The following is a 288,358-nucleotide window of genomic DNA, read 5'->3' as shown; positions in this document are numbered from 1 at the left end:
GACGACAACCAAACAAAATCCCCAACACGAAGTCGGGGACCCACACAGCGCCGGCGGTTAGCGAAACGTTGAGCCTTCTCCGGGGACAATGTCAAATTGTCCACCACATGAGTCCAAATCTGCTGCAACCTATCCACCACAGTATCCACACCAGGACAGTCCGAAGACTCAACCTGCCCTGAAAAGAAACGAGGATGGAAACCAGAATTGCAGAAAAACGGCGAAACCAAAGTAGCCGAGCTGGCCCGATTATTAAGGGCGAACTCAGCCAACGGCAAAAAGGACACCCAATCATCCTGATCAGCAGAAACAAAGCATCTCAGATATGTTTCCAAAGTTTGATTAGTTCGTTCGGTTTGGCCATTTGTCTGAGGATGGAAAGCCAAGGAAAAAGACAAATCAATGCCCATCCTAGCACAAAAGGATCGCCAAAACCTCGAAACAAACTGGGAACCTCTGTCAGAAACGATGTTCTCCGGGATACCATGTAAACGAACCACATGCTGGAAAAACAACGGCACCAAATCAGAGGAGGAAGGCAATTTAGACAAAGGTACCAAATGGACCATCTTAGAAAAGCGATCACAAACCACCCAAATGACCGACATCTTTTGAGAGATGGGGAGATCCGAAATAAAATCCATAGAAATATGCGTCCAGGGCCTCTTCGGGACCGGCAAGGGCAAAAGCAACCCACTGGCACGAGAACAGCAGGACTTAGCCCAAGCACAAGTCCCACAGGACTGCACAAAAGAACGCACATCCCGTGACAAAGACAGCCACCAGACGGATCTAGCCACCAAATCTCTGATGCCAAAGATTCCAGGATGCCCAGCCAACACTGAACAATGAATCTCAGAGATAACTCTACTAGTCCATCTATCAGGGACAAACAGTTTCTCCGCTGGGCAACGGTCAGGTCTATCAGCCTGAAATTTTTGCAGCACCCGCCACAAATCAAGGGAGATGGCAGACAAAATTACCCCCTCTTTGAGAATACCCGCCGACTCAGGAACACCCGGAGAGTCAGGCACAAAACTCCTTGACAGGGCATCAGCCTTCACATTCTTAGAGCCCGGAAGGTACGAAACCACAAAATCAAAACGGGAGAAAAATAACGACCATCGAGCCTGTCTCGGATTCAACCGTTTGGCAGACTCAAGATAAGTCAAATTCTTGTGATCAGTCAAGACCACCAGGCGATGCTTGGCTCCTTCCAGCCAATGACGCCACTCCTCGAATGCCCACTTCATGGCCAACAACTCACGATTACCAACATCATAGTTACGCTCAGCAGGCGAAAACTTTCTAGAAAAGAAAGCACATGGCTTCATCACCGAGCCATCAGAACTTCTTTGCGACAAAACAGCCCCTGCTCCAATCTCAGAAGCATCAACCTCAACCTGAAACGGGAGTGAAACATCTGGCTGGCACAACACAGGGGCAGAAGAAAAACGACGCTTCAATTCCTGAAAAGCCTCTACAGCTGCAGAAGACCAATTGACCACATCAGCACCCTTCTTGGTCAAATCAGTCAACGGTTTAGCAACAGTAGAAAAATTAGCGATGAAGCGCTGATAAAAATTAGCAAAGCCCAGGAACTTCTGCAGGCTCTTCACAGATGTCGGCTGAGTCCAATCGTAAATGGCCTGGACTTTAACAGGGTCCATCTCGATAGTAGAAGGGGAAAAAATGAACCCCAAAAATGAAACCTTCTGAACTCCAAAGAGACACTTTGACCCCTTCACAAACAAGGAATTAGCACGAAGGACCTGGAACACCATTCTGACCTGCTTCACATGAGACTCCCAATCATCCGAAAAGACCAAAATATCATCCAAATACACAATCAGGAATTTATCCAGGTACTCTCGGAAGATGTCATGCATAAAGGAGTGAAATACTGATGGAGCATTGGAAAGCCCGAATGGCATAACCAGGTACTCAAAATGGCCCTCGGGCGTATTAAATGCTGTTTTCCATTCATCGCCTTGTTTAATACGCACAAGATTATACGCCCCTCGAAGATCTATCTTGGTGAACCAACTAGCCCCCTTAATACGAGCAAACAAATCAGATAGCAACGGCAAAGGATACTGAAATTTGACTGTAATTTTATTAAGAAGGCGGTAATCAATACAAGGTCTCAAAGAACCATCCTTCTTGGCCACAAAAAAGAACCCTGCTCCTAACGGTGATGACGACGGGCGAATATGGCCTTTCTCCAAGGATTCCTTTATATAACTCCGCATAGCGGCGTGTTCTGGCACAGATAAATTGAACAATCGGCCCTTAGGAAACTTACTACCAGGAATCAAATTAATTGCACAATCGCAATCCCTTTGAGGAGGTAGGGCACTGGCTTTGGGCTCATCAAATACATCCCGATAATCTGACAAAAACTCTGGAACTTCAGAAGGGGTGGATGACGAAATAGACAAAAATGGAAGATCACCATGTACCCCCTGGCAACGCCAGCTGGACACAGACATAGATTTCCAGTCCAATACTGGATTATGAACCTGTAGTCATGGCAACCCTAAAACGACCACATCATGCAGATTATGCAACACCAGAAAGCGGATATCCTCCTGATGTGCAGGAGCCATGCACATGGTCAATTGGGTCCAGTACTGAGGCTTATTCTTGGCCAAAGGCGTAGCATCAATTCCTCTCAATGGAATAGGATACTGCAAGGGCTCCAAGAAAAAAACACAGCGCCTAGCATACTCCAGGTCCATCAAATTCAGGGCAGCGCCTGAATCTACAAATGCCATAATAGAATAGGATGACAAAGAGCAAATCAGAGTAACAGACAATAGAAATTTAGACTGTACAGTACCAATAGTGGCAGACCTAGCGAACCGCTTAGTGCGCTTAGGACAAATGGATATAGCATGAGTGGAATCACCACAGTAAAAACATAGCCCATTCTAACATAGTAACATAGTTAGTAAGGCCGAAAAAAGACATTTGTCCATCCAGTTCAGCCTATATTCCATCATAATAAATCCCCAGATCTACGTCCTTCTACAGAACCTAATAATTGTATGATACAATATTGTTCTGCTCCAGGAAGACATCCAGGCCTCTCTTGAACCCCTCGACTGAGTTCGCCATCACCACCTCCTCAGGCAAGCAATTCCAGATTCTCACTGCCCTAACAGTAAAGAATCCTCTTCTATGTTGGTGGAAAAACCTTCTCTCCTCCAGACGCAAAGAATGCCCCCTTGTGCCCGTCACCTTCCTTGGTATAAACAGATCCTCAGCGAAATATTTGTATTGTCCCCTTATATACTTATACATGGTTATTAGATCGCCCCTCAGTCGTCTTTTTTCTAGACTAAATAATCCTAATTTCGCTAATCTATCTGGGTATTGTAGTTCTCCCATCCCCTTTATTAATTTTGTTGCCCTCCTTTGTACTCTCTCTAGTTCCATTATATCCTTCATGAGCACCGGTGCCCAAAACTGGACACAGTACTCCATGTGCGGTCTAACTAGGGATTTGTACAGAGGCAGTATAATGCTCTCATCATGTGTATCCAGACCTCTTTTAATGCACCCCATGATCCTGTTTGCCTTGGCAGCCGCTGCCTTGCACTGGCTGCTCCAGGTAAGTTTATCATTAACTAGGATCCCCAAGTCCTTCTCCCTGTCAGATTTACCCAGTGGTTTCCCATTCAATGTGTTCTGACGTCTGTGTTCTTGCCGTTCAGCTCTGGTCAAAGTCCTATCACATTGCATAGGCTCAGGCCCATGCTCAGATAGTACCGCCAAATGGTGCACAGCTTTACGCTCATGCAAGCGTCGATCGATCTGAATGGCCAAGGACATAGACTCATTCAGACCAGCAGGCATGGGAAACCCCACCATGACATCCTTAAGGGCTTCAGAGAGACCCTTTCTGAAGATTGCTGCCAGGGCACATTCATTCCACTGAGTGTGCACAGACCACTTTCTAAACTTCTGACAATATATCTCCGCCTCATCCTGACCCTGACACACAGCCAGCAAGATTTTCTCTGCCTGATCCACTGAATTAGGTTCGTCATAAAGCAATCCAAGCGCCAGGAAAAACGCATCAACATCACGCAATGCCGGATCTCCTGGCGCAAGGGAAAATGCCCAGTCTTGAGGGTCACCACGTAACAAAGAAATAATGATCTTTACTTGTTGATCAGGGTCACCTGAGGAGCAAGGTTTCAAGGCAAGAAATAATTTACAATTATTTTTGAAATTCAAGAACTTAGATCTATCACCAAAAAACAAATCAGGAATTGGAATCCTAGGCTCAGACATCGGATTCTGAACCACAAAATCTTGAATGTTTTGTACCCTTGTAGTGAGATTATCCATCCAAGAGGACAGACCCTGAATGTCCATGTTTACACCAGTGTCCTGAACCACCCAGAGGTAAAGGGGAAAAAAGAGACAAAACACACTGCAAAGAAAAAAAAATGGTCTCAGAACTTTTCTTATCCCTCTGTTGAGATGCATTAGTACTTTGGGCCACCTGTACTGTTATGACCTGGTGGTCAGGACAATAATGGACCTGGTGGTTAAGAGCACACAGAATGACCTGATAGTTACTGATAATAAAGGACGAGCTCTGGGACGTGGGAACTCTGCTGACCGCAATCCCTAATCCTATCACATACACTAGAAATAGCCGTGGATTGCTCCTAACGCTCCCTATGCAACTCGGCACAGCCTAAGGAACTAGCTAGCCCTGAAGATAGAAAAATAAAGCCTACCTTGCCTCAGAGAAATTCCCCAAAGGAAAAGGCAGCCCCCCACATATAATGACTGTGAGTAAAGATGAAAATACAAACACAGAGATGAAATAGATTTAGCAAAGTGAGGCCCGACTTACTGAACAGACTGAGGATAGGAAAGATAGCTTTGCGGTCAGCACAAAAACCTACAAAAAGACCACGCAGAGGGCGCAAAAAGACCCTCCGCACCGACTCACGGTGCGGAGGCGCTCCCTCTACGTCCCAGAGCTTCCAGCAAGCAAGAAAACAACAAAATTGCAAGCTGGACAGAAAAAATAGCAAACAAAAGAAATACAAGCTGGAACTTAGTTTCTGCCGGGAAGACAGGTCACAAGAACGATCCAGGAGAGAACTAAACCAATACTGGAATATTGACAGGTGGCGTGGAGCAAAGATCTAAGTGGAGTTAAATAGAGCAGCAGCTAACGAATTAATCTCGTCACCTGTGGAAGGAAACTCAGAAACACCCACCAGAGGAAGTCCATGGACAGAACCAGCCGAAGTACCATTCATGACCACAGGAGGGAGCCCGACAACAGAATTCACAACGGGATCTTTCGTATACCAGGTCCTAGACTTTCCTTTCCTCGCTGAGAATAAACGTCTTTTCATCTCAATTTTTCCAAAGCGTTTGATACCGTGCTGCACAAGAGGTTGGTACACAAAATGAGAATGCTTGGTCTGGGGGAAAATGTGTGTAAATGGGTTAGTAACTGGCTTAGTGATAGATTGCAGAGGGTGGTTATAAATGGTATAGTCTCTAACTGGGTCGCTGTGACCAGTGGGGTACCGCAGGGGTCGGTATTGGGACCTGTTCTCTTCAACATATTCATTAATGATCTGGTAGAAGCTTTACACAGTAAAATATCGATATTTGCAGATGATACAAAACTATGTAAAGAGAAGATAGTATTCTGCTACAGATGGATCTGGATAAGTTGGAAACTTGGGTTGAAAGGTGGCAGATGAGGTTTAGCAATGATAAATGTAAGGTTATACACATGGGAAGAAGGAATCAATATCACCATTACACACTGGACGGGAAACCACTGGGTAAATCTGACAGGGAGAAGGACTTGGGGATCCTAGTTAATGATAAACTTACCTGGAGCAGCCAGTGCCAGGCAGCAGCTGCCAAGGCAAACAGGATCATGGGGTGCATTAAAAGAGGTCTGGATACACATGATGAGAGCACTATACTGCCTCTGTACAAATCCCTAGTTAGACCGCACATGGAGTACTGTGTCCATTTTTGGGCACCGGTGCTCAGGAAGGATATAATGGAACTAGAGAGAGTACAAAGGAGGGCAACAAAATTAATAAAGGGGATGGGAGAACTACAATACCCAGATAGATTAGCGAAATTAGAATTATTTAGTCTAGAAAAAAGACGACTGAGGGGCGATCTAATAACCATGTATAAGTATATAAGGGGACAATACAAATATCTCGCTGAGGATCTGTTTATACCAAGGAAGGTGATGGGCACAAGGGGGCATTCTTTGCGTCTGGAGGAGAGAAGGTTTTTCCACCCACATAGAAGAGGATTCTTTACTGTTAGGGCAGTGAGAATCTGGAATTGCTTGCCTGAGGAGGTGGTGATGGCGAACTCAGTCGAGGGGTTCAAGAGAGGCCTGGATGTCTTCCTGGAGCAGAACAATATTGTATCATACAATTATTAGGTTCTGTAGAAGGACGTAGATCTGGGGATTTGTTATGATGGAATATAGGCTGAACTGGATGGACAAATGTCTTTTTTCGGCCTTACTAACTATGTTACTATGTTACTATGTTACTATGTCTTCATCTGAATGGGTACCTGTGAAACCTCTTCTTAGACTAAATTTCTCTATCTCTGTGGAGGGGTAATGGACCCGCTGCGATTAAAACACCTGTGGCTAAGAGGTGGAGTGCTCAGTCAGAAGGCTAATGAATATAAATTAAAAAAAACTGACCGTCACATCCAAACATAGACTAAGGGTGCACAGGTGCTGAACCTAGAGTCACCAACTCATATACAGTCAAATAAATAAGGCAGCACACTGCGGCACTAAAATATGCAAACATGAGACACGAAAATTGAACTGCATTACTGCACTAGAAATATGAAAAAATTAGAGCGTTTAGCGCAAAATTTGGCCAATTCATGTGTACCTGGAAGCCACATTAGGGCATCTCTCGTATACCAGGTCCTAGACTTTCCGTTCCTCGCTGAGAATAAACGTCTTCATCTGAATGGGTACCTGTGAAACCTCTTCTTAGACTAAATTTCTCTCTCTCTCTGTGGAGGGGTAATGGACCTGCTGCGATTAAAACACCTGTAGCTAAGAGGCGGACTGCTCAGTCAGAAGGCTAATGAATAAAAATTTGAAAAAGCTGGGGCGTCTGTCACTGTGTGCTACATATTATAGTGCTGGGCAGCCCGCCTGTTAATACAAGGGGCTTCATTAATATGTTGCATACCAGTCACTGTGCACCACACTTATCAGTGTGACTGGCGTCCTATGTGAGTTATATCAATGTGCATTTTTTTTGCTAGGCAGCCAACCCCTGCAATGTTTGGTTGGTGTGGGGGTGGCTGTTCTTATCAAGTAGTTTGCACCTGTGCCGCTCCTAGCCTTTATCAGTGGAGGCCTGTTGCATCCTGCTAAGTGTGCATTTGTCATCAGACAGGGTTTTTTGATCACGGCAAGGAGGGCGCCTAATTTTAGAGACATACTGACTCAGAGCCATTATAGGAGACCCACATGGAGACTGAATCGTGGATTAGTTTTGAGAGGCTCCTTTCCATGTGGAGATTGCAGCATTTGTCCATATATGCACCCCGTCCGTGAGGTATTCTGCAATCCGGTTGATCAAACGCAACACAAGCTTAAGGCCTATATCAATTGTAAATCTTCTCATGTGGTCTATGCCTTGATTTGTCCCTGTCCTTGTATTTATGTAGGCCAGACCTCGCAAGAATTGCGACGGAGAATGCAAAATCATCTTTCTACCATCAACACGGCAAGTGTGGACAGTCGGAGGGGCAAGACACTGAGTACAGTGGCCTCACATTTCTTACTCCATCATGGGGGTAAATGTGCCAATATCAGGATAGTTGGTTTGGAGCGTATTAGGAGCTCGGGCAGAGGTGGCTCTCTTCACAAACGACTTCTATAAATTGAGTCTCGTTGGATTTACTTGCTTCATTCTACAACGCCCCAAGGAATTAATGAAGATCTACATTTTACCGGCTTTTTGGGCTGAATTGGTTACTTGTGGTCCCAAATTATTATTATTTTTATTATTTTGGCTGCTGCTGGACTGAATAAACTCTTTATGAGGGGGCTCTATGGCTGTTTCACTTTATGGACATGGGACAATATACATGAAGGACTAGACATGCTGGACGCCAGTTGGATGTTTTGTGGCGTGATCGTATGGGACTGTTTCCTTGCGGATTTCATTTTTTAGGTTCTCTTCTGTTGGGAACAATGGCCCAATATGGACTGTATTGATGCTTTGTTTATATATGTGTTATGCAATTCTTGGATTTAAAGTGTATTATCATGTTTTATTTATATGTATATTCTGCAGACTTTGCATCAACATGTACAATTACTCATTGCTCCTTTGGTAACAGTATGCTCCATGTGTTTGCTATGTCTCTGCTATTCATGATGAGCAATCCTGCTCTGATGTATATTGGTACAACTTAGATTTGTTGGGAGTGTCCTTTTATGGACGATCAATGGGCCTTTGTCCTCTTTACCCTGGTCCCTATGTTCCACCCATTCGCCCTCCCTTTCGTTCGTTCCCTCCTTCTGTTGTAGCCCTGTATATGATCGCTATGGCCGCTTTCTTATCCGCTGCTTCTCTCTGGCCTCAGTAGCCTTTACTTATTTTAGGTTTCTATGCGGACCACCATCTTTCTTACCGGCGCGTGCGCATTGGAACAGTGTGGGCGGAGACGTCTGCCCACTTGTAGCGGCCTCTGTCTTCTGCGCAGGCGCTAGCGGCTCCATTACTTTTTACCGCATCATCTCCTGGTGCACAACTTTGTGACTTCCTATTCCGGTTCAGGGCGGCACACATGTCGGCGTTTACTGATCACCGCATTTGATATATAAGGATGTTACTTATTATGGTGAGTACTTCCCCTGACGAAGCGGTCCCTGGAACCGCGATACGCGTTGGGATCCTTTGCCTGATGATCCCGTTCGACATTTGGCTGCTTGGTTACCATCCTTATTTTAGGTGACTTGTGGGTAACCGGGTACATACTGCCCCGTTTTGGGTGTTGCTGCGCTCAGGGTTTTCCTGGCCTTTACTTTCGCCGGCGAACAGCATGGGGTTTGCTGAAGCATTATGCCTTTTTTGGTTATTGCATTAGCATTTGCACTTATACCAGCATTCTAGTGGGGATTGTGTTTTCTATCCCCTGCCCCACTCTGGGGTTATGTGTTATTTCTCTAGGTTTCAGCATTGATATATGCATTTATACCCTGCTGGGCTTCCGCGGTATGATATTGGCATTTCTTTATGTGCAGCATGCAGTGTATCTCTGTCATTTGTGCAGCCATCATTTATTCATATATTTTTGAACGGGTCTGATGGGGGAGTTGTTTTTTGTATTTTAAATGTTTTTAAATTATTGTGTCACCAATAAAGTTGTTCCTTTTGATACTTACAAAAAAAAATCACCAATAAAGTTGTTCCTTTTGATACTTACTATGGGTGGTGTGCAGAATGTTCTTTAGTGGCTTCTTTTTCTTTTGTTTGAGCAATATTGATGTCAGCCACTTATTTTTGCACCCCCGCTATTTTTTGTACTGATGCTTATATAGTGTAGTGCGCCAGCTCTTTTGGTATATTGCATTGGTTTTGGGAAGGCTGTATCTCATGGTATGTATTTTTTCTGAGTTTTTTCTATGTGAGCTGTTTTTTGATATTAGTGGTAGGACCCGCAATATTACGAGGACCCTTGATGTTGGGTTGCGGGCTCACTTTATTTTGGGCAAAATAGTAAACCAATACCTCATATAGTGTATGTGTTTATCATATGCATACTTTTTTTGCACTATATCATATCCTTTTTTGCAGGATGTGGCCATGCCTCTTTATGTTGGTTAGGTTTTTCTGGGGCGTCTGTCACTGTGTGCTGCATATTATAGTGCTGGGCAGCCCACCTGTTAATACAAGGGGCATCATTAATAGGTTGCATACCAGACACTGTGCACCACACTTATCAGTGTGACTGGCGTCCTATATGTGTTATATCAATGTGTATTTTATCTACTAGGCAGCCAACCCCTGCAATGTTTGGTTGGTGTGGGGGTGGCTGTTTTTATCAAGTAGTTTGCACTTGTGCCGCCCCTAGCCTTTATCAGTGGAGGCCTGCTGCATCCTGCTAAGTGTGCATTTGTCATCAGACAGGGTTTTGGGAAGGCTGCATCTCATGGTATGTATTTTTTCTGAGTTTTTTCTATCTGAGCTGTTTCTCTCTAGGTATTTGACATCGGAACATTTGACTATCCTGATAACTCAACTGTGCTCTGCTATCATTGCTCCAAGAAACAGTTGCTTAGCGCCATTTGCTACTGATACAGTAGATGCAGATACTGGGTATGTAACAGCCAGCAACTATAGCATATGGAGTGAGCTCAGCTCCTGAGACTGGGAAGAGATTTTTTTCATTTGCCTAATTTCTTAGGGAATTATAGCATGGCCTATAAGTCTTCCTATTTCCAAAATGGTGTTCTCCTTAATGAGAAACTTTATTCCTTAAACACTCTTTTTTATGAAATAATACTGTTTTTAATTTAAAAAAAAAACAGTGCACATGATCAGCTAAAAGCCACAAGTCTGGCTTTTCTAAATCTAAATTATCTAAACCTAATAGGTTAGACTTCTGCAAAGCACTGTAATGGCAAGAACGGGGGTTACCAGCTATCTCCCGGTTGATGCATCAACTCATAGTTCCATCTTGGGGTTACTGATGGAATTGGCATGCCCCTGGCAACACACTGTAAATTCTGCTGTCACAGAACTGAACAGGTTAACATCAGCGGGCAGAGCTCAGCTCTACACTCTGCTGTAAGAGGCAGGTGATGGGTAAATAACATAGCTATCATCTTCTAGGAATGGTTTGGGCTCAACTCGTGAGCCACCTCAAAATACCGGCTCATTTAGGGGTTAATTAGCCATCAGAACATGGTTAGCAGTGACTTTTAGGCCATGCCATGGTTCCTCAATCAGAGGAAAAGTATAATAGAATACTGACCAAATACTGAACTTGTGAACGTGGCCTAGAGAATCTCCTTCTATAAGGATGCAAAACTTTCCTTCCTGTGAACATTTTTCATTGTTATCTTGTGTTCTCTAGTAATTTTATTCTCAATTTTTAAACTGGTTTAAGAAATTAAAAAATTAATTAAATGAATTGATTTCTTGTTTCAGTTAACACAAAGCTGTCGTTAAACCAGTATTTATCCATAAAGGTTTTGTTTCAAAGCAAATGCTCTAGGTGTACTAATTTGGAGGACAAAATTTTGCCAGGTCTGTACTTTAATCATCACATTGACCTTGTTCTTCAATGCTGCTGATCAAACAGAACAAACTGCAATCATATCTTGTATTCCTTGAAGGCTATAAATGTTTACAGATACTACATGAAAGAGAGTTATTAATTTATAACAAGCAGGTTGCATACATGTCAGGACATATTCAGCTATTACTGTACAATTGACACATCCATTCCATTGCTGCAAACACTAAATAAATTCATAGACCAGATGCCACCCTTAGGCTGGAGACACACTAGCGATTTAAAAATCGGTCCGATTTTGATGCAGGAGAGTCGGACAAGTGCAATGCAATTGTCATGCAAGTGTCATGCATTTTTTATGCAAGTACAATCCGATTTTTCACACCTATTACACGAGTTAAATCGGAATGCAGTGTGATTTCTATCAGACTGCAATGGGATTTTAACATGAGCATTTACATAGAGAAATTTTTTAAGTCATTTGCACATAATTTTAAAATTAAATATTCATCAAAACATATATATATATATATATATATATATATATATATATATATATATATATATATATATATATATATATACAGTACAGACCAAAAGTTTGGACACACCTTCTCATTTAAAGATTTTTCTGTATTTTCATGACTGTGAAAATTGTACATTCACACTGAAGGCATCAAAACTATGAATTCACACATGTGGAATTATATACTTAACAAAAAAGTGTGAAACAACTGAAATTATGTCTTATATTCTAGGTTCTTCAAAGTAGCCACCTTTTGCTTTGATGACTGCTTTGCACACTCTTGGCATTCTCTTGATGAGTTTCAAGAGGTAGTTACCAGGAATGGTCTTCCAACAATCTTGAAGGAGTTCCCAGAGATGCTTAGCACTTGTTGGCCCTTTTGCCTTCACTCTGCGGTCCAGCTCACCCCAAACCATCTCTATTGGGTTCAGGTCTCGTGACTGTGGAGGCCAGGTCATCTGGCGGAGCACCCCATCACTCTCATTCTTGGTCAAATAGCCCTTACACAGCCTGAAGGTGTGTTTGGGGTCATTGTCCTGTTGAAAAATAAATGATGGTCCAACTAAACACAGATCGGATGGAATAGCATGCTGCTGCTGCAAGATGCTGTGGTAGCCATGCTGGTTAAGTATGCCTTCAATTTTGAATAAATCCCCAACAGTATCACCAGCAAAGCACCCCCACACCATCACACCTTCTCCTCCATGCTTCAGGGTGGGAACCAAGCATGTAGAGTCCATCCGTTCACCTTTTCTGCATCGCATGAAGACACGGTGGTTGGAACCAAAGATCTCAAATTTGGACTCATCAGACCAAAGCACAGATTTCCACTGGTCTAATGTCCATTCCTTGTGTTCTTTACCCTAAGCAAGTCTCTTCTGCTTGCTGCCTGTCCTTAGCAGTGGTTTCCTAGCAGCTATTTTACCATGAAGGCCTGCTGCACAAAGTCTCCTCTTAACAGTTGTTGTACGAGTAGATGTGTCTGCTGCTAGAACTCTGTGTGGCATTGATCTGGTCTCTAATCTGAGCTGCTGTTAACCTGCGATTTCTGAGGCTGGTGACTCGGATAAACTTATCCTCAGAAGCAGAGGTGACTCTTGGTCTTCCTTTCCTGGGGCGGTCCTCATGTGAGCCAGTTTCTTTGTAGTGCTTGATGGTTTTTGCCACTGCACTTGGGGACACTTTCAAAGTTTTCCCAATTTTTCTAACCGACTTAAAGTAATGATGGCCACTCATTTTTCTTTACTTAGCTGCTTTTTTCTTCCCATAATACAAATTCTAACAGTCTATTCAGTAGGACTATCAGCTGTGTATCCACCAGACTTCTGCACAACACAACTAATGGTCCCAACCCCATTTATAAGGCAAGAAATCCCACTTATTAAACCTGACAGGGCACACCTGTGAAGGGAAAACCATTTCCGGTGACTACCTCTTGAAGCCCATCAAGAGAATGCCAAGAGTGTGCAAAGCAGTCATCAAAGGAAAAGGTCGCTACTTTGAAGAACCTAGAATATAAGACATAATTTCAGTTGTTTCACACTTTTTTGTTAAGTATATAATTCCACATGTGTTAATTCATAGTTTTGATGCCTTCAGTGTGAATTTAAAATTTTCATAGTCATGAAAATACATAAAAGTTAAATGAGAAGGTGTGTCCAAACTTTTGGTCTGTACTGTATATATATACACACTAGATGGTGGCCCGATTCTAACGCATCGGCTATTCTAGAATATGTATGTATGTATATAGCAGCCACATAGTATATAGCACAGGCCACGTAGTATATAGGAGTACCACGTGGCCTGTGGTATATACCATGTGGCTGCTATATACATACATACATATTGTAGAATACCCGATGCGTTAATATAGGCCACGCAGTAAATAACACAGCCCACGTAGAATATAACACAGCCCACACAGTGTATAGCAGCCACGCAGTATATAACACAGCCCACGTAGTATGTAACACTGGGCACATAATATATAACACAGCCCACGTAATATATAGCACAGCCCACAGAGTATCTAACAGTGGCCACGTAGTATATAGCACGCAGTATAGAACACAGTCACGTAGTATATAACACTGCCCACGTAGTATATAGCAGCCATGCAGCATATAGCGCAGCCCACGCAGTATATAACACTGGCCACGTAATATATAGCACAGCCCACGCAGTATAGAACACAGCCCACATAGTATCTAACATTGGCCAGGTAGTATATAGCAGCCACACGGTATCTAACACAGCCCACATAGTATTTAGCAGTGTGGGCACCATATCCCTGTTAAAAAAAAATAATTAAAATAAAAAATAGTTATATACTCACCAGGCGGGATCCAACGTAGATCCAGCGAACCTCTGGCGATGCGCGCGGTTGCCGCCATCTTGCGTTCCCAGGATGCATTGCGAAATTACCCAGATCACTTAGCGGTCTCGCGAGACCGCTAAGTCTTCTGGGTAATTTCGCAATGCATCTCTGGGACCGGAAGCTGGCGGGAGCGGATCGTCGGACTACGGAAGGTGAGAATAGCAGTTTTTTTTATTTTTTTTATTATTTTTAACAATTGATCTTTTTACTATTGATGCTGCATAGGATAGAATAGATATATACACAGAGAATAGGTGTATATATATATATATATATATATATATATATATCTATAATATAACGCTGGGAGCGTCACTCTGTCCGAAGCCTTTATAGACTGCGCAGGCGCAAGCGCCGGCACAGTCTGGGCCTCGCAGAGTGACGCTCCCAGGAGATCGCGGTGTGCGTTCACACTGAACGCACACCGCGATCTCCAACAGAGAAGCAGGGACCGCCAGGAGGGTGAGTATCGGCCATATTCACCTGTCCTGCGTTCCACCGCTGAGCGCCGCCATCTTCCCGGTCTACGGCCTGTGACCTTCAGTTCAGAGGGGGCGATGACGCGCTTAATGCGCGCAGGCGCCGCCCTCTGACTGAACAGTCACAGCCAGGAGACCGGGAAGATGGAGGCGCCCAGCGGTGGAACGCAGGACAGGTGAATATAGTAAGTGCTGGGGGGCCTGAGCTGACGGCGATACGGGCACCTGACCCCCACAGCACGCCGGTGTCCCCGCCTGCTCAGGCCCCCCAGCACTTGGCGCCGAGCGGGTCAGAGGCAGTATGGGGACGCAGGATGGAGCAGCACATAAGGATGGGGACGCAGGATGGAGCAGCACATAAGGATGGGGACGCAGGATGGGAGCAGTAAATAACAGGATGGGGACTCAGGATGGGAGCAGCACATAACAGGATGGGGGCGCAGGATGGAGCAGCACATAAGGATGGGGACACAGGATGGAGCAGCACATAAGGATGGGGACGCAGGATGGGAGCAGCACATAACAGGATGGGGACGCAGGATGGAGCAGCACATGACAGGATGGGGACGCAGGATGGAGCAGCACATGACAGGATGGGGACGCAGGATGGAGCAGCACATAAGGATGGGGACGCAGGATGGGAGCAGCACATAACAGGATGTGGACGCAGGATGGAGCAGCGCATGACAGGATGGGGATGCAGGATGGAGCAGCACATGACAGGATGGGACGCAGGATGGAGCAGCACATGACAGGATGGGGACGCAGGATGGAGCAGCACATAAGGATGGGGACGCAGGATGGGTGCAGCACATGACAGGATGGGGACGCAGGATGGGAGCAGCGCATGACAGGATGGGGACGCAGGATGGGAGCAGCGCATGACAGGATGGGGACACAGGATTGGAGCAGCGCATGACAGGATGGGGACGCAGGATGGGAGCAGCGCATGACAGGATGGGGACGCAGGATGGGAGCAGCGCATGACAGGATGGGGACGCAGGATGGAGCAGCACATGACAGGATGGGGACGCAGGATGGAGCAGCACATGACAGGATGGGGACGCAGGATGGAGCAGCACATGACAGGATGGGGACGCAGGATGGGAGCAGCGCATCACAGGATGGGAGCAGCGCATCACAGGATGGGGACGCAGGATGGGAGCAGCGCATGAAAGTATGGGGACGCAGGATGGAGCAGCGCATGACAGGATGGGGACGCAGGATGGGAGCAGCACATGACAGAATGGAGGTGCAGGATGGAGCAGCACATGACAGGATGGGGACGCAGGATGGAGCAGCGCATGACAGGATGGGGACGCAGGATGGAGCAGCGCATGACAGGATGGGGACGCAGGATGGAGCAGCACATGACAGGATGGGGACGCAGGATGGGAGCAGCGCATCACAGGATGGGGATGCAGGATGGGAGCATCGCATGACAGGATGGGGTCGCAGGATGGAGCAGCACATGACAGGATGGGGACGCAGGATGGAGCAGCACATACCAGGATGGAGACCATATACCAATATAAATGCTCGCCACCCGGACGTAGAATGGGTTCAATAGCTAGTATATATATATATATAGATATATATGTCAGTGATACACATATATATGTATATCTTTATATTTCATAGACAGACAGATAGAAGAATAGACGTTAATTCATTTGTTGGCTTCTGTAATATCACTGCGGAAGCCGACAGGATAGGAGACATGGATTACATACAGTAAATCCATGCAGAATACTTAGATATATAGGTGTCAGTGACCAATACAATTAGTCCCATTGCCCTGTAGAGGTGGCAAATGGGGTACTAAGGGCTCAATGTCACCTTTGTATTGTAAGGTGACATTAAGCTCAAACAGTGTTTAGTGTTTTATTTAATTAAAAGACTTTATTCTGCACGTGTGTATATTTATTTAACCCTTTACATACTTTAGGATTAATAATAGATCAGTGTCTTATTGACACCTCTCCATTACTATTGAGCTTAACCCCTTCCCGACCTTTGACGCATACGCTGCGTCATGAAAGTCTGTGCCATTCCGACCCATGACGCAGCATATGCGTCATGGAAAGATCGCGTCCCTGCAGATCGGGTGAAAGGGTTAACTCCCATTTCACCCGATCTGCAGGGACAGGGGGAGTGGTAGTTTAGCCCAGGGGGGGGTGGCTTCACCCCCTCGTGGCTACGATCGCTCTGATTGGCTGTTGAAAGTGAAACTGCCAATCAGAGCGATTTGTAATATTTCACCTAAAAAAATGGTGAAATATTACAATCCAGCCATGGCCGATGCTGCAATATCATCGGCCATGGCTGGACACACTAATGTGCACCCACCCCACCCCTCCGATCGCCCCCCCAGCCCCCCGATCTGTGCTCCGCTCCCCTCGGTCCTGTGCTCCGCTCCCCCGTCCTCCTGCCCGCTCCCCCCGTGCTCCAATCACACCCCCCGTGCTCCAATCAAACCCCCCCGCACTCCGATCCCACCCCCCGCACAGCGATCCCCCCCCCCTGCACAGCGATCCTCCCCCCGTGCTCCGATCCACCCGCCCGCACAGCGATCCCCCACTCCGTGCTCCAATCCACCCCCCCGTGTTCCGGTCCACCCCCCTCGTGCTCCGACGCCCCCCCCGTGCCCTGATCTCCCCCCCTTATACTTACCTGGCCTCCCGGGGACCGTCCGTCTTCTTTCCTGGGCGCCGCCATCTTCCAAAATGGCGGGCGCATGTGCAGTGCGCCCGCCGAATCTGCTGGCCGGCAGATTCGTTCCAGAGTGCATTTTGATCACTGAGATATAATCTATCTCAGTGATCAAAATAAAAAAAAAAGTAAATGACCCCCCCCCCTTTGTCACCCCCATAGGTAGGGACAATAAAAAAAATATTTTTTTTTTTCCACTAAGGATGGGGTAAGAACTAGGGTTAGGGTTAGGGGTAGGGGTAGGGTTAGGGTTAGGGGTAGGGTTAGGGGTAGGGTTAGGGGTAGGGTTAGGGTTAGGGGTAGGGTTAGGGTTAGGGTTTCGGTATGTGCACACGTATTCTGGTCCTCTGCGGATTTTTCCGCTGCGGATTTGATAAATCCGCAGTGCTAAACCGCTGCGGATTTATGGCGGATTTACCGCGTTTTTTCTGCGCATTTCAATGCGGTTTTACAACTGCGATTTTCTATTTGAGCAGTTGTAAAACCGCTGCGGAATCCGCAGAAAGAAGTGACATGCTGCGGAATGTAAACCGCTGTTTTTCCGCAGCATGTGTACAGCGATTTTTGTTTCCCATAGGTTTACATTGAACTGTAAACTCATGGGAAACTGCTGCGGATCTGCAGCGTTTTCCGCAGCGTGTGCACATACCTTTAGAATTAGGCTATGTGCACACGGTGCGGATTGGCCGCTGCGGATCCGCAGCAGAGTTCCATCAGGTTTACAGTACCATGTAAACATATGGAAAGCCAAATCCGCTGTGCCCATGGTGCGGAAAATACCGCGCGGGAACGCTGCGTTGTATTTTCCGCAGCATGTCAATTCTTTGTGCGGATTCCGCAGCGTTTTACACCTGTTCCTCAATAGGAATCCGCAGGTGAAATCCGGACAAAAAACACTGGAAACCCGCGGTAAATCCGCAGGTAAAACGCAGTGCCTTTTACCCGCGGATTTTTCAAAAATGGTGCTGAAAAATCTCACACGAATCCGCAACGTGGGCACATAGCCTTAGGGTTAGGGTTGGGTTGGAATTAGGGTTGTAGTTAGGGTTAGGGGTGTGTTGGGGTTAGGGGTGTGTTGGGGTTACGGGTGTGTTGTGGTTAGGGTTGTGATTAGGGTTATGGCTACAGTTGGGATTAGAGTTAGGGGTGTGTTGGGGTTAGTGTTGGAGGTAGAATTGAGGGGTTACCACTGTTTAGGCACATCAGGGGGTCTCCAAACGCAACATGGCGCCACCATTGATTCCAGCCAATCTTGTATTCAAAAAGTCAAATGGTGCTCCCTCACTTCCGAGCCCCGACGTGTGCCCAAACAGTGGTTTACCCCCACATATGGGGTACCAGTATACTCAGGACAAACTGCGCAACAATTACTGGGGTCCAATTTCTCCTGTTACCCTTGAGAAAATAAAAAATTGCTTGCTAAAACATCATTTTTGAGGAAAGAAAAATGATTTATTATTTTCACGGCTCTGCGTTGTAAACTTCTGTGAAGCACTTGGGGGTTCAAAGTGCTCACCACATATCTAGATAAGTTCCTTGGGGGGTCTAGTTTCCAAAATGGGGGCACTTGTGGGGGGTTTCTACTGTTTAGGCACACCAGGGGCTCTGCAAACGCAACATGACGTCCGCAGACCATTCCATCAAAGTCTGCATTTCAAAAGTCACTACTTCCCTTCTGAGCCCCGACGTGTGCCCAAACAGTGGTTTACCCCCACACATGGGGTATCAGCGTACTCAGGAGAAACTGGACAACAACTTTTGGGGTCCAATTTCTCCTGTAACCCTTGGGAAAATAAAAAATTCTGGGCTAAAAATTATTTTTGAGGAAAGAAAACGTATTTATTATTTTCACGGCTCTGTGTTATAAACTTCTGTAAACCACTTGGGGGTTGAAAATGCTCACCACATATCTAGATAAGTTCCTTTGGGGGTCTAGTTTCCAAAATGGGGTCACTTGTGTGGGGTTTCTACTGTTTAGGCACACCAGGGGCTCTGCAAACGTAACGTGACGCCCGCAGACCATTCCATCAAAGTCTGCATTTCAAAACGTCACTACTTCACTTCCGAGCCCCAGCATGTGCCTAAACAGTGGTTTACCCCCACATATTGGGTATCAGCGTACTCAGGAGAAACTGGACAACAACTTTTGGGGTCAAATTTCTCCTGTTACCCTTGGGAAAATAAAAAATTGCGGGCTAAAATATCATTTTTGAGAAAAGAATTTTTTTTTTTTTTCATGGCTCTGCGTTATAAACTTCTGTGAAGCACTTAGGGTTCAAAGTGCTCACCACACATCTAGATTAGTTCCTTTGGGGGTCTAGTTTCCAAAATGGGGTCATTTGTGGGGGATCTCTAATGTTTAGGCACACAGGGGCTCTCCAAACGCGACATGGTGTCCGCTAATGATTGGAGCTAATTTTCCATTTAAAAAGCCAAATGGCGTGCCTTCCCTTCTGAGCCCTGCCGTGCGCCTAAACAGTGGTTTACCCCCACATATGGGGTATCTGCGTACTCAGGACAAACTGGACAACAACATTTGTGGTCCAATTTCTCCTATTACCATTGGCAAAATAGGAAATTCCAGGCTAAAAAATCATTTTTGAGAAAAGAAAAATTATTTTTTATTTTCATGGCCCTGCATTATAAACTTCTGTGAAGCACCTGGGGGTTTAAAGTGCTCAGTATGCATCTAGATAAGTTCCTTGGGGGGTCTAGTTTCCAAAATGGGGTCACTTGTTGGGGAGCTACATTGCATAGGCACACAGGGGCTCTCCAAATGCGACATGGTGTCCGCTAACAAATGGAGCTAATTTTCCATTCAACAAGTCAAAAGGCGCGCCTTCCCTTCCGAGCCCTGCCGTGTGCCCAAACAGTGGTTTACCCCCACATATGAGGTATCGGCGTACTCGGGAGAAATTGCTCAACAAATTTTAGGATCCATTTTATCCTATTACCTATGTGAAAATGAAAAAATTGAGGCGAAAAGAAATGTTTTGTGAAAAAAAAGTACTTTTTCATTTTTACGGATCAATTTGTGAAGCACCTGAGGGTTTAAAGTGCTCACTAGGCATCTAGATAAGTTCCTTGGGGGGTCCAGTTTCCAAAACGGGGTCACTTGTGGGGGAGCTCCAATGTTTAAGCACACAGGGTCTCTCCAAACGCGACATGGTGTCCGCTAACGATGGAGATAATTTTTCATTCAAAAAGTCAAATGGCGCTCCTTCCCTTCCGAGCCTTACCATGTGCCCAAACAGTGGTTTACCCCCACATGTGAGGTATCGGTGTGCTCAGGAGAAATTGCCAAACAAATTTTAGGATCCATTTTATCCTGTTGTCCATGTGAAAATGAAAAAATTGAGGCTAAAAGAATTTTTTTTGTGAAAAAATAGTACTTTTTCATTTTTACGGATCAATTTGTGAAGCAGCTTGGGGTTTAAAGGGCTCACTATGCATCTAGATAAGTTCCTTGGGGCGTCCAGTTTCCAAAATGGGGTCACTTGTGGGGGAGCTCCAATTTTTAGGCACACGGGGGCTCTCCAAACTTGACATGGTGTCCGCTAAAGAGTGCAGCCAATTTTTCATTCAAAAAGTCAAATGGCGCTCCTTCCCTTCCAAGCCCTGCCGTGCGCCCAAACAGTGGTTTACCCCCACATATGAGGTATCAGCGTACTCAGGACAAATTGTACAACAAATTTCATGGTTTAGTTTCTCCTTTTACCATTGGGAAAATACAAAAATTGTTGCTGAAAAATCATTTTTGTGACTAAAAAGTTAAATGTTCATTTTTTCCTTCCATGCTGCTTCTGCTGCTGTGAAGCACCTGAAGGGTTAATAAACTTCTGGAATGTGGTTTTGTGCACCTTGAGGAGTGCAGTTTTTAGAATGGTGTCACTTTTGGGTATTTTCAGCCATATAGACCCCTCAAACTGACTTCAAATGTGAGGTGGTCCCTAAAAAAAATGGTTTTGTAAATTTCGTTGTAAAAATGAGATATCGCTGGTCAAATTTTAACCCTTATAACTTCCTAGCAAAAAAAAATTTTGTTTCCAAAATTGTGCTGATGTAAAGTAGACGTGTGGGAAATGCTATTTATTAACTATTTTGTGTCACATGACTCTCTGGTTTAACAGAATAAAAATTCAAAATGTGAAAATTGCGAAATTTTCAAAATTTTCGCCAAATTTCCGTTTTTATCACAAATAAACACAGAATTTATTGACCTAAATTTACAACTAACATGAAGCCCAATATGTCACGAAAAAACAATCTCAGAACCGCTAGGATCCATTGAAGCGTTCCTGAGTTATTACCTCATACAGGGACACTAGTCAGAATTGCAAAAAACGGCAAGGTCTTTAAGGTCAAAATAGGCTGGGTCATGAAGGGGTTAATGTCACCTTACAATACAAAGGTGACAGTAACCCCTTCTTACTCCATATGCCACCATTACAGGGCAGTGGGAAGAGAGAGGCTAAGTGAAAGAATTTTATGGGGTGGCTGGGGGAAGATGTTTTTAGCCAGGGGGGCAATAACCATGGTCCCTCTCTAGGCTATTAATATCTGCCCTCAGTCACTGGCTTTCCCTCTCTGGCGCAGAAAATTGCACGGGAGCCCATGCCATTTTTTTTCCGTGAACACATTCTTTTATTAAATACATACAGGTCCCAAATTTTACACACATGCAACAGTATTAGACACTGATATATATATATATATATATATATATATATGTACATATACTGTATATATATAACTGTTCTGCAATGGTTTACTGTATGTATGATTTTGCAGAAGCCGACAAATGAATTACACTGGTCTACAAAAGAAAAAAATTCTGGCATGGACTTTAAGAACAGTTTTAGATTAATTTGAGGGTGCTGAATTCAAATCTGATCTTATAATTTCTCTATCACATCACGTTTTATATAGGTATATAACCCATTTTCATGAATTCCATGATAAATATAAGCAGTGTATGAAAAGTGACAGTTTATACGGCTCACTAAGGTAAATTTAGTTTTCATTTAGTCTTACAATAAATGTGAGAATATCTTTGTTTTCTTTGAACATGCATAACTCCCATTTCTTATGATAAGAAAGTAAACAAACAGTTTTAGACGTACACAACAGTCGTGTGCAGGTACTGTTTTATTTATTGAAATTTTCAATGAATTTTGATATTTATTGTTTTTATCCTGCTGTTTGTCTGTTTTTTGTTTGTGAATCAATATCTAAGGTGTGTGTGTATGGGGGGTGGGGGGGCAGAAATTCGATGAACAACTCAGGTAGCTAACAACTTTTATCTTGTATTTCTCTGCAGGATATTTTGCTGATCTAACAATGGCCTCTACATCTCGCAGAAGACAGTGCTCAAATAATCTAAATATTTTGTGTTACATCTGTGGAAACTTTACAGTGAAGACTCAGAGGCGCAACATTACTAACTTTGTTAAGAGGGTGTATTTTGCGTACTTCAAAGTAAAACTTGGAGACCAAGACAAGCATTGGGCTCCTCACAAAGTGTGCAAAACCTGTATTGAGAGCTTGAGATCATGGTCTAAAGGAAAGAATGATAAACTTCAGTTTGGAGTTCCTATGGTTTGGAGAGAACCAAGCAATCATTTAGAAGACTGCTATTTCTGTCTTGTCGATGTAAAAGGTTTCAATAAGAAAAACAAGCAATATTTGCAATACCCGAGTATCCCTTCAGCTATTCGACCAGTTGCCCATAGTGAAGACATAACTGTTCCAAAATTTACTGCGCTTCCAGAAAACGTTGACACAGAACTCTCCTCACATTGTTATACTGATGAAGAAGACAGTCCAGATATTGTTCAGCCATATGATGAAGATTGTGACAAACCAATTCTGTTTTCTCAGTCTGCTTTGAATGATCTGGTTAGAGATCTGTATCTACCAAAATAGTCTGCTGAACTATTGGCTTCAAGACTACAAGAGAATCGAATGTTGAAATCCGGTACAATTGTCTCATTTTATCGTAACAGGGAAGCAGAACTGCATAAGTACTTCCATTCAGATGGCCAGCATGTCTATTGTACTGATGTTGAAGGGCTACTTCTCTTTATGGGACTTCCAGCATATGATTCAAGGGATTGGAGGCTTTTTGTTGATAGTTCCAAAAGAAGTTTAAAATGTGTTCTGTTACACAATGGAAATAAGTATGGCTCTGTACCAATAGGTCATTCTGTAAAACTTAAAGAAGAATATAAAAACATCAAGATTGTTCTAGAGAGGTTACAATATAATGTTCCAGGGTGGTTAATTTGTGTTAATTTGAAAATGGTTAACTTTCTTTTGGGTCTGCAAGGAGGGTACACAAAACACCCTTGTTTTCTGTGCTACTGGGACTGTAGAGCGATAGCAGAGCATTGGGTGAAAACTGAATGGCCTCAGCGACAGAGTTTGGCATCTGGCGATAACAATGTCATCCATGATCCTCTAGTGGATAGGAAGGACATTGTCTTTCCTCCCTTACACATAAAACTTGGATTGATGAAGCAGTTCTTCAAAGCTCTCAATCACAGTGGAGAATGCTTTAACTATATTTGTTCAACTTTTCCTAGTCTTAGTGAAGAGCTGAAAAAGGCTGGAATATTTGATGGACCTCAAATAAGAACACTTATGAGAGACCCAAATTTTATCACATCAATGAATGAGACAGAAGAAAGAGCTTGGAATGCATTTTGTAATGTAGTGCCGAATTTTCTAGGGAATAAGAAAGCAGACAACCATGAAGAGATTGTGGAAGAGCAACTAATGAGTCTGTGAAATCTTGGCTGTAGAATGAGTATCAAGATTCACTATTTACACAGCCATTTGGACTTTTTTCCAGAGAACCTTGGGGATGTGAGCGAGGAACAAGGGGAGCGTTTTCATCAGGACATTAAAACAATGGAAGAATGGTATCAAGGCCTGTGGGCCTCACATATGATGGCTGACTATTGCTGGAACTTGATGAGAGACAATCCAGAAGCTGTACATCATAGATCAGCCAAGAAAAGAAAGCTCAAATAACTGCCATTTGTCATTCATCTGTGTGCCATATATATGTGTTTTTATATTTTGTAGTTTAATTCTGTAAGTATATTTGATTTGCTGTACATAGACTTTGTAATCTTTGCTATTTCTTGATTAAAAATATACACAATGTAGTACTGAAAATCATGTGTTTTTATCATAAAACATTAGATAGGAGTAATTTTCATCAAAAATTGAAAATATCTTGAAATCCTGATGTGATAGCCAAAAACGGAGTTCATATTTGCAATCAGCAGCCAAAATTGACTTAAAATATGTTTTAAAACCTTTTGCCAGAAAAATTGCGCTGACCAGTGTTATCGGCTATTCTGCTATCTGTCTATGAAATATAAAGATATATATTATAATACGCTCCACAGACCTATTCAAGCTGCAGCCTTACACATATTGGAACATCGTCATTGCCATGCTAAGGCCTTCACCAGAGATCGATAGCGCTGATTGTCACTTGAGTAACACACTTCACAGACCTCGATACTCTCTGGGACATATCCTGTAAGTACTCCATTGTTGCTCAAAACCATGCAAAAGATACATTCTGCCTGTTTGGGTAGTTTCCAGAAGAAGTGCGTAAGCTTGTGCAGATTGGTCAAAGGCACTAAAGTCTCTTTACCTTGAGGAGGCTGCTTCCAAATAAAATTAGGCTGGTACATGTTCCTGACATGGTTTTCAGGCCTGACAGACATGCTCTTGCTTACTTGAATACACTGTAATTTAATTCTAATGCTTTTGGTGTCTGGTAAAATCCATATTTACTGACATTGATCATGCAGCTCCCCCAACTCCTCCATTATATTCACCTTACAGCGGTTTCACCTGCTATGACAGTAGTTTTATTTGGAACAGGTGGCAAAAATGAACTGTGGACCTTCCAAAACGCAGGTTTCACAGCACCTGGTGGCCCTCTGTAAATTGAAAACGAGGGCCGTATAGTGACATAGAGGTGGACATGACGGTGATGGTGGGCAAAGCCCAAAATTCACATGGGCATATTTGAAATGGTATTGTAAAGGGATGGGGAATATGTATTCTTGCTAACTATTTGGCATGAGGGAGGGACCTCCCAAATGTAGGAGTGAAAGCTCTCTCAAATGTATGATACAGGGCCGCATGAGGGCCCTTACCAAACTCAGGTTTCACGGCACCTACAGGCACTCTGCAAATTGTGAGGGCCATATAATGATATAACGGTGAACATTGTGATGGTGGCTGGCAAAGCCCAAAATTCAAATGGGCATGTTTGAAATAGCCTTGTAAAGGGATGGAGAACATGAAATCCACTGTCTTGCTAACTATTTGGCATGAGGGAGGGACCTCTCAAATGTAGGAGTGAGAGCCCTCACAAATGTTAAAGGGAAAGTTGAAGCCAAATCGCTGCTTGTGATCATTTGCTAAAGGAGAGGTATATATGTATTTTTTTAATTTATTTGAATTGTAAAGTGCTGCGGAATATGTTGGCGCTATAGAAATAAAATTATTTTGTAGCGTTATATGCATGTAATTATGAAAACATGTTTCCTAGCATTTTTCCCTTAAAATTTTTTTTTTCATTTGCTTTGGTTGGACTTTTTAAAAATCCGTAAAACCGGTGCAATACTCTGACATTATTTCCAGATACCATATGTGAGTCAGAGAGGCATGCAGGCATCTTCTCCATGCTGTTCTCATTTAGTTTTAACGATTTCCCATCCATTTCAGCTTTTTTCTCATTCCCCCAGACCTGTTTGTTGGTTCCAGCAGAAAAATATTCGACTTTCCCATTTACTTGCATTGGATTAGTTATTCAGTACACATACATGGATATTAGAAATTTTTCATGCTGATTTTCCTGAATCCAAATATTTCACTATTCGATCATCATTAGTTTTTGAAGTCGCGTTTTTAAGTGCTTTTATAGTACAGAAAATATTTGATTTTGCAAAGTAAAAAAGTAACTTCTGCTTTTCAAATGCATTTTTTTAGTTTCAACATAGAAGCCTCCAGAGGAAAAAAAGCACCAAAACTGCACAGTTCAGCAGCGTGTTTAAGATGCCCAAGGAGTGCATTTTTCATGAAATCACATCAATTTTGCTTGAACAGTTAAACACAACAGAATTTATGTAAAAAAAAACCTGCAGCATTTACGCTACATGTGAACACGATTTAAATGTCTAAGTAAAATGGATGTGATTTCATGAAATATCCGCCCTCTGGGCATCTAAAGATGCTGCTGTCCTCTGTGGTTTTGGTGTTTTTTTTTCTCTAAGCTTCAATGTGGAACCAGAAAAAATTGCAAGGAAAAAAATTGACGACCTTGCACTTTTAAGTACAGAATGAATTAAAGTTTTTCTATACTAATAAAAAAGCATTAAAAACGTGCACCAAAACCATACAAAAATGCATCATTTGTGGAGGAACATGCATGAAAGAAACACAGCAAGCATGCAATAATAATAATAATAATAATAATAATCTTTATTTTTATATAGCGCCAACATATTCCGCAGCGCTTTATAGTTTGCACACATTATCATCACTGTCCCCGTTGGGCTCACAATCTAGAATTCCTATCAGTATGTCTTTAGAATAATAATAATATTATTAAATAATATATTAAATATAATATTAAATAATTATTATTATTTATTTATATAGCACTATTAATTCCCTTGTGCTGTACATGAGAAAGGGGTTATATACAGAGTTATAGATATCGTTTACAAATTTACAATGACAGACTGGTACAGAGGGGAGAGGACCCTGTCCTTGCGGACATTCTACGGGATAATGGGGAAGAGACAGAAGGTCGGGGGTGTATCAGCTCTGGTGGTGGTGAGGTGGCAGCTTGGGTGGTGGTGAGGTGGCAGAATGGTTATTGTAGGCTGTAGGCTTTCCTGAAGAGATGGGTTTTCAGGATCCGTCTGAAGGATCCGAAGGTGGTGAATAACCGGAACGTGTTGAGGCGTGGAATTCCAGAGGATGGGGAATATTCGGGAGAAATCTTGGAGGTGGTTGTGTGAGGAACGAATAAGTGTAGAGGAGAGTAGGAGGACTTGGGAGGATCGAAGATTACATTACGTGAGGTTAGATATTGGGAGATTAGTTCAGAGATATAGGGAGGGGACAGGTTGTGTATGGCTTTGTAGGTCAGTGTTAGTAGTTTGAACTGGATTTGTTGAGGAATTTGGAGCCAGTGGAGGGATTTGCAGAGGGGAGAAAAGGGAGTAGCGAGGAGAGAAGTAGATTAGCCAGGCAGCAGTGTTGAGCAAAGACTGGAGTAGTGCAAGAGAGTTAGCGGGGAGGCCAGAGAGGAGGGCATGTAGAAGAGTTTTAGTAGATTGAGGGCTGAGGAAGGGATGGATTCTGGCAATATTTTTGAGTTGGAGGCGACAGGAGGTGACAAGAGTTTGGATGTGCGGTTTGAAGGACAGGCAAGAGTCGAGAGATACTCCGAAGCAGTGGATTTCAGGTGCGGGAGAGAGCATGATGCCGTTTACCATAATAGATAGATAGAGTAGGGGAGATGCGTGAGATGGAGGAAAGATGATGAGTTTGGTTTTGTCTACATTGAGCTTTAGGAAGCGAGAGGTGAAGAAGGAGGATATGGCTGATAGACACTCCGGGATTCTGGACAGCAGAGAGGTGACATCTGGGTCAGAGAGGTAGATCTGAGTGTCGTACGCATATAGGTGGTACTGGAAGCTATGGGACTTTATGAGTTGTCCTTGGCCAAGGGTATAGATGTAATAAGTAAGGGCCCCAGGACAGAGCCTTGAGGGACTCCAACAGAGAGAGAGCGGGATGAGGATGTAGTGTGGGAGTGGGAAACGCTGTGCGGTCGGAAAGGTATGAGGCAATCCGGGACAGGGCAAGGTCTTTGGTGCCAAGGGAAGAAAGAATCTGTAGCAGTGGGCAGTGGTCAACTGTGATGAAGGCAGAGGACAGGTCAAGAAGGAGGAGGATGGAGAACTGGCTGTTAGCTTTGGCTGTAAGTCATTAGTAATTTTGGTCAGGGCAGTTTCGGTGGAGTGGTCGGGGCGGAAGCCAGATGGGAGGTTGTCAAGGAGAGAGTTAAATGAGAGGTGGGAGGAAAGTTGAGCATGGACATGCTGTTCAAGGAGTCTGGAAGCAAACGGGAGCAATGATATGGGGCCATAGCTGGGCATAGCAGCTTGATTAAAAGCAGTGAATTCGTCTGGCAGGTGTGTTTTCTTCCAGTGCCACTCCGCGACCATGGATGCTTGTCAAAGTTTTTTGGTGAGATTGTTATGCCAGGGTTGTCTATTGATTCGTTGCACTTTGCCATGCATGAGAGGGGTGACTGAGTCTATGGCTGATGTGAGGGTGGTGTTGTAGAAAGCAGTGGCACTGTCCGTGTTTATAATAATCAGACAATATACGGTAGTTATTGCGTCATGTGGTGTGGACATCTGCAGAAAACTTGCGGGAAAAAAAGCAGTAGAAAAAGCAAAGCATTTTTGCTACTTTACAACATTTACTGATTTTTAAAAAATAATCTGATTACTGTGTTAGAATACATAGACATAAAAATGCACTTCTATGTACAGAGGTGTCTCTAAGTAATCTGCATGTGGAGTCAGAGTCTGCAATACAAATCAAGAAAACAAAATTCTCCCAGGGACATCATTAGTGTCTGTGGCTCATTGGCTTTAGATTTTGAAGATTGTCGGTTTGAGACCAGAGGAGACTCATAAAAAAAATACATTTTTGTATTGCTTTTTATTATTTTTAGTAGTGTTATAGGAACGGAAAAAGATTACTTTTTCTTCACCTCGGTATACAAGTAGAAAGAAATATACTGCTATATACAATGTACAGGTTTAATCTGATTCTGTAATCACTGTCTGCAATACAGCCCAAGATTACCAAATTCTCCTATGTTTTTCCTTAAAGGGTGTGGCTTTTAGCTTTAGCTGCTGCCTGGGAACATGTGACTTTGAGTCCTATGGAGACCAGATCTCAGAAGAAGTGAATATTATAATTTAATTCATACCACTGAGCCATCAAATCAGAACAGTCCTGCTGATTCTGCGATGGTTGGGAGTTATGCAGTAAATAACACTTCAACCACGATGCACAGCATTGTGTGTAAAGAGGTTAAAACAGATATATATCTACTGTTTCCACAATAAAAATGACATACAGTATTGAATATTTGTGGTAAACCTGATAAGGCTGGTGTACTTACTTTCAAAATCCATGGTGGAAGAATCCTTTTTGAAAGTTCATGGGCAAAGCCAGAATACACTTGTACTCGTGAGATCTCATATTCTAAAGCTGGATTTATAAAACATTATTTATTCATATCAAGATAATACAGCCATTATGACAAGAATTTTTAAAGTAGGTACTTGAGCCTTACCAGGCCTAATGGATCTATTTAATAATCTTGGTAGTTTCTATTATGAAATCTTGTGACAGATCTGCTTTCATCGTTATCACTTTTACCACGTTATTCACTGTGGCCAATTTGAAAGAACAAAGTGTGTTCAGATCTTGTGTTTGCTTATGGTAGTAAATGATTTGCAGCTAGAACGGAGTTATGATTTTATAGCAGGCATATTGGGTGCATGTCAGGACATGTTTAGCTGTAAATATACAATTTACAAATCTTCTCCATTTCTACAAAACAGTGAATACATATTTAAAACCTCTTCTGCAACTGTGCAATGGCACACCTGGTGAAATGGATTCATTAAGCCGAAGTTATGGATGTGCTGCATTGACTTAAGGCATTCATGCCCTGATATGAATCAGTAAAAGTAACAGAGATTATAGCGGCTGAATGGCAGCTGGAAGGATGGAGACTGTAGAAACTGGACTGGAGCTTGAGTAATAAAGCCCAGTGGAATAGCAGAGCTTCGTCTGTCAGGGCACTCTTAGCAATGCAGTAGAGCCCAGAGGAACAGCAGGACTATCTATTTAAGAAAGCCACTAAAAGTGATGTAACAGTGCCCAGTGGAACCTCAGAGCTGGGTATGTCAGGAGATTCATGAGTAGCAATGCCCAACAGAGCAGCAGAGCTGGGTATGTTAGGTGATACAATATGATATAGCTTGTAATAGATTGCATGCCATATACTTTGAATTTTCATACATATTTATTTAACTTTTTGGTCATCAAGGTAAACGCTATATTTGATGCCAAACTAACACAGCTCCCCACTCCAAGAACACCATCCCCGCAGTGAAACATGATGGTGGCAGCATCATGCTGTGGGGATGCTTTTGGCAGCAGGGACAATGATAATGGTCCGAGTCAAGGGGAAGATGGATTGAGTAAAATACTGGGATATTCTTGATCAAAAACCTGTGTCAGTCTGTCAGTGATTTGAGACTGGGACGGAGGTTCACTTCCAACAGGACAATGATCCAAAGCATACTACTAAAGCATCACTAGAGTTATTTAACCTCTTAAGGACCAAGCTACTTTGTAGGTTAATGACCAGGCCTCATTTTTTAAATCTGACCATTGTCACTTTTGTGAGGTAATAACTCTGAAAAGCTTCAACGGAATCCACTGATTCTGAGACTGTTTTTTTTCAAAACATATTGTACTTTATGATAGTGGTATGAAAACTACTATTTGGGTGCACAATAGGGCTCGGAAGGGAAGGAGCCATTTGACTTTTGCAACGCAAAATTTGCTGAAATTTGTAGTGGACGACATGTTGCATTTGAAGAGCCCGTGATGTGCCTAAACAATGGAAGCCCCCTATAGGTGACCCCATTTTGGAAAGTAGACACCTCAAGGAATTTATCTAAATATGTGATGAGCACCTTGAATCTCCAGGTGCTTCACAGAAGTTTATGATATTGAGCCACAAAAATTAAAAAAAATCATATTTTTACCACAAAACTTGTGTTTTATGCCCAAATTTAGCATTTTCAGACGGATAAATAGAGAAAATTCACCATACAATTTGTTGTGCAATTTCTCCTTAATACATAAATACAACTATTTGGATGAATGATAGGGCTTAGAAGAGAAGGAACACCATTCGGTTTTTGCAAAGCAAAATTGGCTGAAATCAGTAGTGGATGCCATGTTGAATTTGAAAAGCCACTGATGTGCCTAAGCAGTGTAAAACCCCCACAAGTTACACCATTTTGGAAATTAGACACCTCCATGAATTTATGTAGATATGTGGTGACTGGTGAGCACCTTGAACCTCCAGGTGCTTCGCAAAAGTTTATAGTTAAGTAAATAAGGCAGCACACTGCAGCGCTAGAACATACAAACTTGAAAAACGAAATTTGAACTGCATTACTGCACTAGAAATATGAAAAATGAGAGCTTTTAGCGCATAAAAATGGCCAATTTTATGTGTACCTGGTAGCCCCTTTACGGCATCTCTCTCAGCGTTTATTCTCAGCGAGGTAAGGCAAGCGTAGGACCTGGTATAAGAGAGATGCCGTAAAGGGGCTACCAGGTACACATAAAATTGGCCAATTTTATGCGCTAAAAGCTCTCATTTTTCATATTTCTAGTGCAGTAATGCAGTTCAAATTTCGTTTTTCAAGTTTGTATGTTCTAGCGCTGCAGTGTGCTGCCTTATTTACTTAACTATATACGAGTTGGCGACTCTAGGTTCAGCACCTGTTCACACTGAGTCTATGTTTGGATGTGCAGGTCAGGTTTTTGAAATGTATTCTCTAGCCTTCTGATCGTGCACTCCGCCTCCTAGCCTACAGGTGTTTTAATTACAGCAGGTCCAATACCCCTCCACAGAGAGAGAGAATTCTAGTCTAAGAAGAGGTTTCACATGTACCCATTCAGATGGAGACGTTTATTCTCAGCGAGGTAAGGCAAGCGTAGGACCTGGTATAAGAGAGATGCTGTAAAGAGGCTACCAGGTACACATAAAATTGGCCATTTTTATGCGCTAAAAGCTCTCATTTTTCATATTTCTAGTGCAGTAATGCAGTTCAAATTTCGTTTTTCAAGTTTGTATGTTCTAGCGCTGCAGTGTGCTGCCTTATTTACTTAACTATATACGAGTTGGCAACTCTAGGTTCAGCACCTGTTCACACTGAGTCTATGTTTGGATGTGCAGGTCAGGTTTTTGAAATGTATTCGCAAAAGTTTATGACGTTGAGCTGAGAAAATGAAAAATCTAGTTTTTACCACAAAACTTGTGTTTTATGCCCAAATTTTGCATTTCCAGAAAGATAAAACAGAAAATTCACCATATGATTTGTAGTGCAATTTCTCATGAATACGTTAATAACACATATGTGGTAGAAAATATTTATTTGGGTGCATGGCAGGGCTTGGAAGAAATGGAGCACCATTTGTCTTTTGGAATGCAAAATTCACAGGAAGCAGTAGCGGATGCCATGTCATGTTTGGAGAGCCCCTGATGTGTCTAAACAGTTGAAATCCCCCCACAAGAGACAACATTTTACAAACTACACTCCTCAAAAATTTTATCCAGGAGTATAGTGAGGATTTTGAACCCTCAGGTATTACACACAATGTGATTTTTTCACAAAAATGTTGTTTTAGCCCCAATTTTTTCACTTTTGTAAGAGGTAACATGAAAAAATGGACCCCTCAGTTTGTGGCCCACTTTATTCTGAGCTTGCCGATACTCCACATGTTGCAAAAACATGAAAGAAGCACTATTTGAAGTTCGGAACACAAATTTGGCAGTCCAAAATTGTTTATAGGCATAGTAATATTAGTGTATGTAAACTTTTGACTTTGCAGTAAGTAATAAAAATGCCTTAAAACATTCTCTTTCTCATTATTCTGGCATTTGGCAAATATTAATAAGTATGGTAATCCTAATTAACCTAAAAGGAAAGTTTATACTGATTTCATGTCAGATATTGAGAAAAAACATGCATATGTGTCTTTTTATATAGTGTATGTAAACTTCTGGTATCAACTATATATAGGGTACAATGTCCCCAGCATCACATTTGCCAGTAAATACGACTTTACTTTGCTCACAAAGAATGCCACTGTTATTTCATTAGAGCTGGAAAAAAGCACTGAAAAGAAAGGCAACAGGCTTTATTATGGAGGAGTATAACAATGTTGCAAAGCTGAGAATGTTCACAGGATAAAAGATCATCCAGGGCTATTGTCACTCTTTCTCCTTTTTTTTCTTTTTTTTAAGAAAAAAGGACTAGTTGTACAATGTCTCTATAGCACAATTAATTCCTATATGAGGGATGGATGTGACATGTGACGCTGGCACACTATGGCGGGTCCCAGACCGGCAAGGTAGGAACCGCCATGTGTGCAGAGCAACCCATCTTATTACAGAATATATATAGAGGCAGTATGCCACACTACATGTGGACAGTTTTAGCAGGTAAAACAGGTTTTATAATAATAAAATAATAAGAAAGTATTGTATATAGATGTATCCTCCATTAAAAACCGCCTGTCACGATACCCGGATATAAATGCAGCAGGGGAAACTGCACCCAGCAGCAACAGAGCTGGACCAGACACCGGGTAACTAACCTGATCACCAATGGGACCTTTCACATGAGACAGAGTGGCCAGGTAAAGCAAAAGGACCTACGATCATGTGACAGAGTGGAAGGCGGTCAGGGGGCGCAACAAGATGCCGGGGAAACAGAGAAGGGACAAGCATAAAAGAATAGTGAAACAAGCTGAGGTCGTAGCCAGGAGATTACAAGATACCAACAGGGAGAGTCAGAGAATAGTCAGAAGCCAAGCCAGGGGTCAGTAATCCAGGAAAGCGAATAAAGCAGGTGACAGCAAAACACAAAGCAACCCAGCACACACTACAGAGGTCAAGCATACATACTGCAGAAAACCTATAGCTGACAAGGATACCAGGTTAGGAGCGAGTATAAATAGCCCTCCCATCTTCAAAGAGAGGCTAAGATCATTAACCCTGAGAGTACAAGACATAACCTTGTCCTAACCATGACAGTACCCCCCCTTAACCAGGGGCCACTAGACCCCCAGGCTTCTCAGGGTACCTGGAATTAAAAGCCCGCACCAGTCGATCTGCATGTACAGAACTGGCTGGAACCCATGATCGATCCTCAATAGAATAACCCTTCCAATGTATTAAGTACTTAAGTCTTCGACGCATCCACCGTGAATCAATAATGTGCCCTACCTCATACTCAGGCTGACCCTCTACCAACACTGGCAGAACATTGGATGAGGAATCTTCTCTAACCGTCCCCACAGGTTTTAATAGAGACCTGTGAAAGACATTTGATATTTTGAAGGAGGCAGGCAACTGTAATCTATAGGCCACTGGTTGATCACCTCTAATATCTTGTATGGACCTATAAACCTGGGGCCCAACTTCATAGAGGGTACTTTGAGTTTGATGTTACGGGTAGACAACCACACCTTCTCCCCCACTGTCAGTGTAGGAGCTGACCCCCTCCTCCTGTCTGCAAAATGTTTGTACCTCCTTTGAGCTTTGGAGATATTACCCTGAACCTACCTCCAAAGGGTTCTTAACTGTTGCACCAGACCCTCAGCACCAGGGCAACCAGAATCCATTCGGGGAAATTCTCCAAATTGCGGAACAAATCCATATTTGACCTGAAAAGGAGATTAGCCAGTAGACTGATTAATATGACAGTTGAATGCAAATTCTGCCATGGGTAATACCTCACACCAGTCCTCCTGTCTGGAAGAGGCAAGGCATCTTAAAATTTGTTCCAACGACTGGTTGGTGCGTTCAGTCTGACCATTAGATTCCGGGTGATAAGCAGAAGAGAAAGACAATGTAATCCCCAACTTCTTACAAAAAGCCCTCCAAAATTTAGCAACAAATTGCACACCCCTGTCAGACACCACATTCACAGGGACCCCATGCAACCGAACTATATACTGAATGAACAAACGAGCTAAGGTTTCAGCAGAAGGCAATGCAAATAACGGCACAAAGTGGGCTTGTTTAGAAAATCTATCAACCACTACCCAGACTACAGAGTTGCCCTTTGAAGGAGGAAGATTAATGATAAAATCCATGGACAGGTGTGTCCAAGGTTTATTCGGAATTGGCAAAGGTACCAATTCCCCGGCCGGCCGGAACAGAGAGCTCTTAGAGCGAGCACACACCCCACAAGTATTCACAAATTTTTTAATATCAGTACCCATAGAAGGCCACCAAAAATTCCTAGCTACTGGCCCCCCCCCCCCCCCCCCCCGGGTAGCTGCAATCCCAGGGTGTGCACTCAACACAGATACATGAAATTCTTGCAGAAGTGTGAGACGGAAATGATCGGGTACAAACAATTTGCCAGAGGGTTTATTCTTGGGAGCTTGTGACTGTGCTTCCAAAATCTCTCTATGTAACTTACATGAGATTTCAGCCACAACCACTCCAGGATGAACAGCCCCCTCCAAAAAATGCCTTCATTCTTCGAAGGCCAATTTAATTGCCAACAATTCCCTGTTGCCAACATCATAATTTCTATCAGCCGAAGAGAATTTTTTAGAGAAAAAGGAACAGGGTTTAAGGTTAGTAAGGGTGGACGGGCCCTCAGACAACACTGCCCCCACCCCCACCTCTGATGCGTCAACCTCTACAATAAAAGGTCTTGACAGATTGGGTTGTATCAACACAAAGGCTGAAACAAAACATTTCTTCAGTGTCTGGAAGGAATATTTTGGGGCCTCGGACCAATTTTTTACCTCCGCCCCTTTTAGCGTGAGATCCGTTAAGGGTTTCATCACCTGCGAAAACCCTTTAATGAGCTTCTTATAATAGTTAGCGAAGCCCAGAAATTGCTGCAACCCCTTCAGGTCATGAGGTTGTACCCAATCAGAAATGGCCTGAACCTTCCCCGGGTCCATGCGGAACCCATCCCCAGATACAATTAACCCCAGAAAAGACAGTTCTTGCATAAAGAATGAGCACTTCTCCAGTTTTGCATATAAATGGTTCTCTCTGAGTCTCACAAGAACTGTCTGAAGATGGTGAGACTGACCATCAGGGGGCAGAGCCAGACGCCGGGCAAATAGAAAAATGAAAACAAAAAAATTTAAAAGAGACGTTCAAGATAAAATATCATGTAAAGTATACGGATTGCGCAACCTGAATAATCGTTCTCGCCAACAACAAAGGAACTATTCACGTTCCAGATCGAGGTCAGCCTCAACCAAGTCAAACTTGTCATGTGATGAGGACACTTTACCTCAAGCTTCCCAATCAAATAGTTCTCTTCTTCCTGATTTGTCAAATAAAAGGATAACCACAAGATAGTCCACAAAAAATAAGAATAAAGGCATTGGCAGGGGGTCTGCCTCTGGCAGCACCTGGGGAGGTCTCTAGGTACTTAATTTATCTACACAAGTTCTTTCTGACATACAGCTGCAGGTTCTAGACAAAGGTCTGACTTTTTCCCCCACTAATTCCTTTGATTATTTTTCAGCTTTAAGAGATCTTCATTTATTTTCCCGTAAACTTCTACTAAGAAAACTTCATAGTAAAAATCAATCAACTGAACCACTGGACAACACCGAGAGGGAGGTACTTTGCAATCTGGAGGGTCTCCTTGACGAGCAGGCCTCTTCATGTCAAGGTAGGTTTCCACGCACTATTATACCCAGGTCGACAAGGTTCCCTCCCTTGTCCATAAGCCCAGCTATTGAAATTTTCACTAAACTTGTTACTGAGGATTTCCAAAAATTATCTACAAGACGCAGATTTGACAATCTAACATCTGCACAACGCCGAGCTATCACCGAATTACAATCACTATCTGATGTGGTGTTCAAACGGGCGGACAAGGGAGGGAACATTGTTGTCTGGCCTATTACCTTATACGAACGTGAGGACTTTCGTCAATTGAGGGATCCCCTCACATATACAAAATTATCTTACAACCCTGCTACCTCCTTCTCGCGTGAACTCCAGCGTATATTGATTCCTGCTTTTGAAAATGATGTAATTACAAAGGAAGTTTTTGAGGGTTTAACAGTCAGATCACCTAAAATACCTACCTTTTACCTTTTGCCGAAAGTCCACAAAAATGCCCTCAACCCACCGGGACATCTGTTGTGAATTCTGTGGCAGAGCTCCCTCCTGTGGTCACAAGTGGTACTTCGGCTGATTCTCTCTGTGAGCTTCCGTTGGTGGAGGAGAGTGGTACTGCGGCTTCTGGGTTTCCTTCCTCAGGTGATGTGGTGAAGTCGTTAGGTGCTGCTCTATTTAACTCCACCTAGTGCTTTGTGATCCTGGCCTCCAGTCAATGTTCTAGTATTGGACCTGTTTCCTCCTGGATCGTTCCTGTGGCCTGCTGCTCTGCATAGCTAAGTTCCGCTTTTGCTTTTTGTTTGCTGTTTTTTCCTGTCCAGCTTGCTTATTTGTTTTTTGTTGCTTGCTGGAAGCTCTGGGGCGCAGAGCGTGTACCTCCGTGCCGTTAGTTCGGTACGGAGGGTCTTTTTGCCCCCTTTGCGTGGTTGTTTGTAGGGTTTTGTGTTGACCGCAAAGTTACCTTTCCTATCCTCGCTCTGTTCAGAAAGTCAGGCCTCACTTTGCTAAATCTATTTCATCTCTACGTTTGTCTTTTCATCTTAACTCACAGTCATTATATGTGGGGGCTGCCTTTTCCTTTGGGGTATTTCTCTGAGGCAAGGTAGGCTTATTTTCTATCTTCAGGCTAGCTAGTTTCTCAGGCTGTGCCGAGTTGCATAGGGAGCGTTAGGCGCAATCCACGGCTGCCTCTAGTGTGGTTGGAGAGGATTAGGGATTGCGGTAAGCAGAGTTCCCACGTCTCAGAGCTCGTTCTATGTTTTTGGGTTATTGTCAGGTCACTGTATGTGCTCTGACTTCTATGTCCATTGTGGTACTGAATTACCAGATCATAACAGACATCCTATTGTGTCCAGAATAGAGGGCCTCTGTGACCCAATTTGTAAGTTCATAGACTTTTACTTAAAACTATTAGTTGAGTCTTTACCATCATACATCCGCGACACAATGGACGTCCTGGCACGGGTTGACGGCATCCTTGTGGACGATAATGTTCTTCTAGTTACTGCAGACGTCGAATCCCTATATACCTTTATCGACCATAAACACGGCTTGATGCGGTCCGCCTCTTCCTCGGGACCTCTGACATGGACGGCTCGATCTGCAGCTTGATCCTCGAGCTGATGCACTTTGTCCTGACCCACAACTACTTCATATTTAAAGACAACTATAACCTACAGAAGTGCGACACAGCCATGGGCGCGGCCTGTGCGCCTTCGTATGCTAATCTCTTCCTAGGAGCCTGGGAGAGATCTGTGTTTGGCGGCGAAGGCACGTGGGCCGCCTCCCATATGCTGTGCCGGCTACGATTTATAGATGACGTGTTGTTGTTGTGGGACGGGACGGTGGATCAGCTCAAGGAATTTATGGCATCTTTCAATGATAATACACTTAATATCAAATTAAGTTATAAATACAGCTCGGCTACTATTGACTTTCTGGACATCTCTCTGCTGATCGATACTAATCGATCAGTTCAGACAGATGTCTACAGAAAGCCAACATCAGTGAATTCTCTTATACATGCCGATTCTTCACACAATCCTGCTGCTATTCGGGCTTTCCCGGTCGGACAGTTCCTGAGGATGAGGCGGATCTGCTCTACTGATGATCGATTTGAGAAGCAATCTCTCGATCTGAGAACACGCTTTTAAAACAGAGGGTACAGTAACAGGTGTATTAAGAGAGGATACCACAGAGCAAGGAAGACTCCTCGCAGTGACCTTTTATATCCACGCAAAAGTGAAACAACAACCGGTAGTGATTGTCAGAAAATTTGTTTTATCTCTACATTCAACTATGAATGGTACAATATGAGAGATATTTAAGCCAAACATTAGGCTATTCTCAGTGCCGAGTCCTCCCTGGGTCCCGCCATTGGGGATTTCCCACTGATGACATCAAGGAGATCTAAAAATTTGAATGCTCTCCTTGTTAACAGCCATTACGTACCAAAAATAATTAACCCATTTGGCACTGGGGTTCCCACCCCAGGCTGTTTCCCTTGTGGCCACTGTCTTGCCTGCGCAAATGTCCTGCGCTGCTCCTCTTTTCAATCTTCCGATGGGTTAAAACAATTTCAAATAAGGCAACGAATATCTAGCAGTAATGTTATATACTACGCTACCTGCGGATGCTCTAAAATATATATAGGCTTAACCTCCAGAGAATTACGCATTTGCGTACGTGAGCATGTGCTGGACATTTGCGCAGCCAGGACAGTGGCCGACCCCCTCCAACTAAAAACTATCCCCCACCACTTTAGGGCACATCACAATTGTGATGTTAAAACACTGAAAATTAGGGGGATAGATTTCCTCCATCTAGGTATTAGAGGGGGAATTATAAGAATATACTAGCCCAAAGAGAAGCCAAGTGGATTGTAATGTTGGACACTATGGCTTCTAAGGGCCTCAACGAGTCCTTGAGTTTTGCCTAATTCTTATGAACAGCTAGCTCTCCTTCTTTCCTGAACTACGCTCATATATTCACCCATAGATGGTCTGTTTTTGCGTGTTTTTATTGTTTTAACTCTTTCTTTTTTTCTTCTTATTTTTTAGAAGTATATATTATGTGGTTATGCGTTCTTCTATTGGACCTTGTTATGAACATCCTGCCGTGCAACTTGTCACTGAAAACAAGCGGATAAACATACCCCGTTGTTATTATTATGCCATATTTATTAGGTGTATTGTTTTTCCTCTCTTTACCAGAATACCTATGCCGCATTACTGTATAAACAATGAGTATACATTTTATATATTGTTATGGTCTGCATTTCTGGTATATATTATGCGCTTTGATATCTCCCCCTACCCATATGCGGCCGTGCATGTGAGCACTGCTGTCCCTTACGTCCAGCATGCAGCTGAGCGTCTCCACCTGCCTCCTGTGCATGACCGGGGTGATATTATCACTAGTGCATGCACAGTGATGCCTGACGCTCGGTCTGCATGCTAGGACCTGCGGAGATGCACTGCGAAAGCGCCGACAGCGCCGCTTCTCATTGGGTGATCACAACCATGTGATACACCTTGTGACCAGTTGCTATGGCAATATAAAGTCCTTCTCTTCACACTGACACTACACCCCCTGAGGAAGTGTCTTGTGTAGACACGAAACGTGCGTCGGGGCCACCCGCCATCATTTGGGGCTCACCACCATTTGATTAGTCTTGTGCACTAGCTTTGGTAAGTTTTGCCTCTAATTTGCTATATAGCCCGCTCTTTTTCTGTGGATCTCCACATCATTATACCGCATTTGGGCCTGATTTATCTTGCCTTACTTGGCTCTACTTACCTAGTACTTGGATAAGCATCCAAAGAAAATTCTAGATGGATGTATTACCTCATGATTCCTATGTGCACTTTACTATCATATGTATTCCTGTGTGTCCATCCTGATTCACAATTATATAGTGTGTTTTTGATTATCTGTAAAAAAAATTTGCACTTTTTTACCTATTAATTGGTTACTCCAGTTTTTCTCCTATTTATAAAGACGGGTAAATAGAGAAGGGACAAGCATAAAAGAAAAGTGAAACAAGAAAATGCTGACTGGGTATTATTCTGCTGGCCTCTCCAGAAAAATCTCCCCCTACTCTCACTTGATCTCTAAATATCAAATGTTTTATTGCTTTTTCCTGGAACTCAAGGTAAGATCCTTGGTTCTCAGTTTTTCGGTACAGTACAAATGAATTGTATAGGGCCAATTGTCTCGAAATTTGGCAAGCAGCATGTCCTCATTACAGAGCGACTTATTTTCACCTGTCTTTAATTTTTGTGTGACAAGAGTCTTGGGAAACGCATTTTGGTTCCAGCACATGGTTCCACAGGCCACTTTTTGGGGGGCAGACAGGCACCTGAACAAGGGTACACTTGTATAATAGTTATCTATGTACAAGTTGTACCCCTTATCTAAAAGTGGATAGACCAGGTCCCACACAATTTTCCCAGCTACATTTAGGGAGAGGGCATTCAGGAGGGACAATCTGGGTGTCTTTCCCCTCATAACGAATGCACTCATATCGATGCCGAGCCATTACCTCTCTGTACATAGGGGTGTCGTACAGGACATCAGTTGACCAATAAGATCTGAGGGTGGGTTTCTTTATCAGACCCATATTGAGAAGAAGTCCAAAAATGTAAAAAATATTAGCAGGGCTCCAGTTACTACTTTTGAAGTAGTAGGACGTGGGGTGGCTGGCAATGTATAGAGAAGCATACAAATTGGTCTGATCAATCATTAATAATTAATAATTCTCCAGAGAAGAAAATAAAAAAAAAATATACCTCCCTAAATCCAACAGTGTCTACATGAACACCCATGGCAGAAATAAATTCTGGCACATTCAGAGTGTTGGATTCCGTGGGTACCCAATCATTTCCAGTGGCAGTAGTGCTAGCATGTTCTCACCCGCTGCACTGTTGCTGATTCTCATTGGCACTAGAACTAGCGGACGAGGACAACATCAACAAAAACTGCTCATCCGTTTCACTGGGCTGTCTGTATCCGAACAGATCATGGTGTAAGCCTCATCTGCCGAATAGATTCGTGCAGCCATTTCAATCTCTCTCGCTCTCTGCGTATATATATATATATATATATATATATATATTGTAGCGATTTCACTCACTCAGCTGCGACGGCTGACACTCAGGAGACGTGTTCCTTTAAAGTTCACTGGGTTTATTGCTCCATAAACCATGTGGCAAAACAACAGAAAGCAAAATAGCCTTTGGTTCAGGCAAAGGAAAACAAGTGTCCAGTTCATCCGGCTCAGTCCTGAAGCCGAACACACTCAGGAGGGTTTCACCTCCACACATATCTCTTGTGTAAAGGATTAGCCAGTCTTATATAGGACTAACCACACCCAGTAATCTATCACATGATTAGCCATGTGGTCTGACATCACCACAGGTCCTGAAACACAAACATATGGTTATATAAAACAACGCAATATTCCGGGCTACATTACAGCAACAAGGCACTTATGTGGCACATACCTCCCATCGACTACACACCCTTTAGCCATGCTACATACCTCCCCCCTCTGCCTAAAGCCGTGGGGCTTGGCACTTTCTCCCACTAAACAAGGGATTCTTGATAGGGCATCCGCATTACCGTGCAGCTTTCCGGCCCGATGTTCCACATGGAAACTGAAGTCCTGCAGGGATAAGAACCAACGGGTGACCCTAGCATTTCTACCCTTCGTTTCCCTCATCCACCTAAGTGGGGCATGGTCGGATATCAGTCTAAATTTACGTCCAAGCAGATAGTACCGTAATGTGTCCACTGCCCATTTTATGGCCAAGCACTCCTTCTCAACGACTGAGTAGTTCTTTTCAGATGAGGACAGCTTCCTACTCAGATAGAGAACAGGATGCTCCTCCCCATGTAGTTCTTGGGAAAGGACTGCTCCCACCCCAACATCTGAGGCATCTGTCTGAAGAATAAACTCTTTCTTGAAGTTTGGGGCCATCAGAACGGGTTGCTTACACAAAGCGTTTTTCATTTCTTGGAAGGCTGACTCTGTTTCTTCGGACCACTTAACCATTACTGGTTTTGTCCCTTTTAGCAGGTCAGTCAGAGGCGCAGCCATCGTGGCGACGTTTGGGATGAACCTCCTGTAATATCCCACGATTCCCAGGAAGGCTTTAACTTGCTTCTTGGAAACTGGTTTTGGCCACGTTTGAATTGCCTCCACTTTACTGATTTGGGGTTTTATTTCTCCGTGACCCACTATGTATCCAAGGTACTTAGCTTCTTCTTTACCCAAGGCACACTTCTTTGGGTTTATAGTAAATCCGGCCTCTCTTATAGCATCCAACACCGCTTGGACTTTCTCCAGATGACTCTCCCAGTCCGGGCTAAAGATGACGATATCATCTAGGTACGCAGCAGCGTAGGCCTTATGGGGTGCAAGAACTCTATCCATAGCCCTCTGGAAGGTCGCCGGAGCTCCCTGTAGGCCAAACGGCATCCGGGCATACTGGAAGCATCCATCAGGTGTCGAAAAGGCTGTCTTCTCCTTGGCTTCCTGCGCCATGGGAATCTGCCAATACCCCTTTGTCAGATCCAAGGTGGATATATATCTGGCGTGCCCAAGCCTTTCGATGAGCTCATCAATACGGGGCATGGGATAAGCGTCGAACTTGGAGACCTCATTCAACTTCCGATAGTCGTTGCAAAACCTCCACTCTCCATCAGGTTTTGGGACCAGGACAATTGGGCTTGACCAACCGCTCTTGGATTCCTCAATGACTCCAAGCCTCAACATACGCTCCACTTCCTTGGAGATAACTTCTCGACGAGCCTCAGGAATACGATAAGGTTTCACATTCACCCGCACATGGGGCTCTGTTAGGACCTCGTGCTCTATGACCTTCGTGTATCCTGGCAATTCTGAAAACAGGTCCCTGTTTTTCTGGAGTAACTCCCGGCACTGCTGCTTCTGGGTTTTCGATAGCGTCTCTGCTATAGTAACCGCTCCAACCTCACCTTCTGGGTTGCTTAACAATGACGGAGTAACTGTCGGCTCTCTATCTTGCCATGGCTTGATGAGGTTGACATGGTAAACTTGGAATGGTTTCCGTCTTCCTGGTTGGTGAATTTTATAATTTACCTCACCAAGTTTCTCGACAACCTCATATGGCCCTTGCCATTTGGCCAAGAACTTGCTTTCCACCGTTGGAACTAACACCAGAACTCGGTCTCCCGAATTGAACTGCCTCACTCTTGCAGACCAGTTGTAGACCCTGGCTTGAGCTTCTTGTGCTTGGAGAAGGTGTTCTTTCACGATAGGCATCACCTTTGCAATCCTCTGCTGCATCAGGGCCACATGCTCAATGACGCTTCTGTGGGGCGTGACTTCGGCTTCCCAGGTTTCCTTGGCTATATCCAGGAGTCCTCGTGGATGTCGGCCATATAGAAGCTCAAACGGTGAGAACCCTGTGGAGGCCTGTGGAACTTCACGAATGGAAAACATCAGATAGGGTAAGAGACAATCCCAGTCTCTACCGTCTTTCTCTATAGCTTTTCTCAGCATGCTCTTTAGAGTCTTGTTAAACCTCTCAACAAGACCATCTGACTGGGGATGGTACACCGAGGTCCTCAACTGGGAGATCTTCAGGGCTTTGCATAACTCCCTCATCACCTTGCTCATGAAAGGTGTACCCTGGTCAGTCAGGATCTCCTTTGGCAGACCTGTCCGGGAAAAGACATGGACCAACTCGCGGGCTATGGTCTTTGAGGAAGAATTCCTCAAGGGAATTGCCTCAGGATAGCGTGTGGCACAGTCCAGGATGACTAATATATACTGATGGCCCCGAGCTGATTTAACTAAGGGACCGACCAAGTCCATGGCAATTCTCTCGAACGGTACCTCAATAATGGGCAGTGGCACAAGGGGGTTCCGGAAATGAGGAGTAGGAGCAGTTAGCTGACATGTAGGGCAGGACCTGCAATAGTTCACTATTTCCCGGTGACACCCAGGCCAATAGAACCTCTGCACAACCCGTTCCTGCGTTTTTTCCACCCCTAGGTGTCCACCCAAGATGTGTGAATGGGCCATGTCCAACACTTTCCGTCTATACGGACCCGGCACTATCAACTGCTCTACCAACTCCTCCCTTATTTTCGTGACCCGGTACAACAATTCCCCCCTCAACAGAAAATGGGGAAATCTTTTGTCTGCCCCCGGCTCCTGTACCACCCCGTCAATAACTGTAACATTATTAAAGGCTTCCCTCAGAGTGGGGTCCCTATGTTGGGCAGTCCCAAAATTTTCACCGGTAACCTCTAACTCCAGAATGTCAGATGTAGGGGATACTTCCTCCTCATCCCCAACCAGAACACAAAAAGGAAAGCTGTCTGCCTCTGGGTGTGGCGACACCGTTCCAGGGTTCACTGGTTCCCTGCCAGGGAGCTCAGAACCCTTTCCCCACAAATCCCAAAACAAACAGAAATCCCGGCCAATAATTATAGGGTGCAACAAGTCCTGAACTACGCCGACTATGTGGGATTCAGTGCCACATGCCGTTTCAATGTCCACCCTGGCCATAGGGTAGTCCTTTGCATCACCATGTATGCACCGCACTCCGACCTTCTTTCCTGGGAGCAGATGAAGAGGAAAAGTGGCCCTCACCAGGGTCACTAGGCTCCCCGAGTCTAACAGTGCCGTTACTGCTCGACCGTTCACCTTTACGGGACACGCTTGAGGTCCCTCGTTGGATGGAGAGTTCACACTACAGACTGGATACGCATAGTATGAACAACGGCGTCCCATGCTGCAGTCCATCTGCTCAGTGGCTTGGGAACAACGGGCAGCTATATGTCCTGGCTTGTGGCACCTCCAACAAATAACATCACCCGTGGGGACCTTGGGCACCACCTCCCCCGCCCTTTGTGACCTTGGACGCACCACACCTTTTTGGGACTCAGCTGCCCTCTGGGACCCCCAGTACGGCATGGGCTGCCTCCCGAAGGAGCCTTCCAACCCTTGGTATCTCTCAACCAGTCCGATCAGCTCGTCGGCATTCTGGGGATCACCCTGGGCAACCCAAGACTGTATAGGCCTCGGGAGGGAATGGACAAACCGATCCATCATCACCCGTTCTACCATCTGTGCAGGCGCAGAGGTCTCTGGCTGCAGCCATTTCTGGACCAGGTGCAACAGATCAAACATTTGGGAACGAGGTGGTTTGTCCCGGTGATAGCCCCAGGAGTGAACTCGCTGTGCCCTGACAGTCAGTGTCACCCCCAGACGTGCGAGAATCTCGGCTTTTAATTTGTGATACTCTTTGGCATCCTGCAAGGTCAAATCATAGTACGCCTTCTGGGGTTCTCCCGTCAGGTATGGCGCAAGTACCTCTGCCCACTGCTCTGGCGGAAGTTTTTCCCTCTCAGCGACCCTCTCAAACACCGTCAGGAAGGCCTCAACATCATCCCCGGGAGTCATTTTCTGCAATGCACGTCTTACCGTCTTCCGGACGTGGGTGTCATCAGCCAAACCTGGGGTTGGGGCGCTCGCCTTGCCCTGGATGGCGGTTGCCAGAAGCTGCATCTGCTGCTGATGCTCCTGCTGGCTCTGTTGTAACTGCTGCCGTTGCTCCTGCTGGCTTTGCTGCATCTGCTGCCGTTGCTCCTGCTGGCTCTGTTGTATCTGCTGCTGGCTCTGTTGTATCTGCTGCATCAACAGCCTGTTGGTCTCTTGCTGCCTTTGCTCCTGCTGGACCAAGTGTTTCAGCAGGTCCTCCATTTTCTCCGGCAATGCTTGCTGGCTTGCAACAGCCTTGACCCAGGACATTCAAAAATAAATAGTAACAAAGAGAAAAAGAGTTTGTAGCCAGCTCACCGGTAAATCACCGCAGGTGCACGGAACTCCGCTGCAGGAAGACGATCCAATCATCAGAGAAAAGAAAAAAAAAAGTTGAATTCCAGCTCCTTAAAACATGACGTTTATTGTATCCAAATAAAAAATCCAAATGTCCATGGTGTGCAACCTCCCACCGGTAAGTGCCTGGGATGACAGAGATAAACGGCTACGCGTTTCGATCGGAGTGATCTTTATCAAAGCCATACCTGGATCAGGCAGCTTCTCCTACTTATAAGGAGGCTCACCCAACCAGATCATTCATTTGAGTCACATGGCAATTTGACAGGTCCTTTCATCTAAAATCATTGTTCTATATGTAACAACATAACAAAAATAAAGGATTAAAATCACATTCAGCAATAATGTAACATAACTTCATGTCTTTTATTCAATCCTGTTGGGACACAGGTGTTCAATTGGAAAATCCAATATGCTTCTCGTGTGAGAAGCCGGCGTCTAATGTCACCACCCCGACTAGGGGTATTAACCCGTTCTATGCCCTGAACCTGAAGAGTGACAGTGCTGCGTGCATGGTGCCTAACAAAATGTTTGGATGCTGCTGATATATTCCTGTCATTATTCTGAGTGTTACCTATGTCATATAAGTGTTCCCTAATGCGTGTTTTCAATTTTCTGGATGTACAGCCCACATACGACAGGTTACACTCTATACATTTGATTTTGTATACCACATTGCAAGAATTACAATTGATGTACTGCTTTATATCAAATTTGATAGTTTCATCCGCATTATAAAATGTCTTTTCAATACTGGCGAATTTACATGTGCTACAATTTCGTGTGCCACACCTGAAAAATCCTGGATAATTTAACCAGGTTCTGATGGATTTATTTTTGGAGCAGAACAAGCTAGGGGCTATTTTATTACCAATGGTCGGGGCTCTTCTCGACACCACATTAATGCCAGAATTTAGTATGTTATACAGCTGCGGATCTTCATATAAAATAGGTAAATATCTGTTGACAATATCTCTAATTCTAGCGAACTGCGGGCTATATTGAAAGCATATGTATGGCTTTTGTTCCATTTGTAAATTTCTATGCTTTTGTGCTGTAACTAGTTCTTTACGATCTTTTCCTGCTACTATTTTTTTGGCCCGATTAATTGTCCATTGAGGGTATTGTCGATGTGTTAATTTATTTGCTATTTGCTCGATTTCACCCTTGAGATCTTTTTCTGAACTGCAATTCCTTTTAATCCTGGTGAACTCACCCACCGGAATTGATTTAATTGTATGCCTGCTATGGCTGCTTTTGGCATGCAGTATTGTGTTACCCCTCACTGGCTTGTGATGTGTTCTGGTGACGATATTTGAATCTATTTGCCCCGTGAGCTCCAGATCTAGAAATGATATACTTTTGCTATCTGCCCTATGCGTGAATCTAATATTGTACTCATTCTGATTCAGGTACTCCATGAAGCGCGGTATGGCAGACACATCACCCTCCCATATCATGAGCGTATCATCAATGTATCTGCCATACCACGCCACATATTCCAAATACGGATTGTTCACGGAAAAAACGCACTCCATCTCCCAGACGGACATAACCAAATTAGCAAGGGAGGGAGAGTATTTCGCACCCATGGCCACTCCAGCTTGCTGCATATAAAATTGATTATCAAATGCAAAAAAATTACTAGTGAGCAAAAAATGTATTACCATCAGCAGATATTCAATCAAATCCTCAGAATACTGACTGAATTTGACAAGGTGATATTGGATCGCTCTGATTGCTAGATCGTGCGGGATGCATGTATATAAAGATATAACGTCGCAGCAGAGCCAGGAATAATTTTTTTGCCATATCTTACCATCAAAAATACGTAATACCTCCTTAGAGTCTTTTATATATCCAGGGGAACGTTTTACAAGTGGCTGGAGGAGAGAGTCTACCCATTGACAGAGTCTTTCATTGCAGGACCCGATTCCAGATACTATGGGTCGCATTGGGGGAATCCCCTCTTTTTTATGTATTTTAGGGACCCCATATATTATAGGAGTGACTGGACATTCAACTATTAGATATTCCATTTGTATTTTAGTTAATACCCCCAGATCGAATCCCTCCTTGATAATGACATCTCTCTTTTTGATAATTTCTTGTGAGGGATTATTTGTTAGTTTTTTATACGTGATTTGATCAGATAATAGTTCCAGCATTTTTTTCTGATAGTCCACTGTGTCCAATACCACTACCACCCCTCCCTTATCTGACATTTTAATTGTAAGATCTGGCATATTTTGTAGCTCTCTTATAGCGTTACGTTTTTTTATAGATATATTCTTAGGGTTGTATTTATTATTAGTTTTTATTTCCTTGTTTAATTGTCTGAGTTCCCTTTCTATGTTTTCTTGAAATTTGTCCATACACTCAGATCTGGCCTGGATTGGATAATAGTAGGGATTTTTTGTAGTAAAATTCTTGGAAACATGCACCCGGTCACTATCCAGCAATGTATCTGAGCTGAGATCTTGTAGCGCAATTAGTGCTACTTGTTCTTTAAAGTCCATCTGTGAGTACTCATTATCCACCATAGGTGGTGCTACAGATCCTTCCTGACTTAATTCCTCTTCAGTATTTTGCTCCTGATAAAAATGTTTTCTGATGGTCAGGTTGCGGATAAATTTATTAGTGTCCATAATTGTTGCAAATAGGTCAAAATCCTGGTCAGGAACAAAATTTAATCCCAAGGATAAAACTTGGACCTGTTCTGATGATAAACTTCTGGATGACAGGTTAAGTACATTCGTATATTCATTTATCTTTTGTGCAGTTTCTTGTTGCGTGTAGTCATTCCCCCGTCGTTTGTGTTTTCTCCCCCCCCGCCTGCTGCGTTTTTTGGCTGGCGGTAGTTATTTCTTGGGGTGTATACTCTGTTTTCATTCAGGGAAATGTCTGACGCACTGGCCTGATTGTCTGATGAGTCAGGGTCTGACGAAGTAAAATATACATGCGATTTTTCTTTGCTCTTAGCGTTTTTTCGTTTATGGCGAGATTGACTATACTTCAGTATCGATCTCGGGGTTTTATTTATATTAGTCCAGTTACCCCAATCATACACTTTATTAGTCGCATAATCGTCAGAGTCTCTAGTAAATTTTCTTTTTTTCCGATCCATGATTTGTTCCTCCAAACCCATTATTTTTTCTTTGGTTTGTATCATAAGTGCATCAAACTGTGCACCTGTTTTATAATCATTCAAAAGAAGATTTACTTCATCTATTTCCTGCTGTATATTTTTCAATTTGTCCTCCTCGTGTTTAATAATAAGATTCATCAAATCCTTCGAACATTTGCTTAGAATAGAATTCCACTCCTCCAAGAATTCTGCTGAGTATACGGTTGTGGGTATTTTTCTAATTCGCAGACCTCTTGGGATCATGTTCTTAGCCACATAATTATTCAATGTGGTTTGATCCCACCACACTTTTGTTTCCTGCATCATAAGTGTTTCCAATTTACTCATATTTTCATTCAGAGTGGATATACCCACATCTTCATTTTCATGAGTAGAGAACACCTGAGCAGCTTTACGCAATCTGTCTCTTGTTAAGTCCATAGCCATGCTGATATGTGAATAATGATAAAAGAAAAAAGGCTCTGTATCCCTTGGCAACTAAACCGGTAATAGACAGTACATGTGTCCGCAATAACTTTATCAGGGAGTAGTACCAGGAGCACGGCAATCCAGCATATTAAATAGTAACAAAGAGAAAAAGAGTTTGTAGCCAGCTCACCGGTAAATCACCGCAGGTGCACGGAACTCCGCTGCAGGAAGACGATCCAATCATCAGAGAAAAGAAAAAAAAAAGTTGAATTCCAGCTCCTTAAAACATGACGTTTATTGTATCCAAATAAAAAATCCAAATGTCCATGGTGTGCAACCTCCCACCGGTAAGTGCCTGGGATGACAGAGATAAACGGCTACGCGTTTCGATCGGAGTGATCTTTATCAAAGCCATCTGGTTGGGTGAGCCTCCTTATAAGTAGGAGAAGCTGCCTGATCCAGGTATGGCACATAGGTAACACTCAGAATAATGACAGGAATATATCAGCAGCATCCAAACATTTTGTTAGGCACCATGCACGCAGCACTGTCACTCTTCAGGTTCAGGGCATAGAACGGGTTAATACCCCTAGTCGGGGTGGTGACATTAGACGCCGGCTTCTCACACGAGAAGCATATTGGATTTTCCAATTGAACACCTGTGTCCCAACAGGATTGAATAAAAGACATGAAGTTATGTTACATTATTGCTGAATGTGATTTTAATCCTTTATTTTTGTTATGTTGTTACATATAGAACAATGATTTTAGATGAAAGGACCTGTCAAATTGCCATGTGACTCAAATGAATGATCTGGTTGGGTGAGCCTCCTTATAAGTAGGAGAAGCTGCCTGATCCAGGTATGGCTTTGATAAAGATCACTCCGATCGAAACGCGTAGCCGTTTATCTCTGTCATCCCAGGCACTTACCGGTGGGAGGTTGCACACCATGGACATTTGGATTTTTTATTTGGATACAATAAACGTCATGTTTTAAGGAGCTGGAATTCAACTTTTTTTTTTCTTTTCTCTGATGATTGGATCGTCTTCCTGCAGCGGAGTTCCGTGCACCTGCGGTGATTTACCGGTGAGCTGGCTACAAACTCTTTTTCTCTTTGTTACTATTTATAATGCTGGATTGCCGTGCTCCTGGTACTACTCCCTGATAAAGTTATTGCGGACACATGTACTGTCTATTACCGGTTTAGTTGCCAAGGGATACAGAGCCTTTTTTCTTTTATCATTATTCACATATCAGCATGGCTATGGACTTAACAAGAGACAGATTGCGTAAAGCTGCTCAGGTGTTCTCTACTCATGAAAATGAAGATGTGGGTATATCCACTCTGAATGAAAATATGAGTAAATTGGAAACACTTATGATGCAGGAAACAAAAGTGTGGTGGGATCAAACCACATTGAATAATTATGTGGCTAAGAACATGATCCCAAGAGGTCTGCGAATTAGAAAAATACCCACAACCGTATACTCAGCAGAATTCTTGGAGGAGTGGAATTCTATTCTAAGCAAATGTTCGAAGGATTTGATGAATCTTATTATTAAACACGAGGAGGACAAATTGAAAAATATACAGCAGGAAATAGATGAAGTAAATCTTCTTTTGAATGATTATAAAACAGGTGCACAGTTTGATGCACTTATGATACAAACCAAAGAAAAAATAATGGGTTTGGAGGAACAAATCATGGATCGGAAAAAAAGAAAATTTACTAGAGACTCTGACGATTATGCGACTAATAAAGTGTATGATTGGGGTAACTGGACTAATATAAATAAAACCCCGAGATCGATACTGAAGTATAGTCAATCTCGCCATAAACGAAAAAACGCTAAGAGCAAAGAAAAATCGCATGTATATTTTACTTCGTCAGACCCTGACTCATCAGACAATCAGGCCAGTGCGTCAGACATTTCCCTGAATGAAAACAGAGTATACACCCCAAGAAATAACTACCGCCAGCCAAAAAACGCAGCAGGCGGGGGGGGAGAAAACACAAACGACGGGGGAATGACTACACGCAACAAGAAACTGCACAAAAGATAAATGAATATACGAATGTACTTAACCTGTCATCCAGAAGTTTATCATCAGAACAGGTCCAAGTTTTATCCTTGGGATTAAATTTTGTTCCTGACCAGGATTTTGACCTATTTGCAACAATTATGGACACTAATAAATTTATCCGCAACCTGACCATCAGAAAACATTTTTATCAGGAGCAAAATACTGAAGAGGAATTAAGTCAGGAAGGATCTGTAGCACCACCTATGGTGGATAATGAGTACTCACAGATGGACTTTAAAGAACAAGTAGCACTAATTGCGCTACAAGATCTCAGCTCAGATACATTGCTGGATAGTGACCGGGTGCATGTTTCCAAGAATTTTACTACAAAAAATCCCTACTATTATCCAATCCAGGCCAGATCTGAGTGTATGGACAAATTTCAAGAAAACATAGAAAGGGAACTCAGACAATTAAACAAGGAAATAAAAACTAATAATAAATACAACCCTAAGAATATATCTATAAAAAAACGTAACGCTATAAGAGAGCTACAAAATATGCCAGATCTTACAATTAAAATGTCAGATAAGGGAGGGGTGGTAGTGGTATTGGACACAGTGGACTATCAGAAAAAAATGCTGGAACTATTATCTGATCAAATCACGTATAAAAAACTAACAAATAATCCCTCACAAGAAATTATCAAAAAGAGAGATGTCATTATCAAGGAGGGATTCGATCTGGGGGTATTAACTAAAATACAAATGGAATATCTAATAGTTGAATGTCCAGTCACTCCTATAATATATGGGGTCCCTAAAATACATAAAAAAGAGGGGATTCCCCCAATGCGACCCATAGTATCTGGAATCGGGTCCTGCAATGAAAGACTCTGTCAATGGGTAGACTCTCTCCTCCAGCCACTTGTAAAACGTTCCCCTGGATATATAAAAGACTCTAAGGAGGTATTACGTATTTTTGATGGTAAGATATGGCAAAAAAATTATTCCTGGCTCTGCTGCGACGTTATATCTTTATATACATGCATCCCGCACGATCTAGCAATCAGAGCGATCCAATATCACCTTGTCAAATTCAGTCAGTATTCTGAGGATTTGATTGAATATCTGCTGATGGTAATACATTTTTTGCTCACTAGTAATTTTTTTGCATTTGATAATCAATTTTATATGCAGCAAGCTGGAGTGGCCATGGGTGCGAAATACTCTCCCTCCCTTGCTAATTTGGTTATGTCCGTCTGGGAGATGGAGTGCGTTTTTTCCGTGAACAATCCGTATTTGGAATATGTGGCGTGGTATGGCAGATACATTGATGATACGCTCATGATATGGGAGGGTGATGTGTCTGCCATACCGCGCTTCATGGAGTACCTGAATCAGAATGAGTACAATATTAGATTCACGCATAGGGCAGATAGCAAAAGTATATCATTTCTAGATCTGGAGCTCACGGGGCAAATAGATTCAAATATCGTCACCAGAACACATCACAAGCCAGTGAGGGGTAACACAATACTGCATGCCAAAAGCAGCCATAGCAGGCATACAATTAAATCAATTCCGGTGGGTGAGTTCACCAGGATTAAAAGGAATTGCAGTTCAGAAAAAGATCTCAAGGGTGAAATCGAGCAAATAGCAAATAAATTAACACATCGACAATACCCTCAATGGACAATTAATCGGGCCAAAAAAATAGTAGCAGGAAAAGATCGTAAAGAACTAGTTACAGCACAAAAGCATAGAAATTTACAAATGGAACAAAAGCCATACATATGCTTTCAATATAGCCCGCAGTTCGCTAGAATTAGAGATATTGTCAACAGATATTTACCTATTTTATATGAAGATCCGCAGCTGTATAACATACTAAATTCTGGCATTAATGTGGTGTCGAGAAGAGCCCCGACCATTGGTAATAAAATAGCCCCTAGCTTGTTCTGCTCCAAAAATAAATCCATCAGAACCTGGTTAAATTATCCAGGATTTTTCAGGTGTGGCACACGAAATTGTAGCACATGTAAATTCGCCAGTATTGAAAAGACATTTTATAATGCGGATGAAACTATCAAATTTGATATAAAGCAGTACATCAATTGTAATTCTTGCAATGTGGTATACAAAATCAAATGTATAGAGTGTAACCTGTCGTATGTGGGCTGTACATCCAGAAAATTGAAAACACGCATTAGGGAACACTTATATGACATAGGTAACACTCAGAATAATGACAGGAATATATCAGCAGCATCCAAACATTTTGTTAGGCACCATGCACGCAGCACTGTCACTCTTCAGGTTCAGGGCATAGAACGGGTTAATACCCCTAGTCGGGGTGGTGACATTAGACGCCGGCTTCTCACACGAGAAGCATATTGGATTTTCCAATTGAACACCTGTGTCCCAACAGGATTGAATAAAAGACATGAAGTTATGTTACATTATTGCTGAATGTGATTTTAATCCTTTATTTTTGTTATGTTGTTACATATAGAACAATGATTTTAGATGAAAGGACCTGTCAAATTGCCATGTGACTCAAATGAATGATCTGGTTGGGTGAGCCTCCTTATAAGTAGGAGAAGCTGCCTGATCCAGGTATGGCTTTGATAAAGATCACTCCGATCGAAACGCGTAGCCGTTTATCTCTGTCATCCCAGGCACTTACCGGTGGGAGGTTGCACACCATGGACATTTGGATTTTTTATTTGGATACAATAAACGTCATGTTTTAAGGAGCTGGAATTCAACTTTTTTTTTTCTTTTCTCTGATTCAAAAATAAACTCACGTCTCGTCTCCGCTGGGAACGCTGCTCGCAGGTCTCCACCAATTGTAGCGATTTCACTCACTCAGCTGCGACGGCTGACACTCAGGAGACGTGTTCCTTTAAAGTTCACTGGGTTTATTGCTCCATAAACCATGTGGCAAAACAACAGAAAGCAAAATAGCCTTTGGTTCAGGCAAAGGAAAACAAGTGTCCAGTTCATCCGGCTCAGTCCTGAAGCCGAACACACTCAGGAGGGTTTCACCTCCACACATATCTCTTGTGTAAAGGATTAGCCAGTCTTATATAGGACTAACCACACCCAGTAATCTATCACATGATTAGCCATGTGGTCTGACATCACCACAGGTCCTGAAACACAAACATATGGTTATATAAAACAACGCAATATTCCGGGCTACATGACAGCAACAAGGCACTTATGTGGCACATACCTCCCATCGACTACACACCCTTTAGCCATGCTACAATATATATATATATATACAGACATATAAACACTTCTTAAAAAAATAAAGGGAACACTAAAATCCCACATCCTAGATATCACTGAATGAAATATTCCAGTTGCAAATCTTTATTCATTACATAGTGGAATGTGTTGAGAACAATAACACCTAAAAATGATCGACGCAAATCACAACTAATATCCCACGGAGGTCTGGAGTTGGAATGATGCTCAAAATCAAAGTGGAAAATGAAGTTACAGGCTGATCTAACTTTAGTGGCAATGCCTCAGGACAAGGAAATGATGCTCAGTAGTGTGTGGCCTCCACGTGCCTGTATGATCTCCCAACAATGTTTGGGCATGCTCCTGAAGAGACGGTGGATGTTATTCTGAGGAATCTCCTCTCAAACCTGGAATAATGCATCAGTCAACTCCTTGACAGTCTGTGGTGCAACGTGACGTTTGTACATGATGCGAGACATGATGTCCCAGATGTGTTCAGTCGGATTGAGAAGCATACAAATTGGTCTGCTCAAACATTAATAATGAATAATTCTTCAGAGAAGAAAATAATAAAAAAATCTACCTCCTAAATCCAACAGTGTCTACATGGGCACCCATGGCAGAAATAAATTCTGGCACATTCAGAGTGTTGGATTCTGTTGGTACCCAATCATTTCCAGCGGCAGTAGTGCTAACATGTTCTCACCCGCTGCACTGTTGCTGATTCTCGTTGGCACTGGAACTAGTGGACGAGGGCGACATCAACAAAAACTGCTCATCCGTTTCACTGGGCTGTCTGTATCCGAACACATCATGGTGTAAGCCGCATCTGCCGAATACATTCATGCAGCCATTTCAATCTCTCTCTCTCTGTGTATTTATATATATATATATATATATATATATATATATATACAGACATATAAACACTTCTCAAAAAAATATAAAGGGAACACTAAAATCCCACATCCAACATATCACTGAATGAAATACAGGTCCTTCTCAAAAAATTAGCATATAGTGTTAAATTTCATTATTTACCATAATGTAATGATTACAATTAAACTTTCATATATTATAGATTCATTATCCACCAACTGAAATTTGTCAGGTCTTTTATTGTTTTAATACTGATGATTTTGGCATACAACTCCTGATAACCCAAAAAACCTGTCTCAATAAATTAGCATATTTCACCCATCCAATCAAATAAAAGTGTTTTTTAATAACAAACAAAAAAACCATCAAATAATAATGTTCAGTTATGTACTCAATACTTGGTCGGGAATCCTTTGGCAGAAATGACTGCTTCAATGCGGCGTGGCATGGAGGCAATCAGCCTGTAACACTGCTGAGATGTTATGGAGGCCCAGGATGCTTCAATAGCGGCCTTAAGCTCATCCAGAGTGTTGGGTCTTGCGTCTCTCAACTTTCTCTTCACAATATCCCACAGATTCTCTATGGGGTTCAGGTCAGGAGAGTTGGCAGGCCAATTGAGCACAGTAATACCATGGTCAGTAAACCATTTACCAGTGGTTTTGGCACTGTGAGCAGGTGCCAGGTCGTGCTGAAAAATGAAATCTTCATCTCCATAAAGCATTTCAGCCGATGGAAGCATGAAGTGCTCCAAAATCTCCTGATAGCTAGCTGCATTGACCCTGCCCTTGATGAAACACAGTGGACCAACACCAGCAGCTGACATGGCACCCCACACCATCACTGACTGTGGGTACTTGACACTGGACTTCAGGCATTTTGGCATTTCCTTCTCCCCAGTCTTCCTCCAGACTCTGGCACCTTGATTTCCGAATGACATGCAAAATTTGCTTTCATCAGAAAAAAGTACTTGGGACCACTTAGCAACAGTCCAGTGCTGCTTCTCTGTAGCCCAGGTCAGGCGCCTCTGCCGCTGTTTATGGTTCAAAAGTGGCTTTACCTGGGGAATGCGGCACCTGTAGCCCATTTCCTGCACACGCCTGTGCACGGTGGCTCTGGATGTTTCCACACCAGACTCAGTCCACTGCTTCCTCAGGTTCCCCAAGGTCTGGAATCGGTCCTTCTCCACAATCTTCCTCAGGGTCCGGTCTCCTCTTCTCGTTGTACAGCGTTTTCTGCCACATTGTTTCCTTCCAACAGACTTACCATTGAGGTGCCTTGATACAGCACTCTGGGAACAGCCTATTTGTTGAGAAATTTCTTTCTGGGTCTTACCCTCTTGCTTGAGGGTGTCAATGATGGCCTTCTTGACATCTGTCAGGTCGCTAGTCTTACCCATGATGGGGGTTTTGAGTAATGAACCAGGCAGGGAGTTTATAAAAGCCTCAGGTATCTTTTGCATGTGTTTAGAGTTAATTAGTTGATTCAGAAGATTAGGGTAATAGGTCGTTTAGAGAACCTTTTCTTGATATGCTAATTTATTGAGACAGGTTTTTTGGGTTATCAGGAGTTGTATGCCAAAATCATCAGTATTAAAACAATAAAAGACCTGACAAATTTCAGTTGGTGGATAATGAATCTATAATATATGAAAGTTTAATTGTAATCATTACATTATGGTAAATAATGAAATTTAACACTATATGCTATTTTTTTTAGAAGGACCTGTATTCCAGTTGTAAATCTTTATTCATTACATAGTGGAATGTGTTGAGAACAATAACACCTAAAAATGATCAACGCAAATCACAACTAATATCCCACGGAGGTCTGGAGTTGGAATGATGCTCAAAATCAAAGTGGAAAATGAAGTTACAGGCTGATCTAACTTTAGTGGAAATGCCTCAGGACAAGGAAATGATGCTCAGTAGTGTGTGGCCTCCACGTGCCTGTATGATCTCCCTAGAATGTCTGGGCATGCTCCTAATGAGGCGGTGGATGTTATTCTGAGGGATTTCCTCTCAAACTTGCAATAAAGCATCACTCAACTCCTGGATGGTCTGTGGTGCAACGTGACATTGGTGGATGATGTGAGGCATGATGTCCCAGATGTGTTCAATCGGATTCAGGTATGGGGAACGGGCGGGCCAGTCCATAGCTTCAATGCCTTCATCTTGCAGGAACTGCTGACACACTCCAACCACATGAGGTCTAGCATTGTCCTGCATTAGAAGGAACCCAGGGTCAACCACACCAGCATACGGTCTCACAAAGGGTCTGAGGATCTCATCTCGGTACCTAATGGCAGTCAGGCTACCTCTGGCGGGCACATGGAGGGCTGTGCGGCCCTCCAAAGAATTGTCACCCCACACCATTACTAACCCACTGCCAAACCGGTCATGCTGAAGGATGTTGTAAGCAGCAGATCGCTCTCCTTGGCATCTCCAAACTCTGTCCCGTCTGTCACATGTGCTCAGTGTGAACCTACTTTCATCTGTGAAGAGTGGCAAATTTGGCAATCCTGGTGTTCTGTGGCAATGTAACAACTCTGCTGGCATCACCGCATGGCCTCGCATCTCTCACACTACCTTAACCACTGCTCCAGGTCATGATGTGGTTTCTGTTTCATGCCAGCTCCATGTTCTGTGTCTCTGCTCTCTGCATGCTTCATGGCTGTGTGTATAGGGGCGGCGGCTGAACTCTCTGGTTCTTATAGGAATCACGTACACCTGTCTAATCTGTTCCTGACCAATTACCAAGAGGCCGCCAGTATTTAGTGCAGCTCCACCCAGTGGACTGGGCCTGTGCAATGTGTTAGCTCAGTTTGTGTTTTGCTTCTGAGTTTGCCAGGCCTTGCTCTGTGTTACTCCCTCTCTAGAGGCTTTTCTCTGTGTTTTTTCCTTGATCTTGTTGTCCGCCCTCCAGGAGGCAGAATATTCTGGTCCTTGTGTATTGTCCCTGTGTCTTGTTCCATTGCCTTGTCTGTACTTTGTACTACCTCTGTCTCCTTGTCTGTAGCTTCCTTCCCTGTTGTGTCTTTCCTTGTGTTCTCAGTCTGCTTATTCTCCGCACTCTTGCGGCTCTGCCTGCTCTGTACCTTTGTAGCTTTACCTCTGCTCCGCACTCCTGCGGTTCTGCTCTGTTCTACTCTGCTTAGCTTCTGCTGCTGCAGTATTCTCTTGCTGCAGCTTCTCTCCGCATTCCTTGTGGCTCTGCTTAGCCTTTGCTGCTGCAGAAACCTCTTGCTGCAGCTCCTCACCACATTCCTTGTGGCTCCGCTCTGCTTAGCTTCTGCAGAAATCTCTTGCTGCAGCTCCTGCAGCTTTTGTTGCTACACTATCTCTTGCTGCTCTTCTGCTCCTATCTGCAGCCTTGCACTTCTCTTCCTGTGTGAACAGGTCCCAACTTGTTCCTTCGTTCTCCTTTCCTTCTGACTTGCTTCCATACCTGCATCTCCTGTGTGAACAGGTCCCAACCTATTCCTTCATTCGCCTTTCCTTCTGGCTTGTTTCCGTACCTGCATCTCCTGTGTGAACAGGTCCCAACTTGTTCCTTCATTCTCCTTTCCTTCTGGCTTGTTTCCGTACCTGCATCTCCTGTGTGAACAGGTATTAACCTGTTCCTTCATACTTCATTCCTTTCTGCTTGTTTTCTTATCTGCACCTCCAGTGTGAACAGGTCCCTACCTGTTTCTTCTTACTGCATATCCATACCTGCACCTCCTGTGTGAAAAGGTCCCTACCTGTTCCTTCATACACCACACCAACCAGTCCTGTGTTCTCTGCCGTGCCTGCCAGCCCTGTGTTATCTGCCGTGCCTGCCAGCCCTGTGTACTCTGCCGTGTCTCTGCCAGTCCTGTGTCTCAGCCGTGTCAGCCTACTCGTCTGAGTTTCAGCCGTGCTCTTCTACCAGTCCTGCCTGATGCCCACACCTGCCCTAGTGTTCCTGTTCTCCAAGTGGGATCAGCAGCCACAGCCAGACACAAACCTGTATTATCACCTGGCAGCTGCTGCTGCACAAGCCTGACCTCACCATCAGAGGCTCCAGTGAAAACCCAGGCAGCTATCATAGTTACGCCCCTTCCAGGGTAGTCTGGTTTGTGGCACAGTGGGGCCACAAACCCCCCAAGCTCACGCCCACCAGTCAGGCCGTGAGCATGACAGGCAAATGCCAAGCTTCATGCACAGTATTGGGTTGTGAGCACAACCCTCATCTGTGGATGTCGGGCACTCAGAGCATCCTCATGGAGTCGGTTTCTAACCGTTTGTACAGACACATGCACCTTTGTGGCCATTTGGAGGTCATTTTGCAGGGCTCTAGCAGTGCTCCTCCAGTTGCTCCTTGCACAAAGACTGAGGAAGTGGTCCTGCTGCTGGGTTGTTGCCCTCCTACGGCCCCTCCACATCTCCTGGTGTACTGGCCTGTCTCCTGGTAGGGCCTCCAGCCTCAGGACACTACACTGACAGACACAGCAAACCTTCTTGCCAAAACTCGCATTGATGTGCCATCCTGGATGAGCTGCACTACCTGAGCCACTTGTGTGGGTTGTAGAGTCTCATGCTACCACTAGTGTGAAAGCACAAGCAACATTCAAAAGTGACGAAAACATCAACCCTGAAAGCATAGGTACTGAGATGTGGTCTGTGATCCCCACCTGCAGAACCTCTCCTTTATTTGGTGTGGCTTGATAATTGCCAATAATTTCCATCTGTTGTCTATTCCATCTGCACACCAGCGTGTGAAATTGATTGTCAAACAGTGTCGCTTCATAAGTGGACAGTTTGATTTCACAGAAGTTTGATTTACTTGGAGTTACTGTATATTCTGATGTTTAAGTGTTCCTTTTATTTTTTTGAGCAATGTATATGTATATATATATATATATATATATATATATATATATATATATATAGTACAGACCAAAGGTTGGACACATCTTCTCATTTAAAGATTTTTCTGTATTTTCATGACTATGAAAATTGTACATTCACACTGAAGGCATCAAAACTATGAATTAACACATGTGGAATTATATACTTAACAAAAAGTGTGAAACAACTGCAAAAATGTCTTATATTCTAAGTTCTTCAAAGTAGCCACCTTTTGCTTTGATGACTGCTTTGCACACTCTTGGCATTCTCTTGATGAGCTTCAAGAGGTAGTCACCGGGAATCGTTTTCACTTCACAGGTGTGCCCTATCAGGTTTAATGAGTGGGATTTCTTGCCTTATAAATGGGGATGGGACCATCAGTTGTGTTGTGCAGAAGTCTGGTGGATGCACAGATGATAGTCCTACTGAATAGACTGTTAGAATTTGTATTATGGCAAGAAAAAAGCAGCTAAGAAAAACGAGTGGCCAGCATTACTTTAAGAAATGAAGGTCAGTCAGTCCAAAAAATTGGGAAAACTTTGAAAGTGTCCCCAAGTGCAGTGGCAAAAACCATCAAGCGCTGCAAAAAACTGGCTCATATGAGGACTGTCCCAGGAAAGGAAGACCAAGAGTCACCTCTGCTTCTGAGGATAAGTTTATCCGAGTCACCAGCCTCAGAAATCACAGGTTAACAGCAGCTTATATTAGAGACCAGGTCAATGCCACACAGAGTTCTAGCAGCAGACACATCTCTACAACAACTGTTAAGAGGAGACTTTGTGCAGCAGGCCTTCATGGTAAAATAGCTTCTAGGAAACCACTGCTAAGGACAGGCAACAAGCAGAAGAGACTTGTTTGGGCTAAAGAACACAAGGCATGGACATTAGACCAGTGGAAATCTGTGCTTTGGTCTGATGAGTCCAAATTTGAGATCTTTGGTTCCAACCATTGTGTTTTTGTGCGACGCAGAAAAGGTGAACGGATGGACTCTACATGCCTGGCTCCTATCGTGAAGCATGGAGGAGACTTTGTGCAGCAGGCCTTCATGGTAAAATAGCTTCTAGGAAACCACTGCTAAGGACAGGCAACAAGCAGAAGAGACTTGTTTGGGCTAAAGAACACAAGGAATGGACATTAGACCAGTGGAAATCTGTGCTTTGGTCTGATGAGTCCAAATTTGAGATCTGTGGTTCCAACCATTGTGTCTTTGTGCGACGCAGAAAAGGTGAACGGATGGATTCTACATGCCTGGCTCCCATCCTGAAGCATGGAGGAGGAGGTGTGGGGGTGCTTTGCTGGTGACACTGTTGGAAATTTATTCAAAATTGAAGGCATACTGAACCAGCATTGCTACCACGGCATGTTGCAGTGGCGTGCTATTCCATCCGGTTTGCATTTAGTTGGACCATCATTTATTTTTCAACAGGACAATGACCCCAAACATACCTCCAGGCTGTGTAAGGGCTATTTGACCGAGAAGGAGAGTGATGGGGTGCTATGCCAGATGACCTGGCCTCCACAGTCACCAGACCTGAACCCAATCGAGATTGTTTGGGGTGAGCTGGACCACAGAGTGAAGGCAAAAGGGCCAACAAGTGCTAAGCATCTCTGGGAACACCTTCAAGATTGTTGGAAGACCATTCTCGGTGACTACTTCTTGAAACTCATCAAGAGAATGCCAAGAGTGTGCAAAGCAGTCATCAAAGCAAAAGGTGGCTACTTTGAAGAACCTAGAATATAAGACATATTTTTAGTTGTTTCACACTTTTTTGTTAAGTATATAATTCCACATGTGTTAATTCATAGTTTTGATGCCTTCAGTGTGAATGTAAAATTTTCATAGTCATGAAAATACAGAAAAATCTTTAAATGAGAAGGTGTGTCCAAACTTTTGGTCTGTACTGTATATATATATATATATATATATATATATATATATATATATAAGTATATATTTTTGTATATGACAGAGGAGATGAGAGGACAGACAGGGAGACTGGGAAGGCACTGGGAGTGGGAGATAAAATTGATTCTGGATTTCACACTTTCTCACATTCTAATGGAAGCAAAACTCAGATCTCTTACAATGTCACAGAGTGAAGAGATGGAGCTGTGCTGCTGTTTCCCGCATTTGGTACATTGCTGTGATTGGATAGTTACAGTTACTATCCAACCACAGCAATCAGAGATGCAGGGACGCTGTCATTGGTCTCTGCATTTCTTCAGTACCTTCCAAATGACGCAATCGTGAGCGATTGCGGCATCTTCAGGGTTTATCAGCCAAGGGCAGTGCTGAGCACCATCCCTGGCTCTCACAGCAGCAGCTCAGCCACTGATAGCCCACAGCTTCTGCTCTGATCGGGCAGGAGATGCTGATATTCCAGCATCTCCTGAGCAATCATGCTGTAACAGATTACAGTATATGCATGACTGACTTAGCCCTTTCTGGTATGGGAACTGACATCTGGCATTGACAGGCTATGTCCCTCAGTAGAGGTTAAGGGGTTAAATATTTTGGAGTGGCCTAGTCAAAGCACAGACCTTAATCCAGTTGAGAATCTATGGTCAGACTTGAAGACTGCTGTTCAACGCAGGAAACAATCTAATTTGAAAAAGCTGGAGCAGTTTTGCTTGAGGAATGGGTAAAAATCCCAGTGGCAAGATGTGGAAAGCTCATAGAGACTTATCCAAAGCGACTTGCAGCTCCAGAGGAAATTATATATCCAAGAAATGCCATCTCAGGATAATCAAGAATGCAGCAGAAACACACTAAAAATGCACATTTATTTTTTTACCAATGCAATTCTATAGGAACAATCTGCACATAAAACCCGCTTACCCGCAAGAGAAATTAACACATTGCAGATTTGAAACACGCACCATGGGTCAGTTTTCGCTGAGTAAAAAAAAACGTAGTATTAGATTTTATGAATCCCATTCACTAACTAAAGAACGCTAAGATTTTGACGCAACGAAAAGACACAGCATTAAAAACTCATGGTGGACACACAATCTAATGGTGTGAAAATGTAAAGAGCAATTGCTACGAGCAGACGTTATTCTAGAATGAATTTAGAAATTGAATGTATAATGTGATAAAGTCAATATTAGTATAGAAATCATCTATCCCCAGCAGTACCACACACAATTAATAGCGCCGTTATGATCATGCACGGCCATCGGACCATTCCAAAATGAAATTAGAGAGCTCCATTCCTGGGATCATAGAGTTCCCAGTGGTGGTACCCCCAGCAATCTGCTAGTACCCTCCTATTAACTATCAAGATGATAGGTGATAAATTATAAAGATAACGCTTTAATTGTGGGAAAAAAAATATTGCCATAATTTGTCACAATATGGAAAGCCAGCCTTATTTAGGCTGGCTTCACATTCGCGTCTGTGTGCACCGTTTGATCCGCAAAGATCCACATGCGTCATGCGTACATTTATTTAACATGGTGTACGCAGGGCTTAAAGATGCGTACGCATGCGTTGTTTCACGGTCTATGGCGGGGTCCGGCGAACGCAGCATGTTGCATTTTTTGATTTGTCAAATATTGTGCAATTGCAGAAAAAAAACGCATTACTGTCTATGGGAACGCATTGGTAAGCAAGTCCATGCGTATGCATTCGTTCAATACTCATGCCTACGTCACACTATTCATGTCCAGGAAGCGATATTACCACCTGAAAAATCACTGATGTATAAAAGGGGTGTGGAGACAGATAGTCCATTACTTTCAAGACTCTGGAAGTGATTGTTAGCTGCTGTGAAGACTGCTTTGCTTATCTGAAAACTCTGGATTTCACTCAGGATGTAAGTATAGAAGCTATATGTCTGCCTGTCTGTTTCTCTCATTGCAGTCTGTACTCACTTCTGTCTCTCTTGCAGCATTCTTCATCAAAGATGTCTTCCAGTGAAGAGCATACCTCCCAGAGTGGACAGCAGACTGAAGAGAGTACATTTGCTATTGATTGTTAAGTATTGACTGTCAATATGACACATGGAGCAAAATCATGTATTTTCTTTCCAGAACAGTTCCAGTGCATCAGAGCAGGATCAGACTCAAGCCCAAGTTCAGGTGGAAAGACAGCGGGTTAGTATTCTTGACTGTTTTTGTTTTGTTTTATCTTTACAACTATATTAATGTGTTTCTTTGATTTCTAGGTTCCACATCGTGAAGCTACCATTGACAATGACCTCCTAATATTAGTGGTGCAGGAGCGAGTACCGTTGTGAGACACCCGGGATCAGCGGCACTTGGACACTATGGTCATTCGGCGGATATGGGATGAAGTGGCCAGATCGCTGTTGGATGATTGGGACCATGCCACACCACAAGCCAGAAAGGATTTTTGAAAGTGTAAATGTAGTCTGACATGGCAATGAACCTGTGGTGCATTGTTTTACAATTTCTTTTTTTCCCCCCTTCACAGTGAAGAGAGTCAAAGTCCGGTGGTGTTCAATGAAGGATCGCTTCAATAAGGACATGAGAGAGGAGAGTTGGGTTCAAAGTGGTGTTGCTCGAAAGATTTCCAAATACAAGTACCATCGTAGTCTCTCCTTCCTGAGGCCTGCGGTTGGTCATCGAACGTAAGCATTTTTGTGTTGTATTAAATGGTATAACATCTGAATTTTTGTTTTCAACAGGATATGTTTGCGCTTTAAAAATTTTTATTTTTTGTAGTAATGTTTTTCATTTCTTTCTCAAACAGAACCTGGAGCAGCACCGCTGATCCTGGATCGTCTTCTATTGGAGCGGCCCCTCATCGAACAGCCACCGAATAGTCCCAGTCATCCACCAGTGATGCAGTAAGTGGGCAGGCTTCACAGGCTGGAGAACAGGCAGCTGGTCCATCAGGTTTTCCCATGTCCCAGTCCTCTGCCAGCGGCAATAGGCCTGGAACAGGCCACTCATGCCCGAGTTTGTTCACATAGGCTCGGTCTTCCAGAATGGCCTAAAGGCAGTTGGAGACAGAATGGAAAGTGGGTTTGTGCATGTGAACTCACTTTTCCAGGAAGTCAACCTACACCTTGACCACCTGGATGCCGACCTTCAGAGACTGGCACAACAATTTTTTAATGCTATAGAGCTGGGCATGTCGGAAAAACTTATGCCTGATCTCCAGCTGAATGTGATGCAAGCCTGCCATGCTGCTTACAGCCAGGCTATGCAGCAGACTTGGTACTTCCAGCAGCCACACATGGCATTTCCGGCTGTTCAGCCACTAACCAGGTGCACCACCATGCCGAGTCCTGCTGCACTCCTGCCTCAAGCCACCACCATGCCGAGTCCTGCTGCATGCCTGTCTACCTCCACCACCATGCCAAGTCCTGCTGCGCACCTGTCTACCTCCACCACCATGCCGAGTCCTGCTACGCACCTGTCTACCTCCACCACCATGCCGAGTCCTGCTGCGCATCTGTCTACCTCTACCACCATGCCGAGTCCTGCTGCACACCAGCCTCAAGCCACCACTCCCACCCTCCCATAGAAATAAAAAAAGCAAACAGAAGGTCAGTCCAGTTCAGCACAGCAAACCAAGAATAAGTCTAGGACCAGCAAACGAACCACCAAAACTCCCCCACCACCTCCACCCTCACCTTCCAATGTGTCTGTGTTTTCTAATTTGTCTCTCCCTTCCCACACTTCCTCTTCTAGTGTGTCTTCTTCCATCTTTGACCTCCCAGACCCCACACATTTTGTAGGCCCTTCCCCTGGAACCCCTTCATCATCCACACATGCTATTCAATCATCCCAGCTCCACTCCACCCATGTCCATCCTATTTCACCCTCGAACATTCCACAAAGCTAATTTTCTTTCTAATTTTTTATTGCTAAATAAAATTTTGCTTTTGTTTTCACATTCCCTGTGTTATCTATCTCTGTATGCGCCGTCGCCACACTAATGCGCCATCACCACACTTATGCCCTGTCACCACACTTTTTATGCGACGTCACCACAAACACACACTTATGTGTATTGTATTGTTGAGGGAAATTGGAACAGGTGTTTAACTAGAGGTTTTTCATTATTTCAGTCAGCAAACATTACATGAAAATTAAAACATTACAGGTAAATTTTAACATTACGGGTACATTTTAGCGGCTAAACCATTTCGTCTTCCCATGCCAGACGTCCATTATGAGAAACAAAGTTGGCAGCAAATGTATCCCTCATTTGGGCAACTTCCACTGAAGTCCTCAGAGCGTGATCTTGGCAATCATGCAATGTGGTACTAAATAGATTCCTCTAGTTCTAAGTTTGGTCTCTCTTTAGCAAGGATGTATTTATGCAGATCAACACATGCTTTCACAACCTCATGAATAGTATCAATTTTTACATTAATGGCTGCTCCCAAAATACGTCAATTTGATGCCAGCAATCCAAAGGCACATTCCACAGTTCTTCGTGCCCTTGTCAGTCAGTAGTTGTAAATCTTTTTTGTGTGATTTAAGTCCCGTCTTGAGTAGGGTTGAGCGAAACGGGTCGAACATTTTCAAAAGTCGCCGACTTTTGGCTAAGTCGGGGTTTCATGAAACCCGATCCGACCCCTGTGCGGGGTCGGCCATGCGGTACGCGACTTTCGCGCCAAAGTCGCGTTTCAATGACGCGAAAAGCGCCATTTCTCAGCCAATGAAGGTAAACGCAGAGTGTGGGCAGCGTGATGACATAGGTCCTGGTCCCCACCATCTTAGAGAAGGGCATTGCAGTGATTGGCTTGCTGTCTGCAACGTCACAGGGGCTATAAAGAGGCGTTCCCGCCGACCGCCATCTTACTGCTGCTGATCTGAGCTTAGGGAGAGGTTGCTGCCGCTTTGTCAGAAGCAGGGATAGCGTTAGGCAGGGTCCATTAACCACAAAACCGCTTGTGCTGCAGCGATTTGCACTGTCCAACACCACCCTCGGTGTGCAGGGACAGTGGAAGTTTTTTTTTTTTTTTTTTCCCCTCAGCGCTGTAGCTCATTGGGCTGCCCTAGAAGGCTCCCTGATAGCTGCATTGCTGTGTGTACGCCGCTGTGCAAACCAACTGCTTTTTTCAAAGCACAAATCCTCTTGTTCCTTCCTTTCTGCACAGCTATCTTTTTTGTTTGTCCACACTTTTTATTTCATTTGTGCATCAGTCCACTCCTTATTGCTGCCTGCCATACCTGGCTGAGATTACTGCAGGCAGGGAGATAGTAGCTGCCTGCCATACCTGGCTGAGATTACTGCAGGCAGGGAGATAGTAATTGTAGGACATTCCCTGTTTTTTTTTTTTTTTTTTTTTTGGTGGGAGATTAAGATTGGCAATTTGGCATTTCTGCTAGAGTGCCATCCCTGTGTGTGCCATCTCTCTCACATAGTGGGCCATAGAAAGCCTTTTCATTTTTCTGTATTTTTTTTTGTGGGGTGTATAAATTCTCCCTGATAAAAATACAGTGGGAGATTAATATTGGCCTTTGGGCTTGTGTGCCAGTCCTGAGTGTGCCATCTCTCTCACAAATAGTGGGCCATAGAAAGCCTATTTTATTTTTTTTGGGGTTTTATAAATTCTCCCTGAAAAAAAGGGAGATTAATATTGGCCTCTGGGCTTCTGTGCCAGTCCTGAGCGTGCCATCTGTGCCAGTCCTGAGCGTCCCATCTCTCTCACAAATAGTGGGCCATAGAAAGCCTATTTAATTTTTTTTTTGGTTTTATAAATTTTCCCTGAAAAAAGGGAGATTAATATTGGCCTCTGGGCTTGTGTGCCAGTTGTGAGCGTGCCATCTGTGCCAGTCCTGAGCGTGCCATCTCTCTCACAAATAGTGGGCCATAGAAAGCCTATTTAATTTTTTTTTTGGTTTTATAAATTTTCCCTGAAAAAAGGGAGATTAATATTGGCCTCTGGGCTTGTGTGCCAGTTGTGAGCGTGCCATCTGTGCCAGTCCTGAGCGTGCCATCTCTCTCACAAATAGTGGGCCATAGAAAGCCTATTTAAATATTTTTTTGGTTTTATAAATTCTCCCAGAAAAAAAGGGAGATTAATATTGGCCTCTGGGCTTCTGTGCCAGTCCTGAGCGTGCCATCTGTGCCAGTCCTGAGCGTCCCATCTCTCTCACAAATAGTGGGCCATAGAAAGCCTATTTAATTTTTTTTTTGGTTTTATAAATTTTCCCTGAAAAAAGGGAGATTAATATTGGCCTCTGGGCTTGTGTGCCAGTTGTGAGCGTGCCATCTGTGCCAGTCCTGAGCGTGCCATCTCTCTCACAAATAGTGGGCCATAGAAAGCCTATTTAAATTTTTTTTTGGTTTTATAAATTTTCCCTGAAAAAAGGGAGATTAATATTGGCCTCTGGGCTTGTGTGCCAGTTGTGAGCGTGCCATCTGTGCCAGTCCTGAGCGTGCCATCTCTCTCACAAATAGTGGGCCATAGAAAGCCTATTTAAATATTTTTTTGGTTTTATAAATTCTCCCAGAAAAAAAGGGAGATTAATATTGGCCTCTGGGCTTCTGTGCCAGTCCTGAGCGTGCCATCTGTGCCAGTCCTGAGCGTCCCATCTCTCTCACAAATAGTGGGCCATAGAAAGCCTATTTAATTTTTTTTTTGGTTTTATAAATTTTCCCTGAAAAAAGGGAGATTAATATTGGCCTCTGGGCTTGTGTGCCAGTTGTGAGCGTGCCATCTGTGCCAGTCCTGAGCGTGCCATCTCTCTCACAAATAGTGGGCCATAGAAAGCCTATTTAATTTTTTTTTTGGTTTTATAAATTTTCCCTGAAAAAAGGGAGATTAATATTGGCCTCTGGGCTTGTGTGCCAGTTGTGAGCGTGCCATCTGTGCCAGTCCTGAGCGTGCCATCTCTCTCACAAATAGTGGGCCATAGAAAGCCTATTTAAATATTTTTTTGGTTTTATAAATTCTCCCAGAAAAAAAGGGAGATTAATATTGGCCTCTGGGCTTCTGTGCCAGTCCTGAGTGTGCCATCTGTGCCAGTCCTGAGCGTCCCATCTCTCTCACAAATAGTGGGCCATAGAAAGCCTATTTTTTTTGGGGGGGGGGTTTTAGAAATTCTCCCTGGAAAAAAAAAGGGAGATTAATATTGCCCTTTGGGCTTGTGTGCCAGTACTAAGCGTTCCATCTCTCTCTCTCTCTCTTAGTCAGTGGGCCATAGAACGCCTATTTTTGGTTTTATTTGTTTTCTAAATTCTCCCTGAAAAAAAAAAAAAAAAAAAAAAAACAGTGGGAGATTAATATTGGCCTTTCTGCTTGTGTGCCAGTCTTGACTCCTGGGTGTGCCATCTCTCTCTCTCTCTCTCTCTCTCTCTCTCCAATTGTGGTCCATAGAAAGCCTATATTTTTTTTCCTTGATTTGGGTTCCAAAATCTACCAGAGAAAATAACTCCATCAATCATTGGTAGAAAAATATTGGCCTCTGGGTTTGTGTGCCACTCCTGATTCCTGTGTGCGTCATCTCTCAGTCAGTGGGCCATAGAACGCCTATTTTTGGTTTTATTTGTTTTCTAAATTCTCCCTGAAAAAATAATTTTATTTTATTTGGTTTCTAAATTCTTCCTGATAAAATCATATTTTTTTTATTTTTTTTTTTTCTAAAGTCTCCCTGAAAAAAAAAAAAAAAAAAAAAAAACAGTGGGAGATTAATATTGGCCTTTCTGCTTGTGTGCCAGTCTTGACTCCTGGGTGTGCCATCTCTCTCTCTCTCTCTCTCTCTCTCTCTCCAATTGTGGTCCATAGAAAGCCTATATTTTTTTTCCTTGATTTGGGTTCCAAAATCTACCAGAGAAAATAACTCCATCAATCATTGGTAGAAAAATATTGGCCTCTGGGCTTGTGTGCCACTCCTGATTCCTGTGTGCGTCATCTCTCACTCAGTGGCCCATAGAAAGCATATAGTTTGTTACATTTGTTTTCTAAATTCTCCCTGCAAAAATCAATTTTTTTTTTTTGGGGGGGTTTCTAAAGTGTTCCTGAAAAAAATAAAAATAAAAAACAAATAATAGTGTGACATTAATATTAACATTTGTGCTTCAGTGACAGTCCTGCGTGTGGGGCATCTCTCTAATTTGCAGCCACCAAAAAAAGAGTGTGTAACATTGTGCCTGATTTTCGCGGTGGTCTCACCAACCTGTAAAGGGGTAGCTAAATCATACTGAAGTTATAGCTCACCGTGTAAGTTGTGTGACTGCAACAAATAACGTTAGTTTGGTTACGTTTTTAAAACAATGAGGAAGTCTAGTGGAAGAGGTCGTGGCCGGGGGCGTTCATTGTCAGCTGGTAATGAGGGTAGTGGTAGTGGTGGAGCATCAGGTGGTCGTGGGGAAAAAAATATTGCACCTAAGTCTGGAGCTGTGGAGCCAGGTTCGTCGTCCGGCTACACAAGGCCTCGAACGCTCCCTTTTCTGGGATTAGGAAAACCGCTTTTAAAGCCGGAGCAGCAAGAGCAAGTTTTGGCTTATCTTGCTGACTCAGCCTCTAGCTCTTTTGCCTCCTCTCGTGAAACTGGTAAAAGTAAAAGCAGCGCGTCGTTAGTGGATGTTCACGGTCAGGGACAAGTCACTTCCTTGTCCTCTTCAGCAAAAACAACAACAGAGAAGAATGCAGCAGGCGACACAACGGGTTACTCCATGGAGCTCTTTACACATACCGTCCCTGGCTTAGAAAGTGAAGCAGTTAACAGTCCATGCCCATTACAAATTGAATCTGACATGGAGTGCACTGACGCACAGCCACAGCCAGACTACTATGCTGGTCCTTTGACTCAGACCACAACATTGCCCTCGCAGGGTGCTGATCAAGAATCAGACCCTGATGAGACTATGTTGCCCCATCACGAACGCTATACCACCGAACGACACGGTGACACAGACGAAGTTGCGCAGGAGGTACAAGAAGAGTTATTAGATGACCCAGTTCTTGACCCCGATTGGCAGCCATTGGGGGAACAGGGTGCAGGCGGCAGCAGTTCTGAAGCAGAGGAGGAGGAGGGGCCGCAGCAGGCATCAACATCGCCACAGGTTCCATCTGCCGGGCCCGTATCTTGCCCAAAACGCGTGGCAAAGCCAAAACCTGGTGGAGGACAGCGTGGCCATCCGGTTAAAGCTCAGTCTGCAATGCCTGAAAAGGTATCCGATGCTAGAAAGAGTGCAGTCTGGCATTTTTTTAAACAACATCCAATTGATCAGCGCAAAGTCATCTGTCAAAAATGTTCTACTTCCTTAAGCAGAGGTCAGAATCTGAAAAGTCTCAATACTAGTTGCATGCATAGACATTTAACCACCATGCATTTGAAAGCTTGGACTAACTACCAAACGTCCCTTAAGGTTGTTGCACCCTCGGCCAATGAAGCTAGTCATCAACGCAACATCCCTTCCGGCAGTGTAGGACCACCATTTAGCGCACCACCTGCTGTATCTGTGCAGGTATCTTTGCCAGGCCAAAGCAGTCAGGGTCAGGGAATCACCAGTTTCGTAGTAGGAAACACTGCATCTAGGGCACCGGCGGCAACAATACCATCTCCCACCGTCTCTCAGTCTGCCATGTCCACCGGCACCCCCGCTAGTTCCACGATCTCCATCTCTCCAGTCCAGCTCACCCTACATGAGACTATGGTTAGAAAAAGGAAGTACTTAGCCTCGCATCCGCGTACACAGGGTTTGAACGCCCACATAGCTAGACTAATCTCGTTAGAGATGATGCCCTACCGGTTAGTTGAAAGCGAAGCTTTCAAAGACCTGATGGACTACGCTGTACCACGCTACGAGCTACCCAGTCGACACTTTTTTTCCAGAAAAGCCATCCCAGCCCTCCACCAGCATGTTAAAGAGCGCATCGTCCATGCACTCAGGCAATCTGTGAGCACAAAGGTGCACCTGACAACAGATGCATGGACCAGTAGGCATGGCCAGGGACGTTACGTGTCCATCACGGCACACTGGGTAAATGTGGTGGATTCAGGGTCCACAGGGGACAGCAAGTTTGGGACAGTTCTGCCTAGCCCACGGTCTAGTAAACAGTTGTCTGTAGCCGTTCGCACCCCCTCCTCCTCCTCCTCCTCCTCGTCCTCCTGCAGAAGCAAGAGCTCGTCCACAGACCGCAGTCGCACAAACACTCCATCCGCACCTGCCACTGTTGCACACCAGGTCTCCCATTATGGGGCAGCTACTGGCATACGTCAGCAGGCTGTATTGGCTATGAAGTGTTTGGGCGACAATAGACACACCGCGGAAGTTCTGTCCGAGTTCTTGCAGCAAGAAACGCAGTCGTGGCTGGGCACTGTAGATCTTGAGGCAGGCAAGGTAGTGAGTGATAACGGAAGGAATTTCATGGCTGCCATCTCCCTTTCCCAACTGAAACACATTCCTTGCCTGGCTCACACCTTAAACCTGGTGGTGCAGTGCTTCCTGAAAAGTTATCCGGGGTTATCCGACCTGCTCCTCAAAGTGCGTGGACTTTGCGCACATATCCGCCGTTCGCCTGTACACTCCAGCCGTATGCAGACCTATCAGCGTTCTTTGAACCTTCCCCAGCATCGCCTAATCATAGACGTTGCAACAAGGTGGAACTCAACACTGCACATGCTTCAGAGACTGTGCGAACAGAGGCGGGCTGTTATGTTTTTGTGGGAGGATACACATACACGGGCAGGCAGTAGGATGGCAGACATGGAGTTGTCAGGTGTGCAGTGGTCGAAGATTCAAGACATGTGTCAAGTCCTTCAGTGTTTTGAGGAATGCACACGGCTGGTTAGTGCAGACAACGCCATAATAAGCATGAGCATCCCCCTAATGCGTCTGCTGATGCAAAGTTTGACGCACATAAAGGATCAGGCGTCTGCACCAGAGGAAGAGGAAAGCCTTGATGACAGTCAGCGATTGTCTGGTCAGGGCAGTGTACATGACGAGGTACCGGGCGAAGAGGAGGTGGAGGATGAGGAGGATGATGGGGATGAGTATATTTTTAATGAGGAAGCTTTCCCGGGGGCACGGGAAATTGGTGGCGTGGCAAGGCCGGGTTCTGGTTTTTTGAGGGACACAAGTGACGTAGATTTGCCTGCAACTGCCCCTCAACCAAGCACAACCGCAGATTTGACAATGGGAACTTTGGCCCACATGGCGGATTATGCCTTGCGTATCCTCAAAAGGGACACACGCATTACAAAAATGATGAACGATGACGATTACTGGTTGGCCTGCCTCCTTGATCCTCGCTATAAAGGCAAATTGCAAAATATTATGCCACATGAGAACTTGGAACTAATATTAGCAACAAAACAATCAACTCTTGTTGACCGTTTGCTTCTGGCATTCCCTGCACACAGCGCCCGTGATCGTTCTCACACGAGCTCCAGGGGCCAGCAGACCAGAGGTGTTAGAGGGGCAGAAATCAGAAGTGGCGTTGGCCAGAGGGGTTTTCTGACCAGGTTGTGGAGTGATTTTTCTATGACCGCAGACAGGACAGGTACTGCAGCATCAATTCAAAGTGACAGGAGACAACATTTGTCCAGTATGGTTACAAACTATTTTTCATCCCTTATCGACGTTCTCCCTCAACCGTCATTCCCATTTGATTACTGGGCATCCAAATTAGACACCTGGCCAGAATTGGCAGAATATGCATTGCAGGAGCTTGCTTGCCCGGCAGCTAGTGTCCTATCAGAAAGAGTATTCAGTGCTGCAGGTTCAATACTAACAGAAAAAAGGACTCGTCTGGCTACCCAAAATGTAGATGATCTAACCTTCATTAAAATGAACCACAACTGGATTTCAAAATCTTTTGCCCCACCCTGCCCGGCTGACACCTAGCTTTCCTATGAAAAGGTCTTGCCTGTGGACTATTCTGAATGACTTTTCCAATCTCGTAATTTTCTTCACCTGATTGTCCAGCATACGACATGTTTCCACCTCACGAAATGGCCAAACTCCCCACACGGGGTCGTGCTATCGCCACTTTGCGCTTGGACCCTTGAGAGTGCTGTTTGTCTGAAGAGGTGGGTGTGGCCGCTTTTGGTCGACGGCACTGCCACTGGGTCCCTCATAGTACAATAAAGTGTCTCTGGCGGTGGTGGTGCGCACCCAACGTCAGACTCACCGTTGTAATATGAGGGGCCCTGTGCCTGTACCGCCGGCCACAAGCCAGTTCCCCCCCCCCCAGCTCAAACAGTGCTCTACCACTAGCAAAATTATCTCTCACAGCTTCACCAATGTGTAGTCTAGGCGCTGACATCCTTCAATGCCTGGCACTGACAATACCATTGTTTTGACATTTTTGTTATGTTAGGCCTTCGAAGCCTGTCTGCGGTCACTCCTTCCACTAGACTTCCACTGACCATACACTGCTGCCCATGTACCCCTGGAACCAATTTAAAGTGCCTACAGCCAGCCCAATTTTGTTATGTTAGGCCTTCGAAGACTGTCTGCCGTCACTCCTTCCACTAGACTTCCACTGACCATACACTGCTGCCCATGTACCCCTGGAACCAATTTAAAGTGCCTACAGCCAGCCCAATTTTGTTATGTTAGGCCTTGGAAGCCTGTCTGCGGTCACTCCTTCCACTAGACTTCCACTGACCAGACCACTGCTGCCCATGTACCCCTGGAACCAATTTAAAGTGCCTACAGCCAGCCCAATTTTGTTATGTTAGGCCTTGGAAGCCTGTCTGCGGTCACTCCTTCCACTAGACTTCCACTGACCAGACCACTGCTGCCCGTGTACCCCTGGAACCAATTTAAAATTGCCTACAGCCATGTGTTAATATTTTAGGCCTTCGATGCCTGTCTGTGGTCACTCCTTCCACTAGGCCTCCACTGACCACACCACTGCTGCCCGTGTACCCCTGGAACCAATTTAAAATTGCCTACAGCCATGTGTGATTATTTTAGGCCTTCGATGCCTGTCTGCGGTCACTCCTTCCACTAGGCCTCCACTGACCACACCACTGCTGCCCGTGTAACCCTGGAACCAATTTAAAATTGCCTACAGCCATGTGTTATTATTTTAGGCCTTCGATGCCTGTCTGCGGTCACTCCTTCCACTAGGCCTCCACTGACCACACCACTGCTGCCCGTGTACCCCTGGAACCAATTTAAAATTGCCTACAGCCAGCCCAATTTTTTTATTTTAGGCCTTCGATGCCTGTCTGCGGTCCATTCTTTCAACTACTACTACACTGACCAGGGCACTGCTGCCCAAGTACCCCTGGAACCAATTTAAAATTGCCTACAGCCATGTGTTAATATTTTAGGCCTTCGATGCCTGTCTGTGGTCACTCCTTCCACTAGGCCTCCACTGACCACACCACTGCTGCCCGTGTACCCCTGGAACCAATTTAAAATTGCCTACAGCCATGTGTGATTATTTTAGGCCTTCGATGCCTGTCTGCGGTCACTCCTTCCACTAGGCCTCCACTGACCACACCACTGCTGCCCGTGTAACCCTGGAACCAATTTAAAATTGCCTACAGCCAGCCCAATTTTTTTATTTTAGGCCTTCGATGCCTGTCTGCGGTCCATTCTTTCAACTACTACTACACTGACCAGGGCACTGCTGCCCAAGTACCCCTGGAACCAATTTAAAATTGCCTACAGCCATGTGTTATTATTTTAGGCCTTCGATGCCTGTCTGCGGTCACTCCTTCCACTAGGCCTCCACTGACCACACCACTGCTGCCCGTGTACCCCTGGAACCAATTTAAAATTGCCTACAGCCAGCCCAATTTTTTTATTTTAGGCCTTCGATGCCTGTCTGCGGTCCATTCTTTCAACTACTACTACACTGACCAGGGCACTGCTGCCCAAGTACCCCTGGAACCAATTTAAAATTGCCTACAGCCATGTGTTAATATTTTAGGCCTTCGATGCCTGTCTGTGGTCACTCCTTCCACTAGGCCTCCACTGACCACACCACTGCTGCCCGTGTACCCCTGGAACCAATTTAAAATTGCCTACAGCCATGTGTGATTATTTTAGGCCTTCGATGCCTGTCTGCGGTCACTCCTTCCACTAGGCCTCCACTGACCACACCACTGCTGCCCGTGTAACCCTGGAACCAATTTAAAATTGCCTACAGCCAGCCCAATTTTTTTATTTTAGGCCTTCGATGCCTGTCTGCGGTCCATTCTTTCAACTACTACTACACTGACCAGGGCACTGCTGCCCAAGTACCCCTGGAACCAATTTAAAATTGCCTACAGCCATGTGTTAATATTTTAGGCCTTCGATGCCTGTCTGTGGTCACTCCTTCCACTAGGCCTCCACTGACCACACCACTGCTGCCCGTGTACCCCTGGAACCAATTTAAAATTGCCTACAGCCATGTGTGATTATTTTAGGCCTTCGATGCCTGTCTGCGGTCACTCCTTCCACTAGGCCTCCACTGACCACACCACTGCTGCCCGTGTAACCCTGGAACCAATTTAAAATTGCCTACAGCCAGCCCAATTTTTTTATTTTAGGCCTTCGATGCCTGTCTGCGGTCCATTCTTTCAACTACTACTACACTGACCAGGGCACTGCTGCCCAAGTACCCCTGGAACCAATTTAAAATTGCCTACAGCCATGTGTTATTATTTTAGGCCTTCGATGCCTGTCTGCGGTCACTCCTTCCACTAGGCCTCCACTGACCACACCACTGCTGCCCGTGTACCCCTGGAACCAATTTAAAATTGCCTACAGCCAGCCCAATTTTTTTATTTTAGGCCTTCGATGCCTGTCTGCGGTCCATTCTTTCAACTACTACTACACTGACCAGGGCACTGCTGCCCAAGTACCCCTGGAACCAATTTAAAATTGCCTACAGCCATGTGTTAATATTTTAGGCCTTCGATGCCTGTCTGTGGTCACTCCTTCCACTAGGCCTCCACTGACCACACCACTGCTGCCCGTGTACCCCTGGAACCAATTTAAAATTGCCTACAGCCATGTGTGATTATTTTAGGCCTTCGATGCCTGTCTGCGGTCACTCCTTCCACTAGGCCTCCACTGACCACACCACTGCTGCCCGTGTAACCCTGGAACCAATTTAAAATTGCCTACAGCCAGCCCAATTTTTTTATTTTAGGCCTTCGATGCCTGTCTGCGGTCCATTCTTTCAACTACTACTACACTGACCAGGGCACTGCTGCCCAAGTACCCCTGGAACCAATTTAAAATTGCCTACAGCCATGTGTTAATATTTTAGGCCTTCGATGCCTGTCTGTGGTCACTCCTTCCACTAGGCCTCCACTGACCACACCACTGCTGCCCGTGTACCCCTGGAACCAATTTAAAATTGCCTACAGCCATGTGTGTTTATTTTAGGCCTTCGATGCCTGTCTGCGGTCCCTCCTTCCACTAGGCCTCCACTGACCTGTCTACTGCGGCCCGTGTACCCCTTGAACCAACCTAATAAAATATTTAAAAAATTAATTTGATTATAAAAAATAAGATCGTGTTGAGATCTCAAATGCAGACATTTTAACAATCAAAACAAACACACAACAAATATCTGGAACTGTACTACAAAGGTCCAACAGCTACAATTTCTTTCTCCTGCAAGAAGTTAACTGAAAGTTTTTTGGAGTTGTTAACACAGATATGGCATCCACCGAGTGTTGTCCTGTCGCGTCTCCTTTAAATTATTTCCAATAAGATGTTAAACTATTAATTTAATAAAATCAATAATTAAAAAAATAATTGAGTAAGTCAAAAGCACATTGCAAATAAACATTAATTACAAATCAAGAAGCATGGCGCGTCCGAGGGTGAGTAGATACCGAATAAGAATATAATCACCCTCGGGCGCGCAATGCTTATTTACAACAGCCTTCCTTCCTAAGAATCAGCCCTTCCGTGGTGTAGAGAGAGGTTGTTGTTACACTCCAAGGTGTTCCCCAGGTTGCCTTTCCTGAGCTTCGATCTTCCGGCTCTCGTTTAGTAGCTGTTGGAAACTACGCTGCATTAGGCCTACTAATTGTGTATGGGTGAAACAGTGGCGCATCTGCGGTCCCTCCTTCCACTAGGCCTCCACTGACCTGTCTACTGCGGCCCGTGTACCCCTTGAACCAACCTAATAAAATATTTAAAAAATTAATTTGATTATAAAAAATAAGATCGTGTTGAGATCTCAAATGCAGACATTTTAACAATCAAAACAAACACACAACAAATATCTGGAACTGTACTACAAAGGTCCAACAGCTACAATTTCTTTCTCCTGCAAGAAGTTAACTGAAAGTTTTTTGGAGTTGTTAACACAGATATGGCATCCACCGAGTGTTGTCCTGTCGCGTCTCCTTTAAATTATTTCCAATAAGATGTTAAACTATTAATTTAATAAAATCAATAATTAAAAAAATAATTGAGTAAGTCAAAAGCACATTGCAAATAAACATTAATTACAAATCAAGAAGCATGGCGCGTCCGAGGGTGAGTAGATACCGAATAAGAATATAATCACCCTCGGACGCGCAATGCTTATTTACAACAGCCTTCCTTCCTAAGAATCAGCCCTTCCGTGGTGTAGAGAGAGGTTGTTGTTACACTCCAAGGTGTTCCCCAGGTTGCCTTTCCTGAGCTTCGATCTTCCGGCTCTCGTTTAGTAGCTGTTGGAAACTACGCTGCATTAGGCCTACTAATTGTGTATGGGTGAAACAGTGGCGCATCTGCGGTCCCTCCTTCCACTAGGCCTCCACTGACCTGTCTACTGCGGCCCGTGTACCCCTTGAACCAACCTAATAAAATATTTAAAAAATTAATTTGATTATAAAAAATAAGATCGTGTTGAGATCTCAAATGCAGACATTTTAACAATCAAAACAAACACACAACAAATATCTGGAACTGTACTACAAAGGTCCAACAGCTACAATTTCTTTCTCCTGCAAAAAGTTAACTGAAAGTTTTTTGGAGTTGTTAACACAGATATGGCATCCACCGAGTGTTGTCCTGTCGCGTCTCCTTTAAATTATTTCCAATAAGATGTTAAACTATTAATTTAATAAAATCAATAATTAAAAAAATAATTGAGTAAGTCAAAAGCACATTGCAAATAAACATTAATTACAAATCAAGAAGCATGGCGCGTCCGAGGGTGAGTAGATACCGAATAAGAATATAATCACCCTCGGACGCGCAATGCTTATTTACAACAGCCTTCCTTCCTAAGAATCAGCCCTTCCGTGGTGTAGAGAGAGGTTGTTGTTACACTCCAAGGTGTTCCCCAGGTTGCCTTTCCTGAGCTTCGATCTTCCGGCTCTCGTTTAGTAGCTGTTGGAAACTACGCTGCATTAGGCCTACTAATTGTGTATGGGTGAAACAGTGGCGCATCTGCGGTCCCTCCTTCCACTAGGCCTCCACTGACCTGTCTACTGCGGCCCGTGTACCCCTTGAACCAACCTAATAAAATATTTAAAAAATTAATTTGATTATAAAAAATAAGATCGTGTTGAGATCTCAAATGCAGACATTTTAACAATCAAAACAAACACACAACAAATATCTGGAACTGTACTACAAAGGTCCAACAGCTACAATTTCTTTCTCCTGCAAGAAGTTAACTGAAAGTTTTTTGGAGTTGTTAACACAGATATGGCATCCACCGAGTGTTGTCCTGTCGCGTCTCCTTTAAATTATTTCCAATAAGATGTTAAACTATTAATTTAATAAAATCAATAATTAAAAAAATAATTGAGTAAGTCAAAAGCACATTGCAAATAAACATTAATTACAAATCAAGAAGCATGGCGCGTCCGAGGGTGAGTAGATACCGAATAAGAATATAATCACCCTCGGACGCGCAATGCTTATTTACAACAGCCTTCCTTCCTAAGAATCAGCCCTTCCGTGGTGTAGAGAGAGGTTGTTGTTACACTCCAAGGTGTTCCCCAGGTTGCCTTTCCTGAGCTTCGATCTTCATGCTCTCGTTTAGTAGGTGTCGGAAAGTAGGCTGCATTAGGCCTAAAAAATGGGGAATGGGGTGGAGAGAGATGGTGTGTTACACTCCAAGGTGTTCTCCAGGTTTCCTCGCCATTGCTTCGATCTTCCGACTCTCGTTTAGTAGTTGTAGAAAACTACACTGCATTAGGCCTACAAAATGGGTATCGGGTGGAGAGAGATGGTGTGTTACACTCCAAGGTGTTCCCCAGGTTGCCTTTCCTGAGCTTCTATCTTCAGGCTCTCATTAAATTGTGGTTAAATGGAACAACTGCATTTGGCGTACTAGTTGGTTTGGGGCCTACTATCGGTGTCTGCCACTCCTTGCTGTTCTCCTGGTTTCCTGTCCTGAAATTCCATTTTCAGCCTCTCGTTAAGTAGTTGTTAATGTTAGACTGCATTTGGCCTACTAGTTGGGTTGGGGCCTACTATCGGTGTCTGCCACTCCTTGCTGTTCTCCTCCACTGAACAAAGCTGTGCCGCCTGTTTACTACGGTTGCCAATTTTGAACTGCATTTCGACTACTTACTGATTTGGCCCTACTCTCTGTGTCAGCCTCTCATTCCAGTTGTCCTCCACTGCAATGCCCCCTGGTTATTCCTGTGTTACCAATTTTGAACTGCATTTAGCCCACTTTATTCTTTGGGCCTATATCTGTGTTTCCACTTCATCGTGCCCATTGCCCAGCCAGTGATAGATGAGTCTGCTGGTACATTGACCCATAACGCAACATTCCCCGTGCACGCTACACAACAACATTGTGACCCTGCTGAAAGTCAGGTTGCTCTTCCCGCATACCATACCACCTTACACGGGGACAAAGAGGAAGGTGCAGATGAAAGTGCAGGTTCCTTCATCAGGTGGGGGGAGGAATACTAGTTGGCGACGTCACTGGCACAGGGCCTCTCATAGTACGCAAAAGTGTTGCTGCCGGTGGGAGGCGCCCCCGCCGTGCAAACACACCGCTGTACTTTGAGGGGCCCTGTGCCAGTGCCAATGCCAACGAGTGGGCCCCCCCTGCTTGCTCAGGATCACAGCACTTGCAAAGTTGAAATACTTACCTCTCCCTGCTCCACTGCCGTGACGTGGTCCAGATTTACTGGGCCCACTAATTACTTGAACCAGCCCTACCCCCCACAACTTTAGCCAAATGACCCCCAATTTCAAATGCCTTCCAATTATTTTAAGGTAAATTACGCTTGACAAGCTTCATTAAGAAGAATGGATGGTTTTGACATTAAAATGGGCACTCTAGGTGTTTTCCTGGCCCCCACTCACTGCCGACTATGCTGCCCCATTGACTTGCATTGGGTTTCGTGTTTCGGTCGATCCCGACTTTACGTCATAATCGGCCGATTTCACTCGACCCGACTTTGGACATAGTCGGGTTTCGCAAAACCCGGCTCGACTCTAAAAAGGTCAAGGTCGCTCAACTCTAGTCTTGAGTACAGAATGCTTCATCCCCAACAACATCAAATAGCATTGGCGGTCCTTCAGTGTTGGGAAGAGGTTGTGGCGGTGGAAAATTAAAATCATTAGCATACAATCGTTGGCCCATGTCAGAGTTTTTAAAAGTCTAAAAGAGCCAAAGTCAACGGCAACAAATCTACAGTCAGCATCTGCAATCGCCATGAGAATGATAGAAAAGTATTTTTCATAATTGAAAAACTTTTATCCACTTCCAACTGGTTTCCTAATGCGAATGTGTTTGCCGTCCACAGCCCCAAAACAGTTAGGAAAATTACAAATGTCCATAAATTTTCCAGCATTTTCCAGCCACAGTTCAGATATTGGTTGGGGGAGAAATTCAGAACGAAGAACATCACATAATGCCCTGTAGGTTTCTTCAATGATCCCAGAAAGGGTGAACAGTCCAATCCAGAATTGGAAATGGAGAGATGATAATGTCTCTCCAGTAGCCAGGAATCTGCGGAACAGAAAATGGGAAAAAAAATCAGTACATGGCTTTTAGAAAAAAAAGGAAAAAAGAGTCAGTACATGGCTTTTAGAACAATAAAATTATTAATGACAGGTGTTTCTTTTTCAAAACTACGTAACTTAGGGTCATCAACAGATGTTCCTCAGCAGGAATTGCTCGCTGTAGCTGTGTGTCGTGCCTGGTTATGGATTCTCGCACATGTTGCAGCAAGTCATTGAAGCTCCGTTCCGACATCCTGATGTAGGTGAAAAATTTCTGAGGGTTTTCACGCAGCTCAGTGTACAATGTGTGGTAGGCTCCCTGGCTCTCTCGGACTTCAACAATGGGGAGTTGCCAGTAGCGGAGACAACGTCTTCTCCGTCTTTCTCTTTTCTTTTCTTCATAACAAGCAACAGCATAGGCATAAGCTAAGTTCAAATCCAAATCAAGATTATGATATAAGCTCACCATGCAAAGATCCATCTTGCAGCAAGATACATCGGCAAAAGATGAGGATTTCATCTGTACAAGGGTCTATACAGAGAATTTCCACGAGACACGCCCATTGGACATGGCTTGTGTCAAGGAAATTCTCCTGGAAAAGCATTGCCCTATCGAATGCATACGCATAAATAAAGAAAACACATGTAAAAACGCATGCAAACGCAGCTGGGTTTTATTCGTCATGTGTAAGATGTTGCTGATAAAAAATGCTGCTTTAGAATGCATTTGCATATGTTTTTACATGCGTTTGTGCATGCGGATGATACGCTGTGGACTCATTCGCTAATGTGAACCTAGCCTTATGAAGACTTGTAAGATTCCTAACTCATCTGTATTTGTTCACAATCTCAAAATCCATTGTTTCAGTGAAGTGAGAAATTCTAGACATGAATTAAGTGATAACGTGCTAGTTAACTTGTAACTTAGCTTCAACAAAGACCAGTATTCATTGGCAGAGGAAAATATTAAGCATAAACTGATATGCCAACTCTGCCCACATGTTTATAGCTTAGTCTTCCCTGAAATGCTGCCAATATCAGTCTTCATATTGCATGTTCACTGGCAAATCTAAGCACTTTGGAATTTACCCGAGCCTGTGAAGCAGCCAAGGTAATGTAACCTGAATTTTAGGTCACTAGAATTAGAAAAGGTGAACTGTGTTACAGACAACGGGGATTAGACATTTTAAATCAAATATTACAGTCTTATTTTTATAATATAATATATTAAGAATGCAAATTACAATGTGTTCACAAATAAAACTTTTGTTTTAAGTTTTCAAATGGGAAAGTTAAAGGGGTTTTCACATGAACAAAAGTTCATTTTAATCAACAGATCTTGTAATAATAATAATTTCCACAATTGGATGTGTTTAAATAAAATGTTCCTGTGCTGAGATAATCTTATAAATGTGCCCCTGCTGTGTACTGTGTAATGGCTGTGTGTGACCGTGCAGGATCATGGTCTAATCATACCACAGCTTATTATTATAAGATCTACTGATTATAATTAACTTTTGTTCATGGGACAACCTCTGTAACAAGAGTCTTTGCTATACAAATGTTATGAATTTTTAATCATACATGACATTTGTGCATTGTGCACAATTTAGGGATAGTGTGAGACGAGATGATCACATACAATTCTTTGTTTTTCATACATACTGGTATTTGGCTTTGACTTTATTAATTTAATTAGGGGCTGATTACATGTGTTTTTTATGTGTTTCCGCCTTGAAAATGCACTAAAAACACATTTGCTGATTTTCTGCATCTACTGTACGTCTATGGAGAAAATCCACACATCCACACATAAAACTCAGCATACCCAGAAGAGAAATTGGTATGTTGCGGATTTGAAACACACACCACAGGTCAGTTTATGCTGAATAAAAAGGACACACTGGGAAGGAGATTTCCATAATAATAATAATAATAATCTTTATTTTTATAGCCCAACATATTCTGCAGCGCTTTACAATTCAACAGTTCATATACAACAGTCATAACAAAGTTAATGATAATATAATAATTAATGCAAAAATATTGACAACCCTACACGTAAGAGCTTACAATCTACAATGAGGTGGGGGTGACAAAGTACGGGTGCTTAATTGAAATGATGGTCCAGCCATCTTGAGGTAGTGGGGGTAGATAAAGGCTGCTGGAGCAAGTCGCCAGCCAATATTTGTAGTGCTCTTGGGAACAATGGATGGTTATGATCAGTGAAGTAGAGTATGGACTATATATAAAAGAACTTTGATTAGGGAATGTGATAGGCCACCCTAAATAGATGTGTTTTAGGGAGCAACTAAAATTGTATAAGCTGTGGTTAGTCCTAATTTCTTGAGGTAGAGCATTCCAGAGGATTATAGTGCAACTTGGGAGAAGTCTTGGAGCCGAGAGCGTGAAGTATGGATTAATGTGCATGTTAGTCGAAGGTCACTTACATAGAGTAATGAGTGGGCAGGCTTGCAAACAGAAAGGAGAGAGGTAATGTGGGGGGGTGCCACACTTTGGAAAGATTTGTGGGTGAGAACAAGCAGTTTAAATTAGATCCTAGAATGAATGGGCAGCCAGTGCAATGACTGGCACAGAGGCATCCAAGTACCAATAGATGACCCTGGCTGCTGCATTAAGGATGGATTGGAGAGGGGAAAGTCGAGTGAGGGAGAAGCCAATTAATACAATATTACAGTAATCAATGCAGGAGTAGATCCGGGCAACAGTGAGGGTTTTTGTTGTTTCCATGGTAAGAAAGGGTTGGATTCTATAGATGTTCTTTAGGTGTAAGTGGCAAGGGCAGGCAAGAGATTGTATATAGGAGTTGAAACAAAGATTGGTGTCAAACATGTCAGACAGGGTGCCTGCTGCCTAGGAGCTATTGTGGTGCCACACACGGAGAGGGAGATGTCAGCTTTAGTGAGGTGAGTAGATGGTGGGAGCTGAAGAAGTTCAGTTTTGGAAAAGTTGAGTTTCAGATAAAGAGCGGACATAATGTTGGAAACTGCGGATTGACAGTCACTCGTGTTCTGTAGTACAGCAGGGGTAAGGTCAGCGGATGACGTGTATAGTTGTTTCATCAGCATAAAGATGGTACTGAAAGCCAAATCTGCTGATGGTCTGTCCAATTGGGGCCATGTAAAGAGAGAAGAGAAGAGGGCCCAGGACTGAACACTGAGGGACCCCAATAGTGAGAGGAAAAGTAGACTAAATGGAGCCAGCGAATGATAGGCTGAAGGAGTGGTCAGAAAGATAGGAAGATAACGTAGAGAGAGCAGTGTCCTTTATGCCTATTGATTGGAGCATAGCAAGTAGTAGATGGTGATCAACAATGTCAACAATGTCGACAGCTGCAGAGACATCAAGAAGAATGAGCAAAGAGTGATCACCATTACATTTTGCTTTCAAAAGGTCATTTGACTTTGATGAGTGCAGTTTCTATAGAACGAGTGTAGAGGTAACTGGTAAGGCGGGAGTAAATCAGGTGCTTTAAGAGTTTAGAGATGAAGGGGAGATAGGAGACTGGTCTGTAGTTATATGTGCAGGATGGGTCGAGAGAGGGTTTTTTAATAATGGAGTAATGATAGAGTGTTTGATAGAGGGGAAGATACTAGAAGAGAGGGAGAGATTGAAGATTTTAGTTAGCTGAGTAGTGAAGACTGGAGAGAGAGACTGGAGTAGGTGTGAGGGAATGTGGTCAGTAGTGCATGTAGTAGGAACAGAAGAAGGGAGGACCCTGGAGACTTCTTCTGTAACCGGGTAGAGAGTGAGCCAGAGGAGATGTGGGGACAGACTGGAGTTGTGGCACTTGGTGCCTAGAAGCTGATTTCCTGACAGATGTTTTCTATTTTCTCAGTAAGGGAGGCCAGATCATCTGGTGTTCAAGTTTTTCTCCATAGGCTTTCGGCACTCCTAGAGCATTGCTGGAGAAATAGAGCTTGTCAGGTGATTCAGGGCTGTTTTACTCTGTGTTTGTAGGTTCTGAGGATAAGGTACACAAAACTCAATGGAATAGCATATATGCAATGCCATCACGGTCAGGGGAGGGAGATGCACATGGCGGCCTCTGTCACCCCCTTACAAAAATACACAGCATCAAAAACACATTGTGAAACTTTATCCAGCAAGAAAATACCAAGCCTACCCAACAGTCAGGTCTGTACCCAGAGAATATACATAGTCTAATGCCTCGCTATAGAGTCCAGTACTGACACGTAAAATTACACTTAAGGGACAGATGGACAAGCAATTTCTTTTGCTGATACCAATCCTGTCAGTGCACACATAACCATCCCCATCCAATTATCCATCCTGATAAGATATATTTCTATGTGGCATATATGCTGAAGACTTCCTGTCATAAAAGTGACCTCCTGTTTCTACATGAGGCTGAGAAGGAATCAGCTAGTCAGTTTTTAATAATATGATGTCATAGACCTATTGGAGAAAAGAAGAATTAACTGAGTAGAATGGCAAAATTAACAATTATAAGTACACATTGCTATATAATATGATGACTGCAATATATTAAGAGGATAAAAATGTTGACGGGAGGAGTGCTTCTTTAACATGGACAGCACATGGAGTGCACACTGATGTCGTTCTTATGCTGCCCGTGTTTTTCATCGACCCATAGACCTGTATTGGTACTTTTCATATATGATACAGGAGAATAACGGACATGTCTCTGTGAAAAAATGCAGATATGTGAATTGCACCATAGTTTATAATGGGCAGCACAGTGGCTCAGTGGTTAGCACTGCAGCTTTGCAGCGCTGGAGTCCTGGGTTCTAATCGCACCTTGGACAACATCTACTAGGAGTTTGTATGTTCTCTCCGTATTTGCGTGGGTTTCCTCCGGGTACTCCGGTTTCCTCCCACACTCCAAAGACATACTGATAGGGAATTTAGATTGTGAGCCCCATCGGGGACAGCGATGATAATGTGTGCAAACTGTAAAGCGCTGCGGAATATGTTAGCGCTACATAAAAAATAAAGATTATTATTATTATTATGGGCCTATGCCAAAGTTTGGGCACCCTGCATGGTTAGTACCTAGTAGCACCCCCTTTTGCAAGTATGTGTGCAAACTGTAAAGCGCTGCGGAATATGTTAGCGCTATATAAAAATAAAGATTATTATTTATATTATTATTATAATGGTTCTGTCTGTGAAAAAAACAGTACATGTACGTTCAACATGGACATTTGAATGAGGCCTCGGAGTACCAGAACAGGAGCGTATTGCAGCAAGTCTCAGTACATAGATACTGCACAGTGCCTGGACTGGAGGAGCTAATAGGACAGTGTCACAGAGCTGCACATCCCTGCCCCTCCCCCCATCCAAGGTCCAGACAGAGGTCAGGGATCACAGTATACTTTTATTTTAGGACCCTGGAGCCTTGTCCTTTGCTGCCTCCAGTACACAGGTAGTAAGGGAGTACTATATTATGGATATGCAAGGAGCCGGACATCTATACCAGAGCTCCAGTCCTCTATCATCATGTGAAACAATTCCCTCCCCATTTCCAGGGAAATAATGTTCTTAGTTCTAAACCTCCTGCCCTCCCATCCCCACAATAGGAGCACAGCAAGCAGTATTTATGCAGAGCTGCTGACCCTCATTCTATCCATCAGCAATTCACTCTCACTTTCTCCCTGCCCTCCCTTGTAGCTTGCAACACAAGGCAAGAAACAAAACAGGGAATTTACTTTTATATATATATATATATATAGATATATATATATATATATATATATATATATATATATATATCTATATATATATATACACAGTACAGACCAAGTGTTTGGACGCACCTTCTCATTTAAAGATTTTTTTTTGTATTTTCATGACTATGAAAATTGTACATTCACACTGAAGGCATCAAACTATGAATTAACGCTTGAGGAATTATTTACGTAACAAAAAAGTGTGAAACAACTGAAATTATGTCTTACATTCTAGGTTCTTCAAAGTAGCCACCTTTTGCTTTGATGACTGCTCTGCACACTCTTGGCATTCTCTTCATAAGCTTCAAGAGGTAGTCACCGGGAATGGTTTTCGCTTCACAGGTGTGCCCTGTCAGGTTTAATAAGTGGGATTTCTTGCCTTATAAATGGGATTGGGACCATCAGTTGTGTTGTGCAGAAGTCTGGTGGATACACAGCTGATAGTCCTACTGAATAGACTGTTAGAATTTGTATTATGGCAAGAAAAAAGCAGCTAAGTAAAGAAAAACGAGTGGCCATCATTACTTTAAGAAATGAAAGTCAGTCAGTCAGAAAAATTGGGCAAACTTTGAAAGTGTCCCCAAGTGCAGTGGCAAAAACCATGAAGCACTACCAAGAAACTGGCTCACATGAGGACCGCCCCGGGAAAGGCAGACCAAGAGTCACCTCTGCTTCTGAGGATCAGTTTATCCGAGTCACCAGCCTCAGAAATCGCAGGTTAACAGCAGCTCAAATTAGAGACCAGGTCAATGCCATACAGAGTTCTAGCAGCAGACACATCTCTACAACAACTGTTAAGAGGAGACTTTGTGCAGCAGGCCTTCATGGTAAAATGGCTGCTAGGAAACCACTGCTAAGGACAGGCAACAAGCAGAAGAGACTTGTTTGGGCTAAAGAACACAAGGACATTAGACCAGTGGAAATCTGTGCTTTGGTCTGATGAGTCCAAATTTGAGATCTGTGGTTCCAACCACCGTGTCTTTGTGCGACGCAGAAAAGGTGAACGGATAGACTCTACATGCCTGGCTCCCACCGTGAAGCAAAGAGGAGGAGGTGTGATGGTGTGGGGGTGCTTTGCTGGTGACACTGTTGGGAATTTATTCAAAATTGAAGGCATACTGAACCAGCATGGCTACCACAGTATCTTGCAGCAGCATGCTATTCCATCCGGTTTGCGTTTAGTTGGACCATCATTTGTTTTTCATCAGGACAATGACCCCAAACACACCTCCAGGCTGTGTAAGGGCAATTTGACCAAGAAGGAGAGTGATGGGGTGCTACACCTTATGACCTGGCTTCCACAGTCACCAGACCTGAACCCAATCGAGATTGTTTGGGGTGAGCTGGACCGCAGAGTGAAGGCAAAAGGGCCAACAAGTGCTAAGTATCTCTGGGAACTCCTTCAAAATTGTTGGAAGACAATTCCCGGTGACTACCTCTTGAAGCTAATCAAGAGAATGCCAAGAGTGTGCAAAGCAGTCATCAAAGCAAAAGGTGGCCACTTTGAAGAGCCTGGAATATAAGACATAATTTCAGTTGTTTCACACTTTTTTGCTAAGTATATAATTCCACGTGTGATAATTCATAGTTTTGATGCCTTCAGTGATAATGTACAACTTTCATAGTCATGAAAATACAGAAAAATCTTTAAATGAGAAGGTGTGTCCAAACATTTGGTCTGTGCTGTATATATACAGGTCCTTCTCAAAAAATTAGCATATAGTGTTAAATTTCATTATTTACCATAATGTAATGATTACAATTAAACTTTCATATATTATAGATTCATTATCCACCAACTGAAATTTGTCAGGTCTTTTATTGTTTTAATACTGATGATTTTGGCATACAACTCCTGATAACCCAAAAAACCTGTCTCAATAAATTAGCATATTTCACCCATCCAATCAAATAAAAGTGTTTTTTAATAACAAACAAAAAAACCATCAAATAATAATGTTCAGTTATGCACTCAATACTTGGTCGGGAATCCTTTGGCAGAAATGACTGCTTGAATGCGGCGTGGCATGGAGGCAATCAGCCTGTGACACTGCTGAGATGTTATGGAGGCCCAGGATGCTTCAATAGCGGCCTTAAGCTCATCCAGAGTGTTGGGTCTTGCGTCTCTCAACTTTCTCTTCACAATATCCCACAGATTCTCTATGGGGTTCAGGTCAGGAGAGTTGGCAGGCCAATTGAGCACAGTAATACCATGGTCAGTAAACCATTTACCAGTGGTTTTGGCACTGTGAGCAGGTGCCAGGTCGTGCTGAAAAATGAAATCTTCATCTCCATAAAGCATTTCAGCCGATGGAAGCATGAAGTGCTCCAAAATCTCCTGATAGCTAGCTGCATTGACCCTGCCCTTGATGAAACACAGTGGACCAACACCAGCAGCTGACATGGCACCCCACACCATCACTGACTGTGGGTACTTGACACTGGACTTCAGGCATTTTGGCATTTCCTTCTCCCCAGTCTTCCTCCAGACTCTGGCACCTTGATTTCCGAATGACATGCAAAATTTGCTTTCATCAGAAAAAAGTACTTGGGACCACTTAGCAACAGTCCAGTGCTGCTTCTCTGTAGCCCAGGTCAGGCGCCTCTGCCGCTGTTTATGGGTCAAAAGTGGCTTTACCTGGGGAATGCGGCACCTGTAGCCCATTTCCTGCACACGCCTGTGCACGGTGGCTCTGGATGTTTCCACACCAGACTCAGTCCACTGCTTCCTCAGGTTCCCCAAGGTCTGGAATCGGTCCTTCTCCACAATCTTCCTCAGGGTCCGGTCTCCTCTTCTTGTTGTACAGCGTTTTCTGCCACATTGTTTCCTTCCAACAGACTTACCATTGAGGTGCCTTGATACAGCACTCTGGGAACAGCCTATTTGTTGAGAAATTTCTTTCTGGGTCTTACCCTCTTGCTTGAGGGTGTCAATGATGGCCTTCTTGACATCTGTCAGGTCACTAGTAGTGTTGAGCGATACCGTCCGATACTTGAAAGTATCGGTATCGGATAGTATCGGCCGATACCCGAAAAATATCGGATATCGCCGATACCGATATCCGATACCAATACAAGTCAATGGGACATCAAGTATCGGAAGGTATTCTCATGGTTCCCAGGGTCTGAAGGAGAGGAAACTCTCCTTCAGGCCCTGTGATCCATAGGGATGTGTAAAATAAAGAATTAAAATAAAAAATATTGATACATTTACCTCTCCGGCGGCCCCTGAACTCAGCGCGGGTAACCGGCAGGCTTCTTTGTTCAAAATCAGCGCTTTTAGGACCTGAGAATCACGTCCCGGCTTCTGATTGGTCGCGGGCCGCCCATGTGACCGCCACGCGACCAATCACAAGCCGTGACGTCATTCGCAGGTCCTTAACGCGCTCATTTTTTAAAAATGAGCGCGGTAATGACTTTCAAAGACGTAGCGGCCAATCACAAGCCGCTACGTCTTTGAAAGCCATTAACGCGCTCATTTTTAAAAATGAGCGCGTTAATAGCTTGCGGTGACGTCGCGGCTTGTGATTGGTCGCGTGGCGGTCACATGGGCGGCCCGCGACCAATCAGAAGCTGGGACGTGATTCTCAGGTCCTAAAAGCGCTGATTTTGAACAACGAAGCCTGCCGGTTACCCGCGCTGAGTCCAGGGGCCGCCGGAGAGGTAAATATATCAATATTTTTTATTTTAATTCTTTATTTTACACATCTCTATGTATCCGATACCGATACCCGATACCACAAAAGTATCGGATCTCGGTATCGGAATTCCGATACCGCAAGTATCGGCCGATACCCGATACTTGCGGTATCGGAATGCTCAACACTAGTCACTAGTCTTACCCATGATGGGGTTTTGAGTAATGAACCAGGCAGGGAGTTTATAAAAGCCTCAGGTATCGTTTGCATGTGTTTAGAGTTAATTAGTTGAGTCAGAAGATTAGGGTAATAGGTCGTTTAGAGAACCTTTTCTTGATATGCTAATTTATTGAGACAGGTTTTTTGGGTTATCAGGAGTTGTATGCCAAAATCATCAGTATTAAAACAATAAAAGACCTGACAAATTTCAGTTGGTGGATAATGAATCTATAATATATGAAAGTTTAATTGTAATCATTACATTATGGTAAATAATGAAATTTAACACTATATGCTAATTTTTTGAGAAGGACCTGTATATATATATATATATATATATATATATATATATATATATATATATATATATATATATATATATATATATATCACCAGTAGGTGGTGTCACCCCCTCATGGTCTTTGGTCTAACTAAGCTTTGGCACCGTGGGACTTTACCTTTGAGGAGTTGACGGCCACTTTTATATTAATAACTTATGCTTAAGAGAGGTTACCAGTATAAGATTGAGGTGCAAGGTGTTGGACCCCCATTAATCATCTGTTAATAACTCTGGCAGCGGTAAGTTAACAGTGTATACCAGAGCGGAGCACCACAGCTCCGCACAGTGTTCTGTGGCAGATGCCGAGTACTGCAATTTAGCTGCTATACTTTTCATAAGAACTGATTTGCAGTACTTAATAGCAACTACTAACAGCATATGGTGCTGCGGTGTTCTGCTTCACATACCATATACATCCGGATGTCGAAGATGATAGCTGTTCGGTGTGGGCACAAGGTGTTGGACAACCGGTGATCTTATATTGATGACCTATCCTAAGGATGAACACAGAAGTACTGGAAAGCTCCATTAAATCTATGGTGTTTCCCTATTTTCTCTTGAGAAATCCATGCTTGCTGTTTTCTAACAAGCTATAAATAAGGGCATCAGAATTTATATGCATGTTGTGATATTTTTGAAGACATTTTTGGAGCCCCTCATCTTGTTTAAATTAATTTTCTGTTTATTAAATGTAATATAAACATAGTCGATACTACCATATTAACCTGTCTTCACATTATTTACTTGTTTAGGAGGATCAATCAACATGCTTGTTCTTACAAGTGTGGAAATCACGTTAGCATTAGTGACATTTTTTATTGTCCTTTTAATAACAAAGAAAATATGGAGAAAAAGAAAGCTTCCTCCTGGCCCTTGGGGAATACCAATTCTGGGGAATATGTTACAAATAGAGGAACTTCCTCACTTGACATTCATTAAAATGAAGGAGAAGTATGGAGATGTATTTCTTCTCAAGCTAGGCTCGGTGCCAGTGGTGGTAGTGAGTGGATTGGAGACCGTCAAAAAGGTTTTACTAAAACAAGGAGAGCAGTTCGCTGGTCGTCCAAATCTTTACACTTTCAGCTTGATTAATGACGGAACAAGTTTGGCATTCTCAGAACATTTTGGAGATGCTTGGAAACTCCATAAAAAGATCGCTAAAATGTCTTTAAGAGAATTTTCTAAATCCTCTAGATCTTCATTATCCCAGAGTCTTTTTGAAGAGTTTGTTTCTGCAGAATCTGCAGCCCTTGTGGAAACACTGCTGATGAATTCTGAAAAGGGCTACTTTGATCCATCAGAAAATATCACATATGCTTTAGCCTGTGTTGTCTGTGCTTTATGTTATGGAAAGCGCTACAGTCATGATGATGAAGAGTTTCTTGGAGTCATCCAAATAAATGAAGAAGTCCACAAGGCCTCAGGTGCTGCTGCACCAGCAGACTTTATTCCTATTTTACGTTTCTTTCCGTTGCCTGGAATAAAAGCACTACTACAAGCAATTAAAAGATATAACAACTTTGTGAAAAATCGTGTAAAGGAACATTATGAGACATATAACAAGGTTTGTAATAATCATATACCAATTATTCTTAAAGAGGTATTATCATGTTTTTATATTGCTTTGGTTAATTAGGCTGCCAGGATTTCCTGATATAGTTGCTTTTATCTTACATAGTGTACAGCTTGTTTATATTTAGCTTGGCTATCCAATTGTGCATAGTGGGTTCATTCTAGGAAAGGAGTTAACTCCTAACATCCCAATCAGCGCTCTTCAGCCCATTGATTTCTATACAGAAGTTAGATGCTCACCTCCTTTTCCCTCCCTCTTAGCTCTTTACAAACTACACTTCCAAATCTAGCCAAATAACCAGCACCCAGCATCAGCTGATTCAAGTGCAGTTCTTCTAATTACAGATCTCACTTTGTGTGAACAGGTTGCCTTCTTGTGGCTGGAGGGCACACATGAATAGGTCAATGTATGCACATAGTACCTACATTTGATAAATATATTCGTTATAGTAGTAATGCAGTTTAATTTTCATAGTCATTGATTGCAAACATCTTACTGTGTACAGAGTGCTGTTGTATTCTTTGTAAATTAAATAGTTTGTCACGTGAAGAGTAACCATCATTATAATTTTTATTTCATAAATCAAAAGAACACATGGGAATAAACAACTCTAATATATCTTATCAGATAAATCTGTTTCTTTCTTCAACAGGACTGAGAATTCATTCTCAATTAGGGTGAGATCTGTATTCAGTATGGAAAGATTTTTAGATTACTAAGATAGGAGATGGCAGTTGTAGTTCATTCAGCATGCTATTGCCATTAATCCAATACGCTAAAATATTTGCACTATTTGAATAGCACATGTATTCCCTATGGAGGGCACACTTCCCATGTAGTATAGTGCAATAAAAGAAAGTGCAACAGTGCAAAAAATATGCTATTATAAAACACACCTAAAATGCACACAATATGTGCTATACATACATGTATATATAACTGGCAAAAAAGTGCAATGTGCTCATATCAAATCAATCCAATGTAACAACACCCTCTATATGGCAACAACACCGAGGGTCAAAATTAAGGTGCACAGTGCAAGGGAAAAATTATAGCAATGATACTAATCCTGAGTATTACCTTGGAGGAGGGGGAAGGGTCGCCACGTCCTATATGCTGCACCCCTACGCACGTTTCGGACTTCGAAGGGACCGAAACGTTGTTACATTGGATTGATTTGATATAAGCACATTGCACTTTTTGTGCCAGTTATATATACATGTATGTATAGCACATATTGTGTGCATTTTAGGTGTGTTTTATAATAGTATACTTTTGCACTGTTGCACTTTCTTTTATTGCACTTTTGTATATATCCTGAAGTAAACCTGATATATATATGGGAGGGTCTGCCACTATGAGTTATTTGAGCTGTTATATGGGTTGATTCCATGTCCTATTATGCGCACCATTGTTTGTTTTTATATACTTATAGTCCCATATAAATTCAATAAAGGCATTTTTTAAAATCTATCCCCTGTATGGTGTCTCTCTGGGGATCCATTGTCTGGTTGTTGGGCTGTTCTCTTGGTCTGGGGAGTAATCACGCGTTTCTCACAGAGCACTCTATTTCTTGTCTATATACTCAATTTTATATAATTTTGTTGTACATTTGATTTATTAGATAATTTGAGTGGTTTTTGTGGCTCTAATCCATGTAGTATAGACACACTATCACAGGAGAGGGCACCAACACCAGTCAAGTTGGTGTTTTGTATCTGTATCTATAGAGGACATGCCATCACTTACTGATCTGTAGTGGTCCAACTACTGGTGTCCCAATCCCAAACAATCTTCATAATAAAGGAACAGAAGGGATGGCTAAATAATTACTAATTACTGTCCTTTCTTCTTGCAAGTAAGTGTAAGTTAATACTTGTATCCTCCATAAACAGTTCCCAAAAGCAATTTTTTTTTCTTACAAACCTGTGTCTTGCTGTTCCTATATCTAATTTTCTCTTTTATGTATGTTACTATTTCCATTGTCAATAGAGTGTGTTCCTACAGTCAGTCATTATCTGCGCTGATTGAACTTTGCTTGAAAAAACTGTATAGAAAAAGTGAATGGTAACACCCAGCTGTCATTTTTGGCCAGAGTTCTAAAATTCTAAGAGCTCCTTACCAGATTCAGAGTTTGTTCTTTTAGTCAGTAGATGTCAGACATAATATGCCGCAAATGTTTCAGATATTAACACACTTTTCACCCCTTAAAGGGAAGGTGCCATCAAAAAAATTTTTTTTTCAGAAATTGTAAAAATGTAAAGAATTAATGATTACATTTTCTTAAAAAATATTATCATTTGTTTATAATTTAGTAAAATATGAAAAATAATTTGAAAAGTTTTGGAATTTCCACTTTTAAACACTAGGGGGAGCAGCTGCTGAAATTTCAGAAAAACCTAGTGTACAAATAGCTCACATTACAGCACTGCAGTAATTATGGGCGGAGTCTGCTGACGTGTGTGATGTCTCCTCTCCTCTCCTTATGGGTGTTTGCTAAGGGATTAGAGAGGATGATATTCAGGAACCCAGTGAGCAGCCATTTTGTTGGTGACTGCAGAGTATGGCTGCCGTCACACTAGCAGTATTTGGTCAGTATTTTACCTCAGTATTTGTAAGCCAAAACCAGGAGTGGAACAAATAGAGGAAAAGTATAATAGAAACATATGCACCACTTCTGCATTTATCACCCACTCCTGGTTTTGGCTACAAATACTGAGGTAAAATACTGACCAAATACTGATAGTGTGAAGGCAGCCTTATACTGACAAGTAGACGGTCACCAAGGATGGCAGGCAGCAAGGATTCTGGGAGATATGTGGTGGAGGGAGCAGGGTGACAGCAGCACAGAGTATTTCAGGAGAGCAGTGTGCTGGTCTATAGGGGCCCCCTGTTTGGTGCGCGGAGCAGCCAGGGATTATACATAGAGCACTGTCTTTTATACACATGGATGGACCGTCTGCTCCACAGAAATCCAGGAAACATTTCTGCGGATTGATGGCCTGGTCTGATCCAGACTTTGCATGCAGACCCCATTCCCCTCCTCAGATCCTGTCTTCTCCATCCTGTCCTGGCGATGTGTGAAAGCGAGGCGACAGGCGAAGTACGGGGTGACGCTGGGAAGGAAATGTAGACCCCTCTCTTCAGCTGCCTCACCAGCCCTGACTGCACCTAACTGGAGGTCACGCTGTCCCCTCTATTACCCCAGACCCGCGTGCAGGTGCTCAGCCAGAACCACCATAGAATGGGTCCGCTTTCTGAAGATAATACTGCCATAGTGTTCTCGCATAATACCGCCATATAGATCACACACAATACTATCAAATAGATCACACAATACTGTCATACAGTTCTCACATAATACCACCATATAGATCACACATAATACCGCCAGTGTTCTCACATACCGCCATATAGATCACACATAATACTGCCAGTGTTCTCACATACCGCCATATAGATCACACATAATACCGCCAGTGTTCTCACATACCACCATATAGATCACACATAATACCGCCAGTGTTCTCACATACCGCCATATAGATCACACATAATACCGCCAGTGTTCTCACATACCACCATATGCTTCTCACATAATACCGCCAGTGTTCTCACATACCACCATATAGATCACACATAATACCGCCAGTGTTCTCACATACCACCATATGCTTCTCACATAATACCGCTAGTGTTCTCACATACCACCATATAGATCACACATAATACCGCCAGTGTTCTCACATACCGCCATATAGATCACACATAATACCGCCAGTGTTCTCACATACCACCATATGCTTCTCACATAATACCGCCAGTGTTCTCACATACCACCATATAGATCACACATAATACCGCCAGTGTTCTCACATACCACCATATGCTTCTCACATAATACCGCCAGTGTTCTCACATACCACCATGTAGATCACACATAATACCGCCAGTGTTCTCACATACCGCCATATAGATCACACATAATACCGCCAGTGTTCTCACATACCACCATATGCTTCTCACATAATACCGCCAGTGTTCTCACATACCACCATATAGATTACACATAATACCGCCAGTGTTCTCACATACCACCATATAGATCACACATAATACCGCCAGTGTTCTCACATACCGCCATATAGATCACACATAATACCGCCAGTGTTCTCACATACCACCATATGCTTCTCACATAATACCGCCATATAGATCACCCATAATGCCGCCACATAGATCTCACATGTATTGTAAATAAAGACTCGGCCAGAATAAAGTCCTTTATTAATCTTTTTTATACCATACCGAACGCATAATCCTCGACTCCCTCATCTCCCACAACAAAAATAATAAACCACAATGGGGAAAGACACGCAGGGGGGAGAGGAGTGCATAGGAGAGGATTAGATACTGACTGCTGAGCCGTGTATCTAATCCTGTCCTGTGTGATACTGTGCTGCGTCGTGTATCTAATCCTATCTTGTGTGATACTGTACACAGGACAGGATTAGCTACACAAGACTAGATTAGCTACACAGGACAGAGGTAGCAGTGGTAGATGGTATATAGAGGCAGGCAGCAGTGGTAGATGGTATATAGAGGCAGGCAGCAGTGGTATATAGGGGCTGGTAGCAGTGGTATATAGGGGCTAGTAGCAGTGGTATATAGTGGCTGGTAGCAGTGGTATATAGGAGCAGGTAGCAGTGGTATATAGGGGCTAGTAGCAGTGGTATATAGGGGCTAGTAGCAGTGGTATATAGGGGCAGGTAGCAGTGGTATATAGGGGCTAGTAGCAGTGGTATATAGTGGCTGGTAGCAGTGGTATATAGGGGCTAGTAGCAGTGGTATATAGGAGCAGGTAGCAGTGGTATATAGGGGCTAGTAGCAGTGGTATATAGGGGCTAGTAGCAGTGGTATATAGGGGCTAGTAGCAGTGGTATATAGGGACAGGTAGCAGTGGTATATAGGGACAGGTAGCAGTGGTATATAGGGGCTAGTAGCAGTGGTATATAGGGGCTAGTAGCAGTGGTATATAGGGGTTAGTAGCAGTGGTATATAGGGACAGGTAGCAGTGGTATATAGGGGCTAGTAGCAGTGGTATATAGGGACAGGTAGCAGTGGTATATAGTGGCAGGTAGCAGTGGTATATAGGGGCTAGTAGCAGTGGTATATAGGGGACAGGTAGCAGTGGTATATAGGGGCTAGTAGCAGTGGTATATAGGGGCTAGTAGCAGTGGTATATAGGGGCTAGTAGCAGTGGTATATAGGGGCTGGTAGCAGTGGTATATAGTGGCAGGTAGCAGTGGTATATAGGGGCTAGTAGCAGTGGTATATAGGGGACAGGTAGCAGTGGTATATAGGGGCTAGTAGCAGTGGTATATATGGGCTAGTAGCAGTGGTATATAGGGACAGGTAGCAGTGGTATATAGTGGCAGGTAGCAGTGGTATATAGGGGCAGGTAGCAGTGGTATATAGGGGCAGGTAGCAGTGGTATATAGGGGCTAGTAGCAGTGGTATATAGTGGCTGGTAGCAGTGGTATATAGGGGCTAGTAGCAGTGGTATATAGGAGCAGGTAGCAGTGGTATATAGGGGCTAGTAGCAGTGGTATATAGGGGCTAGTAGCAGTGGTATATAGGGGCTAGTAGCAGTGGTATATAGGGACAGGTAGCAGTGGTATATAGGGACAGGTAGCAGTGGTATATAGGGGCTAGTAGCAGTGGTATATAGGGGCTAGTAGCAGTGGTATATAGGGGCTAGTAGCAGTGGTATATAGGGACAGGTAGCAGTGGTATATAGGGGCTAGTAGCAGTGGTATATAGGGACAGGTAGCAGTGGTATATAGTGGCAGGTAGCAGTGGTATATAGGGGCTAGTAGCAGTGGTATATAGGGGACAGGTAGCAGTGGTATATAGGGGCTAGTAGCAGTGGTATATAGGGGCTAGTAGCAGTGGTATATAGGGGCTAGTAGCAGTGGTATATAGGGGCTGGTAGCAGTGGTATATAGTGGCAGGTAGCAGTGGTATATAGGGGCTAGTAGCAGTGGTATATAGGGGACAGGTAGCAGTGGTATATAGGGGCTAGTAGCAGTGGTATATAGGGGCTAGTAGCAGTGGTATATAGGGACAGGTAGCAGTGGTATATAGTGGCAGGTAGCAGTGGTATATAGGGGCTAGTAGCAGTGGTATATAGGGGACAGGTAGCAGTGGTATATAGGGGCTAGTAGCAGTGGTATATAGGTGCTAGTAGCAGTGGTATATAGGGGCTAGTAGCAGTGGTATATAGGGGCTAGTAGCAGTGGTATATAGGGACAGGTAGCAGTGGTATATAGGGGCTAGTAGCAGTGGTATATAGGGACAGGTAGCAGTGGTATATAGGGGCTAGTAGCAGTGGTATATAGGGGCTAGTAGCAGTGGTATATAGGGGACAGGTAGCAGTGGTATATAGGGGCTAGTAGCAGTGGTATATAGGGGCTAGTAGCAGTGGTATATAGGGGCTAGTAGCAGTGGTATATAGGGGCTAGTAGCAGTGGTATATAGGGGCTGGTAGCAGTGGTATATAGGAGCAGGTAGCAGTGGTATATAGGGGCTAGTAGCAGTGGTATATAGGGGCTAGTAGCAGTGGTATATAGTGGCTGGTAGCAGTGGTATATAGGAGCAGGTAGCAGTGGTATATAGGGGCAGGTAGCAGTGGTATATAGGAGCAGGTAGCAGTGGTATATAGTGGCTGGTAGCAGTGGTATATAGGGACAGGTAGCAGTGGTAGATGCATAAGAAAATAAAAACTCTGTACTTACCTTCAGTCCTCTTCCAGGAAGTGCTGAGTCATGTTCAGGGCAGAGCAGTGTGACGATCTCTCTGCTCTGAACAGGTCGGCAGTGAGCAGTGATTGCAGCCTGTGCTGTAATACTAAGTACAGGCTGAAATCACAGCTCCTGGCTGCAGATACTCACCCCGAACCTCTCTTCCCAGCAGCAGCTTCTCCCTGGCAGCTCCTGCTATGATCGCATACACTGAGCTGTGTGTACGATGACAGAGGAAAAAACAAAATGGCCGTGATCTCCTCTCACAGCTGTGACGTAGCAGCCCAGGGGGCGTGTCCAAGTCACAGCTGAGAGGCAGGAGGAGCGGTCGGAGCCCAACTGTTGGCTCCTATGCCCATGGCTGCCGTAAGTGAGGTGTGCAAGTGTCGTGTCCAGACACTTACACCCACACTAATGAAAATGGCGGCCTCCAGTGGAAAAAGTAAAAATGAATAAATAAAAAAGTATTAAAGTACTACATTTACTATTGTATTAAAAATAATTGATTATATAATCAATAATTATTAATACAAAAACTAAAATCACGGCACCCTCCCTTTAATGACTTGTGATATACTATATCCATCATAAGCCATCTCCCTGCTTTTAACTTGGGCTTGCATGCCAAGCCCACATGTTTTGCTGACAGATAACAGCAGAAGTATTCAGCCATTTTCTTCCTCTAAAAGCTGCTGTGGTAAAAAGCACCTTCCATGGCAGTTAACTTGTTAAATTCCGCAGTCTGCCTTTGACATCAGAATTAACAGTGTGCTGTCAGGGGGTGCACCATTCTATCCCCCTCACTGGCGATCCTGTCACGTGATCTTGGGATGCCGATGTGTTGCCATGCCATGACACAGTGTCCCTGTGAAGACCAGCCAAGGGCTGGCATTCATAGGAGGCCATGATTTCCACTATATACTGCACTGCTGTGACACATATGTATATAGCACAAGGCACAAGTGTTCAAACGATCACAACGTCAAGTCCCCTAATGGGACGAATAAATTCAGGTTCACGTGAAAAAAAGGTTTAAAAATGTGAAAAAAATAAGTTCAAATCACCCACCATTCCCCCCCTTAAAATCTAAGAAATAAAAAAAACTCGTATTTGGTACAACTGCATTTGCAATAGTCTAATCTATCAAAATATAAAATCAAATAATCTGATCGTAAACGCTGTAACGAGAAAAAATCAAAACTTCAAAACTTTTTGCTGCTGCAACAGGAAACAAATGTAATAGCAGGCAATCAAAACATTGCATCTACCCCCAAATGGTATCAATAAACACATTGGTTTGGGGTGCAAAAAACAAGCCCTCATACAGCCACATATCACAAAAACTGAAAATGTTATGGCTCTTGTAAAGTGGCTACATAAGCAAAAAACCGATACAAATTTGGTACCTACATATTCGTACTGACCTGGAGAATCATATTGCCAGGTCAGTTTTACAGTAAAATCAACACTGTAAATGAAAAGAAAACAAAAATATTTGCAGAATTGCACTTTTTTTTTGCTATTTTGCCATGCTTTGATATTTTTCCCACATTCAAGTGCATCGTATGTTAAAATGGATGGTGTCATTTAAAAGTACAACTCATCTCACAAACAACAAGCCCTCACATGGCTACATCAATGGAAAAATAAAAAAGTTATGGGTCTTGGAATAAGGGAAGCAAAAAGGAAAATAAAAAAAATATATATTCTTGCATAGCTCTTGCTAGTATCAATTCTCCAGACAATCGGTTTGATTCATCTAAGCTTTTTTCAACAAAAAATACCTTTGAAAAGTCACAATTTCCTTGCTCGGTAGGAGGATGCTCAAAACTCTGACAAAGTAGGTGGTGCTGGGGCAGGACGGGGAGTTAAGGGGCATGGCAACCTCCACTCATCAAACCCGTTATGCGCTTTGGTGTCACTATGCGCTTCGACTGATTCATTAAGAGCATTAGCCTATTAATGAATCAGGGCTGTCCACTCCAAATTTAGAGAATCGCCCCAAATGCATCCAAGTGAACCTTTTGTAAAAGTTATAAAGTGAGTGTTCATGATCTATGTTCTATGCATAAAGTATTGACGTTCAAGGGCCCAAATATGACAACTAGCTGAAGAAAAGTAGCCATTTAGGATGCGTTTTCATTTTTATAAACTTTGCTAGACTAAATTCATCACAGCTTTATTCAAAAATTTTACATACTTTTCTGCGTTTGCGTTAACTTTTTTTTATTTACTTCAGAATCGCATAAGAGATATCACTGATGCGTTACTCTACTGGTGTAGCCGGAGACAATCAGATGATAAGTTATCTGCTTTGTCGGATGCCCAGATTCTATCCACTGTGGGTGATATATTTGGAGCAGGTAAATAATTGTAATTCAGCTCTTGTCTTTTACCATATATTTAGAATATAATCATGCATTTGGTTGCAAAGTGTGTACGTAAAAAGCACTGTTCTCAAGGCTCTTTTATGAGGTCTGACAATTGTTCAGAAAAAAATCTCATTTCCGATTCTGGTCTGGCATAAAACTGCCACCGATCACCTGACGAATGAGTAATACTTTTGTTCATTCCAGAGAGAAGGTATTGTATGCTTTACTCCACTCCATCCAAAAGGTGTCAAGGTGCTTGGTGATTTAAGGCTTACATAAATTGCTTAGCCATGGAAACCCATGCCATGAAGCTCCAGGGCTGGCGATGACCATAGTCAAAGATTAGAGTAGTCTGGCTCCAACCTCTTTTCTCAGTGCTGCTCTAGGTGATTGACAGGTGAACACATATGAGTGAGACCTGTCAATCAACTGGAGAAGTGACCCATTCTTTCACAAATGTTTGTAAAGGCAGACTGACTATGGGGCGGATTTTATACATATGTGACAATGGGACTGAGCAAAGAGAACAAGGCCTGGGGATCCAACGCATCTAACGGTGATCCAAAGTAGTGAGGAGTGATTGGGCCTGTGTGATAAGTTTAAGGATTTATTTTACAATTTTTATTGCCTCTTATGGTTCATAAAAATGGAATCCAGCAGCTGCCATTTTGCGAAATCTCTGTGAAAGTAAAATACAAAAAAAAAATATGCATTTTGGCAATTGTGTACTTTTGGAAAATTCGAGGAGAATTCAATTTCACTCTAATTTATTTGCTCATCTCTAGTGAAGACTTAAGGTGGAGGACCTCGAGAGCAAAATCCCCTTCCTCTTTATAATTAAGCTAGGGATGATTGATTGCAATTAGAGATGGGCAAACCCGAACAGTAAATTTCTGCGTCTGTACTGAACATTTGCTTTTCGGGCACAGACACTGAACACAGACTTTACCAGGAAGTCCGTGTTACTGTTCGGGTTAGGCCCCAAACACCAGGTGTTTTTCTCGCTGTCATGTGCATGCCCCCAGCTACCAGTTTTGCCTGGCTGGTTATTAAAAATACAGGGAAACCCACCCTAGTTTTTCTTTTTAATTATCTATTTAGAACGCAGGTGAGAGCTGAGGAAAACTCCCATCCTGTCATTTGACAGCATTGGAACCACGGCTGTCTGACCAGCGGTAATGATTTATCGCCGCTCAGAAGCAGTGATTGACAGCATGACAAATACGGGCCTCCATTCAAGTGAATGGGGTCTGGGTTCGGTTCGGGGCCAGATACTATTCTGGTATCCGAACCAAAACTTTTTATAACTGTTCGGCCAAACCCGCTGGACCCGAACATCCAGGAGTCCACCCATCTCAAATTACAATCAAAATAATTTTCCCTATATCCACTAAATATAATTCTAAGCACATAAAGAACACAATATTTTTCTATGTGAGTTTTATGATGTGGAAATGTAATTGCATAATTCCAAACATTCACATTCAACTAGCTCTAAATAACTCCATATAATTAGCACAACATTATTATTATTATTATTATTATTTATTTATATAGCACCATTAATTCCATGGTGCTGTACATGAGAAGGGGTTACATCAAAATACAAATATCACTTACAGAAAGCAAACTAACAATGACAGACTGATACAGAGGGAAGAGGACCCTGCCCTTGCGGGCTTACATTCTACAGGATTATGGGGAAGGAGACAGTAGGTCGAGAGTTGCAGTAGCTCCAATGGTGTTGTGGTGGCCGTGTGGTCTTTACAGGCTGTAAGCTTCCTTGAAGAGGTGGGTTTTCAGGTTTCTTTTGAAGGATCCGAAAGTAGTGGATAACCAGATGTGTTGGGGCACTGAATTCCAGAGGATGGGTGATATTCGGGAGAAGTCTTGCAGGCGATTGAGTGAGGAGCGAATGAGCGTGGAGGAGAGGAGGAGGTCTTGGGAGGACCGGAGATTACGTGAGGGAAGATATTGAGAGATTAGTGTGGAAATATACGGAGGAGAAAGATTATGAATGGCTTTGTAGGTCAGTGATAGTAATTTAAACTGGATACGCTGGGAAATTGGGAGCCAGTGAAGGGATTTGCAAAGAGGTGAAGCAGGAGTGTAGAGAGGAGAGAGATTAATTAGTTAGGCAGCAGAGTTAAGGATGGACTGGAGAGGTGCGAGAGTGTTAGAAGGTAGGCCACAGAGGAGTATGTTGCATTAGTCGAGGCAGGAGATGATTAGGGCATGCACAAGCATTTTGGTAGAGTGTGGATTGAGGAAAGGATGGATTCTGGAAATATTTTTGAGCTGGAGGCGACAGGAGGTGGCGAGAGATTGGATGTGCGGTTTGAAGGACAGGGCAGAGTCAAGGGTTACTCCGAGGCAGCGGATTTTGAGGACAGGGGAAAGTGTGATTTCATTTATTTTGATAGATAGATCATGTAGGGAAGATATGCATGATGGAGGAAAGATAATGAGTTCAGATTGGTCCACATTGAGCTTGAGAAAGCGAGAGGAGAAGAAAGAGGATATGGCCGATAGACACTCTGGTATTCTGGAGAGCAGAGCGGTGACATCTGGGCCAGAGAGGTAGATCTGAGTGTCATCAGCATATAGATGGTACTTGAAGCCATAGGACCTTATGAGTTGTTCCAGGCCGAGTGTATAGATTGAGAAGAGTAAGGGTCCTAGGACAGAGCTTTGGGGGACTCCAACAGAGAGGGGGCGAGATGAAGATGCAGCGCCCCAGAGACCTGGTCGTTGCAGTATAGCGCTCTGCCACTAAGGGGAGCAGCAGTACGTCTGATGGCACTAAGGAGTTCTCCTGACCAGGTATCACCAGAACACATTACACTTCACACTCCGGCCACTAGGGGGAGAAAAAGGCTTTATTTATTGGGCCACTCCTCACACTGGTAAAAGTAGGGGCTGGGGAGGAAGTTAGTTAGAAGCTGACTGGGTTGGAACCAGGCAACACCCTATGGCACGGGGTGTTGAAGGAGAAGGCACGGGGGGGTCCCTGTCAGGCGTGGGAGCCTGGCAGGTGCCTAGCGAACAGAACATAACATACCGGAACCGCGCCTGCACACCTTGCGGCGGTATCCTAAGAGAGAGACAAGAAGGGAAGAATATTGTGGAACAGTGTAAACGAGATCAGCACAAAGAAGAACCAGTAAGAGTCATGCCGAGAGAGGAAGGCAACATCTTACTGAGGCGCGTAGTTGGTGGCCGGATCACCGTAGGAGTAACTGACTTCAAGCCTTACTTCAAATTCCGCTGGACAGTTGATTATAGGTTGGCTGTCTACCTTTTACACCTATGAAGACATAGGGGGCAACATTGGGAGAGGGGCGTCTCTAGGGTCGCGGAATACCTCCAAGCCTTCCCGTCAAACGGGTGGCATCCTAGCCAAAATATACCTGGGGGACGTTAGAAACTAGCAACATCTGGAACCAAAGAACGAGAGAGAGAGAGAAAGCTGTAGAGAACAAACGAAGGAGAACAGCAGTTGTGAGGACTATTCCGAATGCTCAGCAGGGTAGGACTACAACACACAGGCGCTATTGGTAGGCAACGATTTCCATCTGCGAGGGAAACTCTGGATGTGCCCATCGGACCGGCCGGTCTCTGATAGCTCGGTTGAACGTGCTCTGGACTGAGTGTATTGAAGCCTTCAGTAAAAAGGTAAAGAGACTGCAACCTTGTGTCCTCGTTATTGCCTGCGCCTCACACCATCACCATCCACCAAACCGGGAAGCCCTGGGGACATACTTCACCTGTGGGAAGGTATACCATCCAGCTGCCATTCCATCACCCCAGCGGACCCCACAGCAGCGTCGGTCACCCTGACCGAACACCACAGGTGGCGTCACGAACCCCTGACAGACTGCAATACTACTTTCATTGGACGCCCCTTAGCAGGGTCGCGGACCGGGTCTAGCCACCGTGACCGCCTCAGAACCGAACCCGAGAGGCCCGGTACCGAAACGCGTGGTCCTATGTCTGGGGGCGCTCCAAAGAGGTAGTATGGGAGTAAGAAACGCTAAATGTGCAGTTGGCAAGGTACGAGGAGATCCAAGATAGGGCAACGTCTTTGACACCAAAAGAAGAGAGCATCTGTAGTAGGAGGCAGTGGTCAACTGTGTCGAAGGCAGAGGACAGGTCTAGGAGGAGGAGTATAGAGAATTGTCTGTTAGCTTTGGCTGTAAGTAAGTCGTTAATAATTTTGGTCAGGGCAGTCTCAGTGGAATGGTACACCATGCGTATATAGCTACATGTGTATGCAAATATACCTAAAAAGAGGTTTTCCCATGAACAATGTGCATTTTAATCAATACATCTTGAAATAATAATAATTTCCACAATTAGATGTGCTGAGATAATCATATAAATATGCCCCTGCTATGTACTGTGTAATGGCTGTGTCTGAGCAGGCAGGAACGTTGCATGATTATTCCACAGCTTCAAGGCAGGAGGGGGGAGGAAGAAAAAAAGTATACAGACATGACAGTACAAGATCACAAATAATAATTTTTGGGGGGGTAAACCATTTTTTAAAAACAGGCAGTAAAATGTATTACATCACAAAAAGAATCAGCAGCAATACCGTGCTGTAATGTCTGTATAGTCTTTTACATCCTCCCCTGCCTAGGAGCTGTGTGGTGTGATCTAACCATGTCCCTGTACAGTCAGACACAGCCATTACACAGTACACAGTAGGGGCACATGTATAACATTATCTCAGCACATCTAATAATGGAAATTATTATTTTTCCAAGATGTATTGATTAAAATTATCTTTAAAATTCTTTGTGAGAAGTCCCCTTTAACCACTTCCCAACCTTGGACGTGCGCCGTACACCATGGCTGGTAGGTACTTTCCGACCTTGGACATACTGGTTACGTGATTGCTAAAATGCGGCACTGTGACCGCCGTCACAGTGATCACATTAGAGTGCCCACTGATTCCCAAAGCAGGGCACCTAGAGTCATTGTTCCAGGGAGTGGCGACACCCCCCGCAACTATAATCGCTGAGATTGGTTGTTCATTTTCAGTGTTTCAGGAAACAAGGTTACTTAAGGAGGGTTTCCACTGTTTAGGCACACCAGGGGCTCTCTAAACGCGACACGACGTTCGCTCTTGATTCCAGTCAATTTCATGTTCAAAAAGTCAAACAATGCTCTTCCCTTTCAATCTCTGTTGTGCACCTAAACACTGGATTTCCCTCCTCATATGGGGTATCGGCTTATTCAGGAGAAATTGCACAACAGTACAACAATTTTTGGGATCCATTTTCACCTGTTACCCTTGTGAAAATAAAAAAAAAATTGAGGCTTAAAGCATGTTTTTGTGGAAAGAATGTGATTTTTTATTTTCATGGCTCAATATTATACATTTCTATGAAGCACTTGGGGGTTCAAGGTGCTGAACACATATATAGATAAGTTCCTTGAGCAGTCTAGTTTCCAAAGTGGGGTCACTTGTGGGGGATTTTCACTGTTTAGGCACATCAGGGGCTTTCCAAATGCGACATGGCATCCACTCTCGACTCCAATTAATTTTGTGTTCCAAACGTCAAATGAGCTCCTTCCCTTTTAAACCCTGCCGTGTTCCCAGAAAGTAGACTTACGTCACATATGTGGAGTCGACGTACTCAGGAGAAATTGCACAACAATTTTTCCAGTCCATTTTCTCCTGTTACCCTAGTGAAAATCAAAAAATTTAGGACAAAAGCACATTTTTGTGGAATTTATTTTTTATTTTCAGCATTAGAAATGTCTGTGAAGCACTTGGGGATTCAAGTTGCTCAGCATACATCTAGAAAAGTCCCTTAAGATGTCTAGTTTCCAAAAAAGAGTTCATTTGTGGGGGGTTTCCATTGTTTTAGACACATCAAGGGTTCTCCAAATGCGACGTGGCATCTGCACTTGATTCTAGCCAATTTTGCGTTCAAAAAGTCAAACAGTGCCCCTTCCTTTCCAAGCCTTAGCTGTGCACCCAAACAATAGATTTCCCCCACATATGGCATATCGGCGTTTTAAGGAGAAGATGCACAACAAATTTTGTGGTCTACTTTCTCCTGTTCCCCTTGTAAAAATAAAAAAATGGCATCTAAAGTAAAGTTTTTGTGGAAAAAGTTAAATGTTCATTTTTTTCTTCCACATTCCATTAATTCGTGTGAAACACTTAAAGGGTTAATAAACACTTTGAATATGCTTTTGAGCACCATAAGTGGTGCACTTTATAGAATGGTGTCACTTTTGGTTAATTTCTGTGTTATAGGCCCCTCAAAGTCTCTTTAAATGAGATGTGCTTCCTAAAAAATGGCTTTGTAAATTTGTTTGGAAAAATGAGAAATTGTTGGTCAACTTTTATCCCTTAGAACTTTTATCACTTAGAACAAGAAAAAATTGTGTTTCAAAAATTGTGCTGATGTAAAGTAGACATGTGGCAAATGTTATTTATTAACTATTTTGTGGGATATATCTCTCTGATTTAAGGGCATAAAAATTCAAAATCTGAAAAGTTTGAAAACTGCAAGTCATATCAAAGAACTTTTACCAATATCATGAAGTACAATGTGTCATTAAAAAACTCAGAATTGGTGGGATCCATTGAAGCATTCCAGAGTTATTACCACATAAAGTGACAATGGTCAGAATTGTAGTATTTGGCTTGGTCATGAAAGTGAAAACAGGCTTTGGTTGTAAAGAGGTTAAGGACTTCTCTTTATGGGGGGGTACTCATCTTAATATGTCAATATTCTTTCTGAAAAATCTACATTCACCCAATTGAAATAAATTGAACTGTCACATCTCATCATCATTATCATATTTTCATTATGATTTATTTCTATCACTTTTAGGCTTTGATACTTTGTCTTCTGCTGTTCAATGGTCATTCTTATATTTGATTAAATATCCAGAGGTCCAAGACAAAATTTATCAAGAGATAGGTAAATTGTATTCCATAATTTTCCTTACTATATATGTGTTATCTAAATTGTACATATTTGCAAAAAGGTTTCTGAGAAGTAAAACATTACAGAAGCAACATTACCTTGTCTGTGCTGTAGGGAGAATATAACTATCACCTACAAGGGCTTTTTTGGGCAGTAATATTGAAGCTCTATTCCTTGAAAAGGCTATGATTTTTGAGTGAGTGGTAGGAATCTGAGCTCTCCCATCAATTTATTGACAGATTTGAAAGCAGTAAACTAGAGATCACTAGACCACCTTATTATTTGCCAAATCGCAACATATTCACAGGCACAGAGATTTATATGGTGCTGCACATAGGTAAACTATACTGGAGACCTTTTAATCATCACAGCACCACTGTCCCTTTTTCAGCTGATTAGTGGGAATATGTTTCTTTTTTTGTTACTTCTGAATGGCAACCCTAGCGATCAGTATTTATGCAAATTTGCGTTATTCTATCTACACTACTTTTAATATTTCAACTACATGTATTGATTAATTCTCTATTAATTGCAGATACTCTAATTGGAGCTGGTAGAGTTCCAACATTTGATGACCGACACAACCTACATTATACAGATGCGTTTATACATGAGGTCTTCAGGCATTCATCATTTTCTCCGTTTACGCTACCACATTGGTAAATTTTACAAAAATTATTCAGAAACTCTGTACATCACATGCAGGCTTGGAGTTATGAACTAGATAAGTTCTGTAAGTTTGTTAATAACCTGATTTTGTATGTAAAAAGAAACAACACTCACCTTAACGCTAACATTTCCAGTTGCTCCCATGCTCCCTACTAGCCATCCATTCCTCTTCTTTCCACCATAGCATGCTGCATTGTTGGCCTCTTCACTATGGGCCAGGAATTCAACATCACAATCTTATGATGCACAGTGACCTGTGGGATCGGGACATGGCTAGAAGTGCTGGCCTATAGTAAAGAGTAGGGTTGAGCGAAACGGCTCAGTCATTTTCATAAGTCGCCGACTTTTGGCAAAGTCGGGTTTCATGAAACCCAACCCGATCCCTGTGTGGGGTCGGCCACGCGGTCGGCGACTTTCGCGCCAAAGTCGCGTTTCAATGATGCCAAAAGCACCATTTCTCAGCCAATGAAGGTGGACGCAGAGTGTGGGCAGCGTGACGACATAGGTCCTCGTCCCCACCATCTTAGAGAAGGGCATTGCAGTGATTGGCTTGCTTTCTGCGGTGTCACAGGGGCTATAAAGGGGCGTGCACGCCGACCGCCATCTTACTGCTGCCGATCTGAGTATAGGGAGAGGTTGCTGCCGCTTCGTCAGAAGCAGGGATAGCGTTAGGCAGGGTACATTAACCCCCAAACCTCTTGTGCTGTAGCGATTTCCACTGTCTAACACCATCTTTTGTTTGCAGGGACAGTGGAGGCTACATTTTTTTTTCATCAGTGCTGTAGCTCATTGGGCTGCCCTAGAAGGCTCCCTGATAGCTGCATTGCTGTTTGTACGCCGCTGTGCAAATCAACTGCTTTTTTCTAAGCACAAATCCTGTTGCTCCTTCCTTTCTGCACAGCTATCTTGTTTGTTTGTCCACACTTTTGACTTTTTTGTGCAGCAGTCCACTCCTTGTTATTGCTGCCTGCCATACTTTGCTGAGATTACTGCAGGGAGATAGTAATTGTAGTACAGTCCCTTTTTTTCCGTTATATCTCTTCAAGCCACTTTCTGCCACAGAAAATATACTCTAATACAGTGGCCCAGATTTATTCACTAGTCTCCCTGAAGAAAAAAAAAAAAGGGTGCAGATTAAAATTGGCAAATCTGCCTCAGTGCCAGTGCTGTGTGTGGCATCTGTCTCTCATTTTGTGCCACAGAAAACCTAGTGTGTAATACTGGGCCTGATTTTTTGACAATTCTCCCAAGAAAAAAAAATAGTGGGAGATAAAGATTGGCATTTCTGCCTCAGTGCCAGTCCTGTGTGTGCCATCTGTTTCTCATTTTGTCCCCCATAAAAACTAGTGTGTAACACTGGGCCAGATTTTTTGACAATTCTCCCCCCCCCAAAAAAAAAATAGTGGGAGATTAAGATTGGCAATTCTACCTCAATGCCAGTCCTGTGTGTGGCATCTGTCTCTCAAATTGTGCCACATAAAACCTAGTGTTACACACTGGGCCTGATTTCTTGACAATTCTCCCACAATAAAGTAAAACAAGTGGGAGATTAAGATTGGCATTTCTTCCTCAGTGCCAGTCCTGTGAGTGGCATCTGTCTCTCATTTTGTGTCACAGAAAACCTAGTGTGTAACACTGGGCCAGATTTTTTGACAATTCTCCCAGGAAAAAAAAATAGTGGGAGATTAAGATTGGCCATTCTGCCTCTATGCCAGTCCTGTGTGTGGCATCTGTCTCTCATTTTGTGCCACAGAAAACCTAGTGTGTAACACTGGGCCTGATTTCTTGACAATTCTCCCACAATAAAGTAAATTAAGTGGGAGATTAAGATTGGCATTTCTGCCTCAGTGCCAGTCCTGTGTGTGCCATCTGTATCTCATTTTGTGCCCCATAAAACCTAGTGTGTAACACTGGGCCAGATTTTTTGACAATTCTCCCAGGAAAAAAAATAGTGGGAGATTAAGATTGGCATTTCTGCCTCAATGCCAGTCCTGTGTGTGGCATCTGTCTCTCATTTTGTGTCACATAAAACCTAGTGCGTAACACTGGGCCTGATTTCTTGACAATTCTCCCCCCCCAAAAAAAATAGTGGGAGATTAAGATTGGCAATTCTGCCTCAGTGCCAGTCCTGTGTGTGGCATCTGTCTCTCATTTTGTGCCACAGAAAACCTAGTGTGTAACACTGGGCCAGATTTTTTGACAATTCTCCCCCAAAAAATAAAATAGAGGGAGATTAAGATTGGCCATTCTGCCTCTGTGCCGGTCCTATGTGTGGCATCTGTCTCTCATTTTGTGCCACAGAAAACCTAGTGTGTAACACTGGGCCTGATTTCTTGACAATTCTCCCACAATAAAGTAAAACAAGTGGGAGATTAAAATTAGCATTTCTGCCTCAGTGCCAGTCCTGTGTGTGGCATCTGTCTCTCATTTTGTGCCACAGAAAACCTAGTGTGTAACACTGAGCCAGATTTTTTGACAATTCTCCCAGGAAAAAAATAAAATAGTGAGAGATTAAGATTGGTGTTTCTGCCTCAGTGCCAGTCCTGTGTGTGCCATCTGTCTCTAATTTTGTGCCCCATAAAACCTATTGTGTAACACTGGGCCAGATTTTTTGAGAATTCTCCCAGGAAAAAAAAATAGTGGGAGATTAAGATTGGCAATTCTGCCTCAGTGCCAGTCCTGTGTGTGGCATCTGTCTCTCATTTTGTGCCACATAAAACCTAGTGTGTAACACTGGGCCAGATTTTTTGACAATTCTCCCAGGAAAAAAAAGAAATAGTGGGAGATTAATATTGGCATTTCTGCCTCAGTGCCAGTCCTGTGTGTGGCATCTGTCTCTCATTTTGTGCCACATAAAACCTAGTGTGTAACACTGGGCCAGATTTTTTGACAATTCTCCCAGGAAAAAGAAAAAATAGTGGGAGATTAAGATTGGCATTTCTGCCTCAATGCCAGTCCTGTGTGTGGCATCTGTCTTTCATTTTATGCCACAGAATATATACTGTATAAGAGTGGGCCACATTTCTTCAATATTCTCCCTGAAAAAATAAAAAGGGGGAGATTTTTATTGGTATTGTGTGCATCTGCTTCAGTCCTGTTGGTGGCATATCTGTCTGCCACTGAAGCTGTGTACTGTTATACATTGGGCCTGATTTTCCCTGCAGTCTCACCCACCTATAAAGGGGTATATAAATCCAACAGAAGTTTGAGTTCACCTTGTAACTGGTTTTACAGTAACAAATACCGTTAGTTTGGTTACTTTTTCAAACAATGAGGAAGTCTGGTGGAAGAGGTCGTGGCCGTGGGCGGTCATTGCCAGCTGGTAATGATGGTAGTGGTGGTGGAGCATCAGGTGGTCGTGGGAAAAGCAATATAGCACCTAAGTCTCGAGTTGTTGAGCCAGCTTCGTCGTCTGGCTACACAAGGCCTCGAACGCTCCCTTTTCTGGGAGTAGGAAAACCGTTTTTAAAGCCGGAGCAGCAAGAACAAGTTTTGGCTTTCCTTGCTGACTCTGCCTCTAGCTCTTTCGCCTCCTCTTCTGAAACTGCTAAATGTAAAAGCAGCGCGTCGTTAGTGGATGTTCACGGTCAGGGACAAGTCGCTTCCTTGTCTTCTTCACCAAGAACAACAGAGAAGGATGCCTCAGGCGACACAACGGGTTACTCCATGGAGCTCTTTACACATACCGTTCCTGGGTTAGAAAGTGAAATAGTTAACAGGCCATGCCCATTACAAGTTGAATCGGACATGGAGTGCACAGATGCACAGCCACAGCCAGATTACTATGCTATTCCTTTGACTCAGACCAGAACATTGCCCTCGCAGTGTACTGATCCAGAATCAGACGCTGATGAGACTATGGTGCCCCGTCACGAACGCTATACCACCGGCTTACATGGTGACGCAGATGAAGTTGCACACGAGATAGAAGAGGAGGTCATAGATGACCCAGTTGTTGACCCCGATTGGCAGCCATTGGGGGAACAGGGTGCAGGTGGCAGTAGCTCTGAAGCGGAGGAGGAGGAGCCGCAGCAGGCATCAACATCGCAACAGGTTCCATCTGCCGGGCCCGTATCTGGCCAAAAACGCGTGGCAAAACCAAAACCAGTTGTAGGACAGCGTGGCCATCCGGTTAAAGAAGCTCAGTCTGCAATGCCTGAAAAGGTATCCGATAGTAGAAAGAGTGCAGTCTGGCATTTTTTTAAACAACATCCAAATGATCAGCGCAAAGTCATCTGTCAAAAATGTTCAACTACCTTAAGCAGAGGTCAGAATCTTAAAAGTCTAAATACAAGTTGCATGTGTAGACATTTAACCACCATGCATTTGCAAGCCTGGACTAACTACCAAACGTCCCTTAAGGTTGTAGCACCCTTGGCCAATGAAGCTAGTCAGCAACGCTACATCCCTTCCCTCACTGTAAGCCCACCATTTCCCGCACCACCTGCAGTAAATGTGCAGGTTTCGTCGCCAGGCCAAAGCAGTCAGGGAATCACCAGGTTCGTGGTAGGAAACACTGCATGTAGGGCACCAGCAAGAATACCATCTCCAACCCTCTCTCAGTCTGCCATGTCCACCGGCACCCCCGCTAGTTCCACGATCTGCAGCTCTCCAGTCCAGCTCACCCTACATGAGACTCTCGTTAGGAAAAGGAAGTAATCATCCTCGCATCCGCGTACACAGGGTTTGAACGCCCACATTGCTAGACTAATCTTGTTAGAGATGATGCCCTACCGGTTAGTTGAAAGCGAAGCTTCCAAAGCCCTGATGAACTACGCTGTACCACGCTACGAGCTACCCAGTCGACACTTCTTTTCGAGAAAAGCCATCCCAGCCCTCCACCAGCATGTAAAAGACCGCATCGTCCGTGCACTCAGGCAATCTGTGAGTACAAAGGTGCACCTGACAACAGATGCATGGACCAGTAGGCATGGCCAGGGACGTTACGTGTCCATCACGGCACACTGGGTTAATGTGGTGGATGCAGGGTCCACAGGGGACAGCAATATTGGGACAGTTCTGCCTAGCCCACGGTCTAGGAAACAGTTGGCTGTAGGCGTTCGCCCCCCCTCCTCCTCCTCCTCGTCCTCCTGCAGAAGCGAGAGCTCATCCACAGACCGCAGTCGCAAGACCACTCCATCCGCAGCTGCCACTGTTGCACACGAGGTGTCCCATTATGGGACAGCTAGTGGCAAGCGTCAGCAGGCTGTATTGGCAATGAAGTGTTTGGGCGACAACAGACACACCGCGGAAGTTCTGTCCGAGTTCTTGCAGAAAGAAACTCAGTCATGGCTGGGCACTGTACATCTTGAGGCAGGCAAGGTAGTGAGTGATAACGGAAGGAATTTTATGGCTTCCATAGCCCTTTCACAACTGAAACACATTCCTTGCCTGGCTCACACCTTAAACCTGGTGGTGCAGTGCTTCCTGAAAAGTTATCCGGGGTTACCCGACCTGCTCCTCAAAGTGCGCAGACTTTGCTCGTATATCCGCCGTTCGCCCTTGCTCTCCAGCCATATGCAGAACCATCAGCGGTCTTTGAACTTTCCACAGCATCGCCTAATCATCGACGTTGCAACAAGGTGGAACTCCACACTGCACATGCTTCAGAGACTATGCGAACAGAGGCGTGCTGTTATGTATTTGTGGGAGGATACACATACACAGGCAGGCAGTTGGATGGCAGACATGGAGTTGTCAGGTGTGCAGTGGTCGAAGGTACAAGACCTGTGTCAAGTCCTTCAGTGTTTTGAGGAATGCACACGGCTGGTTAGTGCAGACAACGCCATAATAAGCATGAGCATCCCCCTAATGCGTCTGCTGATGCAAAGTTTGACGCAGCAGGAGCAGGCATCTGCAGCCGAGGAAGAGGGAAACATTGATCACAGTCAGCCATTGTCTGGTCAGGGCAGTCTACAGGACGAGGTAGCAGGCAAAGAGGAGGAGGAGGATGATGGGGATGAGTATTTTTTGAATGAGGAAGCTTCTCCGGGGCCAATAGAAACTGGTGGCATTGCAAGGCCGGGATCAGGCTTTTTGAGGGAGAGAAGTGACGTAGATTTGCCAGAAAATGCCCCTCAACCCAGCACAAGTGCAGATTTGACAACTGGAACTTTGGCCCACATGGCGGATTATGCCTTACGTATCCTCAAAAGGGACACACGCATTATTAAAATGATGACCGATGATGATTACTGGTTGGCCTGCCTCCTTGATCCTCGCTATAAAGGCAAATTGCAAAATATCATGCCACATGAGAACCTCGAACAAATATTAGCAACCAAACAAGCAACTCTTGTAGACCGTTTGATTCAGGCATTCCCAGCACACAGCGCCGGTGATGGTTCTCACACAAGCTGCAGGGGGCAACAGGGCAGAGGTGTTAGAGGTGCACAAATCAGAAGTGGCGTTAGACAGAGGGATTTTCTGACCAGGTTGTGGAGTGATTTCGCAATGACCGCAGACAGGACAGGTACTGCAGCATCAATTCAAAGTGACAGGAGACAACATTTGTCCAGTATGGTTACTAACTATTTTTCATCCCTTATCGATGTTCTCCCTCAACCGTCATTCCCATTTGATTACTGGGCATCCAAAATAGACACCTGGCCTGAATTGGCAGAATATGCATTGCAGGAGCTTGCTTGCCCAGCAGCTAGTGTGCTATCAGAAAGCATTCAGTGCTGCTGGTTCAATATTGACCGAAAAAAGGACTCGTCTGGCTACCCAAAATGTTGATGATCTAACCTTCATTAAAATGAACCACTCATGGATTTCGAATTATTTAGCCCCACCTTTCCCGGTTGACACCTAGCTTTCCTATAAAAAGGTCTTGTTTGTGGACTGGTCTTACTGACTGTTCCAATCTCTTAATTTGCTGCAGCTGTTTGTCCAGCATACGACATGTTTACACCTCCCTAAATGGGCTAAATCCCCCCATGGGGCCGTGGTCTCGCCACTTGGCGCAAGCACCCGTGAGAGTGCCGTTTGTCTGAAGAGGTGGGTGTGCCCGCTTTTGGTCAATGGCACTGCCACTGGGTCCCTCATAGTACAATAAAGTGTATCTGGCGGTGGTGGCATGCACCCAACATCAGACACACCATTGTAACATGATGGGCCCTGGGCCTGTACCGCCGGCCACAAGAGAGTTTCCCCCCAGCTCAAACAGTGCTCTACCACTTGCAAAATTATCTCTCACAGCTCCACCAATGTTTAGTCTATGCGCTGACATCCTTCAATGCCTGGCACTGACAATACCAATTTGTTGACATGTATGATGCTAGTTAAAATAGTCAGGGTCAGTGTCCTATATTGACACCAGTAAATTACTATGTCTGAAACTCAGCAGAGGAGCCCACCCCTGTACCTAAGTATGCCACCCTTTTTTTTTGGTTTTGTTGTTTTGCGAGACATTAACATCTATTTCTTTTTTGGGAGTACTAACTGTGTCAGACACTCATTCCAATCGTCCACCGCTGACCACACCAATGCTGCCTGTGTACCCCTGCCACATAATCGAAGGTGCTTTGAGCCTATTTTTTTAATTTTAGGCCTACTAAGTCTGTCTGCGGTCCCTCCTTCAAATTGTCCTCCGCTGACCACACCAATGCTGCCTGTGTACCCCTGCAAGATAATTCAAACTGCATTGAGCCTAAATTTTTTTATTTTAGGCCTACTAAGTCTGTCTGCGGTCCCTCCTTCAAATTGTCCTCCGCTGACCACACCAATGCTGCCTGTGGAACCCCTGCAAGATAATTCAAACTGCATTGAGCCTAATTTTTTTTATTTTAGGCCTACTAAGTCTGTCTGCGATCCCTCCTTCAAATTGTCCTCCGCTGACCACACCAATGCTGCCTGTGTACCCCTGCAAGATAATTCACACTGCTTTGAGCCTATTTTTTAAAGTTTTAGGCATACTAAGTCTGTCTGCGGTCCCTCCTTCCATTTGTCCTCCGCTGAGCACACCAATGCCGACCGTGTACCCATGTAACCTTTTTTCAACCTGCAGTGAGCCAACTTTGTGGTGTAAGGCCTATTAGCAGTGTCTGTCTGTGCCACTTAATTCAGCTGTCCTCCTCTAAAAAAAAAAAAAAAATACAATTGTCTGGTTTTCAGCCTGTCAGAATTATAAAACTGCATTGGGGCCACAAGTTTCGTTGTGGTCTACAAACTGAGTCTTCCGCTCCACAAGTTTCGTTGTGGTCTACAAACTGAGTCTTCCACTCCAAGGTGTTCTCCAGGTTGCCTCTACCTAGCTTCCAGCTTCAAGCTCTCGCTAAGTAGTTGTTGAAACAACACTGCATTAGGCCTACAAGTTGGGTCTTGTTTGTAGAGACGGTGTCTGCCGCTCCAAGGTGTTCTCCAGGTTGCCTCTCCCTAGCTTCTATCTTGAAGCTCTTGTTAAGTAGTTGTTGAAACAACACTGCATTAGGCCTACAAGTTGGGTCTGGGTTGTAGAGATGGTGTCTGCCGCTCCAAGGTGTTCTCCAGGTTGCCTCTCCCTAGCTTCTATCTTCAAGCTCTCGTTAAGTAGTTGTTGAAACAACACTGCATTAGGCCTACAAGTTGGGTCTGGCTTCTACAGTGTCTTCCGCTCCAAGGTGTTCTCCAGGTTGCCTATCCCTAGCTTCTAGCTTCAAGCTCTCCTTAAGTATTTGTTGAAACAACACTGCATTAGGCCTACAAGTTGGGTCTTGTTTGTAGAGATGGTGTCTGCCGCTCCAAGGTGTTCTCCAGGTTGCCTCTCCCTAGCTTCTATCTTGAAGCTCTTGTTAAGTAGTTGTTGAAACAACACTGCATTAGGCCTACAAGTTGGGTCTGGGTTGTAGAGACGGTGTCTGCCGCTCCAAGGTGTTCTCCAGGTTGCCTCTCCCTAGCTTCTATATTAAAGCTCTCGTTAAGTAGTTGTTGAAACAACACTGCATTAGGCCAACAAGTTGGGTCTGGGTTCTACAAACGGTGTCTTCTGCTCCAAGGTGTTCTCCAGGTTGCCTCTCCCTAGCTTCTATCTTCAAGCTCTCGTTATGTAGTTGTTGAAACAAAGCTGCATTAGGCCTACAAGTTGGGTCTGGGTTGTAGAGACGGTGTCTGCCGCTCCAAGGTCTTCTCCAGGTTGCCTCTCCCTAGCTTCTATCTTCAAGCTCTCGTTAATTAGTTGTTGAAACAACACTGCATTAGGCCTACAAGCTGGGTCTGGGTTGTGGAGATGGTGTCTGCCGCTCCAAGGTCTTCTCCAGGTTGCCTCTCCCTAGCTTCTATCTTCAAGCTCTCGTTAATTAGTTGTTGAAACAACACTGCATTAGGCCTACAAGCTGGGTCTGGGTTGTGGAGATGGTGTCTGCCGCTCCAAGGTGTTCTCCAGGTTGCCTCTCCCTAGTTTCTATCTTCAAGCTCTCGTTAATTAGTTGTTGAAACAACACTGCATTAGGCCTACAAGCTGGGTCTGGGTTGTGGAGATGGTGTCTGCCGCTCCAAGGTGTTCTCCAGGTTGCCTCTCCCTAGCTTCTATCTTCAAGCTCTCATTAAGTAGTTGTTGAAACAACACTGCATTAGGCCTACAAGTTGGGTCTGGGTTGTAGAGACGGTGTCTGCCGCTCCAAGGTGTTCTCCAGGTTGCCTCTCCCTAGCTTCTCTCTTCAAGCTCTCGTTAAGTAGTTGTTGAAACAACACTGCATTAGGCCTACAAGTTGGGTATTGGTTGTAGAGACGGTGTCTGCCGCTCCAAGATGTTCTCCAGGTTGCCTCTCCCTAGCTTCTATCTTCAAGCTCTCGTTAAGTAGTGGTTGAAACAACACTGCATTAGGCCTACAAGTTGGGTCTGGGTTCTACAAACGGTGTCTTCCGCTCCAAGGTGTTCTCAAGGTTGCCTCTCCCTAGCTTCTATCTTCAGGCTCTTGTTAAATTGTTTTTAATATAACACTGCATTTGGCCTACTTGTTTTGTTGGCCCTACTACCGGTGTCTGCCGCTCCTTGATGTTCTCCTACACTGAACAAACCAGTGCCGCCTGTTTACTTCTGTTACCAATTTTGAACTGCATTTAGCCTACTTACTGATTTGGGCCTGCTCACTGTGTCAGCCTCTCATTACAGTTGTACTCCACTGAACAAAGCAATGCCCCCTGGTTAGTCCTGTTACCAATTTTGAACTGCATTTAGCCCATTTTATTATTTGGGCCTATATCTGTGTTTCCTCCTCATCCTGCCCATTGCCCAGCCAGTGATAGATGAGTCTGCTGGTACATTGACCCAGAACGCTACATTCCCCGTGCACGCTACACAGCCAGAATGTGACCCTGCTGAAAGTCAGGTTCCCCTTCCCGCATACCATACCACCTTACACGGGGACAAAGAGGAAGGTGCAGATGAAAGTGCAGGTTCATTCATCAGGTGTGGGGGGGGAATACTCGTTGGCGACGTCACTGGCACAGGGCCCCTCATAGTACGCAAAAGTGTCGCTGCCGGTGGGAGGCGCCCCCGCCATGCAAACACACCGCCGTACTTTGAGGGGCCCTGTGCCAGTGCCAATGCCAACGAGTGGGCCCCCCCCGCTTGCTCAGGATCACAGCACTTGCAAAGTATAAATACCTACCTCTCCCTGTTCCACTGCCGTGACGTGGTCCAGATTTCCTGGGCCCACTAAATACTTGAACCAGCCCTACCCCCCACAACTTTAGCCAAATGACCCCCAATTTCCAATGCCTTACTATTATTATAAGGTAAATTAAGATTGACAAGCTTCAGTAACAAGAATGGATGTTTTTGCCATTAAAATGGGCCCTGTACGTGTTTTCCTGACCTCCACTCTCTGCCGACTATGCTTCCCCATTGACTTGCATTGGGTTTCGTGTTTCGGTCGATCCCCGACTTTTCGCGATAATCGGCCGATTTCACTCGACTCGACTTTTGAGATAGTCGGGTTTCGCGAAACCCGACTCGACCCTAGAAAGCTAAAAGTCGCTCAACCCTAGTAAAGAGGCCAGAGATGCGACACATGACGGTGGTAAGAAGAGGAACGGGTGATGGGCAATGAGCAGTAGGGCAACCAGAGAGGTGAGCGATGAATTGAGTATTATTATTTTTTTCAGCATCCAAATTTCCTAACTTGAGGTTGTGCATAAGTTGAATGTTCATAAATCATAGACTACCGGTATATATATGTAATGATTATTCAGTAGTGTAAATGTGATATTGCTTTACATCAGAATCATAAGCAAAACCAAAAAGGAGCTGGCACATCTGTTGGTAAAAATGTAATATGTAGGTGCACATTCATACTGTGGCCATTTAACAGACAAAATCTTGGATAAAAACAAAATGAGCCATTATCCTGCAGTAAATAAGCAAAGCATTAGTAATAGTACATGTAAATAATATATGGTACTTAGTTGATCACAAATGTGTAAAAGCCATCCCACCTTAACAAGGTTTACCCAATCAGTATGGTACCTAACTCTTGTAGTTTGCCTCACTATGTGTCAGAAGATCTCATAATAGCTGGGGCAGAGCAGTAACCAGTAGGGTTGAGCGACCTTTACTTTTATAGGATCGGGTCGGGTTTCACGAAACCCGACTTTCTCAAAAGTCGGGTCGAGTGAAATCGGCCGATCCTATAAAAAAGTCGGGGTCGGGGTCGGCCGAAACCCGAAACCCAATGCATTGCAATGGGTTACTATGGTTCCCAGGGTCTGAAGGAGAGGAAACTCTCCTTCGGGCCCTGGGATCCATATTTAAGTGTAAAAGAAAGAATTAAAAAAAAAAATATTGCTATACTTACCCTCTGACGCGCCCTGGTACTAACCGGCAGTCTTCCTTCCTTAGAATCAGCGCTTGAAGGACCTTCGGTGACGTCGCGGCTTGTGATTGGTCGCACGATGGCCCATGTGACCGCTCACGCGACCAATCACAAGCCGCGACATCACCGAAGGTCCTTCAAGTGCTGATTCTTAGGAAGGATGGCTGCCGGAAAGAAGCAGGGCGCGTCCGAGGATGAGTATATACCTAATAAGAATATACTTATTATTAGTAAACTCATGAGTCATGACTGTACCCTCAATCTGCAAGGGACCTCCGGAACCTCAGAAATGAGTTTTTCAGAATGTGCCACGTGAAACAACGGGATCAGCCTGGCTGCATGGATGTCAGATGCTGGTACCTACATCCTCTCTTCAGGACCATAACCCTTCCAGTGTACCAGATACTGAAGCCATTCAAGGACTAAGCAAAAATCAGTGATCTTAGCTATTTGAAATTCCATATTTCCATCCACAATGACCGTAGATGCCACTAGCGGTGGTGGTACGGAGGACGCAACATATTTTTTGAGTAGAGTACTATGAAGAACATTATGAATCCTAAAGGTGGGGGGCAAAGCAAGGAGAAATGCTATGGGATTGACGATGGCCACAATATTATAGGGACCGATGAACCTGGGGACCAGTTTCCAAGAGGGAACCTTTAACTGAATGTTCCTTGAGGACAACCACACCAAGTCACCAGCAGACAGGTCCGGACCCGCCAAACTTCTCCAATTACCCACACTCTTTTATTTGGACCCTATCTTCCTTAAATTATCAAGAACCCCTTGCCACACAGACATAATTGATGATCAAAACCATACTTCTTCAGGTATTCCTTTTAAATGAGCTGAACTTTGGAGGAAATCAGTATGCCCTGAATAGCGGGGACATACCAGTAGACTAATGACAAAAAATTATTTAAGTTGAATTCAGATGCAGGTAAGTAGGTAACCCAATCCTCCTGATTCTGAGACAAAACACCTCAAGATTCTAATTAGCATGTTCAGTTTGCCCGTTATACTGCGGGTGAAATGCTGTAGAGAATGGCAGATCGATCCCCAAACGAGTGCAAAGTGCTCACCAAAATTTGAAAATAAGCTGCACCCCCGATCAGAAACAAGATCCCATGTAATTTTACAATCTCTCTGATGAAAATTTACGCCAAAATCTTGGCGTTAGGTAAAGCTGGTAGTGCAAGGAAATGTGACATTTTACTAAATCTGTCCACCAACACCAAAATTACAGTATTACCTGTGGACATGATAAAATTGACAGATAAATGAGTCCAAGGTCTACTGGGAATCCACAATGGTTAAAGAGACCCAGACTGATGAGTATGAGAGGTTTTAGATCACACACAGACAGTGCAGGAGGCTACATACCCCCTGACCACCAAATTGCTGAGTAAGAAGATCTGTGGTGGCTTTATTACCCAGATGTCCAGCCAACACCAAATCATGATGTTCACTAAGAACTCCCAGACAGAGAATCACAGGTACAAACCGTTTACCTAATGGACAGGCAGCAGAGGCATCTCCTTGAGACTCAACAAACTCTTTGTCAAGATTGAAGCATATAGACACAATAACCACCCCTTTTTTAGTATAGGAACCAGTTTACAATTATCTCCACCTCCAGGAAAACAATTAGATAAGGCATCCACCTTCATGTCCTTGTTCCCGGCATATATGTAACAAAAAAGTAAAACTTGGTGAATAACAGCGAACATCTTGCCTCTCTAGGAGTTAGACGTTTCGCAAACTCGAGATATACCAGATTGTTATGATCCGTGATTACCATAACCTGATGAACTGCCCCCTCCAGAAAATAACACCACTCTTGAAAGACCCACTTGAATGCGAGGAGTCCCCTGTTACCCATGTCATAATTTTTATCTCAGATGACAGTTTTTTTAGAAAAGTATGCACATGGACACCATTTACCAGGAGACACACCCTGCAACAATACAGCCCCCACGCCCCACTGGTAGTATGAGAGACATTGTCCATGCTTGGGGGTCACCATGAAGAAACAAGATTATTATCCCCACTTATTACTCATTGGTTCCTGAGGAGAAAGGATGTAAGTTGAAGTACAGCTTAGAGGCCTCCCTGAAAACAAAAAACTTGTCACGCCCCACAGAGAATCTGTCAGGCAAATTGGTCTTGTGCTGCACTAAGGATTGCCTTATAGTCATGGTCTCCTAGCCTAATGAGTTAGTGTGTTGCAAAACACAGTGCATGGATCTGCCACCTCCAGACCAAGTTTCTGCAGTTGCCCTGTCAAAGCAGAGATGGGCTCCACAATGGATCCAAAAAATGATTTTGGCCAGAGCTAATATCACGACTCTGTTGTCGGGTATTCTGGGGCGAGGGGCTTCTTCCCTGTCCCTTCCGCTAGGGGCGCCTGTGCTTGCCATGTACCCCCGATGGTGAAGATGCCAGGCCACATACCTTGCCTTAGCCTCTGAATCAGCCCTCAGTCTGTACCCTTCTCCAACACAGGGAAGAGGGGACTAGTAGTGTACCGTAAAGCACCAACCAGACTAACAAGGTAATAAAATCTGGGATAAATGAAATACCAATCATACAAATATACTCACATAAACAATAGATGTAAACACTGGGGAGTGGAGGATGGGGAAAAGCCAAAGTAGGAGAAGAAGGGATTAGAACACAAGCAACACCTTGCAACAGCCTTAGATAAATCCACCTCCTTCTCCAACAGCAACAAACCACCAACTCCTAACCATGCGGCATGATGCTAACTGTGGCAAAGAATGCTTGCCAGCTCCCAGAATATTTAGGAGAGGACAGTGGCTAACAGTGAACAGCTGAGAGCCTTAATGCAGGAAAGCTTCCAAGAGATCTCAACTGAGCAGATTAACCCCTACACTGTTAAAAGAAACATGCGCCGTTTAATATGAAGGTGAAGTTATTCTGATCAGTCCAGGAGTAGGAGAAATCAGATGCTGTGGTCTCCTGGTTTCTCTCTGCTGCAGTAAACCCGTGACAGCCGTGCATCATGTTCGAACCTGTACGCCTACTGGAGTCAGACACTCAGATGTAGATGACTGCATTTGAGTGTCCGCCTCCAATAGGCGTATATGCACATTCGTTCTATTGGCATCATTATAGTCTAGGGCCATGTCGGCACATACGTCAGAATTCCATCCATGAGCAAATATCCTGCAGCAAGTTATTAAAAAAATAAATAGTAGTAAGTATTAATTTCAACAGACAAAACCTGACTTTTACGTTTTTTTTTCAAAATAGTATCAGTTAAGTGCCCTATATGATTTAGATGTACTATTACTATTTATTTATTTATTTATTTACTTACTTACTTATTGCAGGGTATTTGCTAATTTGTTTTTATTTTAGGTTTTGTCTGTTAAATGGTAACAGTGTGAATGTGCACCTACACATGCATTTATTCCACCATGTGTACCAGCTCATTTTTTGATTTTGCATAAGGCTTGGGCTACACAGTAAAATATGTCGCACAATACTAAAATCAGTGTCACTAGTGAATATAATGGTTTCCCATGGTGTCGCACTGCGACTTGCGACCTCCTGTTACTGTGACAAAGAGTGGCAAATATTTCCAAATATGTTGAATTTTCTGTCATAAATCACGCACAAGTCTGTAGACAGCTGTAGACATCAACTTGGCTGCGACTAAGCTGTGATTTGGCCATACTTTTATAAAAAAAAATCACAGCTCTAAATTAGTTATGTGACAGCAAGTCGCCGACAAGTTGTTTTGGTTATGCAACTTGTCTGAGAATTGCTGTTATGCATAGCCCTCAACTAAAATAATTTATTATTCTGCTAAATTGCCATTGAGAATGACTTATTTTGCTAATTTCACTTTATTTTTCATTGCAGCGCCACCAGAGACACAATTTTAAATGGCTACTTTATACCAAAAAATACCTGTATATTTGTGAATTTGTATCAAGTGCATCATGATCCGTGAGTAAAATATAAGTATAATTAAGATATATTATACAGGAAATGTATCAGTTTAATCTCCATTTTGAAATTTCTTCTAATATTGCATGTTCATTCTTTGGCAAAATATATTCTGATGTATGTATACAGTAATCTATGTAATTTTAACCCCTTAACAAATGCCAATATGCATAAAAACGACAGTTGCTTTAACCTTTTTTTGGCATATGTCATAATAACACGTCCCTGTGCCCTTGGCCTTATTGATGAGGGCCATATTATTATTGCATGGAGAACATGCGCGAGCACAGAATGGGCGTGGGTGATCGCCGCCGGGTGTCAGCTAATTCTGACAGCTGACACCGCTCCCAGCACTTTAACTCCCTAGATGCTGCGATCGAACGCAATCACAGCATTCAGGGAGCTGGCAGAGGGCTGACAGCCCCATCTGTCTTTGAATTGGAGACCCCGTGGCATGAGGCAGTGTCCCTATCATTGCCATGGTGAACCAATGTTGTCATGATGACAACCGGGTCACCAGAGTTTGGAAAGTTGCAGATCATGTGTAGTGCATGATCAGCAACTTTCCCTGTCAATGAAGAGCTGACAGTTTGCACAGCATAGGGTTGCTGCTGCATCCTCATGCTCTGCAAGCAGCCTGCAAAAAAATGATAGTTCCATAGCAGGACATAGTAAAAAAAAGCAAAAAAAAAAAATTTAATAATTATAAAAATATTTAAAAAAATAAATCAAAAATAGTAATTAAAAAATCAAAAGATATTGTATCTATAAATCAATATTTGTATTTGAAAAAAAATGTAAACAATAAAAGTGCACATATTTAGTATCACCACTTCCACAATGACCCTACCTATAAAACTGTCTCACTAGATAATCCCTTTAATGAACATCATACAAAAATAAATAGAAAACAAGGCAAAAAACAATTCTTTATTATCAAACCGCCGAACATAAAGTGGAATAAAACGAGATACAAAAGACGTACAGTATATAAATAAACATGTTACAGCTGAAAACATCATCTTGTCCTGCAAAAAACAAGCTGCCACACAGCTCCTTCAGCGGAAAATTTAAAAAAGTTATAACTCTCAAAATAAAGCAATGTAAAAATATATTTTTTTTTATAAAATAGTTTTTATTGTGTAAAAGTGCCAAAACATAAGAAAGATATAAATGAGGTATTGCTGTCATTGTACTGATCTTTATGACACACGGAACGGCATAACCCCCACCATTAAAAAAAATCCTGAATTGCTGGTTTTTGTTCATTTTGCCACCCAAAAATTGTAATAGAAAGTGATCAAAAAATGACATGAGCTCAAAAATGATACCAATAAAAACATCAACTTGTTCCACAAAAACAATCCCTCACATGACTCTGTGTGCCAAAATATGAAAAAATTATAGCTCTCAAATGTGGAGATGCAAAAACAATTTCTTGCAATAAAAAGGGTCTTTTAGTACGTGACAGCAGCCAAACATAAAAACCCGATAATCTGGTATCGCTGTAATAGTACCGACCATAGACATAAAGTCGCCTAATCACTTGTACCACACAAGGAATGGCGTATAAAATAAATAAAACCAATTCTTCACCTGTTGTTGATTTTTTTAATTCTGCATCCCAAAGATCGCAGTAAGGCTCGGCAAACATTTATCCTGCGCACTGTGCTGAAAGCTTGCACCGGGGTTTCTGTGTAAATCTCTGAAATATGTGATTCAGATGGAACCCCTGGTAGAATATTCCCTTTATTGAGACAGAGGGAGACATTGTGGACACTGTCTGACTTATGATTCGGCAGTGTCTGTCTTTTTAGGCATGCGTTAAAGTACCATCAGCCACAGTTTTGTGCATTTCTGAAAAGGACATCCCTGAACAGAGGCCAGACAGAGTCCAGAGTAACTCTGCTGCCTCATTATAGTGAATGGATTTCTCAGGGGTTCAATCTGAATGATGTGACTTATAGATTTAGTTGGAAACCCCAAAGTAAGTACTCATCGTAGGGTGCCGGATAAATGTGATCCCAAACATTATGCAAAATGTTCCTAATAAAAGCTTCAACTCAATGCACAGAAAAAGCGAGCCCTCATTCAGGTCTGTCATCTGTTAATGGAAATACAGGGGGCTTCCATACTACTGGTAGCACAAAGGCTCTGGAAAAGCGAAATGACTCCTCACCCGCCCCAAAAAATTCAGAAAATTCTCTTCTCCTAAACCAAAATGCCCCCCTCCCTTCTGATCCTCACAATGTACCTAAACCACGTATTGCATCCACGTTTGGCATTTCTGAATCAATGAGAGCCCACCTAATTTACAGGTGCATGGCTCCAGAAGCATGGGCTGGGCATAGCTTACTGGTGACTAGAGATGAGCGAATATTGCAATGCTCGGTTCGGATTACGTTTGCCGCAATACTTGCCTATTAATTTGTCGAATATTCGCTGAAAATAACCAAACACCATTCACGTTAATGGGAGGCAAAAATAAACGCATGCACAACACCTTATAATGGGACCAAATGCTGCCAAAACAAATCAGATGAGGGACATACACCAGGAAAGTGGCCTCAATTCACCCACAGTACTAATTGAAGCATGGCACTACAGCAATCAGCCAGGCATGAGGTATCGAAGTCTGGGACAGCATTTACAGATTTCAATTTAACATCACAATAAGATGAGGTAGGTGAGGGATTGGTGTAGGCCTTCTGTGCTGTGAGCCCTGATACCACATGCAACACCTCTATCTGCTTTCATGCTGAGCTACACTCAGGTGGCACAAATATCAGTTTTGTAGACTACCATTGTCAGAAAAATTTAAGGATAGTAGCACGGGTAGTTGAATTCAAGGTAGTGAAGGCCTGACGGTCATGGAGGCCTACTGCTACAGGCAACAAGCATGAAGGAGACCCAACCAGGAGTCTACACATTTATAAAAATTAGTGGCAGACACCAACAAAGTGGCATCAATTGCAATAAAGTAGAATTAGTATAGCGGGGATCGACACCTCTTCCACTACAGCCCTACCCAGCAGATGTAGACTGTAACGGGCAAGGTGGTGGAATCACTTTTACGTATCCATCTGAAAGCCTTGAAGAGGTGTAGCTAGGTGGCCTACCAAATCCCATTTTGGAAAGGTGGCAGCAGGCAAAAACTGCAACCCAAGGAGGTACAAAGAATTGGCACCAGGTGCTACTTTATGGCTGACCTACAGAATGTGGCATCTGAAACCATACAGCGGATTAGCTGCTACGGCCCAAAGGAGGGTTGAAAAATGCAGGCAGGCACTATAGGGACTCTGGAACCACGGGTGCAGAAACAGAAAAGCACTGACATGTGCGGGCTGGACCTTGTGTTAGACAGATGGGCGCTGGCAGGTGCAATCTGGACTGGTTGATGGACAGATGAGCGCAGACAGGTACGCGCTGGTGGGCTCAGACAAGTAAGAGCAGACAGGTACAGGGTAGACAAGCAGACAGGTGGACTTGGGGAACCTGACAACTAGCAAGTGAGGCAAACTAACAACGTAGCTCAGGAAACTCCATATTGGAATTGAAGTGTTAAATAGAAAGTGTCACCCAGTTATAGGTTGGGAATACCTTAGGTTGATGCGGGTGGTCTCTTTAAGAGGGAGGGAGCACGCACGTACACCCTCTAAGCATAGTTCCCGATCCTACAACTAAACCTTGGTGGACACTGACACATAGGGGTGAGATGAGGAGGTGTTGTGTGAGTGTGAGACACTGAATGTCCTGTCTGTTAGGTATAAAGAGATCCAGCAAAGGGCCAAGTCTTTAATGTCAACAGATCAGAAAGTCTGTAGTAAGAGGGAATGATTCACTGTGTCAAAGATAGTTGCCAGGTCCAAGGGAAGGAGGAGGACAAACTCGCATTGCTTTCATTTGGTGGTTAGTAGGTCATTGGTGACATTAGTCAGGGCAATTTCAATGGAATGGTGGGGTCTGAAGTCAGATTGTACGCGGTCAAAGAGGGAGCTAGAGGAGAGGTGGGAGGACAGTTCAAAATGGACATGTTGTTCCAGTAGTTTGGTGGCATAGGGGAGAAATTATATGGTGCGATAGGTAGACACAGAGGATTGGTCAGGGGTAAGCTTTTTGAGGATGGGTGTGATCGAGGTATGTTTCAATCATGATGGAAGACACAAGTTGTTAGTGACAGGTTGAAGATGTGGGTTATGCTAGTGATGAAGACTGTGGTAAAGTTTGGAATGTGGTGGGATGTTATTGTGCCAAGCTCACAGGTGGTGAGGCAAAGTATTCAGCTGAGATGAGCGGAGAGGGAGGGATAACTGATGGATGCAGGAAAGAATTGAAAGTACTGAATAGCTGTTTAAGGTTGTGAGACAGGCAGGGCCGTATTTGCCACTAGGCACTTGAGGGCACGTGCCTAGGGCGGGACGACTCCGGGGGCGGCACCTGAGCAAGTTTTTTTCTTTTTTTTTTAATTAAAGTCCGGGATCACCCCCCGACCGACTGCCCCCCCAGCCGCCCGCCTGCCCGCCTGCCTGCCCGTCTGTCTGCCTCCTTGAAGACATCATACTCACCCTACTCCAGCAATGCCTGGTCTCAGCGCCGGCAGCTCATCCTGTGCGAGCGGTCATGTGGTACCGCTCATTAAGGTGATGAATATGGATGCATATTCATGACCTTAATGAGCGGCACCACATGACCACTCACGCAGGAAGAAGGTGCTGCGCCGGGACAGAGATGGAGGAATGTTCAGCGCGGTGTTGGAAAGGTGAATATGACAGCCAGGGTGGATGAGGGGAAGAATGAAGGAAGACGGGGAGCCGAGCCATGCAAGATAGGAGCGGGGAGCTGAGCCATGCATACAGGATGGGAGGGGGGTGAGATGAGCCATGCATATAGGATGGGAGGGGGGTTGAGATGAGTCATGCATACAGGAGGGGGGGAGATGAGCCATGCATACAGGATGGGAGGGAGTTGGTGAGATGAGTCATGCATACAGGAGAGGGAGGTGAGATGAGCCATGCATACAGGATGGGAGGGAGGGTGAGATGACCATGCATACAGGATGGGAGGGGAGGGGGAGATGAGCCATGCATATAGGATGGGAGGGGGGTGAGATGAGTCAAGCATACAGGATGGAAGGGAGGGTGAGATGAGCCATGCATACAGGATGGGATGGGGAGGGGGAGATGAGCCATGCATACAGGATAGGAGGGGGGTGAGATGAGTCATGCGCACAGGATGGGAGGGGGAGATGAGCCATGCATTCAGGATGGGAGCTGAAGGGGGAGATGAGCCATGCATACAGGATGGGGAGGTGAGATGAGTCATGCATACAGGATGAAAGGGAGGGTGAGATGAGCCATGCATACAGGATGGGAGGAGGAGATGAGCCATGCATTCAGGATGGGAGGTTGAGGGGGGATGAGCCATGCATACAGGATGGGAGGGGGAGGGGGAGATGAGCCATGCATACAGGATGGGAGGAGGGGTGAGATGAGCCATGCATACAGGATGGGAGGGGGGAGATGAGCCATGCATACAGGATGTGGGTGAGATGAGCCATGCATACAGGATGGGAGGGGGGAGATGAGCCATGCATACAGGATGGGATGGGGAGATGAGCCATGCATACAGGATGGGAGGGGTAGATGAGCCATGCATGCAAGATGGGAGGGGGGAGATGAGCCATGCATACAAGATGGGAGGGGGATGAGCCATGCATACAGGATGGGAGGGGGGAGATGAGCCATGCATACAGGATGGAAGGGGGAGATGAGCCATGCATGCAAGATGGGATGGGGAGATGAGCCATGCATACAGGATGGAAGGAGGGTGAGATTGGCCATGCATACAGGATGGGAGGGCGAGATGAGCCATGTATACAGGATGGGAGGGGGAGAGGGAAATGAGCCATGCATACAGGATGGGGAGGGGGGAGATGAGCCATGCATACAAGATGGGAGGGGGGAGATGAGCCTTGCATACAGGATGGGAGGGGGGAGATGAGCCATGCATACAGGATTGGAGGGGGAGATGAGCCATGCATACAGGATGGGAGGAGGATGGGGAGATGAGCCATGCATGCAAGATGGGAGGGGGGAGATGAGCCATGCATACAGGATGGGAGAAGGGGGAGATAAGCATGCATACAGGATGGGAGGGGAGCCAAGCCATGCATACAGGATGGGAGGGGGATATGAGCCATGCATAGAGGATGGGAGGGGAGAGATGAGCCATTCATACAGGATGGGAGGAGGGAGCCGAGCCATGCATACAGGATGGGAGGGGGGAGATGAGAGATGCATACAAGATGGGAGGGGGGAGATGAGCCATGCACACAAGATGTGAGGGAGGGGGCCATTATGCAGTATGGAGCATCATGTGTGGCCATTATACAGTATGGAGCATCATATTTGGCCATTATACAGTATGGAGCATCATGTGTGGCCATTATACAGTATGAAGCATTATGTGTGGCCATTATACAGTATGGAGCATCATGTGGGGTCATTATACAGTATGGAGCATCAAGTATGGCCATTATACATTACTGAGTATCATGTGTGGCCATTATACAGTATGGAGCATCATTTGTGGCCATTATGCAGTATAGAGCACTGTGTTGCCATTATACAGTATGGAGCATCATGTGTGGCCATTATTCAGTATGGAGCATCATGTTGAGTCATTATACAGTATGCAGCACTGTGTGGCCATTATACAATATTGAGCATCATGTGGGGTCATTATAGAGTATGGAGCATCATGTGTGGCCATTATACAGTATGGAGCATCATATTTGGCCATTATACAGTATGGAGCATCATGTGTGGCCATTATACAGTATGAAGCATTATGTGTGGCCATTATACAGTATGGAGCATCATGTGGGGTCATTATACAGTATGGAGCACTGTGTGGCCATTATACAATATTGTGCATCATGTGGAGTTATTATACAGTATGGAGCATCAAGTATGGCCATTATACAGTACTGAGCATCATGTGGGGCCATTATACAGTATGGAGCACTGTGTGGCCATTATACAGTATGGAGCATCATTTGTGGCCATTATGCAGTATAGAGCACTGTGTTGCCGTTATACAGTATGAAGCATCATGTGTGGCCATTATACAGTATGGAGCATCATGTCGAGTCATTATACAGTATGCAGCACTGTGTGGCCATTATACAATATTGAGCATCATGTGGGGTCATTATACAGTATGGAGCATCATGTGTGGCCATTTTACAGTATTGAGCATTATGTGTGGCCATTATACAGTATTGAGCATTATGTGTGGTCATTATACAGTATGGAGCATCATGTCGAGTCATTATACAGTATGCAGCACTGTGTGGTCATTATACAATATTGAGCATCATGTGGGGTCATTATACAGTATGGAGCATCATGTGTGGCCATTATAAAGTACTGAGCCTCATGTGGGGTCTTTATATAGTATGGAGCACTGTGTGGCCATTATGCAGTATGGAGCATCATGTGTGGCCATTATACAGTATGGAGCATCATGTTTGGCCATTATACAGTACTGAGTCATGTGTGGCCATTATACAGTATGGAGCACTGTGTGGCCAATATACAGTATGGAACATCATGTGTGGCCATTATACAGTATGGAGCATCATGTGTGGCCATTATACAGTATAGAGCACTGTGTGGCCATTATACAGTATGGAGCATCATGTGTGGCCATTATATAGTATGGAGCATCATGTGTGGCCATTATACAGTACTGAGTCATGTGTGGCCATTATACAGTATGGAGCACTGTGTGGCCATTATACAGTATGGAACATCATGTGTGGTCATTATACTTTATGGAGCATCATGTGTGGCCATTATACAGTATTGGGCATCATGTGGGGTCGTTATACAGTATGGAGCACTGTGTGGCCATATTTTTTTTTGTTTATAATTATTGTTTATGAAACAGTGTGATCAGCAGTACTAAATGGGTGTGGTTGTGGCGTGGATATGGGTGTGACTAGTTGTGAAATGGGTGGAGTCAGAGGTGTGGCCTAAAATTTGCTGCATCTTCAAAAGTTGGGATGTATGATACCGCATTTGCTGGATCACGACAAGTGCCGCAAATGTCCACAAATCCCATAGGAAACGAATGAGGCCGAACGCAGTGTTGCCATAAGTGATCACTTACGCGGCAGATATGGAAAAACTGCCCGATCTGCTAAAAAAAAGCTACTTTCACATCAGCGATTTTTGCCAAAGTCACTGCCAATATTGTCATACTTACCAAAGGGGGAGGCAGCACATAGGCTACGTTCACATTTGCGTTGCGCGCCCGTGCGTCGGCGACGCAACGCACGACGCACAAAAAACACGCGCAAAACGCATGCAAAAATGCTGCGTTTTGCGATTCGTGCGTCGGTTTTTGACGAAAATCGGACGCACGAAAAATGCAACTTGTTGCATTTTCTTGCGTCCGACGCTAGCGTCGAAAACGACGCACGTGTCGAAAAACGCGACCAAAAAAACGCACGCGTCCCCTATGTTAAACATAGGGGCGCGTCGCCGCTGCGTCGCCGACGCAACAGCGACGCACATTACCGTAACGCTAATGTGAACGTATACTAAAAGTGCCTAGGGCACCAGAAACTCTAAATACGGCCCTGGAGACAGGTATGATACGAGGGATGAGAAGTCGGTTTGTTTTGCTGCCGTCAGAATTTGCACAGAATTTTTAAAACTTCTGTTACTGGACGGGCAACTCCACTCCCTTTCTTTGGCAGCCGTACAACGGTACAATTTGTAGATAAGGGCCAGAAAGAACATGTGCTCCAGTAGATGGCAAGCGCTGCATCAAGTCACCTCTGCTCCTCTTCCTTCATTTTAACATCACACAGTACAGTCCTCAGTGGTGGCACCCCAATTCAACGTTTTTCACCGACATCACAACTCTCTAAGCACCCAATTGACTGTTGAGAATCACAGATGTCAGCAGAAATCTTCACACATATTTTGCCGTGGGCATAGGAAGTGTACTCTAAAGAGTCACAGAGTCAAGAGAAGGAAATCATCGGCACCGATGGCCAATTTTTTTCTCACTTTGATCCATGGCCGGACAAAGTTTTGTCTGCGCATAAACCAAACCCGCGTCAACAGATGTTAACCCCGTTGGGTGAATGTAATCCATTGGTCATGAGAGTCAGATATTTGAGGTGCCCGCGGACTGTACTGTGCTGTCAAGGCAGGAAGAGGAGTAGGGTGACTTCCAGGGTGAAGAGTGGGAGAACATAGAGAATGATGATGAGGTCATGCAGCTGTAGCTCAGCAGAGGAGGAGGAGGAAGAGGAAGATGAGGAGGTTAAGTAGACACATAGTTATTCAACTACGACAACCAATGCATCCTGTGGCCTAACTCTGGCAGTGGACAGCATTATTCGAGGTTCTGCAGTTGGCTATCTTGGGTCTTTTTTTTTAGACTGTCAAAAATCTAAAAAATCATGTTAGCTGTCAAATTTTTAAAAATAGACCTAGTAGAGTAAAAAAATGAAATAATTTCAGTACTATAAGCATGAACTGGCACATGCTTTAGTCTGGGAATGTCATTGTGCTAAAATGCAGAAAAGCAGATCTCGTCAACTACCGTCCATCCCATCAACTGCATCTTCTGATTCAGTCTCTTCCCTCACCATGGCAAGTGTAGTCACACAGGCCAAAGAACCTCCACTTGCTTACCCCCTAGAGTTGTGGTGATTGATGGTCTGTCAGCTGATAGGGAATTGTACGTGCCTGCTGTTTTTGACTGATCTTACATACCAAGCACACCCCATCTCTCTCAATCCACCATAACATCCCTGCCTGCACCTCTCTCACAGTACAGCAGCTTGTCGTGTTCACCCTATTCCACCCTGTGTCGATAGAGCAGCAAACCCTCATTTGTGCAGTTGTGCTCACGTAAAAGATTATTTACTCCTCACAGGGCAAAGCTAACAGCTTGAATTTCACCATCTCCAATCTACTAATAATAATAACCTTTATTTATATATCACAAACACATTATGCATAGCTTTATGAGTCAGCAGTCCATATAAAACAGTCCCAAGTTTAAGATAATTAAACAATTAAAGCAAAAATAATGACGACCCTTATTATCTGCAATGAGGTGGGGTGACACCAATTACAGGTGATTATTTACAAAGATGGAATAATTATCTTGAGAAAATGGGGAGTAGATAAAGGCTGCATAAGCCTTATGGGTACGGCTGTGTTTGATGATGAATAATGTTCAGAGAAGTAGAGAATAAGCTATATATATAAAAAGGAATTGATTATGGAATGTGATAGGCAGCCATAAACAGATGTGTTTTTAGGGAGCATCTAAAAATGTCTAAGGTGTGGTTATACCACTAATTTCATAGGGTACAAAAAGGTGAGTCAACTAGGTAGGAGATTGAACTGAGCTGGACAAAATCGAGATCAGGGGCGTTATTGTCTTTGTGTGTCTCAAAATTTGAAAGTTGTGAAAGGCCATGAGAATAAGGGTTGTCAATCCTGAGGACTTGAAGTGTGGCCCCAATGCATAAAAGTGGTCAAAGAAGTGGGTGGGTGAGCCTGGGTGCCGATTAATGACTGCTACTCTGTGGGAGAGGGGATGGAACACCCTGATGGAGTAAACCTCAAAAGAAGAATGGCGTCCAATCAGCCTGCATTTATTTATTGGGTTAAAACAGGATTGTTGTTGGCAGCGAGGAGTGTAGGGTTATCGTGGAGTTAGCAGTGATCATACAGTTGGACATACACAAATTCCATGTGTTATAATCTGGAGATGGATAAGCCATACACTCAATATTACTTTTCTGAGAACTAATTATTTTGAACAGCCTGCAGCCTCCTTGGATGATTCATCACCCAATTGTGTCATTGTCTGGAAGATAGGGGCTAGCTGAGAGCTATTCGCTACTAAGATCACAGCACTTGTTTCTGTATGACTCATGTCTTGTGATCTCTGTGATTATTGCATGGCCACCCCAATCTGTTACCATGGAAATGAAGCCTTTCCGCCTTAAGGACACAGATGGTTTCCAAAAGCTGATGGTTGTCGCAGTCCCCTCAATACCAGTTGCCCAGCCACTATTACGTCTATAAGAAAGATGTGCCTGCACTACAGCAACAAGTCGCAAACACATCTCCTGTTCCCTTAAAAATGCAAAAGTGCCTTGGGAAAGAATTCGGCTCCTTGGGACTTTTCATCCTTTCCTCACATATCATGCTTCAAACATAAAGATACCAAATGTAAATTTTTGGTGAAGAATCAACAAGTGGAACAGAATTGTGAAGTTGAACGAAATTGATTGGTTATTTTAAATTTTTGTGGAAATTCAGGAAAGATATATATCTTGGTACCGTGTTAGCCAGTAGATAGAAAAATATTTAGAATTGAGAGTCCTAAGTGGTTGATACCTTTTAATGGCTAACTGAAAAGATGGTAACAATTTGCAAGCTTTCAAGACTACACAGGTCTCTTCATCAGGCAAAAAAACACAAAACTGAAAAGTGGGGCGTGCAATATTATTCGGCCCCTTTAACTTAATACTTTGTTGTGCCACCTTTTGCTGCGATTACAGCTGCAAGTCGCTTGGGTTATGTCCCTATCAGTTGTGTACATCGAAAGACTGAAATTCTTGCCCATTCTTCCTTGGCAAACAGCTCGATCTAAGCGAGGTTTGATGGAGATCATTTGTGAACAGCAGTTTTCAGCTCTTTCCACAGATTCTCGATTGGATTGAGGTCTGGACTTTGACTTGGCCATTCTAACTCCTGTATACATTTATTTGTGAACCCTTCCATTGTAGATTTTGCTTTAGGTTTGGGATCATTGTCTTGTTGGAAGACAAATCTCCTTCCCAGTCTCATGTCTTTTGCAGACTCCAACAGGTTTTCTTCAAGAATGGTCATGTATTTGGCTCCATCCATCTTCCCATCAATTTTAACCATCTTCCCTGTCCCTGCTGAAGAAAAGCAGGCCCAAACCATGATGCTGCCACCACCATGTTTGACAGTGGGGATGGTGTGTTCAGGGTGATGAGCTGTGTTGCCTTTACGCCAAACATATCATTTGGCATTGTTGCCAAAAATTTCGATTTTGGTTGCATCTGGCCAGAGCACCTTCTTCCACATGTTTGGTGTGTCTCCCAGGTGGCTTGATGCAAACTTTAAACAACACTTTTTATTGATATCTTTGTGAAAATGGCTTTCTTCTTGCCACTCTTCCATAAAGGCCAAATTTGTGCAGAGTACCACTGATTGTTGTCCTATGGACAGACTGTCCCACCTCAACTGTAGACCTCGGCAGTTCATGGGCCTCTTGGCTGCATCTCTGATCAGTCTTCTCCTTGTTTGAGATGAAAGTTTAGAGTGACTGCCGGGTCTTGGTAGATTTGCAGAGGTATCATACTCCTTCCATTTCAATATGATTGCTTGCACAGTTTTGGAAATTATTTTGCATCCAAATCTGGCTTTAATCTTCTCCACAACAGTATCATGGACCTGCCTGTTGTGTTCCTTGGTCTTCATGATGCTCTCTGTGCTTCAAACAGAACACTGAGTCTATCACAGAGCTGGTGCATTTATATGGAGTCCTGATTGCAAACAGGTGGATTATATTTATCATCATTAGGCATTTAGGACAACATTGGATCATTCAGAGATCCACAATGAACTTCTGGAGTGAGTTTGCTGCACTGAAAGTAAAGGGGCCGAATAATATTGCGCGCCCCACTGTTCAGTTTTTGAATTTCCACAAAAATTTAAAATAACCAATAATTTTCATTCAACTTCACAATTGTGTTCCACTTGTTGTTGATTCTTCACTAAAAATGTACATTTAATATCTTTTTGTTTGAAGCATGATATGTGGGAAAAAGTTGAAAAGTTCCAGGGAGCCGAATACTTTCGCAAGGTACTGTATGTCTGCCAGAGTGCATTTCAACAATGACACCTGGACGAGCAAGCATGGACAGAGGAGTTACAGCTAGATGACTGGGCACTTGGTGACTCTATTGGCTGTAGGGGCAGTCAGGGAAGGGCCTGCTCCACAAGTCTTGCAATCCCTAAGGCTTGCAGGCTCTTGGGGATATAGAAATAAACTACAGACAAGAGGGGTTGGAGAACTAAACTGTTAAACAGCTAGGATTGTATAACTAAACCACTACACACCATACGATGGATAACTAACCCAACAGACAACAGAAGTTGGAGAACTAAGCAACTAAACAGCTGTGATTGCAGAACTATACAAATTAACACTAGAACATGGGGAACTCAGCTGATAGGCAACAGGGATTGGAGAACTAAACTAGTAAACAGCTTGGGTTGTAGAACTAAACTAGTACACACCAGGGAGATGGAGAACTAAAGCAGTAGACACCAAGGTGTCAGTAGACACCAAATTTTGAATCCCCAGGGCTTGCAGAACAAACCTCTGTATGTAACAGTTCCCGCAGTGCTTCTGCCTCCTCCACCTCCTCTAGGGCCTCCACCTGCACCCTCAACCCCTGACTTAATTAAGCACACGTTACAACACATCAGAGAGAACCCCTCCCCCACCTCCATACTGCGCAGCCAGGGATCACCGTAATCAGGCAGTGTTTACAATAATATGCCTTGGAGATATCAGTCATACAGATCAACAGTTTTGGACAGCTATCCATGCCAAGTTTGAGCATTGGCTGTCTACACTCAACCTGGAGCTAGGGAAGGCCTTGTGCAATAATGGTGCAAATCTGGTGGCGGCCCTACACTGGGCCAACCTTACACACTTGCCTTGCATGGTTTGCATCCTCAACCTGATGGTACAGCAATTCCTCCACCACTGTTCTAGCCAGAATGCACTGCTGCAGAAACCACTGTCGTGCTGACTTCCACCATTCCACTTCAGTCAGAAACGAGATCTTTCGGACAACTGGTTAACCGGTTGATAAGCGATATGACTACACTATGGAATTAAACTATGCACATGTTGCAGCGACTGTGGCAGCAGCGCTGAAACCTGGTGCAGGATGACATTTTTCATAGCCTGACACAACACAGTGGACGGGGTGCAATTCACACTTGCATACTGTATACAGATGAAGGACCTCTGCACCCTTCTGTATGATTTCTTAATGGCTTCTAAGATGGTTAGTGGTGAAGATGCTGTCATCAGCATCCCTAATACTGTTATACATGCTGGAGCACACTTTAAATAGTGTGAGTGAGCAGGTGGTGGTGGTGGTCCTGCGGGAAGAGGAGGAAGCAAAGGAGGATACCTTTAGGGTTAGCAATATCTATACGTTTAGGTCTGTCATCTCACAGACGTTTGCCATGGAAGGAACAAATGGAGAAGGACCTTGAAAAGGTCAAGAAGAGGTGATGAACGAGCAACAGTTAGGTGATGAAGACGATAATGATTCCCTCTATGATGTCTGTGGTTGTCAGGAGGGGATGGATGAGGAAAGCCTGAGTGTTATACCACCACCAACACTCTGTGGAGTTTGACCTCATGAAAGAGACCGACCCATGAGTGCCTTCTTGCAGCACTATCTGCAACATGATTGTTACCCATATAGTTATGATTCCAAATAATGCTGATTACTGGGTTGTCAGTGTTTTTTAGACGCAATACAAAAGTAAATTTTGCCTGTTGCTTCCCCCCATAGAAGGGATGCACCCATGCTGCAGTATCAAAACATGCTGGAAGACAATCTTGACAGTGGTTTTCCCCAACACAACAGTGAGGCACACAAATTGAATCACAGAGATAGCCTTTCAACCACAAAAATGTTCATTTGTCAACACAAAAGCATTAGCAGTCTTGTAGCGCTGTAGTCCTGTGTTATAACCTCACCAAGGACAGCATTTGCAAAGAGTTTGCATATTCTCCCCTTTTTTATGAGGGTTTACTCCCAGTAACTATTTTTCTACCCACACTACAAAGACATACAGATAGTAAATTTATGTTGTGAGTCCCAAAGATGACAGTGCCAGTAATGTCTGTAAAGCGAATGTTGAATTATTGGTGCTATATAAGTGATAAAAACCTCCAAAAATTGAAAGTGTTGCTCAGGCACACATATCAGTTTCAAAGATTAATATTGTCAGAAAAATGTAAGGATAGTAACATGGGTAGTTGACTCAAAGACAGTGGAGAACTGCCAGTATCGGAGGCCTACTGCTACAGGCAACACACAGGAAGGAGACCCAATCTACACATTTACAAAAATTAGTGCCAGACACTAACAAAGTGGCATCAATTTTACTACAGTAGAAATAGTATTATAGGGAAATACAGGTCTTTGACTACACCCAACCAAGCAGATGGACATTCAAGCAGGACTGTTCACATTTCCACAAATTATTTTTAACATCTCTAGCAGCAGCAACAGCAGGCATATAAGCCACACTAAAGATATCAGAACCTGCAATTACACAAGAACAATGCAGCACACTAAAAACTACAACATCCAGTAACAGAAATTGTCAGCTGTCTTTGGTAGGACGTCACTTTAGTGACTCATTAGTGCTTTCAGAAACAGTAACATCTACCCCACATACACCTCGAACACCAAGCCTAATCCCCCTTCCTCCACAATCTCGCTTTTTTACAGTCATGTTGCTCAGATAGTGTTCTAGGATCACACTATTAGCAACTAAAAATAGATTTTTTTACTCAGAACAACTTCTGTACACAGCTGAATTTCAGCGGCACAAAATTAGAAGGTGAAATATGGCGTTAATCACGCTACTCACAGCGGAAAGAATTGTTTCAGTGTCGATGAGGCCTGTATGACATAAAAGATATGCTCCAAAAAATATCAAAGTGAGATGTCACCTACTGTATGACGTTAGTAACAGAAGAACTTTTTTGGGTACGTCAATAAGGCCTGTATAAGATTGAGTAGATGCTCCAAACATTTTAAAAGTGACATGTACCCTACTGTATGACGTTACAAACAGAAGAATTTTTTTGGGCCTGTCGATAAGGCCTCTGTAAGATTGAGTAGATGCTCCAAACATTTTAAAAGTTAAATGTCCCCTTCTGTATGACATTAGTAACAGAAGAATTTTTGGGGGCCTGTCGATAAGGCCTGTATAAAATTGAGTAGATGCGCCAAACAATTTAAAAATTACATGTCCCCTACTGTATGACGTTAGTAACAGAATATTTTTGGGGGGCCTGTCAATAAGTCCTGTATAAGATTGAGTGGATGCTCCAAACAATTTAAAAATTACATGTCCCCTACTGTATTACGCTAGTAACAGAAGAATTTTTGGGGGCCTGTCGATAAAGCCTGAATAAGATTGTGTAGATGTTCCAAACAATTTCAAAGACACATGTCCCCTACTGTATGACGTTAGTAACAGAAGAATTTTTTTGGCCTTGTTAATAAGGTCTGTTTGACATTGACGAGATGCTACAAACAATTTAAAAGTGACATGTCCCCTACTGTATGACATTAATAACAGAAGAATTTTTGGGGGCCTGTCCATAAGCCCTGCATAACATTGATGAGATGCTACAATTTAAAAGTGAAATGTGCCCTATTGTTAGTGACAGAAATTTTTTTGGGGGCAGGAATGGGAACATACAACAGGATCAATAATAGGGCGGCTACAGGAAGTTTGAGATCCAGGATCCTGCCTACAACTATTAGTCATCTACCCAGCATCAATTACCGGAGAACGTTTCATGCTCGTCAGAAGGAAGGTGTAACAGAGGCACGTCTCAAGCTAGGTATAAAAGATGCCCGTGAGGAATTGGATGCCAAAGATGCATATAAATTAGAAGATAGGCTCAAAACAAATTCAGACTGAGGTCTCGGCCTCTATTTCACGTTTGTAAAAAAAAAAAATAATAATAATTTTAATGTGCAACAGCTCTGCAGATAGAACAATTTCAGCGCCACTAAATTAAAAGGTTGGACATAGAGGGCTGTATCACGTTTATCAATGGAAAATAATAAATATTTTAATGTGCTTGAGGTCTGCAGACAGATTCATATCACCACCACAAAATTACAATGTGGTATGTGGTGGTCTGTATCACATTCAGCAACAGAAAAAATAGAAAGTTTTTAATGCCCATTAGGTCTGCAGACAGATTCATAACACCACCACAACATGACAATGTGGGATATGGCGGGTTGTATCTCATTCAGCAAAAGAAAATATTATAATTTTTTTTAATGCGCCTTAGGTCTGCACAAGGTTCATTTCACTGCGACAAAATTACAACCTGGGATAAAGCAGGCTGTTTCTAGTGATGGGCTAGCACTAAAATGCTTGGGTGCTTGTTGCTCGGGTCAAGAAAATTGGAATACTCGGGTACTCGGCCAGAACTACAAACCCAATGTAAGTCTATGGGAGACCCAAGTATTTTTACCGCGATCCCCCCCGGGGGTCCTTTTAAAGTCTAAAAACATCTGAAAATTATGGAAACACTGCTCAAATGACACACTCGTGGGGAGCACCCCTGGAATGGCATTCCTGACTCCTAATTCCCAGCTTAAATAATTTTTTTCTGAGATTCATGCCATTTTTCCCGGTGCCACAAAAAACAAATGTAAAAGAAACCAAAACGGGTTTTGCTTGGAAATATCTCAAGGTACATCCTTTGCAGGTTAATGACTTGCCTGTAAGTTAGTTCAGATGCAGCGTTTTTGAAGCATTTTTCAGCTTTAACATTGCTTTCAACCACTACAAATGCAATCACTGAGAAATGTCATTGTAACATTTAACACCCCTAGCTGGCCATGTGATGTGTGACACATAAGCAGATCCATCTTGTTTCATTTATGAGCCTATTTTTACTGGTGCATCAGGCGGCATTAATCTTTTTAAAGGGCCATTATGAAACAGTGGGTCTCCTAAGCTGTTGTAGCCTATGCTGTGAGTGGATGGGCTGCCAAGAATTACGACGCACCACAATACCCCTGTCATAAGATGTCCAAGGGGAACTCCTGAAAAGTGTTGCATTGAATTCAAGGCCTGCCCTGCTACCAATTCATATGCACCCCAATAAGCCTTTGAACCCATATAGTGGATGGGCCCATGAAAATCCACTTCACAATATGCATTTTGTACTCCATACTCCTTTGTTTTACACATTGGCGGCAAGGCCAGCCCTGTTGCATAGTCAGTCATATGCACCCCATTAGGCCTTTGAACCCACATACTGGATGGGCCCAGGATAATCCACTTCACAATATGCATTTTGTGCTCCCGTACTCCTTGGTTTTACACATTGGCAGGAAGGCGAGCCCTGCTGTATAGTCAGTCATATGCACCCCATTAGGCCTTGGAACCCACATACTGGATGGGCCCAGGATAATCCACTTCACAATATGCATTTTGTGCTACATACTCCTTTGTTTTATACATTGGCAGGAAGGCCAGCCCTGCTGCATAGTCAGTCATATGCACCCCATTAGGCCTTGGAACTCACATAGTGGTTGTGCCCAGGAAAATCCACTTCACAATATGCATTTTGTGCTCCATACTGCTTTGTTTTATACATTGGCAGGAAAGCGAGCCCTGCTGCATAGTCAGTCATATGCACCCCATTAGGCCTTGGAACTCACATAGTAGTTGTGCCCAGGAAAATCCACTTCACAATATGCATTTTGTGCTCCATACTGCTTTGTTTTATACATTGGCAGGAAAGCGAGCCCTGCCGCATAGTCAGTCATATGCACCCCATTAGGCCTTGGAACTCACATACTGGATGGGCCCAGGATAATCCACTTCACAATATGCATTTTGTGCTACATACTCCTTTGTTTTATACATTGGCAGGAAGGCGAGCACTGCTGCATAGTCAGTCATATGCACTCCATTTGGCCTTGGAACCCACATACTGGATGGGCCCAGGAAAATCCACTTCACAATATGCATTTTGCGCTCCATGCTCCTTTGTTTTATACATTGGCAGGAAGGCAAGCACTGCTGCATAGTCAGTCATATGCACCCCATTAGGCCTTGGGTGTTGTGAATTCTGTGGCCAAGCTCCCTCCTGTGGTCGTGAGTGGTACTGCGGCTGGTTCTGTCTATAAGCTTCCTTTGGTGGATGAGAGTGGTACTGCGGCTTCTGAGTTTCCTTCCTCAGGTGATGAGGTTAAGTCGTTAGGTGCTGCTCTATTTAACTCCACCTGGTGCTTTGATCCTGGCCTCCAGTCAATGTTCTAGTATTGGTCTTGCTTCCTCCTGGATCGTTCCTGTGGCCTGTTTATCCTGCATAAGCTAAGTTCTGCTTATGTTATTTTTGTTTGCTATATTTTCTGTCCAGCTTGCTATATTGGTTTTTCTTGCTTGCTTGAAGCTCTGAGACGCAGAGGGAGCACCTCCGTACCGTTAGTCAGTGCGGAGGGTCTTTTTGCCCCTCTGCGTGGTTGTTTGTAGGTTTTTGTGTTGACCGCAAAGCTATCTTTCCTATCCTCGGTCTATTCAGTAAGTCGGGCCTCACTTTGCTAAATCTATTTCATCTCTGTGTTTGTATTTCATCTTTACTCACAGTCATTATATGTGGGGGGCTGCCTTATCCTTTGGGGAATTTCTCTGAGGCAAGGTAGGCTTATTTTTCTATCTTCAGGGCTAGTTAGTTTCTCAGGCTGTGCCGAGTTGCATAGGGAGCGTTAGGCGCAATCCACGGCTACCTCTAGTGTGGTGTGATAGGATTAGGGATTACGGTCAGCAGAGTTTCCACGTCTCAGAGCTCGTCATATGTTTTTGGTAAATGTCAGGTCACTTTGTATGTTCTGAACTTCAAGGTCCATTGTGGTTCTGAATTACCTGTTCATAACAGTACTGGAGACCCAAAGTACTAATGCTTCTCAATAGAGGGAAAAGAGAAGTTCTGAGACCATTTTTTTTTCTTTGCACTGTGTTCTGTCTTTCTTTTCCCCTATACATCAGGGTGGTTCAGAACACAGGTGTGGACATGGACATTCAGGGTCTGTCCTCTTTGATGGATAATCTCACTGTAAGAGTACAGAACATTCAAGATTTAGTGGTTCAGAATCCTATGTTAGAACCTAAAATTCCTATTCCTGAGTTATTTTCTGGAGATAGAGCTAAGTTTTTGAATTTTAAAAATAATTGTAAACTATTTCTGGCTTTGAAACCCCGCTCCTCTGGTGACCCAGTTCAACAAGTTAAAATTATTATTTCTTTATTACGTGGCGACCCTCAAGACTGGGCATTTTCCCTTGCGCCAGGAGATCCTGCATTATGTAATATTGATGCGTTTTTTCTGGTGCTCGGATTGCTGTACGACAAACCTAATTCAGTGGATCAGGCAGAGAAAAATTTGCTAGCTCTGTGTCAGGGTCAGGATGAGATAGAGATTTATTGTCAGAAGTTTAGAAAGTGGTCCGTGCTCACTCAATGGAATGAATGTGCGCTGGCAGCTATTTTCAGAAAGGGTCTCTCTGAAACCCTTAAGGATGTCATGGTGGGATTTCCTATGCCTGCTGGTCTGAATGAGTCTATGTCTTTGGCCATTCAGATCGGTCGACGCTTGCGCGAGCGTAAATCTGTGCACCATTTGGCGGTATTATCTGAGCATAAACCTGAGCCTATGCAGTGCGATAGGACTTCGACCAGAGCTGAAAGGCAAGAACACAGACGTCAGAACGGGCTGTGTTTCTACTGTGGTGATTCCACTCATGCTATCTCTGATTGTCCTAAGCGCACTAAGCGGTTCGCTAGGTCTGCCACCATTGGTACTGTACAGTCGAAATTTCTTTTGTCCGCTACTTTGATCTGCTCTTTGTCTTCCTATTCTGTCATGGCATTTGTGGATTCAGGCGCTGCCCTGAATTTGATGGACTTGGAGTTTGCTAGGCGCTGTGGGTTTGTCTTGGAGCCCTTGCAGTGTCCTATTCCATTGAGAGGAATTGATGCTACGCCTTTGGACAAGAATAAGCCTCAGTATTGGACCCAGCTGACCATGTGCATGGCTCCTGCGCACCAGGAGGATATTCGCTTTCTGGTGTTGCATAATCTGCATGATGTGGTCGTGTTGGGGTTGCCATGGCTACAAGTCCATAACCCAGTATTAGATTGGAAATCAATGTCTGTGTCCAGCTGGGGTTGTCAGGGGGTACATGGTGATGTTCCATTTCTGTCTATCTCATCATCCACCCCTTCTGAGGTCCCAGAGTTCTTGTCTGATTACCGGGATGTAATCGATGAGCCCAAGTCCAATGCCCTACCTCCGCATAGGGATTGTGATTGTGCTATCGATTTGATTCCTGGTAGTAAGTTTCCTAAGGGTTGACTGTTTAATTTATCTGTACCTGAGCACGCCGCTATGCGGAGTTACGTGAAGGAGTCTTTGGAGAAGGGTCATATTCGCCCGTCATCGTCGCCATTGGGAGCGGGTTTCTTTTTTGTGGCCAAGAAGGATGGTTCGCTGAGACCTTGTATTGATTACCGCCTTCTAAATAAAATTACGGTCAAATTTCAGTACCCCTTGCCTCTGCTGTCTGATTTGTTTGCTCGGATTAAGGGGGCTAGTTGGTTCACCAAGATAGATCTTCGTGGTGCGTATAATCTTGTGCGTATTAAACGGGGCGATGAATGGAAAACAGCATTTAATACGCCCGAAGGCCATTTTGAGTACCTGATTATGCCATTCGGACTTTCTAATGCTCCATCAGTGTTTCAGTCCTTTATGCATGACATCTTCCGAGAGTACCTGGATAAATTCCTGATTGTATACTTGGATGATATTTTGGTCTTCTCGGATGATTGGGAGTCTCATGTGAAGCAGGTCAGAATGGTGTTCCAGGTCCTGCGTGCTAATTCTTTGTTTGTGAAGGGGTCAAAGTGTCTCTTTGGTGTTCAGAAGATTTCATTTTTGGGGTTCATTTTTTCTCCTTCTACTATCGAGATGGACCCTGTTAAAGTTCAGGCCATTTATGATTGGACTCAGCCTACATCTCTGAAGAGTCTGCAGAAGTTCCTGGGCTTTGCTAATTTTTATCGTCGCTTCATCGCTAATTTTTCTAGCATTGCTAAACCGTTGACTGATTTAACCAAGAAGGGTGCTGATGTGGTCAATTGGTCTTCTGCTGCTGTAGAAGCTTTTCAGGAGTTGAAGCGTCGTTTTTCTTCTGCCCCTGTGTTGTGCCAACCAGATGTTTCGCTTCCGTTCCAGGTCGAGGTTGATGCTTCCGAAATTGGAGCAGGGGCTGTTTTGTCGCAGAGAAGTTCTGATTGCTCGGTGATGAAACCATGCGCCTTCTTTTCCAGGAAATTTTCGCCTGCTGAGCGAAATTATGATGTTGGCAATCGAGAGTTGCTAACCATGAAGTGGGCATTCGAGGAGTGGCGTCATTGGCTTGAAGGAGCTAAGCATCGCGTGGTGGTCTTGACTGATCACAAAAACTTGACTTATCTCGAGTCTGCCAAACGGTAGAATCCTAGACAGGCTCATTGGTCGCTGTTTTTCTCCCGTTTTGACTTTGTGGTTTCGTACCTTCCGGGCTCTAAAAATGTGAAGACGGATGCCCTGTCTAGGAGTTTTGTACCCGATTCTCCGGGTTTGTCTGAGCCGGCGGGTATTCTCAAAGAGGGGGTAATTTTGTCTGCCATCTCCCCTGATTTGCGGCGGGTGCTGCAAAAATGTCAGGCTAATAGACCTGACCGTTGCCCAGCGGAGAAACTGTTTGTCCCTGATAGGTGGACGAATAAAGTTATCTCTGAGGTTCATTGTTCGGTGTTGGCTGGTCATCCTGGAATCTTTGGTACCAGAGATTTGGTGGCCGTCTCTGTCGCGGGATGTGCGTTCTTTTGTGCAGTCCTGTGGGATTTGTGCTCGGGCTAAGCCCTGCTGTTCTCGTGCCAGTGGGTTGCTTTTGCCCTTGCCGGTCCCGAAGAGGCCTTGGACACATATCTCTATGGATTTTATTTCGGATCTCCCCGTCTCTCAAAGAATGTCGGTCATTTGGGTGGTTTGTGATCGCTTCTCTAAGATGGTCCATTTGGTGCCCTTGTCTAAATTGCCTTCCTCCTCTGATTTGGTGCCGTTGTTTTTCCAGCATGTGGTTCGTTTGCATGGCATTCCAGAGAACATCGTTTCTGACAGAGGTTCCCAGTTTGTTTCGAGGTTTTGGCGAGCCTTTTGTGCTTGGATGGGCATTGATTTGTCTTTTTCCTCGGCTTTCCATCCTCAGACAAATGGCCAGACTGAACGAACCAATCAGACCTTGGAAACATATCTGAGATGTTTTGTTTCTGCTGATCAGGATGATTGGGTGTCCTTTTTGCCTTTGGCTGAGTTCGCCCTTAATAATCGGGCCAGCTCGGCTACTTTGGTTTCGCCGTTTTTCTGCAATTCTGGGTTCCACCCTCGTTTCTCTTCAGGGCAGGTTGAGTCTTCGGACTGTCCTGGTGTGGATACTGTGGTGGATAGGTTGCAGCAGATTTGGACTCATGTAGTGGACAATCTGACTTTGTCCCAGGAGAAGGCTCAATGTTTCGCTAACCGCAGGCACTGTGTGGGTCCCCGACTTCGTGTTGGGGATTTGGTTTGGTTGTCATCTCGTTATATTCCTATGAAGGTTTCCTCTCCTAAATTTAAGCCTCGTTTCATTGGTCCATATAGGATTTCTGAGGTTCTTAATCCTGTGTCTTTTCGTTTGACTCTTCCAGCTTCTTTTTCCATCCATAACGTGTTCCATAGGTCATTGTTGCGTAGATACGTGGCATCTGTGGTTCCATCTATTGATCCTCCTGCTCCGGTTATGGTTGAAGGGGAATTGGAGTATATTGTGGAGAAGATTTTGGATTCTCGTGTTTCGAGACGGAAACTCCAGTATTTGGTTAAGTGGAAGGGTTATGGTCAGGAAGATAATTCCTGGGTCTTTGCCTCTGATGTCCATGCTGCCGATTTGGTTCGTGCCTTTCATGTGGCTCATCCTGGTCGGCCTGGGTGCTCTGGTGAGGGTTCGGTGACCCCTCCTCAAGGGGGGGTACTGTTGTGAATTCTGTGGCCAAGCTCCCTCCTGTGGTCGTGAGTGGTACTGCGGCTGGTTCTGTCTATAAGCTTCCTTTGGTGGATGAGAGTGGTACTGCGGCTTCTGAGTTTCCTTCCTCAGGTGATGAGGTTAAGTCGTTAGGTGCTGCTCTATTTAACTCCACCTGGTGCTTTGATCCTGGCCTCCAGTCAATGTTCTAGTATTGGTCTTGCTTCCTCCTGGATCGTTCCTGTGGCCTGTTTATCCTGCATAAGCTAAGTTCTGCTTATGTTATTTTTGTTTGCTATATTTTCTGTCCAGCTTGCTATATTGGTTTTTCTTGCTTGCTTGAAGCTCTGAGACGCAGAGGGAGCACCTTCGTACCGTTAGTCGGTGCGGAGGGTCTTTTTGCCCCTCTGCGTGGTTGTTTGTAGGTTTTTGTGTTGACCGTAAAGCTATCTCTCCTATTGGCAGGAAGGCGACTATAAGTTGCACCACCATTTTAGTAAAAAAGTTCTAATTTTCCTCTCCTAAATTTGGGGCTTTTCAATAAAGAGTTACTGTATTTTATATGTTTCCCCTATCTGGCATTTTTTTCTTTCCTTATATTGTTTTTGAATGCCTAATATGATGGATACCAGCAGAATAGACATCAGATGAAGTCCAAAGTGTCTCCATCTGCCTCATTAGAGTTAGTAGTTCCATTGGAGGTTTTTTCTGAATCACATTTTTGTGGGATTTACACAGAAACCCTAAGTACTTAACGTTGAACGCAAGAATATAATCTTGCTTCTAACTGAAAGCAATCATAAAATGTTATGTACCTCAAAATGTTACCAATAAAACCCCTAAATTATCCCGCACAAAACGAGCCCCCACTCAGGTCCGTCATCTGTCTCTGGAAATATAGAGGGTTCCCACATTTCTGGTAGAACAAAGGCTCTGGAAATGCGACACAGCTCCCAACCCCTCAAATAGAATACAGTGAAATCTATGCTCTCAAAATTAATTGTCCCCTTCCTTCTGAGCCCCACAGTGTACCTAATCCGCAGTAATACAGCCACATGCTTGGCATTATTGCAGCGGGGAAAGTCCAATTAGCAATTTACGGGGTGTGTGTCTCCAAATGCACAAGCTGGGCACAATGTATGAGAATGCTGCAATATATGGGGGCTCTACACATAATGGGGGCACAATGTATCATCACTAAACTGGCATACTTGCGATTCTCCAGTATTAAACGCTACGTGGATGTTAAAAAATAGTTCCTGGAGCCGTACATTATTTAAGCGAGAGGTGCAAAATCTACAACGGGATCAATTTTTTTTTTCTGCTGTTCTTGGACCTTAGAGGCTCACCAAACTTTGGCTGGATTCACACTTGCAACGCATGGTGAAAAAACGCATGTAAACGCGCGCAAAAGCTGCGTTTTTTTGATGCATGTGTTTTTGCATGTGGTGAAAAAAACGCGGCGTTTTGACGCATTTACATGTGTTTTTTTATGCGTTTGCGTTTTTTAAACGCATGCAGATAAATGTGTGACAGCTGCCAATCATCAAAATAAAGTAAAAAACCCACTATAAACAGAAAGAGCTAGGGTTAGGGTTAGGGGTAGGGATCCTAACCCTAAAGGGATCCTAACTCTACCCCTAACCCTAACCCTAAAGGGATCCTAACCCTGACCCTAACCCTACCCCTAACCCTAACCCTACCCCTAACCCTAACCCTAACGGGATCCTAACCCTAACCCTAACCCTACCCCTAACCCTAACCCTACCCCTAACCCTAGCCCTAAAGGGATCCTACCCCTAACCCTACCCCTAACCCTAACCCTACCCCTAACCCTAACCCTAACCCTACCCTTAAAGGGATTAGGGTTAGGGTTAGGGGTAGGGTTAGGGTTAGGGGTAGGGTTAGGGGTAGGGTTAGGGTTAGAGGTAGGGGTAGGGTTAGGGTTAGGGGTAGGGTTAGGGTTAGGGTTAAGGTTAGGGGTAGGATCCCTTTATCAATTTTATGGTGTGGGGTGGTTTATCAGTGTGTTTTTTTAAAAAACGCATGCGTTTTTAGCGCATGCAAACGCATGTGGTTAAAACGCATGCGTTTACATAGACAGCAATGCATTTTTTTGCGGCTAAAAAACGCCGCTAAAAATACTACATGTTGCATCTCTGCAAAACAACGCATGCAGAAAAAAAACGCATGCGTTGCAAAAACACGTCAAAACGCATACAAAAAAAGGCATGCATTTTTAACCCCTTTACCCCCAAGGGTGGTTTGCACGTCAATGACCAGGCCAATTTTTACAATTCTGACCACTGTCCCTTTATGAGGTTATAACTCCGAAACGCTTCAACGGATCCTGGTGATTCTGACATTGTTTTCTCGTGACATATTGTACTTCATGATAGTGGTAAAATTTCTTTGATAGTACCTGCGTTTATTTGTGAAAAAAATGGAAATTTGGCGAAAATTTTGAAAATTTCGCAATTTTCAAACTTTGAATTTTTATGCAATTAAATCACAGAGATATGTCACACAAAATACTTAATAAGTAACATTTCCCACATGTCTCCTTTACATCAGCATAATTTTGGAACCAATTTTTTTTTTGTTAGGGAGTTATAAGGGTTAAAAGTTGACCAGCAATTTCTCATTTTTACAACACCATTTTTTTTTAGGGACCACGTCTCATTTGAAGTCATTTTGAGGGGTCTATATGATAGAAAATGCCCAAGTGTGACACCATTCTAAAAACTGCACCCCTCAAGGTGCTCAAAACCACATTCAAGAAGTTTATTAACCCTTCAGGTGTTTAATAGGAATTTTTGGAATGTTTAAATAAAAATGAACATTTAACTTTTTTACACAAAAAATTTACTTCACCTCCAATTTGTTTTATTTTACCAAGGGTAACAGGAGAAATTGGACCCAAAAAGTTGTTGTCCAATTTGTCCTGAGTACGCTGATACCCCATATGTGGCAGTAAACCACTGTTTGGGCGCATGGGAGAGCTCGGAAGGGAAGGAGCGCTATTTGACTTTTCAATGCAAAATTGACAGGAATTGAGATGGGACGCCATGTTGCGTTTGGAGAGCCACTGATATGCCTAAACATTGAAACCCCCCACAAGTGACACCATTTTGGAAAGTAGACCCCCTAAGGAACTTATCTGGATGTGTGGTGAGCACTTTGACCCACCAAGTGCTTCACAGAAGTTTATAATGCAGAACCGTAAAAATAAAAAATCATATTTTTTCACAAAAATTATATTTTTGCCCCCAATTTTTTATTTTTCCAAGGGTAAGAGAAGAAATTGGACCTCAAAAGTTGTTGTCCAATTTGTCCTGAGTACGCTGATACCCCTTATGTGGCAGTAAACCACTGTTTGGGCGCATGGGAGAGCTCGGAAGGGAAGGAGCGCAGTTTGACTTTTCAATGCAAAATTGACAGAAATTGAGATGGGACGCCATGTTGCGTTTGGAGAGCCACTGATGTGCCTATACATTGAAACCCCCCACAAGTGACACCATTTTGGAAAGTAGACCCCCTAAGGAACTTATCTAGAGGTGTGGTGAGCACTTTGACCCACCAAGTGCTTCACAGAAGTTTATAATGCAGAACCGTAAAAATAAAAAATCATATTTTTTCACAAAAATTATATTTTTGCCCCCAATTTTTCATTTTTCCAAGGGTAAGAGAAGAAATTGGACCTCAAATGTTGTTGTCCAATTTGTCCCGAGTACGCTGATACCCCATATGTGGCAGTAAACCACTGTTTGGGCGCATGGGAGAGCTCGGAAGGGAAGGAGCGCCGTTTGACTTTTCAATGCAAAATTGACAGGAATTGAGATGGGACGCCATGTTGCGTTTGGAGAGCCACTGATGTGCCTAAACATTGAAACCCCCCACAAGTGACACCATTTTGGAAAGTAGACCCCCTAAGGAACTTATCTGGATGTGTGGTGAGCACTTTGACCCACCAAGGGCTTCACAGAAGTTTATAATGCAAAGCCATAAAAATAAAACAAAATTTTTTTCCCACAAAAATTATTTTTTAGCCCCCAGTTTTGTATTTTCCCTAGGGTAACAGGAGAAATTGGACCCCAAAAGTTGTTGTCCAATTTGTCCTGAGTACGCTGATACCCGATATGTGGGGGGGAACCACCGTTTGGGCGCATGGGAGGGCTCGGAAGGGAAGGAGCATCATTTGGAATGCAGACTTAGATGGATTGGTCTGCAGGCGTCACATTGCGTTTGCAGAGCCCCTAATGTACCTAAACAGTAGAAACCCCCCACAAGTGACCCCATATTGGAAACTAGACCTCTCAATGAACTTATCTAGATGTGTTGTGAGAACTTTGAACCCCCAAGTGTTTCACTACAGTTTATAACGCAGAGCCGTGAAAATAAAAAATCTTTTTGTTTTCCCACAAAAATTATTTTTTAGCCCCCAGTTTTGTATTTTCCCAAGGGTAACAGGAGAAATTGGTCCACAAAAGTTGTTGTCCAATTTGTCCTGAGTACGCTGATACCCCATATGTTGGGGTAAACCCCTGTTTGGGCACACAGGAGAGCTCGGAAGGGAAGGAGCACTGTTTTACTTTTTCAACGCAGAATTGGCTGGAATTGAGATCGGACGCCATGTCGTGTTTGGAGAGCCCCTGATGTGCCGAAACAGTGGAAACCCCCCAATTATAACTGAAACCCTAATCTAAACACACCCCTAACCCTAATTCCAACGGTAACCCTAACCACACCTCTAACCCTGACACACCCCTAACCCTAATCCCAACCCTATTCCCAACTGTAAATGTAATCTAAACCCTAACCCTAACTTTAGCCCCAACCCTAACTGTAGCCCCAACCCTAACCCTAACCCTAGCCCTAACCCTAGCCCTAACCCTAACCCTAGCCCTAGCCCTAGCCCTAACCCTAGCCCTAACCCTAGCCCTAACCCTAGCCCTAGCCCTAACCCTAGCCCTAACCCTAGCCCTAACCCTAACCCTAGCCCTATCCCTAACCCTAGCCCTAGCCCTAACCCTAGCCCTAACCCTAGCCCTAACCCTGGCCCTAGCCCTAACCCTAGCCCTAACCCTAGCCCTAATGGGAAAATGGAAATAAATGCATTTTTTTTTATTTTTCCCTAACTAAGGGGGTGATGAAGGGGGGTTTGATTTACTTTTATAGCGAGTTTTTTAGCGGATTTTTATGATTGGCAGCCGTCACACACTGAAAGACCCTTTTTATTGCAAAAAATATTTTTTGCAATACCACATTTTGAGAGCTATAATTTTTCCATATTTTGGTTCACAGAGTCATGTGAGGTCTTGTTTTTTGCGGGACGAGTTGACGTTTTTATTGAAAACATTTTTGGGCACGTGACATTTTTTGCTCGCTTTTTATTCCGATTTTTGTGAGGAAGAATGACCAAAAGCCAGCTATTCATGAATTTCTATTGGGGGAGGCGTTTATACCGTTCCACGTTTGGTAAAATTGATAAATCAGTTTTATTCTTCGGGTCAGTACGATTACAGCGATACCTCATTTATATCATTTTTTTATGGTTTGGCGCTTTTATACGATAAAAACTATTTTACAGAAAAAATAATTATTTTTGCATCGCTTTATTCTCAGGACTATAACTTTTTTATTTTTTTGCTGATGATGCTGTATGGCGGCTCTTTTTTTGCGGGACAATATGACGCTTTCAGCGGTACCATGGTTATTTATATCTGTCCTTTTGATCGCGTGTTATTCCACTTTTTGTTCGGCGGTATGATAATAAAGCGTTGTTTTTTGCCTCGTTTTTTTTTTTTTTTTTCTTACGGTGTTTACTGAAGGGGTTAACTAGTGGGACAGTTTTATAGGTCGGGTCGTTACGGACGCGGCAATGCTAAATATGTGTACTTTTATTGTTTTTTTTTTTATTTAGATGAAGAAATGTATTTATGGGAATAATATTTTTTTTTTTTTTTCATTATTTTGGAATATTTTTTTTTATTTTTTTTACACATTTGGAAAATTTTTTTTTTACTTTTTTACATTGTCCCAGGGGGGGACATCACAGATCAGTGATCTGACAGTTTGCACAGCACTCTGTCAGATCACTGATCTGACTAGCAGTGCTGCAGGCTTCACAGTGCCTGCTCTGAGCAGGCTCTGTGAAGCCACCTCCCTCCCTGCAGGACCCGGATCCGCGGCCATCTTGGATCCGGGGCTGGAGGGAGCAGGGAGGGAGGTGAGACCCTCGCAGCAACGCGATCACATCGCGTTGCTCCGGGGGTCTCAGGGAAGCCCGCAGGGAGCCCCCTCCCTGCGCGGTGCTTCCCTGCACCGCCGGCACATCGCGATCATCTTTGATCGCGGTGTGCCAGGGGTTAATGTGCCGGGGGCGGTCCGTGACCGCTCCTGGCACATAGTGCCGGATGTCAGCTGCGATAAGCAGCTGACACCCGGCCGCGATCGGCCGCGCTCCCCCCGTGAGCGCGGCCGATCGGCTATGACGTACTATCCCGTCCAGGGTCAGATAAGCCCAGGGCACCTCGACGGGATAGTACGTCTAAGGTCACAGAGGGGTTAATGTTAAATATAGGAAAAAAACGCATGCGTTTTTTTGCGTTTTTTTTACCGCAAAAACGTAAAAAAAAAAACGCAAATGTGAAACCACCCTTTGTTCGCAAACTTTTTTAAGACTCCAAAAGCCTTCCGTCCCAGCCCTGGCATGTAGTCAAACAGCAGTATCAGGTGACATATGGGGCATCAACACGTTTGTGAGAAATTGTGCAGAAAATTTTGGGGTCCAGTCTCATCTATTAACTCTGGTATAAGTGACAAATTTGCAACAAATAAAAAAATACCTTTTTACTACTAAAATGTTATAAATTCACACCCAATATTATAAAATTCTGTGAGGCATATGTATGTTCAACATAGTCACTACTTGATAAATCCTTTATGCAGTGAAGTTTGCAATATGGAGTCACTTGTGGGGGTTTCTACTGTTCTGTCATGTCAGGGGCTCGGCTAGTGGAGCACACAATCTATTCAAATGAAATCTGTGTTCTATGAGTCAAGTATCCCTCCTTCCCATCCGAATACTGCTGTGTGCTTAAGCAGTAGTGCACAACTACATATGGGGCACTGTCACGTTCAGTGAAAATTGCATAACAAATTATTAGGTCCAATATTATAAAGTTTAGCGAATAACCTGTAGGTTAAAAATGCTGGATACACACTTAGATAAATTACTTGATGGTTCTAATTGCAAAAATGTGTTCAATTGTGGGGGTTTATGCTATTTTGGAATGTCGGGGGCTTCGCAAATTCGGCATTCATAATCTATTCCACATAAATTAACGCTACAAAATTCAAATAGCGCTTTTCCTTTCCGAGCCCTGCAATGTGCCCAAACAGCAGATTTTGGCCACTTAAAGGGTAACTACTTGTTCAGAAGAAGTTGTGTAACAAACTATGAGGTCCGTTTTTTTTCTATTATCCATTGTGAAAATTACTTATTTAGGGTTAAAACAACATTTTAGCTGAAAAATTGAAAATTTTCGTTTCCACGTCCACATGACAAAAAGTTATGTGAAGCATATATGGGTTCAACAACCTCAACACACCCACAAATGAATTCCTTGATGGATATAGTTTCCAAAATAGGGTCACTTGTAGAGGGCTTCTGATGTTTTGGTAACTCAGGGGCTCTGCAAATGAAACATGGTGTCTGCAATCTATTCAAGCCAAATTTACATACCAAATACCATATGTCGACTCGTTCTTTTCGAGGCCTGATGTGTTTTCAAACAGAATGTTTGGCCTCCATGTGGAGTAATGGCAGAAGGATCTTTGAGGTCCACTTTTTCATGTTACCTTTTCAAAAGTTAAAAATTTGGGCAAAAGCAACATTTTTGTGAAAAAAATGAACATATTTAATATGACTACCTAAGGTTATTAAATTCTGTGTAGTACCTGTGTGTTCAAAATGCTCTCCATACCCTTAGATAAAATCCTTGAGGGATGTAGGTTCCAATAAGGGGTAACTTGTGGGGGTATTCATCTGTTCGGGTGCCTTAAGGACTGTGCAAATACAACATAGTACCTGTAATCTATTTCAGGCAAATGTGTGTTCCAAAATTCAAATTGTGCTCCTTCCCTTCTGAGCTCTGCTCTGTGGACGTTTCTGACCACATGTGAGATATCAGTGAGCTCAGAAGAAACTGGGATAAAAAATTGTGTGGTATATATTTTTGCGATGTTTCTTATAAAACTGATATAAAAATTTAAAAAAATTGGGGCTAAAGCAAAACTATAAATTGCCATTTTTTTATTTTATTTTGCAATAATTCCTGTGTATCACCTGAAGGGTTAAAAAAAATTCCTGACAGAAGTTTTGAAGTATTTAAGGGGTATGGTTTTTAAAATGATCTCACTTCTGGGGAGTTTCCAATACAAAGGTTCCCCAAAGTCCACTTAACTCTGAATAGGTCTCTAAAGAAATAGGTTTTGTAAATTTCATGAAAAAATTAGAAGTTGCCACTAACTTTTAGCCCTTCTAATATCCTAACAAAATAAAATTATGTTTGAAAAATGATGCAGATGTAAAGTAGACATATGAGAAATATTACTTATTATTTCATTTCAGCATAAGGATATAAAGATTGAAAGTATTAAAAATTAAAATTGCTAATTTTTCTAAATTTTTCCCAAAATTCTGCAATTTTCAGACATAAACCCAAAACATATCGACCTAACTTTACCACTAACATAAAGTACAATGTGTCACAAAAAAACAAAATCACTGGCATATGTTGAAGCACTCCAGAGTTTTTACCTCATTTGGTCAGATCAGTAAGGTAAAAATTGGCTTTGTCACTAAGGGGTTAATATAATGCACATTAATTCATTTTGACTTGAATTGTTTTAATGAATGCAGACTAAAACCGTGTTTGAATTTTACTTGTGTTGTAGAACTCTATGGGAAGATCCAGAATGTTTTAAACCAGAGCGCTTTTTGGACAAAGATGGAAAACTAGACAAACTAATTGCTCAAAATGTCATTCTTTTTGGAATCGGTGTCCGTAAATGTCTGGGAGAAGAACTTGCAAGAAATGAACTGTTTTTAATGTTAACAATTATTTTGCAAAAACTGCAACTGGAAAAGAGGTCATCAGATGAAATAACATTCACACCAATGAAAGGAATGAATCTCAAGCCAAAAAAATATGTATTGAAAGCTGTAAAACGTTATTAGCGTTACAGAGTCTAATCAAAGTATAACTTTGAAATATACACCTCTTAAATGGGTGTTCCACTACTCGGACAACCATTTTACATTCTGAATGTTTGGTTCCGTTAAAATAAAAACACCTATACTCACCTCAGGTTCCCGGGGCTGTTATGTCACAAAAGCCCTGTGCCCAATTAATGCCGCCTTCACTGTTCCTGCCTTCGGACATATTGAACATCAACATGAAGTCAAGGCTTCCTGCCTTTTGACTTCCTCTTGATGCTCGATTTATCCAAATGCGGGGACAGTGAAAACAGTGCTGATTAGGTGCAGGGCTCACGTGAAATAACAACCACACGTGAGCCCCAGGAATGCAACTGCGAACACCAATGGATCGGCTCTGGCATCGGGGATGAGTATAGGTATTTTTATTTTAACTGCATCAAACAAGGGGAATGAGAAGGGGTTGCCCTAGCACTGAATAAAGACCAAAAAGGAAGTCATAGAATTCTAGAAAACAAAGGAAAAAAAAGCAAATGAAGCACAATACTTAATAAATCAAGATGTCTAAAATTTAGCTTTACGTTTTACATACTTTGCATATTATTAACATGTCTATCAATCCTCTGATTTCCATAATTATTTAAAGTTTTCTTTTTGTTGTCAAAAATTTAGGGTTGAGGAGTATAAATCATAGTGTATACTTTCATGTTTATTTATGACAGACTACCAATGAAAAGTTTGGACACACCTGTTCATTCAGTGGTATTCTTTGTTCTTATTGGATTCAATAAAATTTTTTGATGCCATAAATCTTGCTGTGTATGTGAGAAGACAGCTTTATTTTCAGATCAGTGTGATACCAGATTTCTATAGTGTATTATTTTGTTACTTTCTCAAAATAAATTTTTATAAATGTTTCTCAATATATTCTGAGGATTATAACTTTCTTTTTTTGGTAAACATTATGCATGTTTTTTGCAGAATAAGTTGAAGTTTTTATTATTTCCATTTAGGATTATTTAACATTTTTATAATTGCTTTGTATTAAGATTTTTGAGGCACAGAATGAACAAAACTCAGCAACTCAGTAATTCTGTTTGTTTTTTTACCATTTACTTTGCATGAAAAGTGATAAGCCGTCTTTGTTTACGGCACAATAGTATTAGGCTGGGGTCACACTTGCGTGTGCAGTGCGAGAAACTCACGAGAGTGTCTCGGCACGCTCCTGTCCCAAGTGCCGGCAGCAGTGCCGGGTATTGATGCAAGAGACTCGCGCAAGTTTTTCGCAATGCACTCACAAGTGTGACCCCGGCCTTACAGTGATAACCAAGTTATATTGTGTTTTTATGCTTTAGTACTTTTGAGCACTGAAAGCAATATTTTAAAAATGTATTATTTGTTTATTCATCGCTATATTCTGAGAGTTATAACTTCTTTATTTTTCCACTGACAGAATCATATGACATCTTGTTTTTTCAAGACAAGAAGACATTTTCAATGATACAATTTTTTACTTACATAATAATAATAATAAAATAATTTTACTTATATAGCACCAACATAATATTATGCAGCACTTTACAATTAAGTGAGGGCATGTACAGACACTACAAAGTAACACATAGTTCAACAGTAAGGCCGGCGTCACACTACCATAGAATATGGGTGAGTGCTATGCGAGAAAAAATTGCATAGCATTCGGACCAGTGTTAATCTATGGGGCAGCTCACATCAATGTATATTTTTGCAGGCGTATTGGATGTGCATATATCATCCGAGACTCGCCAATGTGCGAGAAAGAAATCGCACAGCCCTCAAATGATGTCTGTGACAAATGCAATTAGTACAGTGTGTTCATATTTACTGTACATGTATTTAATTATCAAAAGATTATTTTTCTGAAAAAAATGGCGTGGGCTCCAACGCAATTTTTGTAAAGAGCAGAGGAAAGCCGACGGCTGGAGGCCAATGTTTATAGCCTGGGAAGGGGTAATACCCATGGACCTTTCCAGGCTCTTAACATCAGTTCACAACTGTATACTTAGCCTTTACTGGCTATTAAAATGGGGGACCCTAAAAAACAATGACATAGGGTCCTCCTATAATTAATAACAAGCAAAGGCTATGCAGACAGCTGGGGGCTGATTTTAATAGCCTAGGAAGGGGCCATGGATACTTGCTCCCCAAGCTAAAAACATCACCTCTCAGCCACACCAGAAAAGGCGCTTCTCTAAGATGCGCCAATTCTGGCCTCTCTCTTCCCACTTGCCCTGTAGCGGTGCAAGTGGGGTAATGTCACCTTTGTATTGTCAGGTGACATCAAGCCCCGAGAATAGTAATGGAGATGCATCAATAGAACGCCCCATTACTAACCACATAGTCACATTGTATGAAAACTCAGACACCCAGAAAAAAGTCCTGTATTTGAAAGAATGACACAGAGTCCTTTAATAATCATAACTAAACCATACTTATGACCTCACCCATTCTCCCAATGACTTTGTCATTGCAAAAGAGTTAAAAAAACAAACAACAATATTCTTCACCTTTCTGTATAGATGCTGCCAATCCATTTGTCCCATGATGGGTCTAGCTCTGCTACATCTAGATGGCAGGCTGCATGGTTGCATGATGCCACCATACAGCCTGTCATCCAGCAAAGACACTGAGCACCTTGTGCTCAGTGTCTTCCTGTGAACTTTTGTTACCTATGTGACGGCACTGCGAGAAAGTTCTCCTGCTCGCGGTTCCGTCAGACAGGTCTTGCATGTTCACTTCACCTTTCTGACGTTGTGGGACAAATGGATTAGCAGGATCTCAGTGGAAAGTTGTGGAATATTGTTGTTTGTTTTTTTAATTCTATTGCAGATGACAAGGGCATCGGGTGAATGGGCGAGGTCATAAGTATGGCTTAAAAAGATTATTAAAGGAGTCTGTGTCATTCTCTCAATTAAATGACTTTTTTCTGGGTGTCTGTATTTTCATAACATGAGATTATGAGGTTAGTAATGGGGGCGTCTTATTGATGCCTCTCCATTTCTAACCTCGGAGCTTGATGTCACCTGACAATACAAAGATGACATCAACACCACCAAACAACCGTCACCTCAGTTGACATCGCTACAGGGCATGTGGGAAGAGAGAGGCTAAGTGCCTTTTCTGGAGCGGCTGAGAGCTGAGTTTTTCAGCCTGGGGGAGCAAGTATCCATGGCCCCTTCCTAGGCTATTTTTTTATCAGCCCGCAGCTGTCTGCATAGCCTTTTCTGGTTATTAATTATAGGGGGATCCTACATCGTTTTTTAGGGTCCCCAATTTAAAAGCCAGTAAAGGCTAAGTATACAGTTGTGAGCAGATACGAATAGCCTGGGAAGCTCCATGAGTATTACCCCTTTCCTAGGCTATAAATATCAGCCCCCAGCCTTTGGCTTTCCCTCTGCTGGCTACAAAAGTAGCACGGGAGCCCACACCATTTCTTTAAGAAAAATAATCAATTATTAAATAGGTGTACAGTAATTTGCACACACTGCACTAATTGTATTTGTCACTGACATCTACAGTATATGTTTATCTATTCTATATTTACTGCATGTAATCCATATTTTCTATCCTGTCGGCTCCTTTACATTACACAGCATATGAATTGCCGGCTTTTCTTCTACACCATGTTCCAGATTACTATGCAAATGATGTTTTTCTCTGATTTTCCTAAATGGTCGGTGCAAATGACAGTCAGTCTAATAAAAGTCATCGCCCGTTAGAGTATACATGAAATTTTATCGAAGAAACCTCACAATAACAGTATAATCTCCAAAATAAATAAAAACTCAAAATGCACTGTTCCAAATTATAAGGCTCAGTAGAATTTCTAAACATTTGATATTGATATGTTTTAAAGAACTGAAATTGCTCATTTCTGGAATTTGCAGCATTAGGAGGCCACATTCACTGAACAAAAAAGCTATTTAACTCCAAAACATCCTAACAGGCCAACTAACATGTTAACATAGGACCCCTTCTTTGATATCACCTTCACAATCCTTGCATCCATTGAACTTGTGAGTTTATGGAGAGTTTCTGCTTGTATTTCTTTGCATGAAGTCAGAATAGCCTGCCAGAGCTGCTGTTTTGATATGAACTGCCTCCCACCCTCATAAATCTTTTGCTTGATGATACTCCAAAGGTTCTCTATAGGGTTGAGGTAAGGGGAAGATGGTGGCCACACCTTGAGTTTATCTCCTTTTATGATAATAGCAGCCAATGACTCAGAGGCATTCTTTGCAACATGAGATGATGCATTGTCATGTATGAAGATGATTTTGCTCCTGAAGGCACGTTTCTGCTTTTTATTCCATGGAAGAAAGTTGTCGGTCATATACTTTGCAGAGGTCATTTTCACACCTTCAGGAACCTTAAAGGGCCCTTCTAGCTGTTTCCCCATGATTCCGGCCCAAAACATGACTCCTCCACCTCCTTGCTGATGTCTCAGCATTGTTGGGATAAGGGGGCCATCCACAAACCATTCGCTACTCCATCCATCTGGACCATCCAGGGTTGCTCAACACTCATCAGTAGTGTTGAGCGATACCTTCCGATATCCAGAAGTATTGGATTGGATCGGCCGATATCCAAAAGATATCGGATATTGCCGATACCGATACCCGATACCAATGCAAGTCAATAAGACACAAATATTGGAATGTAAATAAGCCCTTTCTGTCCTTCTACATCCTGTTCCGGAGGGGGGAAGAGTGTGAGCGGTGAGTGGGCGGATACTGTGCGTGTCTGTTTGTGTGGGCGAGGTCTGCGGGGGCCTGCTGGGGATCTGTACGGGTTGCCGGGGGTCTGCACGGGCTGCCAGGAGCTGGTACGGGCCTTCCAGGGGTCTGTGTGGACTGCCGGGGGTCTGTGCAGGCTGCCGGGGGTCTGTGCGTGCCTGCTGAGGGTCTGTATGGGACTGCTGGGGGTCTGTGTGGGCTGCCAAGGGTCTGTGTGGGCCTGCCGGGGCTCTGTGCGGGCTGCCGGAGGTCTGTGTAGGCTGCCGGGGGTCTGTGCGGGCCTGCCGGGGCTCTGTGCTGGCTGCCGGGGGTCTGTGCGGGCTGCCGGGGGTCTGTGCGTGTGTGCAGGCATCGTTTGATGGGACTACAAGTCCCATCGGACGATGCCTGTTACAGTGACAATAATTGACACATCAGCCAATGATGGGACAGTAGTAGTCCCATCATCCAGCTAATGCGTTGAACGAAAAAAAATACATACATACTACATACATACTACATACATACAACAAACATACATACTACATACAGTACATTCATACATTACATACAATACATACATATAGACATACAGTACATAGCAGGCTACAAATATTGGCCCCAACTGTTGGCTTTCCACCTCTGGCACAGAAAATTGCTTGGGAGCCCATGCCGTTTTTTTCCGTTTTTTCTTTTTTTTTAAATTAAACGCTCATTAAGGCCTCTTTCACACTTGCATCGGTACGGCTCCGTCGCTATGCGTCGGGCCGACGTACCGACGCACGTTGTGAAATTTGTGCATGACATGGGCAGCGGATGCAGTTTTTCAACGCATCTGCTACCCATTCTGAAGTCCGGGTAGGAGGGGGTGGAGTTTCAGCCGCGCATGCGCGGTAGAAAATGGCGCACGTGACGGACAAAACAACGGGCCCCCCTAAAAAATGACGTGGGGTCCCCCTATATTTTATAGCCAGAAAAGCTAACAGGACAGCTGTGGGCTGATATTCATAGCCTAGAGAGGGACCTTGGATATTGGCCCCCCCGGCTACAAATACCAGTCTGCAGCCGCCCCAGAAATGGCACATCTGTAAGATGCACCAACTGCGGCACTTAGCCCCTCTCTTCCCACTCTCGTGTAGCGGCGGGATATGGGGTAATAAGGGGTTAATGTCACCTTGCTATTGTAAGGTGACATTAAGCCGGGTTAATAACGGAGAGGCGTCAATAAGACGCCTATCTATTATTAATCCAATAGTAATAAAGAGTTAATAAAACACGCACACATTAGGAAAAAAGTATTTTAATATTCTTCATTTAACTATACTTACCATACTTCGCCTGCAAAAAAAGTTAAATAATAAACCATATACTACCTGTCCGCCGTAGTCCAATTAATAACGAGTGTCCCATGACGATCTCCCCTATAGAACAGTGACATCAGGTGATGTCACTGCTCTATAGGACCCTCAGTGACACGCTGACAGGAGACAATGGCTCCTGCAGTGCATCACTGAGGTTACTATAGTTCAAAGTATCACTTTATGGCAATTGCTGCGTGGGAAAATTTCTCACACAGCAATGCCAAAAGTGAGACTAGGGACTATTTTTTTTACAGCGGCGGAGGAATACAGTGCGGAAGGATTCCTTCCTCCCATCATTGGATTCCTGGAGCCCCTGGAGAGAGGTCGATCAGCTGATGCTGCCGTTCTCCACGGGAGATCGTCATGGGACACTCGTGGATTTCTGCGAACAGGGAGTATATTGGTTGTTTCTTATTTTAATATTTTTTAAAGATGACACTGGCTTTGGGGAACAAAGTTACAAGTGATGGTGAGTATGTACTCTATGTTATATGTACTGTATGTCTATATGTATGTATTGTATGTAATGTATGAATGTATTGTATGCAGTATGTATGCAGCATGTATGTAGTATGTATGCAGTATGTATGTATGCATGTAGTATGTATGTATGTAGTATGTAGTATGTATGTAGTATGTATGTACAGTATGTATGTAGTATGTAGTATGTATGTAGTATGTACAGTATGTATGTAGTATGTATGTTGTATGTATGTGGTATGTATGTTGTATGTATGTAGTATGTATGTAGTATGAATGTATGTAGTATGTAGTATGTATGTAGTATGCAGTATGTACAGTATGTAGTATGTATGTAGTATGTACAGTACAGACCAAAAGTTTCGACACACCTTCTCATTTAAAGATTTTTCTGTATTTTCATGACTATAAAAATTGTACATTCACACTGAAGGCATCAAAACTATGAATTAACACTTGTGGAATTATATACTTAACAAAAAAGTGTGAAACAACTGAAATTATGTCTTATATTCTAGGTTCTTCAAAGTAGCCACCTTTTGCTTTGATGACTGCTTTGCACACTCTTGGCATTCTCTTGATGAGCTTCAAGAGGTAGTCACCAGGAATGGTCTTCCAACAATCTTGAAGGAGTTCTCAGAGATGCTTAGCCCTTGTTGGCCCTTTTGCCTTCACTCTGCGGTCCAGCTCACCCCAACCATCTATAGAAGCCAGGCTATCTGGCGTAGCACCCCATCACTCTCGTTCTTGGTCAAATAGCCCTTACACAGCCTGGAGGTGTGTTTGGGGTCACTGTCCTGTTGAAAAATAAATGATGGTCCAACTAAACGCAAACCGGATGGAATAGCATGCTGCTGCAAGATGCTGTGGTAGCCATGCTGGTTCAGTATGCCTTCAATTTTGAATAAATACCCAACAGTGTCACCAGCAAAGCACCCCCACACCATCATACCTCCTCCTCCATGCTTCACGGTGGGAACCAGGCATGTAGAGTCCATCCGTTCACCTTTTCTGCGTCGCACAAAGACATGGTGGTTGGAACCAAAGATCTCAAATTTGGACTCATCAGACGAGCACAGATTTCCACTGGTCTAATGTCCATTCCTTGTGTTCTTTTGCCCAAACAAGTCTCTTTTGCTTGTTGCCTGTCCTTAGCAGTGGTTTCCTAGCAGCTGTTTTACCATGAAGGCCTGCTGTACAAAGTACAAAGTCTCCTTTTAACAGTTGTAGAGATGTGTCTGCTGCTAGAACTGTGTGTGGCATTGACCTGGTCTCTAATCTGAGCTGCTTTTAACCTGCGATTTCTGAGGCTGGTGACTCGGATAAACTTATCCTCAGAAGCAGAGGTGACTCTTGGTCTTCCTTTCCTGGGACGGTCCTCATGTGACCCAGTTTTTTTGTAGTGCTTGATGGTTTTTGCCACTGCACTTGGGGACACTTTCAAAGTTTTCCCAATTTTTCGGACTGACTGACCTTCATTTCTTCAAGTAATGATAGCCACTTGTTTTTCTTTACTTAGCTGCTTTTTTCTTGCCATAATACAAATTCTAACAGGCTATTCAGTAGGACTATCAGCTGTGTATCCACCAGACTTCTGCACAACACACCTGATGGTCCCAACCCCATTTATAAGGCAAGAAATCCCACTTATTAAACCTGACAGGGCACACCTGTGAAGTGACAACCATTCCCGGTGACTACCTCCTGAAGCTCATCAAGAAAATGCCAAGAGTGTGTAAAGCAGTCATCAAAGCAAAAGATGGCTACTTTGAAGAACCTAGAATATAAGACATAATTTCAGTTGATTCACACTTTTTTGTTAAGTATATAATTCCACATGTGTTAATTCATAGTTTTGATGCCTTCAGTGTGAATGTACAATTTTCATAGTCATGAAAATACAGAAAAATCTTTAAATGAGAAGGTGTGTCCAAACTTTTGGTCTGTACTGTATGTGGTATGTATGTATGTAGTATGTATGTAGTATGTGTGTATGTAGTATGTATGTAGTAGGTATGTATGTAGTATGTATGTAGTATGTATGTATGTAGTATGCATGTAATATGTATGTAGTTTGTATGTAGTATGTATTTAGTATGTACTGTATGTAGTATGTAGTATGTAGTATGTATGTAGTATGTATGTTGTATGTATGTGGTATGTATGTAGTATGTATGTATGTAGTATGTATGTAGTATTCATATAGTATGAATGTATGTAGTATGCAGTATGTATGTAGTATGCAGTATGTATGTAGTATGTATGTAGTATGTATGTAGTATGTGTGTATGTAGTATGTATGTAATATGTAGTATGTATGTAGTATGTATGTAATATGTATGTAGTTTGTATGTAGCATGTATTTAGTATGTATGTATTATGTATGTTGTATGAAGTATGTGCGTAGTATGTAGTATGTATGTAGTATGTATGTAGTATGTAGTATGCATGTAGTATGTTGTATGTATGTATGTATGTATTATGTATGCAGTATGTAGGTAGTATTTTTTTTTTACATTCAACACATTAGCCGGATGATGGGACTACTACTGTCCCATCATTGGTTAATGTGTCAATCACTGTCATTTTAGCAGGCATCGTCCCATGGGACTTGTAGTCCCATGGGACGATGCCTGCACACACGCACAGACCCCTGGCAGCCCGCACAGAGCCCCGCTAGCCCACACAGAGCCCCGGCAGGCCTGTACAGACCCCCGGCAGGCCGCACAGACCCCCGGCAGGCCCGCACAGACCCCTGGCAGCCCGCACAGACCCCGGGCAGCCCGCATAGACCCCCAGCAGCCCGCACAGAGCCCCAGCAGGCCCACACAGACCCCCGGCAGCCCGCACAGACCCCCGGCAGCTCACACAGAGCCCCGGCAGGCACGCACAACCCCTGGCAGGCACACACAGACCCCCACGGTCATGCACAGACCCCGCCCACACACACGCAGTCTCCGCCCACGCACTGCCCACACTCCATTATAGTGTATCGTAGCACTATGGGAACTTCCGATTCCAGTATCCGATATCGCTAAAATATCAGAACTCGGTATCGGAATTCCGATACAGCGAATATCAGCCAATACCTGATATTTGCAGTATCAGAATGCTCAACACTACTCGTCAGTAAACAAGAATGTTTGAAAATTAGTCTTCATGTATGTCTGGGCCCATTGCAACCATTTCTGCTTGTGAGCACTGTTTAGGGGTGGCTGAATAGTAGGTTTATGAACCAAAGCAAACCTTTGAAGGATCCTACACCTTGATGTTCTAGGGACTCAAGAGGCACCAGCAGCTTCAAATATCTGTTTGCTAGGTTGTAATGGCTTTTTAGCAGCTCCTCTCTTATTCCGATGAACTTGCCTGGCAGAAACCTTCCTCATTATGCCTTTATCAGCACGAACACATCTGTGCTCAGATTCAGCCACAAATCTCTTAACAGTATGATGATCACGCTTAAGTTTTCGGGAAATATCTAATGTTATCATCCCTTGACAAAGGCATTGTACTATTTGATGCTTTTCAGCAGCAGAGAGATCCTTTTTCTTTCCCATGTTACTTGAAAACTGTGGCCTGCTTAATAATGTGGAACATCAATGTTAAGTATTTTCCTTTAATTAGAATCACCTATAAAACTAATTATCACATGTGTTTAAGATTGATTTGCAGCCTGCTGGAGGTCATTGAGATTAATATTCAATCTCTCACTGTTAAGATTAACCTACCCTTAAAATTATAGGCTGTTCATGTCTTTGTCAGTGGGGAAACTTACAAAATCATCAAGGGACCAAATACTTATTTTCCTCACTTTATATATATGTGTGTGTTTTGACAAATATTTCCTTTGCAAACGATTGGTAAATGACATTATGTCTATGTATAAGCTCATGTTAAAATCGCATTGCAATCGGATAGCAATCGCACTGAATTCGGATGTAAATCGGATGCTAGGTGTGAAAAATCGGATTGTACTCGCATGACACTCACATTATACTCGTGCGACTCTTGGCAGGGAGACTCAAGCAATTTTTCATGTGTTTAGTCTGACTCCAGCCTAACCGGAGGAGGGAGGGCCCTGTTCCCAAGCTTACAATCTATAAGGAAACAGGAGGAACATATTAGGTAGAAAGTGTTTGCCATGTACGGTCCAGCCATCATTAAAATACAGTGCCTTGCGAAAGTATTCGGCTCCCTGGAACATTTCAACCTTTTCCCACACATCATGCTTCAAACATAAAGATACCAAATGCAAATTTTGGTGAAGAATCAACAGCAAGTGGAACACAATCGTGAAGATGAATGAAATTTATTGGTTATTTTAAATTTTGTGGAAATTCAAAAACTGAAAAGTGGGGCATGCAAAATTATTCGACCCCTTTACTTTCAGCACAGCAAACTCACTCCAGAAGTTCATTGTGGATCTCTGAATGATCCAATGTTGTACTAAATGCCTAATGATGATAAATATAATCCACCTGTGTGTAATCAAGTCTCCGCATAAATGCACCTGCTCTGTGATAGTATCGGGGTTTGGTTTGAAGCACAGAGAACATCATGAAGACCAAGGAACACAACAGGCAGGTCCGTGATACTGTTGTGGAGAAGTTTAAACCTGGATTTGGTTACAAAATGATTTCCAAAACATTAAACATCCCAAGGAGCACTGTGCAAGCTATCATATTGAAATGGAAGGAGTATCATACCACTGCAAATCTACCAAGACCCGGCCGTCCCTCTAAACTTTCATCTGAAACAAGGAGAAGACTGATCAGAGATGCAGCCAAGAGGCCCATGATCACTCTGGATGAACTGCAGAGATCTACAGCTGAGGTGGGACAGTTTGTCCATAGGACAATAATCAGTCGTACATTTCACAAATCTGGCCTTTATGTAAGAGTGGCAAGAAGAAAGCCATTTCTCAAAGATATCCATAAAAAGTGTCGTTTAAAGTTTGCATCAAGCCACCTGGGAGACACACCAAACATGTGGAAGAAGGTGCTCTGGTCAGATGAAACCAAAATTGAAATTTTTGGCAACAATGCCAAATGATATGTTTGGAGTAAAGGCAACACAGCTCATCATCCTAGACACACCATCCCCACTGTCAAACATGGTGGTGGCAGCATCATGGCTGGGCCTGATTTTCTTCAGCAGGGACTGGGAAGATGATTAAAATTGATGAGAAGATATATGGAGCCAAATACAAGACCATTCTTGAAGAAAGTCTGTTGCAGTCTGCAAAAGGCCTGAGACTGGGACGGAGATTTGTCTTCCAACAAGACAAAGATCCCAAACATAAAGCAAAATCTACAATGGAATGGTTCACAGTAAACGTATTCAGGTTTTAGAATGGCCAAGTCAAAGTCCAGACCTCAAACCAATCGAGAATCTGTGGATAGAGCGAAAAACTGCTGTTCACAAACGATCTCCATCAAGCCTCACTGAGCTCTAGCTGTTTGCCAAGGAAGAATGGGCAAGAATTTCAGTCTCTCGATGTACAAAACTGATAGAGACTTAACCCAAACGACTTGCAGGTGTAATCGCAGCAAAAGGTGGCGCAACAAAGTATTAAGTTAAAGGGGCCGAATAATATTGCACGCCCCAATTTTCAGTTTTTGAATTTCCACAAAAATTTAAAATAACCAATACATTTTTTGTTCAACTTCACAATTGTGTTCCACTTGTTGTTGATTCTTCACCAAAAATGTACATTTGGTATCTTTATGTTGAAGCATGATATGTGGGAAAAGGTTGAAAAGTTCCAGGGAGCCGAATACTTTCGCAAGGCACTCTAAGTAGGGCATTTCAGGAAAGCTGCATGATCCGGCCACCAGACAGAATTTGTATAAGTACAGTTCCCAAGTGCTTTTGGGGAATGGAGGATGTGGACACAGATGAATAGGAGAGACCAGATTCTAAGTAAAATTTTAAATTAACACGGAAGAGCTAGATTAATGAGTTGAAAGGATTCCCTAAAGAAATGTGTGGGCTAGAAATTAGTCAGATCATCGGGGGTAGTGCATTCCAGAAACCTGGCGCAGCACAGGAGACGTCTTGGAGATGAGAGTTTGATATTTGAATTATGATGGATGTTAGTCTTAGATCAGTTGCAGAATGGAAAGCACAGGTTGGGTGATAGAAAAAGATGAGGGAGCAGATGTAGGGTGGTGCAAAAACCTGGAGAGCTTTGTGAAAGAGAGAGAAAGGTCTGTATTTTATTATGTAGTGAATGGGCAACAAGTGCAATGACTGGCACAAGGTAGAAGCATTGGTGAAATGGTTGGACAGAAATACAACCCTGACTGCCACATTCAGTATGGATTGGAGAGGGGAAAGTTTGGTTAGAGGGAAACCAATCAGTAAAGAGTTGCAATATTCTAGACGAGAATTGCAGGTAACCTGAGCAAGGGAGCGATACAAAGTTCTGTGTCAAATATGACAGACAGTGAAAATGCTGCTTGGAAGTTATGGTTGAACCACCCATGGCAATTGAAATATACAGGTAGGTTAGTAGATGGAGCAAACATGAAAAGTTAAGTTTTGGAGAGATTCAGTTTCAGATGGAGGAAGACATGATGCTAGAAACAGTGGACAGACAATTCCTGGTATTTTGTATTAAAGGGAATCTGTCACCTCATATTTTGTATATATAAACTGCGGCCACCGCCATCAGGGGCTTATCTACAGCATTCTGTAATGCTGTAGATAAGTCCCCGATGTAACCTGAAAGATAAGAAAAACAAGTTAGATTATACTCACCCGGGGGCGGTCCCGGTTCGGTCTGGTCCTATGGGCATCGCGGTCCGAGTCCGGCGCCTCCTATCTTCATACGATGATGTCCTCTTCTTTGCTTCCTGCCACGGCTCCTTCTCAGGCGTACTTTATGTGCTCTGTTGAGGGCAGCGCAAAGTACTGCAGTGCGCAGATGCCGGGAAAAGTAACTATTATTAGTGTCATAATGGGTGAGAATGGTAAGTGGCCTTAGTTGGGGCATTATTTTTTCGTTCATGCCACAATACATGTTCCTTACCCTGTCTTTAAAGGTTGGGAGGTATGCCCTCTGTCCATGCTTACTCTGCTACATATTTTATATATATATTTTTTTGGGGGTGCAATTCTGACCTTTGCTATGGGGTCACTAGGGTCACATAATTTTTATCTTGGCTTCTACTATGTGAATGATTTGTGGAATAACCCATTTAAAGTTCTGTTTCAGTAGTAGGAAAATTATGTTAAAAATGTTTCCTGTTCCTTAGCAGAGCAGTGTTTAACTAGTTTCTCTGTAAATTCTTGACACTGTTGAACACAGAGTATTGAAATGTGGTAGGTGTCATAGAGCAGAGTCAAAAGATGCAAACACAAGATAATTGATATCTTTTGCAAGGAATGGGGTTGGGCAAGTGTACAGTCTTACGCAAGGAGGTCTAACATAACACAAACAAGCCCTACGAGTAGGAAAAGTGAAATACTAGAACATAACGATTAAGTACTTATTATGACAAACCAGTTCCACGGAATAACACTGTGTATGCAGGACTTTTCTTCCAGATCTGCTCGCTCCAGGGTCTGCTGATTTGCTAAGAAATTAAATTGTGCTGGCATGGCTTCAGGTAAAAAGAATATTACTTTTCAAATGCTGATTTTCAGAAGGCTTTTCAAATTGCAGTGTTCTACTTTCTTAACAAAGCTGCTGATGTATGACAAGGGAGGGACCTACTGTCAGCAGGATGTGACTTCACGTGCATTTAATATGGTTCTGTATTAAGTTGCAATTGTACAGGGTGGAGCGCGGTAATTTGCTGATTTGGGAATGAAATAAAAAAATTATGATCATTAGAAAAATTTATTTTATATTTTAATTATACTGAACAGTAATGGAATTTTTAAATTACATGGTTTTAAATAGTGTATCTGGCAAATGTCGACCTTCGCTATCCACACACTGCTGCATACGTTTTCTGAAGTTTTCATGAACTCTAACAAGCATGTCCACTGGTATTCTGCCAATTTCAGCTTCAATATTGTTCCTTAGGTCTTCCAAGGTGTTGGGACAGTTGATATACACCTTAGACTTCAGGTAACCCCAAAGGAAAAAATCGCATGGGGCTAAATCTGGTGAGCGTGCTGGCCAGTTCACATCTCCCCTCAAAGAGATAAGCCGTCCAGGAAACATTTGCCTCAAACAATTCATGGTAACCCTCGCTGTGTGTGCAGTGGCACCATCCTGTTGGAATCATGTATCGTTGCTAACATGTCTTCACAAGAGGTCTGCCGTGTCAAATAGTCCCATGCTGACAAATGTTGGACCACGCACATTTTATACGGGTGAAAATTCAGTTCATCATGAAGAATCCGGTGGAGAGAACGTCTTGAAATGCCAAGAGCAAATGATTGCTTCCGAGCAGAGCGTTTCGGAGATTGCAGTACTGCTGCTCTAACTCTCTCGATGTTTTGTGGTGTTGTAATCCTTCTCTCAGGTCCCCTTCGTACACATGACACATTCCCTGCTGTTCTGAATGCATTCACCCAATTTACAATTGATTGCCGTCCAGGAACACGTCCGCGTGGAGGAACAGCGAATTGTAAACGAAAAGCACGCTGCACTGCAATGATCGAGTGGGCATTTGAAAAATACGCTTCAACACAAAATGACCTCTCCTCACGCGTGTCCACTGCATGATGGCAACTGAAAGGCAGAGGAATACAAATCTCCCATCAGCCACTGTAAGCCACACCCACTCTCCCCTCTCTTCGACCGACAGTGCCGCCACAGCATGCAGTGCAAAAAAGCAAATTACCGCGCTCCACCCTGTAGATGACATTTTACAAAGACGATAAAATAAGTACAATAATATGTACAATAATATGTGTATACACACGTGGTGAAAATTGTTTTTACCCCTTGTTTAATGGCAGAAAAACACAAAATGGTCACAGAAATAACTTGAATCTGACAAAAGTAATAATAAATTAAAAAATCTATGAAAATGAACAAACGAAAGTCAACATTGCTTTTCAACCATGCTTCCACGGAATTGAAAAAAAAAATTTAAACGCAGGAAATAGGCCTGGACAGAAATTATGGTACCCTTAACTTAATATTTTGTTGCACAACCTTTTGAGGCAATCACTGCAATCAAACAATTCCTGTAAGCTGTCAATGAGACTTCTGAACCTCTCAACAGGTATTTTAGCTCAGTCCTCAAAGAACAAACTGTTCCAGTTGTCTCCTGTTTGAAGGTTGCCTTTTCCAGACAGCATGTTTCAGCTCTTTCCAAAGATGCTCAAAAGGATTAGGTCGGGGCTCATAGAAGGCCACTTCAGAATAGTCCTATGTTTTCCTCTTAGACATTTGTTGGTGTTTTTAGCTGTGTGTTTTGGGTCGTTATCCTGTTGCAAGACGCATGACTTGTGACTGAGACCAAGCTTTCTGACAATGGGCAGCACATTTCTCTCTAGAATCCCTAGATAGTCTTTGATAGTCCTGAGATTTCCTTTTTTCCTTGCACAGATTCTAGACACCCTGTGCCAGATGCAGCAAAACAGCCCCAGAGCATAACAGAGCCTCCGCCATATTTCACACAACGACAGATAGTGTGATCTGACTCCAATGTTCCTTAAGCTTGAAGTGCACCTTTAATCTGTTTAGAAGTTTTATGGGCTCTTTTGTAACCATTTGTATTATTCGTCTCTTTGATTTGTCATCAATTTTCCTCCTGTGACCACATCCAGGGAGGTTGGCTACAGTCCCATGGATCTTAAATTTCTGAATAATATGTGCAACTATAGTCAGAGGAACATCAAGCTGCTTGGAAATTATCTTATATTTTTTAACTTTAACATGTTTGTCTATAATTTTCTTTCTAATCTCCTGAGACAACTCTTTCCTTCGCTTCCTCTGGTCCATGTTGAGTGTGATACATACCATGTCACCAAACAGCACAGTGAGTATCTGTAGCCCTATATACAGGCCCACTCACTGATTCCAAGATTGCAGACATCTGTGATGCTAGATAGTGGACACACCTTGATTTAACAAGTCCCTTTTGTCATATTATATTAAGGGGTACCATCATTTCTGTCCAGGCCTATTTCATGAGTTTTATTTTTTTATTTTTAATTCTGTGGAAGCATGGTTGAAAAGCTATATTTGACTTTCATTTGTTCATTTTAATTGATCTGTAATTTATTATTACTTTTGTCAGATTCAAGTTATTTCTGTGACCTTTGTGGGTTTTTCTGACATTGTCAGGAAAATGTGAATTATTTTCCATTGCCGGGTTACACAGACAGCGCTGCTTGCTACTAGAACTGCTTACATAGAACCAGGTCTCGCATGTTGAATTTCTGTATCTTGTCCTCCTCCTCATCCTCAATGGAAATAGCCTCCCCATCGCTCCCCAGCTGGGAGGTCTGCAGCACTGCCTTGGCAAAGCCGCAGCATGCTCTGCTGAAGCTCATCTGTTTAGGTGATAAAGATCACAGCGCAGCCGAGCTGTTTAAAAAGATAAAAGAGCTGACCAATTGGTGGCTCTTCCCGCTGAACCTCCAACCTTGTCTGGGTCTGTGCGATAATGGGTGTAACTTGGTGGTGGTTTTAAAGCTCGGCAAGCTGGTACAGGTTCCATGCATGACCCACGTGCTGAACTTGGTTGTACAGTGGGCCAGCACTCATTTCTGAAAGTCATTTCACCAGTCTGGCTTTCCTGCAGCATCTTTTAAATTTGCCTCATCATCGACTGATTTGTGGCCTGCCCACATGCTGGAATTCAACATTTCATATGTTGAAAAGGCTTAGTGAGCAGCAAAGGGCAGTGTCTGAATTCCAGCTTCTGAATGCCCACTATAGTAACACTCAGCCGCCACACATAACAACTGCCGATTTGGTATGGATCGCTGATATATGTGATATTAATCAAAACTTTGCATACTGCATCAAGATGGTGAGCGCTGATGACACTATTATCAGCGTAACTATCCCGCTGCTTTGTCTATTAAAATGCTTGCTGCAGAATCTCAAAGAGGAAACTTTTGATGCCGAGCAGGAGGCTATGAAGCAAGATTTTACAGTGGCTGATACCACACAGCAAAGCCTCACATAATATTCTAGGGTCACATTGGATGATTATGAGGAACAGGAGGAGGAGGAAGAGAACGATCAGAAGTTTTTGGTCTGCGCTACAAAGGGGTCTCCCAATCCCAGCTTCATGCTTGTCCAGCATGGATGGCCTGAAGAGGAGGAGGTGATGCATCTTGGGAAGGAGAGGATGGTAATTATGTTTGTCCAAGCGGAGACACTGAATGTTTTACTCCTTGAAGGCTTCCATGCATGGAACAGTTCATGTCCAGATGCTTTTCCCAAGACCCTTGCGTGAAACACATTTTGTCCACTATGAAATACTGGCTGTGCATCTTTCTTGACTCACAGTACAAGGAGAAATGTTGAAGGCAGATGTACCATTTTCAGTGCATGCATGCCAGAGGGCCATTGTGGAAGACTTGCTGAAAAGATTAACCTCAGACAATGGTGCTGGCAGGGGTACTGGCTCTTTTCACCCACAAGGATTACAGGGGAGGGCTACGCACACCAGATGCAACTCAGGGAGAGGGATGTCCATCAACTGGGCCATTTTCATGAAACTATCACATCAGCTATGGCTATCTGTGGGTGTAACTATGACGAGAAGGGAGAAGTTGACCAAGATGGTGAAGGAGTACTTAAGTGACCATACCAAAGCCCTTCCTGATTCTTCAGTGCCCTTTAATTGGTTGTACATTCTTCACACTTGGCCCAACCTCTCCTTGTACGCCTTGGAGGTGTTGCCATGCCCTGCCACAAGTGTGTTATCTGAGCACATTTTTAGTTCAGCTGGTGCAATCATAACGCTAGATTTTCTCCGACTTTGTAAGCCCTACAGATGACAGCAACTTCATGTAAATGCAGCCCAAATGGTTTTTTTTAAGTTGTCTTAACGTCCATGCTTTACCATCCAAACGCATTTTGTTAAGGAAATCATGTCCTACTTCTCCTGCTTCTGCAACGAGTATTTAGTGGTCATATATGTTTACCCCACGTGGGTAATGTTTTAAAATTTTTGGAAACTTTTGTACATTGTTCAATGGTGAAACTTGTACTCCCCATTTCTAGCAATGATAATAACTGCAAAATGTATTGTGAGGTCCCCATCACGGTCTCTTTCAGCATACATGATACAGACCTCTTGAGTAATTTTTGGAAATCTTCGTACATTGTGTAATGGTCAAATTTCTACTCTCACTCACTGTACAGTATATTATATTATTATAATTTTTTCCATTGTGTTGCCCTTCACACGGTCTCTTTAAGCGTGCATCTGTGCATTAATATGCTCCACACAGTTATTCAGCTTTCAGCCTTACACAGAATAATAATATGAGTAATGAAACATGTCCTATATATACTGATAGTTCGAAAATCTTACCCACACATCTCTTTTTAATGGGAAATAAAAACATAATACCTCTATTAGCATACGGCATAAACTGCGGACATATGCAGCACCCCAGTAGGTGAGCAGAATGCCTGGGTACAAAATCTGCCCACAACCTGCAGTTGCCCAGACTCAACAGTCAGCAACCACATCCAGTTTGCTGTCCCAGCACAGCATTCAGTTGTCACTTGTCAGCATATATGTCTCATCCAAAATTGTTAATGAGATAGGGCACACAGATTTGTCAGCAATTTACATTGTCCAGTGCTGGACAAAGACGATTGTTGACTTTTCCAGGCTCCTAAATGAAACTTGTGTCTCTTCATTAAACTGTTGCTTCCCTTACATTTTCTAAATTTGGGTAAAAAAAATGTTGGTGGTGTAATGCCCAGTTTCTATATATTTAAGCACGTCTAAGAGACTGGGTTAATACGCTCCACATTTCTATTCAGGCCGCAGCTCTACAAATATTGGAACATGGTCATTCCCACACTAAGGCCTTTACCTGAGATCTGTAGCACTTACTGCCAACTGAGTAATACACCCTCACAGGCCTCGTTACTCTCTGTGACATATCCTGTAATTACTCCATTGTTGCTCAAAACCATGCAAAAGGGAAATTCTGCCTGGTTGGGTAGTTTCCAGAAGAAGTGCATGCAGATAGGTCAATGGCACTCTTGTCTCTTTACCTTGATGAGGCTGCTTCCAATAAAAATAAGGCTTGTACATGTTTCTGACATGGGTTTCAGGCCTGACAGACTGACTACAAAACAGGACCTCGCTTGCATATGGAACGCCTGCCAGGGCCGTGGGGTACTTGGTACCGGGTCTGGTACTTAAATGGAGATGTCAGAGTGGCGGCGACCTGCTCTGTGGCACTGGGCGCCCATGTTAAAGGGAATGTCCTTAAAGGGCTTTTGAATAAAGTTTGTGTTTGTGATGCCACTTGAGGTATTCGGTCAGTGGGGACTGACGCTGCTTAAAGCAGTCCTCTGGGGTTATGTTATGGCAGCTAAGAGGGTATAACTTCTCACAGGTGAAGTTGGGTCCCCAGGGCTCCTGGTGTGTAGATAATGGGTAGTGTAGAAAGAAACGGAGGACACAGGTTTGCAGTCTCTTTACCTGGTTTACTGAAGACTTCAGGCTGCCACAGTCCAGGATCCTGGATTACAGGTACAGGCAGGGTCCGGCTGGCTTGGAAGCGAGTTCAAAGTCCCCTTTGTCAGGTGGAGTTAGAAGCTTTCCTACTAGCACTGCGGTGTAGTTCCTTGCTGCCTGTGGCTTCTGTCAGGGTCCTCACTGTTCTTTCTGTCCTCCTTAAAGGTAGGACGCTGACCCGTAACTCGGGTCTTTTTACAGAGTCTCTATCATGACCCGGGCTCTATGCGCCACTGTGTCTCCTGGGAATTAAGGCAGAAAGGTGACGTGAAGTCCAACTGTCCTGTCAGTTTCTGCTGTAAGTCTTGGAGTCCCTCACAACCTCAACTTCCAGCTACTGGTGTCTGCGCTTTGCATGAAGGTCGCCCAATCGCAGCTGTCTTCCCCAGTTGTCACTCCCCTGTGCTTCACTCTCCTGCACGCTCTTTACAAATTGTTCAGCTTTCTGTTCTGCCTTTTTCGTTCAGGGGCTGCAGCACCATCGTGGCTGCATGGCCCCTCTCTCATACGTCCTGCCTCGACTGTTCCAGTCTGCTGTCTGGCACTCACTGAATGACTTTCCCTCCAAGCCATAATATATATATATATATATATATATACAGTGGGGCAAAAAAGTATTTAGTCAGTCAGCAATAGTGCAAGTTCCACCACTTAAAAAGATGAGAGGCGTCTGTAATTTACATCATAGGTAGACCTCAACTATGGGAGACAAACTGAGAAAAAAAAATCCAGAAAATCACATTGTCTGTTTTTTTATCATTTTATTTGCATATTATGGTGGAAAATAAGTATTTGGTCAGAAACAAACAATCAAGATTTCTGGCTCTCACAGACCTGTAACTTCTTCTTTAAGAGTCTCCTCTTTCCTCCACTCATTACCTGTAGTAATGGCACCTGTTTAAACTTGTTATCAGTATAAAAAGACACCTGTGCATACCCTCAAACAGTCTGACTCCAAACTCCACTATGGTGAAGACCAAAGAGCTGTCAAAGGACACCAGAAACAAAATTGTAGCCCTGCACCAGGCTGGGAAGACTGAATCTGCAATAGCCAACCAGCTTGGAGTGAAGAAATCAACAGTGGGAGCAATAATTAGAAAATGGAAGACATACAAGACCACTGATAATCTCCCTCGATCTGAGGCTCCACGCAAAATCCCACCCCGTGGGGTCAGAATGATCACAAGAACGGTGAGCAAAAATCCCAGAACCACGCGGGGGGACCTAGTGAATGAACTGCAGAGAGCTGGGACCAATGTAACAAGGCCTACCATAAGTAACACACTACGCCACCATGGACTCAGATCCTGCAGTGCCAGACGTGTCCCACTGCTTAAGCCAGTACATGTCCGGGCCCGTCTGAAGTTTGCTAGAGAGCATTTGGATGATCCAGAGGAGTTTTGGGAGAATGTCCTATGGTCTGATGAAACCAAACTGGAACTGTTTGGTAGAAACACAACTTGTCGTGTTTGGAGGAAAAAGAATACTGAGTTGCATCCATCAAACACCATACCTACTGTAAAGCATGGTGGTGGAAACATCATGCTTTGGGGCTGTTTCTCTGCAAAGGGGCCAGGACGACTGATCCGGGTACATGAAAGAATGAATGGGGCCATGTATCGTGAGATTTTGAGTGCAAACCTCCTTCCATCAGCAAGGGCATTGAAGATGAAACGTGGCTGGGTCTTTCAACATGACAATGATCCAAAGCACACCGCCAGGGCAACGAAGGAGTGGCTTCGTAAGAAGCATTTCAAGGTCCTGGAGTGGCCTAGCCAGTCTCCAGATCTCAACCCTATAGAAAACCTTTGGAGGGAGTTGAAAGTCCGTGTTGCCAAGCAAAAAGCCAAAAACATCACTGCTCTAGAGGAGATCTGCATGGAGGAATGGGCCAACATACCAACAACAGTGTGTGGCAACCTTGTGAAGACTTACAGAAAACGTTTGACCTCTGTCATTGCCAACAAAGGATATATTACAAAGTATTGAGATGAAATTTTGTTTCTGACCAAATACTTATTTTCCACCATAATATGCAAATAAAATGATAAAAAAACAGACAATGTGATTTTCTGGATTTTTTTTTCTCAGTTTGTCTCCCATAGTTGAGGTCTACCTATGATGTAAATTACAGACGCCTCTCATCTTTTTAAGTGGTGGAACTTGCACTATTGCTGACTGACTAAATACTTTTTTGCCCCACTGTATATATATATATGAGCCACCCATAAGCTGGATTAGAGCTCCCCCTTCTGGCCTGGATTGTGAACAAGTTGTATGCTTGTGTTTGCCTAATAAAGAAGATCTTTGCTCGCTTTCAAGCGTGACATCACTTTCCTCATGAGGAAAGCAATGCCACTGTAACATTCAGGACCCAGGGGTGTTACACTCTCCCCCTGTTAAAACCAGTGCTCCCCAACTGGGAAAAGAAGAAGAACAACAGGTTAATAGAGACATATAAAAATATTTTTAAATGCTCATGAACAGGCATAAATGTTGGCTTCCATTTTTGGGAGGTAATTAATACTTTAAACGTTGCAAAAAAGTATGTACATGGTACAATTAACCTTTTAATAATAATAAACTTTACTATAATATACTATTAAATGGCAACTACCATTTACGGGTATACTATCTTCTAAGACCTTTGTCAATCCAAGCGCAGAAACTTCAGCTTTACTCTCACTATAATTCTCAACACTATCTGCATATTTTATCTTGCACATTCAACACTACTTACTTCCCATACAGGGTAACTTCTCTGACGGTATTAAACACTACCACTTCTATAAAGTGCAACAAGTTTTAACATTCGTATAACAGTGCAATTAGTATTCAAGTCATTTATCAACATTTTAAACAGCAGCAACCATGCAGGGAACCTGCCATAAACCCCCAATGTAGGACTTGGGTGGGCTACAAGGCGTAATATCCAGACCCGGTGTTCGGCCACGCCAGATGTTTTTTCTCTTCAGGTGTCTGTTAAGCAAATCAACTCTTATGGCAAACTTCATCAACAGTTTCTTCAAAGGTTCCACGTAAAACAAGTAGAAAGCACCTTAAGAGGTGCCAACTACAGTTAGGTCCATATATATCTGGACAGAGACAACATTTTTCTAATTTTGGTTATAGACATTACTACAATGAATTTTAAACAAAACAATTCAGATGCAGTTGAAGTTCACATGTTCAGCTTTCATTTGAGGGTATCCACATTAAAACTGGATGAAGGGTTTAGGAGTTTCAGCTCCTTAACATGTGCCACCCTGTTTTTAAAGGGACCAAAAGTAATTGGACAGATTCAATAATTGTAAATAAAATGTTCATTTTTAGTACTTGGTTGAAAACCCTTTGTTGGCAATGACTGCCTGAAGTCTTGAACTCATGGACATCACCAGACGCTGTGTTTCCTCCTTTTTGATGCTCTCCCAGGCCTTCACTGCAGTGGTTTTCAGTTGCTGTTTGTTTGTGGGCCTTTCTGTCTGAAGTTTAGTCTTTAACAAGTGAAATGCATGCTCAATTGGGTTGAGATCAGGTGACTGACTTGGCCATTCAAGAATATTCCACTTCTTTGCTTTAATAAACTCCTGGGTTGCTTTGGCTTTATGTTTTGGGTCATTGTCCATCTGTAGTATTAAACGACGACCAATCAGTTTGGCTGCATTTAGCTGGATCTGAGCACACATTATGGCTCTGAATATCTCAGAATTCATTTGGCTGCTTCTGTCCTGTGTCACATCATCAATAAACACTAGTGACCCAGTGCCACTGGCAGCCATGCATGCCCAAGCCACCACACTGCCTCCACCGTGTTTTACAGATGATGTGGTAGGCTTTGGATCATGAGCTGTACCACGCCTTCACCATACTTTTCTCTTTCCATCATTCTGGTAGAGGTCGATCTTGGTTTCATCTGTCCAAAGAATGTTCTTCCAGAACTGTGCTGGCTTTTTTAGTTGTTTTTTTAGCAAAGTCCAGTCTAGCCTTTGTATTCTTGATGCTCATGAGTGGCTTGCACCGTGCAGTGAACCCTCTGTATTTACTTTCATGCAGTCTTCTCTTTATGGTAGATTTGGATATTGATACGCCGACCTCCTGGAGAGTGTTGTTCACTTGGTTGGCTGTTGTGAAGGGGTTTCTCTTCACCATGGAGATTATTCTGCGAGCATCCCCCACTGTTGTCTTCCGTGGGTGCCCAGGTCTTTTTGCATTTATCAGTTCACCAGTGCTTTCTTTCTTTCTCAGGATGTACCAAACTATAGATTTTGCCACTCCTAATATTGTAGCAATTTCTCAGATGGGTTTTTTCTGTTTTCGCAGCTTAAGGATGGCTTGTTTCACCTGCATGGAGAGCTCTTTTGACCGCATGTTTACTTCACAGCAAAACCTTCCAAATGCAAGCACTACACCTCAAATCAACTCCAGGCCTTTTATCTGCTTAATTGAGAATGACATAACGAAGGGATTGCCCACACCTGTCCATGAAATAGCCTTGGAGTCAATTGTCCAATGACTTTTGGGCCCTTTAAAAACAGGGTGGCACATGTTAAGGAGCTGAAACTCCTAAACCCTTCATCCAATTTTAACGTGGATACCCTCAAATGAAAGCTGAAAGTCTGAACTTCAACTGCATCTGAATTGTTTTGTTTAAAATTCATTGTGGGTAATGTCTATAACCAAAATGAGAAAAATGTTGTCTCTGTCCAAATATATATGGCCCTAACTGTATATACAATGGAAAGTTTGTGGACCATTCACCATCCATGACCTCAATGTCTTTAAACAAATTAACTTTCTTTCAATGGAAGCCTGGTCAGGTTAATCAAACTTTTTAACTCTTTGACTACTCACAGTCATAATTAAACTTGCAATCAAAACTTATCTCCTTTGCCAGGGTAGCTCTGGACGGCTGCTACTTCCTGACTGGGAAAAGCTTTCTGGAAGTGTCACAACATGTGACTCAAATAGTTTTAGTCCAGTATCTTGGGTCTGAGCTTTAGTCTGCATATTCCTTTTCTTATACTCTGCCTGCTGGGCCAGGGATTGCTGTCAGCAGTATTCCTCTTTTTCTATTATTTCCACACGGATAGCTGCTGCTTGGGCCTCTATGGGGAATCCCATTAGGTCTGTTTTAGGGTGCCTCCAGTGTATGGTTCTTTTAGTCTACACGCTTTCAGAGGCATGAGTTCAGGTACAGCGGGTCTGCGAGTGCTCCCTCCAGGTCTGTTATGTGGTCCCAGGTCACTGTAGTTGCTACCTGGACAGGCGTTAGGATTGGCGGGGGTTCTAGGGGGTCCCACCAGGGTTTCCTCAGCTACCGGAGAAGTTTGCATACCTGTCTCTCCAATGCCGGTGTCCTTTTCTGCCTCCGCTGGGGTCAGGTGCGCTGGTCGCAGGGCCTGGTGCTGCGGTGTTATTATCTCTTTTGGTGGCATCTCACTTTCCAGCTCCACTGGGGTCAAGGGTGCGGGCTCCAGGTCTTTCACCGGCGCCGCTATCTTTTTCAGCAGCGCCTCACTCTCTGGCTCCACCGGGGTTGTGAGCACTGGTAGTGAGGTCTGAGGCTGTGCGGTCACCATCCTCCTGATCAGTGACTCCATCCACGTGGCCACCGCTGTCATCTGAGTCCACAGGAGTCGTCGAGCCAGCTCCTCCATCTCTGCGCTGAGGAGCTCCAGATCCAAGGTGGTCATCAGGTCCGGGGTTTCTTGTGGCTGACCGGGGACATGCTCTCTGGTGTCCGTAGGTCCTGGCGGCTCTCCACTGCTTTCCACCATCATTCTCACTGGGTAGCGTACAGCCATGCTCTGGCCATGCTTTCCCAGTCCTCTTCCTTCTTCTTGCTTCGTGGGTGGTTTCTGCTCCACTTTCCCACTGGCCATCTCCGGAGGCAGATCCGTCATCCTGATCGACATCTTTGGTTCGCATTAAAGTCTCTGTAGTGGGCGGGTCCAGCTTTCGCGCCCATCCATGGGCTCCACCCATGAGAGCACATCTTCTCTGTCCTATAACCGCCTCGTGGTGTAACAATGGCGGCCATTACACAGTTCAATACAGTCCATGGCACACATGACCCATTTCAATGGGTCAGTCCATCCTGTTCGTGAAACCAAAAATGAGTCACCAGGACCTGGGGTACCAAGTCTGGTACTTAAAGGGGATGTCACATGGCAGTGACCCATCCGTGTCCCTGATTGCCCATGTTAAAGAGAATGTCCTTAAAGGAGTTTTGAATAAAGTTTGTGTTTGTGACGCCACTTGAGTTATTCGGTCAGTGGAGACCGACGCTGCTTAAAGGGGTCCTCTGGGGTGATGTTTTAGCAGCTAAGATGGTATAACTTCCCACAGGTGAAATTGGGTCCCCAGGGTTCCCGGTGTGTAGATGGAGATGGTGGGTAGTGTAGAAAGAAATGGAGGACACAGGTTTGCAGTCTCTTTACCTGATTTACTGAAGACTTCAGGCTGCCACAGTCCAGGATCCTGGATTACAGGTACAGGCAGGGTCTGATTGGCTTGGAAGCGAGTTCAGAGTCCCCTTTATTAGGTGGAGTTAGAAGCCTTCCTACTAGCGCTGTAGTGTAGTCCCTTGCTGCCTGTGGCTTCGGTCAGGGTCATCACTGTTCTTTCTGTCCTCCTTAAAGGTAGGACACTAACCCATATGACAGGTGGCTTGAGTCTTTTTACAGGGTCTCTATCACGACCCGGGCTCTATGTGCTACTGTGTCTCCTGGGTATTAGAGCGGACAGGTGATGTGAAGTCCAGCTGTACTGCCAGTTTCTGCTGTAAGTCTTGAAGTCACTCACAACCTTGGTCTTCCAGCTACCGTTATCTGCGCTTTGCAGAGAGGTAGCCCATTCGCAGCTGTCCTCCCCAGTTGTCACTCTCCTGTGCTTCTCTCTCCTGCATGCTCTCTACAAATTGTTCGGCTTTCTGTTCTGTCCCTTTCCTTTAGGACCTGCAGCACCCTCGTGGCTGCACGGCCCCTCTCTCATACGTCCTGCCTCACACTGATCCAGTCTTCTGTCAGGCACTCACTGACTGACTTTCCCTCCAAGCCAGAATATATATATATATATATATATATATATATATATATATACTCAAAAAAAGGAAAAGCAGCACAAAATAATTGAAAAAAAGTGGACTTTAATGCCTGAACGGCGTGGCAACGTTTCGGATGTGTTATCCTTTGTCAAGCGTTTATTACCTTTTGACCATTGGATTGCTGGTCGGGAGAGCTCTGCATGCCTTGTAAGGTAGTAATTTGATGCTGTTCCAATTTTTTCACTTTATATATATATATATATATATATATATATATATATATATATATATGTGTGAAATATGTGTATATATATATATATATATATATATATATATATTCTGGCTTGGAGAATATTTTTGGAGAGTTTTCTCATGCCCCCAAACCTGTTTGTTTGGTCTGGCAGAAAAATATTCAGCTTTCACATTGACTTCCATTGGATTCATTATTTAGTAGGAATACACAGATTTTAGAAATTATTTGTGCCGATTTTCCTGAATCTGAATACTTCTCTATTCGCTCATCACTAAACATTATCCATTTGTAAATTTAATTGAATCCATTCTTCCCTCTATCCATAAAATTTTCCCTGTGCTATTGGATGGAACACAACCCCAAAGCATGATTGATCCACACTCATGCTTAATGGTTGTTGAGATGTTCTTTTCCTGAAATTCTGTGCCCTTTTTTCTCCACACATACCTTTGATCATTGTGGCTAAAGAGTTCTATTTTAACCTCATCGGTCCTTAGGAATTTTTTTCAAAATGCATCAGGATTGTTAATAATAATAATCCTATTTATTATTACAGCACCATTTATTCCATGGCGCTTTACATGTGTGGAGGGGTATACATAATAAAACCAAGTACAATAATCTTGAACAATACAAGTCACAACTGGTACAGGAGGAGAGAGGACCCTGCCCACGAGGGCTCACAATCTACAAGGGATGGGTGAGGATACAGTAGATGAGGATAGAGCTTGTCGTGCAGTGGTTTGGTCGATTGGTCGTTACTGCAGGTTGTAGGCTTGTCAGAAGAGGTGGGTCTTCAGGTTCTTTTTGAAGGTTTCGATGGTAGGTGAGAGTCTGATATGTTGTGGTAGCGAGTTCCAGAGTAGGGGTGATGCGCGAGAGAAATCTGCGATTGTGGGAAGAGGAGATAAGAGGGGAGTAGAGAAGGAGATCTTGTGAGGATCAGAGGTTGCGTGCAGGAAAGTATCGGGAGACATGGTCACAGATGTATGGAGGAGACAGGTTGTGGATGGCTTTGTATGTCATGGTTAGGCTTTTGCACTAGAGTCTCTGGGTAATGGGGAGCCAGAGGGGAGAGGCCGGGGAATAACGGGGGGACAGGTGGATTAGTCAGGCAGCTGAGTTTAGAATAGATTGGAAGGGTGCGAGAGTGTTAGAGGGGAGGCCACAGAGCAGGAGGTTACAGTAGTCAAAGCGGGAGATGATGAGGGCATGGACTAGGGTTTTTGCAGATTCTTGGTTTAGGAATGTACGTATCCGTGAAATATTTTTGAGTTGAAGGCGGCAGGAAGTGGAAAGGGCTTGGATATGTGGTTTGAAGGAGAGATCAGTGTCAAGGATTACCCGGAGACAGCGAGCTTGTGGGACTGGGGAGAGTGTGCAGCCGTTTACTGTAATGGATAGGTTCGTTGGGGGGGTGGCGTGAGATGGGGGAAAGACGATGAATTCTGTTTTGTCCATGTTAAGTTTTAGAAATCTAGCAAAGAAGAAGGATGAAATAGCGGATAGACATATAGGTATTCTGGTTAGTAGGGTGGTGATATCTGGTCCTGAGATGTAGATCTGTGTGTCGTCAGCATAGAGATGATACTGAAAACCATGAGATTCTATGAGCTGTTCTAGGCCAAAAGTGTAAAGGGAGATGAGCAGGGGCCCTAGAACTGAACCTTGCGGGACTCCGACAGATAGGGGGCGAGGAGAGGAGGTGGTGTGTGAGTGGGAGACGCTGAATGTCCGGTCAGTTAGGTATGACGAGATCCAGGATAGGGCCAAGTCTATGATGCCAAGGGATGAGAGGGTACACAGCAACAGGGAATGGTCCACTGTGTCAAAGGCAGAGGACAGGTCCAGGAGGAGGAGGATAGAGTAGTGTCGCTTGATCTTGGCGGTTAATAGGTCATTGGTGACCTTAGTTAGGGCAGTTTCAGTGGAGTGGTGTGACAGGAAGCCTCATTGTAAGCGGTCGAAGAGGGAGCAGGAAGATAGATGGAGGACAGTTCAAGATGGACGTGTTGTTCCAGTAGTTTTGAGGCATAGTTGAGAAGTGTTATAGGGCAATAGCTAGATACAGAGGATGGGTCAAGAGAGGGCTTTTTGAGGATAGGTGTGATTGAGGCATGTTTAAAGCTTGAGGGGAAAACACCAGTTGTTAGTAATAGGTTGAAGAGATGGGTTAGGGTTGGGATGAAGACTGTGGCGAGGTTTGGGATGAAGTGGGAAGGGATCGGGTCAAGTGCACAGGTGGTGAGATGCGATCTTGAGAGTAGAGTGGAGAGTCGATCTTCTGTAATGGTGGAGAAGTTGGTTTTGGAGGTGGAGGGCTGGGTAGTTGGGAGGAAGGGCTCTGGGGGTTGTCGACTAAAACTGTCTCTGATGTTCTCAATCTTCTGCTTGAAAAATGAGGCAAAGTCTTCAGCTGAGATGAGTGGGGAGGGAGGAGGTGCTGGAGGACGGAGGAGAAAGTTCTATGTGTTGAATAACTGTTTAGGGTTGTGTTAGGATATGAGAGATGAGAGGTAGGTTGTTTTTCTGTGGCGAGAGTGGTCTTGAAAGTAGCGATGGACTGTTTGAATGTGATGAAGTGCTCGTTGGAGTGAGATCTTTTCCATCTCCGCTCAGCAGCCCTGGAAGCTCGCCTCAGTTCTTTGGTGAGGCTGGTGTGCCAGGGCTGTCTGTTGCTTTTCCAAGCTTTGGTATGTGTGAGAGGGGCAAGAGTTTCCAAAGCTACAGCTATTGTGGTGTTATATAGACCGGCAGCATCATCCGCATTGTGTAGGGAACTGTGAGAGGGAGGAGGGATTCAGAGAGTGAGTGTAGATCAAGGTGTTTAAGATTTCTGCGAGGGTGTGCAAGTTTGTTGAGTGGGGATTGTAGACAAGGAGTGCAGAGGGAAGAGAATGTGAGTAGATTATGGTCAGAAAGAGGAAGAGGTGAGTTAGAGAGGTTAGATAGGGAGCAGAGGCGGGTAAAGACGAGGTCCAGTGTGTAACCATCTTTGTGAGTGGCTGCAGAAGACCATTGAGTGAGGTCGAAGGAGGAAGTGAGAGATAGAAGTTTAGTGGCAGCTGAGAGGGACGTATCAATGGGTATGTTGAAGTTGCCCATCACGATAGTGGGGAAGTCCGCAGAAAGGAAATGAAGTAGCCAGGTGGTAAAGTGGTCAAGAAGGTGGTGGCTGGCCCTGGGGGGGTAAATGACAGCCAGTTCCAGGTTGGAGGTGGAGTAGATGCGCAGAGTGCACCTCAAAGGAAAGAAGGGTAACAGAGGGGGCAGTGGGATGTGAGTGAAGGAGCAGCTATCTGACAGGAGAAAACCAACTCCTCCACCCTGCTTGCTGCTGGGGCGGGGTGTGTGAGAAAGGTTGAAGCCCCCATACGAAAGTGCAGCAGGAGAGGCTGTGTCAGTAGGTTTGAGCCAGGTTTTGGTGATGGCAAGAAAGGAAAGTTTGTTAGTAATAAAAAGATCATGGATGTAGAAAAGCTTGTTGCAGACAGAGCGAGCATTCCATAGAGCTCTTGTTAGTGGGACTGGGGAAGTGGGGGTCAGGCAAATGGGTATAAGGTTAGAGAGGTTACGGAAATTTGTCATAGAGCGTGGATGTTCTATTGCAAACTACTGATGCTGAATTTTAGGGTGAAGACGCAGGATAGATTTTCTTCTGATGACTCTTTCATCAGCATCATATTTGTGCAGGTAAAGGAAATGTGTCATTTCCTTTGAGAGATCATTTCATCTTAAACTTGCTTAACTGTTCACAAAAATAGTAATTTTGACCAAACGTTGACAAAGTTTTTGTAACGGAAGGAGTGGAACCACTGTGCCATGGACCCAGGAAAGCCTGGAGGGGCATTACGAGGCGAGTGCCTGACTCTTCACTAGTGCCCCTGTTGTTGTGTTAGACTTGGCTCCGGATGGACGCCAGGTGCTACTTCAGGACAGACCTCAGACACACAGCATCTGACCCCCAAAGGGGCAGATAGTAGGAATGACCAAACTGGTGTACAGACTGGCACAGCAGGTGCAGACAGGTATGACTGGTAAAAGTGCACGCACGGCAAGTGCAGACAGGTGCTTGCAGGCATGGCTTATATGCAGTCAGGCAGGTGCTGGCAGGCATAGCTGGAACACAGGAACAAACAGCAGGTACGGGAAGACAGGTACAGGTAGGAACAGGCAGGTACTGATAGGGATAAGCAGGGACAGGCGGGTGCAAGCATATAAAGGGGACCTGAGAACTAGGAAGCATGCAACAAGGCTCAGTGAACATATTGGCAAGGTACCTCCCATCAGGTAGAGGTGCCTTAAATAATATGTGTCTCTGAGCCATTTGCTCAGGATACTTTAGGATGGTGAGTGCTTTCCCATTGAGAAGGAGGGAGCAGGCACATGATCCCTAACCACAGTGCCTGAGCATCTGCGAGCCATGCACAGAACCCGGGTAGCAGCAAGAAGAGAAAGTACGGAACAGGGGCCATGATGATGAATGAGCCAGCGTCCATGCCAGAGGAGGAGGAAAGCGTGCAGGGTCCCTGCCTGTGCAGTACCTCCCTTTTATGCTCCCTTTTCTTCAAGTCCGCAAGAAATTTTCCCAGGAGGAGAGGGGCATGGATGTTCTCTCTGGGCTTCCACGACCTTTCCCAGGACCGAACCCCTTCCAATACACAAGAAGAAAGGTTTTTCCTTTTATCGAATTTTGGCCAGAATATCCTCTACCTTGAAAGTGTCCTCAGAGCTGACTGGAGCAGGCGTGGTACCTGGCTCCTTGATGAAGGGCCTGAAGATGGCAAGCTTGAGGAGAGTTACATGAAATGATTTGGGGATCCGTAAAGAGGCCGGGAGTTTGAGCTTGTAAGCTATGGCATTAATCTGTTTGAACACCTTGAATGGACCGATGAATCAAGAGCCCAACTTATACGAGGGTTGCTTAACCCCTTAATCCCATATGACGTACTATCCCGTCGAGGTGGGGTGGGCCTTAATTCCCACCGACGGGATAGTACGTCATACTGTTTAATGCGACATCGCGACTTAAGTTGCGGTGATCGCATTAAATTTCCGGCGCCATCTTACCTGGAGGAAGATGGCGCCGACATCCCCGGGCCTGGCTCCGCCCCCCAGGCCTCTGGATCGCTGTGATTGGCTGTTCAATTCTGAACATCCAATCACAGCGTTCCTCATTGTTTCAGCCAATCGGAGCGGCTGAAACAATGAGGTCGCAGGCTAGGATCGAGTACCGATGTGTTGTGAATTCTGTTGTCGAACTCCCTCCTGTGGTCGTGAATGGTACTTCGGCGAGTTCTGTCTATGGGCTCCCTCTGGTGGCTTTGAGTGAAGCTGCTGCTTCTGAGGTTCCTTACACAGGTGACATGGTTTATCCTTTGGTTGGCTGCTCTATTTAACTCCTCTCAGATCGTTACTGCCAGCTGTCAATGTTTTTGCATTCGTTCAGTTCGCTCCTGGATCTCTCTGGTGACCTGCCTCCTCCTGCAGAAGCTAAGTTCCTTATAGTCTTATTTTGTTCTCTGTTTTCTTGTCCAGCTGGTTTTCATGATTTTGTCTTGCTAGCTGGAAGCTCTGGGATGCAGAGTGGCCCCACCGCACCGTGAGTCGGTGCGGAGGTCTTTTTTTTTGCACACTCTGCGTGGTCTTTGTAGGTTTTTGTGCTGATCGCAAAGTTACCTTTCCTATCCTCTGTCTATTTAGTAAGTCTGGCCTCCCTTTGCTGAAACCTGTTTCATTTCTGCGTTTGTGACTTTCATCTTACTCACAGTCAATATATGTGGGGGGCTTCCTTTACCTTTGGGGAATTTCTCTGAGGCAAGGTAGGCTTTATTTTCTATCTCTAGGGCTAGATAGTTCTTAGGCTGTGACGAGGCGCCTAGGTCTGGTCAGGAGCGCTCCACGGCTATTTCTAGTGTGTGTGTTAGGATTAGGGCTTGCGGTCAGCAGAGCTCCCACATCCCAGAGCTCGTCCTGTATGAGGTTTATTATCAGGTCATTCCGGGTGCTCCTAACCACCAGGTCATAACAGTACAGCTGGCCAAAAGTATTAATGCATCTCAATAGAGGGATAAGAGAACTTCTGAGACCATTTTTTTTTCTTTGCACTGTGTTTTGTCTTTCTTTTCCCCTAGACCTTTGGGTGGTTCAGGACATAGGTGTAGATATGGACATTCAAGGTCTGTCCTCTTGTTTGGATCATCTCACTGCAAGGGTGCAAAACATTCAAGATTTTGTGGTTCAGAATCCTATGTTAGAGCCTAGAATTCCTATTCCTGACTTATTTTCTGGGGATAGATCTAGGTTCTTGAATTTCAAAAATAATTGTAAACTGTTTCTAGCTTTGAAACCCCGCTCCTCTGGTGACCCCGTTCAACAGGTAATAATCATTATTTCTTTGTTACGTGGTGACCCTCAAGACTGGGCATTTTCCCTTGCGCCAGGAGATCTTGCATTGCGTGATGTTGATGCGTTTTTTCTGGCGCTTGGATTGCTTTATGATGAACCAAATTCAGTGGATCAGGCAGAGAAAATCTTGCTGGCTTTGTGTCAGGGTCAGGATGAAGCGGAGGTGTACTGTCAGAAGTTTAGAAAGTGGTCTGTGCTTACTCAGTGGAATGAATGTGCCCTGGCGGCAATTTTCAGAAAGGGTCTTTCTGAAGCCCTTAAGGATGTCATGGTGGGATTTCCCACACCTGCTGGTCTGAATGAGTCTATGTCTTTGGCCATTCAGATCGATCGGCGCATGCGTGAGCGCAAAGCTGTGCACCATATGGCGGTATCCTCTGAGCATAGGCCTGAGCCTATGCAGTGTGATAGGACTTTGACCAGAGCTGAACGGCAAGAACACAGACGTCGGAATGGGCTGTGTTTTTACTGTGGTGAATCCACTCATGCTATCTCCGATTGTCCTAAGCGCACTAAGCGGTTCGCTAGGTCTGCCACCATTGGTACGGTACAGTCTAAATTTCTTTTGTCCGTTACTCTGATTTGCTCTCTATCGTCCTATTCTGTAATGGCATTTGTGGATTCAGGCGCTGCCCTGAATTTGATGGACTTGGAGTTTGCCAGGCGCTGTGGTTTTTTCTTGGAGCCCTTGCAGTATCCTATTCCATTGAGAGGAATTGATGCTACGCCTTTGGCCAAGAATAAGCCTCAGTACTGGACTCAATTGACCATGTGCATGGCTCCTGCACATCAGGAGGATATTCGCTTTTTGGTGTTGCATAATCTGCATGATGTGGTCGTTTTGGGGTTACCATGGCTACAGGTCCACAACCCAGTATTGGATTGGAAATCAATGTCTGTGTCCAGCTGGGGTTGTCAAGGGGTACATGGAGATGTTCCATTGCTGTCAATTTTGTCTTCCACTCCTTCTGAAGTCCCTGAGTTTCTGTCGGATTACCGGGATGTATTTGATGAGCCCAAATCCGGTGCCCTACCTCCTCATAGGGATTGTGATTGTGCTATTGATTTGATTCCTGGTAGTAAGTTTCCTAAGGGTCGACTGTTCAATTTATCGGTGCCAGAACACGCTGCTATGCGGAGTTATATAAAGGAGTCCTTGGAGAAGGGTCATATTCGCCCGTCGTCTTCACCATTGGGAGCAGGGTTCTTTTTTGTGGCCAAGAAGGATGGCTCTTTGAGACCTTGTATTGATTACCGCCTTCTTAATAAGATCACAGTCAAATTTCAGTATCCTTTGCCGCTGCTGTCTGATTTGTTTGCTCGGATTAAGGGGGCTAGTTTGTTCACCAAGATAGATCTTCGAGGGGCGTATAATCTTGTGCGAATTAGACAGGGCGATGAATGGAAAACAGCATTTAATACGCCCGAGGGCCATTTTGAGTACCTGGTTATGCCATTCGGGCTTTCTAATGCTCCATCTGTGTTTCAGTCCTTTATGCATGACATCTTTCAAGAGTACCTGGATAGATTCGTGATTTTATATTTGGATGACATTTTGGTCTTTTCGGATGATTGGGAGTCTCATGTGAAGCAGGTCAGAATGGTGTTCCAGGTCCTTCATGCGAATTCCTTGTTTGTGAAGGGGTCAAAGTGTCTCTTTGGAGTTCAGAAGGTTTCATTTTTGGGTTTCATTTTTTCCCCTTCTACTATCGAGATGGACCCTGTTAAAGTCCAGGCCATTTACGATTGGACTCAGCCGACATCTGTGAAGAGCTTACAGAAGTTCCTGGGCTTTGCTAATTTTTATCGTCGCTTCATCGCTAATTTTTCCAGTATTGCTAAACTGTTGACTGATTTGACTAAGAAAGGTGCTGATGTGGTCAATTGGTCCTCTGTGGCTGTAGAGGCTTTTCAGGAGTTGAAGCGTCGTTTTGCTTCTGCCCCTGTGTTGTGTCAGCCAGATGTTTCACTCCCTTTTCAGGTTGAGGTTGATCCTTCTGAAATTGGAGCAGGGGCTGTTTTGTCGCAAAGAAGTTCTGATGGCTCGGTGATGAAACCCTGTGCCTTCTTTTCTAGGAAATTCTCGCCTGCTGAGCGCAATTATGATGTGGTAAATCGGGAGTTGTTGGCCATGAAGTGGGCATTCGAGGAGTGGCGACATTGGCTTGAAGGAGCTAAACACCGTGTGGTGGTCTTGACGGATCACAAGAATTTGACTTATCTCGAGTCTGCCAAATGGTTGAATCCGAGACAGGCTCGATGGTCGCTCTTTTTCTCCCGTTTTGATTTTGTGGTTTCATACTTTCCGGGATCTAAGAATGTGAAGGCTGTGGCCCTGTCAAGGAGTTTTGTGCCTGACTCTCCGGGTGTTCCGGAGCCAGCGGGTATTCTTAAAGAAGGTATAATTTTGTCTGCCATTTCCCCTGATTTGCGGCGTGTGCTGCAAAAGTTTCAGGCTGATAAACCTGACCGTTGTCCTACAGAGAAACTGTTTGTCCCTGATAGATGGACTAGTAGAGTTATCTCTGAGATTCATTATTCAGTGTTGGCTGGTCATCCTGGAATCTTTGGTACCAGAGATTTGGTGGCTAGATCCTTTTGGTGGCCTTCTTTGTCATGGGATGTGCGTTCTTTTGTGCAGTCCTGTGGGACTTGTGCTCGGGCTAAACCCTGCTGTTCTCGTGCCAGTGGGTTGCTTTTGCCCTTGCCGATCCCGAAGAGGCCCCGGACGCATATTTCCATGGATTTTATTTCTGCTCTCCCTGTTTCTCAAAAGATGTCGGTCATTTGGGTGGTTTGTGATCGCTTCTCTAAGATGGTCCATTTGGTACCCTTGTCTAAATTGCCTTCCTCCTCTGATTTGGTGCCATTGTTTTTCCAGCATGTGGTTCGTTTGCATGGCATTCCAGAGAACATCGTCTCGGACAGAGGTTCCCAGTTTGTTTCGAGGTTTTTGCGGTCCTTTTGCGCTAAGATGGGCATTGATTTGTCTTTTTCTTTGGCTTTCCATCCTCAGACTAATGGCCAAACCGAACGAACTAATCAGACTTTGGAGACATATCTGAGATGCTTTGTTTCTGCTGATCAGGATGATTGGGTGTCCTTCTTGCCTTTGGCTGAGTTCGCCCTTAATAATCGGGCCAGCTCGGCTACTTTAGTTTCTCCTTTTTTCTGTAATTCTGGTTTCCATCCTCGTTTCTCTTCAGGGCAGGTTGAGTCTTCGGACGGTCCTGGTGTGGATGCGGTGGTGGACAGGTTGCAGCAGATTTGGACTCATGTGGTGGACAATTTGGCATTGTCCCAGGAGAAGGCTCAACGTTTCGTTAACCACCGGCGTTGTGTTGGTCCCCGACTTCGTGTGGGGGATTTGGTTTGGTTGTCATCTCGCCACGTTCCTATGAAGGTTTCCTCTCCTAAGTTTAAGCCTCGTTTCATTGGGCCATACAAGATTTCTGAAGTTCTTAATCCTGTGTCATTTCGTTTGGACCTTCCAGCTTCTTTTGCCATCCATAATGTGTTCCATAGGTCGTTGCTGCAGAGATACGTGGCGCCTATGGTTCCCTCCGTTGATCCTCCTGCCCCGGTGTTGGTCGAGGGGGAGTTGGAGTATGTGGTGGAGAAGATTTTGGATTCTCGTGTTTCGAGACGGAAACTCCAGTACATGGTCAAGTGGAAGGGTTATGGTCAGGAAGATAATTCCTGGGTTTTTGCCTCTGATGTTCATGCTGCCGATCTGGTTCGTGCCTTTCATTTGGCTCATCCTGATCGGCCTGGGGGCTTTGGTGAGGGTTCGGTGACCCCTCCTCAAGGGGGGGGGGTACTGTTGTGAATTCTGTTGTCGAACTCCCTCCTGTGGTCGTGAATGGTACTTCGGCGAGTTCTGTCTATGGGCTCCCTCTGGTGGCTTTGAGTGAAGCTGCTGCTTCTGAGGTTCTTTACACAGGTGACGTGGTTTATCCTTTGGTTGGCTGCTCTATTTAACTCCTCTCTGATCGTTACTCCATGCTAGCTGTCAATGTTTTTGCATTCGTTCAGTTCGCTCCTGGTTCTCTCTGGTGACCTGCCTTCTCCTGCAGAAGCTAAGTTCCTTATAGTCTTATTTTGTTCTGTTTTCTTGTCCAGCTGGTTTTCACGATTTTGTCTCGCTAGCTGGAAGCTCTGGGATGCAGAGTGGCCCCTCCGCACCGTGAGTCGGTGTGGAAGTCTTTTTTTGCACACTCTGCGTGGTCTTTGTAGGTTTTTGTGCTGATCGCAAAGTTACCTTTCCTATCCTCTGTCTATTTAGTAAGTCTGGCCTCCCTTTGCTGAAACCTGTTTCATTTCTGCGTTTGTGACTTTCATCTTACTCACAGTCAATATATGTGGGGGGCTTCCTTTACCTTTGGGGAATTTCTCTGAGGCAAGGTAGGCTTTATTTTCTATCTCTAGGGCTAGATTGTTCTTAGGCTGTGACGAGGCGCCTAGGTCTGGTCAGGAGAGCTCCACGGCTATTTCTAGTGTGTGTGTTAGGATTACGGCTTGCGGTCAGCAGAGCTCCCACATCCCAGAGCTCGTCCTGTATGAGGTTTAATTATCAGGTCATTCCGGGTGCTCCTAACCTCCAGGTCATAACACCGATGTACTCGATCCTAGGGCCGGTGCCTGGCAACGCCAGGCACCGGCAAAACCCCCCCGGATTGGTGCAATCGCCGATCGTATCGATCGCGCCAATCGCAGGGCACAGCGGCGGTATTACCGCCGCTGTGCCCTTCTGTACTGGCCTGGATCAGTGCTGCAATAGGCCAGAGCCTAGTGCAGGCCCAGCAGGGCCTGCAGAGGCTGATTGGCGCGATCGATGCGAACGACGATCACGCCAATCACCGGGCACAGCAGCAGTATTACCGCGCTGTGCCCGGCTGTTCCCTGCCCCCTGCTACCATACCCCCTACCCCCTGCCCCCTTCTGTAGCGGCCTGGATCGGTGCTGCAATGGCACCGATCACAGGCCAGTGACTAGTGCAGGCCCAGTAGGGCCTGCAGGAGCTGATTGGCGCGATCGACGATTGCGCCAATCACAGGACACAGCGGCGGTCACGTTGTGACCGCTGTGTGTGCCCTGCTGGTGACCTGGCAGTGACCTGCCTAGGATCAGAGGGATCCTAGGCAGTTGCTATGGTCACCAAGCCCTTCAGGGATTGGTGGGATCGATGTTAGCATTCGATCCCACCAATGACAGCTCACAGCAGTGGTGTGACCGCTCTGTGACCTATCTGTCACCTGCAGGTGACCTGTGTGACCACTCTGCAGGGGTCCTCACTCTAGCTGAGGGACTCCTGCTGAGCGGTCACACAGCCAGATCCTGTCTTGCTGGGCCTTGTGGTGCTACAGAAACCTGTAACACCACAATCCCCTATGATACAAAAAAAGCAAAAGAAAGAAGAAAACCAAAGAAAGAAGAAAGACTACAAAAGGTAAGTGCTAACAGCCCCTACCCGGTCTCATTTCACCCCAAATCCACCCATCCCCCCCTTCCCCCTCTTCTTTACCCCTTCCGTCCCTCTTTGCGCCGCCTCCGTGCGCATGTTTAGCAGCCGCCGAGCGTTGATTGGTGACGCAGTTCACCGATCAACACTCGTGCTCGCTTTTTTTTCAGCAGCCACCTTTGCCCAATTCCGTACACCCATCCCGCAGCCACCAAACTTTGATAAGTGACGCAGTTCACTTATCAGAGCTTGTGCCTGCCGTTTTCCTTTTTTTTTTTCACCACACCTGTGCGCACACCCAGAAGCCGCCGAACTTTGATAAGTGACGCGGTTCACTTATCAAAGCTCTCATGCCTGCCGTTTTCTTTTTCTTTTTTTTTTTAACACATCCCCGTGCACTCACCCAGCCTCCGCATCTGATCCTTGCCTTCCTTTTTTTTTCCCCACATCTCCGTGCGCTCACCCCGCTGCATCTAACCCGTGCTTTCCTTTTTTTTTTCCCCACATCTCCGTGTGCTCACCCCGTGCGCATCTAACCCGTGCTTTCCTTTTTTTTTTTTCCCACATCTCCGTGCGCTCACCCCGCCGCATCTAACCCGTGCTTTCCTTTTTTTTTTTCCCACATCTCCGTGCGCTCACCCCGCGCGCATCTAACCCGTGCTTTCCTTTTTTTCCCCACATCTCCATGCGCTCACCCCGCCGCATCTAACCCGTGCTTTCCTTTTTTTTTTTCCCCACATCTCCGTGCACTCACCCCGCGCCCATCTAACCCGTGCTTTCCTCTTTTTTTTTCCCCACATCTCCGTGCGCTCACCCCGCGCGCATCTAACCCGTGCTTTCCTTTTTTTTTTCCCCACATCTCCGTGCGCTCACCCAGCCGCATCTAACCCGTGCTTTCCTTTTTTTTTTCCCCACATCTCCGTGCGCTCACCCCGTGGGCATCTAACCCGTGCTTTCCTTTTTTTTTTTCCCACATCTCCGTGCGCTCACCCCACGCGCATCTAACCCGTGATTTCCTCTTTTTTTTTCCCCACATCTCCGTGCGCTCACCCCGCGCATCTAACTCGTGTTTTCCTTTTTTTTTTTTTTTCTCACATCCCTGTGCACGCACCCAGCAGCCGCTGAACTTTGGTAAGTGACGCAGTTCATTTATCAGAGCTCTCTTGCCTGCGGGTTTTTTTTCACATCCCCGTTCACACACCCAGTAGCCACTGAACTTTGATAAGTGACGCGGTTCATTTATCAGAGCTCTCGTGCCTGCGTTTTTTTTTTCACATCCCCGTTCACACACCCAGCAGCCGCCAAACTTTGGTAAGTGACGCGGTTCACTTATCAGAGCTAGGGCCTGCTGTTTTATACTTTTCTTTCACAGGTATTTTTTTTTCCTTTAGCTTTTTCTTTTCAGAGTAGTTTGCACCAAGCACTATCCCCCCACACTTACACATAGTTACCAATAAAGTACACCCAAGCACCACACTTACAAAAAAAATGTCCCGCTCGTCCCAACAGCGCTATTCAGCGGAGGAAGCATATGCTTTCCTTGCCTCTGACACTGATGGTGAGGGAGAGGATCCGACTTTTCTTTATTTTTCTGATTCTTCCTCATCCTCTTCCCACTCCTCATCTTCCTCCTCCGGCCCTGCGGAACCGCCACGCAGACGCCGCAGGACAGAAGATTAGGCTAGGCCCATCTTTGATGAAGATGAAGCGCCCACCATTGCTGAAGACGAACCAGCACACCCCACTGCGGATCCTATATGGACCACGCTCCCCGAAAATTACGAGCCACTGATTCCTGATTTTGTGGCAGAATCAGGAATCAAGTTTGACACCACCGGCCTCACAGAACTAGACTTTTTCAAAGTCTTTTTCTCTGAGGCTTTCGTTAACCTCATGGTGGAGCAAACTAATCTGTATGCTCGGCAATTTTTGGACCAAAACTCGGGTTCATCATATTCTAACTGGTCTCCTGTAGACGCAGTTGAAACGATGCAGTTTTGGGGCCTGGTCCTCCATATGGGGATTCTGAAAAAGCCTGAACTTCGGCAATATTGGAGTGTGTATATTTTATATAACACTCCAGTATTCAGAATGGTCATGTCCCGGACGCGTTTTGAGGCCATCCATAAGTTCCTGCATTACAACGATAATGCACGGTGTCCCGCACGAGATGACCCCAACTTTGACCGTCTGTTCAAAGTTCGGCCGGTCATCGAACACTTCAACAAAAAGTTTGCAGAAGTGTACGTGCCTCAAAGGGACATCTGCGTGGATGAGTCCTTAATTCATTTTAAGGGGCGGCTCGGATTCTGTCAATACCTGCCCAGCAAGAGGGCCAGGTACAGAATCAAACTCTACAAGCTGTGTGAGAGTACCTCAGGGTACACCCACAGTTTTAGAGTCTACGAAGGGAAGGACAGCAGGATTGAACCGCCTGAGTGTCCTTCTATCCTGGGAGTGAGTGGGAAAATTGTGTGGGATTTGGTGCACCCACTGCTGGATAAAGGTTATCACCTAAGTTTTTCTTTACTTAGCTTCTTTTTTCTTACCATAATACAAATTCTAACAGTCTATTCAGTAGGACTATCAGCTGTGTATCCACCAGACTTCTGCACAGCACAACTGATGGTCCCAACACCATTTATAAGGCAAGAAATCCCACTTATTAAACCTGACAGGGCACATCTGTGAAGTGAAAACCATTCCCAGTGACTACCTCTTGATGCTCATCAAGAGAATGCCAAGAGTGCGCAAAGCAGTAATCAAAGCAAAAGGTGCCAACTTTGAAGAACCTAGAATATAACACATAACAAAAAAGTGTGAAACAACTGAAAATAAGTATATAATTCCACGTGTTAATTCATAGTTTTGATGCCTTCAGTGTGAATGAACAATTTTTATAGTCATGAAAATACAGAAAAATCTTTAACCCCTTAATCCCATATGACTTACTTTTCCATCGAGGTGACCGGGGACTTAATTCCCAGTGACGGGATAGTACGTCATGCTATTTAATGATCGCATTAAATTTCCAACGTCATCTTACCTGGAGGAAGATGGTATCGGCATCCCAGGGCCTGGCTCCGCCTCCCAGGCCTCTCTATCACTGTCATTGATTCTTCAATTGTGAACAGCCAATCACAGCGTTTCTCATTGTTTCAGCCAATCAGATTCGCTGAAACAATGATGTCCCAGGCTTGGATCGAGTACTGATGTACTCGATCCTGGAGCCGGTGCCTGGCGTTGCCCCCCGGATTGGTGCGATCGCCAATTGTATCGATAGCGCCAATTGCAGGGCACAGCAGCGGTATTACCGCGCTGTGCCCTGCTGTACCAGCCTGGATCAATGCTGCAATAGCACCGATTGCAGGCCAAAGCCTAGTGCAGGCCCAGCAGGGCCTGCAGGAGCTGATTGGCGCGACCGACGCTATTGACGATCGCGCCAATCACAGGGCACAGCGGCGGTCACGTTGTGACCGCTGTGTGCCCTGCTGGTGACCTGGCTGTGACCTGTCTTGGTTCAGAGGGATCCTAGGCAGTTGCCATGGTCATGGTCACCAGGGCCTGCAGAGATTGGTGGGATCAATGTTATCATTCGATCCCACCAATGACAGCTCACAGCAGCGGTGTGACAGCTCTGTGACCTGTCTGTCACCTGCATGTGACCTGTCTGACTGCTGTGCTGGGGTCCTTACACTAGCTGAGGACTCCTGCAGAGCAGTCACACAGCCAGATCTACTTTTGCTGGGCCTTGTGGGGCTACAGAAGCCTGTAACACCACAATCCCTGCTAAAGAAAAGAAAAAAAGAAAGAAAACCGAAGAAGACAGAAGAAAGAAGAGAGACTACAAATGTAAGCGTTATCAGCCCCTACCCGAGCTCTCTTCACCCCCCAATTGACTCCATCCCCTTTCCCCCCTCTTCTTTACCCCCCTCCATCCCTCTTTGCGCTGCCTCCATGCGCACGTTTAGCAGCCGCCAAACTTTGATAAGTGACGCAGTTCACTTATCAGAGCTTGTGCCTGCCGTTTTCCTTTTATTTTTTCACCACACCTGTGTGCACACCCAGCAGCCGCCGAACTTTGATAAGTGATGCGGTTCACTTATCAAAGCTCTCGTGCATGCTGTTCTCTTTTTTTTCACATCCCCGTGCGCTCACCCAGCCACTGCGTCTAACGCGTGCCTTCCATTTTCTCTTTTTTTTCACATCTCCGTACGCTCACCCAGCCGCAATCTCCCTAACAAAAAAAAATTGTTTCCAAAATTGTTCTGATGTAAAGTAGACTTGTGGGAAATGTTATTTATTAACTATATTGTGTGACATATTTCTCTGGTTTAAGGGCACAAAAATTCAAAGTTTGAAAATTACAAAATTTTCCAAATTTTTGCCAAATTTCCATTTTTTACACAAATTAATGCAAGTTATATTAAAGAAATTTTACCACTATCAAGAAGTACAATATGTCAAGTGAAAACATTCTCAGAATCGCCAAGATCTGTTGAAGGTTTCCAGAGGTTTAACCTCGTAAAGGGACAGTGGTCAGAATTGTAAAAATTGGCCCAGTCATTAACGTGCAAACCACCCTCGGGGCTTAAGGGGTTAAATGAGAAGGTGTGTCCAACCTTTTGGTCTGTACTGTAAATTGTTATACTTACATCAATTTGTAAATAGATTTTTTCCGTGAACATTATATAATGTACTTACAATGATTACAATTAATTAATATTGCAATACCAGTCTTCCAATTATGCACATACCCATTTTTACTATATCCCGGAATACCCACATAGTGCCTTACCAAAGTTTGTCTCACTTCTTTTATATGTCATTTCATATAAATTTTTAATATAAATGTATTAATAAAAAAGTTTAGTTTATTAACCTTGGCCCTTGTGTAAATCCTTCTTTGGAGATTGTTCTGTATCTTGCTTTATGGCCTTATTTATAGAAGATAACTTTTTGGGGTGTATCAGACATATTGGTGGTAGTATATGCTTGAGCAAATCGATGTTTAATGGTCTATAACCACTAATATTCATATCCACCTTTGCACGTCTTGAGATGCAGAAAGTCTATTGAAACCATTGGTTTGTTAGGATGCTTGTCTTTTAAAACACACTCTCTGGTCACAAACCTCTCGATATCTCTTTGCATGTTCGGCCAGAGCAAACATTCATGAACCAGGTTCATAGTACTTTTCACTTCTAGATGTTCCTCCATGTCATTGTGGAGTTCTTTGAAGACCATATGATATATTACGGGTAGTGCTAACTATTATTTATGTCCTCTTTTGCAATACAGGATATCGTCTGCACTAAGGTGCAGCTTAGCCCATTCTTTAACACCTTCGCGACTCAGCCTGTTTTCACCTTTCTGACTCGGCCAATTTTTACAATTCTGACCACTGTTCCTTTATGAGGTAATAACTCTCGAACACTTCAACGGATCCCACTGATTCTGAGAAAGTTTTCTCAAGATATATTGTGCTTTATGATAGCAGTAAAATTTCCTCGATATGACTTGCGTTTTTTTGTGAAAAAAACCCTGAAATTTGGCGAAAATTTTTAAAATTTGCAATTTTCCAACTTTTAATTGTTATTCCCTTAAATCAGAGAGTTATATCGCACAAAATAGATAATAAATAACATTTCCCACATGTCTACTTTACATCAGCACTATTTTGGAACCCACATTTTTTTTTGCTAGGAAGTTATAAGGGTTAAAATTTGACCAGCGATTTTTATTTTTTTCAACCAATGTTACAAAACTATTTTTTTTAGAGACCACATCACATTTGCAGTGACTTTGAGGGGTCTATATGATAGAAAATACCCAAAATTGACACCATTCTAAAAACTGAAACCACATTCAAGAAGTGAGCTCGGAAGGGAAGGAGCGGAGTTTGACTTTTTCAATGCAAAATTGGCTGGAATTGAGATAGGACGCCATGTCACATTTGGAGAGCCCCTGATGTGCCTAAACAATGGAAACCCCCCACAAATGATACCATTTTGAAAAGTAGAACCCCCTAAGGAACTTATCTAGATGTGTGGTGAGCTGTAAAAATAAAAATTCATATTTTTTTCACAAAAATTATCTTTTTGCCCCCAATTTTATATTTTCCCAAGAGTAACATGAGAAATTGGACGACAAAAGTTGTTGTGCAATTTGTCCTGAGTAGGCTGATACCCCATATGTGAGGGGAAACCACTGTTTGGGCGCATGGCAGGGCTTGGAAGGGAAGGAGAGCTGTTTGACTTTTCAATGCAAAATTGGCTGGAATTGAGATTGGATGCCATGTCGCGTTTGGAGAGCCCTTGATGTGCCTAAACAGTGGAAACCCCTCACAAGTGACACAATTTTGGAAAGTAGACCCCCTAAGGAACTTATCTAGATGTGTGGTGAGCACTTTGAACCCCCAAGTGCTTCACACATGTTTATCATGTAGAGCCATAAAAATACAAATTCATTTTTTTTCACAAAAATGATCTTTTCGCTCCCAATTTTTTATTTTCTCAAGGGTAACAGGAGAAATTGGACAAAAGTTGTTATGCAGCTTGTCCTGAGTACGCTGATACCCCATATATGGGGGGGACCACTGTTTGGGCTCATGGCAGAGCTCGGAATGGAAGATGCGCCGTTGTGGAATGCAGACTTAGATGGAATGGTCTGCGGGCGTCATATTGCGTTTGCAGAGCCCTTGATGTACCTAAACAGTAGAACCCCCCCACAAGTGACCCCATATTGGAAACTAGACCCTCCAACGAACTTATCTAGATGTGTTGTGATAACTGTGAGCCCCAAGTGTTTCACTAATTTTTATAATGCAGAGCCGTGATAATAAAAAATCATTTTTTTCCCATAAAAATAATTTTTTAGACCCCAAATTTTTATTTTCACAAGGGTAACAGGAGAATTGGACCAGAAAAGTTGTTGTCCAATTTGTTGTAAGTACGTTGATACCCCATATGTGGGGTTAAACTACTGTTTGGGCACACGGCAGAGCTCGGAAAGGAAGGAGCACCATTTGACTTTTTCAACGCAGAAATAGCTGGAATTGAGAACGGACACCATGTCACATTTGGACAGCCCCTGATGTGCATAAACAGTGGAAACCCCACAATTATAATTCCAACCCTAACTTCAACACACCCCTAACCCTAATCCCAACCCTAACCATAACCTTAACCACACACCTAACCCAAACGCACCCCTAACCACAATTCTAACCCCAACACACCCTTAATGCTAATCGCAACCCTATCCATAACCCTAGCCACACCGCTATCCCTGACACACCCCTAACCCTAATGTCAACCCTAACCCTAATCCCAACCGTAAACGTAATCCAAACCCTAACCCTAGCCACACCGCTATCCCTGACACACCTCTAACCCTAACTTCAGCCCTAACCCTAACTTTAGCCCCAACCCTAACCCTAACTTTAGCCCCAACCCTAACTTTAGCTCTAACCCTAACGGGAAAATTGAAATAAATATTTATTTTATTTTATTATTTTTCCCTAACAAAGGGGGTGATAAAGGGGGTTTGATTTACCATTTATAGCGGGTTTCTATAGCAGGTGTTTAAGTTTAGCAGCTGTCACACAATAAAAGATGCTTTTTATTGCAATAAAAATAGTTTTTGCATCACCACATTTTGAGAACTATAATTTTTCCATATTTTGGCCCACAGAGTAATGAGAGGTCTTGTTTTTTGTGGGATGAGTTGCTGTTTTCATTGGTACCATTTTTGGGCACATGACATTTTTTGATTGCTTTTTATTCTGATTTTTGTTAGGCACAATGACCAAAAGCTAGCAATTCATGAATTCTTTTGGGGGGGGAGTTTATGCCGTTTCTCATGTGGTTAATTTGATAACGCAGTTTTATTCTCCGGGTCAGTACGATGAGAGCGATACCCCATTTATGTCTTGTATTATGTTTTGGCGCTTTTATACAATAAAAACTATTTTATATAAAAAATAATTATTTTTGCATCGCTTTATTCTGAGAGCTATAACTTTGTTATTTTTCTGGTGTTTGAACTATATTGTGGCTTGATTTCTGCGGGACAAGATATGTTTTCAGTGGTACCATTTTTATTTATATCCGTCTTTTTGATCGCGTGATATTCCACTTTTTGTTCGGCAGTATGATGATGAAGCATTGTTTTTTTGCTTTTTTTTAAATAGTGTTCACTAAAGGGGTGTACTTTATTACATTGTCCCAGGTTGGGACATTACTATATAAAGCCAGATCACTGATCTGACACTTTGCATAGCACAGTGTAGGATCAGCAATCTGACAGTTAGTGTAGGAGGCTTGCGGGCACCTGCTCTCAGCAGGCGCTGACAAGCCACCTCATTTAAGGACCCGCAAGGACCCCGAGGCCATCTTAGAGCTGGGGGTCTCCATGGAGACCACAGGAGCAACACGATTGCATCACATTGTTCTGGTTACTGCTGATGACTCCATAACTCTTTCCAGCTTCCTCAGGAACCAATTTTGTTCAACATATGGTAGAAGTCTGACAATTATTTGATCTTCCCATTGTGCTTTCCAAATCGTTTACAACTGTCGAATGAACATGGAGTGATTTGGTTCCTGCGCTTTCACAGTAGTTGTCACTGTCAGCAGAAACCATGGCGGTGTGCATTCCTCATGCTCAACTTGTGTGGTGGTTACAATAACTTCTAGACTGACTTCTTCAGAGCACTCTTGCATGAACTCTTCAGGCTTTATTGGCATTCTTGACAATCCATCTGCATTCGCATTGCATTTCCCTGGCCTGTACTTGATACTGAAGTTGAAATCAGCTAGTTCAGCTATCCATCTCGGACCTGTAGCATTCAGTTTGGCTGTTGTGAGGACATAAGTCAGAGAGTTGTTGTCAATGTATACCTCAAACTTTTTGTTGTAATAGAGATTATCTCTAAATCATTCACAGATATCCCATTTCATTGCCAGGAAGTTCAGTTTTCCAGAATGGAGATGGTAATTTTTCTTAGTGTCTGTCAGCATTCTGGAACCATAGCTGAAGACTCTCAATTTGCCATCTGATGCTGATACAGGGCAGCTCCAAGTCCCACTTGAGAAGCATCACAATACAAGACAAATGGTAGTTGAAATCAGGATATCCCATTATAGGTGGTTCTACAAGGTAATCCACTAATTCTTTCAATATTTCTTGGCGATATGATGTCCAGATAATTGGTTGGTGAGCAGAACAATGAGGTTAGATTTTTGTTCCCCCCCAAGAGGTGGTATAGCGGAGCTGCAATCCAGGAAAAGTTCTTTATGTAAGTTCTGTAATAGGAGAGGAATTCTAAGATCTTCCTCAGCTCCCCCACCTTAGATGGATGCTTGTCTTTTAAGGCCATTACCATCGCGATTTCTTCTGGGTCCATGGTGTATTCATCTTCTGACATTTCCCAGGTATCGAACTTGTCTTTTGAACAGTTCACACTTCTATAGAGTTAACTTGACTCCATGTTGCTGATAACGTTGGAATATAGTCCTCACGTGTTCAACATGTTCGGCAAAGGTCTTGTGTACTACATTGCTGCTGCATCCACCACACATGTCCCTCATTTATGTTTCTTGATAACCTCATTGATCACATTGTAATTGACGATAGGTTCTTCAGCCACATTCCGTTCACTGGGGACAAGAAAGTGTACAAATGTACAAATACCTCAATAGAGTTGCTGTTCTTCGTGGCATTGAGTTGAAATGTCTCTTCATCTCAGCCTATGAAAGGGATTTTGGACTGACTGACAGCTTTGCCGTGGAGTTCCACCAGTCCTAAAAGTTATTTTAGTGGACAAAGGCAGGTTTGTGGCATACGGCACCTTCTCAATTCTTCATTTAGGAGGCTTGTTTGGGCTCTTGTGTCCCATAGAGCTTTCACCAGAAGTCCATCACACTTGCACATTTCACCGATTAGGTTGATGAGACTATCTTTACTGACTTAGGACCCTTCTTGTTTGCATGAATGCATAGTCTGACTTCCGCATTGGGCATTACATAGCTGATGACCCTGTCTCTCTGTTAAAGACGGTCACACATCTGGGGATAGTGCTGCTACAGCCATTTTATCTCAAAAGCTGTTCTGGGGGTTGGTTGGTCCATTGTAACCCGTATAGTTGCTGGATGATTCAAAATCAACAGTGCAGCTTCTATCTTTCAGACATGATTTTTAAAAAAATATTTCCACCATTTGTAATGCCCATGTGCTAAAAACACTGATATATGCAATAAAACATGACTTGAAGAGAAGAAGAAAAAAGGGCATTGTCAATTACTGCCTAGCAAGCACGCCAATGTGAATGATGAGCTTTCTCCAAACCTCTCTGTCTGAGCTCCACAGAAACATCATTGCTTTTATGTTGTGTGAGAAAAAGCAGCAGCCAGCAAGGGACAGTTTGTATATGTGCTGGATCGTTTGTGTTTTATTTCCTAAATCACAATGCTTCTTATTAATCAAATGGAGATGGACTAAGGAGTAATATTAAGACACCAATTGAAGTTCATGCAGCCTTTCTATGATGTTTATGCAGCCAATGTTCTTTATGGCATAGTTAGAAATATTGTACAGGATTAGGCCATATAGGCCAACCTGAAGCTACTGGGACACGTAATATTTGTTACAGCACTCCTCCACTTACCTTCTTGTGTCATTTATGAATTTGGTTTCTTTAGCCTAAGGGGTAAGGTTTCTCCTTGTGGAGAGTGACATACCAGCTCTAACTTGTCAAGGTAAGGAGGCTTTTTATTTCGCCAGGCAATGCTCCTATGGGAAATTTAATATGCAAATTGACTCTTCAGAGAAAAACAGGACTTGAACTCTATAGCGTCACCTGTTGGAAGTAGCGATCCTACAAGTCACAATCAACCCTTTAACTAGTCTTGCAAAATTACTTATGATAAAAGCCAAATCAGGATCTCAATTCGCAGACACGGTGTTTTGTGCTGTTGGCCATCACTACTCGCTACTTCCAACAGGTGACGCTATAGAGTTCAAGTACTTTTTTTCTCTAAAGAGGCAATTTGCATGTTTCTTTAGTATAAGAGTCTGTGTTTTTTTCAGTCACTAGGGACTATGTGTCATGGCCACCTCATAACCTCTTTTACCCACAAACCTTCTTATTACACCCCATGAAACTTTGCAGCCTCCATACCATAACAATGAGGCTTCAAACTCTGTTATCACAGTATATATTATAGGTATAAGTCACGATGTATATCATATGCCAATGTGTGGCATACAATATCGATTATTATTATCATTATAATCTATAAAAAAAAAAACATTTTGACAAGATCCTTCTGTATTAAACAGCTATAGTGCAGTTCACTATGCTGTTCAATGACTTTAAAAAAAGTATGTTAAAACATAACACTGCCAAAATACAATTTTACGTTGTTTAAATGGCACACTATGATTACTTCCAACCAATGCCATACTATATTACCTTGGGAAAAGAGTCTTAGCAATTCCGGTTCCTAAACTATGATATCTCCAAACTATCCGAGCCAAACAGGTATGCATCTCCTAAGTCAATGGGACTTCTGTAGGAAAATTAATTTGTTAGTATGAAATAAACCTACCATTTATATGGATGTGTTAAAATTTGTGTTTGATTTCTTTATAGTTTTACAGGAACATCATTATTTTCTTTATGAAAGTCAACTTTATTACTATTTTTTTAATTTATTTGCAGTTGCAAATTATTTCCTGGGAGACCTGCTTTCATTTGAAATGGTTGCTCTTCTCATTCTCTCCACTCTATTCCTTATATTGACATTGAAAAGAAAACGGAGAATGTCACTACCAGGCCCGCGGGCATTGCCTATTTTCGGAAACTTTTTTCAAATTGGAGGCCAAGCGCATATATCTCTTACAGAAATGAGGAAAACATATGGAGATGTTTTCTTGATTAAATTAGGCATGATGCCAGTGGTGGTCGTCAGTGGTTTTGAGACAGTAAAAAAAGTTCTTGGTAAACAAGGAGAACATTTTGCCAACAGACCCAACATGTATTCTTTTTCACTACTGGCTAATGGAAAAAGCATGACGTTTTCAGAAAAGTATGGTGAAACCTGGAAAATTCATAAGAAGGTTATGAGAAACGCTTTGAGAACACTGTCCAAGTCAGATGCTGATTCCATGAATTGCTCCTGCCGTCTGGAAGAATACGTTTGTGCTGAAGCATCAGATTTAGTTGACACAATGCAAGAAATGTCTAAAGACCACGGTAGCTTTAACCCATCCCCTTTAGTCATTTTGACTGTTGCTAATGTGATATGTGCTCTATGCTTTGGCAAGAGGTATAACCATAATGACAGAGAATTTCTCCGTATCATTGAGTTGAACAATGAGGTTCAAAAAGTGTCAGGAGCAGGACTTTTGGCAGACTTTATTCCAGTATTCAAGTTTTTACCATCAAAAAGTTTAAACGAATTGAAAAAATTCACACAGACATTTAATAATTTTATAGCTAAATCTGTGCAGGAGCACTATGGATCTCATGATCAGGTAAGGAACTAAAAGTAGTGTTTTTTTTTTATATAAAAGTGATTTATACAGCTGATTGAACCCAAACGATAAAGTTTGGGGTCCGTACTGGACATCTAGCTTCCATTCACGGACCCCGAAGACAGACTTCTGCCAAAAGTCCATGTTACTGTTCGAGTTCGGCATCCCTTAATAATGCTTGTTGAAAGTTTGCAGCACAGCCAATCAACAAGCTTTCCCTGTGTGGGCACGTCTGACCCCATCACAGTCATGTCAAATACTGGCATGGCTGTGATTGGCCAATGCACAAAGTAAAAAAAATAAATAAATAAAAAACTTGGGGTCTCCTCTAGTCTTGATAACCATCACAGGTAAATCTATTTTTAGGCTATCCTAGTCCGAGATTATCAGTCCACAGCTGTCTGCTTTATCTTGGCTGGTTATCAAAAACAGAGGGGTCTCACGCCATTTTTTTTAATTCAATTAAATAAATAATTTAAAAACATTTTTTTTTGATAACCAGCCAAGATAAAGCAGACAACTGTGGACTGGTATTCTCAGACTGGGATATTGGCCCTCCTGAGCCGCTCACAGCTGCCCCAGAAAAGGCGCATCCCTTAGGCCAGTCTCACACGTCCAGATAATTCCAGTACTGGAAAAATCGGTACCGGAAATATCCGTGTCCATGTGTCTGTGTGTTTACCGTGAACATCAGTGTGGCACACGTGCGGCAGCCGTGTGCCGCCCGTGTGCCAACTGGGTACCACACGGACCGTGCAGGAGACAGCGCTACAAGTAAGCGCTGTCCCCTGCATCTGGTGCTGAAGCCGCCATGCATATCTTCTTTCCAGCAGCATTCGCTGGAGAGAAGATGTGAAAAACCTTTTTTTTTTTCCTTGTTTAAAATAAAGATCCCTGTCCCCTCCAGACACTTTCAGGTGTGAAAAAAAAAATTTTCATTGGTGTGATTCATCTAATTTTCATCTTTATTTAATTCATGTGTCTATCTTTACCACTATTGTGCATGTTTTTCTCGTATGCAAAACACTCCGTTTTTTTCTGAGGGATGCATGCACTTGCATAGATGAGTTTGATCTGTGAACGTGGTATAAAATTAATATGTCTGCATTGTATTTGTTGATCGATCTGCAAAAAAAATGGCCAAAAGAAGTTGCAGTAGTTTTTTTTTACTCTTTGACCAAATGAAGCTATAAATGAAGCTACATACATTTTTTACAAGCGATATTTGGAGTCCTATTATTTTTTCTTTTGTTTTTGATAATAAATAATGATCTTATGCTTCAGTTGATAATCAGTTTATGAGGAGCAAATTCAAGAATGACCATTAATTCAGCAAAATTTGCTGGTCACTTTTTAAAAACTGTCCACCAATAAAATAGAGATTTAAAGGGGATCAGTAATCATGATCTTGTTATCCCATCAAAGAGCACGATGCAGGGAAAGAGGCCCTGATTCCAGTGATGTATCACTTCCTGGGTTGCTTGTTGTAGTTTTCTGAATGCTGAGTTCTACATCACCCCACCCACACAACTGATTGACAGCTTTCTATATATATATATATGCTGTGCATAGGCAGACAGCTGCCAATTAGCAGTGGTGGGCAGATTATACAGAGATCATGAATATGGGAGATTACATGGTAGCAGGTTTACTAGACCTTTAGTAATAATCACTTGCTGATACAAGGGATTTTATAAAAATTACAGTAGCAGACTAGTAAGTGACACATCACTGGAATCAGGGTCTCTGTCTCTACATTATGCTGCTCTCGGATTAGGTGGCAAAAACCTGGTCACTGATTCCTATTAAAACAGGTGAAATGCTATTTTAAATGCATAATTTACTGGCTGAATGACTGTTTGGGAAAGTACAACAACCTACAGACTTTTCATTGTGGCAACTTACAAAGTGTGGTGCTGATGATGTCTAATTTCTAGCTAGATGGTGAAAAATCTGGTTAAAGCTTCTTAACAGCTGTCAGATGATTTGCATATGACTTTTATAACCCATCTGTAGGGTAGGGCAGCACACAGAAGACTTCATTATCAGTTGCTTGTTACTTATTCACTATTTCTGAAGGTAACAATACAGTCACATGTACAGTGGGATGTCCAGATGGGCTGAAGAATGGATGTGTTATATAAAGGTTGAGCCATGGTTTTACAGCAGATCTAAAGTACATTCCATTTTAGACACTTATTTTGTTCCTTAAATGTATTTAATGCAATTAATTTGTTTTTATACTTTTCCTAGAACAACATCAGAGATATAACAGATGCTCTCATAAAATTGTGCAATGACAGAAATACAACTGATAAAAATTACAAATTAAGCAATGAGCAGATTATAGCTACAGTGAATGACATCTTTGGTGCAGGTACAGTCTTACATTTGATTTGCTTGTTCCTTTTATCAATAATAGTGCTCCCTATTGTTCTATACTGTTCCATACTTTACCTTCCATGTAAGGGATTATGATCATTAACCCCTTAATGACCTTGGATGTATAGGGACACCCAAGGTTGTGTCACTGGCTTTGATGCAGGCTCTGGCGCTAAGTTGCATCTTTTAACAGCTGATCTGATCAGTTGTCATGTGCCTCTAACAGCCGCAGGTGGATCTGAAATCCACCCACAGCTGTTAAAAAGTTAAATGCAGCTGTTAATCTCTGATAGCAGCATTTAACCAGTGCCAGATGGAAGCGCGTCACAAGACATGCTCATTGGCGCTCCTGTCAAGTGATCGTGGGGCGTCGATGGGTTGTCATGACAGCTGAGGGTCTGCAGAAGACCTTTATCCTGTCATTGTAATTCTCCTATGAATGCCAGCGACGTTCATAGGAGATCATGATATATGCTGCACAACGCAGGGCTGATGATCGCAGCTTCACATCACCTAAGGGGGACTATTGAAGCCAGAAGAAAGTTAATTTAAAAAAAAAAAAACTATAAAAAAAACACAAGAGTTCAAATCACCCCCATTCATAAGAAAACAATTAAAAAAAGAAAAAAAAACTCACGTTTGGTATCACTGCATTCAGAAATATCTGATCTATCAAAAGTAAATTAATCCAATCAGTAAGCGGTGTAACGAGAAAAAAAATCAAAACTCCAGAACTACTTTTATTTGGCCGCAGCAACATTGTTATAAAATGCAATAAGAGGGAATCAAAACATTGTATCTACCCTAACATGGTATCACTAAAACATCACCAACCTCCAGTTGCAAATATTGAGCTTTCACCTAGCCCCAGATCCTTGGAAAATGCCTACTTTCTTTTTCTTCCAAATTTTGGATTTTTTTTTCATCACGTAAATAAAAAAATAACCTATACATGTTTGGTATCTGCATACTCGTACTGACCTGGAGAATCATAATGGCAGGTCAGTTTTAGCCTTTATTGAACATGGTAAGTAAAAAATCCCAAAAAGCAATTGTGGAATTGCACTTTTTTTTTTTGCAATATCGCTACAGTTATTTTTACCCATTTTCCAGTACACTATGCGGTTGAATCAATTGTGTTATTTAAAAAAACAACTCATCCCTCAAAAACACATGGCTATATTGACAGAAAAAAAGTTATGGCTTTGGGAAGAAAGGGAGCAAAAAAATGAAAGTGCAAAAACAAAAAATCCTAAGATGATGAATGGGTTAATTTTTATGTTTTACAAGAACTGGTAGATTAGTGCACCAGTGAGGGACCTACCTGTTGTGACGACAAAAAGAGGTCTATTTATGACCCAAGTGCCTTCTTTTTTAATTTCCCTTACTGTTTTCCAGGATGATATCAGTCATTTACACTGAAATATATTATTAGAGAACATCATCAATTTGTATGAAAACTATGAAATATATGTTTCTTTTTATGAACAAAATGTTACTTTTAATTTTAGGCTTCGACACTATCACTTCTGCATTACTGTGGTGTATGTTGTATCTGTTAAAGTTTCCAGAAATGCAAGAAAAAATTCAGAAGGAAATTGGTAAGGCAATGGCAGAATTGTCATTCTAGTTTCGGATTTAGACTATATCTTAGGACATGCACATATGTATAAAGCTTGTAGTGCAGAATTTACAATGTGTGTTCTAGCTGAGGTGTAAATGCTTCATGTTGGTACTGTGCATAGGACTTTAGTTTTTAGAGGTTGAGTAGCCGGAAAGAACCAGAGATGAATGGATGAAATCGCAAAGGTTCGAGTTTGAGTAGCTTTGAGGTTTGATTTGCAGTTTGAAAAAAAAACCTTGTCGGGCACCATTTTCCACACAACTGAAGCATCAGAAAGCAGGCTAACATCATTTTGGGTTGCCACTTGCCACGATGGCCTCCCCATTATCACCTTATATATGGGGAGACAGTGCCTGGGCCTTCACAGATTAGTGATTCCCAGTGGAGCACAGTTTGTCTGGCAGAGTCATTTTCCATCTCCAGAGTCACTGGGCAGATCTCTCTCTTCTATAGATTGTAAGCTTTTATGGTCAGCATGGTCTTCTTTCTTTCTCTCTCCTGTAGAGTGCAAGCTTTTATGGTCAGCATGGTCTTCTTTCTTTCTCTCTCCTGTAGAGTGCAAGCTTTTATCGTCAGCATGGTCTTCTTTCTTTCTTTCTCTGTCCTGTAGAGTGCAAGCTTTTATCGTCAGCATGGTCTTCTTTCTTTCTTTCTCTCTCCTGTAGAGTGCAAGCTTTTATCGTCAGCATGGTCTTCTTTCTTTCTTTCTTTCATTCTCTCTCCTGTTGCGTGCAAGCTTTTATGGTCAGCATGGTCTTCTTTCCTTCTTTTTCTTGCCTGTAGAGTGCAAGCTTTCATGGTCAGCATGGTCTCCTTTCTTTCATTCTCTCTCCTGTAGAGTGCAAGCTTTCATGGTCAGCATGGTCTTCTTTCCTTCTTTTTCTTGCCTGTAGAGTGCAAGCTTTTATGGTCATCGGAGTCCTTTATCTCTCTCTTGCCTGTAGAGTGTAAGCTCTTATAGTCAGCAGTCTTCTTCTCCTGTTGAGTTTAGGCTCTTTTGATCAGCGAGGTTCTCCTCTTTTCTGTAGTGTAATCTGTTATGATAAGCGGAGTCTTCCCTCTCTCCTGTTGAGTCCAAGCTCTTGTGTTCAGCGGGGTTCTCTCACTCATCTGTAGAGTGTATGGTTAGTGAAATCATCTCTTGCTTTCTCCTGTGAAGTGTAAGCTTTTATGGTTATCAGGGGCCAATCTCACTCTCCTGTTGTTTATAATCTCATTTGATCAGTGGGGTTCTCTCTATCTCCCCTATAGATTGTATGCTTAAGATAATCAGACCACTTATGCTAATTACACTGGTTTCAAATGCTCAGAGTTTCAGCCGAGTGTCACATGAGAGAATTGCAGCACAGGTGCGGAGAAGATGGAGAGCTTAATTTCTCCATCTTCTCTATTGTCTCTCTCTGTGGATGTAGGGCTGCACTTGAATGACTTGTATGGGTTTGTGTGATCAAATTATCGGATGCACTCACAAAATGCTGCCGATTCGGCATGAAGAAAAATCACAGATCTGCATTGCCCCATAGTATAACATTGGGCCAAGTGCTGCCCAATAAAACATCGGATAGCACTCAGCCATGTTATAAGCTAGTATGAGTGATCCCTTATGGTCAATGGAGTTCTCTCTCTCCTCTCCCTCATGTGTATTTTTTGAGCTTTCCAGTTCCAGCACTAATATATTCGCCACAAATCGAATTTTTATGGGAAAATTCGGTGAAGTCAAGAAATTTGAATTTCAAAAGATCCATTAATCTCTACTGAGGTACATGTGCTTCAGTTCTCCTAATTTGAACTACATATATCAATAGAATGGTGGCCATGGAAAGGAAGATGTGCATCTGAAGTTACACAACAAAAATAAAACTTTATGTATTTATCTTTATAAACAATTTTAAAATACACAGCAGTGTAAACTTATTTGTTTTTCTCTTCAGATGAGATTATTGGAACAAGCAGACTACCTAGATTTGAAGATAGAAAAGATTTGCATTATACTGAGGCATTTATAAATGAAGTTCTAAGACATTCATCTTTTGTACCATTCACAATTCCACACTGGTATGTATACATATATGTATATATTGTGGTAGATCGGCTCACTCGGCTGCACACGGAGGTAGACATAGGTATACTCTGGCTTTAAGAACTTTCTTAAGAAAATACAGCCCCCTTGGCAAAACAGGAAAACAAAGCAAAATGGTGGCAGAACAAACACAGTCTTTCTGTGAGCCGGGTTCCTCCAACCTGTTCAGGTTTACAAGTCCACACCACACTTTCCTGGAGTGCTCCCTATCCAGGCATACACCGACCACTGAAAGATCTGGTCTTCAGCCATTTAAGCCCAGACCTTGTGACTCCTCCATTATGTGAATGATCACATGATCTTAACATCACACAGGTCCTTTCAGGACTCTGCATGTGGAGATATGGTGGACCCCCTTCTACCCGCTCCATAGAGGTCCACTAAAATCAGTCCATAACATAACTCTCATTTCATCTTCTCAACACGTAGTGTGCTGGAGGAAACTATTCAGGTTTTACATCACTGACGCCATTGTGTGCAGTGACACGTATCTCCCCTCTATCACTTCGCGAGTGACTCTGTCACAATATGTGTGTGTATATATATATATATATATATATATATATATATATATAGTGAAATCACTAGGCAAGTTTCATAAATTACGGGTTCAAATTAGAGCTAAAACAATGTAGACTATGAAATAGGTATCTAATGCCAGATTCCTTAGCTAAAGTGAGAGTTGTACTATTTTTTTTTTCCACCGATGAAGCTCCCCCCAGCTTTTTTTGACATCCTGACACAGCTTCACATAGTAAGCCGGATCATTATCCTTGTGTCGTTGACCATAGCAAATCACTGTTTATCAATTGTTACTTTTGGTGCTGTTCCCCAATTCACAAGTTCAATTCTCCAAAGATATTTGGTTTCCAGTACAATGGCAATGATCTCTGATTCCTAGGTCTTGGTTTGCATTGGAGCTCCCTCCAAACCCACCCACTTTGGGTCTCTGGGTCATGGCTGTATTGCAGATTCCAGCGTTCAAAGCTATAACATACTGTATCTCTTATGGAGCTGGTGCAAATTGATTCTAGGAACCTGGTCTGTTGCCCATATCCGTACTCTGAAGCTGCTGGATGGGAACCCAGTCAACCAGTTCCTACCTGATGGTATTCTTAGCTCCTCTTTTGATTAGCTTGCCTGGGACACAAAGTTTTCACTACAACGTGATGTGCATGTGATGTCACGCTAGACTGGCTAATTAAAAGAAGAGATGTGGCTGCCATCAGGTAAAGGGCAGTTCTCAGGACTGCCATAGAGCGATCACAGATTATTGATGTGGTTTATTCAAATTAATTCTTGTCAAGGTACATTTATACCTTGATATTAAAGGGGCTGTCCCATTTTAAAGATTATTCTACCATTGTCGTAAGGAAACACAAAACAAAATTGAGCTCTTACTCACTCTCACGGGGTCAAGCACTGCCTCTTGCCATAGCTCCAGTCTTGATTGATTGGCTGCAGCAGTGATGTTACATTAACAGCACTGTATCTATTGACTAAGCTCAGTGGTTAATGTCGTGTACATCAGCAGGGCCGCCGAGCTCAATGATTGGCTGCAGTTCTGTCAAAGTTAAATCACTGCTGCAGCCAATCAATAAAGGCCAAAAAAGAGTAAATTATGGACTCTTGGTTGGTATGGAAGTTGTTTAAGAGTAAGAGCTTAGGTTTAGTTTGCTTTTTTCATCCCTGAGCCTATGGGACCGTTATTGTTTGCATCCCTGACACTGATAGACCTGACAGAATAACAAATCTGCAGGTGGTTGGGCATCTAGGAAATAGCGACCACAATATTGTACAGTTTCACTTGTCTTTCACTAGGGGGACTTGTCAGGGAGTCACAAAAACACTGAACTTTAGGAAGGCAAAGTTTGACCAGCTTAGAGATGCCCTTAATCTGGTAGACTGGGACAATATCCTCAGAAATAAGAATACAGATAATAAATGGGAAATGTTTAAGAACATCCTAAATAGGCAGTGTAAGCGGTTTATACCTCGTGGGAATAAAAGGACTAGAAATAGGAAAAACCCAATGTGGCTAAACAAAGAGGTAAGACAGGCAATTAACAGTAAAAAGAAAGCATTTGCACTACTAAAGCAGGATGGCACCATTGAAGCTCTAAAAAACTATAGGGAGAAAAATACTTTATCTAAAAAACTAATTAAAGCTGCCAAAAAGGAAACAGAGAAGCACATTGCTAAGGAGAGTAAAACTAATCCCAAACTGTTCTTCAACTATATCAATAGTAAAAGAATAAAAACTGAAAATGTAGGCCCCTTAAAAAATAGTGAGGAAAGAATGGTTGTAGATGACGAGGAAAAAGCTAACATATTAAACACCTTCTTCTCCACGGTATTCACGGTGGAAAATGAAATGCTAGGTGAAATCCAAAGAAACAATGAAAACCCTATATTAAGGGTCACCAATCTAACCCAAGAAGAGGTGCGAAACCGGCTAAATAAGATTAAAATAGATAAATCTCCGGGTCCGGATGGCATACACCCACGAGTACTAAGAGAACTAAATAATGTAATAGATAAACCATTATTTCTTATTTTTAGGGACTCTATAGCGACAGGGTCTGTTCCGCAGGACTGGCGCATAGCAAATGTGGTGCCAATATTCAAAAAGGGCTCTAAAAGTGAACCTGGAAATTATAGGCCAGTAAGTCTAACCTCTATTGTTGGTAAAATATTTGAAGGGTTTCTGAGGGATGTTATTTTGGATTATCTCAATGAGAATAACTGTTTCACTCCATATCAGCATGGGTTTATGAGAAATCGCTCCTGTCAAACCAATCTAATCAGTTTTTATGAAGAGGTAAGCTATAGGCTGGACCACGGTGAGTCATTGGACGTGGTATATCTCGATTTTTCCAAAGCGTTTGATACCGTGCTGCACAAGAGGTTGGTACACAAAATGAGAATGCTTGGTCTGGGGGAAAATGTGTGCAAATGGGTTAGTAACTGGCTAAGTGATAGAAAGCAGAGGGTGGTTATAAATGGTATAGTCTCTAACTGGGTCGCTGTGACCAGTGGGGTACCGCAGGGGTCAGTATTGGGACCTTTCTCTTCAACATATTCATTAATGATCTGGTAGAAGGTTTACACAGTAAAATATCGATATTTGCAGATGATACAAAACTATGTAAAGCAGTTAATACAAGAGAAGATAGTATTCTGCTACAGATGGATCTGGATAAGTTGGAAACTTGGGCTGAAAGGTGGCAGATGAGGTTTAACAATGATAAATGTAAGGTTATACACATGGGAAGAAGGAATCAATATCACCATTACACACTGAATGGGAAACCACTGGGTAAATCTGACAGGGAGAAGGACTTGGGGATCCTAGTTAATGATAAACTTACCTGGAGCAGCCAGTGCCAGGCAGCAGCTGCCAAGGCAAACAGGATCATGGGGTGCATTAAAAGAGGTCTGGATACACATGATGAGAGCATTATACTGCCTCTGTACAAATCCCTAGTTAGACAGCACATGGAGTACTGTGTCCAGTTTTGGGCACCGGTGCTCAGGAAGGATATAATGGAACTAGAGAGAGTACAAAGGAGGGCAACAAAATTAATAAAGGGGATGGGAGAACTACAATACCCAGATAGATTAGCGAAATTAGGATTATTTAGTCTAGAAAAAAGACGACTGAGGGGCGATCTAATAACCATGTATAAGTATATAAGGGGACAATACAAATATCTCGCTGAGGATCTGTTTATACCAAGGAAGGTGACGGGCACAAGGGGGCATTCTTTGCGTCTGGAGGAGAGAAGGTTTTTCCACCAACATAGAAGAGGATTCTTTACTGTTAGGGCAGTGAGAATCTGGAATTGCTTGCCTGAGGAGGTGGTGATGGCGAACTCAGTCGAGGGGTTCAAGAGAGGCCTGGATGTCTTCCTGGAGCAGAACAATATTGTATCATACAATTATTAGGTTCTGTAGAAGGATGTAGATCTGGGGATTTATTATGATGGAATATAGGCTGAACTGGATGGACAAATGTCTTTTTTCGGCCTTACTAACTATGTTACTATGTTACTATGATATTTAAACAGGACAACCCTTTTAACACAATCCATATATTTTATTGGATGCCATCATTGTAATAATCCAATAATTTATTTTTCAAACTAAACCTTACTCTACCATTTTCTTTTTGTTCAGTACTACTATGGATACCATCCTGAACGGATACTGGCTTCCAAAAGACACCTCTGTGTTTATAAACTTTTTTCAAGTAAATCATGACCAGTAAGTGCTATCTTATTTCTAAAGTTCTTAAAGGGAATCTGCCAGAAACTTTTTGGTATGTAATTGTAAGCGTCAGACAGGGAGGTAGCCGTGGCTGAGGTAAAAGTCTCTTGCACACCCTGACCTCCCCTCACATACACTCCACGACTTTCAGTCAGCATTAGTGTTGAGCGATACCTTCCGATATTCGGAAATATTGGTATCGGATTGGACCGGCCGATATAAAAAAATATCGGATATCGCCGATACCGATACCCGATACCAATGCAAGTCAATGGGACACAAATATCAGAATTAAAATAAGCCCTTTCTGTCCTTGTACATCCTGTTCCAGAGAGGGAAGATTGTGGGCGGTGTGTGGGCGGAGACTGCGTGTCTGTGCGGGCCTGCTGGGGATCTGTACAGGCCTCTCGGGGGTCTGTGCGGGCTGCCGGGAGACTGTGCGGGCCTGCCGTGGGTCTGTACGGGCCTCTCAGGGGTCTATGCAGCTAGCCGGGGGTCTGTGCGGCCTGCCGGGGGTCTTTACAGGCCTCTCTGGGATCTGTGCGGCCTGCCGGGGGTCTGTGCAGCCTGCCGGGGGTTTGTACGGGCCTCTCGGGGGTCTATGAGGCCGGCTGGGGGTCTGTGCGGCCTGCCGTGAGTCTGTACAGGCCTCTTGGGGGTCTGTGCGGCCGGCCGGGGGTCTGTGCGGCCTGCCGGGGTCTGTACGGGCCTTTCTGGGATCTGTGTGGCCTGCCGGGGGTCTGTGTGGCCTGCCAGGGGTCTGTACGGGCCTCTCAGGGGTCTGTATGTCAAAAAGTCAAATGGCGCTCCTTCCCTTCCGAGCTCTGCTGTGCACCCAAACAGTGATTTACCCCCACATATGAGGTATCAGTGTACTCAGGAGAAATTGCTCAACAACTTTAGGATCCACTTTATCATGTTGCCCATGTGAAAATGAAAAAAATTGAGGCTAAAAGAACTTTTTTGTGAAAAAAAATTACTTTTTCATTTTTACGGATCAATTTGTGAAGCACATGGGGGTACAAAATGCTCACTATGCATCTAGATAAGTTCCTTGGGGGGGTCTAGTTTCCAAAATAGGGTCACTTGTGGGGGAGCTCCAATGTTTAGGCACACAGAGGCTCTCCAAACGCGACATGGTGTCCACTAAAGATTGCTAATTTTTCATTCAAAAAGTCAAATGGCGCTCCTTCCCTTCTGAGCTCTGCCGTGCACCCAAACAGTGGTGTACCCCCACATATGAAGTATCAGCGTACTCAGGACAAATTGGACAACATTATTTGTGGTCCAGTTTCTCCTTTTACTCTTGGGAAAATAAACAAATTGTTGCTAAAAGATCATTTTTGTGACTAAAAAGTGAAATGTTCATTTTTTCCTTCCATGTTGCTTCTGCTGCTGTGAAACACCTGAAGATTTAATAAGCTTATTGAAAGTGGTTTTGAGCACCTTGAGGGGTGCAGTTTTTAGAATGGTGTCACTTTTTGGTATTTTCAGCCATATAGACCCCTCAAACTGACTTCAAATGTGAGGTGTCCCTAAAAAATGGTTTTGGAAATTTTGTTGTAAAAATTAGAAATCGCTGGTCAACTTTTAACCCTTATAAATCCTAGCAAAAAAAAATTGTTTCCAGAATTGTGCTGATGTAAAGTAGACATGTGGAAAATGTTATCTATTAACTATTTTGTGTCACATATCTCTCTGGTTTAACAGAATAAAAATTCAAAATTTGACAATTGCAAAATTTTCAAAATTTTCGCCAAATTTCCAATTTTTCACAAATAAACACAAAAATTATCGACCTAAATTTACCACTAACATGAAGCCCAATATGTCACGAGAAAACAATCTCAGAATCGCTAGGATCCGTTGAAGCGTTCCTGAGTTATTACCTCATAAAGGGACACTGGTCAGAATTGGAAAAAATGGCCAGGTCATTAAGGTCAAAATAGGCTGGGTCATGAAGGGGTTCATTTATCTAATTGTGAAAAGTACTGATGACACACTGATGGCAAAAACAGACACACGGGGCAATCACTGATGACACGCTGATCCAACACACTGATGGCTGTTTTATCATTTGTATGCATAAACATGACTTGTGAATGATGCCTTACAATGAGAATTTGTGCAAATGAATCTCATTACAAAGATATTACTTCCCTATTATTCAGAAAAAAACATTTTTTTGTAAATTTATTAACAGACTGCATAAAAATTAATAAGCGAATTGATTATATCAAATTTGTTTAAAATATTTAGGAATTCATCAAAGTAAACAAATCCAAACTATTTACTATTCAAATTGGACTAATCTCCAAAAATTTAAATTTTATACATTAGCAAGCTAGAAGAAAATGGAGTAAAGAGAAATCCACCAAAGGATAATACACATTGAGTAAATTTTATTGAACTTCGCATGAAAACGGTAACAAACAAGCAATAGATAGCAAACATAAAGAAGGCCAAGTCAAAGTCAAGATATGACTGAAGGAAGCAGGAAAAAAGGAATCACTAATATATGAGCAAAGGCAGCAGCGCAACCTGGTGACCGATAATAAGGTGGAATACTTAGCCTAACTACCAGAGAGATATGCAGCTGTAATGAATGAATCCTGCGTAGTGAATCGAGACTCCTACAGCAATCCTTGCGGCCCCTGACGCGCTTTTCGCGTACCTGGTTTTTCAAAGGTGGTGTGATACAATATACATTGCAGACAGCAGGAGAAGACTTACATGACCTTGAGAGCAATCAGACGAGCTTCCATATAATGTCTTTGAGTGTCCGCCTCCAGTAGGCATATACACCCGGAAATGATGCATGACAGAAAGCACGTTGAATCTGTTGGTATCATTAGAGTCAATGGCCCTGTTGGCACATATGTCTGTATTCTGTTTGGTAGGGAGGTTCAGATGTAAGTCCCTTTAGGACCAACAATCCTGGGACAAAGAGCAGTGTGAAAGGGTCCTAACATTCCAGATAGTGTGCGTGACATTATAGCAGCAAAGAACAATTACCATCCATTTAGCCATAGCCACACATGGGAAGGTCACTTTGACAGTATGCGATTACTAAAGCCCCCATCACACAAAGCGAGATCGCTAGCGAGATCGCTGCTGAGTCACAAGTTTTGTGACGCAACAGCGACCTCAGTAGCGATCTCGCTATGTGTGACACGTAGCAGCGACCAGGCCCCTGCTGTGAGATCGCTGGTCGTGTCGGAATGGCCTGGACCTTTTTTTGATCGTTGAGGTCCCGCTGGGTAGCACACATCGCTGTGTTTGACACCTTACCAACGACCTCGTTGACAGGACGTCCCTCATTGAGGTCTGAATCGTCATGAAATAGCTGCCATGTGACATTGTTGTACAGGTCGCTACAGGTCGCCGCATCGCTGCTGCGTCGTTGGGGAGATCGCACTGTGTGACATCTCACCAGCGACCACATAGCGACGCAGCAACGATCCCTGACAGGTCGTATCGTTGTCGGGATCGCTTTAGCGTCGCTAAGTGTGACGGGGCATTAAGACTGTGTTTAAATGGCTTGAAATTAGTTGGTTAAAATCCTAGGATACCTCAAAGCGTTTTCACATCTTTTCAGAGCAACTGAAGTACTCGTGATTTGTCAAAATTCAAATGTCAAAAGATTCACTCATCTCTATTTACTCTATAGCTCGTTGTTTTACATAGTAATTAGGCTAAAGGAAAGGGAACACATACTTTTGAAGACAATAAGCACTCTTAAATAACATTTACTTTTTATGTCCAAAATTCAGTATTTTTTAATTTGATAATATAGCTTTATGCTAGTTTTCTGATGCTAAAGTCACAATAACCTGCTCTTCTGCCACATAATGACATTCTGGAAGGGGGCTCATGGACTTATTGCATGTAGATTTACTGTTGGGAGTTGTGTTCATTTGTATCCAGTCAGAGGGTCTTCACCCCTCAAGATAGGTTGCACTAATTTCAGTAATTTGTTTTTCATTAATTTATGGTTGTTCTATTGCTTAAATTACAGGACAGTGTGGAAAGATGCCAACATGTTCATCCCAGAAAGATTTCTTGACCAGAGTGGACATATTGATAAAAGTTTGATGGAAAAGGTGTTCATTTTTGGCATGGGAGTCAGGAAATGTGTAGGGGAAGATATCGCTCGAAATGAAATGTTTATTTTTCTCACAACTATATTGCAGCATTTTAAATTATTTAAAGATTCAGAACTTGATGTGGATCTGACTCCAGTCTTTGGACTCACTATGAAACCAAAACATTTTAATATCAGAATTGAAGATAGGATATAGTTTCAGCACCTGCCAGATGTATTCAAATAGTTTCCAGAATGTAACATAGTAACATAGTAACATAGTTAGTAAGGCCGAAAAAAGACATTTGTCCATCCAGTTCAGCCTATATTCCATCATAATAAATACCCAGATCTACGTCCTTCTACAGAACCTAATAATTGTATGATACAATATTGTTCTGCTCCAGGAAGACATCCAGGCCTCTCTTGAACCCCTCGACTGAGTTCGCCATCACCACCTCCTCAGGCAAGCAATTCCAGATTCTCACTGCCCTAACAGTAAAGAATCCTCTTCTATGTTGGTGGAAAAACCTTCTCTCCTCCAGACGCAAAGAATGCCCCCTTGTGCCCGTCACCTTCCTTGGTATAAACAGATCCTCAGCGAGATATTTGTATTGTCCCCTTATATACTTATACATGGTTATTAGATCGCCCCTCAGTCGTCTTTTTTCTAGACTAAATAATCCTAATTTCGCTAATCTATCTGGGTATTGTAGTTCTCCCATCCCCTTTATTAATTTTGTTGCCCTCCTTTGTACTCTCTCTAGTTCCATTATATCCTTCCTGAGCACCGGTGCCCAAAACTGGACACAGTACTCCATGTGCGGTCTAACTAGGGATTTGTACAGAGGCAGTATAATGCTCTCATCATGTGTATCCAGACCTCTTTTAATGCACCCCATGATCCTGTTTGCCTTGGCAGCTGCTGCCTGGCACTGGCTGCTCCAGGTAAGTTTATCATTAACTAGGATCCCCAAGTCCTTCTCCCTGTCAGATTTACCCAGTGGTTTCCCGTTCAGTGTGTAATGGTGATATTGATTCCCTCTTCCCATGTGTATAACCTTACATTTATCATTGTTAAACCTCATCTGCCACCTTTCAGCCCAAGTTTCCAACTTATCCAGATCCATCTGTAGCAGAATACTATCTTCTCTTGTATTAACTGCTTTACATAGTTTTGTATCATCTGCAAATATCGATATTTTACTGTGTAAACCTTCTACCAGATCATTAATGAATATGTTGAAGAGAACAGGTCCCAATACTGACCCCTGCGGTACCCCACTGGTCACAGCGACCCAGTTAGACACTATACCATTTATAACCACCCTCTGCTTTCTATCACTAAGCCAGTTACTAACCCATTTACACACATTTTCCCCCAGACCAAGCATTCTCATTTTGTGTACCAACCTCTTGTGCGGCACGGTATCAAACGCTTTGGAAAAATCGAGATATACCACGTCCAATGACTCACCGTGGTCCAGTCTATAGCTTACCTCTTCATAAAAACTGATTAGATTGGTTTGACAGGAGCGATTTCTCATAAACCCATGCTGATATGGAGTTAAACAGTTATTCTCATTGAGATAATCCAGAATAACATCCCTCAGAAACCCTTCAAATATTTTACCAACAATAGAGGTTAGACTTACTGGCCTATAATTTCCAGGTTCACTTTTAGAGCCCTTTTTGAATATTGGCACCACATTTGCTATGCACCAGTCCTGCGGAACAGACCCTGTCGCTATAGAGTCACTAAAAATAAGAAATAATGGTTTATCTATTACATTACTTAGTTCTCTTAGTACTCGTGGGTGTATGCCATCCGGACCCGGAGATTTATCTATTTTAATCTTATTTAGCCGGTTTCGCACCTCTTCTTGGGTTAGATTGGTGACTAGTGTTGAGCGATACCGTCCGATACTTGAAAGTATCGGTATCGGATAGTATCGGCCGATACCCGAAAAATATCGGATATCGCCGATACCGATATCCGATACCAATACAAGTCAATGGGACATCAAGTATCGGAATGTATCCTCATGGATCCCAGGGTCTGAAGGAGAGGAAACTCTCCTTCAGGCCCTGGGATCCATATTAAAGTGTAAAATAAAGAATTAAAATAAAAAATATTGTTATATTCACCTCTCCGGCGGCCCCTGGACATCAGCGGGAGGATCCGGCGTCCGGCACGGCTTCTTTCTTCAAAATGCGCGCCTTCAGGACCTGTGGAATGACGTCCCGGCTTCTGATTGGTCGCGTGCCGCCCATGTGACCGCCACGCGACCAATCAGAAGCCGCGACGTCATTCCTCAGGTCCTAGAAGGCGCTCATTCTAGGACTTTAGCTGAGGAATGACGTCGCGGCTTCTGATTGGTCGCGTGGCGGTCACATGGGCGGCACGCGACCAATCAGAAGCCGGGACGTCATTCCACAGGTCCTGAAGGCGCGCATTTTGAAGAAAGAAGCCGTGCCGGACGCCGGATCCTCCCGCTGATGTCCAGGGGCCGCCGGAGAGGTGAATATAACAATATTTTTTATTTTAATTCTTTATTTTACACTTCCGATACCGATACCCGATATCACAAAAATATCGGATCTCGGTATCGGAATTCCGATACCGCAAGTATCGGCCGATACCCGATACTTGCGGTATCGGAATGCTCAACACTATTGGTGACCCTTAATATAGGGTTTTCATTGTTTCTTGGGATTTCACCTAGCATTTCATTTTCCACCGTGAATACCGTGGAGAAGAAGGTGTTTAATATGTTAGCTTTTTCCTCGTCATCTACAACCATTCTTTCCTCACTATTTTTTAAGGGGCCTACATTTTCAGTTTTTATTCTTTTACTATTGATATAGTTGAAGAACAGTTTGGGATTAGTTTTACTCTCCTTAGCAATGTGCTTCTCTGTTTCCTTTTTGGCAGCTTTAATTAGTTTTTTAGATAAAGTATTTTTCTCCCTATAGTTTTTTAGAGCTTCAATGGTGCCATCCTGCTTTAGTAGTGCAAATGCTTTCTTTTTACTGTTAATTGCCTGTCTTACTTCTTTGTTTAGCCACATTGGGTTTTTCCTATTTCTAGTCCTTTTATTCCCACAAGGTATAAACCGCTTACACTGCCTATTTAGGATGTTCTTAAACATTTCCCATTTATTATCTGTATTCTCATTTCTGAGGATATTGTCCCAGTCTACCAGATTAAGGGCATCTCTAAGCTGGTCAAACTTTGCCTTCCTAAAGTTCAATGTTTTTGTGACTCCCTGACAAGTCCCCCTAGTGAAAGACAGGTGAAACTGCACAATATTGTGGTCGCTATTTCCTAAATGCCCAACCACCTGCAGATTTGTTATTCTGTCAGGTCTATTAGATAGTATTAGGTCTAAAAGTGCTGCTCCTCTGGTTGGATTCTGCACCAATTGTGAAAGATAATTTTTCTTGGTTATTAGCAGAAACCTGTTGCCTTTATGGGTTTCACAGGTTTCTGTTTCCCAGTTAATATCCGGGTAGTTAAAGTCCCCCATAACCAGGACCTCATTATGGGTTGCAGCTTCATCTATCTGCTTTAGAAGTAGACTTTCCATGCTTTCTGTTATATTTGGGGGTTTGTAACAGACCCCAATGAGAATTTTGTTACCATTTTTCCCTCCATGAATTTCAACCCATATGGACTCGACATCCTCATTCCCTTCGCTAATATCCTCCCTTAAAGTGGACTTTAGACAAGACTTTACATAAAGACAAACCCCTCCTCCTCTCCGATTTTTACGATCCTTTCTAAACAGACTGTAACCCTGTAAGTTAACTGCCCAGTCATAGCTTTCATCTAACCATGTCTCGGTTATTCCCACTATGTCAAAGTTACCTGTAGATATTTCTGCTTCTAGTTCTTCCATCTTGTTTGTCAGGCTTCTGGCGTTTGCGAGCATGCAGTTTAGAGGATTTTGTTTTGTTCCAATCTCCTCACTGTGGATTGTTTTAGAAATGTTCTTACCTCCCATCTGAGTATGTTTTCCTGGGTCGTCTTTGTTCGAGTCTAATGTTTTTCTTCCCGTCCCCTCTTCTTCTAGTTTAACGCCCTCCTGATGAGTGTAGCGAGTCTTCTGGCGAATGTGTGTTTCCCAGGTTTGTTGAGGTGTAGTCCGTCTCTGGCGAGGAGTCCATCATACCAGTAATTCACACCGTGGTCCAGGAATCCAAATCCTTGTTGTCTGCACCATCGTCTTAGCCAGTTGTTTGCATCAAGGATCCTGTTCCATCTCCTGGTGCCATGCCCGTCTATTGGAAGGATAGAAGAAAAAACTACCTGTGCATCCAGTTCCTTTACTTTCTTCCCCAACTCTTCAAAGTCCTTGCAGATTGTCGGTAGGTCCTTCCTTGCCGTGTCATTGGTGCCAACATGTATCAGAAGAAATGGGTGGACGTCCTTGGAGCTGAAGAGCTTTGGTATCCTATCGGTCACATCCTTGATCATCGCACCTGGAAGGCAGCATACTTCTCTTGCAGTTATATCCGGTCTGCAGATGGCTGCTTCGGTGCCTCTCAGTAGTGAGTCTCCCACCACCACCACTCTTCGTTGCTTCTTGGCTGTACTTTTTGCTGTCACTTGTTGCTGTGTGCCCTTTTCTTTTTTGCTTGCTGGTATTGCTTCATTCTTAGGTGTGCCATCTTCATCCTCTACAAAGATTTGATATCGGTTCTTCAGTTGTGTGGTTGGTGATTTCTCCATGGTCTTCTTGCTTCTTTTGGTCACATGCTTCCACTCATCTGCTTTTGGAGGTTCTCTGACACTTTTTGCACCTTCTGTGACCAGTAGAGATGCTTCTGTTCTGTCTAGAAAGTCTTCATTCTCTTTGATGAGTTTCAAAGTTGCTATTCTTTCTTCCAGACCCCGCACCTTTTCTTCTAAAAGGGCCACTAGTCTACACTTCTGACAGGTGAAATTGGATTCTTCTTCTGGTCGATCTGTGAACATGTAGCACATGCTGCAGCTCACCATGTAGGTTGTCACATCTGCCATGTTGCTCCTAGATCCTGCTGACTTGCTGTGTGTTTTCCTTCTTGTGTAATCTACTCAGCCAAGCTCTCTTGCAATAATGTCCTACAGGCAAAAATTAGCCTGGTTTGGTGATGCTTTCGAAGCAGCTGGTCCCGGCTGTACCCAACGATCTTCTAGCTTAGGGAGACTTCGCTTCTCCCAGAAGGCACCTGGAATATGCAAATTAGCCTCCTGAAGCTTGAATCCCTGGTTTGGTGATGCTTTCGAAGCAGCTGGTCCCGGCTGTACCCAACGATCTTCTAGCTTAGGGAGACTTCGCTTCTCCCAGAAGGCACCTGGAATATGCAAATTAGCCTCCTGAAGCTTGAATCCCTGGTTTGGTGATGCTTTCGAAGCAGCTGGTCCCGGCTGTACCCAACGATCTTCTAGCTTAGGGAGACTTCGCTTCTCCCAGAAGGCACCTGGAATATGCAAATTAGCCTCCTGAAGCTTGAATCCCTGGTTTGGTGATGCTTTCGAAGCAGCTGGTCCCGGCTGTACCCAACGATCTTCTAGCTTAGGGAGACTTCGCTTCTCCCAGAAGGCACCTGGAATATGCAAATTAGCCTCCTGAAGCTTGAATCCCTGGTTTGGTGATGCTTTCGAAGCAGCTGGTCCCGGCTGTACCCAACGATCTTCTAGCTTAGGGAGACTTCGCTTCTCCCAGAAGGCACCTGGAATATGCAAATTAGCCTCCTGAAGCTTGAATCCCTGGTTTGGTGATGCTTTCGAAGCAGCTGGTCCCGGCTGTACCCAACGATCTTCTAGCTTAGGGAGACTTCGCTTCTCCCAGAAGGCACCTGGAATATGCAAATTAGCCTCCTGAAGCTTGAATCCCTGGTTTGGTGATGCTTTCGAAGCAGCTGGTCCCGGCTGTACCCAACGATCTTCTAGCTTAGGGAGACTTCGCTTCTCCCAGAAGGCACCTGGAATATGCAAATTAGCCTCCTGAAGCTTGAATCCCTGGTTTGGTGATGCTTTCGAAGCAGCTGGTCCCGGCTGTACCCAACGATCTTCTAGCTTAGGGAGACTTCGCTTCTCCCAGAAGGCACCTGGAATATGCAAATTAGCCTCCTGAAGCTTGAATCCCTGGTTTGGTGATGCTTTCGAAGCAGCTGGTCCCGGCTGTACCCAACGATCTTCTAGCTTAGGGAGACTTCGCTTCTCCCAGAAGGCACCTGGAATATGCAAATTAGCCTCCTGAAGCTTGAATCCCTGGTTTGGTGATGCTTTCGAAGCAGCTGGTCCCGGCTGTACCCAACGATCTTCTAGCTTAGGGAGACTTCGCTTCTCCCAGAAGGCACCTGGAATATGCAAATTAGCCTCCTGAAGCTTGAATCCCTGGTTTGGTGATGCTTTCGAAGCAGCTGGTCCCGGCTGTACCCAACGATCTTTCCCAACGAATGGAGAAAGACTACCTTCATATATAAATGTCAAAACATATTTACTACAGGATCCAATGCAGACACCTGGACTTCTGCTCCACGTGTAGTTTGCAGTGTTAGGCTACGGCCACACTGTCAGCATTTGGTCAGTATTTTACCTCAGTATTTGTAAGCCAAAACCAGGAGTGGGTGATAAATCCGGAAGTGGTGACGTGTGTCTATTATACTTTTCCACTCCTGATTTTACCTTACAAATACTGAGGTAAAATACTGACCAAATACTGATCGTGTGAATGTGGCCTTAAAAAATATTTTGGGAATTCATCATCCCGTTGGTTTGCGGGGTGCGGACTGTGCTTTATGTTCACTTTGCGACCTTTAAGGCCATACTCACACGATCAGAATTTGGTCAGCATTTTCTATCAGTATTTAAAAGCCAAAACAAAGTGAGGAACAGTCAGAGGAAAAGTATAATAGAAACACATCACCATCAACACTGATGTGAAATACTGACCAAATATTGATAGTGTGACCATAGCCTTAAAGAGTTGCACAATTATTAGCCTTATTTAATTGGGTGCATGAAGTTTATCCAAATATAGCTAATTCTTTGACTTTTCCATGTAGACTGCTACTTATTCGTGTGGGTTTTGTCCATATGTGCAAAAGTTTCCTAAAGCATGTGAACAGGTTTGCAGAACCTTAATTTGCATGCATAGGTTGTGGAATGTTTAGTTATTTCTTTGTTATGCTTATGTATATCATACCAACATATTCCACAGCACTTTACAGACAATCTCATCACTGTCCCCATTGGGGCTCACATCGCAAATTCCCTATCAGTATGTCTTTGTGTTCTTGCCACACTTTCGGAGTACGTAGAGGAAACCCACGGGGAGAACATACAAACTCGTTGAAGATGACATCAATGATTGAATATGAGACCATGACCCGAATCCTGAAATGTGGCACCTGCCTAACATAGCATTCAATGAAACATTCCATATTTTTGTCCCTGGTTTCATACCAATCTGTGAAGAAAAACCTTTGTATGTCTTAGTATCCAATTCAAAATATTCTGAAGTACTGTATAGGTCTTAATTTTTTGGTGCTGTATTATGGATCCATACAACACATTCAAAATATTATCCGTACGCAAGGTTGAGGAATATTAGAATTAAAATATAGGAATGAAAACAAAACTTATTCTCTAATCCATGCAGATATGCTCCATTATCTGTAAATAGGAATTAAAAATAACTTTACATTGATTGGTGGCAGGATTGTAGCAGATTCTGTCTCTATGCACGAATTGTTTGATTCTGTACTATATATACCACAATAGCTCGCATAGTGATGGGTTTCTTGGCAAGAACAAGAGCAAAGCTTCATGAACTTTGTATGTACGGGTTTCGTCTATTTCTCCTGCATTCCAAAAACATTTTTGTGCATTTTTTTTCTAGTCTTTGATATTCTTTGCCTGTTATTCATTTGTGCATAATTCTATTAATTTGCACCTTTATTTATGTTTGCCTGTTTTCTTTTTATGTGCACGATTGTGGTCAGGGTTTTTGCTTTCTAGATGTTTTCCGCTGTTTAATCAATTGCGATTTTTGATTTTGCGCAAAAGTAGTGAGCCATTCTGAAGCACTTGAAGCAAACAAAGTCGACAAATACCACAGGACAAAAAAAGTGACTTCAAAAAGCTACAAAGGATGAATCTGGCCTACAGTGAATAGTGATTAGTTAATTAGGTAACTATGGTTTTGGTTATTGATTGTGTACTCATTAGATATTAGAATTTACACTTCAAGTCCCATTGGAGACAAGGACTAATATAAATGATTATCTTTGTACAGAGCTGTGGTGTATGTTATCACTATATGAGCAACAGGAAATAAATAATAAAACATACCATTAAATAGTCCTGTAAATAATATGATTTGAACGTGTTGTTTTATTTTCAATGTTCTTTTCCTGAGTTTTTGAATTATATCCAAGGAAAATGTGGTGAATGCAATAAAAAAGAAAATTGTCAGCAAGTAGATAAAAAAGATGAAATAATAGAGTAATACAATACCAAATTGGACACATTTTACACAATGAATAAGGACCTTTGAGGAATCAGTGCCTAAAACAGATTTATTTAGAGTGGCTAGTAAGACAATGCTATGAGCTGAGATGTAAGTAGAGATAAGCAGATATTTTCATATTCAAATTTACTGGCTTCAAAGAGTTTTCCCCCAAAAATCGGTTTGTAAAGAATAAATTTGCATTAATCTCTGTACTAGAAAGTAGAGTGATAGATAGAGACAGACAGAGAGAACTGATGATTTAGGTATTGACCACCAATGTACAAGGTATGATAGTATGGTATAAAGTCCCACAGTACATGAATATCCAAGGTTCGTCACAGCTGCAGAGCAGTAAGTAGAAGCTAATGCGGCCACACAAAATGACATTGAAGCTTCAGCAGTGTGGGAATTGCTGCCAGGCAAGTTTTGTTTATTATGCATAGCAAATCTCAAAGGGTTTGAATTCGTGTGGAACCTTGCATATCAGAAAATATGATTCTAATTAGAGATGAGCGAACTTGTTTGGAAAACATTCGCCAATCTCCTATTCGGAATGAACATTGCACTTTCGGATTCGTGTTCGGATTCCCGAGCTTTTTTCTTAAAAATCAACAAAAGTCAGCCAAAGTTATTTCAGAAAGTCAGTGTGTCCGGTAGCAACACGGGAAGCAAAATGCCCCGCACACATGCACACTGATGACACACAGATGACATTCCTGTATGACACATACCAGAACCTGGGAATCAGTTGTACTGTTTGTGCTGTTCATGCCGGGTGCTGAACAAGACAGCTCACATCATGCCCCATGCTCACATTGTGATCAGTACTAGCAGGGGACAATGTTGAGAATTGTATTCAACTGTTAACAGCAAGAGCAGGTGGCAACCGATGGGAGAATTCATCAGCCGCCGTCTGCACTATAAATAAATAAATATGAAAAAATGACGTGGGGTTCTGCTGTATTTTTTATAACCAGCCAGGCTAAACAGCCCTCAGCTGTCAGCATTAGCAAGGCTGGTCATCAACAAAAGAAGGGTCCCCATTCCTTAGTTTTAATTATTTAAATACATAATTTAAAAAATGGTGTGAGGTACCCCCCATTTTTAACAACCATCCAAGTTAAAGAAGACAGCACGGGGCTAGTATTCTCATGCTGGTAAGGGGTCATGGATATTGGCCCCCTCAGCATAAAAATAGCAGGCTGCAGCCGCCCCAGAAATACACATCTATTTGCTTGGCTCTTCCCACTTGTCCTGTGGCCATGGCAAGTGGGGTTCATATTTCTGCGGTTTTTGTCACCTTCGTATTGTCCGGTGACATCAAGCCCATGGCTTAGTAATGGAGAGTCATCTACAAGACACCTATCCATTACTAATCCTATAGTTATATTGTAAATAAACACACCCAGAATTAAGTCCTTCAATTGAAAAAATGACCCTAATGAATCTAAATTAAACCTTACTCACGCCATTACTTATCTGTCCGTGGAGAAGGAAATAATCCTTTTGTCCTCCAATGGGTCAAGCTCTTCTTCATCAATATGGCAGACTGCATTTTTGCACTATGTGAATATGCAGCCTGCTATCCAGTAGAGACACTGAGCAGTGTGTGCTACTGCTGCTCAGTATCTCACGGTGAACTCCTATAACTTGATTGACATCACCGCTAGTGAGAGAAAGTTCTCACGCTCGTGGTGCATTAGAAAAGTCCTTGAGGTTCACAGCCAATTAACTCTGTTCAACTCACTAACGTCAGTGAGAGTGCTGTGGGAAAAGTTGAATCAGCACTACACCATGAGACTTTTTCTCACTGTGATAGCAGTGATCTCACTGAGGTCACTGCAGTTCAGGGACCCGGCTAGGAACACAGCTTCAGTGACCACCGGAAACCTTGGTGATGGTACCGATAGCCACTGATGCTGCACTTGCAGCAGCTGATTCCTCGGTGGTTCTCAGCCTGGAATGTCACATCTTGACACTGTCCAGATAAAACACTCTTTATCCCAAGGCATGGATTATGGAGTGGCAAAGAATGACAGACAGGTGAGGGATTTGGTAGTTTTTTATTTTTGTTTTTTACAGGGGACCATGGCTTCAGTAGAATGGGAGATGATGTGATTATGATTTAATTTAGATTCATTAAAGAAGTATGTGTCATTTTTACAACAACTAGGATTAGTAATGGAGAGGTGTCTTATAGACTGGACAATACAAAGGTGGCATCAACCCCACAAACATGAATGCCACTTGCCACTGTACAGTGCAAGTGGGAAGAGACAGTCAAAGAGCTATAAATGTGGCATCTAATAGATGTGCCTTTTCTGGTGTGCCTGATTAATCCACTCATTTCAGACCCCTTAAAATTTTTCATTGTTTCATTGAAGCCATATAGTAAATTCAAAAAAAATCATTTTTTTTCTCATAAATGTATGCTCTGCACCCCATCTTGACTGAAAAAAAACAGAAATGTCGAAATTTTTGCATATTTATTAAAAAAGAAAAACTGAAATATTACATGGTCATATGTATTCAGACCCGTTGCTCAGTATTGAGTAAAAGCACTCTTTTGATCTAGTACAGCCATGGGTCTTCTTGGGAATGATGCAGCAAGTTTTTCACACCTGGATTTGGGGATCCTCTCCCATTCTTCCTTGCAGATCCTCTCCAGTTCCATCAGGTTGGATGGTGAATGTTGGTGGACAGCCATTTCCAGGTCTCTCCAGAGATGCTCAATTGGGTTTAGGTCAGGGCTCTGGCTGGGCCAGTCAAGAATGGTCACAGAGTTGTTCTGAAGCCACTCCTTTATTATTTTATCTGTATGCTTAGGGTCATTGTCTTGTTGGAAGGTGAACCTTCTGCCAAGTCTGAGGTCCACAGCACTCTGGAAGAGGTTTTCATCCAGGATATCTCTGTACTTGGTCGCATTCATGTTTCCTTCAATGGCAACCAGTCATCCTGTCCCTGCAGCTGAAAACACCGTCAGAGCATGATGCTGCCACCGCCATGTTTCACTGTTGGGATTGTTTTGGTAGGTGATGAGCAGTGCCTGGATTTTTCCACACATACCGCTTAGAATTATGACCAAAAGATTTATCTTCATCTCATCAGACCAGATAATCTTATTTCTCATAGTCTGGGAGTCCTTCATGTGTTTTTTATCAATCTCTATGGGGGCTTTCTTATGTCTTGAACAAAATCCTATATAGAAAAGAAATACCAAAAGTATCTGATAAATAAACAATTAATGAATATAATTCATAAATCCATACCCAAAAGAATATTCACCAAGCCAAATAAAGAATAGGAATATTTCATATGTCTTGCACTGAGAAGAGGGGCAACTCTGCCATAAAGGCCCGACTGGTGGAGGGCTGCAGTGATAGTTGACTTTGTGGAACTTTCTCCCATCTCCATTCTTCATCTCTGCAGCTCAGCCCCAGTGATCTTGGGGTTCTACTTTACCTTTCTCACCAAGGCTCTTCTCCCATGATTGCTCAGTTTGGCTGGACAGCCAGGTCTAGGAAGACTTCTTGTGGTCCCAAACTTTTTCCATTTAAGGATTATGGAGGCCACTGTGCTTTTTGGAATCTTGAGTACAGCAGAAATTCTTTTGTAACTTTGGCCAGATCTGTGCCTTCCAACAATTCTGTCTCTGAGCTCCTTGGCCAGTTCCTTTCACCTCACGATTCTTATTTGGTTTGACATGCACTGTGAGCTGTGAGGTCTTATTTAGACAGGTGTGTGCCTTTTCAAATCAAGTCTTATCAGTTTAATTAAACACAGATGGACACCAATGAAGAAGTAGAACCTTCTCACGGAGGATAACAAGGACATGGACAGCATGTGACTTAAATATGAGTGTCTGAGCAAAAGGACCGAATACTTATGACCATGTGATATTTCAGTTTTTCTTTTTTAATAAATATGCAAAAATTTCTACATTTCTTTTTTTTCAGTCAAGATGTGGTGCAGAATTTACATTAAAGAGAAAAAAAGTGAACTTTTATGATTTTACCAAATGGCTGCAATGAAACAAAGAGTGAAAAATTTAAAGGGTTCTGAATACTTTCCGTACCCACTGTAAGTACTGATATGTAGATGTTATGTAGGATATAGATGATGCTGATAAATTGCGGAGCCATAAAAACTAAAAAACAAATAGAACACAATATTAACAGTAGCCCAAGAGTGTTAAGAAAATAAAATAATATCCATCTGAAGCTGCAAAACTTACCAGTGAGTTCAGAAAAAAAGGAGATAAAAAGGTGAATCAGAACCTATTAAGCCTCTCCTGCAATATAACCTGCTGACTACAGATCTGACACCATATTATACATAATGGATTTGCATTTAACCCCTTCATGACCCAGCCTATTTTGACCTTAAAGACCTTGCCGTTTTTTGCAATTCTGACCAGTGTCCCTTTATGAGGTAATAACTCAGGAACGCTTCAACGGATCCTAGCGGTTCTGAGATTGTTTTTTCGTGACATATTGGGCTTCATGTTAGTGGTAAATTTAGGTCAATAAATTCTGCGTTTATTTGTGATAAAAACGGAAATTTGGCGAAAATTTTGAAAATTTCGCAATTTTCACATTTTGAATTTTTATTCTGTTAAACCAGAGAGATATGTGACACAAAATAGTTAATAAATAACATTTCCCACATGTTTACTTTACATCAGCACAATTTTGGAAACAAAATTTTTTTTTGTTAGGAAGTTATAAGGGTTAAAATTTGACCAGCGATTTGTCATTTTTACAACGAAATTTACAAAACCATTTTTTTTAGGGACCACCTCACATTTGAAGTCAGTTTGAGGGGTCTATATGGCTGAAAATACCCAAAAGTGACACCATTCTAAAAACTGCACCCCTCAAGGTACTCAAAACCACATTCAAGAAGTTTATTAACCCTTCAGGTGCTTCACAGCAGCAGAAGCAACATGGAAGGAAAAAATGAACATTTAACTTTTTAGTCACAAAAATTATATTTTAGCAACAATTTTTTTATTTTCCCAATGGTAAAAGGAGAAACTGAACCACGAAAGTTGTTGTGCAATTTGTCCTGAGTACGCTGATACCTCATATGTGGGGGTAAACCACTGTTTGGGCGCAAGGCAGGGCTTGGAAGGGAAGGAGCGCCATTTGACTTTTTGAATCAAAAATTGGCTCCACTCTTTAGCGGACACCATGTCACGTTTGGAGAGCACCCGTGTGCCTAAAAATTGGAGCTCCCCCACAAGTGACCCCATTTTGGAAACTAGACGCCCCAAGGAACTTATCTAGATGCATAGTGAGCACTTTGAACCCCCAGGTGCTTCACAAATTGATCCGTAAAAATGAAAAAGTACTTTTTTTTCACAAAAAAATTCTTTTAGCCTCAATTTTTTCATTTTCACATGGGCAACAGGATAAAATGGATCCTAAAATGTGTTGGGCAATTTCTCCTGAGTACACCAATACCTCACATGTGGGGGTAAACCACTGTTTGGGCACATGGTAAGGCTCGGAAGGGAAGGAGCGCCATTTGACTTTTTGAATGAAAAATTATCTCCTTCGTTAGCGGACACCATGTCATGTTTGGATAGCTCCTGTGCCTAAACATTGGCGCTCCCCCACAAGTGACCCCATTTTGGAAACTAGACCCCCCAAGGAACTTATTTAGATGCCTAGTGAGCACTTTAAACCCTCAGGTGCTTCACAAATTGATCTGTAAAAATGAAAAAGTACTTTTTTTTCACAAAAAAACTCTTTTCGCCTCAATTTTTTCATTTTCACATGGGCAGTAGGATAAAATGGATCATAAAATTTGTTGGGCAATTTCTCCCGAGTACGCCGATACCTCATATGTGGGGGTAAACCACTGTTTGGGCACTCGGCAGGGCTAGGAAGGGAAGGCGCGCCATTTGACTTTTTGAATGGAAAATTAGCTCCAATTGTTAGCGGACACCATGTCGCGTTTGGAGAGCCCCTGTGTGCCTAAACATTGGAGCTCCCCCACAAGTGACCCCATTTTGGAAACTAGAACCCTCAAGGAACTTATCTAGATGCATATTGAGCACTTTAAACCCCCAGGTGCTTCACAGAAGTTTATAACGCAGAGCCATGAAAATAAAAAATAATTTTTCTTTCCTCAAAAAATGATTTTTTAGCCTGGAATTTCCTATTTTGCCAAGGATAATAGGAGAAATTGGACCCCAAATATTGTTGTCCAGTTTGTCCTGAGTACGCTGATACCCCATATGTGGGGGTAAACCACTGTTTGGGCGCACGGCAGGGCTCGGAAGGGATGGCACGCCATTTGGCTTTTTAAATGGAAAATTAGCTCCAATCATTAGCGGACACCATGTCACGTTTGGAGAGCCCCTGTGTGCCTAAACATTGGAGATCCCCCAGAAATGACCCCATTTTGGAAACTAGACCCCCAAAGGAACTAATCTAGATGTGTGGTGAGGACTTTGAACCCCCAAGTGCTTCACAGAAGTTTATAACGCAGAGCCATGAAAAAAAAAAAAAAAATTATTTTCTCAAAAATGATTTTTTAGCCTGCAATTTTTTATTTTCCCAAGGGTAACAGGAGAAATTTGACCCCAAAAGTTGTTGTCCAGTTTCTCCTGAGTACGCTGATACCCCATATGTGGGGGTAAATCACTGTTTGGGCACATGCCGGGGCTCGGAAGTGAAGTAGTGATGTTTTGAAATGCAGACTTTGATGGAATGCTCTGTGGGCGTCACGTTGCGTTTGCAGAGCCCCTGATGTGCCTAAACAGTGGAGATCCCCCAGAAATGACCCCATTTTGGAAACTAGACCCCCAAAGGAACTAATCTAGATGTGTGGTGAGGACTTTGAACCCCCAAGTGCTTCACAGAAGTTTATAACGCAGAGCCATGAAAATAAAAAAAAAAAATTATTTTCTCAAAAATGATCTTTTAGCCTGCAATTTTTTATTTTCCCAAGGGTAACAGGAGAAATTTGACCACAAAAGTTGTTGTCCAGTTTCTCCTGAGTACGCTGATACCCCATATGTGGGGGTAAATCACTGTTTGGGCACATGCCGGGGCTCGGAAGTGAAGTAGTGATGTTTTGAAATGCAGACTTTGATGGAATGCTCTGTGGGCGTCACGTTGCGTTTGCAAAGCCCCTGATGTGCCTAAACAGTAGAAACCCCCCACAAGTGACCCCATTTTGGAAACTAGACCCCGAAAGGAACTTATCTAGATGTGTGGTGAGCACTTTGAACCCTCAAGTGCTTCATAGAAGTTTATAATGCAGAGCCGTGAAAATAATAAATACGTTTTCTTTCCTCAAAAATAATTATTTAGCCCAGAATTTTTTATTTTCCCAAGGGTAACAGGAGAAATTGGACCGCAATATTTGTTGTCCAGTTTCTCCTGAGTACGCTGATACCCCATGTGTGGGGGTAAACCACTGTTTGGGCACACGTCGGGGCTCAGAAGGGAAGTAGTGACTTTTGAAATGCAGACTTTGATGGAATGGTCTGCGGGCGTCACATTGCGTTTGCAGAGCCCCTGGTGTGCCTAAACAGTAGAAACCCCCCACAAGTGACCACATTTTAGAAACTAGACCCCCCAAGGAACTTATCTAGATATGTGGTGAGCACTTTGAACCCCCAAGTGCTTCACAGACGTTTACAACGCAGAGCCGTGAAAATAAAAAATAATTTTTCTTTCCTCAAAAATGATGTTTTAGCAAGCATTTATTTAGATTCACAAGGGTAACAGGAGAAATTGGACCCCAGTAATTGTTGCGCAGTTTATCCTGAGTACACTGATACCCCATATGTGGGGGTAAACCACTGTTTGGGCACACGTCAGGGCTCGGAAGTGAGGGAGCACCATTTGACTTTTTGAATACGAGATTGGCTGGAATCAATGGTGGCGCCATGTTGCGTTTGGAGACCCCTGATGTTCCTAAACAGTGGTAACCCCTCAATTCTACCTCCAACACTAACCCCAACACACCCTTAACCCTAATCCCAACTGTAGCCATAACCCTAATCACAACCCTAACCACAACCCTAATTCCAACCCTAACCCTAAGGCTATGTGCCCACGTTGCGGATTCGTGTGAGATATTTCCGCACCATTTTTGAAAAATCCGCAGGTAAAAGGCACTGCGTTTTACCTGCGGATTTTCCGCGGATTTCTAGTGTTTTTTGTGCGGATTTCACCTGTGGATTCCTATTGAGGTACAGGTGTAAAACGCCGCGGAATCCGCACAAAGAATTGACATGCTGCGGAAAATACAACGCAGCGTTTCCGCGCGGTATTTTCTGCATCATGGGCACAGCGGATCTGGTTTTTCATATGTTTACATGGTACTGTAAACCTGATGGAATACTGCTGCGAATCCGCAGCGGCCAATCCGCAGCCAAATCCGCACCGTGTGCACATAGCCTAATTCTAAAGGTATGTGCACACTGCGGAAAACGCTGCAGATCCGCAGCAGTTTCCCATGAGTTTACAGTTCAAAATCGCTGTACACATGCTGCGGAAAAACTGCACGGAAACGCAACGGTTTACATTCCGCAGCATGTCACTTCTTTGTGCGGATTCCGCAGCGGTTTTACAACTGCTCAAATAGAAAATCGCAATTGTAAAACCGCAGTGAAATGCGCAGAAAGAAACGCGGTAAATCCACCATAAATCCGCAGCGGTTTAGCACTGCGGATTTATCAAATCCGCAGTGGAAAAATCCGCAGAGGGATATATCATCAACCCTACGGATGTTTAGCGACCGTGGAGGTGCCACCCCCTGGGCTGACTCAACCCCCGTGGTGACCTATATCAGAGTACGGCAAAACACATCCGGTTAATTTCAATCACCTCAGCTGGCGTCTTTCACCTGCGTGGCTGACTCGCGCGGAGGAAAATCATTTGCCACAGTTCAAGACACAGAGAAACACGGCACTTTAATAAACTATTACGAGACGCTCTGTTTGACTGCGGGAAACCCTTCGCAATGGAGCGGTGAGTAGAAGACATTTGTCGGCCACGTAGAGACACATGAATGTACCTTGTAGTGGAGTTGTACACTTGCTGGCAAGGTGACCGGTTTTATTGCTTGTGTCTCCCCCGCAGGCACCCACGGACACCACTTACATGCCCCGTGTGCCACAGGGTAACCAAATATATATCCACACATCTGAGAAGGGTATGCCTGAGGTCACACGGTGATTCGGAGATAAAAACCGCCATAGCCTCCGCAAAGTATCAACTTCGCTGTATCGCCAACAAGGGGACAACAATCCAATTCAGTGAGCTCAAGCCCCTCCAATCCTTGGAGGAGACTGTAGCCTTCTTAGAAGGTCGCGGCTTTTTGATAGCAAACAAGCCTAGGTTTGAGTCACAAATCACACCACTGACCTGTGAAGGGCCCGCTCAGGTACCAACTGACAATCCGGAGCTCCGCCCAGGCTCCATGCCAGAGCTAGATTCAGATGTGATGGATGTGCCTTTCCTTTTACGGCCGGGAGACAGTCTGGAGGGAGACCCGTGCCCCCCGCCAGAGCTAGATTCAGATGAGATGGATGTGCCTTTCCTTTTACGGCCAGTAGACAGTCGGGAGGGAGACCCATGCCCCACGCCAAAGCTAGATTCGGATGAGATGGATGTGCCTTTCCTTTTACGGCCGGTAGACAGTCGGGAGGGAGACCCGTGCCCTGAGCCTGACCACACAGGGAGCATTTCTGACCGCATAGGCAATGAGGAGGTCATGGATGGCAGCAATTTAAGTATCCAGAAAAGGGAATGGAAAGACAAAAACCGCACGGCTACCAAGGCCGCCGGATTGTACAAGCGTCACTCATTGAATCACCCCATGTTAAAGGGGTTCCACTCGTACCTAACAGTTACCCATGGGGTCCCAAACTGTCAACAGGAGGTATCAAACGTAGCACGGTTTCTATTTTTTGTGAACCCAAAATCTGTAACTCTGGAGTACCTCGTAAAACCAAACCAGGTTAATAATTTTTTTCAACAACTTGGAAAACTCCATCTATCGAGCCAGACCTCCCTCAAAATGTTGAAGCATATACGGAGATTTACCATGTATCAGATGAGGGCTACCAAACTGAGACTAGAGAATCCTCAACTTTATAAGGCATGCGAAGTGTTCATGAATTTTACAACAGACCTTCAGAAATCATTGTACAAGGGAGCCTGCCGAGAGTCTGTAAGTAAAAGGTACACCGTTCAAAAGAGCCAATATTCAGCGCATTGTTACCAAACCTTGGATGTTGGTTAATTGCCTTTATTTTTCCCCACAGGTACGATCTATTGATGAAGCCATCAAAGTCACCCAAGGACTGCCAGATTATACTGGAGGAGGCAAGGCCAACATTTCTAGCTAGCATCGAGGCTGTGACAGATGGCGGATCAGAAGTAGATCGCCGGGAAGTGGTACTGTACCTCGAGGCCCTTCTGATTCTAAAACATCTCCAAAGACCAGGTGTTGTTCGTAACATGACGGTAAGTCGTCGGGCCCTGTGGGTCAGCGGTATTTGCTGAACCGGTTCAATATTTTTCCACCTTTTTTTTTCACATCGTAGGTTTCAGAGTGGAATGAGAGGATCCATCACACGTACCAAGGAAGACGCAAGACAATTGTGGGTGTGAAGACTCACAAGTGCTCCACCTCTCAGGTAGCAACTTTTGTACTTTCAGAGGAAGAGGAATCGGTAAGCTTTTCTCAAAGCCAGGGAACCCAGGCAACCCCACTCATTGTGGGGAGCAAAACACTCTCTTGTCCCCATGTAAAACCTTTTGGAGGGGTGCCCCCAGACTGGAGAGTAACATATATATATATTTTTTTTCTTTTTCAGTGGTTCAATGCGTATGCGGAATATGTCAGACCGGTCTTTACCTTTGGCCGAAAGATTATCACAAACTTTTTCGTGACGTGTACCGGGAAGGTCATAAAAAATCCATCCATGAGACTCAGACGATACCATTCAAGGTAAGGTAGCCACAAGTCAAGTGACCCACAGCCATAAGTAGCAACCAGTACTAACAATGTGCTTTCCTCCGTAGCTACAACCTCCCAAACATCACCAGCCACCTTGTACGGCGGATTTGCGAGACATGGACTTTGTCACAATACACAGATTGCGAAAAGCGCTTGTTTGCACGCTACTTGGCACATACAAACGATGTGGCCGAGAGAGTTTACCGGGAGAAGACCCTGACCGATATGTGCCGTGCCCAAGAGCTAGTGTTCAACGCAGGAAATCATGAGGACGCAAAAATTATGTCGCCAGTAATGGCATCAACCAGTGAATTGGATAACGAGGTGGTAGACCTCACGGAAAGTGATACCGAGTCATCCGATTCTACTGAGGAGTATAGTCTCAAGAATATTCGGCTCATCCCAATCAGGAGAACAAAGCCCTTGTGAATATGTCAATTTTTATCTGACATTAATAAAATTATTCAAATGTACATTCATCTTTGCCTCTTTGACTTGCCTCACTTTTCTCCCACTTTGGGGACCCTTTCGGGGTACTCTGCAACATATTGAAGCCCCTCTTGGGTGGGGGGTAAGGGGAAATGTGATTTTTTTTTTTTCTCAGAAAATTGCCCAAAATTTTCCAAGTGTCAAGGACTCTTCCAGAAAAGCTTCCCCAGGCTTCTGGAAGTGTCCTCGGTACACCTCCAGCGGTTTCCCCCTGCCTGGAAGTCTGACACATGTCTGAAATTTTCAAAGTGTGAAAGTATGGTTTTTCACCCAAAATTCAACTTTCCGCCCATGAACCACAGACTTCACCCACACTTAGGTCACTGTCTTGGGGTACACCTCCAGTGCTATGTCACGGTCATCACTGTTGTCACAAAAAATTGACTTTTGTTTAGGCCAAGCAATTTGAGGACGGCACGGCAGCCAGCAGCCCGTACGGTACAGGGGTTGATCAGACCCCCGTACGTCCGGTTGTGGTCTCCGTGCCCCGAAGGGGTTCCCGCTTCTCGCCTGCACCAGGCACGGCAGCCAGCAGACCGTACGGTCCAGGGGTGGGTCAGACCCCCGTACGTCCGGTTGTAGTCTCCGTGCCCCGAAGGGGTTCTCGCTTCTCGCCTGCGGCAGGCACAGCAGCCCGTACGGTCCAGGGGTTGATCAGGCCCCTGTACGTCTGCCCGTGGTCTCCGTGAGTCTTTCGCCCCTATACCCAGGGACCACACCTATGGCCATTTAGCTCAGTTGGTTAGAGCGTGGTGCTAATAACACCAAGGTCGTGGGTTCGATCCCCGTACGGGCCAAGCACATCTACAAACGCCCCTATACCCAGATGACCAATTTGCACATCAGGGTCGCTGCGGACCTCCACCAGAGTTTCCTCTGGCTTCGTCCTGCCCAGGCATAGCTCACCATCTTTCGGGTCCTATCGCGCACTCATGCTCCACCTCCCCGACAGAGGCGGGCCGATGGTGCACCCGCCGTGTCAACCCCCCGGAGCGGGCGGCGGGATCCCACCTCGGCCGGAGCGCCCCGGCCTTCACCTTCATTGCGCCACAGGGTTTCACGTCGCAACGGGGGGAGTGACGATGGTAAACCCCATCAGGTGGGCCCAGGGCAGGTGAGTCTGGCCTTGGGGGGACGTAAGGGATAAAGGAGAAGAGACCATCAGGGCACGGAGCCTCAGGCCTCCCTCGTTGTCACCCTTGCGAGGGGACCCCAGCTGCGCCATGGAGGCGATAGATGGAGGGGCAACCCTCAGACAGGCATAGCCCCGGGAGCACCCCGGGGCCGCAAGGTGCGTTCGAAGTGTCGATGATCAATGTGTCCTGCAATTCACACTTAATTCTCGCAGCTAGCTGCGTTCTTCGACGCGCGCGCCGAGTGATCCACCGTTAAGAGTCGCGCTTTCTGGTTTGGGGACACTCGGAGGCGCCCCCCTTTTCACTCTCGTGTCAGCCGGCCGCAAAAGACTGGGATGCTTTGGAGGGTTGTTTTCAAATCTCGGCCCTGTTGCCCGGGCGCTCGGCCTCCCCGTCCCTCCCTCCAGCGGGGAGGAGAACAAAGGAGGGCTCGAGGCTTCTCAACCTACCGCCCAGACCCACATACCCCGGGGAGGGGTGTGTGAGCGCACAGGAGAATGGTACCCGGGACGGCCTTTCGCGTACGCGGGGGGCTTCTTATTTTTCCTCGGCAGGCAGCGGCAGGGCAACAATCGTCGGCGCGAGGCCGGGCGTCTTTTTCCTGGGCGACGGAGCGAGAGGGGCTCCCCGCACCCTCCCGACGTCGCCCGCCCGCTGTCCTCACGTGCCCTCACCGTCCCCACCCTGCGGAGCGCCCTGGCGAAGCAGAAAGAGACCTACCACCGCCCCCATCACGTTCGGTACCCTTCGGGGATTTGGCGGGCGGCTGGCCTCCTGATCTGCACCTCATCGGTATTTTTCACTCGCCCATTAAAGATCCTTCCACAGGTTCATCTAGGGAAACCTTGTTACGACTTTTACTGTCTCTAGATAGTCAAGTTCGATCGTCTTCTCGGCTCTCCACCATGGGTCTTGGCCGAACCCGGCGGGGCCGATCCAAGGACCTCACTAAACCATCCAATCGGTAGTAGCGACGGGCAGTGTGTACAAAGGCCAGGGACTTAATCAATCGAGGGAGAGAAGCCAGATAGGAAGCCCCGCAGCGGGAAGGGCACCCGGAGGAAGGGAAATCCTCCTCGTCGTCCGTGCCGGCAGGCGGGCATCCCGGGGCGTCACCTTCCGGAGGAAAACAGGAGCCTGAACGGCGAGTGCAGTGCCACTGGGGAGATCGTGCACGCTGTACGGTGCGAGGCGGCCGATGCGGAGGGTGTCTGGAAAAAAACCCACCTTGCACGGAGAGGGCGAGGTGACTGGCCTCCGGAGGACACCACGGCTCCCCTGCCTCGTGACCCACCGCTCCCGGGGCGACACACAGAGTCGCTGCTGGGGAGAGGGGCCAGGGCGGTGGGGGGCCTATGCGGCGCCACCATCTGGCTTAGACCCGGCCTCCCGATCGGAGGGCATCTGTTGTAAAAACCACCCCTTGCACGGGGAGGGCCGTAGGTGACTGGCCTTCGGAGGACGCCACGGCCACCCTGCCTCGTGACCCACCGCTCCCGGGGCGACACACAGAGTCGCTGCTGGGGAGAGGGGCCAGGGCGGTGGGGGGCCTATGCGGGGCCTCCGTCTGGCTTAGACCTGCCTCCGCCGCGGGGGGTCCTCGACCCACCGGCGGACGGGCGCGAGGAGTGGGAGAGGGGGGCTGGCCGTCGGGGTCCACCGCGGCTCAGGCGCAGAGCCCGCCAGCGACGCGGAGGTCGCACGGGGGGCGCAGTTGGCCTGGCCGTGTCGGCGTCGCCCTATGGCGTAGTCCCTCGTCCCGGGCTCTTGCCCGTAACCTCAAAGGAGCCCCAACCGAGCGGCGTCTCCCCCCCAAAGCCGTGCCTCCGCTGTTGAGAACAGAAGAAGCCCGGGGCGGCAGTTCGCCGGGTACTCCCCTTCGCCAAAACTCTTTTTGCCCCACTCGTCTCTCCCTTTTCCATCCTCCCTTCTCGCTCTGGGGCGTCCGCTTGGTCTCTCTCTCTCTCTCTCGCTCTCTCCCTCTCGCGCTCCCTTCCGAGCCGCCTCGGAGGACGTCGGACGAGCGGGGAAGGCGACGGCGTTCGGCCGGGCACACCACGCGGTGAGAACCCACTCCGCCTGCCTCCCCACGCGTCTGTCGTCCCCCCACTATCGTAGGGGCTCGGGAAAAGACTGGAGAACGAGGAGCTCGGCGGTGGCGTGGAAGCGCCACCCACCGCCGCCGCTCTCGCCGATGCCCACCGCGGAGGCCGCCCATCGGACGCTGGGTGGGGGTCGGCACGGGCCTCCGCGGGCGAGCTGCGCATCTGGAAGTCAAAGGGCCGCCCTCGGAGAAGATCGTTGTGCTACCCCGCGCGGGGAGCGATTCGGACGACGGGCCCCCACGCCGAGGTGGGTGGGCGCCCCGCCATTCGCCCGCGCGGGTCGTCGGACCCCTGCCGTACCACAGTTCGGGTCAAACTCCCCCTCTGCACGGCAGCCACCGTCCTGCGAACGGGAGGCGACTGCCGGCGTGCACGCCCAAGGATGCGTGCCTGAATCCCGGGGGGGTAAAAGAGGAAGGAGACCGCCCGCCTTAGACCGACGCGGGCTCCAAAGCCCGGGCCGAGCGAGCGGCACCACCTCCCCACCCGGGAGCGCTGAGCCAAATCGATCGGAGGAAGAGCCGGTGGGGGGCATGGGTGAGAAACCCCACCCGCTGCCATCCTTCCCCTCGGGGAGACGGGGAAGAAACATGCCCGATAGTCCTGGAGGTCCCTCTCCGACACGCTACGGGCGCCCTCGAGACGGAATCCGGGTCACAGTGCGATTCTCTCATAGGTCTCCCCGGTGGCGTGGAAGCGGGAGACATCCGACACAGAGAAACGCCAAGCCTGCTCTGAGGGGACCGAGTCAGGGGGTGCAATCCGCCCTCCTGGAGCCCTCCTCGGGACGAAGACTCCAGATCTGCCTCCCTTCTGACATCCGTCACCCTCGGAGAACCAGAACACGCTTGGGGAGGGTCCGTTCAGGCTCAGGCGACCCGGGAAACGCGTCTCTGACTTGGGGCAGACGACCGGCAAGAGTCCCCCTGGAGCCGCGGAAGCCTGGTGTCGACGCGAGGGCGGACTTCCATGCAAACAGGGGGGTACTCGCCAAACCGCCTACCCGACTTGAGGAACCACGAAAACATCGGAAATCAGTCGGGCCCGAGAGGTACCCCTCTCTCCTATATCCTGCAGCTGGTGTGCAAAAGTGGGTATTTGCATGGCGAAACACCGACCCACACTTTAAGGGAGCGAAGCCGAAAAGTGTCCGACTTCCTGGAGCTGTGCGGCGGATCCGGCGGCCAGAAATTCCTCATTCCGGTTCTATTTTTTTTTTTTTCGATTTTGCGAAATTTGGCGGCCAGGCGGCGTAGCTGGGGCCTGGACTAGCCCGAAACACCTGGAGCCGGCGAGCGGAACGAATTTCCCAACGTTCTGCGGCTCCCGGAAGCCAAAAACGCATCGCCGAAAAATTTCAAAGTCCCAAGGACTCGTTCTTGAAAATCGATCCGGGGGCCATGGAAGTGTCCTCGGTACAGCTTCAGAGCTTTCCCCCCGCCTGGAAGTCTGAAAGTTCTATGTTTGTTCTAAGTGGAAAATCGCGTTTTTTTCAGTGTTCCACCCATCAGACCCAAACTTTGCCCACGCTTAGGTCTCTGTCTCGGGGTGCTTTACAACATATTGACGCCCCTTTAGGGTGGAAGTAGGGGAAAGGGGTCATTTTTCACAAAATCGGAAATTTCTCAAAATATTTCTAAGTGTCAAGGACACTTTTGGAAAATCTTCCCCAGGCTCCTGGAAGCCTCCTCGGTACGCCTACTGCGGTTTCTCCCTGCCTGGAAGTCTGACACTTGTCTGAAATTTTTAGAGTATGAAAATGCGGTTTTTCACCCAAAATTCGACTTTGCGCCCATGACTCGCAAACTTCACCCACATTTGGGCGACTGTCCTGGGGTACCTCACAACATATTGACGCCCCCCTGGCGTGGAAGTAGGGGAAACGTGTCAATTTTCACAAAATCGTGATTTTTTCAAAATATTTCTAAGTGTCAAGGACACTTTTGGATAATCTTCCCCAGGCTCCTGGAAGCCTCCTCGGTACGCCTCCTGCGGTTTCTCCCTGCCTGGAAGTCTGACACTTGTCTGAAATTTTTAGAGTATGAAAATGCGGTTTTTCACCCAAAATTCGACTTTGCGCCCATGACTCGCAAACTTCACCCACATTTGGGCGACTGTCCTGGGGTACCTCACAACATATTGACGCCCCCCTGGCGTGGAAGTAGGGGAAACGTGTCAATTTTCACAAAATCGTGATTTTCTGAAAATATTTCTAAGTGTCAAGGACACTTTTGGATAATCTTCCCCAGGCTCCTGGAAGCCTCCTCGGTACGCCTCCTGCGGTTTCTCCCTGCCTGGAAGTCTGACACTTGTCTGAAATTTTTAGAGTATGAAAATGCGGTTTTTCACCCAAAATTCGACTTTGCGCCCATGACTCGCAAACTTCACCCACATTTGGGCGACTGTCCTGGGGTACCTCACAACATATTGATGCCCCCCTGGCGTGGAAGTAGGGGAAACGTGTCAATTTTCACAAAATCGTGATTTTTTCAAAATATTTCTAAGTGTCAAGGACACTTTTGGATAATCTTCCCCAGGCTCCTGGAAGCCTCCTCGGTACGCCTCCTGCGGTTTCCCCCTGCCTGGAAGTCTGACACTTGTCTGAAATTTTTAGCGCATGAAAACGCGGTTTTTCACCCAAAATTCGACTTTGCGCCCGTGACTCGCAAACTTCACCCACATTTAGGCGACTGTCCTGGGGTACCTCACAACATATTGACGCCCCCCTGGCGTGGAAGTAGGGGAAACGTGTCAATTTTCACAAAATCGTGATTTTTTCAAAATATTTCTAAGTGTCAAGGACACTTTTGGATAATCTTCCCCAGGCTCCTGGAAGCCTCCTCGGTACGCCTCCTGCGGTTTCCCCCTGCCTGGAAGTCTGACACTTGTCTGAAATTTTTAGCGCATGAAAACGCGGTTTTTCACCCAAAATTCGACTTTGCGCCCGTGACTCGCAAACTTCACCCACAGTTAGGCGACTGTCCTGGGGTACCTCACAACATATTGACGCCCCCCTGGCGTGGAAGTAGGGGAAACGTGTCAATTTTCACAAAATCGTGATTTTCTGAAAATATTTCTAAGTGTCAAGGACACTTTTGGATAATCTTCCCCAGGCTCCTGGAAGCCTCCTCGGTACGCCTCCTGCGGTTTCCCCCTGCCTGGAAGTCTGACACTTGTCTGAAATTTTTAGCGCATGAAAACGCGGTTTTTCACCCAAAATTCGACTTTGCGCCCGTGACTCGCAAACTTCACCCACATTTAGGCGACTGTCCTGGGGTACCTCACAACATATTGACGCCCCCCTGGCGTGGAAGTAGGGGAAACGTGTCAATTTTCACAAAATCGTGATTTTCTGAAAATATTTCTAAGTGTCAAGGACACTTTTGGAAAATCTTCCCCAGGCTCCTGGAAGCCTCCTCGGTACGCCTCCTGCGGTTTCCCCCTGCCTGGAAGTCTGACACTTGTCTGAAATTTTTAGCGCATGAAAACGCGGTTTTTCACCCAAAATTCGACTTTGCGCCCGTGACTCGCAAACTTCACCCACATTTAGGCGACTGTCCTGGGGTACCTCACAACATATTGACGCCCCCCTGGCGTGGAAGTAGGGGAAACGTGTCAATTTTCACAAAATCGTGATTTTCTGAAAATATTTCTAAGTGTCAAGGACACTTTTGGATAATCTTCCCCAGGCTCCTGGAAGCCTCCTCGGTACGCCTCCTGCGGTTTCCCCCTGCCTGGAAGTCTGACACTTGTCTGAAATTTTTAGCGCATGAAAACGCGGTTTTTCACCCAAAATTCGACTTTGCGCCCATGACTCGCAAACTTCACCCACATTTGGGCGACTGTCCTGGGGTACCTCACAACATATTGACGCCCCCCTGGCGTGGAAGTAGGGGAAACGTGTCAATTTTCACAAAATCGTGATTTTTTCAAAATATTTCTAAGTGTCAAGGACACTTTTGGATAATCTTCCCCAGGCTCCTGGAAGCCTCCTCGGTACGCCTCCTGCGGTTTCTCCCTGCCTGGAAGTCTGACACTTGTCTGAAATTTTTAGAGTATGAAAACGCGGTTTTTCACCCAAAATTCGACTTTGCGCCCGTGACTCGCAAACTTCACCCACATTTAGGCGACTGTCCTGGGGTACCTCACAACATATTGACGCCCCCCTGGCGTGGAAGTAGGGGAAACGTGTCAATTTTCACAAAATCGTGATTTTCTGAAAATATTTCTAAGTGTCAAGGACACTTTTGGATAATCTTCCCCAGGCTCCTGGAAGCCTCCTCGGTACGCCTCCTGCGGTTTCCCCCTGCCTGGAAGTCTGACACTTGTCTGAAATTTTTAGCGCATGAAAACGCGGTTTTTCACCCAAAATTCGACTTTGCGCCCGTGACTCGCAAACTTCACCCACAGTTAGGCGACTGTCCTGGGGTACCTCACAACATATTGACGCCCCCCTGGCGTGGAAGTAGGGGAAACGTGTCAATTTTCACAAAATCGTGATTTTCTGAAAATATTTCTAAGTGTCAAGGACACTTTTGGAAAATCTTCCCCAGGCTCCTGGAAGCCTCCTCGGTACGCCTCCTGCGGTTTCCCCCTGCCTGGAAGTCTGACACTTGTCTGAAATTTTTAGCGCATGAAAACGCGGTTTTTCACCCAAAATTCGACTTTGCGCCCGTGACTCGCAAACTTCACCCACATTTAGGCGACTGTCCTGGGGTACCTCACAACATATTGACGCCCCCCTGGCGTGGAAGTAGGGGAAACGTGTCAATTTTCACAAAATCGTGATTTTCTGAAAATATTTCTAAGTGTCAAGGACACTTTTGGAAAATCTTCCCCAGGCTCCTGGAAGCCTCCTCGGTACGCCTCCTGCGGTTTCTCCCTGCCTGGAAGTCTGACACTTGTCTGAAATTTTTAGAGTATGAAAACGCGGTTTTTCACCCAAAATTCGACTTTGCGCCCATGACTCGCAAACTTCACCCACATTTGGGCGACTGTCCTGGGGTACCTCACAACATATTGACGCCCCCCTGGCGTGGAAGTAGGGGAAACGTGTCAATTTTCACAAAATCGTGATTTTTTTCAAAATATTTCTAAGTGTCAAGGACACTTTTGGATAATCTTCCCCAGGCTCCTGGAAGCCTCCTCAGTACGCCTCCTGCGGTTTCTCCCTGCCTGGATGTCTGACACTTGTCTGAAATTTTTAGAGTATGAAAACGCGGTTTTTCACCCAAAATTCGACTTTGCGCCCATGACCCGCAAACTTCACCCACATTTGGGCGACTGTCCTGGGGTACCTCACAACATATTGACGCCCCCCTGGCGTGGAAGTAGGGGAAACGTGTCAATTTTCACAAAATCGTGATTTTCTGAAAATATTTCTAAGTGTCAAGGACACTTTTGGAAAATCTTCCCCAGGCTCCTGGAAGCCTCCTCGGTACGCCTCCTGCGGTTTCTCCCTGCCTGGAAGTCTGACACTTGTCTGAAATTTTTAGAGTATGAAAACGCGGTTTTTCACCCAAAATTCGACTTTGCGCCCGTGACTCGCAAACTTCACCCACATTTAGGCGACTGTCCTGGGGTACCTCACAACATATTGACGCCCCCCTGGCGTGGAAGTAGGGGAAACGTGTCAATTTTCACAAAATCGTGATTTTTTTCAAAATATTTCTAAGTGTCAAGGACACTTTTGGAAAATCTTCCCCAGGCTCCTGGAAGCCTCCTCGGTACGCCTCCTGCGGTTTTCCCCCGCCTGGAAGTCTGACATTTTTTACAGTGCGAAAATACGGTTTTTCGCTCAAAATTAAACTTTCCGCCCATGGAACGCACACTGTGCCCCTACCTTGGAGAGTCGCTATGGCGTACTCAGGGTGACTATTAAGCCCACAGACAACCTCCACAGGCCGACTATTAAGCCCCCTCCGTCTTCCGCAGGGCCGACTATTAAGCCCTCCACCGACTTCCGCAGGGCCGACTATTAAGCCCCCCTCCGACTTCCACAGGGCCGACTATTAAGCCCCCCTACGGAGTCCACTCAGCCAGCGACTGAAACGTGGTGAGCGGGGTGTGCGCATCCCGGCCGCGCCCAAAGTGCTTCGCCGCGGTCATGGCTGTCGCCACCGAAAACGGCAAATGTTTGTTTCGGCCAAGCTGCAAGGATACATCTCGGAACACAAAAACCAAACCGGTGGGGACATCCTACAGAGAAACACCGAGCCTGCTCTGGGGGGACAAAGACAGAAGGGCGTCCGCCTTCCGAGAGCCCTCACCTGGGTGAGGACCCAAGATGTGCCCTTCTGACAGTGATTACCTCCAGAGAACCAGGACCCCCGTGGGAAGGGTCCTGCCAAGCTCGGGTCGCCCAGATTCGCCTCTCTCACTCGGGTCACGCGCCCAGCCAACGTCCGCAGAAGACTTCCGATAAACACCGAGCCTGCTCTGGGGGGACAAAGACAGAAGGGCGTCCGCCTTCCAAGAGCCCTCACCTGGGTGAGGGCCCAAGATGTGCCCTTCTGACAGTGATTACCTCCAGAGAACCAGGACCCCCGTGGGAAGGGTCCTGCCAAGCTCGGGTCGCCCAGATTCGCCTCTCTCACTCGGGTCACGCGCCCAGCCAACGTCCGCAGAAGACTTCCGATAAACACCGAGCCTGCTCTGGGGGGACAAAGACAGAAGGGCGTCCGCCTTCCGAGAGCCCTCACCTGGGTGAGGACCCAAGATGTGCCCTTCTGACAGTGATTACCTCCAGAGAACCAGGACCCCCCGTGGGAAGGGTCCTGCCAAGCTCGGGTCACCCAGATTCGCCTCTCTCACTCGGGTCACGCGCCCAGCCAACGTCCGCAGAAGACTTCCGATAAACACCGAGCCTGCTCTGGGGGGACAAAGACAGAAGGGCGTCCGCCTTCCGAGAGCCCTCACCTGGGTGAGGACTCAAGATGTGCCCTTCTGACAGTGATTACCTCCAGAGAACCAGGACCCCCGTGGGAAGGGTCCTGCCAAGCTCGGGTCGCCCAGATTCGCCTCTCTCACTCGGGTCACGCGCCCAGCCAACGTCCGCAGAAGACTTCCGATAAACACCGAGCCTGCTCTGGGGGGACAAAGACAGAAGGGCGTCCGCCTTCCGAGAGCCCTCACCTGGGTGAGGACTCAAGATGTGCCCTTCTGACAGTGATTACCTCCAGAGAACCAGGACCCCCGTGGGAAGGGTCCTGCCAAGCTCGGGTCGCCCAGATTCGCCTCTCTCACTCGGGTCACGCGCCCAGCCAACGTCCGCAGAAGACTTCCGATAAACACCGAGCCTGCTCTGGGGGGACAAAGACAGAAGGGCGTCCGCCTTCCGAGAGCCCTCACCTGGGTGAGGACTCAAGATGTGCCCTTCTGACAGTGATTACCTCCAGAGAACCAGGACCCCCGTGGGAAGGGTCCTGCCAAGCTCGGGTCGCCCAGATTCGCCTCTCTCACTCGGGTCACGCGCCCAGCCAACGTCCGCAGAAGACTTCCGATAAACACCGAGCCTGCTCTGGGGGGACAAAGACAGAAGGGCGTCCGCCTTCCAAGAGCCCTCACCTGGGTGAGGGCCCAAGATGTGCCCTTCTGACAGTGATTACCTCCAGAGAACCAGGACCCCCGTGGGAAGGGTCCTGCCAAGCTCGGGTCGCCCAGATTCGCCTCTCTCACTCGGGTCACGCGCCCAGCCAACGTCCGCAGAAGACTTCCGATAAACACCGAGCCTGCTCTGGGGGGACAAAGACAGAAGGGCGTCCGCCTTCCGATAGCCCTCACCTGGGTGAGGACCCAAGATGTGCCCTTCTGACAGTGATTACCTCCAGAGAACCAGGACCCCCCGTGGGAAGGGTCCTGCCAAGCTCGGGTCACCCAGATTCGCCTCTCTCACTCGGGTCACGCGCCCAGCCAACGTCCGCAGAAGACTTCCGATAAACACCGAGCCTGCTCTGGGGGGACAAAGACAGAAGGGCGTCCGCCTTCCGAGAGCCCTCACCTGGGTGAGGACCCAAGATGTGCCCTTCTGACAGTGATTACCTCCAGAGAACCAGGACCCCCCGTGGGAAGGGTCCTGCCAAGCTCGGGTCACCCAGATTCGCCTCTCTCACTCGGGTCACGCGCCCAGCCAACGTCCGCAGAAGACTTCCGATAAACACCGAGCCTGCTCTGGGGGGACAAAGACAGAAGGGCGTCCGCCTTCCGAGAGCCCTCACCTGGGTGAGGACTCAAGATGTGCCCTTCTGACAGTGATTACCTCCAGAGAACCAGGACCCCCGTGGGAAGGGTCCTGCCAAGCTCGGGTCGCCCAGATTCGCCTCTCTCACTCGGGTCACGCGCCCAGCCAACGTCCGCAGAAGACTTCCGATAAACACCGAGCCTGCTCTGGGGGGACAAAGACAGAAGGGCGTCCGCCTTCCGAGAGCCCTCACCTGGGTGAGGACCCAAGATGTGCCCTTCTGACAGTGATTACCTCCAGAGAACCAGGACCCCCCGTGGGAAGGGTCCTGCCAAGCTCGGGTCACCCAGATTCGCCTCTCTCACTCGGGTCACGTGCCCAGCCAACGTCCGCAGAAGACTTCCGATAAACACCGAGCCTGCTCTGGGGGGACAAAGACAGAAGGGCGTCCGCCTTCCGAGAGCCCTCACCTGGGTGAGGACTCAAGATGTGCCCTTCTGACAGTGATTACCTCCAGAGAACCAGGACCCCCGTGGGAAGGGTCCTGCCAAGCTCGGGTCGCCCAGATTCGCCTCTCTCACTCGGGTCACGCGCCCAGCCAACGTCCGCAGAAGACTTCCGATAAACACCGAGCCTGCTCTGGGGGGACAAAGACAGAAGGGCGTCCGCCTTCCGAGAGCCCTCACCTGGGTGAGGACTCAAGATGTGCCCTTCTGACAGTGATTACCTCCAGAGAACCAGGACCCCCGTGGGAAGGGTCCTGCCAAGCTCGGGTCACCCAGATTCGCCTCTCTCACTCGGGTCACGCGCCCAGCCAATGTCCACAGCGGATTTCCGACAAATTTTCACTGAAAATTCAACTTTGTGCCCATGAACCAGACACTTTACCCACACTTGGGTCTCTATCTTGGGGTACTTTACAACATATTGACGACCCATGAGGTTGAAGTAGGGAAAATGTGAGATTTTTTTTTTTTTACAAAATCGGGATTGTCTCAAAATTTTTCTAAAAATGTCTAAGGAAGTGTCCTTGACATAACACCTGAGATTTTTCCCTTTCTGAATGTATGACACAACAGGATTCGAACCCGAGACGCCAGCTCGGCAAGGCCGCAGCGCTAACAAGTGAGCCACCGTGCTTTGACTGGGATCGATGGATCCAGTTAGTACCCAATCCGTTACAGATATGACTGATCGACAGCCGTGTAGGTGCCACCCCCTGGGGCTGAGTCATCCCCCGTGATGCCGTATAGGCGATTATGGCAGGTGGATCCGGTCAGGTGCCACCCCTGGGGCTGAGTCATCTCCCGTGATGCCGTATAGGTGATTACAGCAGGTGGATCAGGTGAGGGATATATCATCAACCCTACGGATGTTTAGCGACCGTGGAGGTGCCACCCCCTGGGCTGACTCAACCCCCGTGGTGACCTATATCAGAGTACGGCAAAACACATCCGGTTAATTTCAATCACCTCAGCTGGCGTCTTTCACCTGCGTGGCTGACTCGCGCGGAGGAAAATCATTTGCCACAGTTCAAGACACAGAGAAACACGGCACTTTAATAAACTATTACGAGACGCTCTGTTTGACTGCGGGAAACCCTTCGCAATGGAGCGGTGAGTAGAAGACATTTGTCGGCCACGTAGAGACACATGAATGTACCTTGTAGTGGAGTTGTACACTTGCTGGCAAGGTGACCGGTTTTATTGCTTGTGTCTCCCCCGCAGGCACCCACGGACACCACTTACATGCCCCGTGTGCCACAGGGTAACCAAATATATATCCACACATCTGAGAAGGGTATGCCTGAGGTCACACGGTGATTCGGAGATAAAAACCGCCATAGCCTCCGCAAAGTATCAACTTCGCTGTATCGCCAACAAGGGGACAACAATCCAATTCAGTGAGCTCAAGCCCCTCCAATCCTTGGAGGAGACTGTAGCCTTCTTAGAAGGTCGCGGCTTTTTGATAGCAAACAAGCCTAGGTTTGAGTCACAAATCACACCACTGACCTGTGAAGGGCCCGCTCAGGTACCAACTGACAATCCGGAGCTCCGCCCAGGCTCCATGCCAGAGCTAGATTCAGATGTGATGGATGTGCCTTTCCTTTTACGGCCGGGAGACAGTCTGGAGGGAGACCCGTGCCCCCCGCCAGAGCTAGATTCAGATGAGATGGATGTGCCTTTCCTTTTACGGCCAGTAGACAGTCGGGAGGGAGACCCATGCCCCACGCCAAAGCTAGATTCGGATGAGATGGATGTGCCTTTCCTTTTACGGCCGGTAGACAGTCGGGAGGGAGACCCGTGCCCTGAGCCTGACCACACAGGGAGCATTTCTGACCGCATAGGCAATGAGGAGGTCATGGATGGCAGCAATTTAAGTATCCAGAAAAGGGAATGGAAAGACAAAAACCGCACGGCTACCAAGGCCGCCGGATTGTACAAGCGTCACTCATTGAATCACCCCATGTTAAAGGGGTTCCACTCGTACCTAACAGTTACCCATGGGGTCCCAAACTGTCAACAGGAGGTATCAAACGTAGCACGGTTTCTATTTTTTGTGAACCCAAAATCTGTAACTCTGGAGTACCTCGTAAAACCAAACCAGGTTAATAATTTTTTTCAACAACTTGGAAAACTCCATCTATCGAGCCAGACCTCCCTCAAAATGTTGAAGCATATACGGAGATTTACCATGTATCAGATGAGGGCTACCAAACTGAGACTAGAGAATCCTCAACTTTATAAGGCATGCGAAGTGTTCATGAATTTTACAACAGACCTTCAGAAATCATTGTACAAGGGAGCCTGCCGAGAGTCTGTAAGTAAAAGGTACACCGTTCAAAAGAGCCAATATTCAGCGCATTGTTACCAAACCTTGGATGTTGGTTAATTGCCTTTATTTTTCCCCACAGGTACGATCTATTGATGAAGCCATCAAAGTCACCCAAGGACTGCCAGATTATACTGGAGGAGGCAAGGCCAACATTTCTAGCTAGCATCGAGGCTGTGACAGATGGCGGATCAGAAGTAGATCGCCGGGAAGTGGTACTGTACCTCGAGGCCCTTCTGATTCTAAAACATCTCCAAAGACCAGGTGTTGTTCGTAACATGACGGTAAGTCGTCGGGCCCTGTGGGTCAGCGGTATTTGCTGAACCGGTTCAATATTTTTCCACCTTTTTTTTTCACATCGTAGGTTTCAGAGTGGAATGAGAGGATCCATCACACGTACCAAGGAAGACGCAAGACAATTGTGGGTGTGAAGACTCACAAGTGCTCCACCTCTCAGGTAGCAACTTTTGTACTTTCAGAGGAAGAGGAATCGGTAAGCTTTTCTCAAAGCCAGGGAACCCAGGCAACCCCACTCATTGTGGGGAGCAAAACACTCTCTTGTCCCCATGTAAAACCTTTTGGAGGGGTGCCCCCAGACTGGAGAGTAACATATATATATATTTTTTTTCTTTTTCAGTGGTTCAATGCGTATGCGGAATATGTCAGACCGGTCTTTACCTTTGGCCGAAAGATTATCACAAACTTTTTCGTGACGTGTACCGGGAAGGTCATAAAAAATCCATCCATGAGACTCAGACGATACCATTCAAGGTAAGGTAGCCACAAGTCAAGTGACCCACAGCCATAAGTAGCAACCAGTACTAACAATGTGCTTTCCTCCGTAGCTACAACCTCCCAAACATCACCAGCCACCTTGTACGGCGGATTTGCGAGACATGGACTTTGTCACAATACACAGATTGCGAAAAGCGCTTGTTTGCACGCTACTTGGCACATACAAACGATGTGGCCGAGAGAGTTTACCGGGAGAAGACCCTGACCGATATGTGCCGTGCCCAAGAGCTAGTGTTCAACGCAGGAAATCATGAGGACGCAAAAATTATGTCGCCAGTAATGGCATCAACCAGTGAATTGGATAACGAGGTGGTAGACCTCACGGAAAGTGATACCGAGTCATCCGATTCTACTGAGGAGTATAGTCTCAAGAATATTCGGCTCATCCCAATCAGGAGAACAAAGCCCTTGTGAATATGTCAATTTTTATCTGACATTAATAAAATTATTCAAATGTACATTCATCTTTGCCTCTTTGACTTGCCTCACTTTTCTCCCACTTTGGGGACCCTTTCGGGGTACTCTGCAACATATTGAAGCCCCTCTTGGGTGGGGGGTAAGGGGAAATGTGATTTTTTTTTTTTCTCAGAAAATTGCCCAAAATTTTCCAAGTGTCAAGGACTCTTCCAGAAAAGCTTCCCCAGGCTTCTGGAAGTGTCCTCGGTACACCTCCAGCGGTTTCCCCCTGCCTGGAAGTCTGACACATGTCTGAAATTTTCAAAGTGTGAAAGTATGGTTTTTCACCCAAAATTCAACTTTCCGCCCATGAACCACAGACTTCACCCACACTTAGGTCACTGTCTTGGGGTACACCTCCAGTGCTATGTCACGGTCATCACTGTTGTCACAAAAAATTGACTTTTGTTTAGGCCAAGCAATTTGAGGACGGCACGGCAGCCAGCAGCCCGTACGGTACAGGGGTTGATCAGACCCCCGTACGTCCGGTTGTGGTCTCCGTGCCCCGAAGGGGTTCCCGCTTCTCGCCTGCACCAGGCACGGCAGCCAGCAGACCGTACGGTCCAGGGGTGGGTCAGACCCCCGTACGTCCGGTTGTAGTCTCCGTGCCCCGAAGGGGTTCTCGCTTCTCGCCTGCGGCAGGCACAGCAGCCCGTACGGTCCAGGGGTTGATCAGGCCCCTGTACGTCTGCCCGTGGTCTCCGTGAGTCTTTCGCCCCTATACCCAGGGACCACACCTATGGCCATTTAGCTCAGTTGGTTAGAGCGTGGTGCTAATAACACCAAGGTCGTGGGTTCGATCCCCGTACGGGCCAAGCACATCTACAAACGCCCCTATACCCAGATGACCAATTTGCACATCAGGGTCGCTGCGGACCTCCACCAGAGTTTCCTCTGGCTTCGTCCTGCCCAGGCATAGCTCACCATCTTTCGGGTCCTATCGCGCACTCATGCTCCACCTCCCCGACAGAGGCGGGCCGATGGTGCACCCGCCGTGTCAACCCCCCGGAGCGGGCGGCGGGATCCCACCTCGGCCGGAGCGCCCCGGCCTTCACCTTCATTGCGCCACAGGGTTTCACGTCGCAACGGGGGGAGTGACGATGGTAAACCCCATCAGGTGGGCCCAGGGCAGGTGAGTCTGGCCTTGGGGGGACGTAAGGGATAAAGGAGAAGAGACCATCAGGGCACGGAGCCTCAGGCCTCCCTCGTTGTCACCCTTGCGAGGGGACCCCAGCTGCGCCATGGAGGCGATAGATGGAGGGGCAACCCTCAGACAGGCATAGCCCCGGGAGCACCCCGGGGCCGCAAGGTGCGTTCGAAGTGTCGATGATCAATGTGTCCTGCAATTCACACTTAATTCTCGCAGCTAGCTGCGTTCTTCGACGCGCGCGCCGAGTGATCCACCGTTAAGAGTCGCGCTTTCTGGTTTGGGGACACTCGGAGGCGCCCCCCTTTTCACTCTCGTGTCAGCCGGCCGCAAAAGACTGGGATGCTTTGGAGGGTTGTTTTCAAATCTCGGCCCTGTTGCCCGGGCGCTCGGCCTCCCCGTCCCTCCCTCCAGCGGGGAGGAGAACAAAGGAGGGCTCGAGGCTTCTCAACCTACCGCCCAGACCCACATACCCCGGGGAGGGGTGTGTGAGCGCACAGGAGAATGGTACCCGGGACGGCCTTTCGCGTACGCGGGGGGCTTCTTATTTTTCCTCGGCAGGCAGCGGCAGGGCAACAATCGTCGGCGCGAGGCCGGGCGTCTTTTTCCTGGGCGACGGAGCGAGAGGGGCTCCCCGCACCCTCCCGACGTCGCCCGCCCGCTGTCCTCACGTGCCCTCACCGTCCCCACCCTGCGGAGCGCCCTGGCGAAGCAGAAAGAGACCTACCACCGCCCCCATCACTTTCGGTACCCTTCGGGGATTTGGCGGGCGGCTGGCCTCCTGATCTGCACCTCATCGGTATTTTTCACTCGCCCATTAAAGATCCTTCCACAGGTTCATCTAGGGAAACCTTGTTACGACTTTTACTGTCTCTAGATAGTCAAGTTCGATCGTCTTCTCGGCTCTCCACCATGGGTCTTGGCCGAACCCGGCGGGGCCGATCCAAGGACCTCACTAAACCATCCAATCGGTAGTAGCGACGGGCAGTGTGTACAAAGGCCAGGGACTTAATCAATCGAGGGAGAGAAGCCAGATAGGAAGCCCCGCAGCGGGAAGGGCACCCGGAGGAAGGGAAATCCTCCTCGTCGTCCGTGCCGGCAGGCGGGCATCCCGGGGCGTCACCTTCCGGAGGAAAACAGGAGCCTGAACGGCGAGTGCAGTGCCACTGGGGAGATCGTGCACGCTGTACGGTGCGAGGCGGCCGATGCGGAGGGTGTCTGGAAAAAAACCCACCTTGCACGGAGAGGGCGAGGTGACTGGCCTCCGGAGGACACCACGGCTCCCCTGCCTCGTGACCCACCGCTCCCGGGGCGACACACAGAGTCGCTGCTGGGGAGAGGGGCCAGGGCGGTGGGGGGCCTATGCGGCGCCACCATCTGGCTTAGACCCGGCCTCCCGATCGGAGGGCATCTGTTGTAAAAACCACCCCTTGCACGGGGAGGGCCGTAGGTGACTGGCCTTCGGAGGACGCCACGGCCACCCTGCCTCGTGACCCACCGCTCCCGGGGCGACACACAGAGTCGCTGCTGGGGAGAGGGGCCAGGGCGGTGGGGGGCCTATGCGGGGCCTCCGTCTGGCTTAGACCTGCCTCCGCCGCGGGGGGTCCTCGACCCACCGGCGGACGGGCGCGAGGAGTGGGAGAGGGGGGCTGGCCGTCGGGGTCCACCGCGGCTCAGGCGCAGAGCCCGCCAGCGACGCGGAGGTCGCACGGGGGGCGCAGTTGGCCTGGCCGTGTCGGCGTCGCCCTATGGCGTAGTCCCTCGTCCCGGGCTCTTGCCCGTAACCTCAAAGGAGCCCCAACCGAGCGGCGTCTCCCCCCCAAAGCCGTGCCTCCGCTGTTGAGAACAGAAGAAGCCCGGGGCGGCAGTTCGCCGGGTACTCCCCTTCGCCAAAACTCTTTTTGCCCCACTCGTCTCTCCCTTTTCCATCCTCCCTTCTCGCTCTGGGGCGTCCGCTTGGTCTCTCTCTCTCTCTCTCGCTCTCTCCCTCTCGCGCTCCCTTCCGAGCCGCCTCGGAGGACGTCGGACGAGCGGGGAAGGCGACGGCGTTCGGCCGGGCACACCACGCGGTGAGAACCCACTCCGCCTGCCTCCCCACGCGTCTGTCGTCCCCCCACTATCGTAGGGGCTCGGGAAAAGACTGGAGAACGCGGAGCTCGGCGGTGGCGTGGAAGCGCCACCCACCGCCGCCGCTCTCGCCGATGCCCACCGCGGAGGCCGCCCATCGGACGCTGGGTGGGGGTCGGCACGGGCCTCCGCGGGCGAGCTGCGCATCTGGAAGTCAAAGGGCCGCCCTCGGAGAAGATCGTTGTGCTACCCCGCGCGGGGAGCGATTCGGACGACGGGCCCCCACGCCGAGGTGGGTGGGCGCCCCGCCATTCGCCCGCGCGGGTCGTCGGACCCCTGCCGTACCACAGTTCGGGTCAAACTCCCCCTCTGCACGGCAGCCACCGTCCTGCGAACGGGAGGCGACTGCCGGCGTGCACGCCCAAGGATGCGTGCCTGAATCCCGGGGGGGTAAAAGAGGAAGGAGACCGCCCGCCTTAGACCGACGCGGGCTCCAAAGCCCGGGCCGAGCGAGCGGCACCACCTCCCCACCCGGGAGCGCTGAGCCAAATCGATCGGAGGAAGAGCCGGTGGGGGGCATGGGTGAGAAACCCCACCCGCTGCCATCCTTCCCCTCGGGGAGACGGGGAAGAAACATGCCCGATAGTCCTGGAGGTCCCTCTCCGACACGCTACGGGCGCCCTCGAGACGGAATCCGGGTCACAGTGCGATTCTCTCATAGGTCTCCCCGGTGGCGTGGAAGCGGGAGACATCCGACACAGAGAAACGCCAAGCCTGCTCTGAGGGGACCGAGTCAGGGGGTGCAATCCGCCCTCCTGGAGCCCTCCTCGGGACGAAGACTCCAGATCTGCCTCCCTTCTGACATCCGTCACCCTCGGAGAACCAGAACACGCTTGGGGAGGGTCCGTTCAGGCTCAGGCGACCCGGGAAACGCGTCTCTGACTTGGGGCAGACGACCGGCAAGAGTCCCCCTGGAGCCGCGGAAGCCTGGTGTCGACGCGAGGGCGGACTTCCATGCAAACAGGGGGGTACTCGCCAAACCGCCTACCCGACTTGAGGAACCACGAAAACATCGGAAATCAGTCGGGCCCGAGAGGTACCCCTCTCTCCTATATCCTGCAGCTGGTGTGCAAAAGTGGGTATTTGCATGGCGAAACACCGACCCACACTTTAAGGGAGCGAAGCCGAAAAGTGTCCGACTTCCTGGAGCTGTGCGGCGGATCCGGCGGCCAGAAATTCCTCATTCCGGTTCTATTTTTTTTTTTTTCGATTTTGCGAAATTTGGCGGCCAGGCGGCGTAGCTGGGGCCTGGACTAGCCCGAAACACCTGGAGCCGGCGAGCGGAACGAATTTCCCAACGTTCTGCGGCTCCCGGAAGCCAAAAACGCATCGCCGAAAAATTTCAAAGTCCCAAGGACTCGTTCTTGAAAATCGATCCGGGGGCCATGGAAGTGTCCTCGGTACAGCTTCAGAGCTTTCCCCCCGCCTGGAAGTCTGAAAGTTCTATGTTTGTTCTAAGTGGAAAATCGCGTTTTTTTCAGTGTTCCACCCATCAGACCCAAACTTTGCCCACGCTTAGGTCTCTGTCTCGGGGTGCTTTACAACATATTGACGCCCCTTTAGGGTGGAAGTAGGGGAAAGGGGTCATTTTTCACAAAATCGGAAATTTCTCAAAATATTTCTAAGTGTCAAGGACACTTTTGGAAAATCTTCCCCAGGCTCCTGGAAGCCTCCTCGGTACGCCTACTGCGGTTTCTCCCTGCCTGGAAGTCTGACACTTGTCTGAAATTTTTAGAGTATGAAAATGCGGTTTTTCACCCAAAATTCGACTTTGCGCCCATGACTCGCAAACTTCACCCACATTTGGGCGACTGTCCTGGGGTACCTCACAACATATTGACGCCCCCCTGGCGTGGAAGTAGGGGAAACGTGTCAATTTTCACAAAATCGTGATTTTTTCAAAATATTTCTAAGTGTCAAGGACACTTTTGGATAATCTTCCCCAGGCTCCTGGAAGCCTCCTCGGTACGCCTCCTGCGGTTTCTCCCTGCCTGGAAGTCTGACACTTGTCTGAAATTTTTAGAGTATGAAAATGCGGTTTTTCACCCAAAATTCGACTTTGCGCCCATGACTCGCAAACTTCACCCACATTTGGGCGACTGTCCTGGGGTACCTCACAACATATTGACGCCCCCCTGGCGTGGAAGTAGGGGAAACGTGTCAATTTTCACAAAATCGTGATTTTCTGAAAATATTTCTAAGTGTCAAGGACACTTTTGGATAATCTTCCCCAGGCTCCTGGAAGCCTCCTCGGTACGCCTCCTGCGGTTTCTCCCTGCCTGGAAGTCTGACACTTGTCTGAAATTTTTAGAGTATGAAAATGCGGTTTTTCACCCAAAATTCGACTTTGCGCCCATGACTCGCAAACTTCACCCACATTTGGGCGACTGTCCTGGGGTACCTCACAACATATTGATGCCCCCCTGGCGTGGAAGTAGGGGAAACGTGTCAATTTTCACAAAATCGTGATTTTTTCAAAATATTTCTAAGTGTCAAGGACACTTTTGGATAATCTTCCCCAGGCTCCTGGAAGCCTCCTCGGTACGCCTCCTGCGGTTTCCCCCTGCCTGGAAGTCTGACACTTGTCTGAAATTTTTAGCGCATGAAAACGCGGTTTTTCACCCAAAATTCGACTTTGCGCCCGTGACTCGCAAACTTCACCCACATTTAGGCGACTGTCCTGGGGTACCTCACAACATATTGACGCCCCCCTGGCGTGGAAGTAGGGGAAACGTGTCAATTTTCACAAAATCGTGATTTTTTCAAAATATTTCTAAGTGTCAAGGACACTTTTGGATAATCTTCCCCAGGCTCCTGGAAGCCTCCTCGGTACGCCTCCTGCGGTTTCCCCCTGCCTGGAAGTCTGACACTTGTCTGAAATTTTTAGCGCATGAAAACGCGGTTTTTCACCCAAAATTCGACTTTGCGCCCGTGACTCGCAAACTTCACCCACAGTTAGGCGACTGTCCTGGGGTACCTCACAACATATTGACGCCCCCCTGGCGTGGAAGTAGGGGAAACGTGTCAATTTTCACAAAATCGTGATTTTCTGAAAATATTTCTAAGTGTCAAGGACACTTTTGGAAAATCTTCCCCAGGCTCCTGGAAGCCTCCTCGGTACGCCTCCTGCGGTTTCCCCCTGCCTGGAAGTCTGACACTTGTCTGAAATTTTTAGCGCATGAAAACGCGGTTTTTCACCCAAAATTCGACTTTGCGCCCGTGACTCGCAAACTTCACCCACATTTAGGCGACTGTCCTGGGGTACCTCACAACATATTGACGCCCCCCTGGCGTGGAAGTAGGGGAAACGTGTCAATTTTCACAAAATCGTGATTTTCTGAAAATATTTCTAAGTGTCAAGGACACTTTTGGATAATCTTCCCCAGGCTCCTGGAAGCCTCCTCGGTACGCCTCCTGCGGTTTCCCCCTGCCTGGAAGTCTGACACTTGTCTGAAATTTTTAGCGCATGAAAACGCGGTTTTTCACCCAAAATTCGACTTTGCGCCCATGACTCGCAAACTTCACCCACATTTGGGCGACTGTCCTGGGGTACCTCACAACATATTGACGCCCCCCTGGCGTGGAAGTAGGGGAAACGTGTCAATTTTCACAAAATCGTGATTTTTTCAAAATATTTCTAAGTGTCAAGGACACTTTTGGATAATCTTCCCCAGGCTCCTGGAAGCCTCCTCGGTACGCCTCCTGCGGTTTCTCCCTGCCTGGAAGTCTGACACTTGTCTGAAATTTTTAGAGTATGAAAACGCGGTTTTTCACCCAAAATTCGACTTTGCGCCCGTGACTCGCAAACTTCACCCACATTTGGGCGACTGTCCTGGGGTACCTCACAACATATTGACGCCCCCCTGGCGTGGAAGTAGGGGAAACGTGTCAATTTTCACAAAATCGTGATTTTTTCAAAATATTTCTAAGTGTCAAGGACACTTTTGGATAATCTTCCCCAGGCTCCTGGAAGCCTCCTCGGTACGCCTCCTGCGGTTTCTCCCTGCCTGGAAGTCTGACACTTGTCTGAAATTTTTAGAGTATGAAAATGCGGTTTTTCACCCAAAATTCGACTTTGCGCCCGTGACTCGCAAACTTCACCCACATTTAGGCGACTGTCCTGGGGTACCTCACAACATATTGACGCCCCCCTGGCGTGGAAGTAGGGGAAACGTGTCAATTTTCACAAAATCGTGATTTTTTTCAAAATATTTCTAAGTGTCAAGGACACTTTTGGAAAATCTTCCCCAGGCTCCTGGAAGCCTCCTCGGTACGCCTCCTGCGGTTTCCCCCTGCCTGGAAGTCTGACACTTGTCTGAAATTTTTAGCGCATGAAAACGCGGTTTTTCACCCAAAATTCGACTTTGCGCCCGTGACTCGCAAACTTCACCCACATTTAGGCGACTGTCCTGGGGTACCTCACAACATATTGACGCCCCCCTGGCGTGGAAGTAGGGGAAACGTGTCAATTTTCACAAAATCGTGATTTTTTCAAAATATTTCTAAGTGTCAAGGACACTTTTGGATAATCTTCCCCAGGCTCCTGGAAGCCTCCTCGGTACGCCTCCTGCGGTTTCCCCCTGCCTGGAAGTCTGACACTTGTCTGAAATTTTTAGCGCATGAAAACGCGGTTTTTCACCCAAAATTCGACTTTGCGCCCGTGACTCGCAAACTTCACCCACAGTTAGGCGACTGTCCTGGGGTACCTCACAACATATTGACGCCCCCCTGGCGTGGAAGTAGGGGAAACGTGTCAATTTTCACAAAATCGTGATTTTTTCAAAATATTTCTAAGTGTCAAGGACACTTTTGGATAATCTTCCCCAGGCTCCTGGAAGCCTCCTCGGTACGCCTCCTGCGGTTTCTCCCTGCCTGGAAGTCTGACACTTGTCTGAAATTTTTAGAGTATGAAAATGCGGTTTTTCACCCAAAATTCGACTTTGCGCCCATGACTCGCAAACTTCACCCACATTTGGGCGACTGTCCTGGGGTACCTCACAACATATTGACGCCCCCCTGGCGTGGAAGTAGGGGAAACGTGTCAATTTTCACAAAATCGTGATTTTTTCAAAATATTTCTAAGTGTCAAGGACACTTTTGGATAATCTTCCCCAGGCTCCTGGAAGCCTCCTCGGTACGCCTCCTGCGGTTTCTCCCTGCCTGGAAGTCTGACACTTGTCTGAAATTTTTAGAGTATGAAAATGCGGTTTTTCACCCAAAATTCGACTTTGCGCCCATGACTCGCAAACTTCACCCACATTTGGGCGACTGTCCTGGGGTACCTCACAACATATTGACGCCCCCCTGGCGTGGAAGTAGGGGAAACGTGTCAATTTTCACAAAATCGTGATTTTCTGAAAATATTTCTAAGTGTCAAGGACACTTTTGGATAATCTTCCCCAGGCTCCTGGAAGCCTCCTCGGTACGCCTCCTGCGGTTTCTCCCTGCCTGGAAGTCTGACACTTGTCTGAAATTTTTAGAGTATGAAAATGCGGTTTTTCACCCAAAATTCGACTTTGCGCCCATGACTCGCAAACTTCACCCACATTTGGGCGACTGTCCTGGGGTACCTCACAACATATTGATGCCCCCCTGGCGTGGAAGTAGGGGAAACGTGTCAATTTTCACAAAATCGTGATTTTTTCAAAATATTTCTAAGTGTCAAGGACACTTTTGGATAATCTTCCCCAGGCTCCTGGAAGCCTCCTCGGTACGCCTCCTGCGGTTTCCCCCTGCCTGGAAGTCTGACACTTGTCTGAAATTTTTAGCGCATGAAAACGCGGTTTTTCACCCAAAATTCGACTTTGCGCCCGTGACTCGCAAACTTCACCCACATTTAGGCGACTGTCCTGGGGTACCTCACAACATATTGACGCCCCCCTGGCGTGGAAGTAGGGGAAACGTGTCAATTTTCACAAAATCGTGATTTTTTCAAAATATTTCTAAGTGTCAAGGACACTTTTGGATAATCTTCCCCAGGCTCCTGGAAGCCTCCTCGGTACGCCTCCTGCGGTTTCCCCCTGCCTGGAAGTCTGACACTTGTCTGAAATTTTTAGCGCATGAAAACGCGGTTTTTCACCCAAAATTCGACTTTGCGCCCGTGACTCGCAAACTTCACCCACAGTTAGGCGACTGTCCTGGGGTACCTCACAACATATTGACGCCCCCCTGGCGTGGAAGTAGGGGAAACGTGTCAATTTTCACAAAATCGTGATTTTCTGAAAATATTTCTAAGTGTCAAGGACACTTTTGGAAAATCTTCCCCAGGCTCCTGGAAGCCTCCTCGGTACGCCTCCTGCGGTTTCCCCCTGCCTGGAAGTCTGACACTTGTCTGAAATTTTTAGCGCATGAAAACGCGGTTTTTCACCCAAAATTCGACTTTGCGCCCGTGACTCGCAAACTTCACCCACATTTAGGCGACTGTCCTGGGGTACCTCACAACATATTGACGCCCCCCTGGCGTGGAAGTAGGGGAAACGTGTCAATTTTCACAAAATCGTGATTTTCTGAAAATATTTCTAAGTGTCAAGGACACTTTTGGATAATCTTCCCCAGGCTCCTGGAAGCCTCCTCGGTACGCCTCCTGCGGTTTCCCCCTGCCTGGAAGTCTGACACTTGTCTGAAATTTTTAGCGCATGAAAACGCGGTTTTTCACCCAAAATTCGACTTTGCGCCCATGACTCGCAAACTTCACCCACATTTGGGCGACTGTCCTGGGGTACCTCACAACATATTGACGCCCCCCTGGCGTGGAAGTAGGGGAAACGTGTCAATTTTCACAAAATCGTGATTTTTTCAAAATATTTCTAAGTGTCAAGGACACTTTTGGATAATCTTCCCCAGGCTCCTGGAAGCCTCCTCGGTACGCCTCCTGCGGTTTCTCCCTGCCTGGAAGTCTGACACTTGTCTGAAATTTTTAGAGTATGAAAACGCGGTTTTTCACCCAAAATTCGACTTTGCGCCCGTGACTCGCAAACTTCACCCACATTTGGGCGACTGTCCTGGGGTACCTCACAACATATTGACGCCCCCCTGGCGTGGAAGTAGGGGAAACGTGTCAATTTTCACAAAATCGTGATTTTTTCAAAATATTTCTAAGTGTCAAGGACACTTTTGGATAATCTTCCCCAGGCTCCTGGAAGCCTCCTCGGTACGCCTCCTGCGGTTTCTCCCTGCCTGGAAGTCTGACACTTGTCTGAAATTTTTAGAGTATGAAAATGCGGTTTTTCACCCAAAATTCGACTTTGCGCCCGTGACTCGCAAACTTCACCCACATTTAGGCGACTGTCCTGGGGTACCTCACAACATATTGACGCCCCCCTGGCGTGGAAGTAGGGGAAACGTGTCAATTTTCACAAAATCGTGATTTTTTTCAAAATATTTCTAAGTGTCAAGGACACTTTTGGAAAATCTTCCCCAGGCTCCTGGAAGCCTCCTCGGTACGCCTCCTGCGGTTTCCCCCTGCCTGGAAGTCTGACACTTGTCTGAAATTTTTAGCGCATGAAAACGCGGTTTTTCACCCAAAATTCGACTTTGCGCCCGTGACTCGCAAACTTCACCCACATTTAGGCGACTGTCCTGGGGTACCTCACAACATATTGACGCCCCCCTGGCGTGGAAGTAGGGGAAACGTGTCAATTTTCACAAAATCGTGATTTTTTCAAAATATTTCTAAGTGTCAAGGACACTTTTGGATAATCTTCCCCAGGCTCCTGGAAGCCTCCTCGGTACGCCTCCTGCGGTTTCCCCCTGCCTGGAAGTCTGACACTTGTCTGAAATTTTTAGCGCATGAAAACGCGGTTTTTCACCCAAAATTCGACTTTGCGCCCGTGACTCGCAAACTTCACCCACAGTTAGGCGACTGTCCTGGGGTACCTCACAACATATTGACGCCCCCCTGGCGTGGAAGTAGGGGAAACGTGTCAATTTTCACAAAATCGTGATTTTCTGAAAATATTTCTAAGTGTCAAGGACACTTTTGGAAAATCTTCCCCAGGCTCCTGGAAGCCTCCTCGGTACGCCTCCTGCGGTTTCCCCCTGCCTGGAAGTCTGACACTTGTCTGAAATTTTTAGCGCATGAAAACGCGGTTTTTCACCCAAAATTCGACTTTGCGCCCGTGACTCGCAAACTTCACCCACATTTAGGCGACTGTCCTGGGGTACCTCACAACATATTGACGCCCCCCTGGCGTGGAAGTAGGGGAAACGTGTCAATTTTCACAAAATCGTGATTTTCTGAAAATATTTCTAAGTGTCAAGGACACTTTTGGATAATCTTCCCCAGGCTCCTGGAAGCCTCCTCGGTACGCCTCCTGCGGTTTCCCCCTGCCTGGAAGTCTGACACTTGTCTGAAATTTTTAGCGCATGAAAACGCGGTTTTTCACCCAAAATTCGACTTTGCGCCCATGACTCGCAAACTTCACCCACATTTGGGCGACTGTCCTGGGGTACCTCACAACATATTGACGCCCCCCTGGCGTGGAAGTAGGGGAAACGTGTCAATTTTCACAAAATCGTGATTTTTTCAAAATATTTCTAAGTGTCAAGGACACTTTTGGATAATCTTCCCCAGGCTCCTGGAAGCCTCCTCGGTACGCCTCCTGCGGTTTCTCCCTGCCTGGAAGTCTGACACTTGTCTGAAATTTTTAGAGTATGAAAACGCGGTTTTTCACCCAAAATTCGACTTTGCGCCCGTGACTCGCAAACTTCACCCACATTTGGGCGACTGTCCTGGGGTACCTCACAACATATTGACGCCCCCCTGGCGTGGAAGTAGGGGAAACGTGTCAATTTTCACAAAATCGTGATTTTCTGAAAATATTTCTAAGTGTCAAGGACACTTTTGGATAATCTTCCCCAGGCTCCTGGAAGCCTCCTCGGTACGCCTCCTGCGGTTTCCCCCTGCCTGGAAGTCTGACACTTGTCTGAAATTTTTAGCGCATGAAAACGCGGTTTTTCACCCAAAATTCGACTTTGCGCCCGTGACTCGCAAACTTCACCCACAGTTAGGCGACTGTCCTGGGGTACCTCACAACATATTGACGCCCCCCTGGCGTGGAAGTAGGGGAAACGTGTCAATTTTCACAAAATCGTGATTTTCTGAAAATATTTCTAAGTGTCAAGGACACTTTTGGAAAATCTTCCCCAGGCTCCTGGAAGCCTCCTCGGTACGCCTCCTGCGGTTTCCCCCTGCCTGGAAGTCTGACACTTGTCTGAAATTTTTAGCGCATGAATACGCGGTTTTTCACCCAAAATTCGACTTTGCGCCCGTGACTCGCAAACTTCACCCACATTTAGGCGACTGTCCTGGGGTACCTCACAACATATTGACGCCCCCCCTGGCGTGGAAGTAGGGGAAACGTGTCAATTTTCACAAAATCGTGATTTTCTGAAAATATTTCTAAGTGTCAAGGACACTTTTGGAAAATCTTCCCCAGGCTCCTGGAAGCCTCCTCGGTACGCCTCCTGCGGTTTCTCCCTGCCTGGAAGTCTGACACTTGTCTGAAATTTTTAGAGTATGAAAACGCGGTTTTTCACCCAAAATTCGACTTTGCGCCCATGACTCGCAAACTTCACCCACATTTGGGCGACTGTCCTGGGGTACCTCACAACATATTGACGCCCCCCTGGCGTGGAAGTAGGGGAAACGTGTCAATTTTCACAAAATCGTGATTTTTTTCAAAATATTTCTAAGTGTCAAGGACACTTTTGGATAATCTTCCCCAGGCTCCTGGAAGCCTCCTCAGTACGCCTCCTGCGGTTTCTCCCTGCCTGGATGTCTGACACTTGTCTGAAATTTTTAGAGTATGAAAACGCGGTTTTTCACCCAAAATTCGACTTTGCGCCCATGACCCGCAAACTTCACCCACATTTGTGCGACTGTCCTGGGGTACCTCACAACATATTGACGCCCCCCTGGCGTGGAAGTAGGGGAAACGTGTCAATTTTCACAAAATCGTGATTTTCTGAAAATATTTCTAAGTGTCAAGGACACTTTTGGAAAATCTTCCCCAGGCTCCTGGAAGCCTCCTCGGTACGCCTCCTGCGGTTTCTCCCTGCCTGGAAGTCTGACACTTGTCTGAAATTTTTAGAGTATGAAAACGCGGTTTTTCACCCAAAATTCGACTTTGCGCCCGTGACTCGCAAACTTCACCCACATTTAGGCGACTGTCCTGGGGTACCTCACAACATATTGACGCCCCCCTGGCGTGGAAGTAGGGGAAACGTGTCAATTTTCACAAAATCGTGATTTTTTTCAAAATATTTCTAAGTGTCAAGGACACTTTTGGAAAATCTTCCCCAGGCTCCTGGAAGCCTCCTCGGTACGCCTCCTGCGGTTTTCCCCCGCCTGGAAGTCTGACATTTTTTACAGTGCGAAAATACGGTTTTTCGCTCAAAATTAAACTTTCCGCCCATGGAACGCACACTGTGCCCCCACCTTGGAGAGTCGCTATGGCGTACTCAGGGTGACTATTAAGCCCACAGACAACCTCCACAGGCCGACTATTAAGCCCCCTCCGTCTTCCGCAGGGCCGACTATTAAGCCCTCCACCGACTTCCGCAGGGCCGACTATTAAGCCCCCCTCCGACTTCCACAGGGCCGACTATTAAGCCCCCCTACGGAGTCCACTCAGCCAGCGACTGAAACGTGGTGAGCGGGGTGTGCGCATCCCGGCCGCGCCCAAAGTGCTTCGCCGCGGTCATGGCTGTCGCCACCGAAAACGGCAAATGTTTGTTTCGGCCAAGCTGCAAGGATACATCTCGGAACACAAAAACCAAACCGGTGGGGACATCCTACAGAGAAACACCGAGCCTGCTCTGGGGGGACAAAGACAGAAGGGCGTCCGCCTTCCGAGAGCCCTCACCTGGGTGAGGACCCAAGATGTGCCCTTCTGACAGTGATTACCTCCAGAGAACCAGGACCCCCGTGGGAAGGGTCCTGCCAAGCTCGGGTCGCCCAGATTCGCCTCTCTCACTCGGGTCACGCGCCCAGCCAACGTCCGCAGAAGACTTCCGATAAACACCGAGCCTGCTCTGGGGGGACAAAGACAGAAGGGCGTCCGCCTTCCGAGAGCCCTCACCTGGGTGAGGACCCAAGATGTGCCCTTCTGACAGTGATTACCTCCAGAGAACCAGGACCCCCCGTGGGAAGGGTCCTGCCAAGCTCGGGTCACCCAGATTCGCCTCTCTCACTCGGGTCACGTGCCCAGCCAACGTCCGCAGAAGACTTCCGATAAACACCGAGCCTGCTCTGGGGGGACAAAGACAGAAGGGCGTCCGCCTTCCGAGAGCCCTCACCTGGGTGAGGACTCAAGATGTGCCCTTCTGACAGTGATTACCTCCAGAGAACCAGGACCCCCGTGGGAAGGGTCCTGCCAAGCTCGGGTCGCCCAGATTCGCCTCTCTCACTCGGGTCACGCGCCCAGCCAACGTCCGCAGAAGACTTCCGATAAACACCGAGCCTGCTCTGGGGGGACAAAGACAGAAGGGCGTCCGCCTTCCGAGAGCCCTCACCTGGGTGAGGACTCAAGATGTGCCCTTCTGACAGTGATTACCTCCAGAGAACCAGGACCCCCGTGGGAAGGGTCCTGCCAAGCTCGGGTCGCCCAGATTCGCCTCTCTCACTCGGGTCACACGCCCAGCCAACGTCCGCAGAAGACTTCCGATAAACACCGAGCCTGCTCTGGGGGGACAAAGACAGAAGGGCGTCCGCCTTCCAAGAGCCCTCACCTGGGTGAGGACTCAAGATGTGCCCTTCTGACAGTGATTACCTCCAGAGAACCAGGACCCCCGTGGGAAGGGTCCTGCCAAGCTCGGGTCACCCAGATTCGCCTCTCTCACTCGGGTCACGCGCCCAGCCAACGTCCGCAGAAGACTTCCGATAAACACCGAGCCTGCTCTGGGGGGACAAAGACAGAAGGGCGTCCGCCTTCCAAGAGCCCTCACCTGGGTGAGGGCCCAAGATGTGCCCTTCTGACAGTGATTACCTCCAGAGAACCAGGACCCCCGTGGGAAGGGTCCTGCCAAGCTCGGGTCGCCCAGATTCGCCTCTCTCACTCGGGTCACGCGCCCAGCCAACGTCCGCAGAAGACTTCCGATAAACACCGAGCCTGCTCTGGGGGACAAAGACAGAAGGGCGTCCGCCTTCCGAGAGCCCTCACCTGGGTGAGGACCCAAGATGTGCCCTTCTGACAGTGATTACCTCCAGAGAACCAGGACCCCCCGTGGGAAGGGTCCTGCCAAGCTCGGGTCACCCAGATTCGCCTCTCTCACTCGGGTCACGCGCCCAGCCAACGTCCGCAGAAGACTTCCGATAAACACCGAGCCTGCTCTGGGGGGACAAAGACAGAAGGGCGTCCGCCTTCCGAGAGCCCTCACCTGGGTGAGGACCCAAGATGTGCCCTTCTGACAGTGATTACCTCCAGAGAACCAGGACCCCCCGTGGGAAGGGTCCTGCCAAGCTCGGGTCACCCAGATTCGCCTCTCTCACTCGGGTCACGCGCCCAGCCAACGTCCGCAGAAGACTTCCGATAAACACCGAGCCTGCTCTGGGGGGACAAAGACAGAAGGGCGTCCGCCTTCCGAGAGCCCTCACCTGGGTGAGGACTCAAGATGTGCCCTTCTGACAGTGATTACCTCCAGAGAACCAGGACCCCCGTGGGAAGGGTCCTGCCAAGCTCGGGTCGCCCAGATTCGCCTCTCTCACTCGGGTCACGCGCCCAGCCAACGTCCGCAGAAGACTTCCGATAAACACCGAGCCTGCTCTGGGGGGACAAAGACAGAAGGGCGTCCGCCTTCCGAGAGCCCTCACCTGGGTGAGGACCCAAGATGTGCCCTTCTGACAGTGATTACCTCCAGAGAACCAGGACCCCCCGTGGGAAGGGTCCTGCCAAGCTCGGGTCACCCAGATTCGCCTCTCTCACTCGGGTCACGTGCCCAGCCAACGTCCGCAGAAGACTTCCGATAAACACCGAGCCTGCTCTGGGGGGACAAAGACAGAAGGGCGTCCGCCTTCCGAGAGCCCTCACCTGGGTGAGGACTCAAGATGTGCCCTTCTGACAGTGATTACCTCCAGAGAACCAGGACCCCCGTGGGAAGGGTCCTGCCAAGCTCGGGTCGCCCAGATTCGCCTCTCTCACTCGGGTCACGCGCCCAGCCAACGTCCGCAGAAGACTTCCGATAAACACCGAGCCTGCTCTGGGGGGACAAAGACAGAAGGGCGTCCGCCTTCCGAGAGCCCTCACCTGGGTGAGGACTCAAGATGTGCCCTTCTGACAGTGATTACCTCCAGAGAACCAGGACCCCCGTGGGAAGGGTCCTGCCAAGCTCGGGTCGCCCAGATTCGCCTCTCTCACTCGGGTCACGCGCCCAGCCAACGTCCGCAGAAGACTTCCGATAAACACCGAGCCTGCTCTGGGGGGACAAAGACAGAAGGGCGTCCGCCTTCCAAGAGCCCTCACCTGGGTGAGGACTCAAGATGTGCCCTTCTGACAGTGATTACCTCCAGAGAACCAGGACCCCCGTGGGAAGGGTCCTGCCAAGCTCGGGTCACCCAGATTCGCCTCTCTCACTCGGGTCACGCGCCCAGCCAATGTCCACAGCGGATTTCCGACAAATTTTCACTGAAAATTCAACTTTGTGCCCATGAACCAGACACTTTACCCACACTTGGGTCTCTATCTTGGGGTACTTTACAACATATTGACGACCCATGAGGTTGAAGTAGGGAAAATGTGAGATTTTTTTTTTTTTACAAAATCGGGATTGTCTCAAAATTTTTCTAAAAATGTCTAAGGAAGTGTCCTTGACATAACACCTGAGATTTTTCCCTTTCTGAATGTATGACACAACAGGATTCGAACCCGAGACGCCAGCTCGGCAAGGCCGCAGCGCTAACAAGTGAGCCACCGTGCTTTGACTGGGATCGATGGATCCAGTTAGTACCCAATCCGTTACAGATATGACTGATCGACAGCCGTGTAGGTGCCACCCCCTGGGGCTGAGTCATCCCCCGTGATGCCGTATAGGCGATTATGGCAGGTGGATCCGGTCAGGTGCCACCCCTGGGGCTGAGTCATCTCCCGTGATGCCGTATAGGTGATTACAGCAGGTGGATCAGGTGAGGACCATAATACGTGTGCACATACCGAAACCCTAGCCCTAACCCTACCCCTAACCCTACCTCTAGCCCTAACCCTAGCCCTACCCCTAACCCTACCCCTAACCCTACCCCTAACCCTAACCCTAGCCCTAACCCTAGCCCTACCCCTAACCCTACCCCTAACCCTACCCCTAACCCTAACCCTACCCCCACCCCTAACCCTACCCCTAACCCTATTCTAATATTAGTGGAAAAAAAAAATTTCTTTATTTTTTTATTGTCCCTACCTATGGGGGTGACAAAGGGGGGGGTCATTTATTATTTTTTTTATTTTGATCACTGAGATATAATCTATCTCAGTGATCAAAATGCACTTTGGAACGAATCTGCCGGCCGGCAGATTCGGCGGGCGCACTGCGCATGCGCCCGCCATTTTGGAAGATGGCGGCGCCCAGGGAGAAGACGGACGGGACCCCGGCAGGATCGGTAAGTATGATGGGGTGGGGGGGATCACGGGGGGGGGATCGGAGCACGGGGGGGGGGGGAATCGGAGCGCGGCAGGCGTGGAACGGAGCACGGGGGGCGTGGAATGGAGCACGGGGGGGTGGATCGGAATGCAGGTGGGGTGATTGGAGCACGGGGGGGTGATTGGAGCACTGTGGGAGCGGACAAGAGCACGGGGGGAGCGGAGCACTGGATGGAGGGGAGCCGGAGCAGTGTACCGGCCAGATTGGGGGGCTGGGGGGGCGATCGGTGGGGTGGGGTGGGGGCACATTAGTATTTCCAGCCATGGCCGATGATATTGCAGCATCGGCCATGGCTGGATTGTAATATTTCACCCGTTATAATAGGTGAAATATTACAAATTGCTCTGATTGGCAGTTTCACTTTCAACAGCCAATCAGAGCGATCGTAGCCACGAGGGGGTGAAGCCACCCCCCCCTGGGCTAAACTACCACTCTCCCTGTCCCTGCAGATCGGGTGAAATGGGAGTTAACCCTTTCACCGGATCTGCAGGGACGCGATCTTTCCATGACGCCACATAGGCGTCATGGGTCGGATTGGCACCGACTTTCATGACGCCTACGTGGCGTCATGGGTCGGGAAGGGGTTAAGTAAAATCTTTGACTCCAGGGATCATTCTCTGAAGTCCATCAACAGTGGTGGTGGCAGAAATGGGGGCAAGGGGTGAATATCTCGGTCCAGTGAAAAAGAGATTCTATTTTCTGTGCAACTTTATTTGGTAATAAACTAAATCCCAAATATAACTATACTTGTGTAGTGTCTTAAATAACAACTTTGTGTATTTTACTTACGGTAATCTCTTTTAACAACATTTCGGATTCTCACTATAATTATTTCACATATGTAAGCAGTCAGAATAAATTTCACAATAGATTTGATTTGTCACATTTTACTATTTATATGTTGTTTGTTGTACTCTGCAGATTGCATCCTGGAAGAATGATGCATATACATTAACCTTCTTGAGAGCACTAAGCATTTTAGGTATTTCCTCTTGAAGGCATTCTCTGTGAAACCCTTAACATGCTTTTCTTTTATGGATGGAAATTAGAGACTACATCACAAAGCACAACAGTTCGCAAAGCTTCCTATGTCATCATTTTTATCTCTAAGATGGGAACAAAAAATGTTCCTGTTTCATTCTTAAATCTTGTCAAAGGTTCATCATTATAAGGAATAAGAAAAATTAGCAATCATGGACAGGAAATTGTCTAGTACACGTAGACAACAGGCTTTTTATTAAAAACAAAACTCACATTTCTATATTTATATATCAAGTGGCATCTGAACATCAACTCATTTCCGTCAATTTTTAAAAAATCTGTATGTAATCAGTAAGTTCCCTTAAATAATATCTCCTCTTGCTAAGTTATTCATCATATACTACAATTCCTATAAGAATATTGGAAAAATTTTGTAAACAAAGGCACCAAATCACATGTAGTTTGGTAATTACCGTATATACTCGTGTATAAGCCAAGTTTTTCCTCACTTTTTTGTGTGCTGAAAACGCTCCCCTCGACTTATGCATGAGTCATTGTCCCAGAAAACAGCAGGGGAGAGGGAACAGCAAAGCAGCGGGTCACAGGAGGCAGGAGCCAGTGGCTGTGGCTAAAGCCTGTACCCGCCGCTAAAGAGAAATTAATTTTCACTTCACTGGCAGTGAATATTCTTTTCTCTTAGAGCGCGCACAGTGTCAGCAGCAGTCGCCGGCTTCAACCAGCTGCCGGGCTATCACGGGTGCCCGCTCATTAAGGTAATGAATATTTACCTCCCTCCACTCCCATAGGCATGGAGAGAAGTAAATATTCATTACCTTAATGAGCGGGGACACGTGATCACTCGGCCGTAGGATCTGCTGGCACAGGAACAAAATGCTGCGAGGGCGTGCAGGGAATGTAGTAGAATTTTTTTAATGCTTTTCTAATGGGGGCCATACATACAAGGATAGGGATGAGGAACCATGCATACAAGGAAGCGGATAAGGAGCCATCCATACAAGGATGGGGATAAGGATCCATGCATACAAGAATGGGGATAAGGAGCCTTGCATGCAAGGATGGGGATAAGGAGCCTTGCATGCAAGGATTGGGATAAGGAGCCATGCATACAAGGATGGGGATAAGGAGCCATGCATACAAGGATGCGGATAAGGAGTCATGCATACAAGGATGGGGAAAAGGAGCCATCTCTACAAGGATGAGTATAAGGACCCATGCATACAAGGATGGGGATAAGGAGCCATGCATAAGAGGATGGGGATAAGGAGCCATGCATACAAGGATGGGAATAAGGAGCCATGCAGACAAGGATGGGGATAAGGAGCCATGCAGACAAGGATGGGGATAAGGAGCCATGCATGCAAGGATAGGGTTGAGAAGCCATGCATGCCTGAATAGGGATTAGGGGACAATGCAAATCCGGCTGATACTCGAGTCAATAAGTTTTCCCAGTTTTTCAATGCAAAATTAAGTGCCTCGGCTTATACTCGGGTCAGCTTTTGGACGAGTATATACAGTACCTTTTCTCTGCTTAAATTGGAAAGACCTGATTTAAAACTATTAGACACATAAACCTTCTAAAATCAACAGGATTGCCATTGCTTCTTATAGAAGGTAGTTGACATTTGACCCACCAAATCTATAAGGCTATGTACACACGTTGAGTATTTGGTGACATTTTTTACTTCAGCATTTGTAAGTGAAAACCAGCAATGGGTGATAAATAGTGTTGAGCGATACCGTCCGACACTTGAAAGTATTGGTATCGGATAGTATTGGCCGATACCCGAAAAGTATCGGATATCGCCGATACCGATATCCGATACCAATACAAGTCAATGGGACATCAAGTATCGGAAGGTATCCTGATGGATCCCAGGGTCTGAAGGAGAGGAAACTCTCCTTCAGGCCCTGGGATCCATAGTGAGGTGTAAAATAAAGAATTAAAATAAAAAATATTGTTATATTCACCTCTCCGGCGGCCCCTGGAACATCACCGCGAGGAACCGGCGTCCGGCAGGCTTCTTTGTTCAAAATGAGCGCCTTTAGGACCTGCGGAATGACGTCGCGGCTTCTGATTGGTCGCGTGCCGCCCATGTGACCGCCACGCGACCAATCAGAAGCCGCGACGTCATTCCACAGGTCCTAAAGGCGCTCATTCTAGGAATTTATCTGAGGAATGACGTCGCGGCTTCTGATTGGTCGCGTGGCGGTCACATGGGCGGCACGCGACCAATCAGAAGCCGCGACGTCATTCCGCAGGTCCTAAAGGCGCTCATTTTGATCAAAGAAGCCTGCCGGACGCCGGTGACTCGCGGTGATATTCCAGGGGCCGCCGGAGAGGTGAATATAACAATATTTTTTTATTTTAATTCTTTATTTTACACCTCCGATACCGATACCCGATACCACAAAAATATCGGATCTCGGTATCGGAATTCCGATACCGCAAGTATCGTCCGATACCCGATACTTGCGGTATTGGAATGCTCAACACTAGTGATAAATACAGAAGTGGTGATGTGTTTCTATTATACTTTTCCTCTGACTGTTCTGCTTCTTGTTTTGGCTTACAAATACACAGGTAAAAAACTCACCAAATACTCAACATGTGAATGTGGCCTAAAAGTAGTGAGCTATGTTTTATGGTTCCATTACTTTTTTTTACTAAACAGCATCATGAAAGACACATGCTAGTCAAGCCAAGTCAAGCAGCATGAATAACAATTAACTAGTTTTTTTTATAAAACACGCACTAATAGAGTATTAGTAAAGATGACAAAAATATAAAATAAATTGATAAGGAAGAGAAAAAGGAAAGAAGAGAGGGTTGAAATGAGAGGAGGTGTTGGTCCATGCTTACAGTCCTGATTTGATTTGGTTATCTAGAAAATATAGGCATTCTTCACATTTTTTAAGCACAAACCAAGGGCTCAATGTTCTGAAGAACTGGTGAGCAGCTTGTATGAAGAAACGCATGATGATTGTTGACATTTGGCCTATCTAATTCATCATATGCTTGTATGAGTACCCTTTTCTTGTTCACATCTCAAACAGAGACCAAAACACTGAGAATAAAAGGAGTGGACCAGAGACAGGGTTCTACACCACCTAGAAAGACTTTAAAATTTTAGTTTTCTGCAGTTTACAAAATATGGGTATTCTGTGAGGTAGGGTGAAAACTTTACACCAATCTTCTGGGGAGAGCAACTGTTGTTATTCAGTTTCCCAAGCAGTTTCAAAAGGAAAGGTAGTTTCAGCCACCCTCTTTCTTAGAAGTAGCCCATAGAGTAGCGCCACTAAATGAGGAGGAGATAATTGTGTGTATATATAGCTTCAAATAATATAGAGTCCCTTGAGAGAGATAACTGTGGAGATAGTTTAGAGAGTTAAAGAGTGGATGGTGTAGTACAAAGGTCCCTTGGCATGACCACCCTGGAAATGCATTGAGGGGCATCACCCTACCTCCCTGCATGAAATGTCTTACTTGAGGTGCCTCTAATTCAGACCAAACCTAAAATTTGTGACCATTCCATCCGTTCAAAGAAAGCTGGGTTATTGAAAACAGGGGTAAGAGGGCTAGAAGATACATCTAAAAGGGCTGAATCCCTCTCAAAGGACTTAAGAATCGTAAAGGTAATTGGGAGAGAAGATAGTGTAGGAGGTCATTGTAGAGGTATCAACCAGAGTAGTGGGGTCTGGCTTCCCTGTAAGGTTTCCTTTTCAAGTGTCACCCATTGCTTATCTTTTTTTTGTGATCAAACCAGTGAAAATGTATGTCAGTACATACACCACATAATATATTTTGATGTCCGGTAAATTATGCCATCCACTCAATTGGCCTTAGGTTTAATTATTATTTACATATATTTACCAGATAAGTGTCTAGCACTGCTTCCATTGGAAAGTTGAATTCTCCACCTACAATAATAATAAGATTATCTGCAAATTCCTCCAGGACCCCTAGGAACCTTAGTAGAAAATCCATCTGACCTCTGTTGGAGAAATAGACATCAGCAAGCAAATACTTAAATTCGCTGGGAAAGATAACTTTTAATTTATGGGACAAAAAGTGTACCACAATCTATTTTTGTGCCATATAAAGTTTGAGGTGTGTTTTAATAAATAGCGATGTATACACCTTTGGCTTTGGAGATTGGGAGGAACTGTTAAACCATGTAGTATGTACTGTGCCCACATGAACTTTGCAACATTTTTTTATGTTGCACCCACAAACTTAAATGTATTTTATTGCGATTTTACATGATATGCCTAAATATAGCACCAATTATTTGTGAGATGCAAAGTAAATGATGTAAGGTTTTATAGTTATATTAAAAACATAACTTTGCAAACTGCGATGTGCATTTGTAATTATCCCTTCCAAGTCAATACTTTGCAGGACCACTTTTTGCTGCAATTACTGCTGCAAGTCTTTGTGAGCATATATCTGCCAGCTTTGCTAATAATATAAAGTATATAACAGGCATCTATCAGGTGATTATATTATCCAATGTTGCACATTCAGCTGCGTATCACCACCTGACAAAATTATAAGAACCGCACATTCATGTGCTTTAACTCTTTATCTCATACCAAAAAATCACTTTTATACCCTATATGTGAATCCAGCCATTGTTTGACCTGGTATCCCTATAACAATATTTGCAGCAATTACAAAATGTGTTAATTGACCTATAATTAGCCAAGTGAAAACAGCAAAAATTGGAACGCTCTCACCCGGTGTAAGGGGGTTTAAGTCCTTCCCACATTACTCCCTTTTCATCCACGGGTGGAGATCCCAACCATAACCTTCCTCCCAACGCATTTCGCCAATTTAGACTCATCAAGCGAGCCGTGTCCAGGCATAAGTGTGCAGGGCTGCATTAAATTCACACATTGTGAGCACATGAGCGCTTTTTTATGAGGGCTACTATTAACCCTTTTTATTGATAACTTAAATAAAAGTTATATTTTACTATTTCTTGCTATTTCACATTGCATTAAATTCCCAATAAAATTCTTTTAACAGCACTGCAGGTGGTGTGTTCCCACAAACAGCCGTACATGTACGGAGTAACAATTGCGCCAGCTCACTTCGAGAGAGGGCGTTTAACCTCACTGTCAATAGTGACATCAATCGAGAAGTGGCCTCCATGGTGATCCCGGGCAAAAAAATGGCCGTGGGTTACCCAAGTATCGTTGCCTGTAAGCTCCTGCTTATAATTTTAAAAATTATAAAAATACTTTAAAAAAAATCGCAAAATAAAAAACAAAAATATATATTAAGCCAATAAATACATAAATATATGTAAAAGCAAAAATAAACAAATAAAGTACACATATTTGGTGTCATAGCATCCAGAATGACTCAACTTATAAAATAGTTTCACCAGTTGATCCCTTAACCACTTCACCCCTAAGCCTGTTTTTACCTTCCTGACCAGGCCAATTTTTTCAATTCTGACCACTATCACTTCATGAGGTCATAACTTTGGAATGCTTCAACAGATCCAGCTGATTCTGATAGTGCTTTTCTATGACCAATTGTACTTCATGACAATGGTAAAATTTGTTTGATATGAGTTATGTTTATTTCAGCAAAAAATAAAAAATTGGGTGAAAATTTTGAAAATTTTCAATTTTCCAAATTTGAATTTTTATGCTCTTAAATCAGGGAGATATGTCACACAAAATAGTTGATACATAACATTTACCCCATGTCTACTTAACATCAGCACAATTTTTGAAGCATATTTCTTTGTTAGTAAGTTAGAAGGGTTAAAAATTGACCAGCGATTTCTCATTTTCACAACAAAATTTACAAAATCATTCTTTTAGGAACCACCTTACATTTGAAGTGACTTTGAGGGGGTCTATATGACAGAAAATACACAAAAGTGACACAATTCTAACCCCTTTCTGACATGGGATGTACTATCCCGTCGAGGTGGGGTGGGCCCCCATGACCATGGACTGGATAGTACGTCCAGCGCGATCGGCGGCGCTCACGGGGGGAGCGCCGCCGATCGCGGCCGGGTGTCAGCTGTTTATCGCAGCTGACATCCGGCACTATGTGCCAGTAGCGGTCACGGACCGCCCCCGGCACATTAACCCCTGGCACATCGCGGTCAAAGATGATCGCGATGTGCCGGCGGTATAGGGAAGCTTCCCGCAGGGAGGGGGCTCCCTGCGGGCTTCCCTGAGCCCCCCGCAGCAACGCGATGTGATCGCGTTGCTGCGAGGGTCTCACCTCCCTCCCTGCTTCCTCCAGCCCCGGATCCAAGATGGCCGCGGATCCGGGTCCTGCAGGGAGGGAGGTGGCTTCACAGAGCCTGCTTAGAGCAGGCACTGTGAAGGCTGCAGAGCTGCATGTCAGATCAGTGATCTGACAGAGTGCTGTGCACACTGTTAGATCACTGATCTGTGATGTCCCCCCCTGGGACAATGTAAAAAAGTAAAAAAAAAATTTTCAAAATGTGTAAAAAAAAATAAAAAAAAATATTCCTAAATAATGAAAAAAAAATAAAAAATATTATTCCCATAAATACATTTCTTCATCTAAATAAAAAAAACAAAACAATAAAAGTACACATATTTAGTATTGCCGCGTCCGTAAAGACCCGACCTATAAAACTGGCCCAATAGTTAACCTCTTCACTAAACACAGTAAGAAAAAAAAAAAAAAAAAACGAGGCAAAAAACAACGCTTTATTATCATACCGCCGAACAAAAAGTGGAATAACACGCGATCAAAAAGACAGATATAAATAACCAGGATACCGCTGAAAGCGTCATCTTGTCCCGCAAAAAACGAGCCACCATACAGCATCATCAGCAAAAAAAAAAGTTATAGTCCTGAGAATAAAGCGATGCAAAAATAATTATTTTTTCTATAAAATAGTTTTTATCGTATAAAAGCGCCAAAACATAAAAAAATGATATAAATGAGGTGTCGCTGTAATCGTACTGACCCGAAGAATAAAACTGCTTTATCAATTTTACCAAACGCGGAACGGTATAAACGCCTCCCCCAAAAGAAATTCATGAATAGCTGGTTTTTGGTCATTCT

At 44.7% G+C, this 288,358-nt stretch overlaps 2 protein-coding genes and 2 non-coding genes across 5 annotated transcripts; 2 read left to right on the top strand and 2 right to left on the bottom strand.

Moving 5' to 3' along the window:
* Window positions 1-84,256: 84,256 nt before the first annotated feature.
* LOC138675287 (cytochrome P450 1A1-like) lies at window positions 84,257-161,454 on the top strand. Of its 2 annotated transcripts, XR_011320660.1 has the most exons (8): window positions 84,305-84,355; window positions 93,929-94,740; window positions 103,792-103,915; window positions 110,782-110,871; window positions 111,413-111,536; window positions 127,233-127,319; window positions 160,267-160,639; window positions 160,948-161,454. XR_011320660.1 is itself a non-coding variant. In XM_069763381.1 (7 exons), the coding sequence occupies exons 2-7, from the start codon at window positions 93,943-93,945 to the stop codon at window positions 160,547-160,549; spliced, it is 1,506 nt and encodes a 501-aa protein (XP_069619482.1). In that variant the 5' UTR covers window positions 84,257-84,355; window positions 93,929-93,942; the 3' UTR covers window positions 160,550-161,449. The 2 variants fall into 2 exon arrangements, 1 of the variants encoding a protein (XP_069619482.1); XM_069763381.1 differs by having other exon boundaries at window positions 84,257-84,355; window positions 160,267-161,449.
* A 13,148-nt stretch (window positions 161,455-174,602) lies between these two features.
* LOC138675279 (cytochrome P450 1A1-like) lies at window positions 174,603-227,157 on the top strand. The gene is made up of 7 exons (XM_069763369.1): window positions 174,603-174,736; window positions 211,647-212,461; window positions 214,715-214,838; window positions 216,355-216,444; window positions 218,399-218,522; window positions 222,727-222,813; window positions 226,835-227,157. Exons 1-7 carry the CDS (start codon window positions 174,727-174,729, stop codon window positions 227,115-227,117), a joined length of 1,533 nt encoding a protein of 510 aa, XP_069619470.1. The 5' UTR covers window positions 174,603-174,726; the 3' UTR covers window positions 227,118-227,157.
* A 20,970-nt stretch (window positions 227,158-248,127) lies between these two features.
* LOC138660007 (5.8S ribosomal RNA) lies at window positions 248,128-248,279 on the bottom strand. Its single transcript, XR_011317513.1, has one exon. It is a non-coding gene; the product is annotated as a 5.8S ribosomal RNA (ribosomal RNA).
* Window positions 248,280-263,648: 15,369 nt separating this feature from the next.
* Window positions 263,649-263,800, bottom strand: LOC138660006 (5.8S ribosomal RNA). The gene has a single exon (XR_011317512.1). It is a non-coding gene; the product is annotated as a 5.8S ribosomal RNA (ribosomal RNA).
* Between the last annotated feature and the right edge of the window lie 24,558 nt (window positions 263,801-288,358).

Source organism: Ranitomeya imitator, chromosome 1, assembly GCF_032444005.1.
Source record: "Ranitomeya imitator isolate aRanImi1 chromosome 1, aRanImi1.pri, whole genome shotgun sequence".
Taxonomy (NCBI): domain Eukaryota; kingdom Metazoa; phylum Chordata; class Amphibia; order Anura; family Dendrobatidae; genus Ranitomeya; species Ranitomeya imitator.
This window is presented reverse-complemented; position numbering and strand designations above follow the sequence as displayed.

Bases quoted from the DNA above. Each gene is read 5' to 3' on its own strand.
- LOC138675279 (XM_069763369.1), top strand. The intron at 214,839-216,354 runs GTACAGTCTTAC...TTTTAATTTTAG, and splicing joins GAATGACATCTTTGGTGCAG to GCTTCGACACTATCACTTCT. The intron at 218,523-222,726 runs GTATGTATACAT...CTTTTTGTTCAG, and splicing joins CCATTCACAATTCCACACTG to TACTACTATGGATACCATCC.
- LOC138675287 (XM_069763381.1), top strand. From the start codon at position 93,943: ATGCTTGTTCTTACAAGTGTGGAAATCACGTTAGCATTAGTGACATTT. The intron at 94,741-103,791 runs GTTTGTAATAAT...TATTTACTTCAG, and splicing joins ATTATGAGACATATAACAAG to AATCGCATAAGAGATATCAC. The intron at 127,320-160,266 runs GTGAGTAAAATA...CTTGTGTTGTAG, and splicing joins TATCAAGTGCATCATGATCC to AACTCTATGGGAAGATCCAG.